This window comes from Scaptodrosophila lebanonensis, unplaced genomic scaffold (assembly GCF_003285725.1).
Source record: "Scaptodrosophila lebanonensis strain 11010-0011.00,11010-0021.00 unplaced genomic scaffold, SlebRS2 tig00001412-arrow-pilon, whole genome shotgun sequence".
NCBI lineage: Eukaryota > Metazoa > Arthropoda > Insecta > Diptera > Drosophilidae > Scaptodrosophila > Scaptodrosophila lebanonensis.
Window position 1 is genome coordinate 9,642,227 of NW_022060739.1, and position 286,379 is coordinate 9,928,605.

At 37.8% G+C, this 286,379-nt stretch overlaps 25 protein-coding genes and 2 non-coding genes across 37 annotated transcripts; 16 read left to right on the plus strand and 11 right to left on the minus strand.

Moving 5' to 3' along the window:
• The first annotated feature begins 33,416 nt into the window (after nt 1-33,416).
• On the plus strand, nt 33,417-111,973 carry LOC115631341 (mucin-19). The gene is made up of 7 exons (XM_030528059.1): nt 33,417-33,564; nt 37,374-37,538; nt 73,599-74,415; nt 81,195-81,518; nt 82,532-82,940; nt 83,049-83,921; nt 110,687-111,973. The coding sequence occupies exons 2-7, from the start codon at nt 37,484-37,486 to the stop codon at nt 111,215-111,217; spliced, it is 3,009 nt and encodes a 1,002-aa protein (XP_030383919.1). The 5' UTR covers nt 33,417-33,564; nt 37,374-37,483; the 3' UTR covers nt 111,218-111,973.
• On the minus strand, nt 75,424-76,498 carry LOC115631642. Of its 2 annotated transcripts, none has more exons than XM_030528453.1 (2): nt 76,358-76,498; nt 75,424-76,299 (listed from the first exon to the last, which is right to left on the minus strand). In XM_030528453.1, exon 2 carries the CDS (start codon nt 75,841-75,843, stop codon nt 75,466-75,468), a length of 378 nt encoding a protein of 125 aa, XP_030384313.1. In that variant the 5' UTR covers nt 75,844-76,299; nt 76,358-76,498; the 3' UTR covers nt 75,424-75,465. The 2 variants fall into 2 exon arrangements, with proteins under 2 accessions (XP_030384313.1, XP_030384312.1); XM_030528452.1 differs by having other exon boundaries at nt 76,358-76,492.
• On the plus strand, nt 101,603-102,418 carry LOC115631641. Its single transcript, XM_030528451.1, has 2 exons — nt 101,603-102,131; nt 102,200-102,418. The coding sequence occupies exons 1-2, from the start codon at nt 101,603-101,605 to the stop codon at nt 102,373-102,375; spliced, it is 705 nt and encodes a 234-aa protein (XP_030384311.1). The 3' UTR covers nt 102,376-102,418.
• On the minus strand, nt 107,457-108,497 carry LOC115631640 (accessory gland protein Acp32CD). Of its 2 annotated transcripts, none has more exons than XM_030528448.1 (2): nt 107,613-108,497; nt 107,457-107,545 (listed from the first exon to the last, which is right to left on the minus strand). In XM_030528448.1, the coding sequence occupies exon 1, from the start codon at nt 108,444-108,446 to the stop codon at nt 107,622-107,624; it is 825 nt and encodes a 274-aa protein (XP_030384308.1). In that variant the 5' UTR covers nt 108,447-108,497; the 3' UTR covers nt 107,457-107,545; nt 107,613-107,621. The 2 variants fall into 2 exon arrangements, with proteins under 2 accessions (XP_030384308.1, XP_030384309.1); XM_030528449.1 differs by having other exon boundaries at nt 107,516-107,540.
• Nucleotides 111,974-113,234: 1,261 nt separating the features above from the next.
• LOC115631649 (deoxyuridine 5'-triphosphate nucleotidohydrolase) lies at nt 113,235-114,084 on the minus strand. Its single transcript, XM_030528460.1, has 2 exons — nt 114,002-114,084; nt 113,235-113,941 (listed from the first exon to the last, which is right to left on the minus strand). The coding sequence occupies exon 2, from the start codon at nt 113,939-113,941 to the stop codon at nt 113,375-113,377; it is 567 nt and encodes a 188-aa protein (XP_030384320.1). The 5' UTR covers nt 114,002-114,084; the 3' UTR covers nt 113,235-113,374.
• Nucleotides 114,085-114,147: 63 nt separating this feature from the next.
• Nucleotides 114,148-116,249, plus strand: LOC115631304 (alpha-ketoglutarate-dependent dioxygenase alkB homolog 6). Its single transcript, XM_030528019.1, has 2 exons — nt 114,148-114,279; nt 114,336-116,249. Exons 1-2 carry the CDS (start codon nt 114,250-114,252, stop codon nt 115,020-115,022), a joined length of 717 nt encoding a protein of 238 aa, XP_030383879.1. The 5' UTR covers nt 114,148-114,249; the 3' UTR covers nt 115,023-116,249.
• Nucleotides 116,130-117,493, minus strand: LOC115631303. Its single transcript, XM_030528018.1, has one exon. The coding sequence runs from the start codon at nt 117,242-117,244 to the stop codon at nt 116,294-116,296; it is 951 nt and encodes a 316-aa protein (XP_030383878.1). The 5' UTR covers nt 117,245-117,493; the 3' UTR covers nt 116,130-116,293.
• Nucleotides 117,494-118,620: 1,127 nt separating this feature from the next.
• On the minus strand, nt 118,621-144,314 carry LOC115631563 (unconventional myosin ID). The gene is made up of 9 exons (XM_030528354.1): nt 143,526-144,314; nt 128,052-128,354; nt 125,718-125,937; nt 122,331-122,556; nt 121,884-122,267; nt 121,740-121,819; nt 120,237-121,631; nt 119,636-119,793; nt 118,621-119,572 (listed from the first exon to the last, which is right to left on the minus strand). The coding sequence occupies exons 1-9, from the start codon at nt 143,612-143,614 to the stop codon at nt 119,404-119,406; spliced, it is 3,024 nt and encodes a 1,007-aa protein (XP_030384214.1). The 5' UTR covers nt 143,615-144,314; the 3' UTR covers nt 118,621-119,403.
• A 1,204-nt stretch (nt 144,315-145,518) lies between these two features.
• LOC115631720 lies at nt 145,519-147,914 on the minus strand. Its single transcript, XM_030528555.1, has 2 exons — nt 147,598-147,914; nt 145,519-147,538 (listed from the first exon to the last, which is right to left on the minus strand). The coding sequence occupies exons 1-2, from the start codon at nt 147,776-147,778 to the stop codon at nt 145,713-145,715; spliced, it is 2,007 nt and encodes a 668-aa protein (XP_030384415.1). The 5' UTR covers nt 147,779-147,914; the 3' UTR covers nt 145,519-145,712.
• A 1,099-nt stretch (nt 147,915-149,013) lies between these two features.
• LOC115630993 (mast/stem cell growth factor receptor Kit) lies at nt 149,014-170,753 on the plus strand. The gene is made up of 15 exons (XM_030527584.1): nt 149,014-149,737; nt 165,032-165,279; nt 167,038-167,140; nt 167,203-167,430; nt 167,492-167,684; nt 167,745-167,977; nt 168,038-168,078; nt 168,155-168,309; nt 168,378-168,417; nt 168,705-168,870; nt 168,930-169,084; nt 169,143-169,353; nt 169,420-169,546; nt 169,613-169,718; nt 170,048-170,753. Exons 2-15 carry the CDS (start codon nt 165,076-165,078, stop codon nt 170,396-170,398), a joined length of 2,313 nt encoding a protein of 770 aa, XP_030383444.1. The 5' UTR covers nt 149,014-149,737; nt 165,032-165,075; the 3' UTR covers nt 170,399-170,753.
• Nucleotides 157,803-161,118, plus strand: LOC115630994 (facilitated trehalose transporter Tret1). The gene is made up of 5 exons (XM_030527585.1): nt 157,803-158,084; nt 158,483-158,715; nt 159,004-159,134; nt 159,198-159,550; nt 160,411-161,118. Exons 1-5 carry the CDS (start codon nt 157,997-157,999, stop codon nt 161,040-161,042), a joined length of 1,437 nt encoding a protein of 478 aa, XP_030383445.1. The 5' UTR covers nt 157,803-157,996; the 3' UTR covers nt 161,043-161,118.
• A 346-nt stretch (nt 170,754-171,099) lies between the features above and the next one.
• On the minus strand, nt 171,100-173,891 carry LOC115631656 (fidgetin-like protein 1). Its single transcript, XM_030528468.1, has 7 exons — nt 173,735-173,891; nt 172,922-173,393; nt 172,744-172,868; nt 172,300-172,472; nt 171,944-172,233; nt 171,454-171,873; nt 171,100-171,387 (listed from the first exon to the last, which is right to left on the minus strand). Exons 1-7 carry the CDS (start codon nt 173,860-173,862, stop codon nt 171,268-171,270), a joined length of 1,728 nt encoding a protein of 575 aa, XP_030384328.1. The 5' UTR covers nt 173,863-173,891; the 3' UTR covers nt 171,100-171,267.
• A 685-nt stretch (nt 173,892-174,576) lies between these two features.
• LOC115631344 (facilitated trehalose transporter Tret1) lies at nt 174,577-177,540 on the plus strand. The gene is given in 6 exon segments (XM_030528061.1): nt 174,577-174,888; nt 174,966-175,198; nt 175,807-176,475; nt 176,542-176,745; nt 177,196-177,261; nt 177,325-177,540. Coding segments are annotated over 6 exon segments (1,449 nt in total). The 5' UTR covers nt 174,577-174,827.
• A 1,542-nt stretch (nt 177,541-179,082) lies between these two features.
• LOC115631996 (facilitated trehalose transporter Tret1) lies at nt 179,083-182,331 on the plus strand. Its single transcript, XM_030528925.1, has 6 exons — nt 179,083-179,131; nt 180,281-180,513; nt 180,572-180,702; nt 181,039-181,391; nt 181,464-181,945; nt 182,022-182,331. The coding sequence occupies exons 1-6, from the start codon at nt 179,083-179,085 to the stop codon at nt 182,166-182,168; spliced, it is 1,395 nt and encodes a 464-aa protein (XP_030384785.1). The 3' UTR covers nt 182,169-182,331.
• A 962-nt stretch (nt 182,332-183,293) lies between these two features.
• On the plus strand, nt 183,294-185,778 carry LOC115631345 (facilitated trehalose transporter Tret1). Its single transcript, XM_030528062.1, is given in 7 exon segments — nt 183,294-183,369; nt 183,432-183,508; nt 183,510-183,665; nt 184,432-184,562; nt 184,621-184,955; nt 185,107-185,519; nt 185,578-185,778. Coding segments are annotated over 7 exon segments (1,389 nt in total).
• A 1,196-nt stretch (nt 185,779-186,974) lies between these two features.
• Nucleotides 186,975-188,663, plus strand: LOC115631347 (facilitated trehalose transporter Tret1-like). The gene is made up of 6 exons (XM_030528064.1): nt 186,975-187,062; nt 187,127-187,356; nt 187,412-187,542; nt 187,603-187,940; nt 187,994-188,412; nt 188,463-188,663. Exons 1-6 carry the CDS (start codon nt 186,975-186,977, stop codon nt 188,661-188,663), a joined length of 1,407 nt encoding a protein of 468 aa, XP_030383924.1.
• A 624-nt stretch (nt 188,664-189,287) lies between these two features.
• Nucleotides 189,288-191,088, plus strand: LOC115631995 (facilitated trehalose transporter Tret1-like). Its single transcript, XM_030528923.1, has 6 exons — nt 189,288-189,400; nt 189,452-189,681; nt 189,734-189,864; nt 189,922-190,253; nt 190,318-190,736; nt 190,804-191,088. The coding sequence occupies exons 1-6, from the start codon at nt 189,313-189,315 to the stop codon at nt 191,002-191,004; spliced, it is 1,401 nt and encodes a 466-aa protein (XP_030384783.1). The 5' UTR covers nt 189,288-189,312; the 3' UTR covers nt 191,005-191,088.
• Nucleotides 191,089-191,649: 561 nt separating this feature from the next.
• Nucleotides 191,650-196,471, plus strand: LOC115631348. Its single transcript, XM_030528065.1, is given in 11 exon segments — nt 191,650-191,672; nt 191,765-192,143; nt 192,209-192,339; nt 192,433-192,764; nt 192,830-193,248; nt 194,287-194,383; nt 194,441-194,670; nt 194,736-194,866; nt 194,915-195,240; nt 195,294-195,712; nt 196,268-196,471. Coding segments are annotated over 11 exon segments (2,691 nt in total).
• A 242-nt stretch (nt 196,472-196,713) lies between these two features.
• Nucleotides 196,714-199,290, plus strand: LOC115631360 (facilitated trehalose transporter Tret1-like). The gene is made up of 6 exons (XM_030528078.1): nt 196,714-196,792; nt 196,864-197,096; nt 197,156-197,286; nt 198,210-198,556; nt 198,611-199,023; nt 199,090-199,290. The coding sequence occupies exons 1-6, from the start codon at nt 196,714-196,716 to the stop codon at nt 199,288-199,290; spliced, it is 1,404 nt and encodes a 467-aa protein (XP_030383938.1).
• A 1,054-nt stretch (nt 199,291-200,344) lies between these two features.
• LOC115631603 (ABC transporter G family member 21) lies at nt 200,345-236,517 on the minus strand. 2 transcript variants are annotated; one of them, XM_030528404.1, is made up of 9 exons: nt 235,897-236,517; nt 232,371-233,766; nt 204,877-205,113; nt 204,183-204,594; nt 203,823-204,078; nt 202,636-203,277; nt 201,953-202,109; nt 201,627-201,893; nt 200,345-201,072 (listed from the first exon to the last, which is right to left on the minus strand). In XM_030528404.1, the coding sequence occupies exons 2-9, from the start codon at nt 233,456-233,458 to the stop codon at nt 200,877-200,879; spliced, it is 3,255 nt and encodes a 1,084-aa protein (XP_030384264.1). In that variant the 5' UTR covers nt 233,459-233,766; nt 235,897-236,517; the 3' UTR covers nt 200,345-200,876. The 2 variants fall into 2 exon arrangements, with proteins under 2 accessions (XP_030384264.1, XP_030384265.1); XM_030528405.1 differs by lacking the exons at nt 232,371-233,766; nt 235,897-236,517 and having other exon boundaries at nt 204,894-205,027.
• Nucleotides 236,518-241,402: 4,885 nt separating this feature from the next.
• On the plus strand, nt 241,403-242,634 carry LOC115631792. The gene has a single exon (XM_030528630.1). The coding sequence runs from the start codon at nt 241,564-241,566 to the stop codon at nt 242,398-242,400; it is 837 nt and encodes a 278-aa protein (XP_030384490.1). The 5' UTR covers nt 241,403-241,563; the 3' UTR covers nt 242,401-242,634.
• Nucleotides 242,635-244,353: 1,719 nt separating this feature from the next.
• LOC115631001 (protein Aster-B) lies at nt 244,354-264,509 on the minus strand. Of its 5 annotated transcripts, XM_030527597.1 has the most exons (12): nt 263,917-264,509; nt 255,715-256,050; nt 254,734-255,346; nt 252,387-252,687; nt 250,404-251,436; nt 249,620-249,872; nt 249,422-249,552; nt 249,156-249,349; nt 248,652-248,948; nt 247,015-247,432; nt 246,825-246,945; nt 244,354-244,432 (listed from the first exon to the last, which is right to left on the minus strand). In XM_030527597.1, the coding sequence occupies exons 1-12, from the start codon at nt 264,183-264,185 to the stop codon at nt 244,397-244,399; spliced, it is 4,002 nt and encodes a 1,333-aa protein (XP_030383457.1). In that variant the 5' UTR covers nt 264,186-264,509; the 3' UTR covers nt 244,354-244,396. The 5 variants fall into 5 exon arrangements, with proteins under 5 accessions (XP_030383457.1, XP_030383456.1, XP_030383459.1 ...); XM_030527596.1 differs by lacking the exon at nt 244,354-244,432 and having other exon boundaries at nt 246,459-246,945; XM_030527599.1 differs by lacking the exons at nt 244,354-244,432; nt 255,715-256,050 and having other exon boundaries at nt 246,459-246,945; nt 263,917-264,508.
• Nucleotides 264,510-264,851: 342 nt separating this feature from the next.
• On the minus strand, nt 264,852-267,264 carry LOC115631531. 3 transcript variants are annotated; one of them, XM_030528302.1, is made up of 4 exons: nt 265,653-267,264; nt 265,360-265,441; nt 265,160-265,292; nt 264,852-265,010 (listed from the first exon to the last, which is right to left on the minus strand). In XM_030528302.1, the coding sequence occupies exons 1-4, from the start codon at nt 266,882-266,884 to the stop codon at nt 264,937-264,939; spliced, it is 1,521 nt and encodes a 506-aa protein (XP_030384162.1). In that variant the 5' UTR covers nt 266,885-267,264; the 3' UTR covers nt 264,852-264,936. The 3 variants fall into 3 exon arrangements, with proteins under 3 accessions (XP_030384162.1, XP_030384164.1, XP_030384163.1); XM_030528304.1 differs by having other exon boundaries at nt 264,879-265,010; nt 265,176-265,292; nt 265,653-267,263; XM_030528303.1 differs by having other exon boundaries at nt 264,882-265,010; nt 265,134-265,292.
• A 399-nt stretch (nt 267,265-267,663) lies between these two features.
• Nucleotides 267,664-268,514, minus strand: LOC115631240 (putative oligosaccharyltransferase complex subunit CG9662). Its single transcript, XM_030527950.1, has 2 exons — nt 268,297-268,514; nt 267,664-268,041 (listed from the first exon to the last, which is right to left on the minus strand). Exons 1-2 carry the CDS (start codon nt 268,433-268,435, stop codon nt 267,731-267,733), a joined length of 450 nt encoding a protein of 149 aa, XP_030383810.1. The 5' UTR covers nt 268,436-268,514; the 3' UTR covers nt 267,664-267,730.
• Nucleotides 268,515-268,793: 279 nt separating this feature from the next.
• On the plus strand, nt 268,794-270,470 carry LOC115631239 (serine/threonine-protein phosphatase 2A activator). 2 transcript variants are annotated; one of them, XM_030527948.1, is made up of 4 exons: nt 268,794-268,989; nt 269,061-269,687; nt 269,742-269,950; nt 270,006-270,470. In XM_030527948.1, the coding sequence occupies exons 1-4, from the start codon at nt 268,959-268,961 to the stop codon at nt 270,375-270,377; spliced, it is 1,239 nt and encodes a 412-aa protein (XP_030383808.1). In that variant the 5' UTR covers nt 268,794-268,958; the 3' UTR covers nt 270,378-270,470. The 2 variants fall into 2 exon arrangements, with proteins under 2 accessions (XP_030383808.1, XP_030383809.1); XM_030527949.1 differs by having other exon boundaries at nt 268,795-268,989; nt 269,064-269,687.
• A 3,597-nt stretch (nt 270,471-274,067) lies between these two features.
• Trnan-guu lies at nt 274,068-274,170 on the plus strand. The gene is made up of 2 exons: nt 274,068-274,105; nt 274,135-274,170. It is a non-coding gene; the product is annotated as a tRNA-Asn (tRNA).
• Nucleotides 274,171-274,367: 197 nt separating this feature from the next.
• Trnai-aau lies at nt 274,368-274,441 on the plus strand. Its single transcript has one exon. It is a non-coding gene; the product is annotated as a tRNA-Ile (tRNA).
• The last annotated feature ends 11,938 nt before the right edge of the window (nt 274,442-286,379 follow it).

Consider the following 286,379-nt stretch of genomic DNA (forward strand, 5'->3'; position numbering starts at 1 on the left):
CCGTGTTAAATCAAAATCGTGTAAAAAAGGAAGTGTAAAAACAGAATTAGGTATATATAGAATAGTATCTAAGTTTGGTGGTATTACTATATCTAGATACTACTATTACTTCCATATTAGAGCTGCTCCCTTTCTGTATATAACTACATTCCCCACACGACTTTCCCTTTTAGCTTAATCTCGATGCCATTGATCTGGAAAACGAGTTGAATATACAAGTATTTGCGCGGATTTTCTCTTCAAAAACATTAGTCATGCTATGCTTATTATGTTTTTCCACATTTATGAAGCATATTATAAAGCGATATTGATGGCAAAACTACGAACTGCACGGTTAACACCCGAAAAGTAGTGGCATTTACAGACATTCACAAGCCGTGCCATAAACTGCACTAATCCGCAAACAATTTCCACTTCCTCCACCGACCAGTCGTCAGTCAGTCAGTCAGTCAGTCAGTCGGTGGCAACAACAGGCAGCTGTGTGGCTGCTGCAAAGGTCGTCCAACGAGCCGACGCCATCGTCATCGTCGCGTTGCGATAAAACTGACGCGCGTGATTAGCAGCAAGTATAGCAAATAATTGCGCACATCAGAGACGGGCGACAAGCCGCCGCAGTTACGCTGCTGCTGTTGTTGTTGTTGCCGATGTTGTTGTTGTTGTTGCTGTTGCTGATGCGCTGCTGCAGTTCCAAGAAGCAGCAGCGACTGACCAGCCAGCCAGCCAGCCAGCCAGCCAGCCAGCCAGCCGAGGAGCAACCTACTCATCTGTCTGGGCAATTGTTAGTTTTATGATAGCGAAGCTCGCGAACTTACCAACGCATTTTACCATTAGACATTTTAATTGTTAATTTTGCAAAAATTTAAATAATGGGCGCGCTGGCAGGCATGGCCGAGCCCGCTGCAACAGCTACCTGCATTTATTACACTCGCCAACAAAAACTGCCCCTATATCGACGCATGGAATGTCGCCTTTTTTTAATTGTTAACCAATTGCATGACTTTATTAAGCAATATTATTTAATTATGCAGACCAAATTAATAAGCAATATTAATTAGCTAGGCACAAATTAAATTTGAAAGCCAACCAGACATTAGACAAAAACAAAAGTGCCATACAAGTATATAGTAGATGTAGAACTCATGACTAAACCAATTATGGGAATATACTTCCTGAAGAATAGCTTAGTTGTAATTATCAAGCGTGTACAAAAAGAGAAACAGCACAAGAATATACATATATATACTATACTATATTAATTATATATACAGGGTGCGCCATCTTTTATGTCGGTATGTAAACATTGAATATCTTTGAAAATAAACAATCGATTTTCAAGTATGAGATATTTTTATTTAATTTGGTTCTGCACAATTTCTTGAACTGAGGTTTTCAACACTGGTCTACTCAAGTCAATCGGTTCACTAATGACAAAGTTATTCAATATTTACATACCGAAATAAAAGATGGTGCACCCTGTATTAAATAGAGGACCAACTGAAAAACACATATGGTTGGAAAACCATTTTCTTGAGCACTATTTAAAATTTAGTTAAAAGGTAAGTTATGTCCTACTGGTCCTTAAGGATATGATGCCATTTTGATGAGTATAGTTTTAAAACTTTTTTTTATAAATAATCAACAGATAATAATGTAAATTATGTTTTATTGCAATAAGATAAAATATGATCATTAGACTCTTATCTACGATTGTGAATATATGTCTAAATGTTATAGTTGCCTAGTACATATATCTACCAACTATAAATAAAAATATATAAATATAAAATATATAAAATATATATATATATAATAAAAATTTTGTTTATTTATTTGTGTCAACAAACATTGACTGTCGACATAGGAAATATATATAAAATTTTTGTGTAAGTGGCTTAAAACTGTTTTGTAGCGATTTTAATCAATCATTTCTACAATGTTACAAGTCGAAATTGGCTTCAACAATTGCGGAATTTTAGAGATGATCCAAAAGATACAAGTTTATGGAAAATTTTGCTAGTCGAAAGGCTAATAATATTCCCCTATCGGGTCGGAGGCGTTAATTATTATTGTAATTTCATTAGATTTCTTCTTCTTTGGATTTTCTAGCTTATAAGATGCTTTTTATAATTTTTATATATATTTTCCTTCTATGTCGACAGTCATATGTTTGTTGACATAAATAAATTATCTTTAATTCAAGTCATTGGCCGATATGTTATTCTATTGAATTTTTATATATTTTTCTCCAATGTCGACAGTCATATGTCTGTTGAGATAAATAAATAAATAAATGAATAATTTTAAAAATGCTTTAGCTATATTATGAGAAAGCAATTAATTTTTGAAAAAAAAAAATGACAACATAAGATTTAACTAAAATATTAATGAAGACGACCGCAAATACTTAAAATTTATTTTGCAGAAGAGTCTTTAGACTTTAATTACGAATCATTAAATAAAAATCATGTCGAAGAGGTATCTAAATTGTATAAATTATATTATAAAATAATTGAATTTCTCATTCATTTCATTATTTAAATAAAATTGGCTTAATTATTTTTATGTGTCCCTATAAATTTTTTTTAGAATAAAGCGTTCAGGTCATAAGAAATTTTCTGCAGAATTATAGTAGATATCAAGTATTTCCGTACATTATTTCAGTGAATGATCAGTTTTCCAAATTTTGACAATAGCGGGCGAAAACTTGGGGAGTAATTAAAAAATACACCTAATTCTATTTTTACACTGTCTTTTACACGGTTTTGACTTAACACGGTTTGAAAATTAAAAATTGTATATATGGCTACACGACTTTATTCCATTAGGCAGAATTCAAAAGAACATATAATCAATGTATTTTTTAACACGGTTTTTTTCTTGACACGACTTTTTCTGGAACCAATGTACCGTGTAAAAACAGAATTATGTGTAATATGGTGCGCAAAAATCGGTTGTCTGGTGTTAACGGCTGACTAGCCCGGTAGGCCATTTCTCCAAAGCTGTTGCCTTGGCTGGCTAGCTGGCTGGCTGGCTGGCTGGCTGGGCGACCGGCCTGCTCTAGAGTGCCATCAACTTGAAAACAAGTGGCAACAATTTTCTATAAATTGCATTTGTGCAAAATTAAGTTCAATCTTTAGAGCAGCGACCAGGCTGACCAGCCAGCCAGCCAGCCAGCCAGCGAGCCAACCAACCAGACAGAGAGACAGATGGACCGACCAGGCTGGCCAATGTCGTTGTTGTTGTTGTTGTTGTTGCTGTTGGTGTCGTTGTGGTGCAGAAGCCGCATTGCATCCGCTTGACGCTGCTGGAGTAGCCAAACTCCATTAACTTTGCAATTGGCCGCCATAAGTTTTGCCGTTGCCCGTTGCGCCCATTTTGCACAACGCTTGTTAGTTTTTGCGCCAGATCGTTTATAATAATTCGTATGCGAGTCATGTCATGGCCCCTAAAGTGTATCTGCGACTGCGACTGCGCCGACGTCGCCGTCGTCGTCATCGTCATCGTCATCGCACATACACGAAGCGCATATCTGTATCTCGTACTCGTAGTTGGCTGGCTTGCTTGGCTGACTGCCGTCTTGGCCTGGTCAACTGCTGCCTGCTGGACGCTGCTCTGTTGATCTTGCGCTCGTTTTTCTTTTCTTTTTTTTTCACTCTTCTTCCTTCTGCTTGCGCGCATAGCTTTGGGTCGCCAATGAAGGTTGTTGTTCTTGTTGTTGTTGTTGTTGTTTTTGTCGTCATACCACTTTATTCACTCGCTATGCGCCTGTCGCAGTCTATTGGCAAAAGGAAGTTAGAAAATGCTCCGCATTCATGTGGGCAACGGGTCTGGGTCCGCGAATCTTAAGTGATTGCCATATACTCAGTGGGCTGTTCGTGCACTCATTTTATAGAGTAGTCGGTGCTGGCATCTAGTGTGGAGATATAGACACAGCATACCCTTTATATTTCATTTATCACACACACACACACACATTGAAAGGGAAATGCATTGAGAAATAAAAGAACCACTTGAGGGCCAAGGGTAGCTGTCATGCTATTAATAATTATTCAAAAATAATTAGAATAAATAATGAAAAATTAATTTTTAAACGAATTAAAAATTTGTATTTCTTTTTTTCTATTGCGGGGTTGAATATTTTCATTTATGTTTTTTTGAAGATTTTTCTTTGAAGCCAAAAAAACGAACTGAAAAAATTTATTTTCTGTCTTTTACTTTAACGAAATAAATTGATCAGAAATGTATTTTACAAAGCACATAATAGTTTTAAAAAGGCGGGTTTTTAAAAAGAAAGAAATTCTTAAAGATACCTCAGCGGTACCTCATCCTTTTTAAGGCCAGGAAAGATCTCCTTTCTGTAGGCAAGAAAACGTGTTTAATTATAAGCCACCAGTCAAATAATTACTTAGTTAATTACTTATTCTATTTTTAACACCATTTAAGTGTATAAATATTATGGCAAGCATGTATTATTTTTATTAAAATCTAAAAAAGAAACTCTATGGAAATGTTAAAGATTTTATTTTCCCTTAAGAAAAGATCGTTGATGTATTGGAGAATATTTAGATAAGAATTCTTTAATTCTTCAATATATACAAAAAAGTATTTATATTCGAACACAAGTTTCCTTTTATGCAAGCACTAAGCACTAAGAACCTTCCAAATTGTTATGTAAATTCTGCATTTATTAACTCCTCCAAAATTGGGCTTACTTTTTGGTAAACACAGTAAAGACAATTGGTTATCAACGTTTACCCCAGAATCCCATAGTATTTAAAAGCCGTTTTGGAAGTTCGACCTTAAAAAGGTAACATTTAAAAAAATTGGTAATTGTTCTTTGCAACTGAATTATTCAATACTTTTTAATAGGTATTATGTTTATACGGTTTCAGTTCTACTTAGCTAGTCTGGAGCTCTACGCTATCCAGATTTAGACCACGGTGCAGGGTCACAACCGCTGATAAGCTGTAAGGGTGTGGTCCCGACTGCGGATCGACGCTAAACCCATTCACCGGAAACTAGTAGATACGAGTAAGTATACTTTTTCAAAAAACGAAAGAAAATAATAAGTAAAGCTGCGGCAGGATGTGCAAAAAATGTTCACAGTTAAATTTGTTATATTTTATTAAATAAACTAGGATAAGTAAATCGTCAATTGATGGTTTCACTGAAGCAGAAAACCATTCTATATATTGAAATATTGTTGAAAATTATTGTGATGTTTGTCGAACTTGTGTGCAAATTATTTGACTGTCTCCCCGCTTTCTAGATGGCTTTTTTAGTGTCAAATATTGGCTTTAATCGAAAATCTGACACTCGGTGTTCGGGCCACGTCTGGCAGGTTCAAAGCGTTCCAAGTGCATTGGCCAAAAAGGGCAAACGGCCGTCTCGGCAAACACGAACAGAGAACCGGCAGCAAAAAATATGAAATTCCACACAGAAGCAGCTCCAGCATCGGTCATTTGAGGTGGCCAGCATCACCAACAACAACAACAACAGCAACAGCAACAACAACAACAATTACAGCAACAATAGCGACTGCAACCGGTAGTTGGCGATTGGCGAACTGCAATGCTTGACTTCAACGGCATCGTCACCGTGTCGTCGTCGCCGTCGCCGTCGTCGACTTCAGCCTCCACTACTTGGGCATGCTGCATGGGACATTGGTAGCAAAATGTTGCAATGTTGCTCTTATTTCAGAACATGAGCAACATCAGCAACGAGCCAGCGGCATAGGCAACACCAGCAACAGCAACAACAGCAAGTGGCAGAAGCAGTCATTAGAGATGTGCGTGAGTCGCACACAAACGATAAAATTTGATGTTGCTGTGCTTGAAAAGTTTTTAATTTAAAACATATATATTTAAATAAAATATGTTGCTATTGAAACGATAAAAATTCAAGAAGAAGACCAAATACAATTTGATTTTGTTTCTGTTGTCTGTATAATCGAAAAATGTTTTACATACTTGTCCTTAGATTTTCAATAAGAAAAGCGTGCTTACTGATGGAAAAATATTCAGCAGATTTAGGATCCTAAAGGGGACTAATGCTAAATAAATCTACACTTAAAGGTTAAACAATGAGAATACACAGTAAGAAAGCAGGGGATATCTTATCAACCTTTCCAAATTTCTTTATAATCACAGCATTCGTAGGCAACTTAACCAATTCTTCAGCTATACTTTCTCAGATCTAAAGAGGGGCTTTAGTTTTTTATTGGGTTTGAAAATTGCACGCTTCCGATTTTCAATTAAAAAGTGTGCTTACTGATGAAAAAAATACTCAGCAGATTTAGGATCCTAAAGGGGGTTAATGCTAAATAAATCTAATTTTAAACAATGAGAATACACAGTTAGAAAGCAAGATATCCCATCTTATCAACCTTTCCAAGTTTCTTTATAAACCAATTATTTAGCTAAACTTTCTCAGATTCTAGTTCGTCATCTAAAGAGGGTTCTGATGAGCTATGCTTAAGTCAACTATATGTTGTAGCTTCGTAATCTTCTTGTTTTCGGATAACTTCAAAGAATGTACTTTGTTGTTATTTAAAAAGGGAGCTATACTTGTATTGGCGATAAAAATATATAAATGTAAAGATATACTTTGTTGTTATTCTAGTTCGTCATCTAAAGAGGGTTCTGATCAGCTATGCTTAAGTCCACTATATGTTGTAGCTTCGTAATCTTCTTGTTTTCGGATAACTTCAAAGAATGTAAAGATATACTTTGTTATTTAAAAAGTAGAGCTATACTTGTATTGGCGATAAAAATATATAAATGTAAAGATATACTTTGTTGTTATTTAAAAAGTAGAACTAGACGTCTATTGGCGATAAATAGTGGACAACCATTAACAATTTTGGATGAAAGACCTTTTGAATGTACTTTGATTGTTCGAGAACGAACGTTACTATTGCTTGAGGGCGTGTCCATCTACTCAGGTTCTATCATCACTAACCGGAATGCCTTAATTCAGGAATTTAATGAAAAATGCTCTATGAAGCGCAGCAGCAGCTACAAATTAAAAGAAAGAAAAACTCCTGAACAGAAGCTGCAACTACAGCGCTTGAAAATTAAAATCGCCGGCAACTGCTGGCCGGGAGTTGCACGGTTGGTGAGGCGATTGGTGAGTCGTCGCTTAGTTGCCGCCCGTCTTAACATTTTCAACTTTTTCAACTTTGGCGCTGTTGAGTGTGAGATCGGTGGCAGGTGATGTGCCGGCGTTGCCTCAACTCTGCTGCTGTTGTTGTTGCTGCTGTGGTTGCTGTACATTTTTGTGCCACAGTTCGCGTTGTAAATTACATTTTCCAAATGCTTTTGCCATGTCGTACCAAAAAGCCATGTACATATGTGGCGCTCTGGCAGTCAAGGCGGGTCGAACTCGTACTCGTCCATTGGCCATTGCGCTTCCGTTTTGATTTGAGCTCATTGTTGTTGTTGTTGTTGTTGTTGCACCACTTGTTGCTGCTGCTGTTGCTGCTGCTCGTTTATAGATTTGTCCTGCAGCATTTCGTAAATTCCTTGGGGATATGTACAATGTATGTACGAGTATACATGGCATGTTGTTGCCCGATGTTCTTGTATGCGTATTTTAAACATTTGTTGCCCTTTTTTCCCTTTTCCCTCTCGCTTCTGCTGGTGTTGCATTGTTGTTGATTATGTTGTTGTAGTTTGTACAGATTGTTGTTGATTTGAGTGTTGATTGTTGTTAGTGCTGGCGGCTTGGATGCGGTAGGTGGACACGGTAACAGCCAGAGACAGGGACATGGCCTTGGTCTTCTGTTTCTTCCTTCTACCAGCTTGAGTTTAATTGAAGCGTTTCAGCGTTTGTGTTTTTCTCCTCAGCAGTAAGGTTGATGTTGTTACCAAATATTACTTTTTAAATTCACTTTTTAGACCACAATTTCTTTTCAGTTATGGAGTTTTTGTAGACAGTTTTTGAGCATCAAATATACCATCAAACGTCAATAGATTCCTTACAGTTCGGTTAGAAATAGAGTTTTGTAATTTTTTGGTATCAACTATTTATAAATCTATTTATTGACTTCTTCTCGGCAGCTTTTACAAAGGAATTGGGTTTCTAGCCTATTTACACAACTAATATCGCATATATATGTATATTACATTTCTTATATCAACATATTGTTTTAAAACATAATTCGCGGCCTAAAGAACTCATATGTGGGCAGCACTTCATTGTCGAGATAATCCTCCATCGGATCGATTACGTTATCCAGCACTCCTCTGGCCGGCATCATCATCTGGCCATAGAATTGTGGCATCGTCAGCGGTTGAGGCTCATAGATGACACGTCGCTTCTTCAAATAATCATTGACTCTATTCTTTTTTGATTTCGGCACATACTGCATGCCTTCCAATTGTTGCAATATGTTGGGGTTTATCTTCTCATTGCCAGCCAATGTGACTTCATTCAAGGCAGCCGGTTGTTTGGGGCGTGCCGCACTCTGAAGCGCCGCACCGAGTATGAAGAGCAGAAACAGTATGGTTTTTAATAGAAACATCTTGGCTTTATCGCTTGGGCAGTTCGTTTGACTCTGAGTTGCGTCCTGCTGGCTCGCACATCCTTTATATAGCAGTGGCAAGGGCAGTGGCCAGGTAGCGTCCATTGATCTGCCTGCTTGGCTTAATGATCGCACAGTTAATTGATTTCTAACGAGGCTGCGTGTTAATAGACAAGCAGACCCAACAAATTGGTGCAAGTCTGAGCTGCCGATTGGTTTTATGGCCAGCTACTTAAAATGCCATTCAGGGCAGACATAACAGGCCAAAGGGTGTACACCTTTTGATTAATAAACGTTTAAAATTTAAATGATATCTTAAGGAAGCTGCTATTATCTGAATAAAACTCTTCTGTTTAACTTGATTGACACTTGTTTCTGGCGATGCATTGAACTCTGAACAACTGTGAGTGCGACCCACGCGCTCAGAAACAACCCACAACATGCAGAAGTAGGAGCAGGCAGACATGGCCAAGATAAAGTCACTTAAATGTAATGCCAAAAGATACTTCACTCAATACATCAAACCGCATTGCCATTTCATGTTAATCAAACAACGAAATCCATCAACAGGTGACACACGAACAACGAGATTAGTCGGTGGTGCTGGTGCTGGTGCTGGCATACCGGACTTGGATCTGTCAGAGAGGGCATTAAGCGGGCTAATGCCACGCGGCCAACAAAGAGCATGAAGACGAAGACGGCACATTGCCTGTTACAAGCAGACATGTCAGTGCGATAATGGCGCTGGTTCGGCATCAGCAACAACAACAGCTAAAAACAACTTCATTCACAAAAATCTGACGAAAAAGTAGCCAAGTCTGCATCAAACCAGGCTCTTGTGCCATTAAAAATATCAGCAGATGCTGCCAAATGGGGCCGAGCACCGAGAGTAGAGGAGGCTCCGAGAGCAAGACTGTGGCAGCAACAGCAGCAATAGCATCAGCATCGACTGGGCAGGCAGTCAGCTACTTGTTGCAAACAGCAGCTGCGGGGGCAGCCAGCGAACATACGCCTAATGCCACAACTATCGACATCCGCCATTTAGTGCGGCCTGCAATGCCCAAATACAGTGATAAGTCGCTAAAGCGAACAACTCTAACCAAATGGTTGATACTTATAAGTCGATATTTGGAAAAGTCTTTGGCAACTTCAACCCTCAAATGGGATAAAACGTTAAGACTTGTGTTATAAAATATGGGGTTTGCTTCAGCCCGCAAGTATCTACTTGAATAAAATTTCTTTGGGCATGAAAAACAAAGAAACTTATTACAACTGCAATTCTCAAATGAGAGAAAATTTTAAAAATACTGATAGAACATATAGGTTTTTGATTAAAGGCATTAGCTTAAAATTTTCCACAATGTTTGTCTTTCAGAAAGAGCAGTTTATTTATTATTCTGGCTAATTTACTAGAATAAAATTTCCTTGAAAAGGAACAACGAGGAAACTCGAAAAGGTTTCTAGCCACTTCAACCCTTAAGTGGGAGAAAATTTTAAAAATACTGATAGAAAATATAGGTTTTCGATTAATGAGTCTTTAGCTTAGAAGTTTCTACAATATTTATCTGTCAAAAACAGCTGATAATATGGCAGTTTTTTTATTATTCTGGGTAACAGGATTTTTAACAATCTTAATCTACAAGTGGAATAAATAAGTTGAACTTTGATTAATGAGCATAGTGTTTGTGTGAAAATTACAATAAGTTTCCTTCAGGCATGAGAAACGAAAAAGTGTAGCAAGGTTTGCGACAAATTCGACCCTCAATTGGGTATAAAAATATATTATTTTTGATTAATTTTGTTTAATAAAAAATAATATTTTTAGGTATTACCATCCCACTTTGTCAAAAATATGTGATAAAACTAATAAGATGGGCTCAAGTGTGCTTCAGACATAAAAAATTTCAACCCTCAATTGGGGGCAAAATTGAAGGAATTTAGTAGTCTTTTTTCTTCTTATCGAAATGCTACAGCTGTTGAAGATGCAGAGTGAAGACTGGCCAGGTTCGCATGTAGCTGCTGCGATGGGCAGCGACAGAGGCAGTGCGACTGTCTACATTTGTCGGTCTGTCTGTCTATAGCTATAGGCCCGGTGAGTTGGTCGTTTGGTCGGTCGGTCGATTGGACGACGTCCAGCTTTCAATTTGCAACATAAAGCATCTTCATCGTGCGCCCACTGCTCACTGCACTTTGCTGCATGAATGGGGAGCTGTAGATGTAGCTGGAGCTGTAGCTGCCTAGCCGGCTGTCTGACACATGTGGGCAGCAGCAGCAGCAGAATGGGCCGTGGGGCATGGAGCTGCCCCTGCCCTGCCCATCAACTGGCATTGGTGGCAGGCACTCAGGCGTGCCATGGCAGGCAGGCAGTAGTTGAAGTTGCAGTCGTCGCTGACCTTTATTGATTGCTGTTTGACCTCGGCGACTATTGTTGTTGCTGTTGTTGTTGTTTGTGTTGCTGTTGCAACTCTAACCATTTGTACTTAGCCGATCGCAGGCATAGATTATGGCTTGAGAGAGGATTGTTGCTGTTGTTGTTGTTGTTGCGGCTGCCTAAAACGCCCACAACGTTGCAGTTGCAGTTTTGCTTTGGAAACCTTCATTGTTACCTCCTCGGTTGCGAGCAGTTGTTGCCATTGTTGTTGTTGTTGTTGTTGCTCCATTACTTCGTTCATGGTTGTTAATTTATATTCGATGCATCTCTCTTTTTTTTAAGTCTGCGCTGTTTTTTGTTTTATTTTTTTCTTGTTTCTGCTACTTCCTTTTGATATGTCGAGGGTAAGGTCGTTTGCATCTTTGCATCTTTGTTGTTGCTGCCGCTGCTGTTGTTGTTGTTGGTGTTGCTTGTTCTGTGACTGACAGTCAGCAGCGTCATTGACGCCTTTTTATGTTGCATGCAAAAAAGCTGAGCACACTTACAGTTTGTGTGTCTTGCTGCTTGTTTTGTTTGACAGTTTCTATCTTTGGGGTATCAGCGCCTGTTTGCGATATCGTTTTGTTTGCTTAATTGTTTGCTGTGTGGCTGGAGGGAGTCGGAATCATTAGATATATAAATAAAGTTGGGAATCTAAATGATCTATTCATAAATTGTTTTTGAATTTAGTTGTCTTTGGCACGAGCATTATAATTAAAGCTTTGGACGTATTTTTAGTGCAGAAGATATTGCTTGGAGAGTTAATTTCTTTTAATTGCTTGCCATTTATTATTAAACACCTAAAAAATTATACTTTTTGTATCTTAGGCATATTATATTATTTCCCTGATTTCCCTACTCTTGAATAATGGTATAATTTTTACTGAGTACCCTGCAAATACTACATATTATATTTCTTTGTTTGTATAATATTATTTAGTCCATTTCTGGATTGATCTTCATTGAAAATATTTCAACTAAGTAATAAGAAAATCATTTGGGAACATGCTTTCTGGACTACAAAGCCAGCGTTACTAATCAAAATAAAAGGAAAAACTGAAATATAATGTTCGAATAGGAAAATAAAAAACCTTTTAAAAATGAATTCTTGTTCTGCTTTTCACATCTGAAAGTTGTAGCATACTCCCTTCTTTGTTGCTTATCTTTTTCTTTAAAAATAATCGAATCTTATAATTGTTATTCATTTCTGTAAATAAAAGTTCACTTAACAATAAAAAAAAAGTTTTTCGTTTCGCTGAAAAGTCGGGCAAGTCGTTATCATTGTACTGACTGATAAATGTGTTCCAAAAACTGACCCACTCGAACAATCAGACCACTTGAACTGATAACCCTATTGACAAATTCCTATTTTTTTAATCAAAGAGGAAGAATGGCAAGGTTTAACGTTCCTACATCGACACAAATAAAACATAAAACTGTTCCAATTGATTTTGTATAGTCTATAGAATATATTTAAAATCATATACATTATTTTTATTTGTAGTTTGTGTTTAATTTTAAATAACATCTTGTATAGATAATTGGCTTCACATTTCCCCACATTTTCTCTTAACAAACTGCCTGTTTCTCTTATTTTACAAGTGGGTGTGCTCTTAAGCTTGACAGTTGACCGGAGCAGCACCACACATTCAAAAATTCATTCATTCATGTCCGACAGCAAACGCACACTCACACAGAGAACTGTCCCCACGCATTGTTGTTGTTGTGTTGCTCAGTTATCGCACACTTGTCGTTTATGTTGTACTCTTCCCACAAATCCGAGTACAACAACACGATCGTCACGAACTGCACTGAGAAGAAATGAATGTGTGTGTGTGTGTGTGTGTTTGTGGCGGCGAGTAGTTGGTGCTTGCCGCCCCAAACCAGTGTTGCTGGCTTGGCCTTTTTCCAGTTGTCGACTTTAAAAATAAATGCTAAAATGAAGCATTGCATTGCAAAGCTCAAAACGACTTGCACGTACAAATTGATGGTAATTAAGATTCTTATTCAAGTATTTGCTATTTTGCAATTTGTCATTTATACATGCATATATTTTTTTTAAATTTTAAATGTCAATTTGTAATACAATGAAGACTAAATTTTAAACTTTAAATTAAATATTAAAGTGTTCGGGAAGCTTATGTATGTGATTCATTTTGGGAATCATAGCAATAAAAACTTAGCTTTTTACCATATTTAGCCATTTTTAGGTTGCTTCAATTGGCAGCACTGCCCCAAAGCCAAAGCGTTGGCCGTTCGGATTGATCAGCAGGCAGAGCCGGTCGGAAAACGAGCAGAGCACGCGCGTTTAGTTATTTTTGCAACGCTCTTGAGTGCGGTCGACATCCCCCAGTGCGTGCGTGCGTGGTTGGAGTTCTTGGATGCCGAAGCTTTTTTCAGTTTTCACATTACGAAAGCGAGCAAGCAAACAATAACAATAATAATAAACGTAATTTAAACAATTAATCAAAACGCGGCGATCAATGAAACTTATACAAATAAGGAAAATATTTATTTAATTGCGCGCAGTCAGCAACAACTTACAACAGCCACAGCCGCAGCCGCAGCAGAAGCAGATGCAATAACAACAACAAGTGCCAGTGAATTATTGTACTTAATTTTTACGTACAAATACATATGTAGATAAAAGTGTGTGCGTGTGTGTGTTTTGTGGCTTTATCAATTGTGCTCCACATAAAAATTCATTGAAGTGTTTGACAGGCGGCCGACGACGACAGCAACGAAAACTAACGGCTACGCAACGCTCAGCAGTAAACGGCAACAGCAGCAGCAGCGCTGTCAGCAGCAACAGCGGCTTACAACGGTAATTAATACAAACATACTTACTTTTGATTTGGCAATAAACATATGATTCAGCACAAATGTTGTGACAAACAACTGTAAATTGTAAAACACTTGTCGTTTTGATTGAACTGCGTTTTTGGCGTCGCTGCGACGGCGCCGTCGGTGACAAAGCTTTTCGTCATTTTGGCGACGGCGACGGCGACGCATGCTCGCAATTACCGTGCACTATTGTCCGTTACAAAGTAGCGCGCGCTACTCACTCCCCCACATTAAAACGCACACTCTCACAAAACACACACACTGCTGGGCAAATGTTTTGGAACGGGTGCGGCGAAAAGCTTAGTTTTCTGTGAATTTTGTGATACTTTGAAAAAAAAAACACACACACAAATTTAGTTTTTTTTTTTATGTTTACACATGTTTAGTTATGAAGAAATAATCCGATTTCATATTTCGCTGAAATCGGTTTCTTATGTCACAGTCGAAGTAATTTGTCAAAAAGGACTTTGTTGCAGATTTGATAGTATAATTAACAAATGAAAAAATATATTATACAAATTTTTTCTAAATATAACTTTAACACTAAAAAACCGTAGTATCCAGTGATATAAACCTACTCTATTATATTAAGAAATAGATTAATAAGAGAGATTTTATTTATTTAAAGTTCAAAGTTTACTTTTATTTTAATATCTCATAGAGCGATTGACTGAAAAAGAGGCCCTACTGAAAAAAAAAACCTAAGTACAATTTGAATTAGTTAAATATTCCAATAATCTAATAAAAGTCAAAATATGTTATATTCAACTTCTGTAATATGTTCTTTTATCTGAAGTAGATTTTTTAGAATGATTTTAAAATGAATTTAATTCCTAATCGGACCCAGAGGTCCTAGAGGCCTAATTAAATAGCTTATTAAATATTTAATAAAAAATGTAAAAATAAAGATTAAAGAATTAGCAATTTTAATATTATAAACAACCATCTATTCAGTTTGGTAACAAAAATATGGCGCCTAGTGTGCTGCGATCAAGCAATGACTCTTTTTGTGTATATTGTCGCTGCACCGCCCTTCAGATTGTGTGTATTTGCCATTTTGTCGCTTTCATTAATTGGCTTTTGTAAATGCTACCTGGAGGAGAGTCATGTTTATTATTTTTTTTATTTTTTCGCCAACGTGTGTATTTTGTTTTTGTCGCCGCTACTCCAATAGCAAGTGTATTGCTGCGCTTCGTTGTTGGCTTTTACAGTTTTTAAGTGGCGCTCATATCCGGCGTTTGCGTTTGCATTGCCTGATAAGCGCACTCATACATATACATACATATACGTGTTTATAAATACATGTGGCTGTTGTTGTTGTTGGTATTGCTGATTAGTTACGTTTCGCCGTTACTGTTACAGTAGGCTTTTGTACCTACCTGCCTGCATTTCGATATGCCTCGCGTTTGGCCTTTTAGCTGATTTTGCATTTTTGATCGCAACTCCTCAGCCTTTTGTTAGCTGGCTGCCGCTTTGGGCCATGATTCAAACCGCCCTAATGGCCAACTGTTTAGTTTTTGGACATTGCTTATTTCTACAAAAATAGTTGCAATTCTGTTCTACTCTGAGGACCGAGAGAGAATAACTTAGCCCATGTTCAGTTTAAACTTAGTGTGTGGTCCGATAACAACGCGACGGCTGAGCGATCCAACAGGATTATCTGAAATGGGTGAAGTTTTGTTTTAAATGTTGTAAGAGAGCTTCGTCGGTTCATACATATGTATATCTTTTGTTTTGTTTTACATCTCGTTCGTCCATAAAATATGCATCCACTTATTAACACGTGTAGACAATAAGCTCGAAATTACAATTTTAAACCGATATCTCTTAGGCAGTTGTGCGAACTTTTGTTCTTAATGCTTGCCACATTTAAGAGTAAATTTAAATTTGTGAAGTCAAAGGAATTATTAATGAACTAATGCATTCAATTATTTTTAAAAATCTACAGGTGCGCTATTATAAGAAGTTGTCTTGGATCATATTTGAATCTTTTAAGCTCCAATTCAGACTACTTCTTAACGTAATATCATTAAAGAGAAACAACCAATATTAATTAAATAACATACTTCCGTACCGGGCGAAGCACTGTTGGTGCTGTTTTTAGTTTCTCATCCCTCAATCAATGTTTTTCTCTGACAAATAGGATTTGCAATAGATCAATAGGTTTCTAAATATTTGTTTAGACTTACATTAAAAAATAGTGATTTATTTAATTTATAAATTTTCACTTAATAATAGCCTCTTGGTCTACAAATTAATCGATCGACTTATCTATCAACCATCTTCTATATTTATATCTTTCTATACATCCACTTACTGCCATTACTTGCAGATAAAGGATATATTAGGAATAGTGTAAATATTCACTCTTTAATTGTAGTAATATTGCTAATTTTGGATTACAATTATCCGCCCGCAATTGTTCAATTTCTTATATGGAAATGCAATAATTAATATGCTCTACAAAGTCAACCAATACTTAGGTCTATCACATTAACCTAATCACTTCGTTTAAGCTGGCAAGCGAATCGAATTTGTTTACCTCAACTGTTTCCAATGCTTAGAATCACGATATTTATACGTGTATACAAGATTAATAAATATGATAGAGATAGAAATAGAGGAAGAAACTAAAATGGTTTAAAAATACAATAAACGCGCTTTTAATATCAATATTTAATCAATATTTCGCCGCTTACCAGCGATGTCAGCCGAGGAGCTTAATGTAAACAAACATGCGACTTTAGACGAATCTGTTGATAGATATGGAGATGTTCGCACTATGGGCTTTATGTTAATTCCCGATGACGCAGATAGTTTATCTACTTAGTTATGCAAACGTATCAACTTTTGACCGAAACTCAAACTGACAACCGAACCGCTGGAAGCAACTTAACGGAACGCCCTCTGAAGAAGAAGGGCTTCAAGCTAACACTTAGCTGAAGCTTAGAGCAGAGCGCGAAAGCGAGCGTTACTGTGGCTCGGCGATTGTTGTCCAATTAAAATTTTGATAGGTCTCTCGACCTAAAAACAAATGCTATTTGGTTTTAAGATATTAACATATGTATGTTATGTGTAGGGTCGGAGACACGCTTTGAACTTTGGGCTACCATTTGACATTCGCTCTGATTTCGATTTGGATTTGTTTGTGTCTGGCCTTGTCTCATTTATGGCCATTGAATTGGCTTTTGCTCGATTGGCAACAGCACACTGTATATGCCAACTAGTTTTCATTGTAAATGCAAGAATGTTTACTTTTTATTACTGCTTTAATTAATTTTAACACGGTGCGATAGAAAACCAATGCGTATTGATGAACGAAAGCAAAACTGCCCGATGGAACTTCAATACGATTTCAGATGAAACAATTTTCAATTCATCCTAAAGCTAAGAAATACTTGAGCAGTTTTGGAAGTAAAGTTGCCTAAGTTCGGTACAAAAAGTGATTGTTGGAAAGCTTTTTGCATCACTACACAGTTCTAAGTAAATATGGTGGTCGATTAAAGATCATCTTTTGGTGACCCCCATCTTCAGATGCTTACCTTTTATAATGGTTCAGACCCAAAACTTACTCCTAGTGCCTTTAGTACTTCATAATGTACGAAAGTATTGATTGAAAAACAAATGGTGTAGATTTTGCTAAGAAACTAAGATTGGGCGAGCGTTTTACAACCTCTTTTAGTGGGGCTAGTCTATGCCCATTGAGGTACTTTTAAAGTTCAAATTATAGTAGATATAACCTTTTTCCAAACGAATTAAATAAACTAATAATCATAAAACTGATTAAAGAAAAACTGGCGTGCAACACAGAGCTCTAGTTCTAATAACTTGCCTGATTATTGCGTTCATACAGACAGACGTTTATAAAAAGGGAGAAACAGCTTCTGCTCTTATGCAAAGAATAGTTCATACAGACAGATTTTAATCAACAGAACTGTCCCTGCAGCCAACCTTTTCATGTCAACAACAAAAAACTAGTGACGTAACTAGTTTGAGTTGGAAATTTTCACACTTCGGAACTGAAGCGTCATGAGTTTTTGGTGTAGGAGTTGGATAACCTTATCAGCCTGTCAAATGTTTGTTTGTTTGCATTTATTATATTTATTAGGAATATGTCGTATCTCATATCATCGTGATATGTGTGTACATCCGCGGTTCAGTTCAGTTCAGGGTGCTCTCCGCTGCCATCTTTCGGTTCAGGTGTCGCCGTCTTTTGTTATTTTAGTTTATGTTATTGCGGCGGGGTGTGTCATTGTCGCTCGTTTGTTAAAATAATACGAGCAGAAATCAAAGTTGTAGTTGCACGAAATATATATAAAAAAATCAAGTCAAATATTTGCTTTTGGGTTTTAGTATTTTTTGATGTGTCGGACAGGTTTGACGAGTCTTAATTTGGTTGATATTAGTTTCTTGTGCAAAATATTTGGACAAATCAATTTGTATTGTCTGGCGCTCTATTTTGGTGGGTCAGCGTTCTAGAGAATTGTGCCAAAAATGCGAAATCAGCGCGTGTTTCCCATACGATCTGACGTTATTTATTTTTTGTTTTTATTTTTGCCATTTTCATAGGCTGTGCACAAGTTGTTATACACTTAATTGTATTATTATACGTATTGACCTGGTCTTTTTATTAGTCATTGATTTATTAATTTGGTTTTCTGCCCACCCTGAGGTTTTCTACTAAGTTTTTGTAGGGCTATCTAATTAGGATGGGTATCTATGATATTATTGAATAAAATACGTTGTGTATGAAGCCTCAACGATTCAATATTTTATTTGAAATGCCCATCACTGGACGCTTAAAATTGGTAAACGTCAATTGGTAACGAGCTCCAATGCGTAATCCATCAATTTTTCTTTTGGGCATACCCCTCCATCCAGGAGTAATGTAAAGGACTTTAACGATAAAACGAATCGAACATCCATTGCAATAAAAGATGTTTTATTTGCACGTGTAAGAAATAAAAAAAATTAACAACAGACACAAAAACAGAGCCACTCTATAAACTGACAAAATCTGCTCGTCCCCATTGGCAAGCTCTGTAGTATAAATAGAATATATAGAGACAAAGAATGGAAACTCTGAACCAATTTAGAGTCAACTGAATAAAAGGAAAATCTCATAATTTTTAAAGCTAATAAACAGACTCGCACAGCAATCTCATTCGTACCCAGAACTATGTCAGCATTACACATTAAATATTCTTTGAGGGGGAAGATTTTCGAATATCTCGACACCATGTGATATTCGGTTTTTAAAAAAACAACTTCACTTCCGTTTGAATAAGTTGATGCTTTGATTTGAAAGCCATTGTTCGTTTACAAAACCATCAATGGAATGTGCTAATTCATTAAAAGTAAAACAAAACTAACAGTTAAAGCGTAAAAAATACAATTTTTGTCGCCCCAAAAGCTTCTTGCTTATGATTTTTCGACTCTTTTCTGCTTACCTCACACTCCGGCTCTTGTCACTTGATAAGTTCATTTTTCGCCCTGCCAGCCTGACAGCTTGCCAGCTTTTATTGTCTCATAAAAAAAGCGAAAAACAAAAATAATAAATGCTAATAATAACATATACAACAATTTCCTTTGCCATTTGCCATATTCTGCCGTTTCATGTCATTAGCGGGTCTAGAGTAAATATTTGACGAAGACAAACGAAGCTCATCATCGCACCCATAACGCGTTGCCCCCCCAAAAAAAAGAGGAACGGAAAAGACGAACCTCGGCGCGAACCGAACCCGAGTAATGCTGATCCGCCACATGGGGGCGTCCGAGATTGTAAAGATCACTCATGTGTGTGTGTGTGTGATTCTAAATATGTATGTGTGTGTGTGTGTTTGTTTCAAGCTTTTGCTGACTGTGACATTTTTGTCACATGAACTGCGATTGCGACGAACGACTCCTGGCGATTGTTTGTGCCTGCCAGCTAGAGATGGGACGTGGTTCGTGCTTTTGTTGCGATGTTTAAGAATTTCACTTTATAAGAAACGAAATATTGCAGGAAAATATGTTAGTTCCTCTAGATTTCCTCCTTTAAACTTCAAATGTTTTTAAAGTCGTATATGAAAAGAATTTGCGCTTAGATTAACAGAGCAACTTATTCAATGGTAATACATCGGAAAGAAGAAAGTTGCGATGTTTAAGAATGTCACTTTATAAGAAACGAAATATTGCAGGAAAATAAGTTAGTTCCTCTAGATTTCCTCCTTTAAACTTCAAATGTTTTTAAAGTCGTATATGAAAAGAATTTGCGCTTAGATTAACAGAGCAACTTATTCAATGGTAATATATCGGAAAGAAGAAAGTTATAGTATGCAGAGTTAACAGAAGTAAATAATGCAATTACAAATATCCCTTCCAAGTTAAGTTTGCTATCTATTAATGCTTGATTCCACACTATTTGCCTATTCTTATTTTATTTCTATGCCATGATTAAAATTTTATAATTAAGAAATACTTGTATTCTTAATGAGATTTCTGAGCAACTAGAAATTTACAGCTGTAGACAGCTTTTGTTAATAGCTCTCGTAAGTCATCATTGGTACAGTTAAACAAATGATATTATACACCTAATTCTGTTTTTACACGGTGCTTTTTTTACACGATTTTGATATAACGCGGTTTGAAAATAAAAAGTTGCATATATATTTCTATAAGATATGGAACTAATCACATATTTTTGCATGATCAATGTCTTTTATTACACGGTTGTTTCTGGAACCAATCTACCGTGTAAAAACAGAATTAGGTGTATTACATCAATTGATTTCTTCTGGTTGTTGTAAATTATATATAGACTTGTTAAAAACTACAAGGCCAGTTGATAAATCACGAGACTTTCGATGAACATTTTTTTTTTAGAGTCCAAATTTCATTTCATTCTTTAACATAGCTTCATTTAGCGGTCCTCCAACATGTTGATGCCTTTTGAAAAGTGCTCCTTCTCTAAATAAATTATGCCTTTGTTATATTTGACTTGTGGCTGAAGATCTGGAGAGTATGGTAAATGGGGCAGCAATAGGTAATCTAATGTATGTGTGGGATCGTGCATTATCGTGAGGCAAATGGGGGCTTAAGTTAAGGACTGTTTCATGAAATGCTTGACAGAATTTTGACAAGCTTAGTTTCGTATTATATTCGTGCTGTTTTCGGATGCCTTTTTACATTTTTGGCACGCGTGACACGCACTTGCCCCTCTACTAACTAGCTGGCTTGCCTGTTCAGTCTGCGGCTCATGGCTTGTAACTTGACGATGGTTTATGGACTCCTCCTCAGTCACAAAATCGCGTCGCATTGTTTGATTGAGGCACATACTCGCACAGCATTTTGTCAGCAGTTTTTGTTGTTGTTCCTGTTGTTGTTGTTGTTGTGGTTGTGGTTGCTGAAATGTCAACTTGCTGATCGTCTCAGTCGCCCAAATCAAAAGTTTGCTTCCTTATTATGATCATGATCTTGAGCTGATGATCATTATGATCTTCAGATTTAGCTTTTGCTCACTGTGCAGATCACTCTTCATAATTGACCATCTTTTTTTTTGTTTTTTTTTTGTTTGTTTTCAACGTTTTTTGTTGTTGTTGTGTCTCTCTCCCCCCCACCCGAGATCGCGCTCGCCTCGCCGTTCACATTTTTCACGCTCTTATAATTTGATCTTTTGACAGTTGGCAGAGATCAAAGATCGCGCGCACACACACACTTACTGCCTTTACTTAGGTAAAGGCAGGGGGGAGGGGGTATGTAGACCATTTTTATAGTTGGCTGCTACTGTCAGCTTTAAGTTGACTTGTTATTGGCAAAGCTCACAAACTCGGTCGACGTCGTCGTCGTCGTCGTCTTTGCCGCTGCCGTGGGTTAATCATTGGCGTTGACCGCAGCGACTTTGCGCAAGTAAGTACGAGAGTACATCTTAGATGTGCCGCCAACACACACACACACACACATACAAATCATAATTCTATAAAGCATCAACTTTTGTCGGTGATTTTTCAAACACACAAAACTATTTCCATTTTGTGGCATGATTAAGTGCCGATGTAGCCTGCCTCTCTAGTTGGTTGGTTGTTTGGTTCGGTGGTTCGGTGGTTCGTTGGCGCCCACACTTGATATTCGACAAGACTATAGTCGGTTATATACATACTTCACTATATACTATTCATATACATACATACTCGTAAGTAGAGTGTACAGTCAGTCACTCATGTGTTGTGTTAATGATCGCAAATGTCGTGATTTTTTCTTTTTTTTGCTAAACTGGTGGGTTGAGAGCAACTGCTGCTGAACTCTAATTGAAGTGGCAGCTATTTTGATTGTTGTTGCAATATCGAAAAATTATATGAACTCTGTTTGGTATGCAAAAAAGCAAAGAATTAATAAAAAAAAAAACGTTAATTTTAGATTGAACTTATCACGGTACTATTTATAATTTATAATTTAGGATTTTAAATTGAATTTTTCGTCAAAATGTCTAAAGAGAATGCTTCTCAAGAAGTTTGTGAAGTGAAGAGGGGGTTAGAATTAAAGATCTTCGGTCAAAATGTAGAAAACTAATGTTTCTGTTCAAAGTTGAAGAAAAACTTTAAAAGGCTCCTGGCCAAGGATACAAGGCACGAGAGTTTCGAAAAATATATATTTAGTAAAGTTCAACAAATTAAAATGCCGATTCATGTTAGAAATGGTGAGGTTATTTATATATATAATCAGCTCCCATTTAAGAATGAAATATTAGCTTAGGGTTTATGTTTCAAGGCTGGAATTGCAAATAATTTGCACACAAACTTGTGTTGTTTTACAAAAAGCCTTCGAATGTAGAGTACTTTTGTAGCAGAAAATAAAAATCTACAAATAATTAAAATTCAAACTCTAATTCATTTCTAAAAGGAAGTTGCTTTCCAACTTTAGAAAATTATTCATAAGATTTCCTGACTGTCATTTTCCGAAAACTTGGTTGTACTATATAATTACTATACAGCGAGAGGTTAAGAGCAGAAGCGAACTTTAAACAAGATTGCTCTCTATAAAGGAAAATTTCATAAAGGAAAACATTTAGAATGCTGCTGGAAGAGTTCAAAAGTGTTTATAATTCAAATCAATATATATTTAGCTCTTCTTCCCTCTATATAGTCTACTTTTGAACTGAATCTAAAGAAATGCAAAGGCGTATAGGCTTATAAAGACTTTTTTGAAAGTAAAAAACGCTAATTAAAATGTTCCTTGTATGCATTTTATTTATTTATTTTATTTTATTTTTTTGAATGAGGATAGTTTTTAAAATGCCCGCAACCCCTTTAAGCTTCTTCGCTGTGTTTGCTGATTGTGAAAAGCAAAAAAGGGGAAAACCAGTCGATATATTTTCTTCTTTATTTGAAAGGCAGATATACATACAATTCGTTTCAAATGGAAGCAAGATCGATTGCCTAAATAGACTATGAAGCCTTACAATAAACTTCTCAACACACCAACCTACATACATAGATATCTAATCCTATGAGATCTTCAACATCAGACGGCTGATTGTAGAGCGTCCAACTAATATTTTCCAGCCTGTAGGTTTGGGCAGAAAAGAGCAAACATCTTCTATATAGAATGGTGGTGCGAACTGTCGTTGGGCACTGTCAGTGCCGTTTGTCACAACGTCAAATATGCCGTCAGGTCGTCCGTCAGTTAGTCAGTCAGTCCATCAACATGAACTGAAAAGAACAACAACAAGAACAAGAGCAGCAGCAACAACAAGAACAACCAAAGCGTTGGCGCAGACACTCACACATGTACAAGTACTCGCAAAATTTTTTGCGCGCATCTAAAAATAAAACAACACTGAAAATGCTAATGCCATGCGCCCAACCGATCGACCGGTCGACCTACAATGGGTCCGTGAACTCAATTTTTAGATAAAATGCTTAGTAATCTTAATCAGGAAAGGATTTAGTAAGGAAAGTTCATAATAAGAAAATAACTTAGTTAGAAAAGTTAGTAGTTGCTAGTTAGTAAGGAATAAAAACTTGATTTCAATGCAGCTTCCTGCCATTCATGCAAAAAGCAATTCAATTTGATTCAGAATTTCGATTCCTACTTCAAAGCTAAAGTGAATCTAAATATACGAATACTATATGATAGGACTGGCATCGAAATTCGGACCACAACTGGTATCTATCTAATATTTACTTTTATTTATTTATGTTTTTTTTTCCTTCCAACTATTATGGCTTTAAAAGCGCACTTTAGCCCACTGTGCGACCGGCATATACTCTCAGACCTCAAGCGAACGCCCGTTTGCCCTCACACATACAGACACACACACACACACACACACTCATACACATACAGACAAACATATACACATACACATAAGCTCACACGGCAGTGTCCCAAAATGACGGCGACAACGAGTGCGAATATCGCCAACTGAGTTCACTTCATTTGAGTGAACTGAACTGAACTGAACTGATCTGAATATATATGTATATACATATATATTTTGTGAGTGTGCGTGTGTGTACATAGTGCCGTTCGATCTTTGCTGTTAGTTTGCCATTTGGCTGGTAGGATGAGGATGTCTGTGGCCGGCCGACTGCTCTCGAATACTGCGAATGCATTTGGCCTGAAACATGGCCAACTACAACAACGACAACAACAACTGTTTAGTGGTGGAGGTTAGGGTAGGGAACTGAGGCCTATCGGGCAGTCTGACAGTCTGGCCTTTCAGCGTGTGGGCAGCTCGACGCGTGGAAAGTTGTGCACCAGATATGTTCAGATCTGTCTGTCTCTCACTTTTTTTCTCATTTTTTGGCTGCAAACATGGACATGAAAGCGGACGAAACCAAGTTGGTAGAGCGGCCCAGGCGACAATGACTGAACTGGAAAAGAAATAGTGGCTGATGGGGTCAAACAGCTTGGAGTCGGACAGAGACTGTACCTTTTCAGAGACACCTGCAGCTAGCTTAGATGAGAGATTGCGCTTCCAATACAAACAGCTGTAAGGATAAGTCGTAGGTGACATGTTTATAAAAAAGCTGTAGGTGACATCTCCAAGAAGAGTCCTGTAAATACAACATATCTCTTAAAAAAACAAAGGCACATAGATGAGTACATTCAATAATATTTTGAAAAAATTTTGGACTATGCAGATGTGCTCATAGGTTTTATTGTCTCTACAACTATGTTTTAAAAATAATTTATAGAAAAAGTAAGAAAGGAAAGAAAAACTAATTGAGATGAAATGATTGGAAGAAACTTAACATTAAACTAATTAGACCTCAAATATAATATTATTACTCTATTTATAAGTCGTAAAGAGTCGGATAAAGCTTCTTTCAATCCACTCGGCGTCTTGAAAAGCAAAACAAAAGCAATGTAATTTTTTATGAAGAATTCTTCGATTGTTGAACAATTTTGATTTTTGGAAATCAAATATCTCACAGTTTTCAAATATGAGCAACTAATTATAAATAGCAGTTATAGAATTGCTGTCATAGGACCAGCAAATGAATTATATTAAATATTGTTCTTCTTTTTAAATTATCTTATATCTTGAAATGTTTTCTAAAAAATTAATTTAATTAATATTATTTAAAAAATAGCATGGCTTTCTAAAAAATTAATTTAATTAATATTTTCTTTAAATATAGCATTAATTCTTTTCTCGACAAAGTTTTTTTTTTTTAAATATTTCAATTAACTTGTTTGTTAATTATTTGAGAAGCTCTAGCTTTATTTCATATTCTATTAACTTTAATTTGTTTTAGATAAAACTTTTAAATAGAAAAGGGAGTATTCCAAATATTCAGAATATGTCCGAAATGAAAACTGGTTGATTTTGATTTTGAAAATTACGATTTTTTTAACTCTTGTTGAAAAACGCAGGCTCAGTTTTATTTCCTTGGCAGCGGACTTCAATGAAATGGCAAAGGAATATCCTTTCTGCTGATATATATATAATTCTCATTCGCGTGTTATCAAGACTGCTATCTTAATGGATGTTGCCAATTATTCGAAGCTCAGTGCACAAAATCTTGGCCAGCATGAGACTTTGTTGCATTTGGTTAACGAGGGAGCGGAGAAGAGCGGCTATATTACAAGTATTTGTGTGTTGTATGTATGTCTATATATCCCCTATATATACATACACACGCTCTTTAGCCTTTGCAGTGGTTGTTGTTGTTGCTGCTGTTACTGATGCTGCAACGTTTTGACGCGTGTTGGCAAACGAGTCAATTGTATGGCCGTCGAACTGTCTTGTGCATATATGTATATATGTATATTTTGTTGGTTTTCAGGCCACAAAAGCGGCAAACAACGCCCCGTTTGCCAATATTGTATACTGAAGATCGTCCCACACACACACACACACACACACACATACATATATATATATTGGGAGCATGCACCTTGACTGACGAGGACTGCGACTGGGACTGGGTCGGGGTCGGGGTCTGGAACTGCAGCGACGTGGTTGTCAACTCTGGAAATGTCTTCGGCACAGATGTTGACGTCGCGTTGCCGACTCTGGGACTGATGCTGATGCTGCGCCCTCTCACCTTGTTGTTGTTGTTGTTATTTTTGATTCATTGATGTGCGGCGTGGATGTCGTTCAGCGTGTGTCGGTTGTCGAGTCTGTGTGCCACATACATACATTTATACCTCTATAAACGGTATAAGCTCGATAAAACGGACCAGTCTGAAATATTGAAAAATGTAACTAGACTTGGACAAAACGTTTCAAAGACAAGAGTTTTAGATAACAAATAGAACTTTTCTGCAAATACTTTTATTAGTTTACTATTTTTAACAATATAATGAAACATTCAGAATTATTTTTGAAATAATTTGCAATTTTTTTTTTTTTCGTATGTACTATGATTCTCCTATTTATCAGATACGTAAGATAGATAAGTTTAGAGCAGCTGGAGCTCGGCTTAAGAGTTCCATTGTGATGCCAAAAATACACTTGCTTCTTCTTTTTAAATACCCTTATAAGCTTTGTTAGTATTATATTCTTAGAAATTAGGTTAGGTGCTGGACAATACTAAGGAAAAGCTTATGCAGAAATCGTAGAATAGAATGCCAAGACTGTTGGATTGTCTGACTACAGAACAGTGGCCACCACTGTGAAGACTTTGGCTCTTTCCAGTGGTTCTCTTGACCTCCAGAGTTGGCCAGTGAATGTGTTTGGCAGTTATCTGCATTTTCTGAGCTTTGCTGCAAACCATTATTAACTTTTCATTGAGCTAACTAATACTTTTAAATAATTTTTTTCAAGGTTCGGATTTCAATTCTTCGACCATTTGAAATAGATGATTATTTTTATGGACTTCTTCTAATAGGTTTGCCCCAACATTTTCAATTGAACTTAAATCTAATCATATCTCTCTACGAGATGTAACTGAATTTGTTCGCTTATTTGGATTATCTTGCAAAATAAATGGGGGTTCTCTATTTTCTTGAAGAAATGAAGGAAGAGAGACCCCTAAGTTAGTTGTAAATTAGTTTAGAAGGACATTATAATAATCTTAAAACTTCGATACAGGGTAATCAGGATAAGCAACTCCTTTCAAAAATAAGACGGTTTCGGTTGCATTGACTGTAGAAATCAGATAGGGGCTAAAATTCTCTTACCTAAACAAATAGCAATTTTTTTTTCAGCTTTCTAAACATTAATCCCTTTGATTGGCTAAGCGCCTTTAAATAGCATTCCGAATTCTTTGTTTTTCAATTGTGAAATGGATTAAGTAAATGCAATAAGCATAATCAAAGTGTTCGCTTTTCAGAGCTGCTAATACAAGTGTAGTATCCGAATTAAGGATATTGCACTGTATATAAATACTTTTTAAATATGTATGTACTTATATAGCTCGCGTTGTGGTTTGTTGTTCTGTATTTACTTTTTTTTGTTGCTCCTGTCATTTCACTTTTTTGACTTTTATCCGTTTATTGTGTTTTTTTTTTTGGTATATTTAAATAGAGCTAACAGCAAATATTTCAGGCATATACGAGTATACATATACCCACGATCTCTACATATATAGTACAACATATGTATGTATGTGTATGCTTGTGCTTTGCTCTTTGTTCCTGCACTCTCGACATTTCGCAGAATTTTTGCGCTGCATAAGATCACAGACCTTCTGACCTCTCTGGCTGCCCTGCAAATGTCTCGGCAGTCTTGTTTTGTTGCTGCGGTTGCTTTTGTTTTTGTTTTTGTAACGGACCAGGCCAGGCATTAAAAAAAGCTGCCGCAGATACTTCTACAATATATGCATGCCGCCGCCGCCACCGCCACAGCCACCACCGCTGCTGTCGTCGTCGTCGCAATTCTAAAAATATTTCAACGGTGCCGCCAACTCAGGTCGGCCGTTCGGTCGGTCGCTTGCTTGGCCGTCAGTTCGTTTTGGTCTCGTTTGGGTTAAGTGCGCCGCCACCGCCACCGCCACCGCCGCTGCCACCGCCACAGCTGGCAGCATCACACGCGACAGTGAAGCCTCTCTAGAATGAAATATTAGCTTAGTCAGCCCTGCAATCAAGACAATCTAATGTTGCCTTTAATTGGTTTCCGCATAGTATGTAACAAGCAAATCAGTCTAGTCCTACGCCATGTCCGTCTGTATGAACGCCTGGATTTACAAAACGGCTGAACTCACAATAAATAAACTTGGTATGTAGACTCTGCTAGACAATAGGCAATGCGAGTTGTTGACTTTTCTCGCTTTCCCTGCTGCAGAATTTTACTGTCTACAATTTCCAAGCTACTCTTCTTCTACTAGTATATAGTATGTTTTTGTTACGGGTCTGAAATAGTTTTGAATTCATGTGCAGAGCTGGAAAGGCTTTAGTTTCAAAAAAATTGACTGAGACTTTTAGTACATTTTAGGAATTTCGGTCTTTTACACAATCGAGAGTCTAGAAAGGACGATTTTTTCACTGGTTTCTTTGTTTTGAGCAGCGATCATTCTGTAGAAATAAGACCACTTATTGATAGTATGGAATGGTTAAACATTTGTGATAAACTTTAAGATATATTTAAACATCTAAATTTCTAAGATGTCGTACATTTCTAAGATGTAAGCGTTATTTTTGAATATTTTTCAAAAATATTTTAAAATGCAGTAATATTTTTTATAAAAATAATAAACAACTTCTTCTTTGAGATTTTACAACACACAATTAGTTGAAGAAAAACTAAAAAACGATATTTGTCTTAAAGTTAATTATCATTTTAGTTATACTTATTAATTTTTTTATAATATTCTATTTAAAAAATTAAAAATTGATCTTCATCTGATCATTAATAATACCAGTTTCAAATTGCAGGAATTAGAGTCGCTTTAGTTAATATGTTATTGATTTTTTATAAAACTAAAACCGTTTCGTAACGGAAGTAGCAATTGACGACGTGAAGTTGGCTGCATTGCGCGTGGCGCCATCTATGCAATGCTAGCTAATGACAAACTCCTTCATGGTTGACTTTCTTGGCAGAATTCAATCAATTATTAGACATTTCATTTATCCACATCCAAAATATTCCTCGAATCCATCATGGCTGTAGTATTATTTATTGCTTTAACTGCCTTGAGGGATAATTAATTACATTTACAATTATGAGCTGAAACATTTATCAATTCGTATTCAGTTTAGTGGGTTTCGACTGCAATTGTTTGGGGACTGACTAACTATTCGAAGTATATCCACACATATGACATACATATACCTACGTATATACATACATATGTATATTTTTTGGTTTGACGTCTGCTCCGTAAGTCGTCGCATGTATGGGCGATATATTTGTTGTTGTTGCTGATATTGCTTTTATTGCGTTTGTGCTTTTTGGGCACATATTGGCAATGTATGTGTGCTTAAAGGTTGTTCAGGTCGTATACTTAATAAAAAATAAAACTCGCCTGTGGTCGGTCGCGTTACGGCTACAAACACACATTGACATTGAAAGGTGTCTGGAAAGAAATTCATTAGAATAGGATTGCAATTAATATGCATATGTTTTACGAGTAAGTTCAGCTTAAGCCAAACACAGTAAACAAATAATGCCAACAACTGAGCAAATACAATCCAACATACACATACATATGCATGCATGTACAAGTACATATATACATATATGTATATGGACTAGTATACATAGGAAAGTGCGTTGAAACAGACGATGACTGCCTGGCGAGGCCAAAGTATCAAATGGCCGGCGACACAGTTGCAACTTACAACAACAACAACAGCGATGTACGCTCTCCTCCCTCATTGCCTGACCATCGCTCTGAAAAAAAATCAACATAATATATGTGCGTATGCTTCATTACAAACGTCGCGTCGTAGCTCCAAGTTTTGAGTTGATTTGTGCTTACGGCCCGTACCAGCACCCGCTCCCGCTCCCGCTCTCGCACTCTCTCCCCCTCCCCAGCCCAGCAGAGCGACACAAGTTATCGCGTAGATTCGTCATGGCAGCTCATTGTCAGCAGTGACCGAAGACGACGACGACGCGTCGTCGCAGCTTGAACTATGACCAGCTGACCTTCATTGAACCCTTTGTGCCGCTGTTGGGGCGACCAATGGACACGAAGTGGTTGTTGTGTGAGTGTGAGAGCGCCAAAGAGTATCAGAGTTGCATTGGTGCTTGCATTTACTGATAATGCTGCTCGTGCTCTTTGCTCTTTGCGTTCTCTTAGTCAGCTGTTTCAGTTCAGCTCTTTACTGAGCGGCTCGTTGCTCTCTTATAGCAACCTGCACGTGCCTTCGTTGTTCATGTGTATATGTGAGTGCTTGAATGAGTCTTCGTATCTGTGTGCGCCTCTGTGGCTCCAAGAGTAGCATTTGGGGGGTTCAATTCTCACCGCACAGCTCTGTTGCCGGCAGTAGCTTTGTGTTTGCGCTGCGAGTCGTGCGAATACCTCGTCAAGCTTTTTTTCACCTCGTCGGTCGTAATATCGCGTATTTCTCGTATTTTTATGCGCGCGCAAAGTGTTGTGGGGTGCTCGGCCGATGGCGATCAGTGTGACAAGAACTGAAGTGTTTGCTTTCTTTGTTGTACACTCCATTGATTGATAAAATAAAAAAGTTTATGAATTTTATTTGAGCAAATAACCAACAACAACGTTTATTTGTGCCGAATTGTTGGAATTCGTTTCTTATGCGGAAATAATGTGAGTAAGACCCACTGTGGCAGTCATTTTTTAGGGTCTTGCATGCATTGAGGGTGTGTTTCATTGACGTCTTAAACGCAAAAGTGAATTTTGGGAACTCGAAATTGCAGTTAACCAGGATTTTTGGAATACAAAATTAAAGCTTTACGCTGAAATGATAAGAGCTGCTTGGAGTGGTTTAAGATTTTAAATAAAGTTGTTGACATGGAAATTTTATTTGTTTTGCAAATATTTGAAACAATTATTGCGTAACAAATCAAGATAACAGCTTTGGGAAATTGTAATTCTAAATTAGAAGTGTAGATGAAACATATAGTATATGTAGATATAAATAAACAAAAATTAATATTATTTATATTTTTAAAGAAAAAGCGCAGAAATTTGTATAATCTACAATATAATGAAAATTTTGTAAAATATTAAATAATAACTCTGAAATACATTTGACAAATGGAGAATCCAATCACTATATACATACATAAGGTTAACATCCATATGAAAAACTAATGACATTTCTATGCATTTTATAATTGTTTTATAAATGTATTTTAAAACTCGGTTTTCCTCGATAGTACTATATACTCATAAATAATATAAATTCTATCTCTGTTGTATTTTTTGTACTTAAAACAATATCTGAAGATCCCATTCATTTATCAAATATGACATAAGTGTGATTCTTAAAATGTCATTTCAGTTTTTAGAAAATGTAAAGTCATTAACATTCATTGTTAATCGAATTGTGAAATAGGAATACATAATAGGAATAGTAACTTAAATGTTTGTTCTATGGCTCTGTTCAAATATTTCAATTGGTTCTCGTTCATTTCTCTGATCTTCATTTAAGTATTAAGCAGCAGTTTAGATTTTGGATTTTTGTGCGAAATTTTTAACATTTCTTTTGTCTGGTTTTCTGCCCATTTGATAGGCTTGAGACTGTTATGCTATTTAATTAATCTTTGTTATGATGAGCATTCTATTTCATCGATCTCTCAACTTAAACAGAATAATATAGGTCTCTATAAATTGAACGATGTGGGAGAATGCTGACAAAGAAGAAAGGATTAGGGCTTGGAAACAAGCTTTTCATCTCAATTTCAATTTCATCTTAGTTGCTCATTTTGGAGCGTTGATAAGCTGGACGGGTTTTCCACATAGAATGTCTGGGAATGCGAGCGGCTGCATTTGTCAAACGCTTGTTAGTTTTACACTTTAGTTTTAAAATCTGAACCATATAAAGCAAATAATTCCCAACTTATGCATTCCACATATCGTTTCAGATTTAGTTTTACAACAGACTCACGTGTCTAACAGCAAAGTGGCATGCTAAGCGCTAAGCGTTAAAACAAGCTACAGAGGCAGCAACACTAACAATAAAAACAAACAACAAAAACAACATTTGAAAGAGTCTCGCACGTGACTATAAATTAATGAAGCTGCGGCCAACAAACACACAAAACTAAAAGCCAAAACAAAAAGACGGATAGAGAGTGAGAAAAAATCAAAAAACAAATAACAAAAAATGAAAAATTTATAAATAAAATAGCAACAGAAAATTTTAGCAAAAAGGCAACGTTTTGTGCATACAAAAGTTTTGTTTTGTTTCAAAAGTTGTCGTCAATTTTTAAGTTAAAAAGTGAGTTTCCGAATTAAGGAATTTCAGTAAACAAAGGAGAGTTAAGTTTAAAAGTCAAGTGTCAGAGAACCAGTCTAAATAAACCCACATATAGCGATATATTCGTGCTATATAGTATGCATATTTAAAGGTTAAAGTCAGTCAGAAGCTGCAAATATAACTGTGCAAACAAATAAATATATATTATAGAATAATTATAATTATATACCTACACACATATGTACATGCATGTATGTGAAAAAAGCTGCGCGTGTGCGGTTCATTAAAAACAATAAACAAATTTCGTACAAAAAATAAAAAATATATACATATACACATGCATGTGTGATTGAAAAAGTAAAAAATATACATAAGTATTTGTGCGGATATTGGTGGAAAAATTGTTGTTGCCACAGTCAGCAAAATTGCAGAATCTGCAAAAGCCTTGCATGCAAATAACAAGAATTACAAACAATAATAATAACAACAACAAAAACAACAGGAATAAAAACAACGGCAAGTGGATTATGATTTTATAACACAAACGCGTTTCGTTTTATAACAAATAACAGGTTCGTTTAAAACGCACATCAAAGTAATTATTATAACCATAACAATAAAAAAGCAAAAAGCAAAAGCAACGCCACACCAGCAAGCAAATTTAAATTATAACAACAAACACATACACACAAAACAAATATACATATATAAGCACGTACACACATATACATATATATATATATATATATATATATATATATAGTATGTGTAGACAATAAAATTTACTTAAAATATAACAAACAAATTGTAAAAAGAGAAGAATGCGCCGGTCTTTCTCAATTTACATTTTTTTCAACTGCTTGTTGTTTGCTGCTCTTCCCACCACATTGTCAAACTTAATGACAAATTGACAGCAGTCTGCCAGACTGACAATCAGTCAGCTAGCTAACAACAACAACACTAACAACAACATTGCAATCAACGTGAAACAGTTAAGAAATACAAAAACAACAAGCAAAATAAATAGGTGAGCAAATTCAAATGCAAAAAGCTGTTCAAATATTTGTTACCACAAACGATCTTAAACTTTTTATGAACTCGCAATGAGGTGAGGGCATATCAGTTTCAAGTGTGCATTTGTAACTAAAGAGTGTAGGTAAATCCTGTTATTAGCAGTAGCTAGGTGTAGATCAAAGGCAGCCACTATAACTCTATACATCAGAGCAGGAAACGACTGGACTTAAAGTTAATTCATTCGATTCAATTTGGCAATATATTGAAATCTGATAATTGCAAAAAATGTGACAAAATAGGATCAACTAATTGAACCAATTCTATGGCAAACAAAAAATCTTTCACCCATGCCAACAATCTGAAAAAGTCTTTAGAACAACGATTCAATTAATTGGATAATGATGGGAAATGTCAGTTTCTTGAGTGCATTTGTAAAAAAACCTTATTATTAGCTACAGGTATACTTATACAGTAAAAAGATCCGCTTAAGGGGTACTTAAATACTTTATACACCGATCGAATGTTTTAGAAAAAGTGTCCGCCGAAGAGAGTGCCGGATAAAAGCGGTGTCTGTTAAGGGAGTTTTCACTGTATAGCTATCATCACACATCGACACTTTAAATTCCCAAGACCTGAACACGATCAGGGTCAGGATCAAGTAACTTATTTTCAAGATCAAAAGAAATCTGTGCGAACATAGGACCAATTTAAAGAACCGATTCCATAGCAACTGTAGAATCTTTCATTCAGTTCTACAATCTGAAAAAGTCTATAGAATAACGATACATAAAATCGGATGAGGAACGGAGCTATCAGTGCCAGCTTTGCTTTTGTAATTTAAGAGTGTCTAATTGTTCATCATTCGATCTTGGAATTTAAGGTTCCCAAAACCACGGGCAGCTAAACCTACCTAGAATCTGAATCAATTAAAAATAAAATCATATTTATGGTTGTGTAATTACGCGATATTAGATTAAGGGACCGTTTAAAACTAGCTTTAGAACATTATGTTATTTTCAAGCTTCTGATTGTTTCTGATATAAATTATGGAAAGAAAAACTTTTTTAACAGATGAAGAAAAGTCGGAGTTGTTGTGTAAATAAATGTTCCTTGGGTTTTGAGTTTTTCTTTTTGCTAAACCTTTTAAACCGTTTAAAACTAGCTTTAGAACATTATGTTATTTTCAACATTTTTTAGCAGACGAATGAAAATCGGAGCTATTGTGTAAATAAATCTTCCTTAGGTTTTGAGTTTTTCTTTTTGCTAAACCTTTCTAGAATCTGAAACCAACAAAAATAAAATCATATTCATGTTTAGTGTAATTACGCGATATTAGATTAAGGGACCGTTTAAAACTAGCTTTAGAACATTATGTTATTTTCAAGCTTCTGATTGTTTCTGATATAAATTATGGAAAGAAAAACTTTTTTAACAGATGAAGAAAAGTCGGAGTTGTTGTGTAAATAAATGTTCCTTGGGTTTTGAGTTTTTCTTTTTGTATAGTTGCTCTTTCGATCAATCGAATAATGCACTATAGGAAATTAATTTGTCTCAAATTATATTTTATTTAGTTTGCTAATGTTTTGATTCTTGTTTGCTTTTGTTTTAATTAAATATCTTTAATTATAGCCTGTACCCAAAGGGTGAAAGGCTATACTAGTTTTGTGCGCATGTATGTAACACACAGAAGGAGGCGTGGCAGACCCCACAAAGTATATATATTCTTGATCAGGATGAGAAGCCGAGTCGATATAGCCTTGTCCGTCCGTCCGTCTGTCTGTCCGTCTGTCTGTCCGTCTGTCCGTATGAACGCAAGGATCTCAGAAAGTATAAGAGCTAGAATAACCAAACTTGGTTTCCATATTCTCCTAAGACCGAGAAAGTACGAGTTTGAGTTTTTTTTCGATGCACCCCCCCACTCCCCCGCAATTCGTGTTTTTTCTTATAACTTCCGTAATTCTCGGAATTTTGAAATCAATTTTGGTAGGTACATCCAGTTAGTACTAATGTGTCCGTGTGACAAATTTCATCATGATAGGTCAATTCTGAAGAAAGTTATAGCCATAAGTAAAATCGCTGCTCATGCGCTGCCTCTGTCGGCAGCGCTGCCCGCAGCTGTTGTTGTTGTTGCTGCTTTGGTTCAACTTTGTGCTGCATACATACACGCATATAAACACGCATAGGTACGTGATGTAAATGTATGCTGTTAAAACTAAACATAAACATATATTCTAATTTAATTTAATTAATTAATTCATTAATTTTTTTTAATAATTTAATTTTTTTTTTTAAATTTTTTTTTTTTAATTTTTCTTTTTTGTGGAGAGTACAGGCTATTTTACTGTCGGGCTTGCTCGACTGTAGCGTTCTATCTTGTTTTGTTTATTTGTTTTAATTTTCTCATTTGCATTTCACTGCAGCTGCTTTTGATTTTCTTTATACTAATAAGTATGTTTACTTTTCCTTATACCCATAGCAGACATTCTTGTTCAGTTGTTAGACTATTTTTGAGGTTTTTATAGCCTGTACCCAAAGGGTGAAAGGCTATACTAGTTTTGTGCGCATGTATGTAACACACAGAAGGAGGCGTGGCAGACCCCACAAAGTATATATATTCTTGATCAGGATGAGAAGCCGAGTCGATATAGCCTTGTCCGTCCGTCCGTCTGTCCGTCTGTCTGTCCGTATGAACGCAAGGATCTCAGAAAGTATAAGAGCTAGAATAACCAAACTTGGTTTCCATATTCTCCTAAGACCGAGAAAGTACGAGTTTGAGTTTTTTTTCGATGCACCCCCCCACTCCCCCGCAATTCGTGTTTTTTCTTATAAATTCCGTAATTCTCGGAATTTTGAAATCAATTTTGGTAGGTACATCCAGTTAGTACTAATGTGTCCGTGTGCCAAATTTCATCATGATAGGTCAATTCTGAAGAAAGTTATAGCCATAAGTAAAATCGCTGCTCATGCGCTGCCTCTGTCGGCAGCGCTGCCCGCAGCTGTTGTTGTTGTTGCTGCTTTGGTTCAACTTTGTGCTGCATACATACACGCATATAAACACGCATAGGTACGTGATGTAAATGTATGCTGTTAAAACTAAACATAAACATATATTCTAATTTCATTTAATTAATTAATTCATTAATTTTTTTTAATAATTTAATTTTTTTTTAAATTTTTTTTTTTTAATTTTTCTTTTTTTGTGGAGAGTACAGGCTATTTTACTGTCGGGCTTGCTCGACTGTAGCGTTCTATCTTGTTTTTTTTTATTTTTTTAAGTCGAAACTGTAGCGTTATACTTGTATTCATATAAATAAATAAATAATAAAACTTTTGTTCTTCTGCTTCTTTTTTACACCTTCTTTAAAATGCTTTCTTTCTCGATATAACAAGCCAACGAAGCCAAACAGTATATTCAATAATTATACGACTGCTTTTAAAGTGTTAAATATATAAAACATATAATCAGTGTCAATTATCAAAATCAATGTGTCGCCAGGCGTCAAATATTAGACAGCCGTAGAGTTAATTTAGGAAACGCCCCGAAGTCTGTAAAAGCCAAATAAATATCAGAGAGTCATCGGCATTAGCTGCAATTATACGAATGTGGACAGATAACAATTAACGACATAAACGGCATCAACAGCTTAATGGTATTTGCCGTAAGCTTTTGGCCAACAGCTACCAACTTAATTGAAAAACTGGCCAGTAGGAAGAAAAAGCTGTTGTTGTGGCAAAACGTTAAAATAACTTTATAACTAATATTATGTTTTTCTTCTTCTTCTTCTTCTTCTTCTTTTTGCTATTTCCTGCCTTCACTTGCAGCAGCCAGCCAACAACAATAATAGCAACAACAACAACAACAGCAACAGCAGCAAACAATTGACGACAAATTGAATCGGTGCGGTGCGGTTTGACAATATGTTGAACCCATAATGAAGGAAATTGATACCGAGACGACAGTAGTATGGCCAGCTTGGTGTTATTCCGGTAAGTTTACCTTACAAACAAACAAACAAACCAAGACATACTCCTCTATATATATATATATATATATATACATATATATGTATGTATGTATATTTATACAAGTATAGTATCTCTTGCTTATAGTGGAGAGACAGATGTCTAAGCACATTTTTTCCTCCTTCTTTTCACATTTATCGCATTTACCTTACTGCTTCATAGACAACAACAATGGACAGCAGCAGCAACAACTGAAAAAATAGGTGTTGAAAGTTCAACTATCGTTTTACTCTTTGTTGTATTTCTCATTTCATTTATTTGTTTATTTCGGTTTGTATTTCTTCGCCGCCATTTGCACCTTCCGTTCCGTTAAGACCTCGTTTGTCATTCTTCTTCTTCTTCTGCTTATTGTTGTTGTTGTTGTTACTGCTGCTGCTGCTGCTGCGCAGTAACTGCCCAGTGGCCGGCCAAGTAGCCAACCATTCAAAGTTTATGGCTGCGGAGAGCAATGTGTGTGCAGGTGCTTGTAAATTTGTCGCTTTTAAGGCCTCGTTTTGGTGTCAAACCTTTGTTGTTGTTGCTGCTGCTGCCATTGTTGTAGTTGTTGGTGTCATTATTTATTGTATTGTAAGCGTGATCTGATATTTTTTTCAAGCTATATGTATTAATTATATAGACTTGTCAAGCCTTTCAGCTTCTACTCTAGCCAAAGGTATTCCGATTAATTCATTACAACCATTATATTATAATTATGATGGAGCTTCTTTAGACTAGTTGGCGATAAAAAATGGGCAACAATAGTGCGCTGGATCTTGCGCGAACAATTTTTAAAATGAAATTAACTAATTAGAAGTTAAAAATTGAAATTTGAGAGTCCCTTACCTGTTGTAGATAATATCATTCATGTTATAATATAATTCCCTTTATAATATCAATCTCATTATATCAACCCTTTTATAATTTCATTGTAGTTATAATATCATATCTTTGATAGAGTCAATTATTCAAAAATATATAATATTAGAAATAAACAGATTAAAGAGAGTTAAAAACGACGTTTCTTCTTAAAACATGCCCATCATTATATTTGTTTATATATGTCTTCGCCTCCTTAAGCTACATGCAAATAATTTGCACACAAATTTTATATTATTTTAAAAGGCTTTTAAAAAGTTGCAGTAAATTAACTTTAATTATAGAATTCACATTAGTTTTAAGAAGTGGCATTACATTTTTGAGAATTCTTTAAATTGTGGCTTTAGTCTTCTATCATCTCAAGAGTGTTTAGATTCTAACTTATAATGATTATTTGTTCGTTATATTTGATTGCTGGAGCAATTCTTCTCATAATAAGCCGCTGTAGAGAGATTAATAGAATCTGATACATCATTACAAAGTCTTCTAGCTTTATCTTTTTGAATTTTCTTCTAACATACCTGCTGCTGCTTTTCTATAGCTCCAAAAATTGTGCAGCTTTTTGCAGGTTTGTTTAGTTTTCATTTTCATGTTTAAAGTTGATCGGTTAAAATATTCACATTTTCGTTCCTCTTTTGGACTAGAATTTTCAAAAACTAGTCAGTTAATCAGTTAATCTTTTATCAATTAATCTTCAATTATTAATCTCTACTCTGCCACAAATAGTGCCTACATTTAACAAAATATTAAAACAATAATTAATTTTTTTTAAAAATCATGCCTATTCTAATCTGCTTAGAAATATTCGCATAAACAATATTTGAAAGCGTATATCGTCTTCGTCGTTTGAAGGCCAACACTTTTACTTGTTTGTGTTTCTGTTGTTGTTGTTGTTGTTCTCATTATCTTACCTCGTGCATGATTTATAGAAAATGTCTCACTTGTTTGACCAAAACCTCAGAAATTGGCATGATGTCATGGCATGGCTCACCTTTGACTTTTGTCTGTCGTTCGCCGTCGTTGGCCAAGCATGCAAAAACGAGAATTGCAAGCTTTTAAAAAAAGTAAAAGGCAAATCCCATTTGACACTTTTTTCTCTTTTTTTCTGATTTGAAACGCAAAAAAGGAGAGAAAAACAACAACAGCAGCGACAACTCACATAGAATTTTAACCCTAGAAGAGCAGCTCATTCAAAGCTGACCTTGAAAGTGGATCATTTAAAATCATTTGCCAAATATTTTTTATGGCCATAAGCTGGGGAATAAGTATGCTGCTAACATTTTAAATTCAAAATCGAGTTTCTTCATTCGCAGTTTAATGCGTTTATAGAAAAGGGAAAAATATCGCTTTAAGGTAATTGCTGTGAAAAAGCTGGTGAGTTTTACGAACGGTAGTTAGGGCTAATTCTGCTTGGGGGTCACCAAATAATTGATGGGTTAGGTTGAAAAATTTCCACGAAACTATTACCTATATTTATTTAATTATAGCACTTTTCTGTTCAGTTTTTGTGTTTTTCGTTTCTGCTCCCTATGCAAATCTTTGCTGTCGCCTTCAAAATAGTCGCCTTTTGACCTCTATATTCATCCAAAAGTTAATTCACTTGTTATAGGCATTAGCTGGTATGCTCTTTAGTTCTTGGACTTTTGAGAACTGGAAAGCGAGCCAAATCTGGTGAATACTGTGACTGAGCGCTTATTTTTGTTTCGTTTTCGAATCAAATATTCAATAACAACCTGGCTGCAATGCGACGGTGCAAAATCCATTAATTGGTGTTGTAGTTCGAACGTGATGGCGACGCCCTTTATAGCCAAAACATCAACTTAATTGTCTGGAGTCGATTCATATGAGATGTTGCGAGCTTCATTTATTTTTTTAACATCTTCGTTAGCTTCCATGTGGCTCATTCAAATACTTTCTGAAACACTGCTGCACCTTTTTCAATAATTCCCTTACCATAATATACAACGTTTAAAGCTTATTCCTTAATATTTTTTTTTTGAAATTTAAAATGGCGGTTAAACACACACTAATTGACATTTCCAGCTTAAATGACACACGAATGTCAAACTCCAAATCCAAGGACTTAATGCAGGAATAAATCCAGAACAAACTTAATTGGGGCAGCTAATGGCTAAAACTCCCGACAGCTTTATTACAAGCTTAAGGAATTAAGAGTCGCTTTTAGAAGTAAGGCTATCACATCTAGGACGAAATAGTGATTTTCTCCTGTTCAGAGTCATAATACACAAGGTCTGGAGAACATTTCTAATCTCATGAAAAACATCATTATTAATTCAATCAAACTTCCTTAGGAGACTATAACATTCAGTTTCTTATTGGAGATATTTAATTTCTTCAATATCATATTCTTAAACTATAATGTATGAAAGAAAACATATAATATATTTTACAAATATTTATCTAAAAGTGTGCTCATTATTAAATAATTATTAATAATTAAAACCAGTTTGGTCTGTTTGTGCACATTTTTTTTTCCTCCCAAGCTAGCCATTCATTTACAAATAGTTTCTCAGCGTCCTTTCAGAAGCTTTCAATCATCTCTAAGTACTTAACTGGCTATTGAATATAAGTAGTTTGGTTTTCAGGCTCTGCTTGGCATTAAGATGGTATCGGCCAACCTTTTGGCCGAGTCGAACGAAACAGTTTGGCAAAAGTTGGCAAGTGCTGGCAAATTAAGCATTCCGCATGCAAATATTCATTAAATATAAAGTACCACACACATACAGATAACCATGTATTTATATACAAATATAGGTGTCTGAGCGTGTGTATAAGTGTGTGTGTGTGTGTGTGCGTTTGGCATATAATGAATGCTTAAAAAGCCACAATTTCAATGCGCGCATTTTGTGATTTTCGAAGCAGTCGGCAGTCGGCAGCGGCCGCGGCAGTGGCAGTGGCAGCCACTTGGACTTGGACTTCGATGATGATGACGACGACGCTGACAACGACAACGACGACGACGACTCCACTTTTGACCGGCACAAATAAGGCAACAGAAATGAACGCCCAAATGGCCAACAAGTGGCGATAAAAAACGTATCGAGCAGAAGCTTTAAAATTTAAAAAAATAATAAAAGAAAAAATAAAAATAAAACGAAGGGGACGCAACGACAGTGATAATCATGATAATAATGATCATCACGATCATGATGATGATGATGAAAAAGATCAGGCAAAATTAAAATGCAAAACGAGTCAGCGGCGAACGATTCAGCGCTAAAATGCTTCCCAGCTCCTCTGCCCTTTTGTACAGAAACAGAAGCGACCCCAAAACTGATGAGGCTAATACAATATCAATATGAGCGGAGCGTGCTTTGCAGTATAACCTTTTCTTGGCCCTGTTGTTGTTGTTGTTGTTATTGTTGCCTTTATACCTACCTATTTATTTTTAAATTTTTTTTTGCCTTCCACTCGTTGGCCCTTTGACGCGAACTTATGCCCCTAAGTGGCCATCATGGAATGCAATACGTATGATGAGGATGACGAAGACGCTGAGTCCACAGGCCGTAAAGCAAAGGCAGAGCCAAAAACATACATATATACTCGTAGCTATATACTGTATGTTTGTATATAGGTATGTGTGAGTGCTGATGTCGTGCCGTGCCGTGCCGACTGCGCAGTCGCCACGTCCATTATGTCTGCTCAACTTTGCACTCAACGCGCCTCGCCTCATCGCCTCAAATGACTTGAGACACGCACACTTGTTGCACGTTCGCTAGGGGCCCCAAATCGCAGTCGCAGTTGCATTCGCCTTCTCCGTGGCAGTTGCAGTTTTAGTTACAGTCGAAGTTGCAGTTCAAGTCGAAGTTGAAAGAGTCGTTGTGCCCGCCACAACTCTCAACTGCACTCGTATTTATTCATTATTATTATTTGTTGTGGTAGTTATGATTTGCCAGTTTTGTCCGAACGCACAATGATGAGCAACTAAATAGAAACAGCAAATAGTTGTTTTCAACTAAAGCTTTGCTTTAAAGCTAGTGTTCTGCTGTTGTTCCATTATTAGGTTAGAAATACTCGTTTGTGTTTTAAAGAATAAGAGAGTGTATAAGAATATGCTATATAGGTCCCTGATGAGAATCGGTAATAGCCTAACTACTATAAGTAAAGTAAGTAGGGGACTGCTTCGACAACGATTTCCAAATATCGTTCAGGCTGCCACACAAAAAAAAATCAATAAAATTATAATAATATCTAATTATATATTGGAGAACTTTTATTTGCTAACCGTCCAATCTAGCCTCCAGTTAAATAAATAAAAAAAATGATTAGAGACATTTGGCAGCCAACAACAATTACAACAATTATATACAAATTATCGCATCAAAACTACTTAAGTGTAGGCAACTAAGTATTTACTTATTAATTTTTAATTTGTTTACTTTTGAAAAATAATGGAAATGGAAATAATGGTCCAACGACTGAATTTCTTTCACTATTCGGAAAAGCACAACTGCATTTTAGCCAAAATCTAATAATGATTAAGTAGAATATTAGAGTACCTTAATCTACTTTTAAATTCGATTTAGGTTTTTTGTCTCCAGAATTTTTGCTTAGCATTTAGTATTGCACTAGATTTCGAGAGAAAATATATAAAAACAAGATAGAACGCTACAGTCGAGCAAGCCCGACAGTAAAATAGCCTGTACTCTCCACAAAAAAAGAAAAATTAAAAAAAAAAAATTTTAAAAAAAAATTAAATTATTAAAAAAAATTAATGAATTAATTAATTAAATTAAATTAGAATATATGTTTATGTTTAGTTTTAACAGCATACATTTACATCACGTACCTATGCGTGTTTATATGCGTGTATGTATGCAGCACAAAGTTGAACCAAAGCAGCAACAACAACAACAGCTGCGGGCAGCGCTGCCGACAGAGGCAGCGCATGAGCAGCGATTTTACTTATGGCTATAACTTTCTTCAGAATTGACCTATCATGATGAAATTTGTCACACGGACACATTAGTACTAACTGGATGTACCTACCAAAATTGATTTCAAAATTCCGAGAATTACGGAAGTTATAAGAAAAAACACGAATTGCGGGGGAGTGGGGGGGTGCATCGAAAAAAAACTCAAACTCGTACTTTCTCGGTCTTAGGAGAATATGGAAACCAAGTTTGGTTATTCTAGCTCTTATACTTTCTGAGATCCTTGCGTTCATACGGACAGACGGACAGACGGACAGACGGACAGACAGACGGACAGACGGACGGACGGACAAGGCTATATCGACTCGGCTTCTCATCCTGATCAAGAATATATATACTTTGTGGGGTCTGCCACGCCTCCTTCTGTGTGTTACATACATGCGCACAAAACTAGTATAGCCTTTCACCCTTTGGGTACAGGCTATAAAAACATCGTGATGAGGCGACAATAAAACTGCAAGTCACATATGTATTTAGATTATTTCTGATATCAATTTTCTGTCGCATGCATCTGTTTGAATCTTTTATTACGAGTTTAGTAATTAAATAAATATATTTCGGAATTCATTCGTCACGAAACAAAATTTCTCGTAAATAAACGCAGACGTTTCCAAACGTGACAAACAAAATTTGTTTGTCAAAATATTAAAATTACATTTTTAAATAAATATTTTCCAACAGAAGCAAATAAGAGCTTAACCATAGGGGTCAATAATTGGAAATATGCGCCAACACCAATAATTAAACACTGACAAATAATAAAAAATTCCTTTGAAATATTACTAAACTAAGTATTTGACTACATTTATTAATATTCTTGTATTGGTTTCAACGTATTTTCATTTTCCGCCATGCAGCTCTTTTGGCCACTTGTGCTTTAGCTAGAACACAGCTCTGTAGAGTTGGTTGCGATAAGGCAAGTCTTTGTTAACAGATTAATATATGATTTTGTACCCATAGGCTTCACAAAAACCATCTTTGAGGTGGAATAGATATACAGATAGAGAGGATTGATATTTTTATCGATTATTATGGACAAACTGATCGCAAATAGCTGAAGGCAATGCTTTAAGCTTACTAAAAATAAATTTAAAGTAAGTAAAAGGCCTAGTTAAAACACCTTTGTGATTTATAGCTAATAATTGTAAGATGTAAATTAATTTTAAGAAAATTGAAAATATAGTAGAAACATAATGAAATGTAAGAATATGAAGCGATTTATTGCAATTAGTTTCGACCTTATTTTAGGTAATACTACCCTTATTCTTATTTTAACCGAAACCAAAATAGAGGTCTATCACTGTTAATGATGAAATTGAGATAAAACTCCAATTAAAGAAGTATGTTGATCAATAAAAAGGTGCTAACTTTTATCTTTTAATGGTTAAATTCCACTTTTACTTCTATCTATTGGGTTTATATTTAAATTTTAAAAACTATTTTTTAAATATATTATAGTGTTATATTTATAACTTAAATTAAACGTATAGTTAAATACAAATAGAACTTAAACTAGGTGTTCAGTCTAAATTACAATTTAACATTTATAATATATATAAATATGTTGGAAAGATTGGCTATAGATTTTGTTATTGTAAAAGAAATTGCAATAGCTTTTTATCGCTAAGTGGCAACCGTTTTTATTTAAGTAACCTGTGTTGTATATCTTGCCTTTTGCTTCATTTCCTTGCGCCTGCGTCTGTATCAGTGCCAGTGCCGCTGCCAGTGCCGGTGGCAGTACTAGTGCCTTCCACAGCGCCCTCCAACTCTCCACATACTACACATATCAATGGCTATGGCTATAACTACTTGGCTGTTTGGCTGTTTGGCTGCTTGGCATATATCCACATACGGTAGCAGCCGTAGGGCGCAATTACGCCACTTGTTGGAATTTCGATCTGTGTGCTTTGGTCGTTCGGGCCGATTCCTGACGCCGCGCGTAATTTTAATTCATTTGTTTTGTTTCAGTTTTAGTTTCGATGCGTACTCGTATAAGGCCGCCTTGCCATATACTCGCACATACATATACATATACATAGATGTATGTACATACATATGTATTTGCGAGTATGTAGGTATTGGTTGAGGAGACTGGGCCCTGTGCTGTCCAGTTCGTTCGCTTGACGTGGCCAACGGCGCGCTCCCTAGAATCACAAATGAGCAAAACGTGTAAATTATACACAGCGGTCACAGCACAAAGCAAATAAAATAAACATACACACACACACACTTACACGCACACATAGTACATACTTATATAGACGTTCTCGTTGTCGCCTTTGGCACAGCATATTTCCTACTTCAGCTTATTGGCTGCTGCCCATGTTTCGTTTCGTTTCATTTCATTCCGTTTGAGCCGCTCAGCAGTTTTCCATTGTCACCCAAATGCCGCTGCTAGTATTGTTGTTGTTGTTGCTGCTGCTGCTGCTGCGCTGCCCCCGCCATTGAAGTCGTCACACCCGCGTCTGTGTGCTGGACATTTATTCATCAGGCCAGCAGCATCGATAATGAGTCGTCGTCGTCGTTGTCGCTGACGCCGTTCAAGTCGCAGTCGTCGTTATTCAGTTTTGCGCCGACCTTTTTTTTTTCTTTCAAAGCTACGTTTATTGTTTACACAAAGTTGTTTATTTCTCTTTTTGTGTGGCATATTTCTTTGAAATTACAGAATAGGCCACAACACTAGAGAGTTGCAATAGAGACCATCATTAGGGTCAACTTTCATGGCAAGCTCTTTTTCCAAAATATATATACTCTCATATGTACTAAGCTAATGGATATTACTTGCAATTATGATGTGGACAAAATATTTTGTTGCTCAAATTTTGGCGCACAATTTTACAAACTCATGCTCAAGCGGATATATTAACACTTTTCGTTTGAATAAACATCTCTGAAATTTACCTAGCAATCTGCTTATTTATGAAAGAAATTTTTAAGCTACACATATGTATATCCAAGAATATATTCGAATCATATTCAAATTTCCATTTATTTTAAAACTGCATTAATTGAAAATCCGCTCAAATTGAATATTTAATATATTCAAATCCTATTCAAATTTCGATTTATTTTAAAGTTGCATCAATTGAAAAATTAAATATTGAATATTGATTATCGTACCTCTAAGATTTTCCTAGAAATTTTATTATTTGTGAACCAAATGTATAAGCAACACATATCGCCAAGTATGTATTCTAATCCTTAAATTGGTTTTCAAATTGCGCCATTTATATTACAAGTAATGTAGGTTTAGTTACTTTATTTCTATTTAATAATGGATAATTTAATTTAATAATTTAGTGAAATTGTTTAGAAATTAATTCAAAATTGGTTCTCTTTATTTATTTCTTAGCCTCTCCAAAGAATTGGCATCCGAGCTAAATTCCAAAACACCTCTACAAATCGAGGTGTTTTCAATCCCACTAGCCTGTTTTTTTAAAGTGAACCCCAAGTTAATTAAAAAATTGAATTTAAAAACTGGCGTGGCAGCGAAATCGTAGTCTGTATCCTAAAAGTATGCTGTTCTTAACTTCAATTCTCTAGAATTTCTTTTGAAAAATAAGAGACATTAAAAACTTGTACGACTCTAGCTCCTTTAACAAAGCTTATCTGGATATGTATTAAAAAAAACTCCAACTTTTCTACAAATAGTAAATCCCAAACGAGTTCTTTTGTAGAAGAACACTGTGGATTAGTATAGAATTTTTATTCCAGAATACGTTTTTGAAACTCAAACTGAATCTAAGTTTATGGAAAAGTTATGGTTTATTAGTTAGTTAATACTAAAAAATTAGCAACATTAAAATGTTAGCTCTGTAATTTGTTTGCAGCAAATAAATAGGAGTCTCTATAAACTCCAAAACAGTAACTGAGAGATATTTGAATTCGCTAAAAGGTTGCAAGCCGCTAAGTACTTTTAGTTGTGCGCCTTCACCTTTCAGCCAAGAATTAGAAACGATTATTCAATCAAACATCTACCAAAAGTTCACATGGGTTATAGATAGAGAATTATGCTTTAAGTGTAAAATGGCATTTGCACACTAATTGAACAATAATTGATATTAATTACGAGCCCGTGCCCCCCAAAAGGTTGAGTCCGAGGTGATTTTGTTTGAACTCGCCAGCGTACAAAAAGCAATTGATAGACTTTCTTGCAGAGACTGACCAAGCGATAGACACACCTAACAGATATGTAATGTTAGAATAATATAAATATATAAATGAAAAATATAATTAATTGTGCTACGTTGTGTGTGTGTGTGGGTGAAGCTTTTTATAATAACAATTGAACTTGAACTGCTGTCGTACGCAAAACATTGCGGTTAGCCCTCAACGTTAGGTGTCTATAAATCGAATGTTGTATACAAATGTCTGTGTGTGTATTTGTGTGTGTAGGTATGGTAACATGTATGTGTGTGTGTGTGTGTGTTAGCCATGATGTGTACAAAAAGTTAAAACATGACTGTAACAAATTTAATGAACGTCATTGAAACGCTACAAAAAACCGTGTAATTGTCAAGTCCAAGAGCGCGAAATATGCGCAGAAATAACAACAACAGAAGCAACAAAAACAACAACAACACCTAAAATGAAAATAAAACCAAATCATGTCCGTTGAGTTGAAGTTTAAACAAGTTGGTTAAACATTAATAGGTAGCATACGAAAAAAAAGCAAAAAGGCAAGGTTTTTGTATTTTCTGTGCAACTGCCAGATAATGCTTATACATATGTATATGTGTGTGTGTGTCTGTATGTATTATATGTATGTATGTCTGTGCATGTAGATGCCAATGCGTACAACAATAAAAACAACAACAACAACAGCAGCAGACTGGCTGACTGACTAACTGACTGACAACGCTTTTAGAATTCAATTAAAAAATCATTGAACGACGCCCGGCGGTCAGCATGTAAGTGGCAAATACCTCAGACTGTGACTGGAACTCTGTATCTGTTTCTGTATGTGACTGCGACTGCGATTGCGACTGCGACTGAGACTGCGACGATCATGGCGCAGATATTGACAAAATGTCGCAACGTGCGCAAAATATTGATGAGTTGGCAAAAACAAAAATACGCGCATGGGAGACAGCACTGAGACAAGGCAGCCCAAAAATACACTCGTATATGCATCGGTGTGTGTGTGTGTGCACACTGGTGCGAAATTTGAAAGGAGCGATTAGGTCAGCCATCAAAAGTGTTGAAAATCTGCCAATTAAAGGAACTATATCTGTGGTGAATGGCTTGTAACCAAATCTAAATAATAAAACTGAAACGAAAACCACGCAGAATGGAATTCTACAGATTATAATTATGGCTATAACGTTCCCTAAAAATGACCTGACAAACCGTATGTAATTTTCCAATTACAGTAAAAAGGAATTACAGAAAGAAAACACAAAACTTGCTCTGTCTAGAGTTAAGGGGAATACGAATAGCAAGTTTGCTTTCTCTAGCTTTTATATTCACCAAGATACTTGCGTTCATTCAGACGGGTATGGCTATATCGACACGTCTTGTCATGCTGATCAATAATATATGTACTTTGTAAGCATTAAAACAAATTATTTTAAATATGTTCTACGCCATTCAGTTCACAAAGTTATTTCTCTAATGAAGCAATTAAAACTTTTAACTGGGACGAGGCACAGTATACTATGAACTGAACTATGAGATATTTATTTACTTGCGAGTCATTAAATGAATCATTAAATGTTTCAGACGAGGAAGGAATTCCCATTATGGGGATTTCATATTTCTTGGAAGGTTTGAAAATAAAATTAAACGAAACTAACTCTTCAGTAGTCTAAAGTGGTCTTCGTCTCAGTTTTGATTAACATTTAAAGTATATTGATATTTATTTGTTTATAGTATATAATCTTGTAGCGAGTCATTAAATGAATCATTAAATGTTTCCCCATAATGGCGATTTCTAGTTATGGAAGGCTTAAAAATAAAATTAAGCGAAATAAATTCTTCAGTAGTCCAAAGTGGTCTTCGGAAATGGACTCAATTTTGATTTACATTTTAAAGCATATTCATATGTATTTGCTTTTATTATATAATGCTGTAGCCTAAATAGATATATTCATTATTTATTAGCCAAAAATATTTATATTTTAATTCTGGTACTATCTTAAAATTTCAAGAAATCTTCTTTAAGGCATAGTGGAAGCTTTCCTTTGAGCCTGTTTTGTTTTTTGCAAAATTGCGAGCATTTCCGGCCCAGTGTGTTGTTAAAGCGCTTTTGCTTATTAACATTTGCGCTGTTATTGTTGTTATTGTTATTGCTGTTGTGGTGGCTGCTGTTGCTGCCAAAGACCTGCCGCTTAGGTTGCCGTTGCTATTGTTGTTGTTGCTGTTAAGGTGAGGCCGCCGTTTACGAGCAACGCCATCGCCATCGACATCGCCAACATCGCTGCAGAAGGCAAGAAAGCAAAAGCTTGTCAATCTTCGTCAAGAATTTTGTTTGCTTGCTTGGTAGCTGGCTGGCTGGCTCTCCCACTCTACAGAACGCGCGTGACCCCAAGAGTTATATTGTTGTTGTTGTTTTTGTTGTTGATGCCTACGCACGGGTATTGGCGTACCAACAGAAATTTCCATGCCAACATTATTTGGCCAACTTTTGCTGTTGCCTGTTGGCCTTCTGTGTGCGCGCGCGCAGCTTTATGACACCGACTCTTTACATTTCGATTGCTTTCGAACAACTCTGTGTGTGTGTGTATGAGTGTGTGTGTGCCTGTGTAGTCTTCGTGTGTTTTATTTGATTATTCAATTTGAAAGTTATTCATTATGCGCTCACGTACGCACCCAACGTCAATATATTTTTAAGTAGTTGAACACAGCGCCAAAGGTCAATGTTCGAGTGGCAGTCGGGCCGCCAGGCAGACAGGTACAAATTTTTGGCAATTTCAGTTGCTCCACTACACTCTGAAAAACTCTTTTTCGAAAATCGTTCCTGGATTAGAAATAAACTTAAGGCGACGTTACTTTGTTAACAACGAGATTTAAAATCGATTTTTGTTTAAAAGCCTATAAACAGGCTTTATTGTAATAGATTTTCAGCTCTATTGCTGAAAGAAAGGGAGGAGCTGTTGCAGTTCAATAACTAAAATGTGTATTTAAGTCTCTTAAACATAAAACATAAAAAGTCGTATGCTATATATTTTGGTAAAATGGAGCTTTTGGTAACTTCAGTTGTTGCACACTCTTCTTTTTAAAAAAACCTTTCCCTAACCTAATTCTTCTACATAAATACAGATTAATAGATTTGTTTTCTCAAAGTAATTGCTTAGTTTTTAAAAGAACATTTTAAAATGAAAAGAAATTGAATTAATTTGATCCTGCGGCTTTGTTGGAAGTACTAGGTGTTATTTCGACTTTATTTCAATATTCAAAATTCTTCAAAAATAGTTATGGATTTGGTTTTACGAATTGAGAAATGTCTCACATTATCTTTCTTTAATATAATGTCCAGTTACGATTGTTTCCGTTTTCGAATTCGATTAAATTATATAGCATCGAAATTGGTAAATGTATTCCATTCCAACTATTGAAAAGTTTTCCGAACTTCTTGAAATAGTTAAAAAATTCGATTCCACTTAATTGAATTGATTTAGAAAACAAGCATGTTTAACTTCTTTTGTTGTTGTAAACTTATGCCATGTGTTCATAAGAGAGAGTTTCTTTAATCATATATGAACAAATATATCTTTCTCTTAGAATACAACCGTTTTGCAAACCAATATTTTCTATTTCTTTCATGTTTTTTCGTTGCAACTTTCAAAATTCAAGCATAGTTGCTATTTTTTTGAGTGTGGTACTACGCTCGGCCGCAAATCCAAATTGAATTTCTGGCATATCGTCCATTTCACGATTGCTTATTTATTTTTTTCATTTTCATGCTGTTGCTGTCGTCGCGACGACGCGTCGTTGCGTTCGTCTAATGAACTTTTCACTTACTGCCTGCTAACTGCTGACTGTTGACTGCTAATGCTGCTGTTGCTGGTGATGCTGCTGATTCTTTTATGGCCAGACATTGACAACTTCTTCTTGGGCATCAGCATCAGCGTCGTCATCATGGTTGGGTTCTTTACGTGCCACACTCAAATTAGTTGCAGCTGCCATTAAACAAGTCTCGCGCTGTGTCTTCCCATCACGACGACTTCCTGTTGCCTTTTGCCCGCAAAGATCCTGCGCCCAAATGACAAAAATGAACAACAACTATGCGACGCGTCTCCCAACCAACATGTGGCCACTGCCTGCTGCCTTTTCTGCCCATCATCTAATCTTCATTATCAGCAGTATCTGCAGCAGTAACAGCAGCAACAACAGCAACAACAACAGCAACAGCAGCAGCGACACCAGCGAGCGCGCACGCAGTAAAATCGCCATTAAATTGTTGCTGATTTTATGTTGGGCGTGGGGTTGGTCGTTGCCCATTGCCATTGGCATGGACTAGTCCCCATCTCCCCCAATCCCTCCCAGCCTCACCTACAATGTTACTGCAGCGATTTACACTTGGCCTGCGCTTGGAGTTCGTTTGTTTGTTGTTATTTCTCTTATTTTTTTTTAATGTTCGCGACTGTTTGGCTTAGCCCGGCCTTGTGCGCCGGCCGCTTAGAGTTGCACTTGCGCTGTAGCCTGATGTCTCAATTAGCTGTTGTCGTCGTATCCTCTTTCGATTTTGTGGGAAGTGAATGTTCAAAAGATGTTAAGGTTGCCACATCACTGCGGTTAACTCTTGTCTACATAGCTTTTGCATTACGATAAGTTCAAAACTATTTCACATATGTCGCTGTTTATTTTAATATCTTCTTCCAACATCCATATGATAGGGTTGCTTGTGTTATCAGTTTATAAAATATGATGCAGAGGAAGTCTAAAAGCTTGTGCTTCTTTTGTGAGCTCTTCATTTCTGGGTTTTATCAAAGATTGCATTTAAAACCTTGCCTGTTCTTAATTTATGGGTAGCTATAGCCATCTAATTATTAAGATATATATGTACTTAGCATGTGTGGTTAACCAGCCAAGTTTTGTCTGCCTCTCTGTTTGAATGAGATACAACTAATTGATTAACTGCTTAACTTGGTCCCAAGCATATCTGTTAACAGTCGAGCAACAAAGAAAATAGCTACAGTTAATCAATTGAACTTAAAAACTATAGATCTAACTCGATTAAATTCGGTTAAAATCCTGCAAGTTTTGGCTTGGGCATTTAACCAATTAATACCTTAACTTTAACAAAGCTGTAGCTGGCCTTTCTTATTAATTGAAATATAATTAAAGTTCTGCATTTGTTTGATGAGCATTTATAATTCGTTTAAGCTTATAAATAGTTAGTATATTAACTTGGCTTAAATGAGTTCTCAATTAAATTTCGCTCAAAAACAAACACATCTTTTTGACTAAATAATTAATCTACTGTACAATAATGTCTTCATATCGACAATATTAAGTAGTCAGTGCTGTTCGTATCTCTTAAATTCACAGAAAAAGTCTTTCAAGCTATTTCTTCGCAATTAATAATATAACTACCTGGGCCGCTTGAGATAGGATAGGAGACAATGCATTTTTACAATTATTTAACCTAATAGTAGGAACATTTTTACAATCATTTATTTCATAACAATTTAAATATGATTATGAATTTAAATTCGTATATTAACACAATAATTGGCATCAAATGCTTATTTTAAAAAAAACTTAATTTATAATTGAATAATTAACTTATAATTTGAACTTTCTATGCACTTGAAATAAAATAAATGCACATTATTGAATTTATAAATTATTATTATTACTAATTTTCCAATCATTTAAAGCTATTAATTGTTTGCTTCCCTTTTTATGTAAAATCTTTAATATCTTTTAATAATTGTTAAACTATTTCACAAAACTTTACTTATTATACACGTATTTCTCTAATAATGAATGAAGTTCAATTAAAGGTATTTACCTTTCTTTTTATCCAACATCTATTAACTTTCTAAACCCAATCAGCATTCTTAAATCCTTTGCCACACATCACATCATACGATCGGCTGCCCCTTCGACACTTTCTCCACAAACTTGGCTATCTTGCCATCTACTTGTATTTCAAGTGACATTCACCGCCGCGTACTTTGTAGTTTTACGTGAAATTTACACCAAACGCCAAAACTGTCAGGCAGTCAAATTATATGCACATATCCGAGCCGACTAACTGTACAAAATGCATATGAGCACTACATAAACATTCATTATCCGCTGCCTTTTTTCCGTTTTCTGAAATTTCTTTATTTTTCTCGTGGCCATATAAGCACAGCATAATAGTTCAATCACTTGTCGCCTCAAAACGTCCCAGTCCCTGTCCCTGTCCCTGTCTCTGCTTTATGTCGCTCTGTACATGTCCATCGGTCCACGACCTCCCTCCTCTATTTGTCACAAACACCAATTTCGTGTGACAAATTTGTATGCTGCAGTCGCAGTCACAGCCACAGCCAGAGTCGCAGTTACCGTCACCGTCTCCGTCACAGTGAGCGACGAAAGAGCGGGGGAGAGATCTCTGGTCTGCGCCAAATATGGAGACTTCTTGCAGTGCGGCGAGTACTTTATGCCAAATGCTGCAAAGATATTCAAATGTGGAGATGGCTCCGATACCAGGGCTGATGTTGACTGCCACACTGTTGCCTACAGTGGCAGCTCGATGGGAAGAACGCTAGGAAAATAAGTAGAAGATCATCTTTAAGTCTTATATGGGCTCGGTTATATATCAACTGATTAATTTAAGAAATGTTCGTATTATATTATTCTTAGTATTTCTTCAAGAAATAACCCCAAAGAGTGATGCATAGAAAAGAAATGGGGAAGGCCAAACAACCAATCGTACCAATCGTGAGCCAAGAAGATTCTCTCCCATTCGTTGTTTCGTCCAATAAGAATCAAGTGGTTACCTTAAGAAAAGTTTGGTTTTGGCTCCTATGTTGGATAACATATGTTCAATTATATATTGAATTTAATTTATAATTGCCAAAACTGGAAAGAGATATGTTTGGTGAGATAATTGATTTTTGAGTCAGATGAAGTTAACGTAAGATTAGGTTGAGGTAGAAAGGATTATAATAGGTTATCCAAAGCCAGCTGGGGTCTGAAGTGAGGTTAGATAAAATAAACTTGGGTTAAATGTAAAATAAAGGGAGGTTCCAAAAGGTAAGGATTACTTCAAAAAGCTAAGACAAGTCAATTTATAGTTAGTTTGGCTCAGGTGAGTAAACGTTGAATTTTCTAAGAGATGACTTAAGTTAACGATTTTTTCGATAGGTTAGATGCGTAAAGAAAATCACTCTACGGCCTTTCCCCAGCAGCTGACAGAAGTCCACATATAATCTTCATTAAGTTACTGTTTTACTATATTTTTACTTTAAAACAGAGAACATTTTAAGGCAAAGATTTTCCTTGCAACCATCTGAATCTTTTATACTCTCTGTTCCAAAAAACTAGAGTTTCCTTTAACTTGAATTAACTGTAGAATGTTGCGTATTGTTGTTATTGCGCGGCCGTTTCACGTGCTAAGGCGGATGGAGGAGCGCATGTTGCAGGATTTTGGTGTGTTGTGGCAGTTGTCGCGCATTTAAAATGCAAATTATCATCATTATGATGGCCATCATCATCCACATCCACATCAACATCGTCATCATCATCAGCTGCTGCTGCTGCAACAACCGTTCTCCGATTCTCCGGCTTGGCAGACGTCGTCGTCAACAGCATGAGGTGCAGCATGGCGAGAAATTGTTGGCAAATTATTACCTTGGGCCCGAGTCATAAACTTTGGCGCGTCTTCACGTGCGCAAGCGATCATCATGTTGTTGTTGTTGTTGCTGCTGCTGTTGCTCTCCGACTCTGACAATGATTATGTAGAGAAAGACAAAAGCAGTCATAAATTTGTCACAAAAATATATATATATTTTTGTGCGCCTTGCGCGATTTGTCAATCCGTCATTCAAGTCAACCAGACATTCAACCAGGCCGTAAGTTGTGGGTGCATTGAAGCGCCATTTGTGGCTCCACAGATTTATGGAGCAACCTGTAGAATACAGCCTGCCTTCTCTGCCCTCCTGCATTCCTTTCAATTGAATTGCTTCGATTGCTCTGCTGGTGGTGGTGTCTTGCATTTAATTTGCCGCCATTATCATTATGTTGTGTCTTTGTCTGCGGTTTTTTTTTTCCTGTGCTGGGTTGTTGTTCTTTTTGTTGTCACGCGCTGTTATTATGCAAATATAAAGTTGTAAAATTTTATATGCACGTGCGTCATTTATTGAAGTCTTTATACACAATACTCGTACTGTTGACTTTGTTGCGCCTCTCATGATGGCCATTTATGTTGCATAAATTACGGCGTTTAACATTTGTCACTCACTAATAATTGGATGTCATTAAACATTACATAAGAGTTGCTGCATTTATGGCTAGAAACCTATTTAACAAAGCGCCAAAAATCTATTTTGAGAAGTTGAAGTGGCACTCAATATATTGTATAATAGTAGAGGAGGTGAGGTGAGGAATTGTTAGCTGGTTTTGCAGAACAACAAGACTTTTCAAATGGTTAGAAAACGGCAAAAACTTTATATTCGCAAGATGAACTATATTGTTTATTTCCTGAAACATACTACTAATAGACTACATTTTTCTACTTGCACAGTAAAGCTGCAATTGGTAGCTGCTATAAAGTTTTATAGCTGCAAAAACAATACTAATTATTGTCAACAGTATATATATTTCAGTACTTTATTTTACGGTACTAAATTTCTAAGTATCTGATAAGTCTTATATGGGAAGTGCATGGGACATGGAACTGACTCAGCGTCAGTGCACAGTTGACCCAGAATGCAGAGGATTGACTGAATATGAATCAGAATATAATGCATTCGGACACGTACATAGCCAGCGAATTGAACAAATCCATTGCCCAGTCCACTCCCCTCCCTGTTACGCTTCACCTGCATAAAGGAATAGATAGATGGAGAGTCACACATGTCGTATGAACTCGACTGAACTGCTAAGGCAGCAGCGGCAGAGACAGCGGCAGAGACGGCGGCAGAGACGGCGGCAGAGGCAAGCGTCGATACGAGTATCAATCAATGTGAAGCATTGCGCATACGCTCTGTATGCCGTTGATGGCTTGACAGAAATAAAGTCAAAAGAGAGTCGCGCATGACGACGACAAAGTCAACGTGACAGGCGCAAAGAGACGACGACAACGACAACGACGCTGCTCTCTCACTCATACAAGCACACACCTGAGCGCTCACCCGCACAAGCACTTACATACACACTCGCACATATACATACGTACATAAATGTGAGCGCGCCGTTTGACTCCCGCAGTCAACGGTCGTGGACGTTGTCGTCGTCGTCGTCGTCGATTGTTGTTGTTGCTGCTGCCGTCGCCGTCGTCTATATTTACACTTGTGGCCTCTTATCAAATGGCAGCGTCGCAGTTGACTTTTTTGACGTTTGTGTATACATTTGTTGCTGCTGCTGCTGCTGCTGTTGTTGTTGTTGTTGCCTGGCTGGCTGATCTGTGTACTATATGTGCCAGCCATGTAGTATGTAGTTCTTGTTGTTGTTGCTTTTGTGCGCGACCGCGCTACTTTGACTTTTTGCTCAGTTTTTAAAAATACACAACCGAATGGGAACAGTCAACAGCAAGTTCGAGTCAAAGATACAAAATATGTGTACATATGTACATGCATATGTATGTATGTATATAAGTATTATGTATAGTATATATAGTTTTGTATGCGTTTTTCTTCTTATAACATTTTTGTTTCTTTATATAATTATATGCAAGTTGGTGTTGTTGTTGCATTTGTTGTAAAGAGTGTAAATATTTTACAATGCAGTCAAAACATTCAATTGCACAGATGACATTTATGACATTATTCACGCCCCTGCGCATTTCTAAGTTTGTTGTTAGAGATCGTACACCCATGGACAACGTAATGGATACATCTCAACGATTATTGACAAATTTTATAAGGCCTTTGTGTTTGTCATCGCTGACGAGACAGTTGGTTAGGCGCTTTATTTAAATAAACATGCTGTTGTTAAACAGCAGGAATTTGCAGTTCTAAAATGAAATGTGCATCTTCATTCAATCGATATCGGATGAAATATGTTATTTATCTTCAATTTTTAAAATAAATATCATATTATGTTCAAAAAAAGTGGAGCAAGACAAAGGTTGAAGGTTCCAAAGGAGTTTCTGGCATTAATGTTGCAATTTTCAAATTATGTGCCAATTGAAAACTTGTTGATTGTTGAACAAATTAAGCACAAATAGTTTTGAGCATTTTGTTGATTAAGCAGAGAAAAACATTTGAAAATATACATCGATATACGAGTAAGTGTATGTCGAAGAACAAATAGTTTATTATGACTAATGGCAATTTAATGATAGCTTTGTTAAGTCTAAGTCTAACTTAGTAGCCTGTAGAATAGTTTTTAAATATTTTAAGATAACTATTCATTTATTTACTGATTGTTGTTTAAAGTATTAAAGTATTTAAATATTATACTACATAAATAAAAATAACAGAATAGAATTTTGAAAAATTGTGTTTAAAGAGTTAAACATTTCTGTTGCGATTGCTGTTCTTTGAAGAAATATTCAAACATATAACAGTTTACAATTTATAACAACAATAATTTATAACAACAATTTAAAACTATGCTGGATCTATAGCTTTGCGCATAGTTGTGCACATATTGGCAGCACATAATTTAGTTTTATAAATTATTTTCTATTTCGATTTTCTGTGCCACTTAACGAACTATGTACGTACAGACATATGTATGTATGTATGTATTGGTATGTATGTATGTGCGACGACGTTTGTTGATAAGTTCGCGTGCAAAGGTTCTGAACTGCTTGAACTTGTTGTACATTTATACTCATTTGCTAGCTTTTGTGTACATGTATGTGCGGGCATGTGTGTAAGTGCCGGCCAGCTACGTGTCTGGCTAGCAGCTTATAATATGTATGTATAGGCACACACATCTATAGATGTTTTTTAATGAGTACAACAGGAAATTATAAAAGATTTCGCTGCTTGTCATACAATGTGTGCTTCAATATTACACATACGACGTGTGGTGCTTGCAGAAAAAGTGCACTTAATGCATTATATACTAGTTATATGCAGAAACTTAGATCCGTGACTTTATTCATGAAGTTTCACAAGAATATAAGTGAAATAAATTTCATATATTGCGTATACGCAGCTGCGTCTTTGGAGCTTTCTGAGTCTCTGTAGATAACTTGTGTTTTTGTTTTGCACATAAATACAAATGCTTTTATTGTTAACGTGACTAGGCGACCTTGAAATTTATGTGACTAGACAGTTCAGGGCATATAACTATTAAGCCATAAAGCTTTTTTAGATTTTGTTGGTTAAGAGATTCCGGAGCCTTCAGATTTATTGAATAATTTTATTGTTAGACAAGTATGAACATTTTAGGCATCAAAATTCTTTCTTTTTGTTTAAGAAGTTGGTAAATATATTGAATTTAAGTAAACTCTTCTGTGGACTTTCTTCAATGTTTGAGGTGATTTTTTCATGACCCGTTAATCGATTGCATGTTTACATAAAAAATCGTGAAGCCGACATAGGTTATAACACAAGTAGGAGCAAGGTGACAGCTAATATATGCTTCCAATAAATATTCGCAATAATTTAAATGCCTTTTTGTTGCATAAAAAAAAATCAATTAATAATTTCAGCTAATTAGAGCCTTCCGGCTACAAGTCGACTGATATATAGTGCCATGCCGCAGAACATAGTCGTATTCACAGCTTGTTAACAGGACAGCTACTTACACAGCGGAGAGCAAGCAACAACAACAACAACAACAAACATTCTTACCACTTGCACAAAAAAAAAAACACGCCCCAGAATGAAGCAAACGATACACAGATACATATGTACGTAGAGCTGTGCAGCAACATTCAACATCGTTGGTCGGTTATAAATTACAACTGCGCCTGAACTCGATAAATTCAAGTCTCTATGCCGATTCTTAGACACTACTCGTATCTGTGGTACGTAGTACGAGTACTCGTACTAGACATTCGCTACACTTTTTTGTGTGGCTGGTACACATGTTAGGAGAGGATTGGCCTTTTTATCGCCAAATATCAATCAAGTGTGGCTGTTGCTGGCTTTGGGCTTTGCTGTTGAAATTAGTTGGCCATTTGATGCACCACAGTCGCTGACTGCTGACTGCTCACTGCTGACTGCTAACTGCTGACTGTTGACTGCATTTATGCACGCGCATGGCAGTCTATAAAGTTCAGAGTTTGTGGCTTTTATCGTATGACATAAAAAATACCATAGCCAGAGTCAGGCGCTGACTGGCTAGCTGGCCTGGCTTGCCTGGCCATTTCTCTCTATGCTTTTTCCTGTTGCCGCTTGCCTTTTGACGGAAGTGTTTGCGGCTCTTTTTGGCTGATATATTGCAACTGTCAGTTGGCTTAGCATGTGGCCATAAAAATGCATTTCTAGCCAGCTTGGACTTTGAGGTTTTAAGCTGGCTGTGTCTCAAACGCTCCAAATACTCCGGCCCGCAGCAGCCGCAGCCGCAGACACATTTCTATCATTCTCTCCCTCTGCCAACTCCCAGCTCCCTCTCCATCACTTGTAGCTGGCGTATACAAAAAATTGCACATTTAATTGCTGACAAATTTATAGAGCGCTGCGCATTAATTTGATGCGCCCAAATCACAGAAATGCATTAGGCAGCACGTCAGGCAATGCGAAGCGAAGTTGGCACCTCGATGTGCAGCCAATGCGAAAATTAAAATGCGCTTTCCAACAGCAACAGAAACTGCAACTGCAACAGAAACAGAAACAACACCAATAACAGCAACACCAATAGCAACAACACGAGGAACAGCATCATCCACAGTGGCAAACACGATCTCTGCACCAAATGATGCTCAGTCAGCTCGAGCGTTGGCGCATTCGCTCGTTCATTTAATTATCGAATTTAATTAATCTGCACTTGATTTTTGCCAAGCCAACGGCAAGTCGTTGACACAGTGGGCTAAAATAGCCGGCTAACTGTTTAAACATCAAGATGTTTACAATTCGCATCCGAAAAGTTCCCTTAACTGCTGGAAAAGAGTTATGTTCTGCTGTTGTTTTGTTCGAACAAATCGAACATAGTTTATATAAAAAGAGGTATACTTTCAGGATTAACTTTGCAGTTTTGCTGTCTACGTCTATAGCTTTATAATACTTTTTGTAAAAATTTGAGCTAAAAGAAAAGAAGACTTAAAATTCAAGTATCTAAGATTTGTACAAATTTGTGGGTTAAATATTCAAATTAATTTATTTCATGGAAATGTAAAAACGTTAATTTTTAATTTGCATTTGAAATCCACCTACTCTCGAAATTTCATTTCAAGCCATATCTGTACATATGTATATATATATATATATATGTTTATAATTTGCTTAACTCCATCCACAAGCAAAGCTATCAAATGATCGTTCATAAGAAGTATAATTAGTGTTATTCCTAATAATAATTATTTTTATCACGTTCAGTTTATTTTCATGCAATGCCGCTGGCCGCCCACTGTTAGCTAGAAAGAAACCTGACTCCATCAACCTTGCGACCACCCCACCCCCCTCCCCCCTCTTCTCTCCCCCTCTTTCCTCTTATCGCCTGTTCCCCCACCTTTTGGGTATCGGGTCTGTGTGGCGTCGTCTCTGGCAGGTGCCGCTGTGGGCCATTTGCCTGTTGGCCGAGTCGAGAGTTTGGTTTGGCATGCGCACAGCTGGTTTGGCGTTTACACAGCATGAAGCGTTGGCAGATTTTATTTTGCAAAAAAAGAAGAAGAAAAGAAATAAAACTTATATATGTACTTTGTACGCAGACATTGTCATATCAGTTTATTAATTTCTGCCACTAAATAAATTCATTAAGCTACATTTTATTAAACCACAAACTCCGTAGTTCATTAACATCTAACATTTATTTTTGTTATTGTTTGAGGAAGTGTTGTGTTTTGGTATGCGATTATCATATATACATATACTACAAGTATATAGTATTTATGTATATGTATGAGTGTGTTTGCCGATTCATCTTTTGTTTGTTGGCCAATTTTACGACTTGGTGTCCATAAAATAATTGTTGGCTTTTATGCGAGCGCACATTTTTGCATATGTTTTGACTTTTTATTAAACAACACCATAGATATGCATACTTGTATTTAGACGCTATAAAATACAAGCATCAGTTTCTTATTTATAGAGGAGCATATATTTTAGCCTTAATTCTGCTATGAATATACGATCTTCTATAAATTAAAATCCTAATCAAAAGCGATAATTTCAACTAATATTGGGATTTTTGTGCTGAATTATTGATTTTGAATTTTTGATTGTCTATAAAATCAGGTGATTTCTAAATTAAGTTTCTGAAGTTTCTCTCTCACCTCTTAAAGGTCTATATTGCTTTAAAAATCTCCATAAATGCTCTGTTTTTTGATGTTTTGTGAGCACTTTCTGGCGAGCTATGAATCGCACATTTTTATTGTTTACATTTTAACATTGTTTTTAGGGTCAATTATCTTGTTTTCAACTTTCAAAATGGTTTCTTATAAATCTTTTCTTTACATTATATTTTTTATCATAATGCTTGGGCTGGACAAAATATTGCTGGCTAAAGCTAATCTAAAGACCAAACACGGAAAGTTGTTGAAAGTGAAGCAAACGTTAAATCAGGATAAAAGACTAAAGCTGTGGCAAATACTTATATGTAGTATATGAGGAACAGATAATTACTTCTATCAAAGTTAGTTACAATAACAGGATTTCTGTTTAATAAATCCTTTTTAAAATGTTCCTATTTATGCTAATTTGCATTTGTGTGCCAATTAGTTGCATATCTGACCATAGCTTTCAAATATAACTGATTAGAAGATTAGATTAAGAGTTAAAGCTGTTTTATTTCTCTCTATAAGATAAATAGGGTGTTTCAGGTAGCTATAGAACCTATATTGGAGCTATCAGCTAGCATGCGATCATTTGTATCGATATGCGTATCGGGTAGGTTTGCAGCATTTTACTAACAATTTCAAAAAACTTCAGAAGTATCTGCAATATTGTAGGCTTGATACCCTAGGCAGATAAACAGGATACTAAGGGATATCAGAAATATTGAAGACAGACTCCACCAAAGTAATTAATTTTCATGTCCTGCCATGACGAACAACCCAGGCTGTGTCGCGGGCATAATATGTCTTTTCTGCCACACATGACATCCTTCAACAAGCAAACCTATCTTTGTATCCATCTTAGATGATCGCATGTTGCTTTCAACACCGATTGGAAAGTCATGCATATTTATGCAACTGACAAATTGTTGATTAATTTATGCAGAAGCCACTGGCGCGTGTGTCGCCTTTACTCGTAACTGTAAAATGTAGTCATAGTCGTAGTCGTCGATGAAAAGCAGAAATTAATCTGACGACTTAGGGTGGGGACCTGATGGTGCGCCGCCTACCTGTCAATAAATGCATTGACAAGCGTTGAAGCAACCGCAATTATTTGATTAAAAAGTCTACACCAAATGGCAGTTGGAAGACAGAAATAAAAAAAAGGCATCTGCAAAAAGTGGGGCGCATAAGTTGGCGGTATCAAGAGACCACAGAAAGCAACGGTGCATGGGACAAATTGAAATTTTCAAATCCAGAGCACACGGAAATGGAAACGATTGAGCGTACAATTTGGTTTTATGGCCAGACAGGCGTACAGACAGCCAGGCAGGCAGCCAGGCGGCAGGCAGATAGGCAGGTCTTGAACGATGCGCAAATTTCATAAATTATTAACACCTCTTGCCATTTGAACTGGACAAACCAGAGTGTCTGGCTGGCTGGACATATGACATGGTGCTGGTAATACTGATGGCAAGTTGCTGTCAATGCGCCGCATGTGTGTGTGTGTCTCTTGGTATGGGTGTGCACCCTAATCAAAAATTCTAATTATGCGCATGCGCACATTGCATATTCTATTAGTCGCCGTTCTCTGCGCTTCTCATTGATGCGTCTTGGCGCATAATTACTTTAATGGAATTTGATTCTTACCGGACCATCCATAGTGAATGTCCAACAGAGAGACAACTGACACTTGCAGACATCTTGGCTAGTCCGAGACCAAGACCACGACCACGACCACGATCGCGTCCAAGTCCCCATGGCTGGGCTGGTTGGCTTTTTGGTCCATTGCGGATGATGTACAACTACTATTAGCATTAAAGTTTATTATCGGCACAACGGCAAAGATGTTGCAAACGACTAAGACTACGACTAAGACGACGACGATGGTTCTGAATTCCTGTAAAACAGGTGCACAAATGTTGCCCCGACTTGTGGCATGATGTGGCGTGGCTTTGCCCCGACTTGGTTGCGCCTTTCAACTTTTGCTCAAGAGAGCGAGAGACCAACTTAGAGGGAGAGAGGGAGAGAGTGATTTCTTGTTCATCGGTTGCATGCAATGCCGCATTTGAGCCGCTAAAAGCGCCTTATTTGGTTAAATTGGTGCAGATTGTTGCAAGAGTTCGCCTCAAGAGTTGCGGCCGAGTCTGAGGCTGCTTGAACTGCACTAAATAATAATTAGCACAGGTTTTTGTTGCTGTTGCTGTTGCCGTTGCTGTTGCTGTGGTCGCTGTAGTTGGCTTCGTTGGTTGGCTGCTTTAATGCGCTTTGGTCATTCACCAGCCAGCAACAGACATTGCTGTTGCACCGCAAAACATCTCGCCATTTTAGCTACTTGTTGTTGCATGTTGCTTGGCCATGTTGTTGTTGTTGCTTACCACATACGGGGTGAAATTTCCTTAGAAATTTCGTGCTTGCCTGCTCTGGTTTTAATTTGATTTTTCTTGATTTTCTTGCGGCGGCTGCCACCGTCGTCGTTGTTGTTGTATCTGTTGGCCCAGGTTCAGGTTCATAAATTTACTAGATGTGCTGATTTTTTCTGTTGTTGTTTTTCCTTCGTATGCTTGTTGTTGTTGCAGCTTTGTGTTGCATGTTTAATTTTGATGCTTCGTTGCATATTCGCGTGTGTGCGCTATGCCTCCGTGCATCCTCCATAGAGTCGGTTGGCATCATCAAGCTTATGGTCCGACCCTTCCTTCCTTTCACTCACGCCTTGTGCGTTGGCGCGCGCGCTTTTCGTGCCACCTTTGCCCATTGTTGTTGCTGTTGCTGCCTGTGTTGTTGTTGTTGTGGTTGCAGTTTTGCGCTTCTGGCGTGCGCCTGTAGTTGGCAATTAATAACAGCCGTTCTTTTTTGTATTTCTTTGTTTCTTCTTTTTTTTTTTTTTATCACAGCACCACATGTGCTTATTATTTGCAAGCTTTCGAACACACATGACTGCAAAGTGTTTTGAGTAACTTAGACAATAGACAATGTACGTATATATATATAGAAATGATACGTATCCTATATGCGAGGCAGAACCCGGAACTTATAATATGTACGAGTAGGTAAGCAAGGAAGGGGCAGGTGAAAGCAAACTAGCAATCCGCTGCATATTGTTTTGATTTTGATGCGACAAGAGATCAGATCAGATCGGCAGAGTATTCTAAGCTGCTGCTAATTAGAATAAACTAAACAGACAAATAAATAAGCAGTCTTGAATATTAGCAATATTTAAAGTCAATAAATGCCATTTATTTGAATTACATTTAGAAAATATAATTTTTAAAAACTTTGAATTCTAGTAGCGCCTTTGCGAACATATCAACTGCTCTAATATACTTAAAATATTTATTTAAAAAGAAAGAAAAAACATAACTAATCAAATGCTGCCTTAAATTTTATTTTCACCTTCTTGATAAAGTTCTTCTTCTCCTATTTATTAATCGGCAGAGTTTTGAAGAACATTACTAATCAGTAGATAAGTTCTCTTCTGAAAAGTTTCCATAATTATCATTATTTCATTCAAATGCATGAAATATCTTGAATCTCCATCACAAAGCTATGTGCATATGTATGTATGTTTACATTTCTATAGATTCCTCTAGCTTGTGGCACGCCCCGGCTAAATGCTTAAATAGAAAATCTAAACACAATCGTTGGTGTGAAGTGATCAGCTCTGGCTTGGGTTGGGTTAATGCCTGCACTAATGAACTTTGAATTACGTTTATAACTACAAACAGACAGACAGACATACCGCCAGACATACAGACAAATGGTCAATCACAGATACTTTCACCGTGTGGCATCGGTGGCACTTGTGGCAGAAGCAATGACTCCTACAAAAAGCCCAGACCTGAGCATTATCAGTGAAAAGTAAACACGCACGCACGCGCACAAATATATGTCCATGAGTTCACAATCTTTAACACCTTGATGATCTAATAAATGCGACATGATTTTCAAAAAAATAAAAAAAAGAGAACAAGTCACACGAAAAAAAATTAAGAACACCTATAAGAAAAGCAACAACTCAGAGTCAGGCTATAGCCATATAGTTCAAGCAACACTTGGACAGAGTTGGCTGCCTAAACAAACACGAGTGGAGGAGGGAGAGCGAGTTGTAGGGCGATAAGACGGCACGGCCAGCGTGTCGCATACTTGAGATACACAAAGACCGGCTATAGAAATAAAGGCGAAAAAATCACGCAAAAGGGAAACAGCAGCAGAGACTGTGGAGACTCCCGACTGGCGGACTGACTGACTGCCTAGCTGACTAGCTGACTAGCTGACTTACTGACTGGGCGCACAAGCGATGCAGATACTGATACTGATACACGTTATAAATGTTTATCTATGAAATGTGACAAAAAAGAAATAGAGTCGTGCATATGTTGCGCTGCTGCTTAAGAATGATTCTGTTTTTTTATTATTTTTTATTCTCAAATACACAAATAGGTGACGCGTGTGTGCGAGTCTACATTTGTGAAAAAAAAATACACGCCCCGGTAGTTCGACTGGTCAGTAGGCAGCCAGGATAGGCTTTACTGATTACTATAAAAAAAACACGGCAACTCTCAGACTGGGATGGGCGATCTTGTTTTGAAAGATTTATAACATACTCGTAGAATTTACACTTTTAAATTTAATAAAAGAACGTATATATATTTTTTTATTTTAAAACAATAACTAAAGTAAATTTGGGAAGAACGACATGCAGTTAAGATGCAGTGCAAGTATGACATCGAATTATAATCAAAATAATTGATGAGTTGATGAATAGTTCCTAATATTAGTAGTAGTATCGAGACTATTTCAAAATTTTCAGACCGCTTCTGATCTACAAGTAATGTTTAAAGAACTAATATTTAAATAATAGAAATTCCTAGTAAAAGATAATTTTAAAATATTCGTTAAACATATTTGGCTTCGGAATTCCACTTACTTACAAGTATGAATAATTTATGTTGTATAACAATTTCTGTATTTCATTAAGTTTCCATAAATCTAAACTTAGTTGTAGGAGAAGCAGAAAAAGGTCAAGAACATTTGAAATCTGTGCGTGCATGTATGGCCCTTTTATTTTTTTAAATAGGAATGCTTTACTAAAATATAATTTTTTGAAACAAAAGAGACAGGTCTCTGGAAAAAAATTGAATTAAACTTTTAAATATTCTCTCCAGAATAATGTATCCTCTCAATTAACAAGATTTTGCTATACCTATTGTATAAAAGGTAATCTGAAAAGGTATAATATGATATTATTGTACTTCAATGTATTGGTATTTAGGCTGAAGTTTACGAATGAGACTGAATGATATAAGAAACCGAACTTATGAAGCATAAGACTGAAAATGAATGTGCAAACTTTTACAAAGAATGCAAAAGTCGCAACTAGAGATGCAGGATTTGTTAAATCCTTCTGTGGAAGAGCAAATTAATCAAATCTTAAAATCTGGACTACTCTATAAATAAGAACAAGAATATCATATGAAATGCAAGAGGTTGGCGCAAAGGCGTTTCCTAGTGCGGCCAGCAATGTACCGCTCTGGCACTGCTCCAGCGAACTACAGGGGCCTGACATGAAATCAGTACAGGGCCTTGAGTGCACGCACGCACACACACATACACACACACGCTCACTTACACACACGCATAGAGTCGCAGAGAGCAACAGATAGGCATTTCTGATATGGCATTAACGGGGGCAACGTGTCGAAGTTGTTGTCGTTGTCGATTCGTTGTTGTTACGACAAAGCTGCGAAGAGGGCAACAACGTCAACACGCGTTATAAAACATACACACATACATATGTACATATGAACATACATGCATACATATGTATACACATGCATATGTATGTATATATGTATGTATTTACATTTATCAGTGGGTTACCTTTTCGCTTTCAAAGCGCCTGACTTTTTGGGTATTGAACTCTCCTCCGAAGTGAATTGCGACTGCGCTTGTTGGGTTAACGTCAAAGTTGACGACGACGATGACGATGACGACGACGACGACGACGACGCAATTGCCGAGCGATAAGGCCACACAATAAAGAGTGAGTGACAACAACAACAACAGCAACAGCAACAGCAGCAACAGCAACGGCAGCAGGCGCAAAGTTCGCATAGATCGGCCTAAAGTAGGGCCTTTGTGCCCGTGCTGCTCCGACTCTATCCCACACACACTCTATGGTGTGCTCGGAGCTGCGTTTATTTGGTTTTTAAATGAGGTCAAAAGCTGATAAGCGCATATGTACATATATTGTACTATAAGTATATGTATTTTTCTTCTTGTTGTTGTTGTTGTTGTTCAATCCAACGCCGTCTGTTCTGAAAGTCAAATAAGCGGAGCAGCGATGGCATCGGCATCGCCATCGCCATCGATTGATTGCCAAGCGGTCAACGGTGTCAAATTTTTGCGTCAGAGGTTAAAAGGCGGATGGATGTACATATGTATTAAAACTAAGTACACTAGATGACATAATTATTTTGTTAAATCGTGGTAAAGGAAGTGGAAAAACATATTTGTAATCTGTAGAGCTGCTTTACTCTTTTTCTGGAATATTTATAGTATACTTGTATACACAATATCTGTAAAATTTATGTCGCATTGTAGGTAACCGGCTGGTTTTATTTGGCGAGCAATATGTGACTTTTTCCCCTAAATTATAAATCATAATCATCATCTATTCGTAATTTATGGTCACACATGATTTAAATTTGCACAACAAGTTCTGTCATCCTACAAATAGGCTCTAAAATGTATATTCCAAAAAACTTCTTAAAAGCATAAAACGAGATTCTAGGTTTTATGAAAATAGCATTTAAAATTTTATAAATTTGGTTGCAGATTCTTAGCCGGTTTGACTATATTGATAATCTGTTAGCTCCTCTTTTTAAAGTTCCACTATTAGATTTTTATACATATAGTATTTTGTAGATATGTTAAAGGTAATGGTGTCAACATTTGTAGCATGAATTACAGAGTGGTTTTTTAATTCTGACACTTATTTCAGAAATGTTTAAATATAAAAGAAATAGAAGTTTTTCTGCCGTTAAATGAGTAGACAAGACCTATGTATATATGACTAAATTATAAACTTTAGAAAAATATGGCTACACTATTATCTTTAATTTTACATATTTTATTTCCAGATTTAATTTTAAAAGTTGTCAGTAATACAATTAAATATGTATATACATAGATAATTTGTTTATTATGTCAAAGTTATATTTAAAAGAAGGCTACTACAACGCCTTTAAAAGCATTTACAGTTGCCTTTCTCATAGTCTCGCTTTGGAATATATTATAATTCAAAAGTAGAGTACATTCACATCATATAAGGCTCATAAAATATTGTTAATTGTCGCTTAAATTTCTATTAAATAAGTCATTTGTATCTTTAATTTAGCTAGGAATTTCACTCTTACAATAGCTCTTATATTTCGCAAATAATTTCGCTCGTACAATAAATAGCTTTTTGAGGTTTTATAGTTTTGTATGTACATTTTTCATTGACTGGCGTATTGCCTTCCTTTTTGTGTTTCTAATAAATGTTTGTTAAATATGTTAAAATGTCACTACTTCCTGGAAAGGAAACGAAACTTAACATGGGGATCCCCGACAAACAACTCCATACATGCATATGAAGCATCAAAGTCCCAGAAAAACAATTTTTGGGAATACTCTTCTAATATATTTTGAACAAATCATTCTTTTGTGTGAAGATAATCTTGCAATTATTTTGATTTACATTTTTTATATAATAATGGGTCTGTCAACAATAAATACGAGAGAAATGGGTCAGCAAACTCGATAGCAATCCCGATTAAGTATTCGTTAGTCAACACCTCGTCGATCACAATAACGATATCAGTTTAGATTTATGACCGTTTTAAACAGTGCATTTTTAATCAAGTTAGCCGAGACAAACTACTCGAAAATACAGTCGCGTTTTAATATTTGTGTCATTTATTATTATTTGGGTATTTTTCCACAAGGCCCTCTGCTCTTCACACGGTCTAGACGCGAACGTGGACGCGAACTATGTGACCTGCGCCCCAAACACGTAATCGCTCCTATAACTATGTATGTATGTACATGTGTCTGTTTGTCGCAAGCAATTGCAATTTGTCAAGTGCAAAGAGGTGTCAAAAGTAAGGCAGGCTCAACAATTGGGTTTTGGGTCGAAAACAAATCATATTTTATCGGAGCCGGCCGGCTGGCCCGCCAACCTGCCTGTGTTGCTGGTGGATTGCTGGCTGGTCTAGGGTCTGGTCTAGCTCATCCATATCCATATCCACATCCACAAATCTATGAAATATAGTCACATGACAGCTGTGTTTGTCAGTATTGGCGCGTCGTCGAGTTGCTCCAACGTGACAGGCCGTGACGCGCCGTGACGTGCCACCAGAGATTTCCAAGCCAAATGGCAATGAACTTTACCGTTTTTTCAGAACTAACTTAGTGTGTGTGATGTAGGTGATGGACGCTGCGACGCCGACGCCAACGACTACGACGTCAACGTCTATTAGTACTATTGACACTTGTCCGATGGCAATTCCAACGCCGCCGACCCAACGAACCAAAATGTCTAACTCTCTGCCTGTCTGTCTCTCTGTCTGGCTGTCGATTTGTCTGTCTTTCAATGCGCACCGATCACAAGCACATACACACGTACCCACTGGAAACCTATATTGTAGATATACTTATGTATATAGTGCTGGAAATCAACTTGAAAAAGTCAACAGTGTCGCGCACGGTGCGCGCTCTAGTGCTGTCCCGACGGCTTTCGACATTCGGCACTTAGCACCATTGGCACCAAACACCAAGCGATGCCAATCAGCTAGCCATGGCCTGGCCTGGCCTGGCCTGGCCTGAACGATCGACCGATCGACCAACCGACCACAAACTGAATACGAGTACTGCACACTGGGCCGGCACTGTCCGCCAAACTGAAGACAATATTTGAATACATTTTCAAAATATATTGCACATTTTGGCTCATAACAGAAATCAAGTGATTTGATTATTGTCATTTTAAATACAATTCTAAAACTTATTAAAGTTACAAATATAATTAATTAATTTGCATTTATCTTGAAAAATATTTTTACATATTTCCATGATGTTTTCCAATTTTCAATTTCTAACTTTCCGACTGCTCCGTCCCAATAATATAATAAATTTAAAATATATAAGAAATATAGTATACGTATTTTCTTGAAGAACATCTTCACATACATATTTCCATTTTATTTTCGATAATATATGTATTTATCTTGAAGAATAATTTCACATATTTCCATTTTGTTTTCCAACTTTTAATTTCTACTTTTCCGACAGCTCCGTCCAAATATTTGAGTCTAGAAGTATACATTTTAAAAGTTATATGTTAGTCTCCCAATATTGATAGCCTCTTCACATATTTCCGTTCTTTCAATTTTTAAGTTCCCCACTACTCCATCCATTTATCTTAGGTTATAACAGCGATAAAATATTTCTTTTAAAAGTAATATGATAGTCTTCTAATACGGATAGTATTAGTATTTCTTGAAGAAGATCTTCACATATTTCCATTCTATTTACAAACATTTAATTTTCAATTTTTAACTTCCGTCCCAATATTTAACGTTCGTAATACAAGAAAATAAACATTTTAAAAGTTTTATGATATTCTTATAAAAATATTATTAGTATTTACCTTAAAGAAGGTCTTCAAATATTTCCATTCTGTTATTCAACATTCAATTTCTAACTTCCCTTTCACTGCTCCGCCCCAATATTTTAGGCTAGAAATATACATTTTAAATATTTTTTGCTAGTTGTATTTATTTTGAAGAATATCTTCACATATTTCCATTCCGTTTTCGAACTGCAGAGCCCACTGTGCCGCACTGCTGCCAGCGTTGAACCTAAACACGAAATCGGCACAGCTTAATTTCTATGCTAACCATGATAAACTCAGTTTTATGATAACATGCGCCAACTTATTTTTTTTTTGTTTTTAATTTTTTATTTATACAATTGCTTGGGAGGGTATCGATCGTAATTTGATACGCAGCTGAGATGCAGGGGCGCTGGCCAAAGCACTTTATGGCCGATATACGCCGCATTATATCTGCCGACAAGTTTTAGTCTGTGGTCTTAGCGATCATAACAAGCAGCTACAAATTGTTAATTTCGCTTGTAAATATTTCATTTAATTATTTATGCTATGTTTGGCATGCAAGTGTGAGTGTGGCAGGCAGGCAGGCAGGCAGGCAGACGGGCCTAGACACGGTAGTTGCTGGCAATTTGCACCTGGAATTTCACCTTCGCGTAGAGGTGGCAGCGAATGCCAATGCACAGACAAGGGTCAATGCTTTGTGTGTTCCATTATGTATCGATGTTTGTTTTTAAATATTAGCTAGAACTAATTTATTTAAGTGCTTAAAATAAATAAAGAAATGTGAAAAGAATTCACACTCCGGACACGACGCGTCGCGGCGCAAGTCCAGCAATGCCATAAAGTTCGATGCCATTGTCATAGACAATGTACGCTACAATTTTATAGAGAGGCATATGAGTGTATGATCTAACTTTTAAGTTTTTCGTTCCCTCAAAAGAAGCATCTGTAAATTTATTTTAGTTATTAAAAAACTATAAAGATATTGGTTACAGTTTGTAACTAATTTCATTTAACAGTGCGAGGATAATTACAAAAATAATACTTGATGGCAGGCAGGCGCAGGCGATGAATTGCTATTAGACCTAAATAAAGGTCTGGTTAGACATAGAAATAATTAGCAGACAAGTTTTTTAAGAGTTTGACTTGAATTTAATCGAAACCATTAAAAATTCCTCTCTGCAAAAATATTCAAATTAAAATCTTTTACAAAAAACTTCTAACCATTCGAAGCCTACTTGCAAAATAGCAACAATTTGTGTGCAAATTATTTGCATGTCTGACCAGACCAGACTCACATAACTACATATGTAACGAAGAAATCTAAAAGTGCGTTACAAAAAATAGTTCACCAAGGTCTTTCAGTAATGTGTAGTGCTAGATATCTATTGCAAGATGCATTAATAGTACTTTCAAGCTACGTTAACTCTGAATTCCAAGAAGTTCTGTAAGGCTGCTTTATAAAAAAAAGGGCTTAACATGCGAGCTAGTTGAGTTCAGAGTGTTATCAAAATATCATTAGAATCCACTTTCCTTTGCCATGTCATATATGCTTGTGCTTGTCTGCTTCTTGCTGCGTTTCTTGGCTGTATCTATTGTTGTGGTGGCTATGGCTGCTATTGTTGTTGCCTATGTTATTGTTGTTATTGTTGTTGTTGTTATTTGTAGCATTGCCTCGCTATTTACTTGTCTGTGCACTTTGCGTTCACCCCGATAATTAGCTTAAGGGTTCAACGTTGCAGGTCAACGGTTTTGTTAACATATTATAAGTTATTTTAACCTTTGGCCGATTTGCATGCGTCGCTCGACTCACGACTCAACTCGACTCGACTCAAGTCGAGTCGACTCAACAGCCGGCAGCCCCAGGTACAAAAAGTACATTTCTTAGTAAGCTTTTGGCGCCGAGCGTGTAAATGGCGTGTCGTAACATAAAACGTGCTGTGCCTGTGCGCACATCTAGCAGTACCAGAATAGAACACTATAGTCTATAGTCGACACTCTAGTCTAGTATTGCTGCTGTCCAGTGTGAATTGCATTTAAACGCAATCTGCTTTGCGTTCTTCCCCTTGCAGGTAACACACCCACCGACATACTGCAACAGAAGCCAGCGAAGGCGACGACGGCAATTGTGGGCGGCAGGAGCGCAACGCCAGCGACCAGCAATCAGCACGCACTGCCCGCGGCAGCGGCCACCAAACGCAAGCATATTGAACGCGTGGCCAGCGATCTCCGACAGCAGCAGCAGCAGCAACAACAACAACAGCAGCATCAGCAGCAGCAGCAATACAACAGCGGGAACAACAATTGGAATATCAGCAACACGGCAACAATGCTGAGCGAGCGCTCGATGCTGCTAAGCGGCTACAGTGCAATCGAGAGTGCCAAGAAATTGTGCGAGGCCAGCAACGCCACGGGAGCTGCCGCAGCAACTGCAACAACAACAACAACAGCTGCAGCGAACCACACAACAACAGCAACAACAGCAGCGAGCAGCGCTGGAGCTGCAACAGCAACAGGAACAGCAACTTCAACGGGCAACACGGCTGCCACAGCGGCGGCTGCAGCTGCGGCATATGCCGCCCTATACTTTGGCAAGGTCAAGAATGAGAAACTCTCGCCGTTGCATGTGACGGGCGCGCAAATTGACTCCTTGAAGGAGTCAACGGCCATGTCCATGCACAACAATAACAACAACAATGCTGCGCTCAGTAACAATAACAACAACAACAACAACAGCAGCATTATCAACAACATTAGCAACACTAACAGCAATCATCTCCTGCAACAGCAACAGCAACAACAACACCAGTTGAGCATCGGCAACAGCGTGAAACGTGAACGCCTCAGTCCGGGCACAACAAACGGCGAAGTGACAACCGCATTTCCCAGGTGAGTTGACCCCCAATGAGCTTTCAAAGATTACAAAAGTTTATGCTATTGTTAACAACAAATGGACAAAAGGAAGTAGTCCTTTCATGTTAAAGTATATAAAAATAATAAAAAAAACCTGGCTCAGCTGCGAAATAAAGAAATACGAATAAAACTTAAAAACAAGAAGAAATCTTCAAGAAATCTATAAAAGCCAGACTAGACTATGTGAGGGAGGCTGGGTCGCTTGGGTTCGATTAGGATAGATTTAAGAATGTCAGAAGAATTTGTGAAGAATTGCTAACCAAAATGAAATGCTACAGAAACATAACAATGCTTACAACAAAATTCAATTAACTTCCGATATCCCCTAACGTTACCGACAATTGGAGGAAGTTCAATCCACTCATGTGTAATAGAAGACAACACAGTGTTTAGCAAATTTTCAATCTTAAGAACAATAAATGCCTTTTTTTCAATTTATATCTATATTAGAGATAAAATAAAATAAACTGAAAAAAAAAAAAAAAATAGAAGTAAAACTGTGAGTATTGATAATGATTTGGTTGTTACAAATTTTCTGTAACAACCATAAAGAAGAATAGCAGATGAAGAGATAAAACCATCAACTATGTCCGTTTGTCTGTTTTAATCACTACTTCGGCGATTTCGGTACTATTTTTCCTAGATGTTTCTTATTGAGGTTATCTAGACGAGACCACTGTATATTTGATTTCAAAAGACAAATTATAGCACTAATAAGGATCTAATGGGATAAACTATAAAAGCGGTTGCAGGGGAAAGATTGTAATTTATGTATAATCTATATGGAAGTCAAATACTTTCTTATCTTTTAAAACGAGTCAATTGTGCTTTCCATTATATCGATATGAAGTAAAGAAAACTTAAGATTAAACGAAACAGTTTCAGTTCAGTTTACTTAAAATCTTTTAAATCATTACAAATAATAAATAAAAATGAAAAGATGCCAACAATTCCGCCAAATACTTACAAAAAAGCAACTGAAAGTAATCTTTTTATAAGAGTGTTTTATTTATGTATTATGAGGAACTACTTTTTTTTCTTGGTTGCTGGCTGCTTATCTTTGCTGTTGTCTTTATGGTTGTCTTTATTCGTTATTGAACCAAAACTGCTTCGCTCCTCATCCGTTGTCAGTTCCTCTTCGGGATCTCTTGTGACATCAGTGAAGAGTATACTGGGCCTGCACATATCATGATCGTGTTGGCGACGCGCCTCTTCAAACTCTTGATGTCGTTCCTCCTTAGTCAACCCATCAGTCTCCTGAGCCTCGTCATCAGCCTCTTCTACTGGTGGCGTTTCAATCTTAATGGCATGTTCTGAATGGTGTACATGGCTCTCTTCCTGATAGACCTCTTTACGTAGTATAGGCGGTGGCACTGGTGGTTCGGGTTTGTCGTCTTTATCCATATTACTTTCTAGAACAATAGTACAAATTTGTCACAGACAATTTTATCAGAGCTGCAAAGACGAAAAAACAAATTTGTAATTGCTTCCAAGACTGTTCTTTATCCACCATCTATTCCTTTTTGTCTTCCAATTTTGGTGTCTCTCTGCCCGCGTCACTGTCCTCGTCAAAACGTTCATCCGCCGCCCCAAGACCGGGCTTGTCCCAGGGACTGGTATTCCGGTAATGCTCACGAATTTTCGCCTTTAATTTTTCGCGGCGTTCCTGCTTAGTGACTTCATCAATGCCATCATCATGGACATCTATTGGCTCTATGAACGTAATAATGGTTTCTCTGTTCCCAGCAGTCACTCCATTGAATTCTGGGGAATTTTCACCATCAGCTTCACAATCGCTTAGGTTCCTGGTTTTGCATAAAATAGATCGTGGCCTAGGTGGATCGGCGCTTGCGTCTATAACTGGAAGTTCAGTTTTTTAATTGATTAGAAATACTGAATGAGCTTGAAATATATGTACCAGCCGAAATTCTGCTAGACTCTGCAGAATTGTTACTGGACGGTATCAGTTTGGATGGATCGGGCTTCTCATTTTTATCCATTATGTGTAGCGTATTGAAATATAAAAATTTAGCCGACAATTTTGTAAAAGTTATACTGATCCGAAACACATAGTTTTGACTTACAATTATGACTCTTGAAAAGATATAGGTTCTGGGGTTATTTAAGAACTGAAGATGACTCTAGAGACTTAACGAATATCCGACGGAAAAAGTGATTTCAATAATTCATCTACTTTATTATTATATATAAGAATGAACATCATTTCCTCAGTCTTTTAGAACAATTTGAATATCAACTCGTCCTATTTTACAAACAAATTATTCATTCATAAAGAACGATTTTTTGTTTATTAATAGAGCGCTAAAGCTAGTTTTAAAATAAATCTCGGTATCTATTGTAATCGCTTGCCTAGTTTCCTGGCCTTTGGAAAACTGATAAACTGATGCTTCAGTGGAACTCTGATAAAAGTTTTGTTTAGACAAACAGCATACTTATTGAGGAAGATGTGATATTTCTTTAGCCCATTTATTATTTTCAAGTCTTCTAAAATTTAATCCTTTATTTAAATTTCATTTATTGGCAAATAGGCTTCCTGTCTTATCAATTTTTGTTACACTCTATTATACGATTCTATAAAAATGAATGCTTAAATGATTCCACTCACTAAGATCATGAATATAAAAGCTTTCTCTATTATTTGCTGCATTCTATTGTCCATTCAATATAACGCTCGAACAATCTATTGTGTTCTTTTTTCGCTACTCGTTTTTTCTAAGTTATTGCCACTGTCTGCTGTATGCTGCCTGGCCTGACAAATTAATTAACATTTTCACAAATTATCAACACGAAAAATTCGTATCGATATCATTTGGCTACTGTTTTCGGTTCATTTTTGTTGTCTTCTGTTTTCTTAAGGCGGCAAATTAATCAAAATGTTTAAACACACGGCACGCCGCTGCGACTTGGGCACGCTTTTGCTGTCAAAAGAAAACGTAGAAAACCTGAAATTTAAATAAAAATTAAATTCATAAGCCAGACGACAACAACAACAACAGCAACAACAATGAAGCTACGAAACTTGTAGAAGACGAAGACAAGCTGAAATAGAAGCAGTCGCAGCAGAAACCAAAGCAATTAATACGCACAACTAAATTAATGGCGTCGAAAGCTTTGAAAAAGATAAACATTTGTTAAGCAATTATTCAAAACCACAACAATACCAACAATAATAACAACAATAACGGAGAGAACTAGAACTAAGCTACATAGTAGTAGGGAATAGAAAGAAAAAGAAGTTGACAGCTAACCCGCCATGGGTGTGCCGGCGACTTGGTGGAGGCTGAGTATCGACATAACCCGACAAATTGCTTGACAAGCTTACGGCTCCAAATTATCTTTAAGATACAGGTATATAATTTTTCTTTTCTTTTTCGTTCTTCTTCTTCTTCTTCTTGTTGGCTACGGCATTTAGTTTGCCTAATGAGACGAGCTATGAGCAAATGGGTTAAATATTAATAACCTAGTCGTGGTTGACTTTAGATGGGATTACTAATATGCACGAGAATGTATGTATAAGCGATATATATCTTCAGACTTAAGTTGTCAGAAATTGAGGAGAGGCTTTTTGTCATTCAAATCGAAGTGTGTGTAATTGATCGTGTTCTTTTAAGAAGCTGTGTGAGGTCTGCGTGTGAGTCAAAGAACTGTCTTTTCTCTCTATTCCATCTTTTGCATATTAATTATACCTTCTCGGATGAAGAGCAAATAGATGGGAAACCACAAAGCATTGTAGAGTTTTAAAAATTTTAATTTAAATATTTCTATAGATTTGACGTCATAGGCGGCGCCGAAGCTGCCACTTGTTGCATGTTTGTGCTAGATATTTATGTTAATCATATTTAATATTTAACTTTTTACATAGATTAGTTAGTAAAGTGATGGTTAGACATCAAGCAGAGACTTCGCTCGCAAATTTCAGATTACATCAACATCATCAAGTTATATAGTTGAAGTCCTTATAGCTTCATCTTTATTTACGGGCAACTCATAAATAACTGTACATTGGCGTACAAAATAGATGAATGCTTGTATCTTTGCAAAATATTCCTTTATGAGGACGAAAACAAAATCTAAGTGCTGCATATTCCTGAAATCATATTCCTTAAAGTAAAAGGAAACAGAAATATATCTTTTAGTTCTTTGTTTATCAGACTCTTAAGATTAAGCATACGGATTCTGTAAATAAGTGCTAGAAATACTGTACCAGTCTGCTCCATAATCTGCTACAAAGTTAGTACACAAAAAAACTTGAGTAAAAACTCAAGATGAACAATCGATTTGATATTGGATGAGGTTTGGTGAGCTGCAAGGGAAAAATACGAGGGAAAAATTTGGCTTCCATGCAAATTAGAGAGGATGATGAAGAAAGAATATTATCTACGCGCGTTTTGTTTATTTTAAATAAATAGAGCCCGTGAGGGAAATTGCTTTCTAGCCGTTAAAGCGAGCTAAGGAGCTGTGCTCCAATTCGTGGGCTTTAGAGAGTTCCCTCTGTTAACAATTTGTCGTGGCCCTCCACTATACCATATTTATGACCTCTTGATTGATTCAAGTTCAGGTTTTACGAAATAGTCAACCCCTGTTTGTGGCCATTTCAAGCTAAAAACCTGCACGATCTCCGATGCTAAGTCATGTTTGTAAATCTTTAAGTTAACTGCCCACCACAGCTGGATTTTATGGGCTGTCTGAAATTTGCCAACCATTCATTCATTCATAAGCAAATAAATATGTGCATATACATAGTATGTTGATTGCTAATATATGTAAAAACCATTTTGTTTAGCTGTTGGTTTCTTTTCGAATTGTCTCATACATTTTCATGGCGCGTAGGTGTAACAATGGGGGCCCATTAGCATACCAGGCGAACGGGGCGTGGCCAAGCATGCGGGCATAGAATAATGGAAACCGTTAGTATGGCACAGTAGCCAGTAGACAGCAAAGTGGCCGATCGGGCAATCGGCCGTAATAAGCGCAGCATTAACAATTTGAACAATTGCTAGAACAAGGCAAACAACACAACTAAGTAGCTGCCACCAATCGCCAAAGCAATTTGCAATAATCAACATTTTTTCAAAAACAAAACGCTGAGCGCAAACAAAAAACAAAAAAAAAAAAACCAAACATAAAGGAGCAAAAAAGTTGTAGTATCTTGTAACTGAAAAGGAGGAACAAAACAAAAACACATCGACAACCAACAGATCACGATAAATCAATGGCAGCGGCAGCAGCAGCAACAACAACGGTGTTTTGCCTTTATAGTTGCCATATCCACCTCTATACCATATATACATATACATTTTTCTATATATACAAGTATATCTGAGTTTGAAGCAACGGTGGCACCAGCGGCGGCACAAAAACGACACGACATTGCTGACGACGTGCAGCACGAGTTATTTCATTGCTGGGCATAGGTAGCAACTGTTGTTGTTGTTGTTGTTGTTGCTGCTGTTGCATGCAACCAACTCGCGAGCAGACCACCACTTGCAGCTGCCACACTGACTGCCTCTGCCCGGCTAAAATCTATGCTGATTATAAGCATGGCTCGTGGTCTATTGCCGCCGAGCTTAGCCGGCACACGTCTCCACATACAGCCCCACTGGTGCTGAGATCCTCAGCTTCTTCTTCTTCTTCTGCGGCTTTAGTTATTGTCTTCAATATATGTGCATACAAGTATATAAACAGCTTGACCTTACATATAAGCACATGAAATTATGTTTGAAACAATCTTTATACATGTTTTTGGCTCTCATTTGACACTTCCTAGTGCTAATCAGAGTTCCTCGTTTCAAGGACTGGCATTGTCGGAACGAAACTATGGCCAAATTATTTGCCTATCCGCCCATATCATTACTTCTTTCAATTGAAGAAATTTTTATGAATTTTTAGCTAAACACTTATGTTTATTAGCCATAAATTCGTTTGACATTAAGAAACATAGTGCAATGAAATAAAATCTGTGCTTTTCTTGAATGTAAATAAATTTAACACTGCATCGAAATAGTTTGCGGATTCAGTAGTGATCTCAGTATGGAAATTCTAATTCTAAATCCATACACAAATATTCGTAAGATTTGTTTAACACCTACAATCTAATCTTCATCATTAATATCACATTTTCCTCACCTGGCGATGAAGATGAAAGAGGCTGCATTTGCTTGTACTCTACATTCCAGTATATTGCCGTTTCTTCTGCTTCTTCACCCGACTATTCCCATGTCCACTTACAACGCCATAACTCTTAACGTGCAACACGTAATCGCATTATCTCTCTCCGGCTGTCTTCCTACTAATAAATTACTGAATATCAAACGTCAACGGCTCAGATCGCTTTAGCCGCACAACGACTTCGATATGTTGGCCAGCCAGCCAGTCAGCCAGCCAGCCAGCCAGCATCGTTCGCAAGGTGTGAGCTCATGTTGCCATCGCTGTTGCTGTTGTTGTTGTTGCCTCTTCTCACGGAAGCAACTCATTAGCATGTCAGCTCAGCATCCAGCTGGCAAGAGTCAAATGTGACAAATAATCCAATTGTATGCGACACCTAGAATTATTTAAATCAGGAAGCCAACTAATTAAATATTAATGCCAATCTATCGCCGCTCATTATGGCGTATTATATATATTTGAACTATATTTGATTTATGTCGAAATTATGCTGAACCCAAATTTGTTGGCTTATGCTAATGCTGCGAATAATTAAAAGCTTAATTTTTTATTTATTCCATATTTTGCAGATCTCGTAGCGCCACGCCCTCCTCCTCAGCATATCGCGGTGGCGGCGTTATATCACCGAATCAGCAGCAACAACAACAACAACAGCAGCAGCGACTTAGTCCTCCAAACAGCAGCCACATGCCCATCCATAATTTGTCCACCAATCTGTTGAATAGCATCCAGCAGGCAGCGGCAGCCTCGGCCGCCAATCAGCGGGTCGGCAGCTCGGTGGCTGCCAATGCGGGCGGAGGCGCCACAACTGGCGTCACGGACTTTGCCACCCGCAACTATTCGGACATTATGCGCTGTCTGGCGGCCAAATACAACAATGCAAATCCAAATGAGTAAGTGGAAAGCAATATAGTTAAATAGTTGTACTAACTTTCGCCTAAACAAATCTGCATAATGTTTGTTTGTCTTTAAAACGAAACAAAACTATAATCATGTGAGGAAATTAGGCCCAGCTCAGAGCCACTACGCTTCGGCTTAGACAGAAGTACCCTTTATGGAAGGAGTACAACCCACAAAAGCGGATAATTAAAGTAAAATATGGTATAGGAAGCTGCTCACAAAGCAGTCTACTTTCCTAGCAAATATAGCTTAGCTAGCTAGTTTAAGCTAAAAAATCGCTGAGCAAGCTGTTTTAAAAATCTTCCAGTTCGTAAATATGTTTGAAATTATTTGCACAATTTCTTTCGGGTTCTTTGTAACAATTACAATCAATATAGTCATCGCTTTGGCCCTAAGATCACTGTCAATTTGCTTAGATCAAGTTATTGCAATTCTTAAGGTCAGAAAAAATATTTTAAATATTTTAATATCTACTTAAAAAAAAAAATATTGTAATTTTGAAATTATTTTAATTTTTTCATTATTTTTTTTCCGTTCCTTTTTATATTGAATAAATATATATTTGAATGTATATTTATTGTTATTATTTTTGTTATGTTTCCATGTTTTCAAATTGACAGATTTTTGTCAGAAATAAAATAAATAGATAAATATTAATCATAATTTGATGAAGATACAACTAATGTTCTGATATACTTAGCTATTTCGTTAAATGTTCGTTTTAAATGTCAACCATAGTTTGTGATAAATTACTTAACTACTTACTGTTCTTGAAAGAATAGAAACGAATTATTAAAGGCCAATACCATTTTCGATTTTTTATCAAATTGGTCGAATATTTTACAAATCATAAAAATGAAGACAGCTATAATCATTTGAGGAAGTCAGAAATACTCGCAAATCATGATCATGGGCCTATTCTTAATTCTAGCAGCAACAACACATGCCTCTCTTCCTTTTGTCAACTCAACGAACTTAACTCACGATCCTTTCTATGTACTTGCAGCATCAATGCCAGCCGTCGTAATTCCATTTACGATGGAAGCAGCAACAACAGCAGCATTACTGCCACAAGCGCCTCGGAACGGGCGGGCACGGAGCGTGCCAAGCCGAGCAATGTGGCGCTCAATGCGACAGTGGCCAATAAAAAGCTATCACCAGTGGCGAGTCTGCCCAAAGAAACGTCCGTCACCACCAACAGTTTGGCCAATCTGCCCGCTGCGGCGCACTCTCCCACAGACCACACGTCGTCGGCAGCGGCGGCTGCGGCGGTGGCGGCACAGGCCAAGAGCCAAATGGCCGCGGTGGTGGCTGCCGCCAGCGTATCGCCGTTCATGACAAACTTTTTGCCCTTCTCGTCGGGCATCTTTCCGCCGCTGATGGACATGAGCAGCACACAAGCCTTGCTCACGCTGGTAAGCAGCTTTATGGGGCATCAATGACCACCCAAATGCTCAACTTGTTATGTATTCTGTTCTCTCCCCCCTCTCATCCCCGCTAATCCCCTCTCCACGGACGTGTAGGCGCGTGCTGCCAAAGATGCTGAGATTCAGCAAATTTTGCGCGGCGTACAACAAACACTAACAACGACAAAGCAGCAGCAACAGCAGCAGCAGCAACAACAACAGCAACAACAACGTTCCAATTCCAGTGCTTCCTCACCCAATGCCAGCGCCTCTGCCACGCCGCGTCCCAATCTGAATGCGGCGCTCCAGCAGGCGGCACAATTTGTTACACCCGCTCTTGTCTATTCGGCGCAACTGCACCAACAACAACAGCAACAACAGCAGCAGCAGCAGCAGCAGCAACAGCAGTCACATCACGCCTCACGCCAGTCTAGTCCACGTTCCAATAGCAGCAGCAATAACAATAACAACAACAACAACAACAATAGTGCAGAGACTGCAGCAAGCGGCGCTGCTGCAGCGGCTGCGACAGCGCCGCTTGATTTGAGTTCCCAACCGCCGGCAGCAAAACGATTTAAGGCTGAATCATCCTCAACAACAACAACAGCAGCAGCAGCAACAGCAACAGCAGCAGTGGGTATATTGGCGACGCGTCGTGCCTCCTCCACAACCACAACAACAACAACAGCATCCACCACACCATCCCCGCCACTTACGGAGCAGGCAGCGGAAGCGAACGCCAACGCGAATGCAGAGCCCGCCAAAGTTGGTAGCAGCACGACAACAGTTGCAACTTCTGAAACAGCAGCGGCATTAGCAACAACATCAGCAGCAGCAGCAGCAGCAGCAGTAGCGAGCACATCACCATCGGCAACGTCCAGTTCCAGTGTGCGTCAGTGTCAGGCACAGAGCGAGGAGGTTAATTCCTGGACTGTGGACGATGTGTGCGCCTTTGTGGGTGGAATTGATATATGCGCCGAGTATGTGCAGGTGAGCAAAACTATTCAAAGATTTTAAATAATAAAATGAATAACAAAGAAGATTCGCAACTACTGTTCTGCTATTAAACAAATGAAAATGCAAATGCTCGTTCATTAACAGGTTTTATGTCGCTATCTCATCAATAATATCTAATTTAAACAATTTAAAGATCACCAATAATGCCGGCAAACTTTAACTTATCTCTTGGTGTAATTTATTGGATCAGGTTCGATTTTGAATGCTTAGAGATCTTGTCGATCAACAGGAATAACAAATTATTCAAGTTATTATCCATATTGTCACAAGAAGGTAAACAATTCGAGATTATACTTCCTGCATTTAAAGAAGATATTTAATTAAGATTTCGGAATTTGATTGAAAATCCATTATATCCCAATATCAGCATCAAAAGCTCTTAAAATCGAATAAATAATAATTACTGGGAATTAAATTCAATAGACTGCCCTATTCTGCGCTGCTCATAAGCGAAGCCACGTCATCATCGAAAGCCCTTAAAATCAAATAAATAAATAAATAATAATTGTTGGACATTAAATTTAAAAGATTGCCCTCCTCTGCGCTTCTCATAGGAGGCACTTCAGCAATAAAATCGCATAAAATCATTCAATTAAATAAATAATTATTTGTTGAATATTAAATTCAAAAGATAATTTAATTTAGATGTCGAAATTTGATTGAAAATCGATGATATCCCAATATCAGCATCAAAAGCCCTTAAAATCAAATAAATAAATAATAATTGTTGGAAATTAAATTGAAAAGACTGCCCTCCTCTGCGCTTCTCATACGAGGCACCTAAGCGAAGCCACGTCAGCAATGAAATCCCTTAAAATCAAATTAATAAATAAATAATAAATGTGGAATGTATAAAGAATGTTTTACTAGCCTTAATAGAATCGCAAATGCGACTTCAAGGCAGCCTATACAGTGGGATTAGAATAAGATTCACATAAGTGAGAAATATATTTGTTGCACAAATGCCTTAATTTAAATACAATCCACCAAGGAGTCAAAAGATACCTTAAAAAGGAACCACTTCAACGCAGCCTGTGGTGCTACTGCTGCCTAAGTGGCATCAATTCGCTTTATTTGCTTTTTAATTAATTTCGAACTTCCTGTAGACAAGTTAGTACGATGGAGAGAGGAAAAGCAACCGTGCCAAAAGCTCAATAGCTAGTAAATAATATTGCCAATCTGCATCTGCATCTGCAATTTATTCTATGGAGCACAACATTTACACAAGCCCACGATCACTTCACTTAAGATGCTTAAGATAGATGCCCTCACAGTCAGAGTTAATTTAGTCCAAGCTACTTCAGAGCTTCAGAGCTCGTTCCTGCCATTCGACCAGTACCAGTACCAGTACCCTCGAAACGACAAGATAAACTATGTTTTTGGCTTGAACCCCTCGCAGTAGTACGAGTGCTCGTATGTGTGTGTGTGTGAGTGTGTGTGTGTGCGTGTGGGGGACCCGGGCTGAACTCTGTGGCGGCCATTAATATTGTGCCATGCAGGCGGCTCAATATAATAAACGCCAGTGCTCCAAAAGCTGCTCCACATGGGACTACAACGATGCTGTGTGTGTGTGCACACACATTGGCAGGCGAATAGTTGTACCCCAAGTGATCTTTTACGACCAGTTCCGGCAAGTTGAACGACTTTTGATCGGTCAGCCGCTTGCGGTCGACGATCGGTCAACGTCAAGCGTCATTAAAGCAGCAACAGCAGCAGCAGCAGCAGCAGAAATAGCAGCTTCCAAGATCCTGCTCTGAAACGCGTTAATGGAGTGAAAACATGGCAACGGGCAACGAACAACGGACAACTGGTGCAGGTCTAGGCTCTTATAGGCTGGCCAGTTGTCGCTGCCTCTGCCGCCGATAGGCCGAACATTACCAATTAACATGAGCGTTTCTTTGCGCCTTCAGGTGTTGACACATTTTGATGCATATTAGCGAGACTTTGGTCGATGCCTTGACGCGCTGCTGCTGCTGCTGCTGCTGATGATGACGATGACGCGCCAAAAGTCGCCTAATTAGCAGTCCAAAGCGGCTTAGCGTGCGCCATCATCTCGGAGAGATGAACTAAATCTGCTTAGAGCGTCCATAAAAGCATTGCTGGCCGGCCCCTCAAAATAGACTTGCAATGCAGCAGCGCTGATAGCGCCAACTGGCTCGGGCCCGGGCCCGGGACAGGCCAGCCCAGGTAGTGCGTATACTATATACATATATATTGCCAGACGAACCAGTTTTTATGGCCCCACAACTCCTCCCCATTTTGCGATAGACAAAAAGGCAATTGGCGTAATATTCAATTGAATTTATGGCCACAACGACACTTGGCCAGGTCTGGCTGGCTGGCTGGCCTGCCTGCCTGCCTAGGCCAAGGCTTGCCAGACTACTAGAGGTGGACATGTGTCGTGTTCCTTGCCCAACGTGATAGAAAAATAGAAGTTTCCTGCTGTCTTATGGGTGTTAATTTATTGTGCATTGCAAAAATTCCACTCAGTCCTTGATTCATTTCTTTTAAAAGCATAATATATTTTTAATAAACTTTGCTTTATAGATTCGATAAGTCCTAATGAGCAATTAATATAAAATCTATCACCTAATTTCAATGACAATTAAAATTGCAACAAATATTGGGAATACTCTTTAAATGATTCTGATAAGAAATAAGAAAACAGTCTGAAATTTTATGAGATGGAGCCATTTATATACAAGAGCTATGACACTTTTAGTTTTGTGTACAAATTTCGGTCAAATAAATAGAATAATAATAATGTAGCCTAAAAACGAAGTTTCCACAAATGGATTTATCATCTGTGCTATAGAATAGGGAAATTAAGCTTGAAATGAATCGAATCACAAATAAAATGTGTCTCATATACATATTAACCCCCGGGTTTACCTCACTTTGGGGTGAAATTTTCATACACTTCTTAGTGGTAATATCAAAGTAGAGAAAAGGTGTAATAATTTCTCAGCTTTATACATTTTCAGCTGCTGAGGATGAATTGTTTTTCATAGAGAGATTAAATGTGTTGAGATAAACTCTATATTGATTAGATATTGTAACATTCAATGACAGTTCTTCCATAGACACCATATATTATTAAAACACCTGCCAGTTCTTAATAATTAGGCATTACTTTAGTGATATCTTTGGTTTGTGTTACGAGCAATGAGCATTATTGCCTGTGCGTGCCTGTTTCTTAAAGCCAATTTCGTGCCGACTCTGTCCATCTCTACTTGCCACCTTTTGTGCAGCGCAGTTGCATGAACTTGTTCCGCATACTGTAACAGCATTGTCATTGCAGTTAGAAATGGACTAGCCTGTGTGTGTGTGTGTGTGTGTGTGTGTTTGTGTATCTGCAAGTTTGAGATATTGTGCAGCTTGTAAATATTTAGTGCATAGGTTGGCTAGTCAGCTAGCCATCGAGCTAGCCAGCGAAATCTATATGAAGACATTGAGAACTGGTTCAGTGACATTGCCGGGCATCGTTGTCGCCTTCAACGCAGTCGTCGCATCATGTTGCATTCACCGTCACCGTCACCGTCACAGTCCCCATCTCCATCACCATCACCAACACCGTCCCCATCAACGTTGTTGCCGTTGCAAGTGTTATTGATATTGCTTAGACTTTAGAGATTGCTTGGCATGCCTGCCAACGACAACGACAACGAGAGACCGACCGACCGACCGACCGACCGACCTTCCTTGCCCCACCTGGCCCCACCTTGCCACATCGAGCCACGCATGGGTGGCTTAGTGCGCCAGTTTATTATCGCCCGTACGCAGGCAATAACAAAAAATGCAGATGAAGTCGTATTCGTAAGTTGCTGCAAGCTGCATGCTGCATGCTTAGCCTCGCCAAAAACAGCAGGATGCTATATTTTCTGCATTTTAAATGCACAGATTTATGACTATATTAAGGCACAATAATAATAATAATAATTATAATAACTTTACGACCAAGCGCCTGCACAGTCAAGTGACAGCGTTTTTTTGTGGCTTAATTGCAGTGCAGAGAGTTTAATATCAATGCCATATTATGTTATATACAAGTACATTCTATGTTCAGCCTCAATCAGCAAAACATTTAACTCATTGCCAACATTTTTAATAATTTTTGATTCATCTGGCACAAATCTTTGATATCCATTTTGCAACTTAAAACAGCGGCAATTGTTGCTTAACTTTTTAAGATCATAGTCATTAATTTAAACAAAGTATGCATATGTTGTTTAGAGCTGAACAAGGAGAAGACAATATTTATTTTGAATTTGGATTTCCATTTCTGCTCTTCAAAGTTTAAGTACGATTTTTTACATTTTAGCAACGACACTAAGCAAGTCGTGGAATGATATTTATTTACAGAAATGAATATTTCTCATAGTCAGATCATCTCTTAAGAACCTGAAAACTGACTTATGTTATTAAATTCGAATTCTTTTTTAAGTTCATATCTGTTTACGGCTACGCAACTAATTTTTCAATTGCGATACATATTACTATTGGATTATGGGATCAGTATCCGTAAAACACGAGCAAAATATTTATGTTATATTGATATTTATAAGATAGGGACATTTTCTAATATTTCCGAATGAGAACTTATATTTCTCAAATTTAATTCGTTTTTTTTTTTAAAACAAATTGAAATGGATATTCAGAAAACTAGTCCCTTAAAGTAACGATATTTTGGTATTACAAGTATTTGTATTTTGATTCCAATCAAATTCCTAGACACTTTCAATGAAGAATGATATAATGAGAGGAGAAAATTACCGACATGTTAGGACCAAAATAATATTTCTCAAATTTATTTCGTTTTATTTACAACAAATTGAAATGTGTATTCAAAAGCCTAGTTTCACAATGTTTAAAATCATAATATGTTGGTATTATTTGTATTTTTATTCCAATCAAATTCCTAGACACTTTCAATGAAGAATGTTGATACAGAGGAGAAAATTACCGACATGTTAGGACCAAAATAATATTTCTCAAATTTATTTCGTTTTATTTACAACAAATTGAAATGTGTATTCAAAAGCCTAGTTTCACAATGTTCAAAATCATAATATGTTGGTATTATTTGTATTTTGATTCCAATCAAATTCCTAGACACTTTCAATGAAGAATGCTGAATCGGGGGAGAATATTACCAGCATATTAGAATCAATGGAATTATTTAAAAACCCAAAACCACTGCCCAATTGAAGTTGATGATTGAGGTGGCAGTTCAAAATCATGTCCATAATAAAGCTGCAACACAAAATAAGTTTCAATTTAAAGGAATTAAAGAATTTGAAAATGAAAAAAAGGTGTTTGGATAAACCGAGCAACCAAGTAACCAGCCAACAGGTAAAGGGTAACACAACAGAGCTGTCAAAAACAAACAGCCAACGCATAGACGGACGCGAGCTGAGCGCTTGATCGTCTCGCTCACACTTTTTATCTACTCTATATAGTTACAAATCGTATAACCAAAAGAGTTGCCAAGTACTCGTCGTCTGCGTCGTGGTCGTGGTCGTCGTCGTCGTCGCTGTTGTACTTATTGTATTTGACATGCCAAATGCCAAAAGTACACGTAGGCGTCATAAGATTCATGACTTTAAAGTTGACTCGCTTAGCCCACGGTGTCGTGTCGAGCTGGAGAGCGCTGGAGCTGACTGGCAGGGCAGAGTGGAGTGATGTGGAGTGGAGGGGAGTGGAGGGGAGTGGGGGGCAGTGGGTAAGCGTCGAACGTTCTGCGTCTCAGCGGCAACAGCTCCTCGATCGGGCAACAGCAACACCAACGTCAACGTGTTATTGTTGCTTGGGTTCACATAAATGTCAAGCAGCAAACAGCAACAACAACAGCAACAAGCAGCGAACTACACAGATCGTTTTAGCTCTAGATTTTACGCCATGGGTAACGCCCCCACCAAATACACACCAACACACACAAACAAACAGAGACACACACACACACAAGCACGGTTCGTCGAGTCTCGATGTCTGGGCATGAAGTTGAGTTCGCTAACTTGCCGCCTCTCTGTATGCATTTCAAAGTCGACCCTATTATTAGGCGCAAAGTTTCATATTTCAGCATTATAAAAGTAAACATTGCACACACACACACACACACACACACACATACATATGTATATCTATATGTATTTTATCCAACAACAACAGCTGTGCCCAGCCGCCGCCTAGTCGCCATCGTCATCATATTTGCTGCGCGCAAATGTCAAGCGTCTAGGCGCACTTGTCACTTGAGCTCGGGTCTAGAGGTCTCTCCGTCTCCTCGACGTGCCACAACGTTCGATTACCTCTAGCCGGGCCGGGCCGGGCTGCGCCGGGCTGGGCTCACTGCCTATATCGTTGCTTGTCCCCCCTTTCCTTTCCTGCCCCTCCCTTCTACTCTTTCTCACTCTCTCATTATTTGTTTATCTTAATTCGTATTAAAGTTAGATTTTTTATCGCACAAACGACTCGTTACTTCAGCCTGCCCCCAAAGGCCTCATCCATAACTGTCACATGCATTGAAGGTTTATTTATTTTTATATTGGACGTTGCGCATGCGCACAGCCTCCTTGCGAGTGTGTGTGTGAGTGTGTGTGTGTGTGTAAGTCTTGCTTGGGTACAATACCGAACATCATAGAGAAAAGGCAACCATCCACTGAGCTTGTGAGCACTTTGTGTTTGTGGACTTGAGCGTCTAAATTGATTTGGAAAGTTGCATTAAAATGCAATTTGCTGGGCATAGTTATTTATTCAAGAAAAAGTGTTGACGTTTTCGACAATTGGTCAATTGTGTCGATGGGAAATGGGAAATTGAAAAGCTATTAACAAATTCAACTATACTTGTAAAATGAAGAAAAGAATTAGCGTGCTGGAATAAACCAAAGTTCATTTTGAAGCTAAATAACTTGTAATGAAGTCTTTAGAAATGTTGATGTATTAGAACATTTTCAGAGAAGTATTTTATTTGACAATTATTTTTATAAATTATTTAAATAAGATAAGATTGCTGTTTTAGATTTGATATCAATATCAAAAAAGGTGGAATAAAATAAGGTATTTAAGAAAACTAAACATAGAATTATTGTCAAGAATAAATGTTTATGTTTTCGCAAAATGTAAATCTGCTCTCTACTTTTGTTTTAAAGCAACTTGAACACATTAGGACCTTTCTGATCAGTTCGCCCCGCCATTGTAATCCAGAACTGCCACCTCAAATTGCTAATTAACTAAAGCCATAAATAAGGGAAACAACTTAGTATTTAGTGAAATTATTTGTAACTAAGTATTGTTAGAGAATTGTTTTTTGCAGAAAATTGCAAAACATATTTAAAAAGTAAAGCTTTTGTAAAAATTTTACAATAGTATTTATTTATTTATAAAGGGCTAGCTTAAAATTAAAATCTTAAAACTAGCAGAAGAGATTATGTTAGCAAATGCTTCTAGGGTCTTTTCAATTATTAAAGAAAAAAGTAGGAATACTTACAAGTATGTATACGGAATTATACAGTATTAGAGAATTGAAACATTTACAAAACGTATTGCTTTTTAAATTTTTCATATAAAAATTATTGTCAAGAATAAATGTTTATGTTTCAATTTGTAATGCTTCCTAAACAGTGTTTGTTCATATACGAGTGTAGTTTATGTATAATATACAAGTATATGTACATATATTTTTATTACACTTTTCCCCAACAACATCATGAATATGCATAGATCATATTAACGGCACTTTGTGGCGAAGCCATAATAGCAACAACAACAACAACAACAACAACACAAGCAACAAAAATAGTAACCACTTCCACTTAAAATGAACTTTCATAGCCAAAAGAGCTATATAGTAGTACGAGTATGTACTTGTATGTAGCTTTTCTAGCCCCTAACCGTGAAAAGCGTATTACGAGCGCAACAAGGCTAATGATTATAAACGAACGTAACGATCTAGTTTGCGGCATTGGCGACGCCACGGCGTTGGCGGCCAACGCATTATCAGTACTCAGTCAGTTGGCCAACAAGCAACCACAACAGCAACAACAACAACAATAACAACACAACCGCACACAAGCAGGCAGGCTGGCAGGCAGGCAGGCAGGCAACAAATTCAAGAGTAAAGTTTGAGGCACGTGCTAAACATGCAACTCCTACTCTTACCACGACCACGAAGCGGCCAGTCAGCCACCAACAATAACAGCAACAACAGCAACCATTCAGTCAAGCTCCAGACAAGAGCAATATGCTACCATTAATCCATGAATTACTTAAAACCACATTCCCTGTTGTTGTTGTTGCTGCTGCAACATTTAAATTGCGCGCCTACCGCCATATTTCAATATATTGGCTGCCCGCTGCGCCCGCTCCGCCGCCTCCGCCTACAAAATCGCAACGACAAGCAATTTCTTGACTCCTTCTTTTTTCGTCTTTTTTTTTGTTTTTTTTTTTTTTTGATAATGCTGCATGATAATGATGTCGTCTGTTTGATGATGTTGCTGCTGCTGTGGTTGTTGTTGTTGTTGCTGCATTTTGTCCAGGTAGACAGAGGAAGAGGTGGTTGAGGAGGCTGGGGAGTTAGAACAATCACCTACATTGAAAAGTTGGCAACTTGGGGCAAAAATCACAGCACGAAAGCAAATGATTGCAATCGAGCGGATCGCTGCAGGGCAGCTGCCTGCCTGCCTGCCTGGTGCAGAGGTTATTTGAAATGTGCGCCAAAGTGCAGCAAAAACAATACAGTGGAGGTTATAAGGTGGCCATAACAGCAACAACAGACCTGCCATTTAACTGACAGCAAAAGCAAAAACGAAGCCACAGTCGGAAGGCAGCAGGCAGAGACAGCGCATGACTGGAAGCAAAAAGTCAGCTCGAAAGTCAAATGCCAAGCAGCAGATCATGCCGGGTCCCACTCCAGTCCTCCAGTCTGGGTCCAGGGCCACATCCATGGCATGGCATGGCATGGCAAGGCAGGTCGACGACGAGCACTGTTGTTTGGTTGCTGCTGCTGCTTCTGCTGCTTGGTGGTGTGTTATCAAAGCTGATGATGATTATACCCACTTGCACGCCTTTTTTGTGCCCCTACAGGAAGCCAACAGAGGCAGCAGTCGATGCTGAGCCAACCAGCCAGCCAGGCAGCTCGAAAGCTTTGCCTCCAATTGGCTACTCGTCGTCGTCGTCGTCGTGGTCGTCTCTCTGCTCGTTGCATGCATTATTATTATGCGCATGCGCGCAGTTGGGCATATAATCTAAAATTGTATCTTTGGCGTGTAACCCGGGGCGCAGTATATTTTTTTTTATTATTTTTTTTGTTTTGTATTTTTTAGCTTTGCGCCGCAAACAAAAACTACAAAATAAACTGATTATGTGCTGCCGCTGCTGCCGACGAGCAAAATTAACAGCGCACAGGCTGTTGCAGCTTTTTGTTTGCTGCTGTTGTCCAGCGGGTCACATAAAATTTGCTAATGTTGTGACCTCAAGATACAATATCTGAGTAGTGGCACAGTGGATAGGTTTGCCAAATCTGTGTGAACAAAAAAAAATGAGCTTAGATGCTCGACAGACTCATGCAAAATGAAATGAATGTAGTTTTAGCTTCGCTTTTACTTACACTAAATACCTATCATAAATTGAAGAGGGTGTTTAAGTACTGGAGTCTTGAATTAGGTATACGAGAGAAGCAAAAACTGTCAGCTAGACATAGAATCTATCACCGGGTTGCTCTCATTTCTCAGCCGACTTGTATTTCTTCTTTTTTCAAACAATAATTCCCAAGTGGTTGATCTGCGTTATTCAGCAACAAATATGAATAATATTATCGAAATGCATAGCAACAAGAAATTAGTAAATATAAATTAATTAGAACGAAATGTTGCATTAAATTTTGTGGCTGCTATCACAAACTCAAGTCTACTTTTTTCACATTTTTAGTTATTAAAAAAAGTCTATAACCAAGAGTGTGATATTGGAAAACTTTCTTGAAGCAGTAGTCTTGTTTTTCAATATTTAGTATAAGTTTAGGTATAATATTATTAATTTTTTCAATTAATGCAGTAAAGGCTTATCACAACAAGCTATTTCAGATTCATTTTTGAGCCCAACACAATAATTTATATTAATACAATTAATAAAAACTCTACCATACTAAATGCCATTGAGGCAATAAATTAAGCAAAGGTCTGATTTTGTTTAAGGCTTAGCACAAGAGGCTGCATCTAATGAAATGTTTAAGCATAACAGATAAACTACAATAATTAATAATCGTGCATAAGTTACTGGAAGCTGCAATAAATAAATACATCTATTACATTGTCCATATATTACGAAATGAACAGCTTCTATAAGCATTGGAAATTTAGATTATTTTAATGTCATAACGGTTTATTTGTAAAATAATGACTTTTTCTGCACGAAAATCCTAGCCCCACCAATAGTGTGATCTCTGTGATTTCGGAAAGACTTTGTAAACTTTTTTCTGGAAGAAAATCCTAGCCCAACCATTACTGCGATCTCTTAAGAGTTCGAAAAGACTTTTCTGCATGAAAATCCTAGCCCAACCAATAATATGATCTCTTAAGATTTCGGAAAGACTTTGTAAACTTTTTCTGGAAGACAATTCTAACACAACCATTAGTGTGATTTCTTAAGAGCTAACTATTTCAGCAATCCTATTATGAGCTCAGACTATTCAGCTAATCGAATAGCCTATGCAATTAAATTAGTTTCCTATATTATTTCAACAAACTTTGTATAAATTTGACTTGAAATTCCTTTCTCTTCACCCACTGTGCCTTAACACTGTCCGTCTCATTCGGAGCCTGCGGGTGTAGCTGTGAATTAAACTTATTTATTGCTGCAGTGTGCATAGAACTACGACCATTGGCAAATTTATTTAACTCTAGTCTTTTTATTTTTCCTGCATTTTTGTAATTTATTGAATTGACGGCGGCACTATGGGCCATTTGCATTGGGCTGTGTAAAAAGGTCATGATTGATATATGGCCGCTGCTAGCAAATCAATCAAAATGAAAGCTTAAGCTTAGGCTTGGCTCAAGGTTGCTGGCACTCTACAATTTTCGATTTCCCATTTCAAATTTCCCTCCATCCAGCCCAGTTGCAATTATGCCATTAAAGTCACGTGTCTAACGAAGCTCTAATGCAATCGCAATGGCCACAACAACAACAACAGGAACAACAACCAACGCCCACCCCTTCAGCCTCAGCGGCAGCCTGAGTCTCAGCTGCACATGCAACTGCCACATGCCAATCAAATGCTATCGTCATTGTCCAACTGGGCCACCTACTAGGCCCCCAATGCGTAACAAGATCAAACCCCAGTCACCGTCTTTGCAGTCAGTAAGCACGACCCGTGCGCCGACGCAGAGGATGTTTGGCATTAAGCGTAATTGTTGGGTTGTGTGGCAGCAACAGCAGCAGCAGCAACAACAACAACAACAACAGCAGCAGCAGCAGAGGCAGAACTGTAGTAGTAAAGAAAAAATCACAGTGAAAAGAAAATCATTAAATACCAAAATCAAAGCCAAAGTCACAAGTGAAGTGGAGTTCAGATCTTGCATGGCAACAACAACATCAGCAACAACAACAACAACAAATGCCAGTCAGCTTTTTAGGTGGGCAGTCAAGAACAAGAGAAGAAATCGCTTCCAAACTAACCGAAGTTTGAATGCCCCACATAAAATATGCTTAACCACCCCTAAGATATTAAAACAACAAGCTTTGCTAAAAATAATGCTTTTGTAAAGAAAAGAAGAGATGAAACATTAAATTTTATAGTTAATATTGTTATTAACTAGTAGACATAATTTAATTAAAACTTGCTTAGGATGAAATGGTTTGAGATTAGTTTAACTTTTTTGCTTTGTAAATTTAGGACACTCAATAAGTTTTTTTCAGTTCTTCACAATCTGTTTGCGTAGTCAGGAGAAGCTCTTATAAGAGCTGTAAAATAGATGGTTGTAGAAAATTATATTTCAATAAAATCAATGGTTTCAAAGTTCCCCAGATTTCTTCAGCTGTCTCTATAACATACAATCAATCGCTGCTCTTATAGGAACTGCAATATGATAGTTAAGAATTAAATTTTAATAAGCTCCCCATTCATGTACAAAATTGAAAATATCAAAGATATATGCTTTGAAACGAATATTGAACTAAATTAAAACACATGTTTAAAACATTAACAAATCGGTATGAAAATAGTTAATCTCTTGGTTCCAGTAATGTGCTTTTTAATGATTTTTCAGTACAAGTCTATATTTCTGAATAAAATGGAATATTTTATTAAATTTTTTGAAGTTGTTAAATGTCAAATTTGAATGGACTAATATGATTATGTTTTCTATATGGAAGCTGTAAATAATAGTATGATACTACTATCTATGAACTTACAATTAAATCCTATTCAATTGTCAAGTATTTCTAATCTATTGCTGATGATGAATTGTCATTTATATCTATTTATTTATATAATGTAAATCTCTGTATAATAGGTTGTCCATAGAAGATTCTTAATTTAGGGTAGGAAAGAGAAAGAAAGTATCTTATATGATTAGGGATACTAGGAAGGTTGAAGTACGATGTTGGTTTATGAACGAGTTCAAGTCATGATTATTTCTCAAATCCAAATAGATATTTGTCAGAAATTGCAGCTGCAATCATTGAGATTAAAAGCGGTCTTTAAATTTAAGAAAAAATGTATCGCATTATGTTAGGGCCTTAAATAGCTTTTACAAACCAATATATCCTGCTTATGTAGGGCATAAGAGGCCACCCCACGGCCGACTGGCCGGTTGTCTGGCCAACCAGCCAAAGGTTGTTGTAGTTGCTGGGCCGGGCGACGAGTGCTGGCTGGCAGCTGAGGTCGATCGTTCTTAGCCGTTTGCTCTCTGCTGCGAGACATGAGGAATTACAATGAGTAGGTAGTTGGGTGCGCAATTGCCGCAGAGGCCGTAGCTATAACAACAACAGCAACAACAACAGCAACAACAACAAGAGCAGCAGCAGTGGCAGTGGCAGCAATAGCGGCAGCTTGGCAGCAGGTCGGCCCACGTTCCTGTGACCATTGCGGCGGCTGCTCCCGGGCATAGGTAGCGCAAAAAGCTGTTTAATTTAGAATTCAAATTGTTGTCTGCGTCTGCGTCTCTGGCCTCAACAGCAGGTTTGCTGTTGTTCTTGTTGTTGTTGTTGTTGTTGTGGCTGCTGCTGCTGCTTTTAAAGTGCTTGTTGTTGTTGCTGTTGCTGTTTCTGTTGCTTTTGGCTCTCGCTTTAAGGTTAAGCAGGTCAAAATCCGTACAACTAAATTGAGCGCAGAAATACAATTGAACGTCTTTTGCTTTTTTGCCTTTGCCTTTGCGCGTTTCAACTCTTCAGTTTGAAATTCATTTTGGTCGCTTTGTTGTTGTTGTTGCTGTTATTGCTGTTGTTGTTGTTATTGTTTGTGTTGCCTTTTAAAGGCGCACACACAGAGCGCTCCAAATTAAAATGTATTTCAGCAGCAACAGCAACAGCAACCAAGATGAATCCAAGTGTGCTGCACTGAGTGCTGTCTTGATTGGAGCTCTTGTTGTTGTGGTTGCCCATCGGTGGTGACCAGAAGCTGCCAGAAGCACTTTTGTAGCTGCTTATTAGTGTGTGTTTTGGAAGCTTCTTACCGGCAACTTGATGCCATTTAATTTTATTTCATTTAACTGCCACTCAGAAGCAGCGAAGGCAGCGGCGACTCTGCGACTCTGAGAGAGAGAGGGCGGGAGGGAGGATAGTAGAGGGTAGTCTGGGAATTGGCCAAATACCATGCAGCATAACTTAAAAATTTGATGTCCGCTATAAATGACTTTGTTTGTCATCAATTTAACGCGCTTTATTTACATTCACTATCCACTATTGCCATTGTTTTGTATTTCAAGTTCAACATCTTTAGCATAAAGCCCATAATACTTTATATGGCCTTTTTACGATCGATTGGCAAAGTTTTTGGGCCTAAACGTGTATATTGAAGTGTCTTCCGAGTCATTGAAAAATAAAGCCATGTCTATGTAAATGATGCGTAACCAAAATAACTTTATTTTGACTAAAAAAAATTATTTTATGACTGGCATTTTAAGGAGAAAAGAAAAAAACATCCAACATACAACAACCAGAAGTGATCGTACGACGACAGTCTCAGACTCCATTCCCATTTGATGTATGAGTTGGCATGCAAATTTTATTAGTCTCTATGACTATGGTCTCTTCCCGACCCGTCATTATAAGGTCACCATTAAAGGTGGAGCTTCATTCTGAATAGACAAACACACACGCACACACACACACAAATGAAATAGAGAATAGAACAAAAGAAATCTACATAGACAAGACCTATAAAAATTATTTCGATATAAAAAGCCCAAAACTTGTAGACGCTTGTAATTTGCTAAGCGGGCGTTCCCTAAAATGGCATCTACAATGACGGCCATCAATATATAAACAATGTAGTAATCTTTTTATTCGAAGCATGGCATTATTTATGTAAAAAACATGTAATAGTTTATAAAGAACGAAGAAATTATTAACATCATTAATTACATGAAATATGAAAACTTAATTATTGATTATTCAATTATTTATTTAAATAATAAATACAAGTATTTATTTATAAACTTTTAATAAGCCAGCGGATCCGGCGCTCTTGTCAACTCTCTAGCTGCATATATTTCTCAACAACTCTAGGGTTTTTGGACTCTTATAGCTAGGATTAGGTGCAAAGAAGATCTTTGCCTTTAATTTAGCCGTCAAATATAGCTTATACAAATAGTTCATTTAATCGAGTCCTGAAACTAAAAAACTTTGCAAGAAAAAAGCAGAGGAAGACCATCTTTTTAATTTAAATTTTTTTTTTACTTTTTTTGTTGTATATTTCTCACAAGTCTGATATAATTATTCGATCTAAAATCGCGCGCTAAGATCCAAAACTTTTTGTTAGCTGCTTTAATTCCTCTGTCCACCACTGTTAGCCTGTTGGGTAGAAGTTCTCTGCTTGGCAAAATCGCCCATTGGTTTTCGACAAAATATTTTGGCATATGTCTACGAATGTGAATTTTATGGAAAGTAAATCCATTCTACGAGTATGGTATGATTACTAATGGAATATAAGCTGTGACAAATAAGTTCGTCGGGCCACAGATCGCAGACACTAAGACTCATTTAAAGCTCATGTTTCATCAGAAAAGAAAGCATCAATATAAAATATGTACATATTCTCAGAGCATACAATGCTAGGCTAAATCCGCGTTATTGATATGTTTATTTCAAGCCCTGTTTAATTGGTTTTTAATTTTTCACTTAGTGATGAAAGAGTCCAACATTTTCAGGCAAACAAGTTTTGTAAGATGAGTAGCTTTTGTGCCGCACAGATGACTTCTATCCAACGGCATTTGAAGATTAAATAGTGCCTTGGTTTTTTATTATAGGGCACGAGAATTCCTCTTTTTCGCAATCTTAGAGCGAGATTATTGAAGCTATAAGCCGGAGTAGAAAAGATGAAACCTGAAACATGAAGTAAACTGTGATGTGGAAAATATTTCTAAGTTTTAGAAAACATGTTCTGCAAGGCACAAATTCTTCCAACTCGAATGTTATTTTCGTTTAAGTCACATGCTAATAATCCGTTTGACTCATTCCAAATTATTTATTTTTTGTATGATTCATCAAGAATTTTCACTTAAGTATAAATTTGTTTATAAGTTTACAATAATGAGATGTAGAATTGAATGAGATGATGAGTTGAAATAATGAGATGACATGATAAACATTTGGCTTGGAATTTATACCAAGTATACAACAAGTTTTTAGTTTTAGGGCCAATTTCCTAATCTACAAAATTAATTGTTTCTAAATCTAGAATTAAAACCACATCATATTTTTAATAAGCAATTGGAAATCAATTAGAAGATGCTAAGACTGAGTTTAGTGTCGTTTCTTTCTTCCGTGTCAACCAAAATCTAATGGTCACCTTATAGATCATTCTATTTAGGAGTTACACAATTGCCTTGTCTGTAATGCTGATCAAGTATTGGTCTGCACAATATTTGGGTTACTTATGTATTGAGAACGTTAACAAGTTGCCGCCGATGTTGCCGTTGCTCGAACCTTTTGTTTGATGCACAGAAATGATTTGCATATTTCCATATTTTTTGTAAATTGCCAAGCGATGCTCAAAGTAAAGAGAGACCGTTTGGTCAGCAGTCCAATTACATTGCGTGTCCCGCCAGCCTCTATGGCTGGCACACACATGCCAAGTTCAAAGTCAAGACCGAATACCGAACTCCGAATACTAACTAAGAGCGGTGCGGTGCACATTCGAATCTGTTTTGGGGCACTCATTGTTATGGAAACTTTGCATAGCTCACTTCTTTTTTCAATTTTTTTTTATCTTGTTACTGCTGCAGTTGTTGTTGTTGTTGTCGTTGCTGTTGTTGTTGTTGTCGTTGCTGTTGTTGTTGTTGTTGGTTTTCCAAGTTACACCAACATCAAAGTTGGCTTCAGTTTCTATTGTTGGCTGGTACGGCTGGCTTGTCAATTATTGGCACAGAATTTGGAACGCGAGGTGCATTTGGTAACCACAAAGGCAGGCACCAAATCAAAGCTTGTTGCAGATATTGTTGCTGCTGTTGTTGTTGTTGTTGCTGTTGTTGTCTTTGTTGTTACGCGAATTATGACAGACGTACAAAAGCCACCAATTTCCGGTATGCGCTTAGTTCTCTTTTATTGGCATCGCATTTTGTGGGAAAGGCGGGAGATTAACCATTAGGGAAATTCACAGATATTGGAAACTACTTACAAGGAATGAATATGGAAGTATTAGATTATTACATGATGAATATTTTGGAAAGTTTAAGAGTTTGTTTTAATTCGTAAAGCAAAACAAATTGGTTAGTACTTGAAGAATCTACATATTAACAGCATTTTCTTTTGTAAGCATTTAATGAAAAGCTTTGATATTTGATTACAAAACCCAAACATTGCAAGCAAAAATTGCAAGCTATCTAAGAACAAAATCGGTAACTCGATTGCTTTAAAAAGTAGGGTACTTAGTGGGGTAATTAAGACTAGAAAACTCTTCCGTGAAGAATACTTTAAGCATCAACTGATGGAATAGTTCTAGCTTTTACAAATTGACAAATATTGCCTTTATTGTAAGCTTCGTACAATTTCCTCTTTCCTCTTTAATATATAAGCTATATAGCATTTTAATTTCTATTTTAAAACTGCCTTTGTTATAGAAATAAGCAAATAGAAATATTAAACACTAGTACATTCAATATTTCTTCAATTTATTGATATGCCGATAACGTCTTTTGGCAATAAAAGCTCTTAGCTTACATACGATTTTATCGACAGCAATAAAAAGAAAATCAGCACCTCTTTAAAGTGGAATAATTCTTATTGGGAGTATATTCTAAAAAGAAGCACTACTATGGCTACAGTATTGTAAACCATAAACAGACCAGAGATTGAATTGAAAAGGACCTGCTCAACACTATTATTTCTCGTCATCGTTTACGACTGTTGTTTTTCTATGACAACAGACTTAGTTTAATCAATATCTAAACTACTTGTTTAACGAAAATTGTTCTGCTCCATCATCTGAAATATAATTATCTGGAAAAATGAGTAAACTAGAAGATCTATTGGCTAAGAAAAAGACCGTAGTGCCCGTATTAGATCTCAGTCGCAGCAACATACAGTCGAGTGAGGAGTTCAAGCGGTTAATGGACAAGGTGCCCGACTATAAGATGCGACCCATTAAAGTGCGTGCGGAGGAGATTAAAATCAAGGACAAGGACTACACATTTAAGATGCCCAAAAAGGAAATGCGGAAGCTGCTCAAGGCCAATGGCGAACGAGAGGCCATGTATGTGTATGCGGATCCCGTGCCCGGAGAAATGAAGGATGTTGTGCTGCTAGAGTTGTGCGCAGTACCCATCGATTGGAAGATGTTGACCACTTTGAGGCCCAAGTCAAAAATGGAGGAGGAGTATTTCAGTCGCATGGTGGAAATGGGAAAACTGCAGCTGAAAACAGAGGCACGTGATAGGCTGCTGGCGAACAGCTTTGTGAAGAAGATCAAAAACAAATCGGGCATTGTGGAGACACGCCTCCTGACCTGCGCAGAGTGTGGCGAGGAAATGTGTGATGGTATATATTGTATATTGAAACGCCGAGCCTACAAATAAGTTAACATTATTGGTATTCTCTCGATGCAGGAAAATCATGCACGGATTTCAATTACGATTTATTTGTGCGTGTCGAGGCGAAGGTTGCCAAACCAAAACCTGCGCCTGTTGCCACAAACAAGACGAAGCTAAATGGTGCTGGACGCAAAAAATCGGCCATCAATAGTGTAAAGATCAAGACCAAGAAAGCAGCCAAACAAAATTAAGTTTCCATGTGCTGTAAAGACTTCAAAGTGATGGTCGAATTGTTTTAGGGTTTATAAAGCTATTGTCAATAATATACCAGATTTTCTATAACCAAAGCAGAGCAACAAAAATCTCGCGTCTCTTATAAGACGAGCTAAAAAAAAGAGACTATACTTTTAAATTTTAGAATGCTGTCTCACATTTTTTGTTTTGATATCTTTTTAATTAGTTAGGCGCGCCTGCCAGCAACATTTATTGTAAAACTTGATTCCATTGACTCTGAAAAATCGTTCACTTTCTTGCAAACTATACAAATCTGATCTGAATGTCTGGCTAATCGGGCTCATAAAAAACAACGTTACAGAATTGATAAACCACCAGTGTGTGGCACGTTTTAACAACTAGACTTAAAAGCTTCTTCTCAGCGCATATATGAATATTAAAATGAATGCAAAAATAGAAGAAACTTCGCAGCCATCCTATCACTCACTAAAAATTCAGAAATGTTGTAACTAAATATAGTTCCCCCGTGATAAGCATGCCATTGACCCACGTGCTAGTTAGCTGAATTCTTACATATTTATTAGAAACAATACATAATACATGACTTTGTTTTAAAATTAATGAGTAGTTGCATTGCTTGAATGACATGTTATATACTATCTTATATTTATAATTACATTCTTAATGATATGTACTACGTTTTTTCCTTCATTGCTTGCGCCTTGCGCTGCTCTTCGATGGTTTTATAAATTTCTGCGCGGCGTTTTATTTCCTGCTGCACTCGCAGCTTGTTCAGTTCAAAGTCCTTTATCCTTTGACTTGCTGCCTCTTTGCTATCCAAATGTTGGACGGTCCCATTCGGTGGGGTTACGACTTGCCAGGGACGTCGCGTGGTCATTGCATAATCATAGTAGGCTGTGTTGTTTACCGGAAACGGACTGGGCTTTATAAAGATGGCCATATAGCCGGGACGCTTGATGTCACGATCGACGGGAAAAACGCTAGAAATATTGAGCAATAATTGATATATGTATTGCAATTGAATTTATATAAGTTTTGTATTCAACTTAAGCTATTCTTTCAATCTTTAGAAATCTTTTGATAATGGCTTACAAGTTTTTAAAAAGTCAAATGTACTTAGTAAACAAAAATATTATTACACGGACTCAGAAAAACCACAAAAGTAGTTTTATTCAAAGCTAACTATAGACTAGCTCTTCTCATTTTGTTCACTTGTTTGTATTTCATATCAAGCTTTACTTTAATCTTTCGATCATTATATTTCATAATTTAAACAAATTTTGGACTACAACTAAAAAAGAATGAAGCAATCGTCCATGACGTAAACAAACCTTAGAAAAGCTTAAAAATTGATCATAAACAAAATTATTTCTTTCACAAATCGGAAACAGAAACAACTATAAGTTGGACAAACTTTGGTTTGAAAACATTAATATATATCTGCGAAATTATGCAAGCTAGGATTCTTAAAGACAATTACAAACTGCTTCGCAATTCATAAGAACTTGTAAACACATTATCCTGCAAATCGACTTACAGGTATTTATAAAAGGCAATGAAAAAATAAGTTCAATGGGAAAGTAAAATAGTTTGAATTTTGTTTCTGAAAATGCCATTTTCAATACTTTTCCAAACAATTTCAGAAACTATACAAATCTTTAAATATGTAGCCAAAGAAAAACAGACAATTAAATTTTTTAAAGGTACTTTAAAAAATGTTAACTTAAATAGTATCTACCTCTCTAAAGCAAAATTTGTTTAAAAACAAAAATGATTTATTCTCAACCAAACTCACCAAAAGGTCTCATAGTTGGCATCCCATAAATTATAGCCCCACCAAGCGCCCAGCAGTTGCAGTGGACAGGATCGATTGCGACCTGTATACGACTCCATAACCGAACCGATGGAAATAAAGAGCAAATCCGTAGTATTGGCCTCAACCAAATGGGCTTTTCGCAACATGAACAGATCATTGAAGCCCGAGATGACGACATCATCGTATAAGTTATATACCAATTGATCGTTATTGTTCTGTCCAATGATCAGCATGGCCAGGCGCATGTGATTCATAATGTGGGCCAGCGCCAAGAAGTTCGTATTCATGTCCTTGTAATCCTCGGTTATGTATCCGAAGAACCAATGACGCATATGGATGCGTGCTGGCAGCTCCATGCGGTTCATGAGCAGCCACGGCCCGCCCCAGCCATTATCGAAGTCGCAGAGCACCTTAACGGGCAGGCCACGATCACGTAACAGCGAAATGCCGAACAACTCGTGCAAATCCATTTCCTCACGGCACTTGGCATGCGGATATTGAAAGAAGTTCGACGGATGCGGTGTTATGCTCTTCCATTGAATGGGACCCTCCGATGTCTTCATCAAATCATCATCGTCTGTATCGGCCGGTGTTGTATTTTGATTTTTGTCTGTTGTTGTCAGATCACTTGGCAGGGTGATGGTAATAGGCGGAGTTCGGATCGTCCCTGCGCTGGTAATCTGGCCATTCCTTGTTGTTGTGGTTCGTTTCGTTGGTTTTGTCAGATCACTTGGCAGAGTGATGGTAATAGGCGGAGTCGTCTCAACAATATTGCTGCCTCCATTATTGTCCGTATTTGTCCCTTCGTTGGGCATCGGTTCTGTTGTAATTTCCATGGGCGGTTCGTACGAGGTTGGCTCTGTTGTGGGCGATACGACCGGATATGGCTGAGTGGGGGATTCCTGCTCCAGCTTTGTAGTATTGTTCGGTTTTGTCCCTTCGTTCGTATTCTGGCTATTCACTGTTGTTGTGGTGCGCCTTGTGGGTTTTGTCAGATCACTTGGCAGAGTGATGGTAATAGGTGGAGTCGTTTTAGCAATATTGCTGCCTCCAGTATTGTCCGTGCTGGGCGTCGCTTTTGTTGTTATTTCCTCGTCTGGTTCGTTAGAGACATTCTCTGGTATTGATTGAGTCGTGGATTTCTTCGTCACCCTTTTCGTTGTTTTCGTTTTTGCTGTTTTGGGACGTTTAGTCCTTGATGTGGACTTTGTAATAATCTCCCATTCAGAGTTGTCGGCTGGGGACGGTTTTTCCATTTCGGGTGGCTTTGGTCGCCGTGTGGTTAATATCCACGCCGACTCATCGCTATTTAAGCCCTCTTCTATATCTTCGATTAATGTTGGATCCCCATCGGGCTCCCGTTCGTCTGAATGGTGCACTTCATAGCTATCTGAGTGCGCATGAGATCTGCGCTCTTTATCCCTACTCTCCGCCTCGACAGTGCCACCTTCTAGCTTGGGCAAAACTGTGTCCTCATTATCCTCAAAGATGTCGCCATGACTGCTGCCGGTTCTGTTGTTACGAAGGATTTTCGCGCCAACTAGATGTGCGTCCACTTCCGCACCCTCCATGCCGTCGAGTCTCACGTAGCGATTGTTATTGAATATGAAATTCATGTAGTATGTCTGTGCGAGGACAACAATCAGAGGAAGCGCTGCCAGCAGGCAATGCAATAACATTTTAAAATACTAGACATCCGTATAGCGATCTCTTTGGCCCTCACATGTAAACATCTAAATGAACGGCCCGCGACTGCACGCCACGCACCATGAAGGGGTGCCTTATATAGGCTCGGATTGATAGGCGTAACTCCAGTAAATGGGCGCCAATAATTGTGAGCGTTACTATCGCTAGACTCGACATTTTATGGGAAAGTGTTTTATGTTCAAATTATTGAGGTAGAGGACTTGAAAGAAGCGCTGCTCTCAATACATATATGGAAAATGTTAGAATTGTTTCACAAACAAAATCGTAAGTTTATGTTACTTTTAAAAGTTAATACAAATTACTAAGGGATATTACTTAGCGAAAATGGGTACAGCTCTGATACAGACTCAGAAAAAACTACTGGGCTGCAAAATAATCGACGCTTTCAGAATTATATAAACGAGCTTATTACTCCCCATTTTATATAGTTCAAGCAATAATAGATCTGTATATGGATCTTAGAAGTTAAAGTGAAGTAAACCATCTGTTTATTTCTTAATCCTAAAATCGTGAGAGTAATGCAAAAAAGAGCTCTATGTGGGACAAGAGGGCTCTAAAGAGATGCCCAGAGGGGTCTGGTCTGCATCTTCTGTTTGCTTTGAGTTTGTAGCTGGAAAAGTTCAACTATTAGTCAGCTCTGGTAACCCTGAAAGTTGTCTTCTGTTCCACTGTAAATAACACTTAATGGCTTCAGTACAATATTATTAATTTCTTACAAATCGAAATCAGTTGAAAAAACGAAGATGGAAAAGATAGAAATAAAATACCCTATGAAAGCGCTGAAAACTAAAACTTAAATACACTTTATTTCTTTATTTTCAGTCAATTTATTTAACTGTGGTTATTTAATTGATTTCGATTAATTCATTTAAAAAGTCTTCAAATAAAGTTGTTTGATCGCGCTGCAGAATTCTTATAAAGCATCTCTGAGTAGCTTTTTAAATGACATTTATTACAAATCCAAATAAGCTGTCAAAGAGTGAAAATCTTAAAACAAATACCGAGGGAAAAATGTAACAATTAAAAACACTAGATGGTGCTACGATTGTCAGACAGAATCGTGCTAATAAGTTGTAAGTCTTCGGCTTGTTTTCTTCATCACAAATAGGGTGACCGCATTTTGCGAAGTTTTTTCAATCGCTCAACTGGAAATAGCTTTTCGAAAACAACATCTTGATATTGCTCTTAGCATGAGAGTTATCGGCTATATCAGCACTAAAAAGTAAGACAATGCATGTACAATATGTTAGTTATTTACAATTAATCTGAAAATCCACATTTTATGATCGGCTTACGGTTCTACTTTCCTAAGAGACAAACCTTCCAAAACCGAAGGAATATTAATTTGCTGGGAAATATTTTGTATATCTAAATAAATTGCTTATTAATTAAGGATTCATTGAACGCAGACCTCTCTTATACTTGTACTTAAGCGTATAATCAGATATGCGAAGAATTCGAAGGGGAAACACTTATCCCACTTATCCCTAATTGTTCAGCAATAACCGTAGGATCATTTTTAATTTAATTTCTTTCTTTGGAAACTACAATTTATTCAATTTTCATAAAGCATTTATTTGTTTGTATTTGAATTTGGGAAAATACAGCAATTTCAGTTACGGCGGCTTTGTGGTGGGGCTACACTGCAAGAAAAGAGCGGATTTAGAAAAAATTGGAGATACAGACGCTTTGTTAAGATGTTGTACACACCTATAGAAATTAACTATTGTCCTCCTCGTAGTCATTGTCTCCGTAGAGTCTCTGTCCGCGACCTGCGACTGGGGGGTTCGCCTCTGCTGCATCATCTTCATCTCCTCCTCCTCCACCTCCACCTCCGCCGCTCTGAGAACTCTCGTGATCCGCCTTGCCGCGACTACCGGAGCCGCCATTGCTGCCCGAATGTCCGTGGCTCTCGGAACTCTCGTAAATGGAGCGGACATAGCGACCGCCAAAGCTATCGTCGATACTAATTTCGTAGCTGCTGTGATGACTGTGCTCCCCTTCCGGATTCTTTTCACCGTCCGCCTCTTCTTCAGCCAGGGCGCGCCTCTTGGGTCCATCTTGACTGTCGCTGTCGTCGTTGTCATCATCGTGCCCAGCCGTCTCTGCGGGCGCCACATAGGCGTGACTGTCTCCATTACCGCCACTTCCACCATCACCACTACCGCCATTACCGCCACTACCACCATCGCCATCCCCGCCACTTCCACCATCTCCGCCGCTGCCACCACCATTGCTGCCACTTGCTGCCCCACTACCAGCGCCAGCACCTTCGTGGGAGTCATTATCCCCTCCTGTGTCCCCACCGGAACCTGTGTGCGTTTCCTTGGAACCATCTGATTCTCCATTACTGGCGCCAGCACCGCCGCCAGCTTCCGCATGCTCAGGATGGTCGGCAGCTCCAATTCCGGTACTGTCGGCCCCGGAGCCCGCATCCGGATTATTGTTGTTGAAGGCAAAGTTCATGTAATACTTCTGTGCGACAACGCAGTCCTGTAGCTGCCACAGCGCCAGTAAAAACACTAGTGCACCCAGCCTCAGCATCCTTGTGAGTCCTTCTCGTTGGCGGATACGCAACTATTCTGGGTTGGTGCACGCACTCTTTCAGCGTACTAACTGAACACAGCGCCCGATTCCTCCCTTATATATAGATGAGGCGCCCACACTGCAACCAATCCCATTCGCCAGACTCCGCGCATAATCGATTTCTTCCCACACAAATGTCCACAGGCCCAGGCAATTAATGCAAGCTGAAGCATCGCATAGGTCGGCGGCATGAGAACTATATGCTAAATATGTAGTAGCAAATGGACTGTCGAGCTGATAAGTTGGCGCTGGAAATGGGCAAAAATATGTGGTACCCAAAAGGTGAAAGGGTGTACTAATTTAAATAATTTATTAATTAAATAATTTTTTTGCAACTGAAGCAGCTGAAAATATGAAGGGTGTTTATGCCCTTTGGTTCGAAGATTCCATTTGGAAAAGTCAATGTGAAAAATACACTACGAGAAAGTAGTAGTAGTAGTTGTTGAAAATTGCGATAAAATCGAAGCGGGCAAAGCATCGCTCAAGAGCTACAAATTTACCACAAAATGCTAGATTTAAGAAGAAGAACTATCTGGTATACATACATACATACATGTACATATGTAAACAGACTAATAGCTGCTAAGGCCTCCGACGCCACTTCCAAAAGAGTTGGCCCTGCGAGGAAAAGGGTCTGGTCTGGCATGAGATATTGTTTTGTGTGGGTTTTCAATTTAAAATTATGGCCACAGTGGGTGGAGGGGGCAAGGTGAACCGATCGAGTGTGTATATCTAATGCAAATTCCAGTGGGTTATTAATTAATTTAAATATGTTGGAATGTTTTCCAGTGATGGTAATGATAATACAAACCTGCCTTATTAGTTGATGGAACAGTCCTTTTTCAGCTATTAGAGTCTGGGGAACAGAGCTTCGTTTTTAAGGCTCTTAACAACAGCAGTTTAAAGAATCCTCTTTAAGAAATATTACCTATTACAATCCGTAATATTGGAATTCCTCAGCACAATAGTAATATGCCTTATAATGTTTACAAAATCAAGGAATTGCCAGTATCAAGCGTTGCGTCTACCGAATAACGAATTGTTTTCTTTTATATTTGATCTTATGATAAGAAATGGGAATTCAATTTGTGTTCTCTAACCATTGAGTTTTACAATGATTGCTGACATTCTAAAGGCATGGGTATTAGAAAAGTATTACAGAATTGTATTACATGAATAGTATTACAGAATAGTATTAAAGAATAGTATTACGGAAAAGTATAACAGCAACAGATCGAAGGCTTCATTAGATATAGATTATTGTAGTCTTCTTAGCCAAGTCTTAAAATCTCCCGTTTGTTAGTAACAAAATAAATTCATTCCACACCTAAGGTAGTTTACAAAAGACGAATCTTTTTCTGTTAGTTATTGAAATAAAATCGAAGGCTTTATTAGATATTATTGCAGTCTTCTTAGCCAAGTTTTAAAATCTCCCGTTTGTATAGTTTAAGTAACAAAAGAAATCCATTCCATACCTAAGGTAGTTTACAAAAGCCGGAAGTTTTTCTGTTAGTTATTGAAACACAATTTATGTTGAGCAGGACTATTTCGATAACCCGCCTAGTATGCCTACTACCGTATTTAGTTCCACTTAAATAAGTATATACGAGTATAAAATGAATTGATAGTACTAGTTGGGTCAACGCTTCTTCTCTATGTTGCCAGCTGCTCCGGCCACTGCTCGACTATTGCTGCCAAACAGGTTGCGCCACGGAATTCAATCAGGGCCAATCTATAATAGAAATCTCATGTGGCGCGCGCGCACACCCAGCGGCGTCGGCTGTGGCTCTGGCAGCGGCAGCGGCTGCGACTTCAACTGCGACTGAGGCCGTTGCCGGTGTCAGCCCACTTTGAATCGATTTGAACGCTGACTGGCCGCCGGTAGTTGTTGGCGTCGTGCGTTGCAAATATGAAAATGCTACTGCAGCAGCAAAAGCGGCAAGTGGTATTGGCAGTGGCAAGCAGTCAGCAAAAATCGTTTTTCATTAACAATTTTAAAAGCCGCGCATTAATCACACACACACACACAGCTATACTCTATGTGAGACGCCCTCCGTTGGCGTTGGTCATGGTGGCTGCTGCAGCCTCCGCAGAATGTTGCACATAAATTTTCAAGCCATACACTTACACACACACACACACATGCATATAAATAGGAAACATGCATACTAATACATTGCATTCTCTTGGCATTGCAGCATTTTCGTGATCAGTGCATCGATGGCACGGGCCTGCCGCTCTTAACTGAAGACCATTTGGTAAACTCGCTGGGCATGAAGCTGGGACCGGCGCTGAAGCTGCGCTCTATATTGGCGAAGAAATTGGGCGGGCCGTGTCCGTGTGTTGCGTGCGTTGCGCAGGCGCAACAAATGTTGGCATTGCAAACGGGTGGGGCTGCAGCAGCAGCAGCAACAACAACAACAGCGACTGCAGGCAGCAGCACAACATTAACAACAACAACAACAACAGCAGTATCAGGAGCAGCAGCAGCAACTACAACAGCAACAACAAGCACGGTCTGTCATTTGTCAAGCAGCAGCGGCAGCAGCGGCGGCAGCGTTGACTGCAATGGTCCCAGCAACATTGCTGAGACGAATAGCAGCAACGATGTTGCGGCAACCTCACGTAGCAACATGTCAGGGCTGCCGTGCAGCTTTGATGATGTTGCCAGCAACAGCACGACCAACAGTAACAACAACAACAACAGCGGCGATTTGCATTGCAGTTAGTGGCGGATTTTAGAAATTTGCTGCACGTCACAATTATTATAATAATTGCATTTTAACTTAATTATTATTGTTGTACCAAATGAGCTTTCAAAAATGAAACAACTATCTAATAAAATAAATTAAACTATACATACATACATAAATTAATGCTAAAACTAAAGTTGCAAACTTTAACATTAACAGCAACAACAAATATCGCAAAGTCTTCCAATTTGCACAGAGAATAGCAGAATAGAAGGTAGAACTAAATCTATATACTATATTTAGTCAATCGGCATATGTTAACAATATTTGCAGAACCACAATTTATTTTATGTACTTAAGCATGTAATGATGATGAATTAATTTTACTTTTGTTTATAACTGCTAGTCAGTAAATATTTAATAGCGTTCAGACCCTCCCCTTCCCCCGCTCCCACACTTAAACAATTGAATTCTGTATTTTGTAAACAATTTAAAAATCGAAAGGCTATTTATTTTTGTAATTCTATGTATGTAAGAAATTCAATTGTTATTATACTGTATTTGTTTAAACTATTTTTGCGGCCATGCACAAAGAATAGAAGAATTCAAAATTCGAAAAATATATATGAAATATTGTTTTAAGAGCTCCAAGACTTGAAAAGAAAAACACATACGCAAAGCAAATAACGAACTCTGTACATATTGTATATTTTTTTAAATAATCTAGAGAAAATCTAATACGAGAAACTTAAAAACTACACATATGTGTAGATATGTATATTTACAGTTAATTTAGGCACCAATAAATAAATATAATTATTATTAATACAATATATATTACTTATATATAAAAGCTACTGATATTTTCACAAGCAAATAAACTTCAATATATAGTTATATATTGCAAAAAAAGCAACAACAACAACAATTGAAATACTGTGCATGCAATTTAACAGGAATGCAACAACAACTGCCACTACAGACGGCTGCGCATGTGCTGACCTCCAGCGCGTTGGCGTCGCCGTTGGGTCAAGCAGAACCGTTGCGCCAAAAGGCAACCAAGGATGGCCACATAAACAATTAAAAGCACGCAGTGCGCTTCAGCGTCTAATTACAAATTGGAGTCATTGAATTTATTAAAATCAGGCGCAACGAAAACCCATGAAATAGCAAAGGCAAGTGCAATTGAAATCGCAATTGCAGCCCCGACACGCGATCCGCTGATAATAGAAATATAGTACTTACATATGTACTACAAGTATGTGCTGCCAACTATTTAATGGCGAATATGGGAGCAGAAAAAGTATGCTACGATCATACGATATAATGTTCCTGTAGCATACTTTGCGGGGGGTGTTCCATATCCCAGCCATTATGCTACTGCCATTATTCCAGGCATCGCAGCCATTTTAAATCAATCATTTTAAGCAAAAGGTAATACTTTATAAACAGCTTTTTTCCCATTTCCAAGTTTCTGTAAGCTCTACAAACAGTTCCCTTCCTGTTTTAAAGTCATTGATTAAACCTTTCATTGCAGTACTAATCATAAATTCTGGAAAACATTTGAAAATACATATAAGCAACTGTGAATGTTTAAGTAGGAAATTAAACGTAATGCAACGTCTCTAATTGGTTCTGACTACGAAACACGTAGTAAAAATTATAATAAATAATAACAAAAAGGGCATTAACTTAAATTAACTGAACTTGTCATGGAAAACAGATGTTTGTTATCGATTAGCGCTGGCTGTGCCTTAAAATATCGATATCGAATGGTTGTAAACTACGTGTGTATGACAAATTTGACCGGCCGGCAAAATTTTAAAAATGTTTAATCGATAGAAAGTTAACCTATACTATATATGTATGTACATATGTATGTTAATAGGGACATTCGCTTCCGTTGTTTGTTTGCAGTCACTGACTATCAAGAGAAAACCTTAAAAATCTTTTCCTTATTCAAATGTATAAGCCCCTGATGCGCAGGAAAAAGGGATAACTGAAAGCTAATAGTCGTATGCCCACTACTGTTTCAATTAAAAAGCTTCTTTAATTATTTGACATAACTATTTATACATTTATTTATGGAATTGATGAGAATACCTTGGCCAACAAATGACCTCTTTTTATGAAATAAGTGTTCTTTGGACTTAAAAGATAACATATCATCGCAATTTTAAGCGTATCACTCCCCTATGTGGCAATTGGAGTAGGCTCGCTGGCAGCAGGTGGGGCTGCAGTACCATTGCCATTCTGCTGCTTGGCAGCGGGCAATTCCTTGACGCCGGTTGAACCAAAACCGGCCTCGCCACGTTCAGTGTCTTCCAGCTTGTCCACCATCTCCAGTTCCGGGTAGAAGATGCGCTCACAAATGAATTGAGCAATGCGGTCGCCACGCTTCACCTCAAAGTCGGTGTCTGAGTGATTGAAGAGGACGACGCCCAGGTTGCCGCGATAGTCTTCGTCCACCACACCGGCGCCAACATCAATGAAGTTCTTCACCGCCAGGCCGGAACGTGGGGCCACGCGTCCGTATGATCCCTCTGGCACTTGCACCTGCAGATCAGTCTTTACAATCGCTTTGCCGCGGGCCGGCACAACCAAATCGTAGGCACTGCGCAGATCCACTCCTGCAGCCTTGGCAGAGCCACGCAACGGTTCCATTGCAAACTCGGTGAGCTTCGCAAAGCGCAAAATAGGCTGAGCAACCATTTTCATTTTCTTGGCAGCTGGAACGTCGTCAATGATTGGTGTGGGCATCTGTATTTAGACTGAAGTTTAAGAACAAGGAGCACGATGCGCAGAGTTATGCGAACTTACAAACAATAAGCGAGCGCGCTTTTGCGGCGTCCAACGCTGATTTGGCGGTCTTTTGGCAAACACACAGCTGTTCGTGAAGTTGCTGTGTTTAGGAAAAACATCGATACATCTGCTTTGTATTTCGTATTTCGATAGACAGCAACCATCGATAAGAGCTCAGCTGTGTCAAATGGCCGGTCAACGGAAACAAAATATTGATTTGCAATAACTGCAATTTAGAATAGCGTAGCATAGTTGGCTTAGTCAGAATGGATTTCACGGATTTTGAAGTGCGCAAGGTAAGTGAGCGAGCCATCAAGCTGTCCAAATTATAGTTTCTGGTTGAATTTTCCAGTGCCCGCCCACTGCCATGTACATTCCCAACTTTATTACCTCGGAGGAGGAGCAGCGCATTCTCAGTCACATTGAGCGCACGCCCAAGCCGCGCTGGACGCAGCTGCTGAACCGTCGGCTCATCAACTATGGCGGCGTGCCGCACCCAAATGGCATGATAGCTGAGGAAATTCCGGAATGGCTGCAAAGCTACGTGGACAAGGTAAATAATCTGGGCGTCTTTGAGTCGCAGAATGCCAACCACGTGCTGGTCAACGAATACCTTCCTGGCCAGGGCATTTTGCCACACACAGATGGGCCGCTCTTCTTTCCCATTATTTCCACAATTTCGTGCGGAGCGCACACAGTGCTTGAGTTTGCCAAACGAGAGAACGCGAATCCGGATGCTGGACAGACCGCTGCAACTGCCACTGTTCCGGGCGGCGACAATGCGCCACCGCGAAAGGTTATCTTTAAGCTGCTGCTGGAGCCGCGCAGCCTGCTGATACTAAAGGACACTCTCTACAGCGACTACTTGCATTCCATTAGCGAGGTTAACGAGGATACGCTCTGCGATCGTATCTGCAACTATGATCTGTGCGAGAATACCTACAAAATCGGCGACCACTTGGCCCGCCGCGCGCCTCGCATATCACTAACCATTCGCAATGTGCCCAAGACGAGCAAAATGAAACTGAAATTCTGTTAGACTGATGCACTCACTCAAGGGCTTGGATGCCATTTCTTCGCACAAACATATACTAAGTGTGTTGTTATTGTTGTTCATGTTGCTGTTGCAGTTGCTGTTGTTAACTAAATGCACAAACACACACGCATACACACACAGCGTGCAGTTCGTTACTGTAACCCACTGAGCTCAGCCCACAAATTGCTAGGAGCAACGCAAAAGCTAACTAACTCTATATGTATTCATTTTGTATATTATGTACGATAGTCTGCAGATCTTCCGCACAACCACACTCCACACATGCAGTTTATCCATCACCATTACTACTTTCCGCATTGAATGCAAAATATTAGCTGTTCAAACAGTGTATCAACATTGCCCACAAAGTGCTTTATTTTTAGTAAACGGAAAAGGAAAGTTGAAGGTAGTATGCCTAGTTAGGTCAATGGACAATTGATATGGAAAGCAATATATTTTATAAATTTAATATATATTTTGTGTATGAACAGTTCGTTTGTTAGGCACCAAACTAAAAGATAAAATATGCACAAAAAATTAAATTAAGATTTACAATTTAAATGTTTAACTCCCCTAGTAGGGTGCCAGATATTGTCGAGCATATCAACAGTTTGATTATTTCATTTATAAAATCATCCATATCGGACTTTGAAAAATAACATCATCAATTCAATCCCTTTTTAAGGAGTCGTTTTTTAAAGAAATCTGTAGATAAACCTTGTCAGGAAACGGGCTAGCTTTTACCCAACCGATTTGTTTTAAAGATTTACTGAGACCCTTTTAGTAATGTACATTTTAAAGTATTTTTCTACCTCGATATAGTGTTTTAAATCCGGGATTACAAATTAATTACAAATTTTCAAAAACATTCTCATGTCACATATCGCAATCACTGTAATATTCAAAATGATTTTTAAATTTCAAGGCGCGGAGGTAAAATATTGAAATACTTTTCACATCTTCGTTTAATATAAGTAAGATATTTGTAGTAGCTTTAATAATTGTTTATTCGTTAATTTTAGCGGCAACCCTCGACAATTTCTGGCACATACCTGCCCCCACCTGTATCATATATTGTTATATTGTATGCAACAAGACTAGATGTGCATGTATTTGAGAAGTCCTGCGTGTATTTTTGTAAACGTTTTTCACTGCACCAAAGACAGAGCGATATGTGAATTCAAAATTTGGCAAAAATAAATGTTTGTCCATTTGTTGTTAAGCTTGCAACTGTGCCGTCTCAATGTGCTGCCTCTCCAAACAGGGTGCTGGGCTCAGGCCTCATCCTGCCACTCAAGCCGAAATTCGCGCTCAAACACCAGACGATCGTACAGTCGCACCTCGCTAATGCGAGCCGATATATCCAGTCGCAGCTCACTGACTGCCAGATGGAAGTTCTGTCGCACTGCACGCTGCTTGTCGGGCGTCAATTGGTTGAGCGGCTTCCGGAAGACGCTGATGATGCGCTGCAGGTGGTATTCAACGCTGGCGCAACGACCGATGCACACCCACAGGTTCTCCGGATCGTGTATGTTGCCGGGAAAGCGAGTGCGCTGGTCGAAGGGCGCCTTCCCCGAGAGCAACGAACGCACCTCGGCCACAATCTCCTGGTGCGTCCTCAGGTCCCGTGTGCTCAGCGTCTTGAATTCGTATTTGTCGCAGAAATACATGAGATCGCTGATGGCACACCAGGGCTGAGAGGAGAGCGATGTGTGGTTGTTGGACCAGTTGGTGTAGCAACCGGAGCACTTGCTGGCCACAAGAGAGGTGGTCGATTGAGAGTTCGTGGTCGAGGTGGTCTTGGTGGTGGTGGAGGTGTTGGCGGCACTCTCGCTGCTCTTGTGGGCTGTGCTGGCTGTTGAGGGAGTGGAGGCGGTGGCTACGTCGCTGCTGCTTCTGGCACTGCCATTCATTGCCTGCTGTTTCTCTGTTAGCTGCGCCATCTCCTTCTCATGCTCTCGGGCTCGCAAATACGCCTCCTTCTTCTGTTGCAGTTCCTGCAGTTTCGTCATCTTCGGTGGCGATTTGTTCTTTGTGAAGAGAGAGGGAAGTGGTGCTGGTGGTGGTGAAAACACCACTGTCGGTGCCACCGCTGTCATTTCTCTGGGCAACTGCTCTGTAAGCTGGCCATTCGTATCCAAGGATGCACTGCGTCCGTATTTGGCGCGATAGCGCTCCAGTGTATCCAGCGAGAAGCTCAACTCCTTTTTAATCGTCTTCTGCATACCGTTGTGGGATTTTTCTCTACGCGTGTCTCTTTATGTAATCGCCTTGAAATGCTGAATACACGCGTCGCACATCCACCACAAGAATTTACAAGAGAATGAATGATGCATCCGATCAAGCTATGGCTCTGACTGTAGCTATAGCTATGGCTGTGGTTGTGGCCACGGCACGCTGCCGGCAAATCACTCGCAGCGCAAATTCTTTAGTACCGCTCTTTATTTTTATCTTTTATCAATTAGAACAGCGCACAGTGGCCTCCAATTATTCAGAATTTATAATTATATAGGCATCTGTTATTGTGATTATTAGAATATATTACTGTATTGGAAAATATTTGACTGTTTGAACATTTTGTGACTCTAATTTAGAATCCCCTTGCCTATTTCCCATTTGGTTCGCATTGGTCACGTGGATTCCACTGCTGCAGACACAAATGATAGCCATAAGGCCCACTGTGCGATACGAACAGATTGCTAGCTTGCTCAATATGCACTTTATTTTCGTCTTGTCGATGGGTAATGCTTTTCGATTGTGTTTTTGCGATGCGTGCTTGCGAAGCGGCGCTGCTAGACACTGAAATATCAGAGCACAGAAACAATTGATGACGCGTTGAGAAATTTCGAATTTAATTGGGAATTACATGTTAGATCTTGTAGTACTATAATTTACAGAAAACAAAAAAACAAAAAACATATGCGGAGTCACATATCAGATATTAGTATTAGGCACCAATAAGGTTAAACGGTTAAGCAAACAGCGTTTCTGCTTCATAACGCGTTTATTTTTACGGATCAGCTTGACGATCTTGAGTTTCATACGTTTATGGATGCGACGATGACGTCGACAGCAGCGACAGTTCCTACACTTGTGAGTTGGCCTGGCTTGGCAGCCTACGCCTGCCCTAGGCCCGTGCGTTTGACGCACAATTGATGTGTGAGACACGACTGCGCGTCCGCATTGTCCAGAGATTGCGGAGCGGTTTCGCTGACTAAAGCGCTGCAAAGCTGTGCGTCTCCTACGCATGCTCCCGGTCTGGCTATCGTCCAGTCCCAGTTGGCTTACATCACCCCAACTGAAGACATCGCGTTCGGACTGATTCATCTGAGTGTGTTCCATTGCTTCTGCGACCTCAGTTTGTGGTTCTTGCTTGATGGGTATCATTTCTTATCTGGAAAAACGAAGAGGACATTAGAATGTTTGTTTTGAAAACTTTCCAACTTCTTACCCAAATATTTGTGCGGAAAAATTAAATAATATTCGTCGGTTGCTTACTGTCCGCCTCCAAAAACAGCACTGAACTTTTAATACAAGTATTTAAAATATTTTCGTATACTCGCAGTTACTGCATTAACAGCAATTCAAAGGCCTACTGATGTTCATTGATAATCATTGTTTTATTTATGTTCGTAAAAATATACATAAATATGCATTCATACTTGCAAATGGCACACATTTTAATAATATTGCATAAGTACAAAAATTCATTTCCATTATTTAGTTTTCGTTTTGTGTGTGCTTTTAATTAAACATCATTTAAAATGTAGGTACATGTAAATATACATATATGTATATTATAAATAAGTTGTTTAAGAATTTGTTGTTTATAAACAAATGCAAAAAGTGCGTGTCATGCATTTAATACTCAATTTCGAGCCGGCTCTACCAGCGCCAGCACTCTTAAACAATTTTTGAAAAGGGCACTTCAATCGTTTAAATATATATAGTACATAAATATTGCCTTACACGAGAACATTTAAACATTTAAGTATGTATAATTAGAGAAAATGTACAAATCAAGTTATGACTACAAATAGAACATTTACTTTTGATTTCATTGCTTGCTAAACTTTAAAATCAAACACAGAACAGACTTAGAAAATACAACATCCATTGGGCAGCAACATTGTTGAAAGAGTTGCTCGACAAGGCACAAAACGTTCGGGCAACATGTTGCCAAGCTAGGCGAGAATGTTGCTACAAAGAGAACAATAACAGCAATCGACTTATAAACCTAAAATCTACTTACTACACAGACCACATGCAAGACAAATTTAGAGGAAACTTAAGCATAGATTTGTGTAATTTACAATACAGCCGAAATCAGACAGAGAAGTGGTTTGTCTGTGCGATTTCAGAATAAGGATATCTGGACTGCTGCTCAAACGCAATACGCGGCGGGCACCTCGAAGATAATGTTGCCAGCGGAATGACGGAAATTGGGATTCTCCACATTGGCCACCGCCTCAACAAGAATGGTGCGTGGCTTACCGCCCAACCGACAGGGAATACTGTTGCCGACATCGACGCGTAATTCCTGACCGACCACACTGAAAGGATAACCAAGAAGTGAGTAATGAGATCTCAATAGCTGAGAAGCTTGGCAAACTTACTCAAAGTACTTTTTACACACAACACCAACAAGCTCGCCAATGCGATCCTCTTTCAGGGGCGTGAACTCGCCCTGCAATGCAAAAACCAAATCATTGTTCGCAGGGGAATGGAAGACAATCAGCTGGTCGCGGCCAGGTGTGATGCTAATGTGGGTAAGCTGAAACAGACGAAGTATTTATTATTGACAAATCAATTCAAAAAAGAAGAATGCGATCTGAAGTTAATGTAAAGCTGTTAAATGCAATTAAAATGTTAAAGCTTGCTGTTGAGAATCACCGAGAAGGGCGCTAAAAAAGTGTGAGTATACAACAAAACATATTAGTTGTCTCGTAGTACAAATAATAGAAGGTTGTATGCCATTATCTCTGTTCTGAGATGATGGATCTTAAAAACACAAACATTTCTATAAACACGCGTCAATTGTTTGCCTACGGAAATATTTATATTTTTATGTTATTCTAGCTACTGCACTAGCGTTGCGAATCGCCAGAAAGCGTTTGAAATGTAGTTTTGAAGTTCAAAAAGTTGTCTGCTCAAGCTAATAATTTGTTGGTCCTGCTTGTTAATTCTCATTAATTAATCTCTACGAGTATAACATACTTCTTTGATTGTGATGGAGCGCTGCATATCTTTGAATTTCTTCTTGATGCCCTCCAGCTTGTAAATGGCTGTGTCTGTGACAATGAAGGCGCGATCCGCCTGCTTGTTGTGTTTGTTGAATTTCTTGGCGAAGGCGGAGAAAAGCACGGCCCGGAAATCTCCGCTGTTCTTCAGATTGCGCACATTAGCACTGTAGGCCTCGTAGCCGCTATTGTCCTGCGAGTTGGCCAGATAGTCGCCCAGCCAGCGACGCGCCTGACCCCAGTGGGGACGACGTCCCTTCAGGGCTGTGGCGGCGATGATCTGCAGACGCAATTGCGGCCACTCGGAGCGTGGATATTTGCGCAGAATCATGTAGGCACGCCAGAAGTTAAACATGCGTCTCAGCTTGCCCTCGGCCTGGCGGCCAGCGAGTGGGGGCTGTGGCCATTGAATGCTGCGTCCATAATCGCGCAGCTGCTTGGCACTGCGGAAGCGCTGCGCCAACTCCTGGACGTAGGACCTCAACTTGTAGGTCTTGTAGGCACGCATGATGGATAGCGCTGCCTTCATCTTCTTGTAGTTCTGACGAGCAATCCAGCCCCGCACCTGTTTCTGCAACAAGGTCACAATGTGGGGAATCATCTCGTTGCGCTGCTGCTCCAGTGCGAAGAGGGTGCGCGGCGATCTTATGAAGATCTTCGTGTGACCGTACTTCACGTCCTGAGCAAAGCCCTTCTCCTCGATGAGGACACGCACGCCGTCGCGATCGCTGCCGGCACGGAAATTAGGCCACGTGTACTGTGAAATCATCTTGTAGCGCAGCAGGAATTTGTCGTAGCGCTGCCGATTGACAAAGCCGGCACGACGGACGCGCACATTCTCGAGCAGTCCCAAATAGCGGACCTGATGTTGCACGCGCTCCTCGTCGAACACCGAGGAGCTCTTGATGTCGTTCGGCTTGATGCAGCGCACATAGAAGGGCTCCTTCTTTAGAAGTGTGGCCACCAGATCGGCCATCGAACGTTGGAAGAGCGTGCCGGCGGTCAGGGGTCGCTTGGTAGTCTTCTTAATGTCCTGGGCGCCCTCAGGCCACATTTCGCTCAAATTGGCATCCTTGGAGTTGTGCAGCAGGCGCTTAAAGTCCTGATACAGCGTATCCTTGTTCTTCTCAATGAAACCATTGATATTGTAGATGACATCGCCGGCATAGTGTGTGATGCGGAAGTCCTCGCGATGCTTCAGCTCCTTGTCTGTCGGCTTCAGCTGACGACTGGTGTAGTGCGGATGCTTGTTCAGGTTCTTGTCCATGGCGCCCAGCAGCGTGTCATCCGTGACTTTGCCAACGCTGAGGCAAGCCTCGTCCATGATGGCGATAATGCCTTTGTGCGGTTGCTCCACCAGGTCGCAAATAATCTGAAATTAAGAGGACATTGGGTCAGTTATAGGCAATCCTGACTGTATCGCAGAATCAGAACTCTTTTCAGTGAACTAATTCTGATAGTCTTTGTGTTCGACTCCCACCTTATTGTTGAAGTATTCAATGTTGGTCCATTCAATGCCCTCGCGCTGATACTCCTCCTGCTCCTGCTTAAGCACCAGCTCTGTAATTAAACCATGTTGTTCGATTATCACCATTTCATTATGGTTTTTACTCAGTTCACATACCAATGAAGAGTTGCTGCAGCTTCTCATTGCAGTAGTTGATGCAGAACTGCTCGAAGCTGTTGGAGTCGAAGATCTCGAAGCCATAAATGTCGAGCACGCCGATGACGGTGTTGAAGCGGGCCTGCGTTTTGCTGCCTCGGAAGAGAATGGCGCGATTGATGCGCGATATGATCCAGGTGAAGAGCCTGTCGTAGATGGCCTTGGCCAGCGCATCCTTGCCATATTCCGCCTGTGTGGCATTGTGATCCTTCTGCATCACAGTGCCGCCCGCAGCAATGACGCGCTGCGTCAGCGCTGTCGATAATTCCGATTCGGTCACTTGCAATAGCTTGGCCGTCGACTGTAAATGCTTCTTGTTGCTGATGACCAGCTCGTCCTCGATTGCTGCAGGTAGGCAAAGGATTATTTATTAAGTGGAAAAATGGAAAGCTGAAGACCACAACTCACTTTGGAACTCCACGTTTCCCAAATGCAGAATGGCGCCCACAGTGCGCCAAATGGTTTGCACTTCGTCGGTGGAGAAGCCGAGAGTTTTGAAGGCATTGCAGGTGCCCTTGTAGTCGGACTTCTCATTCAATATGTCCATGCTGCCCTGATTCAAGTAATGGTATTTGCCGGTCTCCTTCTGCAGATCATATTGTCGCAGCTCGTTGTCAGTGGCACCGCGTAGCAGCTACAAAGTAGACAAAATGTTTAACGCTTATGGGCTCGCTGAAATGTAATACCTCTATACTTTTTTCTCTTTTGAAATTCTAGTCATTCTTTTATGTAAATTAACGTCTGCCTGCCCATGTCCATGTTAATGTCTGAACATTTAGTCTAATCGCCAATTGGCACACATGTTAACCATAATTGAACTTCCGCTTCTAATTGGTCCGTTTGCCATTTTTATTTGATTGCGGTTTGTTGTCTTAGGCGATTGCGAATGTGAATACAAAAAAATGATTGTGCTGTACATGTTGCTTCAATTAGACTCAATCAAGTGTATATAGTATGATGAAGTATCTAACAAAAGGTAAATAATTCTAAGCAACGCAAACGGTTCGGTTTTCAATTTGATTTCAAACAATACTTTTTCGTTAACACAAATGCATTTTTTCGTTTGTAAAAAGAAGACAGTTGAGAAAATTTCCAAAATTGCAGAATCCTTTAGAAATAATATAGAAATGATTGAACAATTCTTGGTTATAGTACATAATATATTCGATATAAGTCAAAAATAAATAAAAATTGAAACTACAACTAAACTTTTTTGATATAAGTAGACGGGGAAGCTATTGGCAAATGATGGATTAGGTTAGAAAATTTACCAAATTAGAAAGAATAGACTGTATAGAAAGATTTTTAAGATCTGCATCTGCAAACTGTTTTTAAGAATTTTGTTTGATTTGAAATTAATAGTAATCTTTATAAAATCCACAAAAAAAAGGGGGAAATTAGTAGACATATAAATCAGCCGTTCTATTTTTGCTTTCTTATGTGCTCCGAAAAATTGTGAATCTAAAAACCTGTATATCATCAACTGTTGGGTTTGGCGCCGTTTTTATCAATGGCTGATAAATTGCAAACACCGTCTGTAGGCGAGAACTGATTAGACAAGCAACCACGCCCAGTCTATATTTAAAATGCCTTCCACTTTATTGTGTGCACACATAGAAAGAACAGCCGACATACTATATAAGGAAAAACCTGAACACAATAAGAACCATGGAGTCATTTAATGTGATTGAGAAATTAAAGTCTGAAAAGCTTGTGTGCTAATTATAAATGTGAGCACTGAATGAACAAACTTAATCATCGTCATGTCATTCTCAATCAATTAACACCTTCATGCTAAATGAACAAAAAATAATACAAATAAAATACATATAATGCTGGCACGTTATCAATGAAATGGGTGAGGAATATGAAAAATATATGAAGAAACCTACATGCATACATTATATAGTCCATTCCTAATATGATCTGTATACTTGTATATATATGACTAATCTTACGTTATCGGATGGGTATTCGAATAACGTCTGGGCTATGACAGCAATCGTATTTATTTAAGTAACACATGAGACTCAATTCTCAATTATAAAGTCTAATGACATCATCAACTGTGCGCAGTAATTGGCAAATTAATTACTGAATAATCTACTTACGAGTATTTCGAAAATAAAACAAGACTAGGAAGGCGGTTCAAATAATTCAAAAGAATGTATAAGCCACTTTTAGGAAGCACTAACATATATACAAGTTAGTTTAAATACATACAAAAAAATCTGTATTATTCAATGGGGAATTGGGAATTTTTCTTATCAAAGACTTCTGCCATTAAGCTCTATAAAAAGACATTTATTTTATCAGTTTCCCACTTATAGTTAGTGATTCATTATATAAACGCACGTCAAAGTAAAATAAATAGATAGCAGACAAATATTTTGGATAAGATTGTATTTATTCCTCGACATTATAAAAATGTATCACATAACGGTTTGAAGGCATAACTCATTTCAACCACACCCCAAACCCAAAACTATAAAATTGACAGCTAAAGTACTAACGAGGCTCAACACAGAGTCGACTCTTCACACCCACACCCACAACCCCCTCCCCCCGTCCATAGCATTCACTGATATGCTGAAACTATTTGTAATTGACGCCTCAGGCAGTCCACCCCTAAACAGACACGCGACACGCTGCTGACTCACTGCAAACACAAACAGCTCATCCGAGCTAGAGATGTGCGTGATTCAGCGGGAAAGACCAGGAACTAGAGCGTGATGGTTACATGAAACATTTGAGCCTCTGCAAAGGCATGGCTTATGGTCAGCAAACCATCCATTTGTTTACATTCCTAAAAACCAATACAGACGCCTCATTTGATAGTTTTCTAAACAAATAGATATAAATATAGATAATACTTGGTATCCACATTTCAGATCGTTAATTTAAAATGCTTTATTGCATTCCTAAAATCCAATACAGACGCCTCATTTGATAGTTTTCAAAACAAAAATACAGATAATACACCCTAATTCTGCTTTTACACGGTATATTGGTTCCTTATATCTAAAGACATATCTATGGAAATTTTAATTTAAAAAAGACCGTGTAAAAACAGAATTAGGTGTACTTGGCATCCACATTTCAAATCGTTAATTCAAAAAGCTTTATTCTAATACATTATACCATATTTTGATGATCTTTTTTTTTGAGAATCTGACGCATTAAAATACAGATACTATACTATATAGTAATACTTGGCATCCCCATTTCAGATCGTTAATTCAAAAAGCTTTATTCTAATACAATTTATAATATTTTGATATTTTTTCAAGAATCTGTCGCAATATTAATAAATGAGTTGTAGACAGTATCGTCTTATTTTCGGGGAAGGTCTGAAAAATAAAATCTAAGCCTGTCTATGAAGCAGAAAAATGCTTTTCGTTAGTAGGGGTTTCCTGACATATTTCTAAAATGGAACGAACTGCGTGCAAACTAATTGTCTGACTGACCGCATAACAAAGTTTTCTGTCATCAGATCAAACTTTTTATGTTATTTTGACTTATTCTATTATTATTTTATTTTTGCTTAAATTCGAAGCATGTTTTTTATTTTAGTTATTAAGAATCTATTTAAAATAAAATATATATATATTTTTTATTTCAGTTCCCTTTCCTTTCAGTTTCCTTGAATAAAATGGCTTTTTTACATAGACATTAAAGATTTAAAAAATTCCCCAGAATTATAAGGAACATTTTTGAAATGCCACTCATACTAAGCAAAGTAAATCACTCGACTATATCTCATCTATAGCTAAGTACTTCTCACACACCACCTACCTGATAGAAACTGTGGAAGTTCCTCTCTCCCGGCTGCTGCTGCACTACACGCGACTTCTCCAGCAAATAGTTTGTGATAATGCCACCAACAGGATCCGCCTTGTAATCGAACTCGATGTCCATGTATTTGCCGAAGCGACTTGAGTTATCGTTGCGATTCGTTTTCGCATTGCCGAACGTCTCCAATATCGCATTGCTCTGGATGAGCACATTTTTGACGCTGCACAGAGAATGGAAAATAAAAACGAACATAACATTTTATTGGCATTCATAGACAATTTTTATGCGGGGGGCAACATAAAATGGGGCATGGCCACTAATTAAGAAAATGATGCACGCTTTAAGCGTTACACTAAATGCCATTTTAAAATTGTCTGCCGTCTTGGCACTAAAATTAGCTAAGTAGTAGTTTAGTGGGTTTGGGTTGGGCTGGGCATCGGAATGGGACTCGAAATGGGGCAGAGGTTGGGTTTTTCTATGCTTTTACGAGTGTGTGTGCCTGGCCGGCTGCCTTAAAATGGCAAAGTGATTAAAGTCGCTGAGACGAAGTGCTTTTATCGCAGCTCCTACGTCCTCCCGTCCTCACCAAATGCGGACAATTAGTGAGCAATCAATTTAGCAGTGTACGAGTATGTGCTCAGTGATGTCATCGTGGATATATGTACTATATCGCAGAGCATAATCGTTCCGACGGCTATTTTATCAAGACTTGAAAAAGTATTAGTCACAAGAATTCAGGCTGACTCGATATACTCGATGTTCTGGTTCTCGCACTTTACTCTCTCAATTCCAAGAATAATAGTAATAATATTTTTTGATATTCGAGAAAATCATTCACGATTAACTAGATGCATAAAATAATATGAGTATAAACATATTTCGTTTGAGAATCTCTCTCGCAGAAAGCCAGAACCTCGCAAAAGTTTGCTTTATTTTAAATGAATGCAAAATAATAACTAATTATGAAAGCAAATTTAAGCTTAAACTAAAATAATTAAGTGATGTTGAAATTATATAAATTTACATCGAATTAAATATTCTAATCGCACAGAACAAAACCCGGCAGACTTTTCAAATCAGTTGAAAAAGTTATTCTAATACTGTCTACAATTTCCAAACCTACTCATCTTTTTTTTTTCAACAATATTTGCTTGCAAAAGATAGCTGGTCTGAATCTAAATTCTAAACTTTATATTTTTTCAGAATTTCGTTTTTCAGTTGCCAGTAATATTTCTCCCGTGGGATCCCCATCTCTGTAAAAATGTTCGACAACTATATAAGTATGTCACTACCTTCCTATACTGTAACCCACTTCCTGATTGTGCAAAACTATTTCTAGAAGGTATATTAAATTGTTAGCTAAAATCTATCTTTTGAGAAATCTACTTTCATTGAAGTATGAAATCATTCTGGAAGCCGCTAAAAGAAACGTTTAACAGCATTACAGACACTAGATTTTAATCACACAAGTGGTTTATTAAGCTCGCAAGAGAGAGGTATGGAAATTGACATGTGTTTTGGATATAGTTGTAGTCCCAATTCTCATGCATACGAGTATGGGAATGGTTTAAGTTCGCTTCGGTCTGGCATATTTTTGCCATCAAGTTAATGAAAGTCTCAAGCGAGAAAATGTTGAAAATTTACATTGTAAGCGGCGGGAAAGTCTACACGCTTGTCATCATTAAATACGGGCCATGAGCGCAATATTTAAATAATAATACCAAACGAGTTCCCAGCAGCATTTACATACATAAGTAGTACTATATGTAATTTGTTAACTATGCCTTTTATCGTTGATTGGTCCTCTACACTATAAACTCTTAATATTACGGATTTATGAATGGGGAAAATGTTGAATAAATGATTCACTGCTAAAGCGTAGTTTACGATTCCAGCTTGGACAAGGCATGGACCACATATAGATTGATGGATTAAAATATCAGTATTCGAGATAATGCTAATCCTTACAAGCTTGATATCAGAATTCTCTCAAAATATATAGTATATAACCCATTTGAATTTCACTGAAGCTCAAATAATTTCTGAAAATGTACTCCTCGTATTAAACCTTTTGAAAGGACATAACAGCCTTTTGGACAGTAAGGATGATTGAAAAAAAAAGAAATAATGCTAATCCTTACAAGCTTGATATCAGAATTCTCTCAAAATATATAGTATATAACCCAATTTATTCCACAAAATATATATAACCCATTTGAATTTCACTGAAGCTCAAATAATGCTTTCTGATATTGTACTCTCAGTATTAAACCTTTTAAAAGGACATAAGAGCCTTTTGGACAGTAAGGATAATTAAAAATATATTGTACTCACCGCTCAATTTCGTTCTGTCCCTGAACATTTGTGACGGCCGCAATGTATTTCATAATGATTTTCGAGGCCTCTGTTTTGCCGGCTCCCGATTCTCCGGAGATCAGTATGCAGGTGTCCTGATGCTGCTGCTTGAGGACCCTGTACGCGGAATCGGCGACGGCAAAGATGTGCGGCGGGTTCTCAAACAGCTCCCGGCCCTTGTACTTGCGTATGGTCTCCGGCCCGTAGATGTTCATCTGTCTGTACGGATTCATCGAGACGCACACCTCGCCGATGTATGTGTAAATGGAACCCACTTGGAAGCTGTGCGGAGGGACGGGGGGAAGAAAAACACACGATGTTGGAAAATTAATACACATTGTTTAGAGATGCAGACACAATGCATTAAATCGACTGACTGACTGACTGACTTATTAGATGTTTAATATGCACTCATTGTTGTTGTTGTTGTTGTTGGTGTTGTTTTTGTTGGTGTTGTTTTTGTTATGTAAAGCAACTGCAACAACAATCGGCAGGAGTGTGTGTGTGCCTGCTGTTCGGCTTGCTCGACTTTTCTTTAAAATTCGAATCAAAATTTGTTTTTCAACAGCCACGAAAAAGTTGAAATAGCCGGCTGCTGGCCATTGTCTGTAATTACTTGTATTATGTTTTCCAACAGACACGCGACGGCGTGCGGTGCACAGTTGGCTTTCGATTAATTGCATTACTGGTTGTTGCTCTGTTTTGTTGGTCATATTGATTTAAAATTGTTATTGTTTTGATTGACTGAGGGTGTGTGTTTGTTTTGTATACAGTTTATAGGGCGCCAAAAGTTATAAACTGATTCAGTTGGCCGTATGTGGGTCAATTGGCAGATTGATGGGCATTTGAGTGATATAAAATTGAACTAACTCGGGCTGATGTGCGGAGCGAATCTTTGAAGTATTTGCTGATCTTAAATGGAGAAAAGCTTAGAAAGGCAATAAAGCAGATGCATAAGAACTTCTATACTATAGTATATATATATATTTTTTGATAAGTAAAATTAAGTTCACTACTTCTAAGCACCATTTTATGGGTTGTTTGTCAAAGGCCTGTTTGTTATTCATGTTATTCATCTTTGAAGTATTTGCTGATCTTGTGAGTGGAGAAAATCTTAGCAAGAAAGCAATAAAGCAGATGCATAAGCACTTCAATACTATAGTATATGACTATATTTTGAATACATACATGTATAATTCAGTTCACATCAAGTACTGCTAAGCAGTTTTATTTGTCAAAGGCACTGTTTTCTTGAATATTATTGTGTTTGTTATTCAGTCATCTTTGAAGTATTAACTGATCCTAAATGGAGGAAAAGTTTGAAAGAAGGCAATAAAGCAGATGCATAAGCACTTCTATACTATAGTATATGACTATATTTTGAATACATACTAGCTGGAAGTATAATTCAGTTTATATCGAGTACTCCTAAGTAGTATTTGAAGTGTTGTTTGTCAAAGACACTGTTTTCTTAAAGTATTCTTTCTGTTTGTTATTCATCGTAGTTTTAATCTCAAGTGTTGAGTGCCATGCTCGTATCTTCAAATTATTTGGTAGCACTAGAAAAATAATCACTAATAGATAGTTGAAAACAGTTGGAACAGCACGTTCCAGATTACGAACAAGTTACGGACTCCAGAGGCAAAGACCAAACCCCTTCTCTTGGGGCCCCATTAGCCCCATTATTTAGTCTCAAACTTGCTATAATCATCACATCTACCATTATATACATAAACAAAATAATTACAGTCCCGATGATTACATAAAAGAGTTTTATAGAAATTATATTTTACCACAGATACTAAAAAGTTCTCAAGACTTCAGCTCTGTTTTCTTAAAAGACAATACGTGTATATAAATGTTGTTCATCATAAATCCAATCCAAATTTAAATTCACTAAGAAATAAATGTATTCAATTGTTTCGAACACTCAATATGATTCCATTAGTCTATATAGTCTATACATGTTTGTTTATTAATGAAATAATTCAATTCATTGCTTCACTTGCAATTGTAGCCTAAATGCCACAATTAGTTTTCGCATTTGTTTAATTGTTTTAAGCAATAAATGAATTGGATTTCCCTTAAACACTAATTACCAGTTACTTCCGCTTAAGTTGGCTGCGACTATAAGCTTGTGAGCATCGCATCGCTTTCAATTGCGCAACTCACTGCGTTTTGTTAAGCCAAAGTATTAACTTAATTTCGTTTTAAACTGTACATAAGACACACATACACACATACTACATGTGTTCACAAATGTATGTACACTCGCCATTAATTACAAAACGTTTCTCTGTTACACATTCGAGTTGCTTAGAGTTGGGGCTTCAACTGGTAACAAAGCAATTTGCTTACATCAACGCCAACAGCCAACAGCTAACAACCAACAGGTAACAACAACACGAGTAACAACAATAACAATAACCATAAGGAGTGTCGTGCAACAGGTAGCTTGGGCTGAGAGGCTTACAAAACATTTGGGTGGGCTACTGCCACGCCCAATAGGCCCAAAAGCCAGACTAAAAGCAACAGTGCCAGTAACTAACAACTACTTAACAGCAACCCATTAAGACGGAAAGGCAGTGAAATGGCTAGAAAAAAAGAAAACAGCTAACAGTTCTCCAGCTCGCAGCCATAACGCAAACGTGGTATATTTTTAAAAACAATGCCACATTCAATATAACATTGTTGTTGCTGCTGGTGGTCGCCATATGGTTTTACTTAAGTCCGAAACACATTTATAGACAGCTTGACGTTTGCCGCCACATGTGGGTCAAAACATAAGACGCGCGGAGACAGAGACACGAAGCTCCAACACCGCCGATGATGTTAATGATGATGAACTACTGAACTCCAGAGACTGAGACAGCGACTGAGACAATGCCTGAGAAGTCGTTTAGCGTTTAGCACGCTTGTTGACTTTTTAGCACAGCGGGTCAGTCAGACATGTGGAAAAGGGCGAGCATTTGGCCGAAAGCCGCTTAACAAAGTGTTGCGATGATTTCTATGATTTCACAGTTTTGCTTTTTATTTTCCATATTTCCGTCTTTTTTAGTGGGCGGCATGCGGGCGCTCCTCAAGTGACACCTGAGGCGTGCGTGAGCGCACGATATTACTGTCTACTTAGACGGAGCTAGGTGTGAGGAACGCCCACGTGGCGTATGCTTGATGGACAAGCATGCAGAGCATGCACGAATATTTAGCTGCCTGTTCCGTTTCTATTTCTATCTCAGTACTTCTCTAATGAGGTTAAAGAAATTGACTGCAAAGCAAGCAATTGCAAAACTTACAGTTGTGATTTATGAGTGCTTGCTTGTGTGATTGAGAAGAATGAGAATCAAAATTGAGGGCAAGCCGCAGACTTCAATAAAAATGAATTTAGAGAAAATCAGAAGAAAGATTTAAAGACTTTTCACTTAACAGCTCTTCAAAATGAAGAATGTGTATTTGAAAAATCGTACAAATATTAAAAGCTGTGTTTTGCAATTATTACTGAAAGCAATCGAGAGTTTTAAGAGAGAACGAATGATTGCAATTAATTTGAAATATCCATCAGTACCGGAGCCACCAAAAAACTAATATAATAAATATTTAAACGTATTCGTTTCAAGCAAAAAATATATTTTTTTATTTCATATTTTCCACGTTTCTATTGCTGAATGGATTTCTCTGCCTTAGTGTGTTCTAAATTGTAAGCTTACTTAGTCAATAAATATGAAATTGTTTTTCTTGTAAGCTGGCACTCACAAGCTTAAATACATACGCAGCTAACGAGTTACATTTTAATCAAAAGAAATGCATTCAACAGAAATTTACTGCAAATTGTGTGAATGGCCAATTTTATATTTGCTGTTGAAGCATTTATTTGTTGCCGATTTTTAGCCAAATTCGTTTGTTGAAAGAGCAGAAATTTATTTGCTCATCGCCTAGGTTAAGAGGTGAACCGAGTTCAATTGCAAAAGAGAGTGTGATTAAGATTAAGCTATGAATAATTAAATTGATTGCCGCCTCGTAAAAATGCTTTCATATCTAGATATTCAAGTATCTCGCAGAACGACTTGGGAAGGCTGTGCATTAATTTTGGCAGCTAAAATAAAATGCTCGTTATACAATAAATTAAAATGTTGATCGTCGCCTTCGCATACTTGTGCGCACATCATAAAAATAAAATTATTTTCATTATTTTTCGCGCTTTTAATTTTTACCCAACTGAGCTCCAAATGACGCAATCAAGAAACTTGAACATCTATTCAAATACTATATGTGTATGTTCTTTGTTCATTTCTATATACTAGACTAGACACTCGAGGCACTAGAAAGAATGCCGCCAAAACACTACTATATTGTTAACAATTCAAGTTATTTACACTTTGTTTACATATTTTATTTGTTATTTCACACGAAGAATCCCGAGAGTTTCGTTTGTTTTTATTGTGTTTTATGAGTCATTTGTTTATGTGTCTAGTGCGAGTATTTGTTTTTATAATAATAGTGCAGTTCATATAATAAATAATAATTACTGAGAACTGTTAGCACGCCCAAGGTGCAAAGAAATAATTGTCATACATATCGATTGTACGGCTGACTAAGCCTGTCTTAATTGTTATTGTCGGATGCATAGTAAGTATTTGCATATTCAAAACATCACTTCGAGCGCCGATGATTCATTCGATTCGCATGCCCCCGGTGTCCCCGGAGCGACTCTAAATACGCAGCACTTTGGCAAAGCCTTGAGCCGCATTCTAAAAACAAACTGGCTAGAGAAAATCAATAAGTTAGCCATTTGACGTCGCTGCACTTTTCCTTACTGCCTCTGCCAGTAAATGGCCAGCTGACGTCATAGTGCTTGGCAGACTTTGCTTTTAGTGGGTCAATGTTTTATTTGCTTTCTGCGGATTTAATTGAATTTAAGTGATTTATCGACTAGGAATAGCGCATGTGCGTGTCCCGCGTTTCAAAATGTGGCTCCATACTATACTACAAGTATACTATAAGTATGTATATAGCCACAGATGAGATAGCAAATTGGATTGACGGAAAACAGACATAAATAGATAAAAATGTGTGTGAAGTGCGTAGAAAGCTGCTAATGGGGTGTAACTTTCCTGGGGGATGAAATTATTGGGAAATACGGAAATATGAGAAGCGTGCAGAGCGGATATGGCAAGGAAAATTGAACGAGATTTCGTAATAAGATATGAAAGCAAAACAAATTCCAAGTGGAGCGAAATATGATAGAATAATACAAGTATAAGAATATTACTCAATAGTTTACCCATCGGTTAAATTTGCAATCAGCTATAAAAATAAACTAAAAAGTTGAGGTAAAAAAACATGATATTATAGTATTAGCAATTTATTTAATAGTCTTGTGTGTTACTCTTATGTTTTTGAAAATATGTTTTTATGGATCCTCAAGTAAAGATATTTTATTACAAATTGCTAGAATTACAAAAATGAACTATGTGGGCTCTGCTTTAATAATGCTTAACTATTTCAACAATAGTACAAATGTAATGTCTATTAACTAAATAAAATAGTCTGGGCTCACTTCGAATAACCATTGAATTTAAATGTTAATATCCGCGAGCTGAATAATCTGATTTGTTTTTTTGTTTTCTCTTTACTTATTAAAGTCCTATGGAGTCATACTTTTTTTTTAAGTTCTGGGAAAATCCGCAAAAGCATATCTTAGCTATTGAAGTACAAGTTCTATAAAATTAGTTATTGATATAGTTATGAGCTTTTATATTTGGTTTTGTTTATTAATTTCAACTTTTGTATCCTTAACTAACTTCACTCAGCTATTGCCATATCAGTTATTGCGAGTCTATGAACGCATACCGAACCGGCTTATAAAAGTTCCATATCGGGGGCATCTGCTTAGTGTCGGCAGAAGCAGGGAAAATGGCAGCAACAATTTCAACAACGTGCTGAACAACACTTTCAATTTCCATAATCAACAACGGCAGCAATGCGATATAATTTTTCAATTTCTTTGCCAGTTTTTCTTCCATTTCTGTTTCCTGATTTTTTGCGCAATCGTGTTGCTTTCAAATGAACTTCAATTAACAGTCGACGCGGAGGCATTTGGCTTCTGTGTGTGTCTGGACGAAGCAAGAGGCGCACATCAATTAGCACAGACTGGCCACAGAATGGTAAGGGGAGGAGGGGAAGTATAGCCCAGGACAGCATTACTAACTAGGCAGATCTAGATATTCAACAAGATGATAAACTTTTGTGTAAACTCTTTCTGTTGCCTGCCACTCGCACTCTAAACAACATGCAGATGCAAGTGCATTTGCAGTTGCAGATGCCCCAAGTAAAAGTTATTGCAACCCAAATGACAAACACGACTACGATTGATGCTATATACTATATATTGTATGTATGGATGTTTGTGTAAATAAACAGCAGGGAATAGGCGACGTCTAGACGGAATCGGAGCCACGGCATCGTTTTGTATCCAACCTGCGGCATGCACGAGCTGTTTGTTTGATTCTTCATGCTTCAGGTGAGCCCATCGCATGGCACTTGCAACAGACAGATGTGGCAATGCATTGTGGCAGCACTCAACGTGCTGGTGGCTAATCATCTCAGAGCCAAGTCATTAGCACAGCCATGCGGACAAGTTACGAGCAAATAAAGCCATTTGCTAGAATCTGCACATTTGTGTGAGTTGGCAGAACAGAGAACGCGGCTTTTTACCGCAAACCGCTTTATATAGAAAATGACATTACATTGCACTTGATTTCCGTTCCATGCCATGCTTATCGTCCACTGATTTCTACCTATATGGTGCAAACATAGTGATAGCAGCCTATCAGACGTAGTATATTTTTCCACAAAACAGCCTGCGGCTCAATAACTAAACGAGCAGGAGAACAGAAGTTAGAACTGCCTGAATCCCGAAATTATTGAAAAAAGGCACTCCTGTTTAATGAAGAGAAAAGCTGCATTAAGATGGATAGATTACTCAGATTATATATACTCACTATAGTCGTATGTACAGTTATGGAAAAAATCATAGAAACGACCAAATTTTCTTCTTTTATTCGAATTTTCTTCCATAAATATTTTTTCTTTTGGAATGTAATTATTTTTACTAAATATTTATCAGATAACATGTTTAAATTTTGAAAAAAGCTTCTCTTTTTGGAATGAAAAAATATATAAGAGATATAGCTTAAACTGAAATAAATTAATTTTTTAATTCCAAGACATAAACCATGTTAAAAATTTGGGGTTATTACTAATACATATTTAATAGTGTATTTAGGTGCTTAAAGGCAAAATCAGTATTTCAGTTCAGTTAGGGAAAAGAGCAGGAATTGTGTTTTGTATTTTCTATATTAGCAGGAAAAATCTAAAATAATTGCTTAAGAAATATTTTGAACTTTGAAGAGAGACTTCTGCGCTCTTTTCTCAACTGCAAGTACAAACCATTTGTGGAAAAAACTTTGTACACATAATTTCAAAATAGATGAAAGCACAGGTTGATGGCAACTCTGGCAGCAAACAGCTGCCTTTGAACTGCATAAATGCAACTGCCACTGCATCTGCAATTGTAAGTGCAACTGCCACTGCATCTGTTTGCATTTGAACTGCGGCTCTTTTTATTACCTTTGCCACATTTGGAAACTGGCTACAAAGTAACCGTACGTGCCGTTTAGACAAATAAACAGACAATCTTTGATTGCAATCGGAAATTGAAAGGGAATTCTTGATGCTTTTAATAGGCCTGCTGTCGGACTAAAAAGCTTCGAAACTATTTTGTTTATGTGTCGGCCGTTGTAAATATGCAGTCTTATTAAATTTTTGTAGACGCCTTTTGCCGTTAATGCGATGCGCCATAAAATTGCATTTTCATTTAAGGCTTCAATTTAATGGCCATTATTATGGCTGGTGCTGTGCTTGGCCATGGCTAAAAGAAAAACACAAGTACATAGTACTATATGTATATAAAGAAATTGATTGTTTTATAGACAGCAGGCTGCGATAGATAGCCGAGAGATCATCAATTTTAATTAAAAACTTGTCCGAGCAAAGTCGACTTTGAATTTCAACTATACTATATAACTCGATATTGAGGGCGTTTATCGAAAATCGCACAAGCGATTATTACTTTGCTTTCTACATATATACCCGGCTTTTAAATATTTAAAACCAACTCAAGGTTATATTACGGGCACCCATGTACGCGTATAACTTCTAGTGCTTTTGCACGACACCCGCTTCAAGCACTCGACCGCAATCTTATCAGTCTTTGGCATTATACAAGCCCCAAGGCATTAACACATAAACAAATAAATAGATTGCTGAAGTGAGGGTGCCATACCTACATACATACAAGTACATATTCGTACCTATGTGCCGTATTATAAACAAACACTTCATATAGTCGTATAAATTATAAATGCTTGCCCGCAGAATACCAACTATTTATCAACTAAGGCAAGCACTTGCGACAAACAATTGCACCTGCACTTGCTGGATAAGATTGTGGCTCTAACATTGCAAAGGTTGGTTCAACAGTTTCCAGGCAGATTTCAGCTTCTCGGACTTTTGCAACGTGGTGGAAGACGAAGCGGAAAAGGAACCTTTCTAAGTGGGGGACCCAGAATACACAGTCACATCGAGATCGGATCAAGAACTGATGTCTATTATCGCATCAGAGCTGTTAAGAGAAGTTCGACGTTTTCTTTATAAACAGGGTATCAAAGCTATTAAACATCGCCGGGAAAAGAAGTATAAAAGTATATATATAAGTATAAGTATAGAAAATAAGTACCGAGAAGTAGCTTCTGGGACTACCCTTTTCTAAGCATTTTTGCAGTGGCACAAATATGTAAGTATTATTCTTAATAGTACACCTTATTCTGTTTTTATACGGTAGATTGGCTACAGAAACAACCGTGAAAAATGGTGATTGGTTCCTTATATCTAAAGAAATATACAAGTATATGCGATTTTTAATTTTCAAACCGTGTCATATCAAAAGCGTTTATAAAAATACCGTGTAAAAACAGAATTGGGTGTAATCATAAAAGATATCATTATTATCTTTGATATTTGAAAATAATATTTACTTTTTGGTCACAAAACTAGAAGCCAATAATAAATTTGTTCAGCCCTTGTGAGGCTACATAAATTTTGCTGAAATACCATTTTATGACTTCGATTAGGGCCATTGCCATCAAGCCTTCAGCATTAGTGTCATAAAATTTTGTTTTATGTTTATGGCATACTAGAGACACTGTGGAATTTTGTACAGTGTATGTGTCGCCTGTCAAAGATGTTTATAGTATTGCCTTGGCCATGCCAAAAAAAAAATAGTTTGAGCACACATTAAACTGTGTGTTTAAAATGAAATTTTTCTGTTCCGATAGCAATTGTCAGGGGATTTCATTGAAACTCATTGCTGAGTCATGTGAGCGTGCGGCTCAAGGAAATTAAATACAGTGTACAGACATATATACATTTGTACATATACGAGTATATATGTATATATATATATATATATGTATATTCATAGGCGAAAATGATTGTGGAGCGTTTGCGGGCATTTTACTTGTAATGTTGATAAGAGTGAATAATTTCGGCTGACAAAGGCTCTAAGAATTAGAATTTAAACTGCTGCTTATCTTCTGAGATGCACTAAAAATTAAAAATTCAGTGTCTATCGATGACGGGGTCAACGGCAGTTCATGAAGAACTAGCTGGGTAAACAAATAGAAACACAAATTCCAAAATATAGGCCAAATAAATGAGCAGTGGCGTAAACAAAACCAAACTGAACTTATCAGTGTGTGTAAATAGACAGAAATATAGTCTTGAGTGCCTGTTGGAGTCTTTGTATGCCGCAGCTGAAGAAAAGTGCAACTTTTCATGCAATCGATCAGGGAAATTTATGTTGCATGCACCTCAAGTCTATGCCCCGCAGCCCACACCCCAGGGGGCGGCACAGCTTGGGACACTTAACTTAATGACCGTGGCGCAAAAGTGTTTGGCTTTGGGTTGAAAGAGTGCTCGTGTGGCTGATTTATGGCTAACAATATGTGAACATTTTTAATTGCTAACTGAACTTGAGTTGAGTTACAAAACAAAGCCAAAGCATTGGCAACGAACTAGAAAACAAAAACAAAACGGGTTTCTTTTACATTTCTTCGACTCTGGGCTCGCTGGCTGGCATTTTTTGTTTTCCTGTTTTGCTTTGTGGGTGAGTCGCAAACTGACGCCATCAACCGGTTTGCCACAAAATACTCTTCCCTAAATAGTTTTATGTGATGATGCAACAAGCTTTGTAACGCATGTTGAAAACAATTTAGTGAAGACTTTCTTGATTGTTAAGCCATCAAAGATTATAAAGATGATTGCTTAAAACTATTTTTCATTTCGAAGCTCTTCATAAATCCAAGCCTTTGTTTTATCCTAAGAATTTTCAGATAGGCATCCAAAGAGATAAATATCGAAAAATGACTGAACAGCATTTGCTCTTGAGAAAAACTGTCCTTAAATCAAAACAGTCTTTCTTCCAGCACCCTGCAAACTTAAGAACTATCTCCATTATCTAAGAATTAAAATCATCAGAAGAAGCAGTAGGCTCTAAAGCAAGACGAGATGACAAATGACTAATCTACATAGATTCTAGAGCAGAACTTGCTGGAAAAAGTTTTCTATTTTAGTTTTTGGTTATTTCATAGTTCATTCTCCAACTTACAGAACTGGCTCTAACAGACCTGTTTAACAACATTTATTTCAAATTAGGCAGAGTATAGCTGCTTCGGTGAAGCTCATTTTAGTTTCTTCTATATAGTATATATTATTTTTGGCTACGCGATGGCATTTGTTATTATTTGTGTGTGTAGCGGAGTAATCGCAAGATATACGCTGCAAAGACCGAGATCGTGAGTCACAAACAGCGTCAGAGAGTGTTGGCGTCAAACTTTGCAGCATGCGCAGGCTTTCCGTTTCATCTGTGAGATACTCGCAGTTTGAAAATCATAAACATATAGTATATACATATGCCATAAGCATATATACACACATTTATTGTCGCATCGCTGCTGTCCGACACATACTTTGCGACGCTATTTCGGGCCATATAAAAATAAAAGAAGTGACGGAAAATTTACATATTAACATGCACAGAAGAAGAAGTTCATGCACTTGGAAAAAAATGGATGCCAAAAATTTGCCTTTCTTTTGGGCGAAAAAGAAAAGAAAAGAGGTCCAGTTTATTAAAAACGGAAGTGGCGATCGTCATAAAAGCACATTTTTTCAAGTTGATTATTTATTTTGCTTCTGTGCTTTGAATTTATGTTTCTGGTCATTTATTCTCATATTTGTGCGTTGTTTGTTTTTATTTGTTATTGCGAATCTACTTAACGCTAATCTATTTTTGCTTGTGCGTTGGAAGTGGGGTTCGGGAACCTGCAGCGTACTGAGAGTACGTCAGACCATATATTCCAGAGTATATCATTTTTTATATGTATATATTTTTAAATCTTTATGGCACCCACGTTTAAAGAATACGAATTTAATTTATTATTTTATGGCAATATTTTCAGAAATAAATTGTCATTGCACTCTGTAGGTCGTTTATATGAGTTGGAAATCTTCAAAACACAACTCGGAGCTTTATATCATAATTATTACTTTATTTGGTAAAAAGGTTGGTTCTGGCTGAAGTCTTTCTTAGAGCGTGGAGCCTGCTTTGATTTGAAAAGAGCTTCGCTTAAGAACAGATACTCTTCAAATAATTTAAAAGATTATTGAATACATTTTTGCTAAATAAAGTTCAGGAGAATTTAGGTAATGCCCCGTTCTTAATACGAAATGCTTTTTGCTAAATAATGTACAGGAGTATTTAGGTAATGCCCCGTTCTAATTACAGAACCATACATGAGTTGCAATTTTTTGTATGTCTAAATAAACACATTTCGTAAGGCATAGATTAAGTTCTTAAATATAAAATTGCACTCTTAATACTGTAGATTTTGTAAAGCTAACAAGCATTTTCTCTAAGTGTATGAGTGACAGTCCCAAAAAAGCGGCGCTTGCCACTTGGATTTGTAATGTTTATTGTTTTTTGTAGAGCCTCTGTTTTTTGTTTTTTATTATGTTTATTACACTGCCAAGTGCACGGCAGATGATGTCATGCGGCTAAATAAGCGAAATAAACAAAATGTGGTCATACAAAAATGCAGTTTTTCCTTTTTGCCGTTTGCCGCCTGCCGTCTGCTTGAAAAACGAAAGTGAGTTTCATTTGAGTTGGCTTTGTTGTTGTTGTTGAGTACACGTATAGCTGATCATATTTTCATTATAAATTTAATTTAATTTTTTTATTTCTCTCTCTGCTTTTGCTGCATTATGAAGCCTTTTCTGTATTAGTTTTCTGCTCTCCCCTCTGACCCGCTCCTATTTGCTTTTCCGCACCAATTCAATTTGCTTTGCGCTTTTCCGGCTCTTTTATTTGCCATTTTCTTGCTGAGTAAGTAAGGTTTTAGTTTTGTTTCAATAGAAACACTTGCGTGCCGTTCATTATGCAATTTAATTGGGTTTTTGTAATTATGAATGCAACTTGCAATTGATACGCCAACAATACTCGTATCAGTTATGACAGCAGCTTATCATTGGACATACAAGTAAGCTGATTACAATTTACAACTAAAGGCGTGCAGTGCCAGCCAACACACTTTTGGGCCAGCAAGTGTCAGTCGGGCTTTACTAAATAGCCGGCACAGTGAATTGAATTGAATGAAAAAGATTGATTGAAATCGATATAGTCTGTTGCACTGATTTCAAAATTGAAACATTTTTGTGACAAGCTGCTGAACTTTTGGGTCCAGCGTTACGAGTGGAAGTGGAAGCCTCCTCTGGAGTGAGCAGCAGAATCGGCTTTCGTTGAGATACTCCCACAGTCAGAATCTACGGCTCTGCTTCTCAGAGTCTTTCTTCTTAAGACATTTGTCATTTTGACAGAAAGTGTGCAACCTCTCCCAGACTCTGTATCTCATTTATCGACCTCCAGCGTTATTTTAAGTCTTAGTATTTCTATGCTGTCAAGCTCTTAGGTCTCGTGAAGTCTCTAAATAAAATCCTCCCTCCAAGTCGAATTTGTTATTAGATATTGTTGTAATATCTATAGCACTTTTTATTCTTTAGTTTTATTTAGTTTTCATTCTCTATTGTATTGATTTTTTATTCATCAACCGCTTTGTTTGTTGATGAAATAAATAAATACACAATACCAGAGTCATAAGAGGGTTGAGTTACAAGATTTTCGCCATATGATGGTGTTACTTAATTCCGTAATTATTGACTCTTAAGTTGTTTATAAGAAGGGAACAATTTTAAATATTTAACTGCCCACCAACGTCTGTCTGCCTTCCACATTTTACTTATTTTGTGTGAGTTCTTTACCCTAAAAATAAGGCAATTACACATGTTTATGCCACACATGGCTACATATTTATTTGTGTATGTGTGTGTGATTTATGCATAGTGTCAACAACTTGTTGCATGCGTCGCCAGTGTCGATGCCTGGTGGCTTCGAATGCGAGTCCAAACGCGCTTGCGGCTCCGACTCGGTTTTTTGGTTTTTGGTGCGGTCTGGTTCGCTTGGCATGCTTCGATGGGTCTGCTATAATCGAGTGCCAGATAATTATCATTAAGTCGCACCGAAACCATTCTATGTATACTATGTATTTGCTTTTGTTGTTATCAATGCGCCACGAAATAGTTTCGAGTTTGTCACAATTATATGGCACTTTACGGATCGGTTTACTTTTATGCTAATGCGCTTTTTAGCACGTCTTTTCAAATGTTAATTGATTCGTTCGACTGCCGATTGCTGCACAGTGGTACCATGTTGGGTTTTAGTCAGTCAGTCAACTAAAAAGCGATTGAACTACTAAAGAAACAGCGTAACTGATTCATTTCAATTGGAAACATTAATGCAAATGAAATGCTTATAACAATGGAAACCGAACCTCAAAACACTTTTAATTCTTCAATCGATGGATGAGTGGAAATAAGAAATAAAATGCGCAATTGCATTTTCAGAATTCTTAACAATTGATATGCAACTCATTGTTTTATTGAAATTTTTTTGATTTAACTTCATTTGGCCAACGTTTATACGATGAATATTCGATCCATTATGTATGTTTTTTTTTTTTTATTAATCTTACATTTCCAATTAGCGCAATCCAGAATCAACTAAAACAAAATGAATTTCTGTCCCTAAAAATAATGCATACTTGTGCTTTATATTAAATCTCGTGGAACCATAATAGAAAGCACAAGGCACACAGAAATGGAACTCAACTTCTCTTAAAATCTAAGAGAATTCATTCATTTAGTAAATTGCTTAAAAAAGATATTAAATAATCAATTTTTGGCTTAACATTATCGCATTTTGTTGTATAACAATTTTGTGTCCTTTGAAAAACAGTAATATTTATATAGATTGTTCTAATTTACATCTACATTTATCTTACATTTAAATTTAACAAAATAGGGATATTTTTCTAAATTTTAAACTAAATTTTCCATTAAAGTAAAAGTCAGATATGCAAATAATCAATTGTGTTTTAAAAGCAATGCTTCCAGAAATAAACTAAGCTTAAGTATAGCATTCTTTTTAGTTTTAATTGTTTAGCAACATATTGTTGATATACTTTTAAAACTCGACAAATTTAGGTGCAAATTATTTGTACTGTTTTGGCCAAGACTACAAGTAGAATTTGTTAATTAAATATTTGCTACATATGTACCTTATTTGCTGCTATTGACAAGTACACTTTAAACATTTAACAGCTGTCCAATATTTGTCGCAGAAACAGCTTTCAGGCCTTAATTTAACGCGAGCATGGCTTATAAAGAAGCCCAATTGAATAAATTAATTAATAAATGCTTCCAGTTTTGACATTTATCTAACTTTAAAGTTGAAATGAATTGAAAAGAATTACAAGGAATTGGAACGCTTGAAGTACCCGAATGTATGCAAATTTCGTGCAGCCTCACGTGCTCTGAAGTAGAACCAATTGCTAAGTGTTTGGCTAAGGCGTTTTGGCTTAATTGAAATGGCCATTAAATCAAGACGGCTTTAAATAAAACAGACAAGTAGCGGAGATACAAAGTAGAAACCACAAGAACAAGAACCGCAGCCAGTTGGCCAAGCAATGCCAAAGCTCGAACAAGGCTACAAACTTTTTGCCATACATACATACATACATACATACATATGTATGTATATGTACATATGTGCAAGGTTTCAGCCTTGAACTAGACCGAGAGCGACAACAACAACAACACCAGCAGCAGCGGCAGCTTGCATTATATAACTTATATACTATAAGTATGCTGTGTGCATAAAAGCTCGACAGCAGGCGACTGCTCTGGGGATGGTGATGGGGAGGGGGAGGGGCTTGACAGGATACTCACCGCTTACGCAAGTTGTCCATAAACTTTTCCAACGAGACTTGGTCGAGAAGGACGAAATCCTGCACTCCAACCTCGCGCTGCATCGCCATAGTTGTGCCTTTTTGTTTTGCTCAGAAGCGTCGCAAACAGTTCAAACAAATTGCCGGCTGCAATGGCAATCGGCAATCGGCGGCAACAACAACAACAACCACAATCGTAATAAAAACAACACCAACAACTCAGGTAACAGAGTTGATGCGAAGGTGAGGAAAATGCCGAAATAGCCGCAAATTCCGAATATGGAGCGAGCAACGGAGAAGTGGAGGGAATCTAGACGTCGCTTTTGTTTTGTTTGTTCTTCTTCGCGTCTCTGTCTCTGTCTCTCGGCGTTTCGAATTTTAATATTATACATAAATGTGTGTATAATTATATATGTATGTATGCATATCAATGTTGGCTTATGGCTGTTTTGCTGAATTTGTCGAAACTGAATTTTTTTTGCTTAACACACACACACACACTAACGCACAGATACCGCAATTGACAAATAATGGGTTTATAAATTATAAACTTCCAATTGGAGTAGGGGAAAATAAAAAAGGCTCAATGGATTTTTATCAAAATCATCGCTCAATCAAACACATCAACAGAATCACACGCAACGCACTTCCTCCGAGGGACATTTATAAGATACTATATGCGCGATATTTTGATGGAGAACTCGTTCGGGAATCGCGACAGTGGCTAATAAGCTGGTTTGGGTATTTTATTTTGGTCAGAGCGATCCGCGCGGCGCACGCAGAACAACAACTCGGCTGCACGTTCAAAGAGAAACTGAAACTGAAAACTCTCAGCGCTCATGACAGCCAGCTAGCCAGCTAGGCAGCCAGCCAGCCGGCAGTTATCGGCAACTTGGCGCGCAAGTGGTTGAGCGAGGGGAGCGTCGCTCTAGAGACGACAGCGTGAGTGCCAATGTAGCAAGCTCTCACGATGCAGTAATGTGTAATAATACTTTTATACATGTTTCATTTATTTTTTAAGCTTCCATTTCTGAAGAAATGATAATATGATAATAAAATGAAAAGGCATTTATTTTAGAAAATATTTTCACAAGTTTCTAAATGTGGTTTTTTATAAAATAAATGGCCTGCAGATTTATTTATAATAATTAGGGTGATCACTAATATGTCAGCAGTTGCATTACATATAATATATAAATATATCAAACGTAGACTGAAAAATAATGGCTATAAGTTTTTATTATGCTTAGAAGTTTTCTGAAGAAACTTGGTAATTGGCTTTTCCCATTTCATTTTTCATATAATATAAATATATCAAACGTAGACTGAAAAATAATGGCTATAAGTTTTTATTATGCTTAGAAGTTTTCTAAATAAACTTGATAATTGCTTTCCCATTTCATTTTTCATATAATATAAATATATCAAACGTGCAATGAAAAATACAAATGAATACAGGTTTTTATTATGCTTAAAAGTTTTCTAAATAAACTTGATAATTGCTATCCCATTTTATTTTGCTGCATTATTTTAGGGATTCTATTTTAAATTTCAAATCGTGTTCTATTGGTATACGTTTAGCTTGTAGGAGTGAGTGTTAGGTTTTCTTGGAGTTCACTGTACTGTAGTTCACGATAAAAGAACAATTTTATAACTTTAAAAAATAATTAGAGAAATCGAAATACAATAAAAAATTAATGCAATTTAATTAAATAAATAATAAATTGAATTCAAAGCTGCAATTAATTTCATTTCATTAATTAATAAAAAGCGAATGCAGTTTTGTTTTTGTTCGAGTTTTCGACAAATTCATGACTTTCCATCTCTAGTTGCAATAGCTTCCACACAGGAACCTTGAATGGGTACCACAATGGTTGCTGTCTTGGGTGCGATGGCTGTAACGGTTTGAATTTCAAGTGAGTCACAACATAGCATGACTTGGCGTATACATCAGTGCATACTTTTAGGCGCCGCGCAAAAAACATTCAAAACGCTTACATTTAATTGGATTTATTAATAGCACACAGTTGCTACCCAAAGAATTACTCAAATTTGTTGTTCATCTGTTTCTGTCTAGCATCTTAGCAATTTAGTGGAATTCTTACATTCAATGAAAACTTAATAGGTCTGTGCTGTGTGTGTGTGTGTGGTGTGGAGGGGTTAAAGGGCAAATTGAATTCCGTTGGCCTTAAAACCAGCCGTCGTTCTTCTTGGACTGCACCACTTTCTGGACGTGGTCCTCGGCCGTGTGCATTGTGTGCTTGCCACCTGCATGGCGTCCTACGCAGTTGCTCAGCTCCACCTTGGGGCCCTTGGCCCAGGCATTGAGGGAGTGCGGGAACTCGTCCTTGCGATAGTAGCCCATAATGCCCGATTTGCGGAGCTGGCCCAGCTCGTAGGTGACCAGGGGCGCCATGCTCGTGGAGCCCTTGGCTGTGGCTAGCTTCGGCACCTTGGCGTGCTCGACGGTGCGCATCACGCAGGGCGTGTCGCAGGACAAGCAGGAGAGGTTCTGAATGACCTTGGCGCGGCCAGCGGCCGCCGCACAATCATCGTTCGTCATATCCATGTACTTTTGCAGGGCATCGCCAATCAGGGCCACACGACGCTCGATTAGATCGCGGAAGTCCTTGAGACCCAGTTCGAGGGCATCAATGCCCAGAGTCATGCGCAGATTGTCAATTATTTGGAGCACATTCTTCTCGTTGCTGCTCATGATGTAGCGCAGTTCGCAGAACTGCTTTTCGAGGCGTGTCTTGTAGTCCTCGAGCTGTTCCAGCGACACCTTGGTCGCCAGCTGCTGGAAGTCCACCTTCTCGGCCAGCAACAGCTCCACCTCCAGCTTGTCGATTTTCGATTCATCCAAGAGCAGCACCGATTTCTTGAGCGAGTCCAGCTGCTGCAGCGCAGAGTTCACTTTGTTTTGCATGGCCTCGGCGGCCTCCCGATTGCCGCTGTTGCTCAGTCGAATGTCCCGCACCGCCTCCTGCAGCTCCACCATCATCTCCATCATACGCTGTGCATCCTGTTTGAGCAAAGCAGCCGCCAAGTCATTCACCTTGTTGTTAAGGGTACAGAACTCGGACTTAAGTTCCAGCAACTCGCTGAGCATGCGATCGGGTGAGTAGCACAGATTGGGTTCCAGGTCCATGGTCTTGTCCTCCTCTGTCTTTCCCACCTCCGTGAGGCTGCGCTCCTCTTCCTCCTCCCCGGACTCCTCTTCGCCTTCCTGCTCACAAATGGCCTCGTCACTGGTCCAGCTAATGGACACTTCATCCGCCAGGCCGGCACGCATAAGCACCCGCAGCTGACGCGCAAAGTGACGGAGCAGGCGTACGCGCTCCGGACTCGGCTCGGGATCGAGCATCAGATGTGTGACATTGTTGAGTTGCTCCATCGTCAGTTTCATCTGCGCTGTCAAGCTGTTGATGAACTGCTGGAGCTCGATGGAGGCCTGCTCCTTGTGCAGCTCCACCTTCGAAATGCGCTTCTCCAGCTTGGCCAGCGAGCCAAACAATGCTTCAGGCTTTGCCTCACGCATGGACATGCGCGATGAAGTGTGCGAGACTACCGCGGGAGAGGTGGCGCCGCTGGTGCGTGGCGAGCCCTGGGTAGAGCCTTGAGCGGTGTTTGCAGTGCTGCCCGCGGCAGTGCCCGCAGCACTGGCTGCACCACTGGGTGCCCCACTGGGTGCCCCACTGGGTGCCGCGCTGACCGCAGCACTGCCCGGGGCGCTGGTGCCACTAGCTGGCGCATCATGTGCCTCCACAGAGGCAGCTGCGCTGGGCTCATTGGGCGGTTCTTCCACTTCCACAACATCCGGGGCTTCTGGCGCTTCTGGTGCTTCCGGCGCTTCTGAATGCGGTTCCGGCTCGGGTTCGGGGGCCGATTCGTCTGCAGGCGGATGTTCGTCGGCTGCTGTCGCCTCCTCGGCTGCAGGTTCGCTGGGAGCCTCACCAGCAACCTCCTCCGCATCTGCACCCGCCTCCAGACGATATTTCGAGGACTTGCCAACTAGGAAATGTAATCGTTCAGCTGCATTTTCATCCAAAAGGACGCAGCACTCCACTTACTCAGACTACTCTGTATGCGCACATTGGCCACCAGATACTCGTCCTGCTCCACAACCTCGTCCAGGCAGTCCAGTTTCTGCGCAAAGTTCGAGAGCAACACGTGCAGAGCATAGAAGTTGACGTGACCTGACTCCGGCGAGCCAATGGCCACGTCTATAAGATCTTTATATGTGAACATCATTGTGAAAACTTGAAAAACTTCACGAAAAAAGAAAAGAAAACTCTCACTTATGTGTGTGGTGATCGTGTAATTTTGTGGCAGCTTTAACGTCTACGAATTTTTGTATATTCTCTATAACGATTTGTTAACTACTAGTTTGTAAGCCTAGAATATGTGAAATAAAATGAACTTCAACTATTTAGCTAATTCTCGATCTGAAAACAATTTTGAGTGCAAATTCAAAGCTGTATGCTTTTCAGAAACTCCACTTTCCCTAATTCGATTGTGATTATTAGTTAACTGATCTGTGTTTGTGGTGGGGAAGGTGATAGATAGATGGATAAATAGATAGATAGATAGATTGATAGATAGATAGATAGATAGATAGATAGATAGATAGATAGATAGATAGATAGATAGATAGATAGATAGATAGATAGATAGATAGATAGATAGATAGATAGATAGATAGATAGATAGATAGATAGATAGATAGATAGATAGATAGATAGATAGATAGATAGATAGATAGATAGATAGATAGATAGATAGATAGATAGATAGATAGATAGATAGATAGATAGATAGATAGATAGATAGATAGATAGATAGATAGATAGATAGATAGATAGATAGATAGATAGATAGATAGATAGATAGATAGATAGATAGATAGATAGATAGATAGATAGATAGATAGATAGATAGATAGATAGATAGATGGGCATAGCTCTAAAAATCCATAATTATAAAAAAAAACACTCGAGATCGAAAGCACAACTACAAATGTTTTTTTTGAGGAATTTAAATAAGTTATAGCATATTGAAGTTGTTGGACGAATATTTAATACATATGATATTTAATATATTATATGATATTTAATATATTATATAATATTTAATATATTATATAAATATTAATATATTATATACCTTCTGAAATATATTTATAAAATACACAACTTAAATGTTAAAATGGGCATAACTCTTACAAGCTAATAATTATTAAAACAAACACTTCAGACCGAAAGCACACACACACACACACACACACATACGTAGACCGAAAGCACACACACACTCGAACACAATTTGTAAACAAAAGTGTGGAGAACACTCTTAACCCTCCATTCGGTCTCTTTGCCTGCGAAAAAGCTTTTCCTGGCGAGCTTTTCAATTGCCTTCGCGACATGGCGCCAACCAGCGTTATCATTTGGGCGCAAACGCTTGTTGCTTCAACGTGCGCGATTCGATCTGCCGTTATGGCCATACGGATTTTCTATTTTGGGAAATGCTGTCTTGATTCGCATTCGAGTTGAAACGCGTGACAAATTATGTGAAAAGTGTTTACTGGAGCGGCGCTTAAGATGGGCAGAATGTTCCTCAAAAATTTACGAAATGGATTTTAAAAAGAAAGTGAAGAAATGTGGAAAATGTATTTCAAGTCTTTTGGGAGTGCATATTAAAGCTGTGTTTCCTGAAAAATTCCCATTCATTGATGCAGGCAGATATATAAATAAAATTGCTGGCAACCGAGCACCTTCGAGTGAAATAAGGGAAATATAAATGCAAATTCCCACCCACGGTGCACATTTTGGATAAAAGGAATACCAGAAATAAAGTTTCGACCACACAAGTTGGAATGCACAGATATCTAAAAAAAAGTGTTAAAGAAGTGAATAAACAACCGAATAAAATTCCAAACAAAACCGAAATTATTTCAAGATCTGGAAAATGTGCTTCGAATATGCAACCATATAAGTGTGTTTGCTCTAACGCGTCAACATTAAAAGCAAAAGCTAAAAGTATTAGCAGAACAAATAAAAGTTAATGCACATACTTACTCATAATTGTTAATCCAACACAAAGAGCAAACTTTTTTGCAACTACAACTTCTGTGTCAATATTGTCGCTCACATTTCAATATTGGTCGAGGGCTATGACCAAACCGCAGAGTCGACATCTGTAAATAGTTCAATGGTGAGTAAAAAGAAGTGTATTTAAGAGCTAAAGCGAGTTAATTTTGAGCTCGCAATGCGACTGAAAAGCAATTCATTGAAATAATTCTATTGTTGCGAACTATAATTATGTATATCCAATTAGCGTTTGCTCTCCATAATATCCGTATTATTGCAATCACAATCAATGAAAATCCGAGTAAATAATAACTGCTCTCAATTAAGAAGGATTATTATTTTACAATTCCACTTAATTCAGTCTTATTTGAGTGTGTTTTAAATATAAATTAATAAAATGCAAAAAAATCAGTGAATAATTTAAATTGATTTAAAAAGCAAATATCATTTAAATCGTTCTATTCGTTTTGTGTTTTTTAGATTATAAAAAACTTGATAATGCGAACAATTAGTGATTATTATTGAACGCAAATATAACTTATTTGTATTGATGTTTGATTTATGTTTGTTTAACAACCAAACGATTAACATGGTTCATACCCATGAAAAACATGGCGAGTTACTGAAATAAATACAATGGAAATAAAAAGTTTACAGTTCTTTGAGGTACAATGAAAATGAATGGCTATCGAGTGTCTTCTGTATGTCTTTGTCTATTTGCGGCCAAAGTTTGTTAATTACATTTAACTCTGAAGCCAATTCGAATAAATAAATAATATAAATCAAGCTTCTATCAGCAGTAATTGCACATATATTTATTAAAACATGCACATACTTGTATTTATATTGTCCTGCTTGCATTCCCATTGTCTGCCTTAGGGCTTGCTCTTGCCACAATAAAGGCTTCTTTGTTTGAACTTGTTTGCCTTCCTTGGCTGAAATGTTACTTTACTTGATCGACTAGTTAACCACTGTGCATACTTCACCTTCATACTGCCGATGCAGACATCACTCGAGATTAGATAGCAACCAGTACAAAGTGTTCGAAGGAGAATAACTTGAAGAAATCGAGGGCCAAGAAACTGTTTACAAGTTCGAAAACCATTACTGCAGTGTTTGAAAACATCTGCGACGCGTAAGAAATTCTTCGAAAAGCCGACTAATGAGTATATGTACGACTATTATTAGAAAGGCTTCTGGAAAAGCCTCCAACTAGTGTATGTGTTATGGGGGCAAAGGATTAAGGCTCATTAACTGCGTGAGAGTGGAAAATAAAATACAACTCTGCTAATTGGCGTAATTGCAATATCAACGGAATCGCGCGCTAATGATTCATGACCACCAACCCACGCCATTTCAAGTAGTACGAAGTACACCTTGAGCAGGTACGCAATAAATTTTCAATTGACTTGCTTTTCCATTTAAAAGCATGTGCCTCCAAAAATACAGGTAATCGCCATTTAGACCCTTGAACCAGCGCCTACGGTGCAAACTCATCCAGGGTGCAATAAAAACGTTTGATTATCAATTCGATAAATGGCTCGGCACTCTCCACTGCCTTGGCTTTCGGTTTTGTTTGTTACTTTTCGATTCACACTCTACTCAAAATCGAAGGGGGTTTCATTTCTCGCGCACATTTTGACACTTCAAGTGACAGGCAGGGGCTAGAAAAATAGACTACAGATAAGCGCAGCGACGCCATCTTTCTCTGCCATGAGTGTGACTATGATTGTGTGTGTGTGCATGTGTGTGTGTGTGTGTGTGTGTATTTGCCTGCTGGTGTCTGTCTTTTGCACTTTACTTCGATTAAAAGTCTTATATACCTATGTGTATTTATAGAAATACTCAGCATTGGAGCTAGCAACAAATAAACAGCGTCCGCACATTTGAATCAGGGTTATTCAAAGACAAATAACAGATTTGGCAGCAGGTTGTAAGCTAAAGCTACACTGCGAAACGATATATTAAACGTATTAACAGCTTAGGTTTTTAAAAAGAGTCTTTGAGCTCAGCTGAAGAACCTAATCTGTTATTAGCCATCAAATTTATAGAAGCAAGACGAACATAAATGCTTTGATTTCAAAGTTTTTACTCAATGGGTAATGGAAGCACATCTAATCCTAGAAATTAATTGAATTTGAAATAAAACGATGATTTGATCTGAACTCTGTGCATCTGTATACTCTTTGTAGACTCTTCTAATACTCGTTTATATGAACGACAAGTTTATTTTATTGGTGTTTGTTCACTGTTTCCTCACTACAGATTTTTGTCGACATAGTACAAATGTATTGTCTATTCCAAAGCTAGGTAGTTAATTTGTCATTCTTAGACACTATTTTACTTGCATATTAAAATAAAAGCGAATCATAAATGGTAGGCTGCTTGCTCTAAAAATGGGTTTTTAAAAAGTTACACTCCTCCAGACATTGCCAACCGGTGGCATAGACTAAAACACAAATCGTGCTATAATTTATAAATACTAATATGATTAACACATTGCACCTTACTTTTTGCACATTTTAAATCATTATTATTATTTATTGTTGCTGTAAGCCAAACAAAATGCCAAATAGTTGTATATACCTGCTATAAATATGTGCGAAATCGTGTATAGTGTATATATTGACACACATGACTAAGCAGACGTATTTAATCAACCTCTACACGCGCTATTCCCAAGAGAGAAACATACCATATGGGGCCTAATAAAAGCGCGCCTTATTCGTTAAGAAAAATGATTCAAATGGAATTTATTTTACAAAAAATTGATATTGGAATGTATATATGGTATGTGTGAATAACAGAATTAGGTGAATCGATCGAGCCAAGCCAAGTCTAAGGCATTACTTGACTTGATTCTTGCATTCGCCCTACCCGAAGGGTATAAGCTTTGTGCAGTGTATGTAATAGCCAGACGGCCGAATTTCCGAATCCATAAATCATATAAATTGTTAGTCAGCATGACGAGTACAGGTAAGCCCACTGAACAATATTCCCCAACATTTTATAAGCATATTATACCTGTAGGTTCCCTATCAACCACCCGGTATTTCCAAAGAACTTTTATATTTTCACAATCACAATCTCGATTTTAGATGTCTCCGAGATATCGTTTAATAAAGCTTGCTTTACAGCCATTAATTGGCCGTGTCAGAGAAGGCGGTCGCTCTAAGCTGTCCTCCCCTTCCATATCTGTGCGGCTTCTACTGAAATCGAAAGTACAATGCTTTTTTGTCTTATGAGCTTAGTTGTTTCCTTTTCTTCCCTCTCCTACATAAGCTCGTTTGTAACATAATCTCTTTTGTTTTTTTTTTTACATTCTTCTGTACCAATTGTTTTCAATCGACTTATTAACGAATTCATCGCAAATAAAGCTGTTGAACGCGAAGAGATGAGAAGAGTAGCTGATAATATTTTGTTTACGTCTTTAATGGGTAGATGGCTACTGTTTTGATTGGCAGTCCATTCTGATAATGAAAATTATAGAATTTCGATTAACTGTTAAGTAAAGATATTGCAATGTTGCCTCCCTTTTCTACACTATTATCGTTTTCCTATATATTTACCCAACACGTTTCCCGGAAAATGCATAAAATGGCGAAATTTATTAGCGCCTAAGAACAGTGTGTGTTTTCTGTGTTTATTTTTGCTGTTTTGGCTAACTATTTGGCTTCCGGTTTTCTTTATTCGCCATTTCCTTTACGATCAAACTGAATGAAATAAAATGAGAATGAGCCCAGTTGAACGTAAATGCGACTCTCCTTTACCACAACGATGAAAAATTGCCGGCTCGTTCTGCAATCTCTGCGTGTGGCGGCGGCTCATGGTGATAAAAACAGAAATGGTATGCGCAGATGTTGGCCAGACGTCATACTATATAGTAGGCCTTTGTTTTGTTTACTATCTCAAATAAACACACTCGCACACACACACACACACACAGACAGATGTAATTTTGCACGCTAATAGCTATCGCATCAATTATTTTAGTTGCTATTGAGTCGTGCAAGGCAACAACACCTTTGCTGGCGAACGCGGGCACAGGCACATAAAATGGCAGCTGGCTTAATCACAATGATGTATACGCACACACCCACACATACACACATGCACGAACACATGCATGAACACATACGAACAGACAAACTAACGAACACTAACGACCACAAAGGTTCTGTGAGCTGCGGAAATGTGGAAAATGATGCAGAAAAACACAAATAAATACCTGAAATGAAATTGTGAAAAATATAGAAACATGTTGTTCATTGAAATCACTTGCTGTGAAGATTTGCATGGGAAAAGCTTAAAGTTTTGCTTGTTTTTCTTTTGGAGATTTCATTGAACAAAAACTTGTTTACTATTCACATTAGTACAGTGTTTTAAATCCGGTATTGTAAAAAAATAGCTTAAGTAAACATTTTTTTGATCAATGAGAGTTAAAAAAATAAGTATTTTTAAAATGAAGTTCAAATGAACTCTGAAAAAGCTGAACAAATTTTTGTAAAGTTTGAAATGATAAGCAAATTGTGGTTGAACGTAAATTTACAAAAATGTTTAATAAATTTAAAAAGCAATAAGCTATGCCTTTAAGTGGACATCCATGCGGGATAAGCTAAGAAAACAAAAGTGCCTGCAGAAAGAAAAAGTCCTTTTATGAATTAATCAGCTCAAAACTGAGATCTAAGTCCTAGGCACAGAACACTGCATTTTAGATGTGAAGAATTAAATTGCAGGCTAAGCTTAAGCAATTTGAATAATCTGTTGTTGCAAGCACTTTGTACTCCATATCGAAGAATAAATTTCAATGTTTATTATTACACAAAATATTGAATACCATTATTCATTTTTAATATAAAGTTAAATATTTCAATTTGTTTGCTAATTATTTGAAAATGTGCTATTTATGTGACATATCTTTAAGATCTGGCATAACTTTTTGAATCATCAATCATTAATCCAATTCATATTAAGTACCAATTAATTGGGCACAAAAAACTAGCTAGCTAATTGGGCAGCTAGTACTAGATAGTTACCAGTAGCTAGCAATTATAGTTACTAAGTAGCTGCTTCGCTGGATACCGATATGCTTGGTTATGGTTACTAACCATTAGTCGCGCCTCTCCATTATGACTTAATTACACGCACTATACGATGAGATTTAGAAATGACTTTCGATATTTGATCAAAATTAACGACTACATTTATTGATATTGTGGTATATACATACTTGTACTTGTACATACATATATATAGCATTGAAAAGATGGGAATATATCATTTTATTCCGATTGTTTATATGAAATAAAACATTTTTACAATCCGACCGCCCATCGTTTTAATGCCACGAACTAGCACAGCGAATTTGAAGGTTTTCTCTCGCCCACCTCCTCCTCCTCCAAATAGATATTATCCATATAGAAGTGAATGTATATACGAGTCTGCATGTAGGTATATGAGCCAACATTCCCACACATCGCTCTTTGCGGCATGTGTATCTTGAAAAGCAAAACAATTTGTTTGAGTTGGCATAAAATAGAATACAAATTGAACTTATCAAAAAATCGAATGCGAGCGCCGATAACGATTAGAAGAGCTGCGAACCAATGACGCGTTACACAAATATACATATATCATAAAAATTGGCGGCATTGAGCAGTATACTCTACAGATAACAGTTTAAAGTCGTTTCTGTTGTTAGCTTTTTGCTTGTTTTCTGTTTTTTTTCTTTTCGGGTTTGGTCATGTTTCTAGTTACTGCCAGTCTCTTGAGACCAATATACTGTAGCAACAAATTTGCGACTACTACGGAAAATTATCATTTGATTAAAACTACCTGCAACAAAAGCAAAAAAAAAGAAGAAAAATATCAATAAGCATAAATTTATGACAAGCAGGCGCTTTAGCTCGTCTGTCTACCTACTAGCCAGTCGCAGTCCCATTGCCATTCCCAGCCCCGGTCCCAGTCCAAGCTCAAGTTGTCAGCGACCGACGAACGTAGAGAACGTCACAACCATTCACTATTAAATTATCAACTGGCTTTACTTAATACACACTAATGCCCGCACATAAATTCGAGGTTTCATAAATATTTAGTGCACTTTGCGAGGGACTTTTCATCACACGCACAACATTAAGTCGCATGCGTACATCGCACATAAAGCTGCTAGTTTCTGAATTTTGATGGAAGGGAAACTTTTAGGCGACAGTTGTTGATCAGGCGAGGTGGGGCTGATTAATATGTATATAATTATTACGTACTGTAAAACCTATTGATAAAAAGAAAGAAAGAACGTTGTACTTTCAATATATTTGTGATGATCTGAAAAGCATACGAAGAATACAAATAGAATTAATATACACGATTGTGTTTTAAATTTGACAATCGGGAGAGTTGCAAAAGCCTTAAATTTTCTTGGCAACACTCTGGGAACTAAGGTACAACACGAAATAGTGAGTATTTTTCCAGGAATTGCCTATAATGTACTATATTATTAATGAGCATTTGAAGTTAATATCAAGGGGAGTGTGAATCTATGTAGGGGTCTGCACAAATATTTTTAGGTTTCTCTTCGAGCATTATCATAGCCATATTTATTGCATGTAGAAGCATATCAACTGCTTTGGAATCGAATTTCATTTTCCAATAACGATCTTAAATGTTGGGCAAACATTTTCAGAAACAACACAATTCTACATTTTAAATCAATATTAACGAAGCGTGTTTCCAAATAAAGTTTTACCAAACAACCCTAAAAGTATGCAGCCCCTATTTTCAACTTAATTCCATATCTTTTTTGATAAATAAGACTAAGCTCCTAGTTTAAGCTGGCTGTATTTTTTTTTCTATAAGTTTAATTTAAGTTGTTGTAAATAATAACATTAAAATTAAGTTTTATGAATGAAAAAATAAAATACCTTTTTTAAAACATTCCGAAAACATATAGCGAAATCCAAACTTTGACTCAGAATTACCATTACTGCGTAAGCGCCATTTTGTTTGCTTTAAGTTATAAAAGCGAGTCCAATAAAGATATGGCACGAATATTAGACTGGTACGAATTTTCAGCTGACAAAATATATTGCATATATTACATTATTTATGCGATCTTCCCATCTTACCATTATAAATTATATTTATATTTATACTACATATATATTTCTTAGGCAACTGAAGCTGCAAATAATTTAAGAAAACAGAAGGAAAAGTTATTAATATAACAAAGGGAGGCAGAAATTTTGATAGAAATTCTACTACGCATGCATATTCCATTTCCGTTCTTTATGTTTTTCTAAAAATATATGCACGTTGTTAGTAAAGCATTAAGATAATAATTCTCAGCTAATTTCCTTACATCTGGGAGTCTCCGTTTTCATTTATTTGCAGCTTTTTACAACATTAGATAAGTTTGTCTGAATGCAGTAAGTGCTAGAAGTGATAAGACACTTGCCATATACTTCTTTGGAAGTGCAGTTAGGTATAAACTTTTGTATATAGAAATTTTCACCTAGGTCAAGAAGCAATGAACTTGAACGAGATGGAAGGAAGAAAATGGTGCTTCCAACTAAGGAATGCTCTACTAGAAGTGGGCTTCAATTTCAAATCTTTGTATGATGATATTACTGAAGAAAAGTTGGAGAAGGAATAATTGGAAAGCTAATAATTGATTGATGATGATTCTAGATGACTCAACTATGAGATAGTTAATAAAATTATTATTATTAGTTAGAAGAATAATTATTTTTAACTAATATTAAAAAAAAAATGGCAGTGGAGAGCGCACAGTTCATCTGTAAAATATGCATTTAATTAAATTGCATTTACTCATCATTCTGCAATAAAGTAAATAAATTGAAATGGAACAATTTTTGTCCGAATGGCGAAGGTTTCACTTTTTAAAAAGTTATGCAAACATTAATTCATCAATCTGAAAACATTACAGAGTATCCAATAATTTGGCAACATTAGTTCGTCCATGATAGCAGCCAAGAGCGTAATTCTGTTTTATTTATTCTGTATAAACATCATAAAGAATTTGTGTAGCTTTGGAGCAGTTACACCCGCTTTAGTGGAGAGTTAGATATATTTGCGCAACAGATTTAGATACGAGTTGAGATATAGCGCAGCGTTTGAGGTATAAAACGAGCTGAACCACGATTTCACAAGTCATTCAGAAAGTGGTAGTGACGCGAAAGTTTAAATTTTTACCAAGTGGAATATGAATGAACGGCATGGCAGCAGGATATCAGGCATTGAATACTTAGGAAGAAACAGTGAACTCGAAATTGTGGAATCAACTGATATTTGATATTTGCTGTGATACAGTGTCCTAGTCCTATATACATACTATATATACTCGTATAGCATAATAAAAAGCTGCAACATGAGGTTTCCTAGTTTTTTAATAAATACAGTGCGATCGGGCATATTCCTAAAAGAATACCGTCGACAGTTGTGGGTCACATTAAGTGGTACGTTTGGATCGAGAACTTTTTAACGATTACAAATCACTTAAATTAAAATGCAACACATGACGATAAAACAGAATTTCTCGCTTTTGCTACTCTCACTGCGAACTAAGTGCTTTGAAGAAAAAGGTCCCGAGTGGCCATCAAATTAAATTGAAAAGTTATGTTACAACGCAACCTCTCGTTAAATCAAAGCTAAATCGAGAACAGCAACTTGTACTTTTGTTTTCTGAAGTGATTTTTTCATTATACTCGTATTGACTGAGAGGTTAAATGTTAGCTGCCCCTCATTGTGTGAGGCACACAATGGGAATGGGAATGGGTGTGGGTGTGGGCGTGGGGGGTCTTTGAAGAACTGCTTCTGACACGCCACATTTGATGTCGAATCGCTCTATTTTTAGCCACTCTCATTACATTGTGCCATGGCATAGCCCTGGGTTGGTTTTCGCCGATGTTGCCAATTCTGCTGTCGCCAGAGAAAACGCCTTTGAATTTCGAGATCGATGTTAATGAGGCATCCTGGATGGGCGCCGTAATAAGTTTGGGCGGTGTGACGGGAAACTTTTTGTTCTCCTTTCTGATGAGTCGGTTTGGGCGAAAAGTATCACTTTATGGACTGGCAGTGCCAAATACGGTTAGTTGAAGCATACATGAAAGCAAATAGTGAACGCTCGATGTGGTGAACAATGGTTTAAAAAATGAAAAAGAAAGAGAGTTCAACACTAGTTCCAAAGGAGCTCAGCTGATGATCTCTCATCTCTAGAGCTGAATCGAATTATCTGTCTTAATAGACAGTAAAGGTAATACCTGAAGCTTTAGAAAGTTTCTTCAGATGTGTTCCCCGTTTGTTTAGCAAAACGAGCGTTCGCATTATGTTTGTTTTCTTTTCGTGCTCCACCTAATTATTTAAGCAATCTTACAGTGCATTTGGATCTTGTTTTATTTCGCACAATCCATCGAATGGTTGTATGTGGCACGCGTCTGTGCGGGCATTACCGGTGGCGGCACCTTTGTGGTTTTGCCCACGTTTATTGGCGAAATAGCCGGCAATAGGTGAGCGGTTTAGTTTCTTTAGTTTTCCATTGTTCAGCCCCATTGAACTGTGACTTTTTGCAGTGTGCGTGGTCGCCTGAGCTCATTCTTTACGCTGACCATCAATACGGGTACCCTGGTGGGATTCATTATAGCCGCACACGTGCCCTATCATGTCATACCGTGTGTCATTATTGTGCTGCCACTGACCTATGCCCTGTTAACGACACGCTTCCCCGAAACACCGCAGCAATTGCTGCGCTGGGGTCGTGTGGAGGAGGCGCAGAGTTCGCTGAAATTCTATCGCAATTATGATGAAAAACTGCAGCAGAAGGATCAGGAGCGGGCCTACCAGAAGCAGTTCGATGAAATGCGAGAGGCAATTATGCAGCAGTCCAAAAACTCAGACAGCCCGTCGCTCAGGATGAGTGATATTTGTAAGTTGCACTTCTGATTGTTGTTTTTGTGGTACGGCCAGTGAAATAGAGAGGAATACTGGTATGTGGAGTAACAGTTTTCGAGCTTTATTAACAAGAAATCTAAAATTGATTCACTTCTTAGGGCAATAAATATATAAACACCTGAAAGGCAAGCAAAAAAGTCTTAAAAAGTCCGACAAAAAATTACAACAAATGTGAGACATTGATAGAAATAACACAAGTATATGATTAACGTTTTAAGTTAAAGAAAAACTCCAGTTTTTAGAGACAGACATATAAAGCAACAAGGGACAAAAAGCACTAACTGAACAATCAGAACGCAAAATTGTTAGAATGGCTTCCAATTCGACTAAGTCAGCAGCCAAAATTAACAAATAAGCCGGAGTAAAAGCAAGCGTTTCAACTGTTCAGCGTAAAATCAGAAAAGCTGAATAACTGAAGCGTCTAAAAAAACTAAAAACATTCCAAATTATTGATTAGTGTCCTATTGCTAGATTGAAACCGATAACTCATACTATATGCCTAACTTCTACCAACCATACCTATTCAAATATTTCAAATTAATTAATTATTTAAAGAGGCATTGGAAATACAACCCTTCTGGTGATTTCGTGAGGTCTTGGAAAGCATTCTGCAAAAAAATATGCATAACTCTTCCATAATGTTCGTAGTTGTTATTAGCAGTAGTTCTTAGGAAGTACTTACTGTACATAAGAAGAAATTTACGCTTCGTGAGTGCCAAAAGCTTACTTTTTAATTTGACTCTCCAACTGACTTTCAGGGTAGTTTGTTATGAGCTGTCTTGCCTTTCCTTTCCTTTGCCTTGCAACAGTTATTAATTCTTTGGAATCCTTTAGGTAACAAGCGTGCCATTAAGGCCATAGTTACGGGACTGGTCCTCATGATAGCTGGCACCTTTGGCGGCACATTTGCATTCATTAACTACATGTCGAATATTTTTGGAGCGGTGCGCACGCAGCTGGACCCAAACACGAATACCATCATTATTGGAGTGGTGCAGATAATCGGCACACTGGCCTCCATATATCTGGTGGACAGATATGGGCGCAAGATATTGCTCATAATATCGTGTGCGGGCTGTGGACTGAGCACTGCAGCGTTCGGCACCTACGCCTTCTTTGCGGAGGAAACGGATGCAGATCTGTCGGCATACTCGGCCTGGCTGCCCGTCACCATTATGGCCTTTGTTATTTTTCTGGCCAACGTGGGCATCACGTCCGTCACCATGGTGGTTCTGGTGGAGATACTGCCGCAAAAGATTCGAGCGATTGCCACCAGCATCTGTCTGGGCTGTCTCAGCGGCTTTGCCTTCACATCGCTGAAGGCGTTCCCATTGCTGATGCACTATGTCGGCCTGGCTGCCACCATGTGGCTGTGCGCCACAGTCTGTGCCTTCTGTTTGTTCTATGTGAGCATATTTCTGGAGGAGACGAAAGGACGACCGCTGTACCAGACTGATGCCAACTAATTGCTAATCTATCTATCTAATACGCACCTACAAATAAAAATGTGCTCGTCACCCACTGTGAATCTTCACACAAAAACCAGCACGCATTTTCCTACTCCTTATACTGCGTATGGTGTTGCCTGATGTTGGGGGCCGGGCTAGTGTAAGCGTTAAACCAAAACAAGCCAACGTCAACATGCCATAAAAGTGCGGCGACATGGGTTAATTTATGGGCCAACAAGGCACCCAAACACACGAGTGTTGTGAGTGTGTGTGTGTGTGTGTGTGTGTGTGTGTGTGTGTGTTGTGAGTGTTCGCTGCTGTTAATGTCATGTCAACAATTAGCTTTGTTAGCATCATTATTTATAAGCGCCAGTAATCCAGTCGCCGGCGCACTCGTCAATGCGCCCGACGCGTGCTCACTCACCAACAACAACAACAACTAAAACAACAACAACTAAAACAACAATAACTAAAACAACAACAACTAAAACAGTAACGATAGCAACTAGACTAGAATAGCAAATGCTTGCGGTCTGCTGAAGGAAATTCGAACGCGCAATTTACTGAGCTGGCCAGCACAGTGAAGTCAAACCAATCAGTTATCAATACTGCGCACACACTTTCCTCGGCCAGGAAATTCGAACGCGCAATTTAGTGAGCTGCACAACAATGTCAAAGCAATAAGAATCAATTCCCTTATCCAAATACGAATAGTTTGCATAAATAAATTGGGCCAATTGGAGGACCAAGCTATGCTTTCAAATGAAACTAACAATTGAAAGCAATTACATTAAAACTTATAGCTAGTTTAATTTAAGTTATTGAAATATAAACGGTACAATTAAAGTGTATGTGTATATGTATATCAGATGAACTCAAATCAGCAGCAAATAAGTGCTTTGTGCAAATGGCTGACAAGTGAGATTTAGAAAAGCATACTTTGTGGCTTTACGTTTCTGGTTTGCAGAATAAAATGCCATTCAAACATCAAAGTTCACACAACTTTATAGCTACAAAGGCGTAATCTTTAGTCAGACTCGAAGAACAACTACAATAAATGAAAACGTATATATGAAACATTTTAAAAACTCTGCGGTGCTCAGCTTTAAAATGCTTTTTCTTTCGTTGGCAAAATAAAGAACATTTACGAATTTTAAAGCCTTGCCCATTTGGTATTTGTCCTCCCCCTTACACCTCGTTAGTGCCTGCTATATTTCTCCCGCTGTTAGATTTCTCTTTGAGAGTATTCCCCGAAGGGTATTTAAAAGTCACACGAATACACCAGTACTTATTTCTTCTTTTCGTTTCGTTTCGAAAAGCGGTTTAAGTCCGTTTCATTATTCATGCATACAATTAATATTCAAACGTTTGTTTCTATTTTGTTCATTACATGTAAATCAGACAAATGGTGAAAATAGAACTCATCATCGCAGCCATGACGACATTTCTCACAAATAAATAAAAGCAGTAACTATATTTTGGAGTGCCGTACTACTATAATTACTTGCGTCTCACCCCTCTTATCTGTTGCTAAGGTGACGAATTAAAACCCAAGTAAATGTATTTCACAAAAATGTCAGGCACGCACAATTCTCATTTTGCAGAAATTTATTTATTTGAGCATTAGATGGCTGGAAGATTGAAGCATAAATCCTTTAGAGCTGAACAAATAAAATAGTTTTGTTTGTGTAATTTCCACTTTGTGTTGGACTTTATCACATTTTTCATTTCTATTTTAGGATTTTAGTTCCTTTAAATACATAAATATTTATATGCATAATGTTTACTTGTTGTTATTAAAGTGCTGAGCTTTCAACATGGAAAATCGCCAGTTTGTTCACATACTTGTATTAATCTGTGGGACGAATAATTGTACTGTGTAGTTATTTTTGGGAGAAGCCCTAGAAATACTAATACCCTATAATTGCTATTCACTGTATATTAAATTAAATTATTTAATTGTTGCTCAACTGCTGAGCTGCCATTTCTTTTACAGTTTGGTTTATAGCCAATTTTCTTGGAAATTTCATTGACATAGCGAAGCAAAATCAATAGCCATAACACGGCTTCTCTTCACTGTTATTGCTAATAACGGGAATTTCTATTAGCCAAACTATTATTATCGCCCAGTGATGGCATGATATGTGCAAAGTTCTTGATCTACTCGTACATGCGAGTATCAACAAATACTCGTCACCCTATCGTTTGTTTTTGCAACAATTATCTCGAAGTGCTCGCGACTTGGGTTTTGTTTTTGTTCAACGCCTTGACTTTGATGAGAGTGTTCGGTAAAGAGTAGAGTAGAGTAGAGTAGAGTAGAGTAGTTCGTTGCAATTACCAGCAAAGTGTTGGTGACGTTGCGACCAAACAACTCGACATGAGCAAGTACTTTGTTAGTTTAGGCAAAAACAAATTAAAAATATTAATAGTTTGTGGAGCAGACGAAACATAAACAAACAACAACTACACAGGAGTGCAATACAGAATCTACTATATCTTTTGGCGGTCAGTGACAGATCTTATAGTTGCTGCTGAACTCGAATGAATATTACAATCCAACAGACTGACATCAACTGATTTGAATAGCATGAGCTATTTAAAAATACTAGTAAATAGAGAAACAGTTACTGGTGACTAGCAAAGGTGTTAGTTACTAGTAACTACCATAACAATACGATAGTCGTAGCTAGCTAAGTAATTAGCTACTTATTATTTACTTTATGTGTGCGATATCTTGCTTGAAGATAATACAAATATAGGGTGTCGCTTACTTCGTTATATACACAATTATTTGGCAAATCATCAGGTAAAGATCTACGCCCGAGAAACATTTGCAAATGGTAGAAGTTTTATTTTGAATTCAATGCGCAATATAAAATGTATTTACACAGATCGTTCCCCAAATGGTTTGACCAACTATACTAAATTCGCTCTTCTGAGTCTGTTCTTCGAAAATAGATTAAAATCGGTTAATCTAAGGGCTGCGCAGTCGTAAGCCTTGAAAACCTGTTGGTTTATAATAAACACCCTTTACATACGTATTTGATAACAAAGCTTTAAAACCAAAACAAGTTCACATAGCATGATACTTTTACGACTTATTATTGGAAACTTTATGGCGATTAGATAGATTTCTGGTTACCGCAATGGGTTATTGATTACAGATATCAAACTGGAGCATAGATTTATACTAATTTTTGATGATTATTTAATCTACAGTCTGTATATGTGACAAAAAATTACGGAACAAAGGTCTCTACGAAATATTAAATTGTGTAAAGAGCTTCTCTGTTTGCTTGAGCAGGGGACTTGAAATGTCAATTCCAGATAATGTATACACTATTGGTTCTACATTTTAGAGAAACTAGAAACCTTTCATAACGAACTGCACTCATACATACATTATAGTATTTTTGTTTTCTTTCTTCTGTATAAGTTCAACTTTTCAACTCAAAGTATACTTAAAAATGTCAACTCCAGATAAAGTATACACTATTAGATCTACATTTTAGAGAAACTAAAAGACTTATGGTATTTATGTTTTCTTTCCTCAGTATAAGTTCAAGTTTTCAACTCAAAGTATACTTACTGTATTTGATAGCCGTATTACGAAGCTTAATAATGTAAACTAACTAGAAATTCTGCAATATTTGCCAATTTATCTGACTCTGATTCGTTGATCCGCCGTAAACTGTGGCCGGACCGCAGGTATATGCAGTTTCAATGTGGTCGGGCATTGGCACATTCGACCACTGTACACTAATTAATTTTGATTAATTTTCATAAGTGGCCCAGACACATACACACACAAATTGTTTACTCTCGTATCAAATGTCGCGGTGTGGCTTTTGTCGCACCTTTTGACACATTCCAGCCACTTTGCCTGTCTTTGAACTTTTAATTTGGCAGCTTGAATGTTAATGAGATAGAATTATTACATTTGAATTTAAAGCATTGCAAATAAGCTGCACGAACTTTATACTCAATTGGACTTTCTAATTTTGCAGCAAACAAACCCAGGCTGCGGACATGAGCAGGCCTAAGATAAAGAATGCTACTGTCCAGTCTAATAAACGCTCTTCTGATATGTGGCATGTTCTCGTCGGCAATGTCGAAGGACGAGATGGCGGCGACTGGCGAGGCGGAAGTGAAAATGTCCGAATTCCCGACTACGGAAACAACATTCAACGCAAACAACATTAAATCAATTTCAACTTCAGGGCTGACAACAACGAATCGCCAATTCCACAACAATGTGAGTGCAATCGAGTTTTGTTTTCAAAAATATATTGTCCACTTAGTTGTTCAGTTTCGATCATACATAGTTGTGTTTTGAGACAGCTAATTAAAGTTTATTACTTTAGAGGCACGGCACGGCAAGGAAATAAAATTAAATAAGAATATAGATTTTGCTCATTACACTGCTTAGGAGATTAAAGAGAGTTGTTAATTTTTAGATAAGGAAAAACACAACCATATTTTATTTGAAAAACATAGATCGGATTGTATGTTTTGTGAATTTTGCAAAATAATCGCTGGTAATCGAAAGAAATAAGCAGCCAGATTCAAGAAATTATTGCACTTCCTATAAGGTAAGGGTTATTAATAATTTCGTTAATGCTAGCAGGAAACGATTTTAAAATAGTGGCCAGAAATGGTGAGATAAACGCGAAATCTTAATTTGAGTTGCAGAAGAATTATATTAGAATTAGATTAGGATAATGCTCGCACTTACTAAACAATGTGTTTAGTGCAATAAAAGCATCCGGCTTTGAAAGTGTTAAAGTTGTCTTTAAGTTTGCTTTAATGAAATGAAGCTGTTTTTTTACACAATACGACCAAACACTCAACGTTGTCCATGTACAAAGGATGTGCATCATATCAACGACTTCTGCATTGAACAAAGAACACTCTTAAGTAATGGAGTCCCTATGCAAAAGCATAAGACTCCTGTAGAGGAGCTGCTGCAAAAATAATCTGCTTACAGGTTGGAACTCAGCACTTAGTCAGCACTCCCATGTACTCGACAGTTGCTCTCTAGCGGCTTTATTAAGCAGGAGCATAAGAAATAAGACGATTGCGAATTCCGATGCAACAGCTGCCATATTTTAAATAAATATGTACACTAGCAAGAAGGATGGAATTTTATGTTCTGTGCAGGACAATGCAAGAGTTGTAGTCAGGATTCAGTAGCTTTCGACATAACAGTCTGCATTCGTCGCATTAAATGAAATACATTTGAAACCCACAAATATGTAACAATACAATACATTGGCTTTGATTTCCAACTCAACGCGCCATAAAATAATTAGATGCTGAATGTAAAAGTTTGCAATTGCAGTCACTTATTAAAAGCTTATTTGAAGCTTAAATTTTTGTTCAAATGCGGTATTTTATTTCCTTAGTTATATTAAAAGTAGAAATCACAACTAAGGGCAGTTGGGCCTACTTTTGCGAGTGTCTTTAAACAAACAAGTCTACTTTTCCATCATTTTGGGAGCGCTTTGACGAGGAATTTGGGAAAACATAGCAGCAGAAAGCAAGGGTTTCTAAGCATCAGAAAAAAATCCTTTTGTAAACATTGAGTAAGGGCTATACAATCTTAGTAATAGTGCATTCTTTTGAACTTCAAGATGTTTTAAGTTTGAGTCGATTTTCTAAACTCCATTTTCAAATAGATTTCGCCCTTTTTTGACCAACTTGGGTATGTTTTAAGGGCTCAGTAGGGATTATTTTCTAAGCTCCATTATTCTTTTTGATCAACTTGAGTATGTTTAGAGGGCTTAGTAAGTATTAATTGATGGCCCAATTGGGATGTTTTGGAAATATAACAATACTCTGCTCCAAAGTTGACCCGCGACCTGGCCCTCTATATAATTGTAGTAGAGTCATAACAGACCCAAAATCGAGTCGCAAAGCAAAATCATGAGTCACAATTGAAAGCACAAACTATTTAAAAAGCAATTTTAAAAAAAGCGTTTTTTCTAAATGGTTGGTTTTAATTTGTTTTCAGCACAATCTGATGGGACAAATAACAGAGTTGAGCACAAATGTGACGTTGTATATGAAAAAAATACCGCGCCTGCAAGTGCGCTGGCAGGACAATCTGCCCAAAGGTTTGTGCAGCAACATAAAGGACCTGTCCCTGTTACATTTCAATTAAATTATACCTTCGCAGGCACCACATATAATGTGATTGTGAATGCGGTGAATAGCACACGTTGTCCGGAGGCGCCGTGCAGCGAGTACGGAAAACCGAAGCCTTCGAGTTTCTTGTATCTGCCGGTGAACGCAATTTCGAATGTGGATGCTCTGGAGTGCAGCTACATGTTCGGATGCGAGTACAAGCTCACGGTGGAAACATCGAATGCGAAGGTGTCGCGTTCAACACTTGTCCTCATACCTCGTAGGTGACATGTTGCCGTTGCTGGGAAACGCCTCCTTTAACGCTAATTTTCAAATTGCAGCCTGTGTGTCGGGGGAGTGCAGCTGCCAATTGGCCCCCGCACCGCCCAAGGTTCTAACTCTGGCCAAGATGGTGGGGAATGATACCCTAAGCATAACCTTTGCTGTGCACACGAACGAGCAATGGCGCAGCGAGCAGGAAAATCGAACAGGTGGACAGATCGAGGCGCTCCGGACGCACAAAATGCAAATAAGGTGAGTTGAAAAGACGATTAAGCCTCAATACCAGTGTAAGCCAAATGCCACAACTTTCAGAGTTAGCGAGGAAACTAATCCTTCGCTGCCCTGGGGCGGCAAACTCAAGCAGCTGCTGAGTCGGTTTTACAACTTGAACGAGTTGGGTTTAAGGGCGACGGCCAAGGGCTATGAGGGCAGCATAAAACTACCTTTGGGAAAGCAGCTGAAGGAGAAGGCTTCGCTCAATCTACAGGCCCTCATCATTGACGCTTCCGGCTGCGAGGGGCTGCGCAGTGTGACCAGAGTAGCGGGTAAGTTGAACACAACACACTGCTGCCGATTATGTCGCGAATTACATGTCTACTTAACAGTACCCGCCAATCCAGTTTTACTAACCAACGATACCAATTTGGTGCGTATATTCAGTAGCAATCGGACTATATAGCGTCAGCAGCGTCTATAACCATCGGTTCTCTGTTCACTTGCAGTCAAATGGGCTCATCATTGCGGCCATTCTGCTCATGATCTTCATATTCTCCGGCCTATTGATTCTGTGCGTGCAACGCCGCCGACGCGTTAAAAACAAAGCCCAGCTACAAAAGGAGGAAATACATTTGCAGTCCTTTGCCGCATCGACCATAGAGTGGGTGCTCTCAACACTTTTTCCAGTCCAGACATTGACATTTTTTCCTTCTCTTTCTCTCCCTACAGAATGGAGGACAACATCAATTATGTCGACAAATATGTGGAGGTATTTACTTGTTTACTTATTGCTTTTATTAAGTCCAGAGCTTAAACTTGTGAATTTATGTTATGTAGTTATAGAACTAAGGTTGTATTTGTTTCAATTGAAGAACAACTTAAATTTAAAGCTAAAAATTGCCTATAGGCATTAGAGAGCTAATTTAAGTCGTTAAAACTTTAATTTCAGAAAATGACAGAGTCGTTAAACTTCAAAGCGCCTAAGCTCGCTTTATAAACTCTAAAAAATACACTCATTTTAGCATCACCGATCACTAATTTATTTATTGGTTACAGCAATCGCAAGCATTGGGTCTGGCAGACATATTCGAGGTGCCGCACTCATCCATTCACATTGGACGCGTGCTCGGCGAAGGAGCCTTTGGACGCGTCCACGAGGCCACCGCAATTAACATGCGACGCATGCGAGGCACCATGATTGTGGCTGTAAAGCAGCTGAAAAGTAGGCAACAGAAATGGCGGAAACAAATGAACACGTATTTATATTTTCTAACCCATCAGATAATCCCACAGCCGACGAGGTGGCGGAGTTTCTATCCGAAATCGATATGCTCAAAGGTGTCGGCACACACCACAATGTGGTGTGCTTCCTGGGCTGTTGCACCATCCGTGCGCCCTATCTGATGGTTATGGAGTATGTGGGTCGTGGAAATTTGGTAAGCCGAGCAAAGCAATTAGCTAAGTGTGTTAATGATTTGGGGTTTGTTGGGCTAGTTGAACTATTTGCGTACGGTGCGCCAGGAGGCGGTGAAGTTTAAAACACACAATGCAAACGATAGCACGGGCAAGCCAATCAATGTGCTGGGCCAAAGCGTAAATTATATCGAATTAAAGGTCTCCGGACAAACCACAGACAGCGAGCAATCGCACTCCATTCCAAATGGTACGCAGCAGCCGAAGCCGCCACTGTCCCCCTTCGCTGAAAGTAAGCGGAATATCCAAATATTTACAAGTATGTAGTCGCCGAATCAGCATTTTCATACATTTTTAGCTACCTACGCTGTAATGGAGGACGAGGAACCTTTCGAGTACATATTGGATAATCGAGAGCTGCACAATTTTGCATTGCAAATTGCGAATGGCATGCGATTTTTGGAGGAGCAGGAGATTACGCATCGGTATGTTGCATTGTTCCCTTTTCAGACCAAATTAATGAACGATTGTTGGCATTTTTCCCCCGACAGCGACTTGGCAGCACGCAATGTTTTGATTGATAACAACAAGACGTTGAAGATATCAGATTTTGGGCTCTCGCGACACGGCATCTATACGAACACAAGAACGCGCAAGGTAGGCACCAAATTGAACTATTTCCTTGGTAAATCATTATTCAATAGATGCCATAAGTTGAGCGATTCCCAACATTTGCCCCTCACTTGACTAGAAAACAGAATATCCAGCTTATTTTAACAGATAAATTGTTGTCCTGATAGTCAAAGCTGGATAAAATGCAAATCAATTATGAAAGCGAAGCAATTGCTTGAAATGATAAACTCAAAAATCCTAAGTACCCGTAAGTGTAGATAATTGCAGTTATGAGGGATTTAAATGGAAATTGTAACTAAAGAGAAAAACAATAAAGCGGTACTGAAGGAATCCTTTTAATCATATAATTCTAGCTTCCACTGCGCTGGCTTTCCATCGAGGCTATATGCGACAACATTTACTCCAGCAAGAGCGATGTTTGGGCCTATGGTGTGGTGCTCTGGGAAATAGGCACATTGGGTGCCTCACCGTATCCCACGGTGGGCAATAATGAGCTAATACCCTATCTCTTGGCTGGTAATCGACTGGAGCGGCCAGAAATCTGTACGCCTCAAGTCTATACCATAATGCTGCAGTGTTGGCTGGAGGACCCAGAGGAGAGGCCCACATTCGATGCCCTCTATAAGGTTTTAAGTCCGAAGACAACGTATGTGGACATCAACAGTCTGAGTGATGATTACGTCTTTCCGCCAATTAGGGAATAATTGAGATTTTAATGTTGTTAACTTTTAACTTCTATCTAATAAGTGCATTATATCTAAATAAGTTATGTTGTATGTTTGTGCATATAGGTATGTGCATATGTATATGTATTATATTTTCCATAGGAAAGTTCTCTTTGTATATTATCAACTACTCTTTATATAATTTTGCCCTATGTTATGCTTTTATAAAGTATGCATTTGGCAGCTTGGAAGTGCTAGAACAAATATGCAAGTCATACAAGCGTTGAACTAAATAAATTGTTGATTAAGTAGGATATTGGCTGCCAAACAGTTGCTTAAATAATTTCTAAATTAACAATTACAAATCATAGCAATAAAAAACAAAGAACAACAAGTTAATTCTTTTCTGCTGCTTCCACTTATAAAGTTCTTTGCAGCAAACAAAAATACCCCTTCAAACTAAGATAATATATTCGCTCTCAATCGAAAAAAGCTTAATAATTAAAATACAATTATATTGACACTTCGTGAGTTGCATCAAACCTAAAGTTGGGGTTCATGCCCATTGTGAAATTTTAATTGTATGAAAATAAATCCGTATATGTATATACATCAATAAAACTTAATTTTTGTGTTGGAATATTTATTACTTAATTTTGGATTAGATATATGTATGTATTGCCGTTTTGGGGGGAAATGGTAAAGTTTAAGGCGAAACATGTAATAACAATAACAAAAAAGACACTGCACACATTTATTTTTAGAGTGATAGCATTGATAGCATGTTTGTATAAAAATGACGAAGTTAACAATTTAATCTCAATGCAAAATACATACTGTTTTGAATAATGTAGTATTCTTCATTGCGCGTTCCTGATTTAATTTGTGGTCCTGTTATTACTCAGTAATTAAGGTCTGGCACCGTATGTTTTATTCCAAGTCACATACTGTTCTATATCGTTGGGAGAGACGCTTGGCGAAACATGTTGCAGAGCATTTTTAAAGTCGGCCATAGTTACAGCGCGCAGCTTTAATGGGGAGAAGCATTAAGTTAATGGGTAAGCTTTACATTTGCATTAACATATACGACCTACTTGTTCAGCGCTAATTGAGTTCATTTGTGTGCTGCTAATGCTGCGTACAGGCTCCAGGGCCGCATCGCGGCATAAGCTGTCAATATCGGCACCAGAATAACCCTCCGTGAGCTCGGCTATGTGTTGGATCTGCCCCTGTGTTAAACAGTTATCCACTTCTCGAATGAGTTTTTCAATTATTTGCTTGCGTGCCTCCATTTCTGGCAGGGGCACATAGAGGCGCCGCACAAAGCGTCGACGCACTGCCTCATCGAGCTCCTGTGGACGGTTGGTGGCGCCAATAATCACAATGCGATCTTCTTCGTTGGTGGCTGCGCCATCCAACTGTATGAAAAATTCGTTCTTCAACCGACGCGAGCTCTCATGCTCCGTATCAGAGCGTTGCGACAGCAGCGAATCAACCTCATCCATGAAAATTACCTGAAGAGGCAGCAATTAATTAATTAATCAACGCAATTTAACTAACAACATAATGATAGACAATACTTACTGCAGGCTGATGTTCGGTTGCTACAGCAAACATTGTCTTTACCAGCTTTTCGCCTTCGCCAATCCACTTGGATGTCAATGTGGACGGATTGATGCTGAAGAACGTGGCCTTTGCCTGGGAGGCAATGCATTTGGCTATAAGTGTTTTGCCTGTACCCGGCGGGCCAAACAGCAAAATACCGCGTGGTGGGCGCCTTAAGCCCGTGAATATTTCCGGGCGTATCAATGGGAAAATAATTGCCTCCTTAATTGTATCTTTTGCATACTTCAAGCCGGCAATATCGTCCCAATCTGCAATTATATTAAGTAGAGTACATGATTTTATTTTCGTTTCGTTGAATGCGTGTCTAGACTTACCAACTGGCTTGTATTTGTGCATGATTTCGCCCATAATTTGCTCCACCATTTTCGGATCGATGGATGGCGGTGTACAAGAGGGCGAGGATGACGATAACTTTTTTTCGGCGGCCGCAGTTCCTGAAGCACTGTTTTGTTTGTTCACTGTTACATACTGATCTAATGTAAGACTGCTGTGGGTTGGAAAATTTATAAAATTAATTAAATTGGAAAAGTCATATTTAAAAGATAAGTTTGAAATAGTTTAATAATAACTTCAAGAATTCCTCAGATTAAATGATTAAAAAATAATCTGTCCTATTGCCTGGGTTGTAATTGATTGACTTTTATTGCTTTAACAAGCAATTTGTAGTTTAAGCAATTAAATTAGTACAAAACAGAGCTCTTAAAACCATCGAGTTTTAAATTTAAAGCTGAGTGGACTCATTATTCATGCACACTTACCCTTCCTTCGCATTGTCCCGCGCAACTGGCGGCGCAAAATTCGCGCGTACATTGCGCCTTAGACCCAGGGTCCGTTTTCTGAAGTCTATCATATCCGCTTGGCTCCCACTGCCTTGGTTCCTTTTCTATAACGCACAAGTTAAGTAATCGATTATTAAAAGTGCCATAGTCTACGTACCTGAAGCTCTTGCAATATAAGTTCTTCGCGTGCTGTGCGGAAATGAGTCAAAATAGTTGTGGACTCAGAGTCTGCTTCAACCGCAGCTAATGGCTGACGGGAAGTTGTAGCGTTTGAAGAGCCAAAGGAGCTCTTGAAAGTGCTGCTTGTGCTCAGATTTTCACTTTCAAATGAGTTATTGTCGGTGACAATATTGCGGGATATCTCAAGCAGTTCCTCATTTGTTATTTCATCATACTGGCAGCTTTGATATTTGCCACGGCATTTGGATTCAAAAACACTGGGCTCTGGAATAGTCCACTGCATTGGCATGCTTAGTTTTTCGGTTCCGTTTCTAGATCGACGACTGTGCGCCAACAGATTTTGGCAATTTGCAAGGCGTTCCTCGAAATAAGCTGCTGTACAAGCTGCTTGATCCATTTTATCGTGATGGTCCTCCAGCACAGCGCAATGCATGGCATCATCTTGATTCCTGGAAGGATTAAATCAAAATCTTTGTATTCTTAAGCTGCCAATGTAGGACGGAGACCAGAACTCCTTAATGGTTGTGAAGGAATTTATATGTCCGAGTGTATTTTCAACGCTACGGATAAAAATGATTTGGTGTCTCGAAAAACAACAACAAAGTAGCTACGCACGCGCGCAGAAATTTGCCAAATACTAAAGCTATTAACAACTTTTAAATTACTTATACTTGTTTGTCTTGACAAATATACATATGTTAGATATTGTTCTTTTTGTATTTCTACGCGTTTTCAAGCATATGGCTATAAATATTAATAAATGGTTGTGAAATATTTGTTGTGTATTTACCGCAATGCATGTTGTAGGAGCAGTTTCTGTTTGCGCCAAGCGTTCATTTTATTGCTGGCGTTGGCCTCGTTAGATTCCCAAACTTCCTGATTCATAGCAAATTCATCGGACCATTGTTCATCAATCATGTTATTTATATATTTTTTTTAAATTGTGCAAAAGCGGGACAAAAGCAGCTGCTGAACTGAAGAAAGTGTGACCACACTGTTTAATTTTAATAGATGAAGTGTTTTTTATTTTATTTGATGTGGTCACACCTTTTTACTTGCCTACCCATAACCGCTAGAGATCGCAGATGCTTATCGAGCAGCCGTTACATTTTTTGAGCTCACAGCCTATCGATAAGAATTTTAGTTTATGCATTTTAATTATTAACAAGTGTATAACTAAAGTAATGGGAATTAAATGTTGGCATTTTTCTTACCCAACAACGATTGTGCATTACATATTCTCTACAGTTTGTTCAGAAATGTACCACGTTGTGAAACTTTTCATTTGTCTCAATTAAATTGCATTTAATTACTTTTAATTGATTGTCTATTGCTGTAGTGTGTCGATGTATTGTTTTTAATATTTTGTCAGCATTTGCTTGGCCCACCCTCCCGCTGTCAAATTGTTTTCTTCAGTAACTGGAATGTAAACTCAGGTCTCTGTCTCTTCAACATTAAATCAGTAGCTAAACAGACGACGACAACAGACACATCTTATCAGAGCATCGTTTGTAGACTCACGTTGTGCAAATATATATCTGCATAACGTGTACGTATTGATAATAATAATAAAGTCAACTAGTTTGCATGCCCCGGCCAGACACAGACGCATACAGGGTCGTTCAATTACATTGCGCACCATGCTGCGGGCGGATCGAGTCGCTGTCTCCCACCTGGTTGCCTTGCAAGCTCTTATCGCGTTGCCACGAACCCAGATAACAAGCTAAAAGAAACAATATCCAACAGGCATAAATAGTACACAGCAGCCATTAAAAGATTCTCACATTGGTTGCAACGCAGCAGCCGGCAGGTGTACGACTTAACGACTACAAGTACTACGAACGACATTCAAATCCAGCTCCATCCCATTCCTCTCCGACAAAATGTGCTGCCTGCCGAAACGCGCCAGTGGCGCCTTTATACAGAGTGTGGCTGCAGCTGTTGGTAAGCTATAGATTTGTTCGATCCGAAAATCAATATTTATCTTCTCCCTATTTGTGTCTAATCCATATCATTTTTAGCTAATCAGCTGGCATTCAACTTTGGCCTGATGTTCGGCATAACTCCAGCACACATGACCCTCTACGAATCAGAGACGGAGACTCCCCTAATTAAGGCCGTAGATGCCTCAGGCACTGCCTGGATAACTGGATACCTTTTTCTGAGCGCCGCGATTGGTGCGCTGATCTCTGGCTTTTTGGCAATACGAATTGGACCCAAATCGGTGCTGTTACTAAGCGGACTGCTTCAAATCGTGAGTGGCTTTGATACAATAATGCTTTAAGTATAATGCCAAATGAGATATAAGACACAAAGGAAGTAAACAAGTCGACATTTTATATGCAGCTTTCCAAAACATTTCCGAGAATGACTCATGACCGCGGATCAAGTGAAGCATAACGCATAAAGCCAAAACAAAACAGTTTAAAACATTATCATGACAGATTCTAAACAAATTTTCATATTCTTTATCAGTATGCAATCAACTGCTTCCATACCTGCAATTGGTATGTGATAGTAGTCCAGGTAGTTTAAATACTTGAGAAATTAAATTAAATTATAACCAACTTGCTTTTTAATATCTAAATTAAAACGAAAATATTCTTGTCAAAGAAGATTATTAGACAACGCTTTAATATAGTGAAACAATCCAACTGGAAACTAAGACACTCTTTTAAATGGTTTAGGAAATCGGTTATCATCATCCAAATGATGAGGCTGCACGACAATTGATTCTCTATACACTTCCAATTTGTTAAGGAATATTTTCAAATCTGCAAGCATCTTAAACCCAGATTTTTAATCTGGAAAATATTTGTATAACCATATACCTTAATTCAACGTATATTTTGAATATTACAGGCTGGCTGGTCCTGCATCCACTTTGCCTTCGACATCATCCACATCTATGCGTCGCGCATGTTCGCCGGAGTGGCAGCGGGTGCTGCCTTTGTGGTGCTGCCGACCTTCATCTACGAAATTTCGGACTCGCAAGAGAGGGCGGCACGGCTGACTTTCAGCATTGAATTGTGGCGGACTGGTGGTATTTTGTTGGGATTTTTGTTGGGCTTCTATGTGCCGCATGCCTTTGTGAATATTGTGGGCTGCGGCTTCTCCTTTTTCTTCTCCATGACGTTCCCGTTTGTGCAGGAGAGTCCAAACTATTATCTGCATCGGGGGGATGTGCCCTTTTTGGAAAAGTCTCTGCGCTGGTATAGAGGAATTCGCGATATTGATGATCACGATAAGCCGGAATATCTAATCGAGCTGAACGAGCTTAAGGCGAGGATGGAGGGTAAGGGCTTTATTGAGCCCCCAATGCCTCGTACCTATATAATACGTCTGGTATTTGTGAGTCTGCTGCTGACAGTCTGCGCCAAGTTGAGCGGCGTTTTTGTCGAGCTGAATTATGCGGCCGATTTTCTGGGCCGTACCGGCTTCCACACGGAACTCAACTATGTGATCCTATCGGCGGCTTCTGTGGTAGGCGCCATTCTGGCGCTGGTCATAGGACCCAATCTGCCAAGAAAGGTACATCCAGTTGGGCTTTTAAAGTGGGGAAACGGCTCTAAAATGCTTTTACTCGTTCTCCTGTAGCTGTTGCTTTGTGTGTCTTCCTTCCTGGCCGCGACATCAGTCGTTGCTTTGGCGCTCTTTAAGCAATATGGACACCAGTGGATGCTGGGCGAATGGTGTGAGCAGTTTATTCCCATTCTGCTGCTCGCCTCACAACTGCTTTTCGTTAGCTTCGGCCTCTATCCATTAGCCGCTGTTGTCAGCGGTGAAGTGCTTCCCTCAAAGGTAAGATACATTTTTACAAAACTCATGAAGAATATCAGAAATTGTTGTTGGAAGTTTCAACTTTATGAGACTCAGCTAAGGTAGGTGTATTTGGAGAGCATTTAAGCACTCAAATGAAGTAAAAACAGGGAGACTTGTTTAAGCAATCTTTTCTGACGGACAACTGCAGACTGACAACAGATTTAAGAAAGATAGTGAAGAGACATTACAACATCATACTATATTCTAAAAAATATTTGAGGCTTACTCAGGCGTTCGACTTCAAGGGCAGATAAGTTGTGTAAATAGTAGAGAAGAGTGAATGAAATACTTACGACTAAAATAGTTAGAGCTACAATGTGCGGCTTAGAAAACATATTATCTGGGTGTTATGGAACTTGATAAGTGTTCAAATTAATAGCATTAATGTGATTGTTTGCATTGATTCAATTATTTGTTCTCTACTCTTAGCTGCATGACGTACTTTATTCCATAACATCGGCTTTTGCCTGGCTGCTGCTCTTTGGCTTGATTGAGGTGAGTTCTGGTACCAGGAACGTGAAGTTGAACAACTGCTAATGCTGTTTTATATTTTTGCAGGGCTTCAATGCTGTGAAAGGCGCCACAACCGGCCTATTACCCTATCTCTGGGTCTTTGCTGGTACTTCCATATTCGTGGCACTTATTTCGCTGCCCTTGCTGCCGGAGACCCGTAATCGTCGTCCCTCGGCCGTGCAGCGCCAGCTCGGCTATGTGAACAAAAGCGGCGTATCGAAGAGCAATGGACACATTGCATAGCACATTAAATACCTTTAGTTATGTTTAGTAAAACTTTATTTATGCACAAACGCGTATTTTCATTAACTCACGGAGGTATGCAATAGCTCGGGCTGGACATTATTTTCTATAGCCTATTTATCGCCTGCCTGAGTGCCTTTGGCGTCCCACTACCTGCCCTTGACACTGTAGTCGATCGTTTTTACAACTTCAGTTCTTATAGATAAGAGGTTTATCTAGAATTACTGGCCTAGACAAAGCTACCGTGTCTAATGTGGAGCGTCGAGTGCGACCATGTTGGTATGTCGAAATTACTTCTGTATCCAAGGCAATAAAGATACGAATCTAATCTTGGAGATCATAAAACGCGGCGACGTAAGGCAAATTATGAATAATTGTGTAACGACACTACAGCCCCTACGCTATAGTGAGTGTTGGACATGTTGGCATGGGTTTCCATTTCAATAATAATAAATAAAAGAAATCCTTTGAGATTTTTTGAGGCATATCGCTGTACTGCATGATGGGTGATGAATATTCATAGATTGATAAAAAGGAAATGTTATTTATGTTATAAATCAATTTTTGGTTCATCTTGGATCATTCGAACACACTTGTTGGTCCTTTGGCAGAAAAATGATTGCAAATTTTCATTATATTTAATTTTCCGTAGAACTTTCAATTACAGAGACTATTTATCATCATTATTTATTTATTAATTATCATTTATCACTTCCACTATTATATTTTGCTCTACTTATTTGTCAGTCATTGCACTTTCTTATCTACATATATCTACAGTTGACCATGCCCTTTATTTTTATTCATATAAAAAATAAAAAAAAGTCACTCCATGCGCCTAACTTTCGCTGTTCCGTCAAAGCAAACAGATTCCGCCAAGATATAGAAGTATGTACTTACGTCTGAGGTTGTGAAAATAGACGCCCCATATCTGCACGCCCGTCAAGCGCATCGTAAATCAAACGGAGAGCATCCTCAACGGGTACCTGTCCGTATTTTCGTTTATTTTTATGAAACATCTCGCGAGTAAGCCTATTCATAATCCACATTGTTTGATCTGAGTTTTATGATATGGAGAGGGAACACGCCGGCTAACAATGGTCTGCCTCTATTCCTTATGATTGTGTGGGCGGGTGGGGAGATTAGTCTCTGAAGCCGGAAAATAAGTAACTAAATAGAATAAAGTAGTGCTAAAAACAACAAAACCCATTGACAACAAGTCCATGACAATTAGAAAATCGTTTATAGCTTTGCATTGCTCCCACTGATAACGCTGAAATGAGAGCTTCTGCTCCCCACCCGCTTGTTCGACAGCAGCTGTGCTCGCATTTACAATCTGCTGCTATTATATAGGATTTTTAATAAAACACAAATACTCATAGTATGTATAAAATTATTATGCACTAAGCGTGCCTAGTTAGTCTGGAATAAACGCTTCTCAACTCACCACAGGGCGTCCGACAAACGGAATGGCAAACGGTTCAGTGTTTCAAAAGTGCCGAAAATTTTGAATGATAAACCCATTTAATTTATGTAAATTATAAAGCAAACACACTTAAAATGGCCTCTTCAGGTGGTGTTAAATACCAATATCTGGCCGGGTTTTGTGGTTAGTTGGCAAATACCTAAAAAAATTACAAAGTTTTTAAATAAAAAATACAAATTGAACAATCGAACAATGCAATGTCTGAGATAAATTAGACAAAGAAGCCTTTTCTATGTACAAGTATTATGAAATTTCATAAATCTATCATATATGCGTGATTGCAAATACGAGTATAAAACAAAAAAGGACGACATCTTTTTAGCTTTTCAAGGATTAATAAATGTCATCTTGAAATAAATCATTTAGTGATAGAACTCGTAAAAGTGGCTGAAATGCTTAAATAATTCATTTATTGATAGTAATCGTAAAAGTGGCTTATCTCTTGCAAATACTATATTTAATCTGATATATCATATGATTAAGTAATTGTGTGCGTACCGTGTGTACTGGCGTCATAATCACTGTGCCAATATAACGTGCCATTCATAAAGAGAGCTCAGATTAACTTACTGCATATTTAAGAAAGGAATATGATTGTTTGCACACGTTCAAATTTAATAAATTTATAATAGAGGATGCTTATAATGTAGTAGATTCCTCGCAAGTGGCGAACGCAAATTTTGCTGACTATTTTAACCCATTTGTGGGTTTAATTTACAGCTACTCCATTTTCAAATTTCAAGACTTAAGCTTCAGATTCTTCGTGGGGTAAATAAATGAACCAAGAAATTAGCCAATTAACCCATTCAGTATTTTAAATAACATAACTGACTTTTAAAAATAATCACAAAAGTGTTGTTAGTGTAAAAAATTCATTACAATGTGGCAATCGCTTCATTCAATCAATGAATGCGTAAAGTTTATAAAGCTTGTATAATGTGTCTTTGATATTGTGTAGCGATAAAGCTCACCGATTGCATCTAGAATAGCTGCCCTAGCCTCTTATCTTTGCTCAACTAAATGCTATATTAGTATTGAGCATTATAACAGACAGCATGGAAATTCATTTTAGCTGACATTACACATATATAATAGAAGAAACCCATATCACAAGATTTTCATTTTCCTAAATAAAGCATATATTTTCTGTTAACAGCAAATATTTCCCATTTTAAAAATTGTATATATATAGTAAATGAGAATCAGCAATGACAATGAAATGTAATGTGCATTGAAAAGATATCTACGAGTACTGCTTATTTCTTATTTCAGCAAACATTATCTCCGTTTCGTATGGCGCTTTTTGTGGTTGGCCATCGGCCAGTTTTCTGGAGTTGCAGGCCGACAACAGCCCTCTGGAAAGTGGTCCACTGAGCAACAGTGATGCTGGCTGGGTCTCCTCAACACTCTGTCTGGGTGGTGTTGTTGGCACAATAGTATTTGCCAGGCTGGCGGACAAACTGGGCCGCAAGCCTGCGCTTCTGCTGATGGCTTTGCCTTCCCTGGTAACAAGAAATAAAAGGTTAACATGAAATGGATCATTTTAATAGAGCTATCCAATAGATCGGCTGGCTTATTCTACCCTATGCACGCAATCCCATACATTTGTGTGTGGCGCGGTTTCTGGGCGGCAGTGCCGGTGGTGGCTGCTTTGCCGTCATTCCCATCTATGTTGTAGAGCTGGCGGAGAGCAGGTGAGTTGCCAATAATCGCAATGATATACAATTTCAGATGCACTTTAAGTATAAAGAATAGTTCAAGCTCAAAATATTATAAATATATGTATTTGTGAATTTTAATATTAAAATTACTTCCTGCTACCTAGCATGACATCTTACAGATGTTAAGCTATGAGAGCACTTCCGTAGGCAGGTCCATAAAATGTCCCAAAACGTATACCCACTAATTAACAAGCCCTTGCAATGTGTTCTGCTTTTTCTCAATTGAGCTTATCGAAAACTTCATTTCATTTTTAATAAACGAGGTTCTTTATAATAAAAGTTGACCATTCTTTTTTTATTTACGCACAGAGTGCGTGGCATTTTAGGCACATTTGTCGTACTGGGCTGCAACTTGGGTGTCCTTGCAGCATTCACCATGGGCTACTTCTTTAATTACAAGCAAGTTGCCTGGATGATGTCCATTTTGCCTCTGCTGTTCATCATTTGCTTCGTATTCATGCCCGAGACACCGCAATTTTTATTGCAATGCAATAAGTTGGAGGAGGCGGAACACGCTCTCCGCTATTATCGTAATATTAAGAAGCGCGTTTCCAAGGAACTTAGCGAGGAACTAAAACTGGAGCTGCGTCAACTGCGGACACCGGAAAAAGGGGAGGAGGCCGATGCAAATGTAAATAGTGCTATTACATTGGCCGATTTTCGTAAGTTTAAATTCAACTCTTCTGGATGTAAATTGTAATTACATATTACCTTTAAATAATGGCAATTCACAGTTGAGCCCAAGGCACGCAAAGCATTCCTGATTGGCATAGGACTGGCAGCGACAAATCAAATTTGTGGCGCGTTTGCAATGCTCAACTACACAGGTGTTATTTTCCAGCAATCTGGGTCGACTCTGCCCCCCACTTTGGCGGCCATAATTGTAGGAACAATTCAGATATTGGGTACATATATATCCACACTGTTGGTGGAGCGGGCGGGGCGTAAAGTGCTGATGCTCGTCTCTGCGGCTGGCATTGGTATAAGCCAGTGTGCCATGGGCACTTATAGCTACTTGACACTACTGGGCTATGAGACGGGAGCCTTTAGTTGGGTGCCCATCGTTGGATTCTCGGTCATGATGTTGGTGGCCGCTGTAGGGCTACTGACAGTTCCAATTATAGTTCTATCGGAGATAATGCCCGTGAAGATACGTAGTATGGCGTATATGATATTCATGGCTTTTCTCTGGCTGCTCACCGGCTTCATGCTGAAGGTAAGTTGTTGTTGTTGTTGTATTCTATATACATATGTAAATCAGTTATATACTTAACGCCTTTTTCTTTGTGCAGTCACTTCCTATTTTTTCTGAATCCCTGGGTATGCATGGCACTGTGTTTTTGTTTGCAGTTGGTGCGTTTGCCAGCGGTCTGTTTATAGCCATCTTTGTGCCCGAAACTAAGGGCAAGTCAATTGAAACCATTTTGGACAGCATGTAATAATGGGAAGGCAACTGTGTAAATAGTATTATCACGAAAAAAGGAAAGAAGGCAACTTTGTAAATAGTATTATTTTAAAGAAAATGTTAAATTTAACTGCGATTCTGTTAATATGCAATAATCAATAAGAGAAATAAAACTATAATAAAAGAGATGAATGCAATTCACTGGGCTCCCAAAAGTATGCTATACTTTATTTAAATTTTGAAATCTTCAGGCTTAGATCGATCTGAATTTTCTTCTTTTCAATGAAAAACAAAACTATTTCTGTGTGCCAGTTAGTACTTGTTTTGATACGGTTTCGGTAATGAAGAAATACATTATTTGCAGTTTAAATGAATGCATAATTTGACCTCTCCGGTCGAGTCCTGTCTACAAAACTGCAAGGGCCAATTTAATAATAATGTTCAAATCGTAATGGAACTGAAATTGCTTTTTGGTAGTTATAATAAATATAGTAAATAGCCTAAAGAAAATATTATCGGACTACATAAAGCGAATGTACAGCGGGTGGGTAGGCATGGGCAGACCCATATAGAAACAAGTTGGCCTTCAGTTTGCGGAATGTTATCGTAAATATGTCGTATTTTGAAAAAACATCACTGCGAGGGCATTTTAGCGAGTGCGGAATATTTCACTTAGCAACAAATAGCATAGTTGAAGCATTGAGGTGCACTTGAATTGCTTGGAAAATAAATAATGTTCACACATAAGGCATAAAGACGAGCCTCCTTTTTGCAGTATATTTGTTCTTAGGGTGTGGCTAAGTTAAGCAGTGTAATTAAGAGTGTGTCTTGTGAAATTCAAACAAATGGATAACATTTATCTAGAGCTCAGACAAGAAAAATATTGTTAAAATATAAAAACTGATTGCAGTGCCTGCGAGTGGTTTGCACACCAGCCCCGCTATCTGCAGACGTGGTCGGGTTGTTTTGTGTAAGAATGATAAGTTAGATCCCCCAGTTGGCGTCTCACACAAACATTAAAAGCCAATAAAACGAACGCTTATATCTGTGCTAATAAAGATCCAAATTTAGTTTACTTCGCTGAAATCAAAACGAATTGCTACAAATAGGCAGGCCCACATTTCTGATCGTACACTTGAACTTGCAAGTCGTTCTGAATATGAAATTATTTCCAAGCAACGCCAATTCCCTACTACAGGTCAAGACGCGCTACCAATTATTGGCTACAATAATAGGTAAGCACTTGGCCAGCAATCAGACAGCATTCCGGAAATAATACGCAGTTTTCGCACTTAAGTTAATATCATCACATTCGGCCATGGAGTGGGCGTGGGTTGGCTTTCGCCCACGTTGGCCAAAATACAAACACCAGACACAAACACCACTAGCTTTTCAAGTGGGCATCGATGAAATATCCTGGCTCGGCTCCATGCTGGGTCTGGGCAGCTTGTGCGGCAATTTAACGATTGCTCTGCTGCTGGAACGTATGGGCAGAAAATTTTGCCTCTACCTCATGGCTGGTCCTTATGCGGTAAGTGAAATGACTAATGCAATAATAGACTCATATTTGAGTGCTACATTTGGCTGAGGTGCGGAAAATTGAATTAAAAACTATTGCAAGTAAAGGCAATTGATAGCAGTCAACAAGGCAGTTCTATATTGTCACTCAAGCCAAACTCAAATAATTGAAAATACTTCTAAAAATAAAACCAAAATAATGCAAACGAATTCTTGAGAATCAATGCACAACTCAACTCCAAGATAAATACAAAATATAAACGAAAAATTGTCTTTAAAAAGCAAAATAATGTCACAATTTTTAAAAACTTGCAAAAATTACATCGCAATTAGTATCGAAGCCATTACTTACCCTTTTAAGATGGCTCTCCAAATGGCACTGAATGGTTAATTGCTCGCTGAAATGCCAGAAAACTGTTTCCTCATTAACGTACCAAAGTTTGCGTGGAATTCGTGAAAGGATTGCCTTTCACAAATATTCACAATAACACAAAAACTTGATGAAAATATTAAATAGTAATATATTTTCCGGCCGAGCTATACTAACTAACACTAACTATAAAGTCTTAAAACGTACTTGAATTGGAGACTTTAATGTTCAGAATAACTGAAAATCGTGACTCATGTACTTTGAAATTGTAATACAACATTTGTTCGATGTATATGCGTTATAGAGACACAATTTTTAATCACGTATTTACTACAGAGATACCTTGATTACTTTTTCTGATGTTCTCAAAAGTCAACACATAAGATTAACTAAATATACTTTCTTTCAGTGCTTGTGGATTTTGATTTATTTTGCTTCGAATGTTGGTTATTTATATGCTGCGCGTTTTCTCTGTGGCTTCACCGGTGGTGCGGGATACGTGGTGGTGCCTATTTTCATAAGCGAAATAGCGGACAGCAAGTAAGCATGCGATCATATTTTAAACTGCGAGCAGAAGGCACTAATTTTGAAATTATAGAATACGCGGCTCGCTTACATCAATGTTGATGCTATCGGTTAACTTTGGCATACTTGTGGGCTACGTGATGAGCACCTATCTGGCCTATCATCTGATCCCATTTCTGGCGATATTGTTGCCCATAGCATACTTTTTGGCTAACTTGTTGCTGCCCGAAACGGCGCCATATTTGCTGAAGCGAAACAACGTAACGTCCGCAGATAAATCCTACCAATATTATAGCAATGTGCAGCCAGCACAGACATATAGCTATAAAGCTGATTTTGAGGAACTATGCATAGCAATAGCTAAGCAGCAAGTGCTGAACAACACGGCCCTGACTTGGCGAGATCTCGGTGAGTTGAAATATATTCAAAAAAAGGTTGAAGAAATGGAAACATAGCTAAAAATATACATAGGAGTGGTTTTTATTGACTTGACTATTCGTTTATCACTTGCATGATTGGATGATTAAGCTAATTGCCAATAACTGTAATCTGTTTATAGTTACGAAGCCAGCTTTGAAGGCCTTCGCCGCTGCCACTGTGCTCTGCCTGGGCTATCAATTCAGCGGCACCTTCAGCTTCATCAACTATATGTCGACCATATTCGCTGCCTCCGGCTCTGTTTGGGATGTCAACACCTGCACGATTATTATTGGCGTCGTACAGATTGTTGGCGTCTATACCTCAACCATCCTTGTGGATATTATAGGACGTCGCATACTCATGCTCATCTCGACCCTGGGTCTGGGCCTGGGCTGTATTGCCTTTGGGTGCTTCACATATTTTGCGCAGCGCCAGGATCTGACGGCTTTCAATTGGCTGCCCCTGGTGTTGATGGTGCTAATTATTTATTTGGGCAACATCGGACTCATTGGACTGTTCTTTGTGGTGCTGGTGGAACTCTTTCCAGTCAAGGTAGCAGCACTGTCTGGAGTCGAGAGTAAATCTTTTTAACTTCTTCTTCTTCTTTTAGATACGTTCCTTGGCCACCTCCATATCGGTGGTGTTTCTTAGTGTCCTTGTTTTCTGCACGCTGAAGCTTTTTCCACTATTGATGCACTACGCTGGCATTTCGATAACCATGTGGTTCTCAGCCGCCGCTAGTCTTGTAACATTTGTATACTTCCTGTTCTACCTGCCCGAAACCAAAGGCAAATCTATGGTTCAGGATTAGTTATTATATTCAGTAATTTCTAAGAGTTTAATATCAAATTTGTGTTGTAAGCTTTAAGTTTATGTTAAGTGTATTTATTTAATAAATAAAAATATACATTTTATCTCAATGAACTGCAAACTACATATGTACATAAAAAAAGATTAAGCAGTGTAGTTTTAAGGTTTATATTTATATCTGGAATGTAATTTCGAAATTAATTTTTTAACTCAATAGATTTGCTTGAAGTACCTCCCCAAAAAAAGGCTTACGATACATGTTTTTTTTTTTCAAATAACTTTGTTTTTGTTTACGATTTTGTTTAATATTTCCCAATTAAACTGTAAAAGGAATATTTGTTTTAATCTTATCAAGAAGTCAGTCATGTTTTGGCATTCATCTCTAAATATCTCAACTAATTTTAAATATTTCTCAGCACAAACAAAGATATCAATTTAATTTTCTAAATAATTAAAATTTTGAATTATAAGTGTGGCAAATACAGGACTCTAATGATAATATATTAATTAAAATCTAACTTCAAAAATTAAAAAAAATGTTAATTAAAATCTAAATATAGACTTTCCGTTGAGTAGCTATGGTTGTTCGATAAAGAAGAAAGAGGAAAATAATAATTTTAGAACTAGAGACAGACGACGACATACTAGCCTATAATTCATATACCTTATGGGGTCTGATATCATATCGGCCCGAGGTCGTCTAAGTAGCATCGAACATACATACAAGTAATTGCAATGAGATAAGTCTTTCTACGAAAACCTAAGAACAACTTTTACAGACAACACAAGCGAGGAGAGCTAAGTATTGTGAGCAAAGAGCGAATTATAAATTAATTTGATTTCTGCATCGTCTGCTAGTTCAAACATATATACAATACTATAGGTGCTAATTGTTTGTGGTAATAATTTTTTTTGAAAGGTTTTCACTTCACTTTGAGCTGCTCATAAAAAGCTCTAAGAGAGCTTGAGCCGCCCTCTGGTACAAATATTTGTGTATTGAAACGCGTTTCTTTTTTCGTTTTGGTTTGTTGTTGCTGTTGTTGTTTACTTTCAGCCGCTTAGCTCACGTGTAGGCCAAGAAACCTGTTGGCTCTCGGGTCTAAAATAGTTTCGCCGTAGCAGCTGAGGGAGAAGCATTGCAATGTTTGGCTGCCAGAAAAATTAAATTAAACGAAATTATAATTAATTCATTCAAAAATGAAGTTCAACTTCAGTCGAGTGTTTCAGAATCCGAATAGTGTGCTGAATCGTCGAAATCGCCATCAACTGCTGGTGGCGCTGCTGAGTGAGCTACGGAAAAAGTTTTAAGAGAGCGCCTAGAAAGTAAAATAGACTTTGCAAATTTTCAGTCAACATACTGACCTTCTCGCATGGCATTGGAGTGGGCTGGATGTCGCCCGTAATGCGTGATCTGCGAACCGAGAACTCGCCATTTGACTTCGCGGTGGTTGTGGAGGAGCTGTCCTGGGTCGGTTCAGTGCTGGGCATAGGCAGCATTATTGGCAATATACTGGTGGGTGTGCTGCACGATCGCATAGGTCGGAAGCTGGTTATGTATATCTTGGCCATACCCCATACGGTATGTACGTACCACAAGCTGAGAGACCGGCATCCAATAATTGTTAAGACTTTAGGGCTTTTGGCTGCTGACATACTATGCCCAAAGCGTTGAATATTTGTATGTGGGCCGTTTGTTGGCAGGCATTTCCGGCGGCGGGAGCTACATAGCACTTCCCATCTTTATCAGCGAAATTGCGGACGCAAAGTAAGTTGAAAGTACTGGCAATAAATGGAAGTTTCTTTCAATTGGATTACCTTTTTACAGCATACGCGGCACACTAGGCTCCACGACCATGTTGTCCGTCAACATGGGCGTCTTGGCTGGCTATATTATTGCCACCAATGTGTCCTACTTGAGCGCTCCATTCTGCATTCTGGCACTGCCCACCTGCTACTTGCTCTGCAACTTCCTGTTCCCCGAAACACCCCATTATCTCATACGCAAGGGCAGGCATGAGGCAGCGGAGAAATCATATCGCTACTATAAGAATTTCGGAGCTAATGACGGCAGCGCAGCAATTGAATTCGAGGAATTAAAGTCAAAGCTAACCAAAGAGCAGCATCTAAGCTCGACGGCCAACTCCCTCAACCTTAAAGACTTTGGTGAGTTGTGGTGCGTTCGTTTTGAAAGCCATGAAGAATTTAAAGTTGTGCAGCTACCGGACAGGCTTTGAAGGCTTACGGCACGGCCATTGTTTTGCTGCTGACCTATCAGTTCAGCGGCATTTTCTGCATCACCAGCTACTTGGCCGACGTCTTTGCAGCCTCTCACACGAGCCTCAATGCAAATGCGTGCACTATTGTCGTGGGAGTGGTGCAGATTATGGGAAACTATACAACAACCCTGCTCTGCGATAAGTACGGTCGCAAAATTCTATTGTTGGTCTCCTGTCTGGGCTGTGCAGCCAGCTTGGCCGCCTTCGGCTGCTTCACCCACTACGCGGACGATGCTAGCCATGATGTGGCTGGAACCGGTTGGTTGCCTCTAATGTTGCTGTCGTTGGACATTTTTCTGGGCAGCATGGGACTGGTGGGCTGCAGTGTTGTGCTAATGGTCGAGCTGTTTCCTGCAAAGGTAATCATGCAGGCCTTTGGGAGTGCAATTGTCTGAAATGTCTTTCGCAGATACGTTCCGTCTCTTTATCGGTGTTTGTGGTGTGTCTCAGTGGCTTGGTTTTCGTCACCTTGAAAATATTCCCGCTTTGTCTGGCATATTGGGGCATCTCGCTGACGATGTGGTCCTGCAGCGCAGTGTCGCTGTTTGGCTTTCTCTATTTCAGCTATTTCTTGGAGGAGACCAAGGGCAAGTGCCTGGAGGATGCCTAGCCTGGATGTGTGAGCAGCTCGTTTTGGTTAATTATTCCATTTATTTATTTGATGTACTATTTATTTAATATATTAAACCATCAATCTCTCTTTCTCACAAATCTATAAACCTTTAAGAATGTATGAAATGAGTCCACTTTTCAAATAGTTGCTCTTAGATTTTATATTTTTTCCAAAATTAAAATATGAATTTAGGCTGATTGGATCTTGATGTGAAATATTTTGAAGAAAAAAGCAACAAGACTTACTAAATAATTTAAGTCCATTTGGCAGCCCTCTCTTTGTTAACGTCTGCATTAGAAATTAAAATCCTACGAGTTTAACAATTAAAATCGAATTCTGCTGTAATGTAGCTGCCAAATCATAATTAGTCTCCAAAGCAGTTTCGTATTCGTTGAATGCCGAAATCTTGCAAAGCTTTGTAACTCATTCCGATAGATAACATGTACTTGTACTTACCATGACTTGTAGTTCTGCCAACAGTTGCGCAGATAAGAACTTTTGCCAACATTTTATGCTTAATGTAATCTCTATCTAATTAAGATAAATGCACGGAGAAAAGTAACACCAGCTCCTGCTCACAACTTAACTGAATTTTGTTTTAGTTAGTGGGCAGCAGCTTGAGAAATTGGAAGCAGACTTTCCTAAAATGTTGTTCGATCTGCGAAAATGTTTTCAAAGCCCAGACTCCCTGCTGAACAGTAGACATCGTTATCAGCTACTGGTAACGCTGCTTGGTAAGTTGCAGAGCTGACTAAAAACTATATTCTAATGCCACACACTTGCAGTTAATATCATGACCTTCTCGCATGGTCTCGGCGTGGGTTGGATGTCTCCGGTGATGCGAAAGCTTCAGACTGATGATACGCCACTCAGCTTCCGCGCTGTCATAGAGGAGGTGTCCTGGATCGGCTCGTTGCTGGGCATCGGCAGTGTTATTGGCAATATAGCGGCGGGTGTGCTTCAAAATCGGGTGGGACGGAAGCCAGTAATGTTTGCCATAGCCATTCCGCATTCGGTGAGGCAACAAAATATCTCGTTTTGAGTTTAATTTAATACTCTCTTCACAGTGTTTCTGGCTTTTGAGTTATTTTGCGCAGAGCGTGGAGTATTTCTATGTGGGTAGGCTATTAGCTGGCATTTCGGGCGGTGGCGGCTATATAGTGCTGCCCTTATTTATCAGCGAAATATCAGACACCAAGTAAGTAGAGCTCACTTATTATTTGACAAGAACTCTAGATTTCTTTATCGTGCGCAGCATAAGAGGCACGCTCTCTTCTACGATCTTGTTGTCCGTGAATATGGGCGTGTTAAGTGGCTATATCATTTCCATATATGCGCCATACTATATAGTTCCTTTTTGTGTGCTGGCACTGCCCACATGCTACTTCATTTGCAACCTCTTCCTGCCCGAAACCCCACATCATCTCATTCAAAAGGGCAGATACGCGGCCGCTGAGAGATCTTTTCGTTTCTATAAGAATATTAGGGCCAGCGATGTCAACGGCCTTAATGAGTTCGATGATTTAAGGACGAAGCTAACAAAAGAGCAAAGCTTGGAGGACAAGACTCTTACCTACAAGGACTTTGGTAACATATATTGGATGCTCTCATAACTCAATCATAGCTCTACCTTTCTTTGTTGTTTTTTCAGTTACCAAGCCCGCCATCAAGGCCTATGGCTCGGCCGTTGTCCTGCTGATGGCGAATCAGCTAAGTGGACTCTTCTGCTTCACCAACTACATGACCGACATTTTCGCCGCCTCGCACTCCTCACTGGACGTAAATATTTGCACTATTGTGGTGGGGGCGGTACAAATATTGGGCAACTATATGGCCACCCTCCTCTGTGATAAATATGGACGCAAGATTCTCCTGCTGGTGTCTTCTCTTGGCTCTGCGATATGCTTGGGAGCCTTCGGCACGTACACCTACTTTGCATCCAATCCCAACAATGACGTCAGCGCTGTGGGTTGGTTGCCTTTGTTGCTGCTCTCGTTGGTTATTTTCATTGGAAATATCGGACTTGTGGGCTGTTTCTTTGTAGTGATGGTCGAGCTACTTCCTGCCAAGGTAAGTATTCCTTTGCAACCGAACTCACGACTCGAATGTTCTCTATTCCTTGTGTTTTCCTTTACAGATACGCTCTGTGGCTTTGCCATTTTTTATTGTGCAGCTCAGTATCCTAATTTTCGTGTCATTGAAAATCTTTCCGGTTTTAATGGTGCAGCTTGGAATCTCAGTGACTATGTGGTGCTGCGGCGGAATGACTTTCCTTGCCTTCCTGTATTTCAGTCGCTTCCTCGAGGAGACAAAGGGCAAGTCCTTGCTGGACTCGTAATCGTAATGCTCATATAGCTAGCTAGATCTTGTAATATATGTACTTGTATATTAGGTCGTGGTGAGAAAACCATTTAGAAAATATGAAAATGCTATTTTAAATAAGATTTGTTTCTTTTTACAAATTCGTCAGAGTTTGTTCAAACCAAGCTCTGAGGAATTTGGTTGATTAATACAAAGTGCTTAAACGTTTATAAGTTTAAGTTTCCTTGAATTATATTCTAAAATACATTAGTATTATTTATTTAAAATGTATTTAAAAGCGTTTAACCCTTTTAAGCATAAACATCGCTATGGTAGTTAAGCAGTTTCCTCGGATTTATAAACGAAAAGGATGGCAGCTGGCCCTACGAAGTTGTTCTTTCGCCACTAGCGTATGCTCTTGACCCGCATTATGGCATTGAAAGAATGAACAATTAACTGCTATATTTTGATGATAAATGAAAGCTCGTAGACTATAGTGAGGGCAACGTCTTTCCACTTGTTTACAAACACTTTTTCTTTAGTTAGATGACTCGTGCGAGTATTCCAATTCACCAGAGAAACTTTATCTAATTTCGAATAGACTACAGACCTGCCCTAGCAGTGCTTTGTTAATATGATTTATAGAATGGAACCTATAATTTATTCCTATAAGACATGTTATATGCAAATATGCTATCTTAAGATGTAATATATCTCTGGACTTATCTCACTTATGGAGATAAATGCGCGTCTAAGCCTAATATAGGCTGATTCGCATTGCATTTCGCTGGCGGCAGTTATGGGAAGAACAGGTTGATTCGGAATGTTCAAAATGTTCTTTCATTTGCGGAAAGTTTTCCAATACCCCGACTGTCTGCTGAACAGCAGAAATCGTTATCAGCTTTTGGTAACGCTGCTGAAGGGTGCTTATACCATTATCCTTTAGTTAACATACAGACCTTCTCTCATGGCCTCGGCGTGGGTTGGATGTCGCCGGTGATGCGAAATCTTCAGACTGATGAGACGCCCCTCAGCTTTCGCGCTGTCATAGAGGAGGTGTCCTGGATCGGCTCGTTGCTGGGCGTTGGCAGCGTCATTGGCAATATTTTGGTTGGCCTTGCGCAGGATCGCGTTGGCCGTAAGCTTGTGATGTTCGCTATTGCCATACCACATTCGGTAAGTTAATATTATTTATTTATTATAATTAATTAAATACGTTCTCCAACAATTTCATTGCACAGTGCTTTTGGGTCTTGAGCTTTTATGCGCAGAGCGTGGAGTACTTGTACTTGGGTCGGCTTTTAGCCGGCATTTCGGGCGGTGGAGGCTATTTAGTCCTGCCATTATTTATCAGCGAAATAGCAGACGCAAAGTGAGTTAAGCGTAGATATCGGAAAGGGAGAAAATTTAACCTCTGTTTTATATGAAATGGAGAAAATGTAACCTCTGTTTTCTATATTTACAGCATACGCGGCACCCTGGGTTCCATGATTTTATTGTCTGTGAATATCGGAGTCCTATGTGGCTATATCATATCCATTTATGTGCCATATAGCACGGTTCCGATGTGTGTGCTGGCACTGCCCATTTCCTATTTCATATGCAACTTCTTCTTCCCTGAAACACCCCACTTCCTCATACGCAGGGGAAAATACGCGGCGGCTGAGAAATCCTTTTGTTTCTACAAAAATTTGAAAGCCAGCGACAGCACTGGACTCATCGAGTTCGATGACTTGCGGATGAAGTTAACCAAAGAGCAGAAGTTGGAGGACAAGTCTGTTAGCTGCAAGGACTTTGGTAATATGCTGAGGGTTCTCATAACTAAGCCATAATGTTGTTTATTTTTGTTGTCTATCTCGCAGTTACCAAGCCTGCTTTCAAGGCCTATGGCTCGGCCATTGTCCTGCTGCTGGCGAACCAGCTGACTGGTCTCTTTTGCTTCACCAACTACATGACCGACATTTTCGCCGCCTCGCACTCCACCCTTCACGCGGATATCTGTACAATTGTGGTCGGAATAGTACAGGTTCTTGGTCTCTGTATGACCACAATGCTCTGTGATAAATACGGCCGCAAAATATTGCTGCTGGTGTCTTGCCTTGGCTCTGCGATATGCTTGGGAGCCTTCGGCTCCTACACCTACTATGCATCCAATCCCAACAATGACGTCAGCGCCGTGGGTTGGTTGCCTTTGTTGCTGCTCTCGTTGGATATCTTCATTGGAAATATCGGACTTGTGGGCTGTTTCTTTGTAGTGCTGGTCGAAATCTTTCCAGCAAAGGTGAGTGTTTCATTCAAATGCTTTCGAAATTCGTATTAGACCTTTTTTTCCAGATACGATCCGTGGCTCTATCCTTTTTCGTAGTGATTTCCAGCTGCTTGGTGTTCGTCGCTTTGAAAATCTTCCCCGTCTTTATGGTTCAGTTAGGCATCTCAGTGACGATGTGGTGCTGCGGAGCAGTGGCTTTGTTAGCTTTTCTCTATTTCAGTCGCTTCCTAGAGGAGACAAAGGGCAAATCCATGTTGGATTCTTGAAACTTTAAGCCAATTGGAGTTTGCTGAGAGAGTAGCTATTCTTGGATGGTGTATACAAAATTGTGATTCGCGGCCAATTTGAGAAAATTATAAATTTTATTTAAACATTTGTGTAATAAGCAAAACAAAAATGCAATTAATAAATACCGATATGTCGAAAATTCAGGCAAATTTTGCCTTGATTGCGAGAGATGTGCCAACAGAACATGTTTTTCTAAGAAAGTAGATGGGAAGTTCGGTAGATTGGCAATCTTTAAAGAATGAATCTATTTTTGGTCCGTCAGAAACCCCAACATTGAAAGAAGAAAGTGTTTGGGACATTTAGAGAGGTCTGATTTTTGACTTAACTGGCTTCGAGAGGATCATTAGCGCTAACTACTTTGTTCATTCCTTTTCTATATCTAAAGATGCTTGAGAGACATAATCTATTATTAAAGGGAAACTCTTCGTAATTTTTAGAGTCTCCCTCGTTGCTAAGAGTTTTTCCCAATCTGGAAGGAGTGCGAACTAACCGGAGAATTCCAGTCCTATTCAAGAGCTTGGGAGTGCTACTCAGCATATCTGGATCATGACTGTTCATGCATAATACAAATTTTAGCTAATGTGACAAAAGCCCAATTCAAGGGAACTGCACTCTAACGGAAATTGCAATAAAACTACTAGCATCTGATAATCTAGAGCAATTTAGATAGCTTTTGATGTAACAGGAAATCAGGTGTATAATGCCGCTGAAATCGGACTTGTCTCACAGTTTGCTGTTGGCTGCTTTGAGAACAAGTCGTAGAGCACGATGCTGTGCCTTAAACTAAGAGAAGTGCTTCAGAATCCGAATTGTGTGCTTAATCGCAGGAATCGCAATCAATTTGCGGTAACACTGCTAAGTAGGTGGCAGGACTGGCACACATATTATCCGATTTGAATTTGTAATCCGTTTAAAGTCAATATCATAACGTTTTCGCATGGCGTGGGCATTGGTTGGATGTCGCCGCTGATGCGTGATCTCAAAACGGAGGCGTCCCCGTTCGACTTTGCGGTGTTCGTCGAGGAAGTGTCCTGGGTGGGCTCCGTGCTGGGCATTGGCAGTGTGATTGGCAATATACTGGCGGGCTCGCTGCAGGATCGGCTAGGACGCAAGCTGGTCCTGCTCGCTGTGGCCATTCCACATACGGCAAGCAGTCTGAAGTATTGTTTATTCTCGATTACATTCCTTTTTTTTATTGATTTTTCCTGCAGTGCTTCTGGCTTTTGGTAGAATTTGCCGCTGGCGTCGAGTATTTATATGCGGGTCGCCTATTGGCTGGAATAACTGGCGGTGGCTTCTATATCGTGGTGCCCCTATTTGTGAGCGAGATTGCGAATACCAAGTGAGTTGGACTTTGGACTTTGTTTTATGAGCTTCTGACTTTTTACAGCATACGAGGCTCCCTCGGTTCCATGATCATGTTGTCCGTCAACATGGGCGTCTTAACTGGCTATATAGTCTCCACACATGTGGCCTACTTAATTGCGCCGTTTTGTTTCGTAATGCTGCCCATAGGATTCTTCATATGCAATCTCTTCATTCCTGAATCGCCCATCCATCTCATCAGGAAAGGAAAATACGCGGCAGCAGAAAAATCCTTTCGATTCTACAAGAATATCAACGCTAATGACAGCAACGAAATGGATGATTTTTATAAACTAAGCTCCACAAAAGAACTTACTGTGGAGTCAGAGTCCCTTAGTTACAAGGATTTTGGTGAGTTTATAGAACGATTATGTTCCTTAGCCATCGAGTTCTCCCTTGTGTAGTTACCAGAGCCGCGTTCAAGGCATATGGTTCGGCCATCGTTTTGCTGCTGGCGAACCAATTCAGTGGACTCTTCTGCTTCACCAGCTACCTCTCCGACATCTTCGCCAAGTCCCATACGACTCTAAACGCGAATACCTGCACCATTGTTGTCGGTGTGGTGCAAATTCTAGGAAACTATGCAACCACATTATTTTGCGACAGATATGGTTGAAAGATTCTATTGATGATATCCTCTATGGGCTCGGCCATTAGTCTAGCGGCATTCGGGGCGTTCACGTATTATGCCTCCGATCCGAATCACGATGTCTCCGCTGTTGGTTGGCTGCCTCTATTGCTGCTGGCCTTGGACATATTTCTGGGCACTATGGGTCTGGTTGGCTGTGTCTTTGTAGTGATGGTGGAATTGTTTCCGGCCAAGGTAATGCAAATCGCTGGTGTAAGTGGTTTATATAACCAAGATTATCTCGCGGAAGTTCTTAAATATTGAATATAACTCATTTATTTAAATACAAAGATGGATAGTTTCTAAGGAAGAATTTTGTAGAATTAAATACAAAGATGGATAGTTTCTAAGGAAGAATTTTGTAGAATTCAAAACTCTACCAACCTACTGGCGTTTGTGCAGGAATATTGAATAGAATTCATTAATCGAGTTCATTTAAATTAATGAGCTTCGAAGCGCATTATAATAGAAGATCCCAGTAAGTAAACCAAAGTGGATTACTCAATAGATAGATTATGTATAAGAAAACATCTTTTATTTCAAAGAAGAATCTTACTCAAAACTCTATCAACATAGCGACGTCTTAAAGAAAGAAAAAGGCTCAAAGAAAGCAATACCCCTGCCAGGCTAGGCTCTATAGCTCTATTGATCCAAAAACAAAATAAGTGCTAAATTTAATAGAACATCTCTTCTCTACATCAACTAAAAAGCTTGTCTTCTAATCTGCGAATTTCTTTTTCTTCTGCCCAGATACGTTCTGTTGCCGTTTCCTTCTTCATTGCTTGTCTCAGCTGTGCAGTGTTCGTCGCTCTGAAAATCTTTCCCCTCTGCATGGCCTATTGGGGCATATCTGTGACGATGTGGTGCTGTGGTGGCGTGGCTCTGTGTGCCTTCGCCTATTTTAGCTACTTTCTAGAAGAAACTAAAGGGAAATCTTTGCTAGTGGATGCCTAACCATGGGAACGCCTAGTGCGACTTAGATTTGTAGTATAAGTAGTGCTAGAGCTAAAGAGCTTATCTTTATCTGTAAGATAGCGAGTGCCTAATATCTGGCCAGAAACCATATTTAAGTTGCTTGCCAGCCATACTTCGTGCATTTTGATGTGAGCAATGTAAGACTGAAAAGTGGCAAATAAATACAAATCGAGCGCAGAAACAACTAGTATTTGTAGGAAATATTAACAAACCATTCTATAATGTTGAGACATCTGCTGCAGCGGCCTAATTGTCTGCTGAGTAGCAGAAATCGTTTCCAATTTCTGACAACGTTACTGGGTGAGTTACTTTAAGAAGCAGCTGCTCGACGGAAGGCTGTTCATCGAAGTGGATAACTAAGCTTTGTTCAGTTAGCTTGTTGCCCATCGCACATGGCATTGGCCTGGGCTGGTTGTCGCCAACGCTCCGCAAGCTGCAGTCTCCGGAGCAGACGCCATTGAGCTTTGCGGTGGACATTTATGAAGTCTCTTGGATCGGTTCGGCAATAGGTCTGGGCAGCATACTGGGCACCATACTCACTGCCAGCTTTCTGGAGCGTTTGGGACACAAAATCCGCCTCTTACTGGTTGGTCTGCCACATACGGTAACTGGTCGAAGTAGTTTCAAATATTTGCAGAGCTTCTAACATTTGTTCCTTTGTAGTGCTTCTGGGTGTTGATCTTCTTTGCGCCCACTGTCGAGTATCTGTACGCGGCACGCTTCTTGGCCGGCGTTAGTAGTGGGGGCATGTTTATTGTTCATCCGATTTTCATCAGCGAAATCGCAGATTCTCGGTAAGTGGCAAGAGTTAAGGGCTCTCTTGATTTACCGGTCGGACGACAGCTAGGCACACTCGTATCGCATAAATTTCGCCGCGCTTGGCTTTCATTGTGATAGCGAGTCGACAATATTTGCTTTGTAGTGTCACTTGATAACTTCTAGTAAACAAATGAGTTGGCAACAGAAATAAAATAGATCTAGGAATTGTGCGCAATTCAAACAAAGCTTCTAATTTGTAAACATAACTAACTACTTGGTATGCAAATAAACTCTTTCCACAATATTGACGAAATCTACAGTTGAGATGCAATTGTGCTTTATTGCATGAAGTCATTGTGAATAAAACTAGTGACGAAGTAATACTGTTATAGGGTATACTGATGCTGCTATAAACTATTTGTAAAGCATAACCTTTTTCACAGCTTTTTATTTTTAAATATAATCTAAAGCTAGTGATGAAGTTGTTTTATATTGTTTCGGTGAAGAAATCGTTGTATACCCTTTTATTATAAATAGGAATCAGCTTGAAGTAAAATCTTGTCTAAAACTAAGTAATAGCGAAGGAATTATCTTCAAATTGGTTTTAGAATATATTCTGAATACTAGCTTTTAACTTTAAAGCAAATAATGTCCACAACTAATGACTAATAATAAATATAATAAGTTTAATCTACATAGTAATTCTATGATGAATATCAGATGATTATGATGTTATTACATCAGATAACTATTGTGAATCAAAAAACTCTTGAGTGTTGAAGCTGGAATTGTCAAAAACTAGTTAGGAAGGCATTGTTTTAGTTTCTATTTAAAGCAGTTTTCATTATGTACTGTGTTTTTGTCACTACCGGGGACTATTCTTATATACATGATTTTTATATTATTTTATAATATTTTTATTATATCGCTTCTATTTCATTCGTCTCTCCTATTGCAGCATACGCGGCTCGCTCTCTGCAATGGTTATGCTTTCGATAAATCTGGGCATTCTATCTGGCTATATTATTGGAACCCATGTGCCATATCATATTATACCCGCCATTGTAATATTCATTCCACTCACCTATTTAATCAGCAGTCTCTTCATTCCGGAGACGCCGCAATATCTCATAAAGCAGGGAAAATATGCAGAGGCTGAGAAATCGTTTCGATATTATAAAAATTTGAAAGTTAGCAAAAACTTTATTGCAAGTGGGAGCTCTGTAAGCGAATTTGACGATTTGAAAATTGCATTGACCCACAAACAGTCTAGTGAAGAGGAAAAATTAGCTTTCAAGGATTTTGGTAAGTTCTGTTTAATGGAAGAGGCCTAAATATTTAATCATAATGCCATTGCAGTCTCCAGGCCCGCTGTCAAGGCATATGGAGTTGCCGTGGTGCTGATCCTTGCGAATCAATTCAGCGGCACCTTTGCTTTCGTCAACTATATGTCCAACATTTTCGCACAGTCGGGCACGAGCATGGATCCAGATACCTGCAGCATAGTTATAGGCGTTGTCCAAATATGTGGCACATATGTGACGACGCTACTCTGCGATTCTTATGGCCGCAAAAAACTGATGCTGGTATCCTCGGCAGGAGTGGCTCTTTGCCTCACCGCCTTCGGACTCTTCACACACTACTCACAAATATACGATTTAAATCGATTTAGTTGGCTGCCCTTGGTGCTCATGTCTTTGGACATCTTTCTGGGCAACATCGGACTAGTGGGCTGTTTCTATATGCTGCTGGTCGAGGTGTTTCCAGCAAAGGTTTGTTTACACTTCCTTACCTTTTGGAGATGATGTTAATAATGCCAGCGCTGCTTTTCTTCTCAGATACGCAGCAGAGCGACTTCGGCGGCCATCCTTTTGAGCAGTGGCATTATTTTTCTAATGCTCAACATTTTCCCAATATGCATGTCCAAATGGGGCATATCGATAACGATGTGGTCTTGCGCGAGCTTTACAGCGGCTTCCTTTGTATTCTTCTGGTACTTTCTAGAAGAAACCAGGGGAAAGTCTATGTTGGAGAATTAGGTGTTTAGTTGACATCTGAAGAAAGGATTTTTTTTTTAAAGCACATGCTATGTTAGAGAATTAAATGTTCAGATGTCCATATTGGGGAATTTAAATTTTTTGAATAATACGTAATATATATTCGAAATCATATTTCGTTTCTTAACAAATTTCAAACTTTGAGCGCTTCAATATATTTAAACTTCTAAAATAGGAAGGAATATTTACTCGTATAAATATTTAGACACATGAGTGTTGGCAATATTTTTAAGCTTGAATGCATTAAGAATTAAGAGTTAGAAACTTTCTTCAAAAATATTTCATACCTTTTACATCGATTAGAAATATATTCTATATTAACCTTTTAATAAATCAACTTTTGCACATTAAACAATGTGCAATTCAAAAATGAATTTAAAAGCAAACTACTTAAGAAACATTTTCAAATTAATTGAGTGAAAATTAATTTTAGAAATCAATCTATTTATGTATAGAATGAATTTTTAACAAGAGCTCTTAACCACAGAACTATTCAGCACCCTTTCTAGCACAGTAGAACATCCTTTGGAGCACTTCAGAGTAGTTGTTGGTTAAAAAAAATTATTTACTTTACATGAGAAGCGGAGAGGAGTGCCCATTAACAGAAAAAAAAAAAACAATTTAAAGTTCGCATTGAATTTTCGGCATATTTTCAATGTACTTGTATATTTAAATAACTATAATTATATATAATTAGTTAATATAAACAAAATACAAATGTTTAATATAAGCTAATACATAATTTTCATACAATTTGTTTATAGATAGATACATATATATATACTTGTATATAGATATAGATATGTTTAAAGTATGCCACTTAAAATTAATTAAAAAACTAGCATACTAAATCACAGTGTTTTTTCCAAGTGAAAAAAATTTGCAATAAACTCTAGAAATCTATTAGCAATTTGAAATACATAAATTCCATTAACTCTAAATAATATACAATACATACATAGGCTGAATATTAAGGAAATACATGTATGTATATAGTATGTTTGTATATATTGTAGATGTAACATTCCAAGCTTGTTTTTTAAAATTTACATTAAAATATAAATTTTTTCTCTCTATCATATGAATAAAATAATCGGTTAGCGCCAACATATTATTATATATATATATATAGTATATAGTATATGCAAATGGCTAACAAGTAAAAGGAATTAAAACAAAAACAAATTTACTTTTTCAATGCAACAAACATTCTGGGAGCATGGCCAGATAAACGGGCATGCCTTTGGCAATACATATATACTCGTACTCGTATGTGTATTTAGTGTAGTATCTTGCATATTCTAATAGTGGATACATAATATATCTGCTAGATTTAACTTTAATAATAAACGGTCGCTGTCCACATAGCTATAATTTGAAATCACATTGTGGAGACCAACGCGGATGCGACAGCGTTTCGCCCAACAGTGGCAATATTTGTTCATCGTGTGAAAAGGATCGTAGGCGTAGAGCTTGAGGTGGAGGAGGAGGAGGGCAGCGGGGTAACGAGTTAGTTGTATCGCGAATATGGGGTTGCAATTACGTATCACTGGTTGTTGTCTGTTATATCACGTCTTTTTGGGGCAACGCAAATAGCGCAGCACCGCATAACCCAGACCTCGAAACACCATAAAGAACATCATCAGTATGAGCGTATTTAGCCAGAGTGGTGATGTGGAGTTTTGGGCTTTGAGTATTTCCTCATATGGAATGAATTTAGTAGTATGCTGTTTGCATATCTCATAGCTACTGGGTGATCCGCAGCTGTGAAGTAGAATAAAGCTTAGTTAGTTCAATTTTCTATTGAAATGCTTAGATTTAAAATTAATTTAGTTAGAAGAACCTGCATAGCAAGTTTGGTCAATTCAGCTCCTATAGTTTTTGAGATAAATCCGATCATACAGACAAATAGAGAATCATACTGGGAGACAAATGGTCTGTGCTGGCATACCTACACCATGATTTTCATCAACAAACAGCTCTTTAGAAAGAATACTACTTGTATATGTCCACAAAGACATCGAAATGAAAATACTCATAGATGGATCTTTTCAGATAACAAAATATAACATACTCTCTATTCATAATTTTTCTTTACAAAATGAACTTGATAATAATTATGCTTTAAATCATCTATATACCAAGTTTTGTAACGCTGGCATTACAACTTTTCGCGTTAAGTGGGTTCATACAGTCGTACAGTGGCTAACATCTGAATTTTATTTAACACTCAAAAGCTTACAAGTAGTAGAGTCCGTCAGTTCTTTTTTATCTTCTTGATCTGTAAACCATCACTTGTCGCTCCACACAATACTCACCTTATGGGTGGGCCCTCGCGAAACTCCAGTATTTGCATATTCTGGTATGCATAGTGTATCATCGACGTATAGCGTATCCAGCTAAGGCCTTCTGGAATGCGTGACGAAAGGTAACCGCCAAAGAGCTGCGTGGCCAGCGTGTAGAGTGCGCTGAGCGTGATGCTGACATTCATGTCCATGCAACAGGCCCCAATGAAGAAGCCCACGCTTTGCGCCACAATTGTGTTCAGCAGCAGAAAAATTAGCATCAAAAAGAACAACTTCAAGCTGCAGGCAAAAGTATCTCTTAAAATCATTATCTCTGGTGATCTCTCATTATCACTCACCTGGTACAGCCCAACATGGGGTAGCTTATCATGAGGTAGACGGTGGGCAACGTTATAACTAGGGGCAGCTCCCCACACATTTTGGCCAAATAGTAGGCGGATAAACGATATGCGCCCGAGCGTCGTTCTTTGCTAATAACCTCGCGCTCCGAGGGGACTGAAATGACGAAATAATAAAGAAATTATGAACGTGAAATGGAAAATTAAAAAACTTCAAAACAAAGTTGAGAACAAAAGCTAAAATGTTGAGCTGAAGAATCAAAATATGAGTTGGATTAAAGGCTCCGAAATATTAGGGACCCCCGGGGGTTCATTTAAATTCTGATAATTTAAAAGGCCATTCAAATGTTCAAAAGATTAAAGTTGAAGAATTGAATGGAAACTATACAAGTTGATGGTAATATAATAAATTTTGATGAAACTATTATAATTCTGGGAAATAAAAACGAGGTCTGTAGAGCAGCATATCAGTGATGGCCCCTATAGATTATTAAAGCTTAAGCATAAAGCTTAAAGTTAAAGAGTAGTTTAAAAGTTCTGAAATTTGAATAGTGAAGAAGAAGGTTTAAGATGTTTAAGTTTAAGAATAAGATAATAAGATAATAGATTGGCTTAGTAGAATTAGAGATAGACATAAGTAAGTCCGTAAGTCCCTTAAAAAGTTGAATACATCACCCACTCACATGAATTGAGCGCACCAAAGAGCGCAAAGAGCATCCAATAGGTTTGCGAGAAGAACATCCAGCCCTGCAGATCATGCAGATATTCTTCGGTGCGTGGCAGCTGAAACCAGATGGCGCCCGCCATCAGCGCCAGCCCAATAGTTTGGAACCAATTCAGTTTGGACAGCATGCGTGGCTTGGCCTCTTTGAAGTTTCGACTGGATAGCACCCGGAATTGGGTGTGGAAGCGCGTGGGATAGGCCAACCACTCCTGATTGCCATCCCCACCGCTGCCGCCACCTGCACTATACGACTGACAATCGCTGGAGGCGCAGGAACTGAAATTGGACTGCGAGTCCGCGTTGCACCAAACCAGGTGCTGGGCTGCCTCCTCGGCCTCGCAACCACCCGATGTGTGATGTAGATTTTCGTATTGGTGCTGATGATGATTGTAGTAGTTGTTGATTATATCGTTGATTAGAATGGTGTCGTGTTGCTTCGTCTTATCACTGATCAGCTGCAGCTCAGATGATCCGCCATTCGTGCTGTTGTGATGGTGATTGTGATTGTGCTGATGATTCCGATTTAGATAGTTGCCGTGCGATTCCTTGGCAGCTATAAACAGTTTCTCGCGTATGTCCGGATGCGACTTTAGTTGCTCCACTGCAAGAACGAGTTTGAAAAACATTACTCAAGAGGAAAACTATTTAATGGGAGATTATTTAATAATTATTTGAGAAGGAATTATTAATTGTACACCCATTTGATTGTTAATGAACTGAGATGTTATTTCGGCACTAGACTAGATAGACAGCAATTCTAAATTTATATTCAACATCAGCATCATGTATTTACCAATCTAATGAGGTATAGTTTTAAGCTTTTAAAATTCCAAAAAATAAAATAAACTCGTTCTTTCTCGAACCTAGAAGAATCTGGATGCCAACTTTGGTTATTCCAGCTTTTATAGTTGCTGAGATCCTTGCGTTCATCCAGACAGACGGACGGACATGCTGATTCAGAATATATATACTTAATGGGGTCGGAGATGCTTCCTTCTGCCTGTTACATACTTTGCACAAACCTAATATACCCGTTTTACCCTACGGGTACAGGGTATAAAAAGAAATAAAACCCTTTAGAGTGTCAACCCCAATTCGATATTTCTCAATAATTATATTATCTATATACGGATATATAGTACTTACGAACAAAGTCAGCTGGATTGTAGTGCGGCTTGATGGCCACGCCAATGTCCTCAAAGTGGCGATAGATGTTGTTCACCTCGCCAAAGTAGGCGGTACGTCCCTGATGGAGCAGCAGCAGCTTATCGAACATGTGGAACATCTGGGACGAGGGCTGATGAACGGTTATCACTATAGTTTTCTGTTCTTCGCGCGCATAGCGCTTGAGCACTTTCATGAGCGAAATGGCCGAGTGACTGTCAAGGCCGGAGGTGGGCTCCTAAGAGTATGATTGTTGGATTAAGAGCATTTAGCTAAGAGCGCATGCCAAATTCACACTCTGCATGTCTCTCTCTTTCTCATACACTCTTTATTTGTACTCACATCCAAGAGCATGAGCAGCGGATTCGTCAGCAGCTCACACGCAATATTCGCGCGCTTCTTCTCCCCACCAGAGAGGCCACGGTTCATATAATCTCCGAACTTCGTCTGCTGGCACAGGCTCAACTCCAAGGTCTCCAGTATGTGGTCCACCAGACGCATTTTTTCCGCACGCGGTATCGATTCGGGCAGTCGCAACAGCGCCGTGTACATGACTGTCTCGCGCAGCGTCAGTTGCGTGAAGAAGATCTCCTCCTGGAGCACGTAGCCGATCTTTCGTCGCCACTTCTTGGAGAGCGGCTCGCGGTTTAGGTAAACGCTGCCGCTATCGAAACGCCTCTGCCCGCTGAGGCAGTCGAGCAATGTGGTCTTGCCGCTGCCAGAGGGGCCCATGATGGCCAGCACCTCGCCGGGACTAACGGAGGGGGGCGGAGAGCGCACAGACAGACACAGACACAGCCATAGACATAGACAGAAAGAAAAAGAGAGGGGGAGAGCAAGAAAAGTTGTTGGCCATATTAGTTTGGTTGGCACACTAGTTCAGTGGGTTTGTCGTCTTTCAACGCAATTTTTCTTTCTTTTTTCCTTTTTTTGCTTTTTTTTTGTTTTTGATTAGCTATTATTATGCCACTATTTGTAGTTGTTTTTGTTGTTACATGGTGTTGGTTGGTTGGTTGGTTGTTTTTGTTGTTGTTACCTGACTAATCCACTCACATCGGAAAGTATTTTACGTTCGTTGTGCAAGACGTTTAAATTCTGAAATGTCAACAGTATCGTGGGCTGTTGTTGTTGTTGTTGCTGTTGTTGGTGATGTTGTTGTTGTTGCTGGTGATGTTTTAGATGTTGTTGTGGCGGCAATGCTGTTGCCAGTTGTTGGTGTTGTTGTTGCTGTGCAACACTGATAAAAGGAAACGCCAGAGTTGTTGCGTCGACTCTGCAATGGAAATGGGAATGGAAATGCATTCATTCAATTGCTTATTAGTTTGCTTTTCGTGAAAAGTAAATAAATAAAATGTAATATTAAAATATAACGATCAATAAAATGTTTGCCCAGGTTATGAGCGATTGATAATTGTGCTTCAAAAGAATGTTGTAATAGCAGATAGGATGGGAAAGCCCTCGAAAATGTTTAGAGATAAAGCACTATCAGAAGTAAATACTTCACTTACTGATTTCAAATTAATTAATTGATTAATCTATTGTTTATATTTTTAGGGAGATATTGCTTTCCTTAAAACACTGAAGAAAACTTACATTGTTGCCCACGCTTGAAACTCTGACAAAGTTCTTCTTGGTGTTAATTGTTTTCGTTGCATCAGTTATTGATTTTATTAATATTTGTTGCTTAATACGGAATGCATTTTAACACAACGACTGCAGCTAACAACAACGGAAAATATTTAAATAAATTTGATAGGTACACAAAATGTAGGCACAAAATGAGAGCGAGCAGGAGAGGGAGCGGAGGAGAGAGAGGCTGAGGCTATTGACTTCTGGTTTGTTGCCGTTGTTGTTATTATTAAGAATAGTAGGCGGCGAAGGTGCAGGCGGAGGAGGAGGAAGAGGAGGAGCGCCCAAAGCATTGACCGATCCGATGCGCTAAGAAAACAGAGAACACCGTCTGAGAGAGTATTGGTGAAGATGATAATGCGGCCACCCCGCACACAACTCTGTGATATCGGCGATAACAGTGACAGTGAAGGCGGCCGCTGTCGCTGCGTGACGGGCTGAGACTAAACACATGGCAATACGCACACACACACACACTCACACGTACGATGTGCGTGCTCCCTCTCTCTCTCTTGCGTTTGTGTGTGTGTGTGTGTGCGTTTGATTGTGTGCAGTTGCCTCATACAGTGATTTTTACTTTTTGGGTGCATTGACTTTTGTTTCATGTCATAATAATAATAACAACAACAATAACAATACCGTTGTAGACTCTTGCGAATGAAACAAGGTGCTCGACACTACTTAGCATAGCCAGTCCCCCCACCCCTAGTCCAGCACAACTTGATAAGCTTAAGTTCTTGGCCAGCTGATAAGGCAAGGTGTTAAGTGTGCCGTGAAAAGAGATGCTGTGCGCTCTAGTCTATACTTTTCTAACATCATTTTCAGGCCCCGGCTTAAATGTGATGCCAAAGTTTTGGACGAATTTTAATTCCAGAATGAATAGTGGAGATAAATCCAGCCAGAAATACCCAAAAAAAATCGCTCCTAATGGATCTATCGTAGCATTATTTCCAGTATTACAAGCTAATAAACAACTTAAATATTGATAATTTACGATTCCATTAATGCTGCTTCAAAAAAGCTGCAGAATTTGGAAAAGCTGCTTTGTTTGTTGTTATGTATTTTTAAAAACTATTAAAGATTATGAAATACATATTTTAAATATTACAAAAAGTAACTATGTCTGGACAATAAATTTATACATAACATATTTTAACATATTTTTATATTTTTTGTAATCTTTTATGAAATTCATTTGTTATATCTTTTTAAAAACTATAAGAACACAATTAAAGATTATAAAATACATATTTTACATATTACAAAAGATAACAATGTCTGGAAAATAAAATAAAAATTATGTTAACAATTTTTTTATATTGTTTTTATTCTCTAATGAAATTGATTTGGTTCTGATTCTAAATAATACTTATTACTTAACTATCTATATTTGTGCATTATTAAAAAATGTATACAACATTTATTTAAGGCTGAATTATCTTTATAATTTGATTATTATAATCTTATTTGGGTTTTTTGGAACAATTTGAAAGTATGCTATCTGATTGATTCTCTTTCTCTTTAGTAACGTCATTTATACAATTTCTTTACAAGCCTATTACAATGTGCGTGTTTTGTAATCTTTATCAAGAATTATACATAAATGAGTGTATAATTCCTTTGAATAAAACTTCTTTGTATACTCTTTGAATGAATGAATTGTCTATAAGCAGCGTACATAAGATATGGTATAGGCACATAATGATCATCCTATGGTTCTGAAACCTGTTCTGGCAAACCAGCAGATTATATTCCGTAGTATCGGACTAGTGTATCTAATAGTTGATATTGGAAGGTTTATAAATATTGCACAAGTCCAAGGCTGATGTCGCTGTTTTAGGATGCTAACGTGTTAATTGAACTGATCGCTAATTGGACTGACAATCAGGCCGCTCTACATAACATTATAGTTCGCAACTAAGAAAGAGATATTTATTTGCAGTTGGCTTTAATTATTCTGGCATTAAGTCGCCTGCTGCTGCAATAAGAAAACAACTCGACTGACTAATTTTAGCAGAAAACTAAATACCCAATAATGAAATATAAATTATTCACATGAAACCAAAGTAAATATAAAAGTGCAACGAACCAAAAGTGCGTGTGTGCGTATCTGTAGTATCTCTGCACGCGTATCTGTGTGTTTGTTGCTGTGGTGTGCGTGTGTGTGTGTGTGTCTCTGTGCATATGTGTGCGCACGCCAACGACGTCAGTCCTCAAGTGGGGGTCAATGCAGTCAGAGAGACATCGCCAAACAAAGCGCACACACACACACACACACACACTTCAGCTCTATGAATCGGTGCATGCATGCCAAGTATCTGCTGAATACGTTTGTTTGCTTGCCTGTGCCTAGGAGCAGTAGCTACAACAACAACAACAGCAACAACAATGTCCGGGTTTGATTTGCCTGGCAATGCACATTTTATTCCATTTCATTGTTTACTTTAATGAAAATAACTTCCACATTTCTGGATTAGCTTGCAACAAACAAATACACTACATAATACTTTTTAATATTTTATAAAGGAATGGCAGTAAAAGGAAACGCTTAAAAAAATATTGCCATCACACAATTCATATTTGCAAATATTAGTAAGCTTTGCTAAGGTCGCCCATTTAAATGAATTTTATTAGAAATTTGGGCAAATAAGTTAACAAGAAATATTTTGAATTCAATAACAATTTAAAATTCTTTGGAAAATATAGTGCAATGGAATTAATTATATGCCATTGGTAGTTGTAAGCTTTTGCATAATTAATTATAAGGAACACTATTTCTATTATATTTTATAGAATGTATATTTATTTAAGTTCATTTATCCTTTTACGCAAATAAAGATTCTATGCATGATTTTAAATGCAGAGAATATTTAATTTTATTAAATTAAACTCAAATTAGAAAAGGTGGCCATTTATATTTCTATTCCAAACGCACTTTAATTTGCATTTGGTTTTAATAAAAATAAAAAAGAGTATGATAAATAGTGACCTTTGAAAATTGTTTAATTAAACTTTCTAAGAATCTCAATTAGTAATAAAATGTATTTATTTATTATAGAATGAATCGTTTTCAGCATTTAATTTATTTCATTTACTTAATTAATTTGATTAGTTATTTCCATTCAGTTTATTTATTATTCATTTGAAGCAATCATATCATTCGCATAACTTTTTTTTTCAAATAATATCACTCATAACACTCACAGTTATATTATTTGTTGGCGCGTCATTCCTATTATTCATATTTGATCAAATTTGTTTGTATTTCATATTAAATAATGCTCCTCTTGAATTCGTATTATTCATATTTCATAATTTTTGCTCCGATAGCGCTGATCGTTTCACCTATTTGTTTCCATTCATTCAAAGCATTCGTTCATCCATTTAATTCATGCAGCGCTCTTCATGTTCTTGCCGTCCCCTCTAGCTCTGGGCCTACGTGATCTGTGGCATGTTCAAAACTATGTATGCAAGTGCAACTCTCGGCCCCAACATCAAGACTCCAAAACATTGATGATGTGAGTCAAGTCAAGTCAAGTAGCCGCGGACAAATACCGTTTACAAATTAAAAGAAAGTAAAGTTGTAGTAAAAATACAATTCCAAAGAAATGCGGCATAATAAAATAAAACAAAAACATTATGCGATATATTTTATTGACAGTTTCTCCTTTTGCATATGGTTGCTTGTTGTTGTATATTTATATAGATATATAAATATATATATATATACTTGTATATATATGTATGTCTGCAGTTGGCAATGTCGTCAGTAGGGCTGTGGCTCAATGACCTGTCACGCGTTTTTGTTGGCGATGTTGGTAAAGTATTTCAAAAGAGGGACAACTAAAGATTATGTATTTTGCAAACTCTTTTATGACAAGATAGCCCAGTCGGCTAAACAGAGCAAATAATTGAGCGTATCAGGATGTAGAAGGAGCAGGATATGATCTATATAGTTTTGCAAGAAGAAGTAAAGTTTGCAAATCTGTCTTCTTATAAATGGGGTTTGTTTATAAATAAAGAAACAGCTCTAAGCATTTGTGGTAAGAATCCAAATGCAGAATCCAAATACTGTTTATCATCCTGATAAGCCCCCAACTATAGACTTAATCTTCATAATCAAAAATCCATATTCCATCTATGATTTTAAATCGTTTCATAAATGCAGATTGTTTCAATTAAATAATGGAATACAATTAATTGAAGCAACAAGGTCACTTAATAAGAATTCAATTAGAAATTTAAATAAATTCCTAGTACAAAACAAACAAAAATTTAAGTGCAGCTTTTTGTTAAAGTGCTGAAAACTGTGAAAGAGACTTACAAATTGAAAATAAACAAACATAAACAAATATTTCGTATGAATATTCATAGAGAGAAAGATATGCAGAGCTACTAAAAAGCAGAAGCTAGAAAACTTTCAGCTCTCGAACATAATGGACGATAAGATTTGTGGCAACACGTGGCAAAGATAAGAGTGTCAAAATATTAGAAAAGAAATAAACTAATGTTATATATAAATATGCAAAAAGGTCGGAATTGTGGGCCGAGCTATATCATGATAAATTGCTTTAACAGCTGATTCATTCAAATGGCAAAACTTTATTGTTCAGATGCATCCAATTACGATTTGAACATTTTCTCCCGCACAGTGCAGACTTTATAAAAAGTAAGGGCTGGGTTTTCTCTACAAGATCTTCCGAGGAATATATAAAAAACATTTTTAAGTGAAACACTTATTTTAAGACTCATTCTAAGTAACAGCAAGCTTAAAAATAAAATGCTTTCTTAATAAATATGTATATCATACTTATATGTAACACATTAAATGTATTCCCATTGTCGAATGCGTCATTCAGTTTAAAAATAATTTATTTTGTTGTGTGTGTATTTCAAAACACAATATAAGACTTTTATCAGGAGTGCTAAATTCGTGTCGAGCTTAAAAATTGAGAAAAAGAGCAATCAAGAATTTTACAAATAAGTTGAATTCTTAGATAGAAATCAGTTATTTTCAATTTAGTTATAGATTTATGAATGGTAGATAGATTATGAATGAAACTGATCATTAGACTAATTGAAGTAATTGGTCAACAGTCACTCTTTAAGAGGGTTTTTATTAAAACAAAAAAAGGTTAGAGCGTTAAAGTCGTGACAGTCTTGCTGACCATATAACAAGCGCTCTATTTCTTCCCCCCGATCGTTGTTATAGCAGCTATATATAATAATGAAATTATATATCTAGTTAACAAGCTTGGCACTCCTAGCTGTTATCATTCAAAAGTTCTCGTTGCTCATACAGACGGACAGACGAACAAATGGTTGAAGAGCATGTTACTATGTTACATACATTTGGCTTTTCGACTTTCTAGTGAACCCTTTAACCCTTCGGGTACAGGGTATAAAGATATCGAATGGATGTTTGGCGCATTTCGAAAGTGGCCAACTACAATACTAAGCCGAATTTCTATTTGCAAGACGTCATTAGTGGTCCAAGTTGGCTTAGCGGCGAAAGTGTTGCCAAAAAAATAAAATGTATATGAATGCATGGTAGGTAGGTAGGTAGGTAGATAAATAGATAGGTAGGTAGTAGCATAATAAACATAAATATAACTAAAAACAGACAAATGATTTACGTAATTAATGCGCCCCAGCCCAGACAACAACAAAATCAAAAACTAGCCAAAATACAAAAACAGAAAAAAACAACAACAACAAAAATCGCACAACTGACCGACAATCGAGCGACCCGACAAGCTGAAGGCAACTATGATGCCATTTTTATGTTGATTAAGGCCACTAATGAAAACCTCTTTTTCAAAAGTTAGTTTTTAGTTGGAGTTTGTTGTTGTTGTTATTGTTTTTGTTGTTGCTGGGCTGACTGGTTGGCTGGTTAGTTGGTTGGATGGCTCTGTTGCCGGCTGGCTTGGCTGGCTGGCTGGCTGACTTCTTTAATACGCAAAGGTTATTGACTTTTTACAACAGCAAAACAGACGCGAAAATAATATAATTCGCATACAGACATGAAACAAAAGACAGCGCAAAATTACGTGAAAGTTTGGCATTGTGTGTATAAACACACACACACTCACACACTCACACACTCACACACACACAAATACGCACGAACACACGGGCACGCAATCAAAAGAAACAGTTTGTTGTTGTTTTTTGAAATTCTTATCTCGTTTTTGAATACATTGACCGATATTAAACAAGTCGATTTATATTTGTACATACATATATATATATACTATATATTTGTTGTATATATAAAATAAAATATAAAGGGCCTGGTGGGTTCATTGACAGCTGCCTCCTACATTGTGTCGTTTTATTTTCCAATAATATTTACAAACATATTTCACATTTATTTGAAATTCCTAGTTAATAGTTTTGTTTGTGCTCCACTTCACAATTTAAATACATGTATGTACTTGTATATATAAATAGTTGTCAAGAATTTTACGGAATTGGGTCAATTTTTTGTTGTCTCTATTCTTTCCTTTTTTTTCGAGCAATCTATTTGATGTTTGATTTTTTGTTGCTGTTGCTGTTGCTGTTGCTGTTGCTTTTCTTCTTCGTCAGCAGCGTTTGCTGCTTTTAATTAATTTCTGTTGACTTTGCCGTTCTCATTGTGAACTTCCTAAAAATTTGCAACGCTTTGTTGTTATTGTTGTTGCTGTTGCTATTTTTACTGCTGCTCCCCCCTGGTCCCCCCTGAACCCACCGCGACCCGTTCTAGCCATCAATCTCTTTGTTTCAAAGCTATGACCATGCTCAATTGGTTTTTTATTTGCGTGTTTTGCGCTTTTTTTTTGTTCATTCGTTTCCCACTTTTTGCGTGTCTCTCTTTTTTGTGTGGTTGCTTTTTGATTTTAGTGTGTTACTGACCTAATTCTTTTGGCATTCTTGTAGTTGTTGTTGCTGCTGCTGTTCTTGATATAGTTGTTGTTGTTTGGTAGTCTGTTCATTTCTTTTCTAGATTTGTTATTCATTTATTTCTTTCTTTAATTTGTAGTTGACAGGCGCCTTAATATTTAAATATACGCAAGCATACACATACATACGTATACTACTATAGTATCATTGGTTTTATTTATTTTCTGATTTGATTCGCAATGGTAAATGATATGGCACAAGGTTGTTTGCTCTGGACTTTGTGGCACACAACTAGCAACGATACTTGCCACACATACACACTAATGAAGCAGGCGAGGCGAAAAAGTAGCACAACAACATGTCGTATACGTAATTTATGCATGGATATCAACAATATTTATATCACACAATATGCCAGCCAGCCAGCCAGCCAGCCAGCCAGCCTGCCAAGCCTGGCCAAAACGCCAGCAACTTAAATAACCAAGTCAAGCCAGTTGCCTGCCGGCTTGGCTGCCTGGCTGCCTAGCTGGCTGACTCCCTGGTTGGGCAAAAATGTGTGGGTGTTTTCTAAATTGAATTGGAAAGGTGGCGTGCGCGCAAGCGCGTTGGCTGTAGAAAGCAATGACAGAGCCTCGGAGCACAGAACTCAACCAACTACTTTCAGAGTTGACCAACTTTAAGCGTACCTTGTGGTTCTAAGCGATTCTGCAATTGTCCCCTTTTTAACTAGCTCCTGCATTCGATGGTTCTAGGGTGCTTCCTTTAGTCATTTCTACTTTTTCATAAGCTCCCCCCACTTTGGCTTTGGGTAGGGCAACCAATTTGTACTTAGCTTGGAGCACTGTTTGGGAACTTACAATAAGTTTTTGTTAATCTTAATGTTGTCTTAATATCTAAATAATCGAATTTTGCATTTCAATTAATTTTAATTAATACTTGTATTTTAAGGTTCTAAGGTTCTTCTGGGAACTTACAATTAGTTTTTGTTAATCTTAATGTAATATCTAAATAATCGATTTTTGCATTTCAGTTAATTTTAATTAATATTTTAAGGTTCTAAGGTTCTTTTCCGCATCTTCTTTTAAATAGATTAATATTTTGCTGTTCGTTTAATTTTGTTTTTCAAATTAGTTAAGCTTTCTAAGTATTAGTCGTTTTAATCTTAATATTAAATGCTTTTTATTATATGTGCATATATTTCATTTCCAATACCAATACTTTTTTATTTGTATAGCATGAAGAGCTTCATTTGTTCATAGTTTAAATAAGTGGTTATATATTAAATATTTTTTTTTCCGCTGTAGCTTTAAATTGTATTTTTTGTTGTTTTAAATGGCATTAGCTTGATTGTAATCGAATTCTTTTTGAAAATTCAAAAGAATCATGACAATGAACAACAAACTTGCATCGCATTCAGCGCTTCCTGGCTAAATTCTTGAAAAGACACAGACAATAACATTTAGATTATTGGAAGAGAGGGAGTTATTGAAAATACTCTGATAAACTACTGGCTATTCCTTAAGGAAACTTATCGTACTTGTTTTGGCAGCAGGCTTGAGTCGCATTCAGCGCTTGTCCTGGGCATATTAAGGAATGCCTCAAGTAACGTAGATAGATTATTGGAAGAATTGTATAGCTTAGTTATTGAAATGTACTGTACATGTACTCTAATAAGCAACTAGCTACTCCTTAAGTTAGCGCGCCGTACTACTTTGTAGAGCTGTGTTATGGCCCTTTCACGGTATTGTGGCCAACACACACTCTGGCCGCTGTATTATATAACTCGAGTAAGTATTACAGAGGCGCAGCAACTCTTAAGTCTTTCACATAATTGAAAAGTGGGGTCAAACCCATTTGGCTATGGCGGCACTCGAGGAGGACAGAAAGGCAGAAAGACAGGCAGACAGACAGACAATAGATTTGTTAGCGGCAGTCGGCAGTCAAGTGGCACTTGGCGCTGTCGATGGGCCCTCGATTGGCTTTATCTGTGACTGTGACGGCGAAGGCGATGGCGATGGCGATGGTGTGATGGGCGATTGTAAGTGTGACTGTGCTGCAGGAAATATCACGCATACGCCATGTCGGTTAAGTTGCAATTTATGTTGCACAGATTCAAAACTCAGATGAAGCTGTTGTTGTGTGGTTTAAAGAAAAAAGTGACTTTTCATGCAATATAAATTAACAAGAAAGCGCTTTCTTCTTGCTGCATTGTTGCTGTTGTTGTTGTTTTGTTTTTTTTTTTACCACTAGTTGCTGTTGGCGTTCGGCAAACGTGTGGCACGCTGTGGCTTGAAACTTTCACGTCATTGTGTGGTAATTAGTTGTGGGAATTATGCTTCCTAGTTGCATTGATTGGGCCGCCATTTGGCGTTGTTGTTGTTGTTGTTGGCGTGGTTGACGGAAAGTAGAGCTGCTTTTTAAATTATAGGCACATTGCGGTTGTTCGTTTGCTGTTCGCTGTTCGTTGTTTGTTTGTTTGTTTGTTTGCTTCGCCACTTCTTGTATAATTTAGCATATTAATTGACACACATTTGATTATTGCCAACCATGGACGTTTCATTAATAAATTGATGAGCTAAATTTGTGGCACTTTGCGTATTTTGCAGACTTTCTCTCAACTCAGCTCGCATTGGGTCTGGGACGCACACACATCGTACATGAAAACTCAACAAACTTCCACAAATCCACAAACTTTTATAAACTATCTTTAATGCACTACAAATTGCTGTTGTTGACACCACATCACAAATACAAAACTGTCACGAGAAAGCGCACACAATATTGAATTCAATTTATTACATGCGTCATGCGGCATGTGGCATGCGGCAACATTTGCCAGCGCTGGCATTTGAAAGTGGTAAGTTATTTCGTTTGTCTCTCTGCGGGCTTTTTTGTGGCAGGATTGCCATTCCAAACTGGGTCAAAGTTTTGCCACAGCCGCTGCCGCTCGCTGCTTAACTCACAAAGTACACAATTACATCATTTGGCGTTTAACAGGAAAATACTTACAACTGACTATACTCGAATATATACAAGTATGGGTATATATATTCATGCACAATGCATATGCCTGAATATGGGCATGCAAATTAGTGAAGCAAATATTGAAGCTAAAATAATGAAGTGTTGCGGTGCACGTTCAACGGAAACAATCAGTGGCGAGCAATAAAAAAATACAAAATATGCATAGTTCGCTTGCAAAAAATAATTGTAATACTATAGTTAATGTGGAAAGAAGCAGAAGCCGAAGTAGAGGCAGCAGACGCAATTAGCACATTCGTTCTAATTCTGATAACTACAATACATGTTTGTTCTTTCAAATAAAGCTATTTGCATAATTATAGCTGAATAGCAGGAAATAGGAAAAGGCAGTGAAAGGAATTTTCAGTCCCAAATTAAAGAATCCTTGCACTCCCACTCCTTTTTATATAGCCATTGGTGGCTTCAAAAGAGCAATTTCCCTTCTTTTTTTTGTAAATTTTATAATAACTTACAATATTCAAATCTGATTAAAAAGTCATTTTTCAAGCTGTACCATCTGCAATATTAAAACCCAATCCTGTTGAAATACAAGCCATCAAAAACCCTTCAATTCTTTTCTACTATTTCTACAAGTTCGATAGTTATTCTTCATGTCACAGAAATTATAAAAAAGCAGGTTAAAAAACAAAAATGGCATTTAAATATCTACTACTAAAAATTTGATAACAACTGATAACGATGTTCGAACTCTCGTCAAAAACATTCTGAAGTAAAGTTGTAAGCATTACTAAACTTTAACATTTTCACATCGTTTATTGTCATGGGCTTGCAATCCAGCAGATAAAGATGGCTTCACGCTTTAAACTCAAATTTAACATCAACCGATACCCACTCTCTTCGTTCGGTTAATCATCAGTAACATCGTTTTGGAGTAAGGTTTTGAGCATTATTTAATTGAGACACAAACATTTTCACATTGTTGATAATCAGACAGAAGTTGGTGAACGCCAGGGCGTATACGTAATATCAGAGCATGGTCGTTTGCAGTTGTTATCAACAGTAAATGTTTCTTTACAAGAAATGCGCATCATATTAATAATAATTAAAATTAAATTCATTGGCATTTTCACCCAGTGCCGTCAATTGACGACGTGTTGACAGTTGATGGCGATAAGAGAGTTTGCCGGCAGGCGGCAGTCTTCATCATTCAGAGCCAACAACAACAACAGCAGCAGAGTGTTCGGCGATAATCACATATGTAAACACACGTACACACGCACTTAGGCAGCTTGAAGTAGACAGACAGACAGATGGACAGACAGACAGTCAGTCAGACAGTCAGACAGGCATAAAAGAAAACCCAGTGAGTGAAACTTAGGAAAAAGTCAAAGCTGTTTTCACATGCGACACAAAAATGTCTTTGACTGCGGAAAATAACGCAAAATATCACAAACAATGTGCAATGTGAAAAGGCAGAGAAAAGTCGAGAGTCATACAGCCACACAAACATATATTTCTCTAGATGTATGTGTGTGTGTGTGCAGCTAAATGGTGTGAAAATTGTTTAAAACAATTTCTGGCACTGCAGCTGCCAAACAAATGTACACATCTGCTGCTCACACATATAGATATAGATACAAATGTATCTATTCTACTCGAACCTGTCACCTATTGACAGGCCCCGCTGCCCGAGTAGGCCAATTTCATTTTGGGCATTTCACAAGTTAAATGCGTTCTGAACTTAGCTGCTTTTTCAACTTAATATATGTAAATAAACCGAGCTCGCACATACTTACTATAAAACATGAGTTTTTCAGATAGTTTTTCTACAATTTCTTCTCTCATTTGTCTGCAGGTAGAGGCTTTCCTAGTACTTCTTCTCTCAGGGAGAAACATTGGCTTGAAGGGAGCGCACATACAGTACCTTTCTTCTTTAGATCCGATAGTTGAAGCGTTTCAAAACTTCTTAATTAAAGAATAAGCAGACCCTTTGTTCCTCATCCTTGTTTAAATGTAAAACATAGCTAAATATCTGTCTGCCATCATTAATAGCTTACATCATTCGAAATCTAAATAGCTGACAAAAACCATGAAGTATGAGTGAAGCCCACTTGCGGTGCTTCACACAAATGGCAAAATAAACCAAGTTCTTTTGTGAATACATATTTAAAAACTCTTACATTTTATTTCTAACTCAATAAAATTATATTTTAGTTTATTTAAGCGAAGTGCCTTACCTATTTTTTCCCTAACAACACAAATGTTTACTGTCAAGCCGGCTAATTATAACTTTTATTTTGAAACAGGTTTAGCAAACTTTTTTTTGAGTCACAAAATGATTACGCACATACAAAATTCTAAAAACATATCTGCGCTTTGGGCAAATATTTTAACAACACTTTTCAAATGATTATTAATTTGTATTGTAGGGTTAGGAGCCAGCTTTGAATCACACGAGAAATCTGCTACTGAAACACTTTTAGAAAACAAACCAACGTTTCCCTTTTTGTAAATGTTCAGCAAAGTCTGGTTTCCATATTTCCATTTAATTCGTTTGCTAATAATATTGAAAATATAACCTAAACCAGACCTACGCTAATGCTAAAGGCCTTATGTCTCCATCCAAATTGAACAACTATTGTTGTATTTAATTAATTCTATGCACAAAGTATATGTACACATAACGCAATAAAGTGCATTCCAAATGTCTTTTCCATTATACAATAATATTTAGGCAATTCATAATACTAGTGCAGTATTTGATGGTCCTTTGTGTAATGCTCAATTATCGACACAATTAAAATCATAACAGACGCAATCAGTTCAATAGACCTTATTTAAATTATAGCTTCCACTTGTATTTGCATTTTTTTTTGCGCTGTGTGGGCGTCGATTCGATTGCATATTATTTTAAACCAGAAACGAGCACGTTTTATTATTATGTCATGAGTTGAAACATTTTTGAAAATTGCTTAAATATGGGGTTTCAATTGCAGTGCGCCTGGGTGTTAGTTTTTATAGTGAGTTTTGATGACAGCTAATGGCAAAATTGCTCGTAAATGTCAACAACTCGAGTGTTTACGACTAAGTGGCTATGATTAACGCAAACTATGCCAAAAGTTCATTGAACACCACAATTATTTTGACTTATGTAAACATTACAACGTTTACATACTCGTACATGCCTGTTACTGAAACCTTGGGTAGAAAGCTAAAGCAAACATTTCAACATCTTTGTGATTTGTGATTATGTGAATTTTGTGATTAAAGGTATAAAAAGGGCATAGACATATAAAAGTCTAACATTTCTTGGCTTCATCTAAGCAGTTGGGATCTTTTAGATGAAGTTTCTTGCAAATTAACGAGCTAGGGTGTTGTCTAGTGCCATTCTGTTGAGCTACAAAAATCAGATTTGGGTAAAGAGAAAGTGCTCCAAATACTTAGTGTCTACTAAAAGCACTTTCTTTACACACATATTTTACCCCACAAGATGCTTCTAAGTCATGTAAAAGACTAAATAAATACGCATTTGCATTTTGAGAGATTTAAGACTGCGTTGTCTAAACTAAAATACCTACAAAGATTTAGGTTTAGTACAGGGGGAATATTGCGAATGATATTAGCACTATCAAGAATCGTCTGAGTTGTTCAGCCCAATTGTTCTTGGAAAACACTCTTTACAAAATACGCCTCATTTCTCAGACTTGATTAAGTAAATTTTACAATAATTTTTGTAAGCAAATTTATTTTTATCGATAACTTTTTCAAAAATAATAACAATAATTTACATTCCTTATTAAAAGAATATTTCCTAGGCAATATTTCCTAATTTTCCTTTATTTTTTTCAATCAATGAATTGAAAAACTAAGAATTTGTTAGTGACACTACATAGAAAGGATAGTTCAATTAAAATATTAGTTAGAATAGTGAATCGCTAATCAATTGCGAACCCAAACAAATTGATACTAGGAATACTTAATATGTGAGTTAGTGATGGAACTGGATCAATTTGCGTCTCAATATCATAATTGCCGGCAAGTTATTCAAAAATGCTAGAAATTCTACACCGTCTCCATTTTGATTTTTGTGATTAACTCACATGTGCAAGACCTTTAAAGCAAAGAGCAAAGTTGAAAAGAGTCCAAGGAAAACAAAGCATCTATGAATGTAAATACTTTTCATTTGCATATGCGCGGCAGCGTAGACGGCAATAAAAATGCATGAAGAATTGCAAGAAGTAGCAAAGTGATCGACGTTTAGACGCCATGAAAATGATAGAACAGTGAGTGGCAGAGAGAAAGAGAGAGGCAGAATGCTTGTAGAAGGGAAGGAGGAGCAGGAGGTGCTGGAGGCACTCCAGTGGGGCGACAAATGCGCGTTAAATAAAATGCAGCTAAAGTTGCAGCAACAAGAACGAGATGAAGAAGAAAACGAAGCGAAGCAACAACAGCAAAGAGCTGAGCTGCATGTGGATAGGCAAACAACAACAACAACATCAATAACAACAGGCAGGCAAAGCCAAAATACTCGTATTTTTAAAGGCAACGGCAGAAGGAACGAGCGAAGGAACGAGCCGAACCGAAACAAAATGAAACGAATCGCACAGCAAATGCAAAAAAAAAACAGAGAGAAGAAGAAAAAACCAAACAAAACAAAAACAGAAACAGCAAAATAAAACAAACAAACAAATGAACAACAAATGACGAGCCGCGAAGTTAGCCAGCCAGCCAGCCAGCAGCCATTCAAACGTAAAACGTGCGAATGGCGCAAAGCAGCGACGCTGGCAGTGGCAGCGACAGAGGCAGCGACGCCGGCGTTGGCTACCACTTGGCGGACAATGAACCTACCAAGTGGAGCTCAGAATTGGCGAAAGTGAAGACCCACTGCCGCAAGCGAGCGATGTTGACGTCGCTGCCTTGATGACGCAGTCGTCAAAAAGCAACAACAATAACAATAAAACACAAAGCTGATGATGGTGCATAAAAAAATATGCGATTAGAAGAGGCACAAGCAGCCATGCCACATTTTGTCTTCAAAAGAAGTTGCTGGTGACCGAGTAAGTTGCCACACTAACTGACTGACTGACTGACTGACTAACTGACTGACTGACTAGCTGACTGACTGACTAACTGACTGAATGCCTGGCTGCTTGATAATTATCAGAGTTGGGTCGTTCCGCTGCGAACTAGTTTCAACGAGCGGATCCGCAGCAGGAACTGCTGAACCAAATCTTTGGGCTAAGTTAGTAAGTTTGGTTACTAACTTGATTATTTCACCAACATTTGGAGTTGGCAGACGAAATTCAGGAAATTGTTAAATATCGTAAAGAATAGTATTTATGTTTCTTGTACTTCCAAATAAAACAAATAGACATGGGAAAAATTAAAGCACAAATTTCTGATGTGGTTTTAAAGAAAGCTTTGAGCATTCATTTATAAAACGTTTGCTTTAGCAGAAAACTAAGTTTAAGTAAAGAATTCTTATTGGAAAAACAATGTATTCATGACAAACTTGCGGATTACGAAAAATTTGTTAGCAAACTATTTGCAAGTCTGCCCAGGGCTTAAAGCAAATAAATGAGATGAGATAACTATTGATTGTTTGGGCGGAAAAGGAACTTCTGAACTACAACCGCAAAGTGAAATACATTTTTCAACTCTACTGGGTTGAACTCTAAGTGAGTTGACTGATTGACTGACTAATTGACTGATTGACTGACTGACTGCCTGACAATTATCATCTGCATCATCATCATCTCATCACATCGAGTCGATAATGTTGACGAAGATGACAGCAGTGGCAGCCAGCGTCCGCCTGTTTAATGCAGCCGCTTCTTGGAAAATACGGCCGAAATAAATACTAATATAACAACAACAAAAACTATGCACATGCTACAAAAGCGAAAGAAAAAAGTTGATCACATCAGCACTACAACAATAACAACAACAACCACTGGCAACAACATCAGCAGCAGCAGCAGCAACGAAAAAACGCAATTTGTTTAAAATGTAGGTCTATAGGTTTCTCGAAACTGTGTGGAAGTCGCTGCCGACAGTCAGAGCCATGGCAACAACAACAGCAACAGCAATACTGCCGGCATCAGCAACAACAACAACAACTGCGAGTGGCACACACAATCGCACTTAGACGCCTTTTTTTCACCGCCATTTAGCTACAGTCCATATTCATGTCTGGTAGCTTTTAATGTTAGACACGCGATTACACTGGAAATAAAATTGAAAAACGGTGTGCACTTCATCTATCATGTAACTATGTTTATACTATAGTTTATCAATATATTGATCACAATCGCACAACTCATTAAGAAATACACTTATAGATTAAGTAGTAGCTCATAGTCTAGAGCTTTCTAGATATTGCCACAAATTTATCTTCGATCACGTTCCTTCTAAAAATTTATAGCGTTTGCATAAGTAGCAAATATCTTTAACAATATTTCAAAAATTATACACTCCTAAACTAAGTATGGATTAGAAATAAAGCTATAAATATACTATTATTCTCATTCGAAATACTACTTATGTATATGCAAAGAATTCTCATAGGAATCTATCGCATTTTAAAAGTACGCCTTGAAAAGTAAATCGAAAAGAAGTATGTTGTAGCAGAACCCTAAATTTTCTATGAAATCCCCATAAGTTTTAATTGAAATATCATATAAATTTGCATGTAAATTGTTTGTCTGTCTAACATTAGAAAACATGTAGAAAATATTGCGTTTTAGACTTAAAACAAAATAAGTTAGCACAAAAACTTAATGAATTAAGTGTATAAATTGGCAGTGAGGTTTTTTATTTGAAGGGAAATGAAACGTTAAAGCTATAGACTATATATTTCTCGCAGTGCAGACTAATTTTCCGCTTGACTCGGGCAGTCAAATAATACTCGTACAGCCAAATGTCGATGTCGAACATTTTCGAGACGCGCACACACTTAGCAAAAGCAACTTAAGGTTATTAGCCGCTTTTTTTTTGCTGGGTGATTTGTTTGATGTTGTTGTTCTTCTTTTTCTGCTGTTAGTATTGTTGTTGTTGTTGCTGTTGATCCTCCTAATGTAAGTCCGAGTGATGCGAATTGATGTACCGATGTTTGCATAGCACAGTTCGAGGCTTTTGTTTGCGTTGCTCGGCCCCAAAGACAATGGAGCACATTAGGCGGACCAAAGAATCAGAGTCTGAATCAGAATCAGAAGAAGAAGTGGTGGAAGAAGAGGAAAAACTGCAGGCCATAAACTCAGACCAAAAGCCTGAAGCCAGCAATTTTGCTTTATTTATTTATTTCTGGCCTAATGTCATTTTTCTCTCAGAAAGCCGAGCGCCGAAATCGCTTTATGAGCGGAAACCAAACAGATCTTCGACTCCTCAACAGATATAGAAATGTATATAGCTCTGTCGGTCTTAATTAGATTTGTTCCTTTTTTGTGCAACTAAGCAAATTTATGATTTAATTTCAGCAAACTATGCTAAAGTTGTTTGCGTCCAGCACACTATATAAATGGGTTTTTGTTATGCAATTTGTTAGGCTGGCGTGTCTAACAATCGTTTGTTTTTTTTTTTCGCTTCGACTTGGCCGCAGTCTAGACGTCATAATGCGTTTATTGTTAATTAGAAAATGGTACGACAGTAATTTAAACTTAAAAAAGGCAATTAAATAACAATAAAAACCGAGAGTCAATAAAACAACTATTACTTAAATATCCATTGCATATAGTATGGAACTAATTTATTTCTTTCAAAATGTGCAATTAGTTGAATGTGCGTTCGAGGGTAAACGGAAACTGGAAAAATATTGGGTTTATTATTATTAGTCGCTTTCAGTGAAATATGGCGTCTAAATGGTTAACAAGTTTTAAAAAATGTTTTTTATAAAAGGAACGGCTAAAGTTTCAAATGACGAAGACAGTTTTTAAAAGGATTCACAGGATATAAAAGCTGACAAATAATTGTAATTACCATCAATGTTCATTAAAAAGATATTATTGCAGTTTATGGATTTGGAATTTAAAAGATGAAATATTCGCAATTGGCAGAAATGTTTGAGAAAGCGTCCTCAATAGTGCTTAACTATTAACTTTTCTTACCAAACATTCGATTTAAGCCATCAACCAATTTTAATTTCAGAAGTTCAAATAATAAATCGGGAAATTTACTTTAGGAGTACAAATGAAATTGGGGATGCACATAAAATTTAAGTTGAAATGATTAACATTAAGATAAATGTAAAAGGATAAAAATTAATGTAAAGTGTTGTAAATGAAAGAAAAACAATATTATCTTCCACAAATTCGTAAACTGTTTCACACTATAGTTGGCAAACGTAGCTTTTATCACAAATCCATAAAAGCAGCCCAACACCCATTTATGGAATTAAAATTTGTATGCACAATGGTTGTGCATTTATTGCGTTTCATTTTCGCTGCCGGCGGCAACTTGTGTGTCTTCCTAAATGCAATCAAAACTAATTGCATGGCCGCAACGTGGCGTATACGTGTTGGGCAAATGCTAAGTATACGCCATAGTGTACACACATCGCATGTAAATAACAGACCGAGTACGTACGTATGTGTGGTTGGGAAAACAAATTTAAAATTAAAGGCGGAATCGTAAAATGCACATCCAGATGGATAGACACGCCAAATGCGAAAACTAACAATAAATTGGACAACGACATGCTAATAATGACGACGATGATGGTGATGATGAGGAGAAGGCACATGCGAGTTCAAGAACGTTCATTTGGCATGAACTTGTAAAGGTCATTGCAATAGAAGTGAATGCACTCGACAACAACAAGAACAAGTGCACACAGAAAAAAAAACAACACAACAACAATGAAAATGGCAACTGCAACCGCAATTTAAACTAATAACTTACAGCAACAATAATAATAACAAAATGCAGCTGTTTGGCGCGCTGCACGGCACGACATCAACAATGGCAATGACAATAATATATTTCTGAATTAATTTTTATTTGTTTGCTAAGCAACAAGAGCACCAACAACAACAACAACAACAACATCCACAGGCATAATAGAAGCAGCGCACGACATTTTTTTTTATTTTTTAAATATATAGACATGCATACATACATATGAATAAGTGTGAATGTTCGAGAGGAGGTCAGAAAATTCGCAAGCAAATTAAACTAACATATTCGACTTTTAGTGAATGAGGTCCAATAACTGAACATTATGATGTTACTTATAAAAATATTTGCTTTAGAAAAAAATTGAACAATGCAGTCGAATAATTTTCTAGAATTATTGCCAGGCATCATCATTTAAATAAAAGAAGACTTAGAAGTCGTAATTCTACGAACCCTTTCTAAGCAACGTACAAGAGTTTTTTTTTTTAATTATCTAGAAAATGTTTTCCAAATAAAAGAGGACTAAAAAGTCGTAATTCCACGATGCCTTTCTAAGCAACCTACGAGTAGTTATATTTTAATTATCTAGAAAATGTGGACAGGCATCATCATTAAAATAAAAGAGGGCTAAAAAGAAGCGCTGTTTTTTTTATCAATCTCAAGATCTTCAATATCTAATTTATAATGCATAAGAAAACGAAGAGTAGTCTAAGAATTGCCGGCAATCTTTCGCACAGCCGTCGAAATCAGGCGCAAGTTTTTCAAAAAATAATTCAGAAGCTATATGTTTTCAACCAAATCAAGAATGTAAGGAATTATGCTCATTAGTTTCCCAATTTTCCTCAACTGCTAGATCTGCCCTCGTTTATTATTCTTTGTTTTGTTTTTTGCAACTTGCCGCAAACTGTAGCAGCCGTTGACTGTGACAGTGACAGTATTCAAAGAGCAGCGTTGACAGCGACGACAACGTCTCCGCTCCGCTCCGCTCCACTCCCTTCCGCTCGCGTCTCTGCCGGCGTCAGCGTTGGCCTCCATTGCAGTCAACAGTCGCTTGTCTGTCTGTCTGTCTGTCTGTTCGTCAGTCTGCAACGCCCGCGCTCACTCAGTTCAGCGCACACGTGTGTATGACTGTGTGTGTGTGTTGTGCGTGTGTGTTATTGACACGCCGCTTCTAACGGTAGATAAAACCCATACGCTGCACCGCGATAAAGTCGAGACAACAGCAACAGCAACAACAACAATGTATGTAGTGTTTCCATTTAATTTCCTATTCTAGATTATATTATAATAAATAAATTGCATTTCTGCATTGCGCAATTTTCTTTCCTGCTTCGCAATTTCTTTTGTCACTCTTCTTCGGCTTTAAACTCTTCCCATTCTTCTTCTTCTTCTACTTCTTCTTCTTCTTCTATCGCCAATGCAAATACGGCAGCTCTGGAGAGCATCTCGAGTGCATTTGACGCATCCATCAACTGCCCACAAGGGTGGGCCCACTCAGATACATTTGTATATAGACGCATACATACTTGTAGTATATGGCAGGTTTTAGGTTCAAAGTACATTCCGCCATTACTGGACGACTGGACTGCCGCAACTTATGTAACATTTTAATTACGTGGGGGTGGTGCGAGGTGGAAAACAAATGCCTTAATGTTTGCGTTGGCACTATGTGCCTCGGCATCTAAATCGATAATTGAATAAATAGATGAATGCGATTGCAATGCATGTTTGCCTTTTCAGAATGTGCTTACATCAAATATACGTATTTGTTTAAGAATAATACTAACTATACATGTATTTGCAGTCACATCATTAGCTGTTTTCAACAAAGAAAATTGTAGTTAAGCTTATTACGTTTTTCAGCAGAAAAACAACTAATTAGTGAATTATTCAAGCGTCTGAAGAGGATGTGGGCTGCAGTGTGTTGGTAATTGTGGGTAATAGCTCTGAAGAGGGTCTGAATAATTCAACCAACTAGTTTTTAAAAGTTCCGCACAACGTTGAAATGCAAAAACAAATTATGTGGCGAGGTTTACTACAATTTGTACCTTTAACACAACTATAATGAGATCTACACATTTTGTATATTTAAAGTGCACAATTTCCTATATTTTATCTACTTTTTAATTCTATTTCCAATTTTTTTTTTTTTACTAGTAACTGTATTCTGCCACTTTATTCTAGTGTATTGTATATTATTCGCTTCCATTTGGTTTCTTCTATTTTATAATTTGTATTCCAAGAATTATATTTTATTCTCCTTTTCATTTCCGTTTCAACACCATTCGATTCAACTGTATTTCATTCCATTCCATCAAATTCCCTTCTTTTCAATAATGTACGAATGAATTATATTCTATGGAGTTCTATTGATTTCTATTGGAGTACATTTCATTCTCTATGCCATTCATTTATGATCCATTCCATTCCATTTCATTTTATTCCCTTCTTTTGAACCATCCCTCCCATTCTGCTTATATTACTATCGAAAAAATCTAGTTGTTGCCTGCACCCTTTCAATGAAAGCTCAACTGTAAAGAAGTACCCAACTGCTCTTTCCATATTGATGCTTTAAATAGCTTTTATTCACATTCTGCTTGCCTGCGACTAACAACGGAAATATTTAAACACAATAGATTCGTATCCGCATTCATCCAGATTGCCAAACAATTTACTTATTGTTTGACAAACAACTGTGAACCAATTTTGGCAAAAAACAAAAACGTTTCAATGCCTTGGGGCAGATACAGAATTTGGCAAGCTTTCTAGCTGCCTGCCCGCCTGCCTGCCTGCCCATCTGCTTAGCTTTTTTCTAGCCAGCTGGCTTTAATACTCATAGATCTCATAGAATGCGCCATTTTTTATGCCCTGTAGCGCGTTTGTTGTTGCATTCGTGGGTTCCTGATAAAGGTATGGCTCGACCTAAATAAGAGATCTTCAACCGGTTTGCTAACGCATTTAGAAAAGGGCCATCATAGATAGGGGGATAAGGGGTTGAAAGGCTCACCTTTGCGCGCGAAATGGAAATATAAAGGTGGGACAATCATAGATTTTTGCTATTCATAGACAACATTTTGGCATTTTTAAAAAAGAGAACCCGTTTCGCGCTGCCATTCCCCATAAAATTAATTCTCACGAATATACATTTTTTGCACATGCAGAAAAGTAACGTTTAAACAAAAATTTCTGAATGTTTCCCTCCATTTCTATTCATAGCATGTTTCTATTTTTGTCCTTTGTGTGTACAAACATAAATTGTTTGTTAGTAATACCGCAGAAGGGTATTTCAGTTTACAAAACGCTTTGAAAGTGAAAACCGCATTTAAAAGCTTCGGCCTCGTTGCCAGCTTTGTTTGTTGAAAATGTTTAGCGGTCGGGACGGGCAGCCCAACAGCATCAGTCAAAAGCATTATGTGGTTCCATAAATGTGACCCATTGTTGGACCGGACGGACAAACTCAGCTGTGATTTTTTGTTGGCATTAGTGGGGCGGTGGCGTCGAGCGGCTCCCCCACTTGGCGGCTGCCTGTTGCCGGGCGGCGTCTCTAATAAATAAAAACGCACACACACAGAGAGAGAGAGAGAGAGAGAGAGAGAGAGAGGGGGGGGGGGGAGAAAACAATAACAACAACAATAAATAAATAAAATTACACACAAAAACAAAACAAGGAGAAGAAGAGACGATGAGCATAGCGCATACAAAATTCAATGTTTGCGTTTTGTTTGTATTTGTATGCCAAGAATGCGTTGCGGCCACCATAAGTTGTTGTTGTTGTTATTATTATTGTTGTTTGGATTGCTACTTTAGCCGCTGTTGTTGTTGTTGTGTTCTTGCTCTCATATGCGAGTTCAACAAACTTTAATCGCACATTAACCGCTCGCATTCAAAATTGATCCAAACCAATTGGATTGGAATCGAAAGGCACGCATTGTCGATCGGTCAGAGCCAGAATCGGACGGACGTATGTATTTAGCCATTCACTCTCTTGATCGTGATCGCATTGCTTGCCTGTTTCTTTTTCATTTCTTTTATTTTTTGGGAACATCGATATCCATTAAGAGACGTTGGTTGGGTCGGCTGTTGCCGGCAGTTTCTGTTTTCGCTTAGAATGTAGAGTTCTGGGTCTCTTGCTCAAAAGTTTGATTTGTGGCACAGATGTGTGCCACTCAGATGTTGCACAGCTGAATTGGTAAACTTTTTTTTTACACTTTGCTTATATAACTTTATGGCCTGATAGTCCAGCATGAAGATTTAAATTTAAATCGACTTCTAAAGATGTATGTCGGTTGTATAAGCACAGCCTAGACTTTTGTCTGTTGGCTTTTACAAACAATTAATTGATTTTAGATTTAACTAAAAATAATTTAAATTAATGATCTCTATATATATATATAAAACAGTTTGTCCTGACTGACTGATTGATGATTGCCCAAGGAAGCTGAAATTTTGACTCATGTATCCTTTCACCATAAAGGTGAGCAATAAGAAGCGGTTTTGGAAAATTCAAACTCCAAAGGGGGGAAAACGGGCTTCAAAGCTTCTAATTCATTCATGTATTGAATATTTACATTTTACAAGCAGTTTGTTAAAATAATTTCATGGTCGGGAAGGAAAACAAACCAGCAATTTTTGTATGAAAAATCTCTTTAAATCTTTATCGTATTCACCTCAAATTAGAATTGCATTGTTTCGTTGCATTCAACACTTTAAGATTACATTTCCTACCTGAGTCATTCAACAGTTAACAAATAAACTGTTTGCCCTTTGTCGTGTGAAACATTAAACGTATTTCCAGTATAATTGCTGCAAACTATGGTTTGCTTTTTGTTAACAAATTGGTTGCAACTTCAATTATTTATTTGAATTCATTGTCATTCTAAGGCAGTGAGACTGCCCAACTGACTGATTGACTGACTGACTCACTGACTTCATTATTGCTGCCTTGATTTCACTTAAATGCTTGGTCTTTCATCCAACACCCCAGCCCTCGGCCATCCCCGGGGCTCCTTTGTGGCTGCCACAGTCCAATTATGTTCACACTTAACCGCAAGAAGTTCGCGGCGTAAGAAAATGCAATTTAGCGCAAAAATTAACTAAATTAAATTACAATGCATTGCTGAGAGAGTCAGCATTCGTATTCGTACTCGCATTTGTATTCAAATTCAGATCTGATTCAGATTCAGATATTTGTAGTCATTGGCCGGCGAGTCCAACTTCATTATCTGCATTTAACATAAATTTCCAATTATTGTGTGAGATTTAAGCAATGCACAGAGAGTGCCGTGCCACAGAGACTGTACGAGTACGGGTATATGCACTTTTTGCATGCACTGTTCATGCAGAGTTCTTTCTGTTTAAAGCCTGTAATTTGAATGCATTTTATTTTCATTTTATTTTGTGGCACGTTTTATTTTCGCTTTTGTTGTTGCCTCCTTAGCTCTGTCATTATTATTGTAGTTCTCTGGGTTTTTTTTTTAAATCTCGTACGGCTGTTGTCGCAATTTTTGTTGAAAATTGGTCCACAGTTGACCCAGTTTGATTGTTACTCTTGTTGTTGTTGTTGTTGTTAATTTTCGTTAAAGAAGAGGCAATGACTCGATGTCTGTTTGGCCGATCAACAACAACATGGGATTGCAACAACATGTGGCAGACAGCGAGCATAGTGTAGGGGGCGCGAGATGTAATGAGAAAGAAATCAGCTGGAACTTCTAGCTGGAAAGCCATTCTACGAGAAGACTGTAAAAACTAAATAGAGATAAACATTTAATTGCAGCAGAGAGCTAAATTGAAGTTGCAATCAAAACTATTAACTAGATCAAAATTCTTTTTGATTTGTTCATTTCTTTTAACTGGAGACTCTGATCTTAGTTGATCGAGAATTGCTATGAAGAATATCTGAAGATATCGGCTTCCCGATGTCAGTTGTTAAAAAATTAAAAAAGCAATTGTGGTTCTTTTTGCTCTATCTGGATAATTTGAAGATATAAGTTCTTTGACCGCAGTTGATTAGAAATTATGAAGAAGAATATCTAACTAGTTTTCATTTCTTTTATCTGGATACTCTGGAGATTTTAGTTGGTTGACGGCAGTTGATCAGCAATTGTGAAGAAGAATATCTAACCTATGTGCATTTCATTTCTTTTATGTGAATACTCTGAAGATATCAGTTCTTTTACCGCAGTTGATCAATAATTGTCAAGAAGAATAATTAACTAGCTTTCGTTTCATTCGTCTGGATACTCTGGAGATTCTAGTTCGTTGATAGCAGTTGTTCAGAAATTGTCAAGAAGAATATATAACTATGTACATTTCATTTCTTTTATCTGAATACTCTGAAGATATCACTTCTAACTAGTTTTCATTTCTTTCATCTGGATACTCTGATGGTCAGTTGTCTAATGTGAGATGATCAAGAATTATCAATGTAGAATTGCTTTAATATGCTTCTTTTCTATAAAGTCTATCTGAACAGTTTTCTAGGCATACATCAATTCTAGAATTATTCAAATTATGACCACAGCCTTATTGAACGATATTTTAAGCAGCACAAATCCCCAACCACAGTTCTGCTTAGAAGCGGAAGTTCGCGAAGTTCCTGCAACTGTTTAATATCATGCCTATATGGCTGTGGTTGTTGGAATTATTTGCCTACGCGACGACAGCTTTCCTGAATGAAATTGTCGCTTCGCAGCAGCACAAATCTCCAACCAAGGCTCGGTTGCTGAAGCTTTGCAGCCCTCGTCCGAGCACAATTGAGCGCAGTTCCTGCAAGTGTGGGTATGAGTACTAAAAGAAACAACAACAACAACAATTCCACTAAGTTCTTAATCAACAGCTGCTGCTACTGTTGTTGTTCTTGAGCTGCAGTTGCTGTTGTTGTTGTTGTTGTGGTTGCTGCTGCAGCTTCGCTGGCTTAGGCTTCATTGCCTGCTGGCTGGTGCCTGCTGTCTGATGCCCAAATAATGCAGGATGCCCGTCTGTATGTATAGTATGTATGTCTGTAGACAGGCCTGCATACTGATCGCTTCTATGCATGTATGTGTGTGTGTCTGTTTAAGCCCCCATTGAGTGCAACGCATGAATACAACAACAACAAGAACAACAAAACAAAGACTGCAACAACCAAAAACCTGCTCCTGCTCAGAATTCAGTTCGTTTTTTTTATTCAATTTTTTGGTTTTTCTTTTAAATTATCTGGTATTTTGACTTCAGATGTTCTCTTTTTCTTCAGCCAGCCAACTGCAATTTTGTGCATGTGTGTGTCTGTGTGTATTTTGTTACAGTGTATGTTCATTCGTGTTCTTAATGCCGCTCGAAAATGTAACCCAAATTTTTAGTGAAATTTTACGCACACTGCAGTTTTGGCCTGTATTTTATTTCTTGTGTTGTTGCAGCTGTTGTTGTTGCGGTTCTTGTTGTGCTGCTGCTGTAGTTGTTGTTGTTGGTGTGCATTATCGCGGTATTTCGCTTGAGCGGCTTGCATTCTAATATCAAAAAAAAAAGAAATAAATAAAAATATAAACATACAGTGGAAAACGCCTAAAAGCGACTTCGTTTTGAAAAAAGTAATCCTGAAAGAATTTTGAAGCTAAATCTAAACGATTTAATGGCTGTCGAACTCTATGTTTGAAACAAACGCTGTGTAAGAAGATGTTTTTACTGATGCTGCAGATATGCAATCGTTTTAAGGATCTTTCGATTAAAAATTCTATTGGAGAAATGGTTAAAAAGAAGAAGCTTGCCCTACAATTTCTGCGAAGTCTGAATTATTTTTAAAACTATTGTTTATTATTTTTAAGTTTTTCTATACTTTTCTGTTAGTTCATAAGTTCTTCTTTGCTGGCTTATTTGTTGCTTAACACAAATTTTCTATTAAAGAGCTGTCTCCAGATTTTGAAACTCAATTTATTTAATACCTTCTCAAGACTTAACTGAGTCACAGCTTTCCCCTTCCAAGCTTGCTTACTTTTCATTCATAAAGAGTGTTTCTTAAAAGTAATACCAATGGTCCGGTTATAAATACTATACTTGTATGGAGGGTTTCCGAAGAAAAAATAATCATAAGAAGAGGGCATTTGTTGATAGTTATTTGATTAAGCAGGGGCTGGCTTGTGCATGCAATCAACATAATTGGGTCAGACTTCTTACCTTTTGGCATCGACTGAGATGCTTTTGCCCATATTTGCGGCATTGGACGACAGATTATCCGTACTTGGTATTGTCGTTTGTGATGTGTGCGTAAATTCTGAGGATGTGGAGCCAGTTGATGACGTTGTGGACGATGTGGTTGATGACGCTGACGATGTTGACGAAGATGACGAGCAGTTGGTAGCATTTGTTGTTGTTGTTGTTGAAGTTGTGGCTACTGGCGTCACTGGCATACTGCTGTCCACTTCAATTTGTAGGCGACAATCTCCCCCACCAGCACTAGCAACAATTTTGGCCAACTGGGGTCGCACCAACGGTACTTGTTCCATATCGTTATCGGACATAGTGTCGGGCTCAACACTTTCTAGACTCAGCAAATTTTGTGGCATTTTGGAGTAATTTAGTTGCGATTGTGGCAGCATTGCTTCTGCCTGTTCTTGTTGTTGTTGTTGTTGCGACTTAGCTCCAACAACTTCACACTTGTGCGCCTTTTTCTTAGTTTTCAATTCTTCAGCTTCCTTTGGAATTTTTTGAATTTTTGTTGTAGATTTTTTAATGCCGCGCAAGTTATTGGTATTGATGGCCACGTTACTATTGTTGTTGTAGTTGTTGTTGTTGTTGTTATTGCTGCTGCTGTTGCTGCTGATGGGGGGCAGTGCGGCGGCAACAACTGCAACTGTTTCCTGTTTAGTCAACAGCAACGACGGAGACGATGACGACGACGACGACGACGACGTTTTTGTATTAACTACTGCTGCTGGCAGTTGCTGCTTTGCTGTTGCTGTTGTTGTTGCTACTGCTGCTGCTGCTGTTGCTGCTGTAGTTGTTGTTGCTGCTGCTGCTGCGGCGGCTGCTTTTAATGACTCTACAACTTGTTCAGCTGCTCCTGCCGTCGAGTTTATTGCCGACAACGACGATGACGTCGCTGCTGCTGGCGGTGCAGTTGTTGCTGTTGTTGTATTTATAATTGCCGGCTGTTGTTGCGGCTGCTGCGGCTGCGGCTGCTGCTGCTGCGCGCTTCCACCTTCTGGTATGATTGTTGCAAAAATATGTTCGCCAAATATGAAAAGATCCTTGGAAATAATCATTATCACCTTTTTGTTGAATTTTGCTTTTTTGTCTGCCACAGTTTATGTATGGATATGGATTTTGTTGTTGTTGTTGTTGTTGCTGTTGCTGCTTTTGCTTTTTAATTTTGTAAATCTGACTTGTTGTTGTTGTTGTTGGCTTCGATTGCGTGCTTCGCTAAAGTTTAATTTTGTGAAGTATTTTCAACGCTGTCGCCGTAAACACGTTTTAAATGCATTTAAACATATTTTGGGGCCTTTTGCTCTCTCTTGTATTATTATTTCAGCAAAATTTCATAACTGGTGGCGTTGCCCGTAATTGCGGCGAACTGTAAAACAGATGAAAATGTATATGATTAAATAATTGCAAGCCCATAATTAAAGATTGAGTGCAAATGTTATTTAACCAAGCATAATGTGCATTTATCCAGTTAATATATTTATGGAAATGCAAAAGCAATGAGTTAAATTTATAAATATTTAAGGCAATAATTAATCGACTTTAATCGCTCAATGATTTCAATAAATAATATTAAATATTAAGCACATTAAATACTCAACCTTAATCTCTTGTTGATCTCTATAAATTATAGTTTATATAATATATTCAAGAACTTGTAATAGTTATGTTCAAGAGTCTTTAAAATAATTATTATTCATCAATAGTTTCAATAATTTATTATAAGCTTATCAAAATAAATAACTACTTTCAATATCTTAACATAAATCACATGAGTATATAACAATTTCAAAATATTTTCTCATCATCCCCATTAAAGCTAACCTCCAACTGGTTATTATGTATTTAAATAAGCTAAATATAGTCTTTAAAATCTGGTTATTCCTAAGCAACTGATTGACTCCATAAATTAATTAATTATTAAACAAAAGCATTAATCAGTACCTATTTATTCAGATCTTCCACAAACACTTACAGAATCTAAGTAATCTATACTGTCAATCATTAATAAATAATTTAAACTTAGTCTAATCTTAGCTTGTACAATAACCATAGTAATTTATACATATAAATAAATGTAACAATTGCAACGTTTAAAAATACAAACGTTCATTCTATACCTGTATATAAATAAATTTAAATTTGTATATGTTAAGTGTATTTAAATATGTGTATCTGGCTTATAAATTAAATCTAATAATAAGAATGTCACTGATTTAAACGTTTGAAATTTATATATGATTTAATTTGAAAAGTAAATAATGACTATTTATTTATTTATTTTTTGGTATTTATAAAATTCATTTAAATATTTTTTATAAATTTGTCATTGTTTAAATCTTTAAAGTATTGCTTCTTACACATTTAATTTATATTCATGCACTTATTTGTTTATAAATCCAGTTTTTTTTTATTAATATTATTATTTAGTTTTTCATGGTTAATTTTTGTAATAGTAGTAAAAATGTTAAAGCATTGATTGCTAATGTCAACATTTCTGTTGTTAACATTTTTAGACACTTGTAAAACTATTCAATTTTTCTTTTAAATTACAAATGTAATTTCGTAATTAAAGATGTAGTTTCATGTTTATTCCCATATAAAAATTAAATAATAATATTCATTTAAAATTATAATATTCATAATGAAATATTTTTATTTATTTGTAACTAAAATTTTATTTATATTCAGATTTTTATTTTATGCGTTGATGTTCTAAAATTTTGAGCCACCCTACTCTCCGAAATTCCTCATCAATGTTTTTATATTGTGCCCAAGATTGCAAATATTTACATTTGCATATACTCGTATGTATGTATGTATGTTTATATGTACGTTTGTTTGGAGGTAAGCTGTGTTATTATTATTTTTTTTTTCCATCGCGCACATAGAATTCAAAATTGCAATCTTTATATTTTGTGCATTAATTATTTTTCTCTAATATTTGATCGTCAAAACATGATATAGCACTTACGGTTCGCTTACCAGGCAGGGGAAGTAATTATTCAGATTTGAATAAAATGCAAAAAAGAATTATTAAACTAAAATATTGATTGTAATGCCGTTAACTGATTCACTGCAACCAAAAAACAAAAAGAAAACAAAGTTGAAGGAGGCTCTCGGATCGGCTCTCAACACTTGGCTCTTGGCGTCTCGGCGTGCTTCTCACACAATGTTTCTTCCACAACTTCTGTCTTTTTGGCAATCTGTTTTATGCACCGAGACGCGTCCTCCCCCTCCTCATCTTCTTTTGTTATTTGTCAATTAGCCCGCGCGAAACAAAGCGCCAGAGCGAAACGTCAGTTTGTACGTTTTCTACACACACATATAAACATACTATACGAGTACATATATACATAGATATTTAAATATGTATAAATACATGTATGTGGGAATGCACATAGGTAGATGTATGTAGTATGTAAATATGTATTAACAAAAACAAAAAGACTTTCGAAATGAAACACAATAATAAATGAAATAAAATAAAGGCACGCACCCAAACAGCGGCGTCGAAAACACAGAATGAATGGCGAATCGGTGGATTGGTTGATCGGCGGATCGGCGGTTGGCGGATCGGCAGGAAGACGATCTGTTCCGTTGGTGGGTAGGACGCAGGCGTTGGAAGGTATTAAAAATAATATTATGGGCCTAGCACTCTTGTTGTTGCTTTATTTTATACTTGTATATGCGATATATGTATAACACACACACATATTCGTACTTATGCATGCATGTACATATGTTTTTGTTGAATGCCCTTTTTACAATCGGAAACACGTAGTTTACATTGAAGTGCACATTTTTGCATTTTTGTTAAAAAACATTTTTTTCGAAAAAATATATTTAAGAACACCATACACACATACGCGATCACAAACACAGAGGCGGAGAGGGAGAGACACGCACAAACGAGTGTGACTGACGCTGATGATCAGAACGCGAACGCACCGAGCAGTGCAAGTTGTTGTTGTTGTTACGGCGACTGCGACTAACTAACTGAACTGATCGTAGCTTGTACGACGGCGACAACTTTTCTGACAACAACAATAAAAGACGACGACGACAACGACGACGACAATAAAAGACGAGGAAGACGCAGTAGAAGGCACGCGCGCGCTCTTTGCAGTGAAAACATCCAACGGCGGCCGATTTCGATCTCGTACTGATCGCAGCGACGCTAGCGCTGTGACCGTTAAGTTGCTGCTGTCGCTGTCGCTGCTGTTGCTATTGTCGTCGCAGCAACAGCAGCAACAACAAATTAAGGCAGAGCGCGCGTTCGTTGAAGAGCGCCTGCATGAATGACATGCGTTGTGTGTGTGTGTGTATTTGTGTGAGCGCCAACAAGTTGGAGCTGCTGCTTTCAGCACAGCTGCACGTGCTCCAGCTGCTCACACTCTCCCGCTCTCCCTCTGGCTCTCACTCTCTCTCTCGAACACTGTTAATAATCCGCTCCCGAAGGCTTACATGCAATTTACACCTCTCACTCTCACACTGTTAAATTAAGAGCATTGCTCTTTACAAGCTGCCAACTGCTTATCATTTAAAGCCCTTACCATGTAACACAATGACTGCAATAGTTTGCTCAACTCACCAAATAACTAATACATACAAACGTACATATGCGGGGGCTGACTGATAAATAATCCCTACTTTTGAGTATACCCCTCTATAAAAGCCAAAGCCAATTTTGTTCTAATTCTTTAAGGATTCTCAAAGTAAACGTTTACTTTGGAGGTCACCTTTTTCTTTGATTGGTATTTCTTTACCGAAAACCATTCTGTTAAGAGTTAATATTCGCTTTCGCTTTTGTTTGACTTCCACTCTTTAAATACATCCAATAATTATGAATAATACTTATTTTTCGTTTATCGTTCTGACATTATCGAGGAAACCAAGATTCCTATTATCTTGTAGCATTCTTTGGTTTCGACTCTCTGTTTCAGTCAACTGTTTCGAGTGTTTCTTGGTGTCTGGAGTTTTGTCAACGATCATGATTAATCAAAGACAAAAACTCCTTCAAGAGAAATTCTCATATCGAAATAATTCCCTTCATTCATGGTACACCTACTTACAGTTTCCACAATCCCGCACACCTTCCCTTTTCGATCACCTATTACCATTTGAAAACATTTTGAAAGCAATCTGACGATGGCGAATGCCAGCCATAGCTTAAGCTTTACATATGTCGTTCCAACTTATCAACCCACCCTCGTATGTTCATATATATAACTATGTATTTGTATAATCATGTAATCAGCCAGTTGCCACTGATAGTGATCGCAAATTTTCGTAATCAACTTTCTGATAAACATTTAGTTTTCGCTTTTTTATGACGGTCCGACAAAACTGCTGAGCCCATCTGATAAACACACAATATTTTTTTGTAATGGAAAATCTAGAGCATTCCATAAACGAGTTGTGGAACTTGATGGCTAACTATTTAATAGTCAATTAAACGAGTTTCGCGAGCAGTTCTAAACTGACACATCTGCTATATATGTACATACATACATATAGTATGTATGTATGTATAGCTAACTGATACTATTGTTTGGGCACATTTCGATTGATATTACATATGTATGTATGTAGTATATATATATGTAGCTTGACAACCGATTGGACAGAGCTAATGATATGAAAGACATTCATTCATGTTCTTGATACAAGTAACCCGATTAGATGTGCTGTTTAAGATCGATTTGATGGGAGCCTCGGCTAAAAACCGGAAGCTCAGGCCACTCAATAAATGTCGATAATAACAGTTGTTGTAAGAATATAGATATCTGGTATTTCACAAAGAAGTAAAGCCAAAAAAAACCTAACAGAACTTATCAAGTGGAGAAGAACAACGTTCAGAGCTACTCGGAGAATTTTAATTAAGCTTGTGCGATACAATTTGTTTTTACATATTATATATAGTATACATACGAGTATATAGTTGAGTTGATAAAACAAATTAGGAATTCTTTAGGCTGTTCTTCATGGCCATGAATTCAATTTGCCAACTGAGTAAGCTTCCTCATATTGATTGATACGTTTGCTTCAAATTGATATTAACTTTCAATTCCTAAATAAATTGCTGGTAAAACGTGTTTTTTAAGAACTTCTCAAACTTTAGAAACTGAACGATCGGTGCTTATGTATTAATATCATTAAATGCTTGAAGCTTCTAATTTGGAAGTGACTTATCATCAATTAAATTTGTAGAATTTTAAAATATATGGTAATTTGTTTGCCCTCTCAGATATATCTATTTTTGTTTCCGATTTTATAAAATTGTGCTTATTTTGAACCAAAGTCACACCATACTTCGAACGGTCAAAATTTTCAAATTCTATTTGAATTAAAACATTTTATCTGATTCTTTCTGTCATATACATACATTAATATACTAATTGCAATGCTCTAAAAATGTTTAGTAGACAATAAAATAAGCATGAAATGAAACTTTTTTTTGTTAGAATTGAGCAGCATAAAGAAAGTCCTACAAAACAAAGTCTCTTTGTGAATTTGCAAAGAGAAACCTATAGTACTTATGCTTACTTAATTGTTATTAACAAAGAAACATTTTAATATTAAGTGATTCATTTTGCGTATAATTAGCTTTGATATTGTTCGCAATAACAGCCCCCTTAATATGTAAAAGATGCCAATTTTTTTTCCTCATCCACTTTTAAAACAATTAATTAATTAAGCCAATACTATATGTTATCAACAAAATCAAGTTTTAATTACACGCAATGAGGCCTCATCTTTTTGAAATTTTTCCATGTCTCGTTAATTTGAAACTTGTGCCCATTTGGACATTGTTTGGATTATCAGAGCTAGACACAATTAGGCGATTGTATTGTTTTTTCACGAGCTTTTATTGTGAAACAGTGTTTATAGTATGAAAACTAATTAATATACAAACTAAGAAACACATATTATTATTTTTTTTTTATTTGTCTAATTACTAATAGGTTTGATAATGAATATAAAATATGCTGATCTTGTTTTACCTTTTCAAAATCCAATTTGAAATGCTTCATTCCATGCAGTCTTAATTTGCAGCCATTTCGTTCTTTTAAATAGTATTACTATCAAATAGAAAAGTTTTGCACTCAAACTGCCAAATTTATGAAATTGGCAAACTTTGTGTTATCGCGCAACGGCCCATTAGGCAATAATTAGCCACATATGTATGTATGTATGTACATACAATCGGTCATTGCTTACCTTATCAGTCATTAAACTCGCGACCACAGAGAGAGAAAAAACCGCAACATAACGAGGCGTATGCGCAATTTCGTGCGTTTAGCCGGAAAATAAAAACATTGTTGTTCTGTTCCAATAAGAAAATGAATATAGAAGCTTGAAAACAGCTGGCATTTGGCAACTAATGCTGCGCAAACAAAAGTCGGTCATTAGCTTTATAAGTCAGCGCATAAAGCGACTACTTCATATACGCGTGTATATATAGACGTAGGTATGGCTGATATTTATCGCGCGAAAACTATATTTCTGTGTGTGTGGCTCTTTTGTGACTTTCATAATTTTTTTTAGCTGGTTTTTTTTTTGCAAGTTGTTTTTTTGTACGCACTGTGGCGAACGGTTGTTGAGATGTTGACGACAGCGCGACGCTCGCAGAAAAAAAAACACAGACACACACACACGCACACATAGAGAAGCGCAGACTTATTTGTAGACACGCACTTGCTCTTAACCTTGAAAAAACATACGCATAGTTTTTGTTATTGTGCATGAAACTTTTCTCTACACATGCACACGGACACATACACACATGCGCGTAGATGCCGGCACTTGTGTGCGTGTGTGTGTGCGTGCGTGAAGAAGAGGTAAATGTACAGTTGTTTTTGTCGCTGATAAGAGTTGCCTTCTACATTTCTACCTTCCTACATACATATTTATGCATAAGTTCGTATAAAATAATGTGTCATATATTTTATATATCATTTTATATTGCTCCCACACATGCATATGTATATGATATATGTACATATATACATATATTCAATGTGTGCATGTGTATGCGAATTGCTTGATAATTCTTTGCTGGCTCATTTTTCGCTCGATTTTTGTTACGCATTTTTTTGATGACATTTCTAGCAAACTCTATTCCCGTATATGACTACTATGTGCATATTTATGTAGAAATTTATGTATGTATGTATTTATTTATCTTTTTTTTTATCTTTGTCGCATTTATAGCGTTTAAAGAACAAAAACGAAATTCATAGGCGTTAGTGGTTTTTTATTATTTATTTGCTATTTCCCATATGTTTATTATTTATTAAATTATTACCATGAAAGGTTCCTATCAAAAGTCACAAATTCTCCGTTTTAAATCAAATTTAAAATTCAATTTCCGCATTCAGTTTCAAAATGGACTTCAAAATAAAGAAGAGCTCCTAAAAGTATGCAACGAAAATGCAAGACTTCGAAGCAACTTTTCTTGGCCTTTCAAAGAGAAGTTGCTATTTATTATGAATGCTTTAAATAATAACATAGCTACGCCCTCAAGTGGATATTGCTATTTGTACTGTTTAAAGCGTTTCTAAATCATCTCTTAATTAATTAGTATTTTAACTTAAAGGCTTTATTAACCTTAAAATTATGTTCACAGCCTATTCACTTAAAAATGTAAACTGAAAAATCATTCAAAATAAAACTTTATATAACTCAGTCTGTCTGACACCCGTTGTCTTTTAATTCCAATATTTCGGCACGTAGGCCATTGCGAAGCTTATCGTTTTACCGTCACAGTCTGATAAGTACATTTTTTTTTCTTACAAATGTATCTCACACGCTATTGCGTATAACAAAAGCAATCACTATTTCTAATATATATGTATACTTAACAGTTGCAGTTTACTCAAATATTTACAGAATAGTTAGTCCATGGCTTTAAAAATGTTGTCAATATAATTTTTATGCTGTTCAGTTCAGTTTAGATTTAGAATATATTTTTATGTTTTTTTTTTTTTGTTTTTTGTCGCAAACCTTGTACTTTGAAATTTTCTGTCAAAGTGTTAGTAACAAATTTTTCTCGTACACAACAAAGTTGAGTTTTTATAACGCACGCAGATTTTCACACAAATTCACACTTTTTCAGAATTCATACTTAGGTGCGAAAAGTCAAACACTTTTGAGTTCCGCGATGGATAAAACAATTCCGTCCATATACGACATGATTGTTCAGTGTCAGGCCCAGAAAAAGGCGCTGCAGACGGAGGGAAAACGTACATCCGGTCGTTGGCAAGCGGTGGAGAAGTCCGTGGTCGGATATGCCATGCTAGAGTCTAGGACTAAGAAATCGAAACTGAAACCGAGAGCTATTGTTGAGGAGCCGCGTACTCGTGTTGAGACCAAACCGCGCAACGTTGTGACCGCCTCGCATTTGACTAAGAAGCGTGGACCCGTTGTTTTGCCGCCGCCCACCAAGAAGGAAGTGCTGACGCAGCTGGTGGAGCGAATGTCCTCGAAGGCGCACAACAAGACGAGAACAACATCCATTATCTGTCCACCAGAAACAAATCTGACTGAAACGTTCCATCAGCCCTCCATGGCGGAGGCGGCACAGACAGAGCGCAGGATTGGAAGCCGAAAGAACACTTTCAAAACTAGATCGGAAATGTCTTTGACAGAAACACCCGCTAGCATCACCACGAAAAAGAAGAAGCGGAAGACTAAGAGCACAACACTGGGTAAGGATCCAAAGCACATTTCAACCAGCACTTTGGACAAACGACTGCCCATGACGCCCAAGAAAGTCAATCGCAATGCCTCGCACAAGGCTATGAAGCATTCCGCACTGCTCGCTGCGGAAAGGGATTCAAAGTCTCCGCCTGCTGAGAAGATTGTGCGAAAGAAGAGAATTCTGCGCAAAAGAAAATCCAAGACATCGCTCCAGTCGCGCGGTAGTGAGGCCAAGGCCGGTTCCCTGCAGCAAACGAAACGTTCCAGCGGCGGCGACCTGAGTCGCTGGCGCATGTGAGAGGATCCGTGGAGCAAACATTTCTTTCTCGAAAATTATGGTTAACAACAGCTTCGAGTTCCTTCCAGCAGTTTTATGTGGCAACCAGCAGACTCCAAGCCAATCCGACAGCTGCGATTGTGTGGAACCTATTGGTTTCCATATAAAATAATTTTACAAATTATGGTTAATTAATTATTATGTTTTTGCAGACGAGAAAATACACAAAAAATAAATTTACAATGAATCGGAAAATTGTTTTCTGATTGTGTGTGGTTTGTAGAGAAATTAAATTGTTTTCAGAGAGGATTTGTCATTTCACGATTAATTGAAACACTAGGGAATAATTTCTTGTAACTAATTTCTTCAATATACTATTACAAGTAGTATTCATCATTTTCGATTAGACGTAAATCCGTTCTTCTCCCCTTCTTCATATTCTAATTGTGTCTTCATATCGGGCATATCAGATTTTTTATTTGTTTTGATATCCTTTTATCCCAGCTGTAGATTATATTTAGCTAGCCTTGCTAGGTTTACAATTAATTATTAGTTTTGATTGATTTGTAGCTTCTTGACTTGAATTTGCATCAGACGTTAAGATTCTGAGACAAAGAATCAATCAGAGAACACAGTTCCATATAAAATCGTTCCAGTGGAAACTATTTGCTAGAATACAGCGATCCAAGATATTCTCTGCTAAGTATAGAAAAAGTAGAGAAGAGGGCGTGTTTCTGTTGCTTCCAATTCCTTGAAACATACTTGTATGTCGTCATGGAGATCGTTCATAAAAGTGTTCCATCCATCAAACGAGTTTAAAAATTCGAAACTGAAGGCTTCTGGAAATACTGCAGCTTAGAATTGTAAGCAAAGAAAAAAGCTCAGCATGCGTTTATATTCAAAAATATTTAGCTGCAACGAATAAATGAAAATAAGTAATTGAATTTCAATTTATTTTAAAAGTATACATTGTTTTTATTTTGCAATGGTTTTTCACACTTTTTCTTCGTATAATAAATTAGATATTTTTTATTGCTGCAGCCTAACAATTTAACTTAATGGGCGACCCATGTGAATTGTTTTTGGAAGCCAATTGGTTTTGGCTTAAATAATTTGACAGCTAATTGTTGCTGCAGCGTGGCTTACAAGCATTTACATACAATTTTCAATTGAAACTCTTAGGGACTAGGGGGGTTTGCTTAATAGTTTTAACATTTCACACACAATTCGCACACGCGCTTCAATTATCAGCAGTTTCGCTTTCATTTCTTAGCTAAAATGCAACGGCTACAAACTAACAATAATACTTTAGCTTTTATGTATAATAGTTGTTGTTGTTGTTGTTGGAGGTTTTAGCGTAGACTGTAAACGGGGCGCCAAAAAACTAGTTCAAGGAGGGAGCATAGGTACGATACAGTACAAAATCAAAATTATCTCACAAAGTTGTACACAAACAGCATGCGGGTTGTTATATAAAAATATGTTTACATAAAAATTTTATCAAATTTATTAACTGACCGAACAGTTTTATACAGGTTTATACTATAAACCACAATGCCTTTGAGACAACAATTCAAGACGCACATTCTGCACTGTCCTTGTTTTGTATGTGTGTGTGTGTGTGTGTGTGTGTGTTTCTAATTGTGTTTAAAATATTGATATGATAACACAAATTGAAACTTCTAACTAAAATGCACCAAGGTTGAGAGCAATTTTTTACTTAACAACTAAGTCTTAATGCCAAGGCATACATAATTACAAAAATTAACTAACTAAATTGTTTGCTATTAACACACATTGCTCTTGTTGTTGTGTTACATGTTGTTGGCCTGCAATTGTGATTAATTTTTTTCAATTGAATTTAAAATTCAAAATTTTGGTGGCTTCTTTTTTTAGTTGAAGGAACTAAGCCGTCATTTTTGTTGCGCCTTTTGCTGTTGTTGTTAAACACTTGCACTTTCACTTTTCTTTTTATTTCTTTTTTGGGAAAATTTGCATGCAAATTTTGTGGTTGCTGCTAAGGCAACATGACTTCAGCCAAAGTCTTTTCAGTCTGCAATGATAAATGGCATTAGGTCCAGATTAAATGCAAATTAAACAAAATGAATAAATCATAAATATTTAGGCTTGGTTAGTTGTGGTGACATTTTAGTGCGAATGCTAATCAATTTCAAATTCGTTCTTTACAAATGCTTTAAAAATTCATTTTAAATGTGGCTTAAAAAACAGTGTTAATAGGTTATAATTAAAAAACTAGGCTTAAATTCACGAGTTCTATTTCAGTGATTCATATTGCAGTTTAAATTATACTGTTTTCTTTACATTATAACTAAAAAATAATCTAAGACGGTTATTGAATTTGAAAATGTATGTGCTTACTTTTTTTTTATTAAAAATTATTAAAATAAAATAAATAGAGCTGCCGATGTCGTTTTATATCGACACCTTTGCGGGCTACACACGGTTCTACTTTATGGCGATTCACATAGTTGTAGGATCAACGATCAGCCAACGATAATCAAAACTCATTTAGATTGTGGGGGGAAATTTTGGACATGAAAGGAAGCAGCAAAGTAGTGAGAAGGAATTACTATTCTTTCCCAACAAGAACTGAAGTCTGCGAATATATAAATATCATTCTCCGAGAGCATCGTGGATTAAATGAAAAGTGTTAGAGGGAAGCCAAAATGCTAGAAAAATAACTGAAAACTAACTGCTTCTGCTCTTTAAAAAGAAGTTGGTAAGAAGGCCCGCTTCTTTTCATTTGTAATCTAGTTTTTTTGGGTTAATCTTTGCCTTCACAATTATTAGTGCATAAACGAGGCCTTCACATTTTGAAATTTCGAAAAATTTAATTTTATTTAATACACATACTCCCATATTATGGTTTATTAGTAGCGATATTGTTTATTGTATATTTATGTCTGGGGGCCGTGCCATTATACTTGTAGTTGTTATTGTTACACATAGTTGTTGTTATCAAGCAGACGAAATTGTGCTGTGAACACTGTTTTCGTCGCTGTTCTATGGGCGTATAGCAGCGGTATAAATCCGGTACCGTAGTTTTGAGGCGTAGTACCAAAGTAAAATGGGTTCGCTAATCACTAATCTTGGAATTGACCGACTTTAATGTTTTAGTAGATAGAAGCATAGATTTATGTAGTCTAGCTCATGTAGCTGTGGAATTATGGGCAGTGTTGATTCATTTTTTTTTTACCAGGGAAGAGTGTGGGAATAATTTTAACAATAAAATAAAATAGGACAGTTCACATGCCGAGTTTAGTGAAGGTGGACTCAGTCGTTTTTGAAATCCTGGCGTTCATTCAGGCGGACAGATTGACCGATCAAGAATATTTCATTAACCGGGGATGCTTCCTTCGGGAAAAGTATCAAAAAGTGCCATGATTACAGAAAATGATTAGTCGTGAGAGTACCGATGTGTAGTCCGCATTAGATAAGATTTTATTTTAATTAGTAAATAACCAACAAGTGTTTCATTTTTGAAAATTCTTCAATTCTTAGTTCTCCACCTGTTTGGCTGTTAAGTTTCTTAAGTTAAGAGCCAATATAAAATGTAATTTCGATATAAATTGAATTGAAACTATTATAAGGTTAAATATATTGTTGAATTACAAGTAAACCATAACTTTAATTAAATTACCAAAGAAACGTGTAAATTTTTAGAAATTCCTAGTGAGCTCTTGAGCAAAATATAATAAATAATTAAATATGACTTAATCGATTAAATTCAGTCGTGTTTTTTTTTATAATATAAATTCTAAAATTTACAAAACTATACACCAACAGGGGGTTTTCAACAAAAAATTAATGAAAGGAAACAAGGAACACAAAATACGCAGCTAGGTTGAAAATTAAATGTGATGAGTTAATTTGTTGTTTAATTGTTTAGATAGCTAGATTAGTAGTGGAAGAGTGTGTTAAATATTGTTTTGAATTTTCAACTTTTACACACACACACACACACACACATACTGCATTGTTATATACATATGGACGACAGAATGCGCGCACAAATACATACAAATGCCACAAAACTGCAATAAGTTACAATACAAAACTTATGTGGCTAAAGAACATGCAACAATTGTTTGTTTGTTTTTTGTTTGCTTTGTGTATGTCTTAGAGATCCGAAAGACGCGCCTTAAACTTAATAACAAATGTGCCTTTGCCCAACTGAGCGAATGTAACATACACATAAATATATATGGATATAGTATTATAGGTGTAGAGTTGTGTTTGTGTCTGTGAGTTACAATTAGTTTGCTGTGGTTTGCTTAATTGTTCGCTTGGCTTATTTGCTTTGCTTGCCTCCTCCACATGGGATTGGATTGGATTGGATTAGTCACTTAAAATTCATTATGCATAGACTCAATATTTTGCCGCAGCTGATCGTCATTGTAAATCTTCTCACAGACGATGCTCACCTTTTTCAACAATTCGATGGCAGTTTGCAGCACTTGTTGCCATTTGCGTAATTCGGTTTGGTGTGAGAGTTCCTGCTGATTCAAAAGCTCCAGCCAATCTTGATTTGTGTTTGGTAGTTCCCTGCTTAGCAAGGAGAGAGGAGGCATTTCAGTTACAAATATATCTTAAAGATATTTATTTATCACTCACTTTAGGGTTGAGATTGTGGCCATGCGAGCACGTCGATTGAGATCCACATCAATGCGTTCCTCCAGCTTCCAGAGCTTAAGTAATAATATCACATTTAATGCCAGCAGCAAGCACATCAACAGTATAACAAAGAATGAGAAGCCTTTGTGTCTAGATTTGTGTTGGCCCTGACCGTTGCCCCCCATTGGCAGCCCATCCAGCTGCTGCTGCTGCTGCTGCTGGTGGTGGTGGTTGTGGTGGTGCTGTGCGCCCAAGTGCTGCTGATTGCTGCTGCCACCACCCGCAGCATGCAACGCGTGACCCCCGCCAGCAGCGGCAGCGGCATTTGTGGACAGTAACTGACACTCCAGTGTATCGGATTTTGAATGTGCCGAGCTGCCAGTTGCTTCCTCTAAGGGGCGTATTTGTGTGCTCGTACCTGCAAGACGAATGCAAAACAAAATGGCAATGGCAAGGTTAGAGAAACCAAATTAAATAAAAAGAGCGTGAGAGAGACAACAAAAAACAAACAACAACAATGAAAAGTTAGTATAAAATTGGTGCTTAATAAGTATGTTTTGTTGCGGCACAATTAAAATTTAACCTAAAAGTAAAAATAAATAAGTATTTAGAACGAAATTAGATTCAGAAAAAAATGCAAAACAGACGAATGTCATGAACAGGATTGTCACAAGGCAGAAATGCAGATTTAGATATAGTTATATTTTAAGCAACGTTTATAAGGTATGCGATAAATGAGTTTACTTCTTATGCCTAACAACAATTTCAAGAAATCTTTGTCGACTCTTCGATTCATTACTAAATATTGAATATTTTAAAATTTGAATGAATGATTTGAAAGCATACTCAGAGTTCATAAATGGCAGATATTTAAAAACCACTTGCTTATTAAAAGACAATGATAATATTTAGGTGCTACTTATTAAGATCTTAAGTGAGATTGCTTTACTTTCGATAGAAGGTAAAATTAAAAACAATTTATATCTATTTCTGATAGAGAGAGACCTCGAGCGATTTCATAATTTCAATCTACAGATCTCAAAATATTTCAATTGTTAAAGATGATTGAGATGATTGAAAGACTGATTGTGATAATCAGAAGCAGAGTCCTCTTTTAAAAAGGGGCTATATTTCATTTGAATAAGTGACGGACCGTTTCGCAATGAACTTAGTTTTAACCCACTTTTGAAAACGCTTATTAAAGAGTTCCGAAATAGTTTGGAGTGGCATTTGATTCCCTGTTTCAAGCTACCACTTCAATTGCACAAACGGAGTAGCAAAATCAACAAAAAGATAATGGGTGACAAGTTCTCTAACAAGTCAGGAGGAAGAATGTGATTGTGAAGATTTTGAAATACACGTATGTACATACATAAATATATTCTGGGGTATAGTTTTCTAAGATCTAACAATGTATTTGTTAAATACTATTTAGTCAATTTTTGAATGGAAAATGTATGACAACTACCAAGTGACAATCGTGTCGCCATCAATCAGCAATTAAAGGTGCAACAACGTATATTGTACGCGCAACTTTGCAATCCATATCTGAAATAGATATTTCCAATATTACAGAGCTGGAGTTGTTCACTATGAATGCTGATTGTCTTTCGGATAATAACTGGAATATGCGATACCTTTCAATGTCTGAAATATAGCCTTACGGTGCTGGCAAGCCCGCTGCAGCTGCTGCTCATGCATTTCATGATGCAACTGATGATGGTGGTGATGATGGTGGTGCAGGTGTTGGTGCTGATGCTGATGCAAGTGCTGTAGATGATGGTGATGATGATGGGGCAGCGGAGATGATGGCGCAAGCGAACGCAGAGGCGCACTTGGACAGATCTCCCGATTACTGTCATTGTCCGTACTAGTTGTTGTTGCTGTTATTGTTGTTGTTGATGTTGTCGCCGCTGATTGCAGTTGATTTATGCCTGTGTATGTCGTTTGCTTGTAGCTTTGTCTTTTTACATTCAATATGGTTTTTAATATAATTTTAGTTGCAGTTTTTTGTAGTTAGATGTGCAATTTAGTTGTGTGGTTAGAAGAAGCAAATGGCAGTGGCATTGGCAGTGTTGTTTTTGTTGTTCTTCTGATATTGTTAGCTATTTAAAAAATAATAATAATAATGCTATGCTTACCACGTCTACGACGTCCTTTGCCCTTGGCCGGTGGTATGCACGTTTCGCTCTGCAGCGCATGCAGCTGGGCCCCAAAGAAATCCTCCAGTCCAGCCCAAGTGTTCTTCTCAATGAAGCCCTTGACGACGCCCCAAATGGATTTCTTGTACTTGATTTGCGCATGCACCGACAACATTGTGTGATCATCCACGGTGCTGGAAATCGGAGTTATCATTAGTTATATAACAACCAGACTAAGATCGCATTCACTTCGTTGCTGCACCTACCGTGCCAGACAGAAATGTATGAGCACGCTAAAACTATCCGCATATGGAATGCCCGCATTTACACTATTTACGTCTATGGAATAAAGCTCGCCCGGTTTGCTGCACTCTCGCATGGTCTGATACTCCGTAACCTATGTAGGAAAGTCGATTTTAATTCATCATATTCAATCTTTCTTATAGCAATTCTTCTTCTCCTACCTTTGACGTTTTGGGTCCCACGGACGCTGCTAGCTGTACGGTCACACTAACCTCCCGCACAGTCTGGCCCTGTTCGTTGGTAAACCACTCTCCCGTCTTTAGGTCGGTTGATTTGCGCTGCGCATGGAAATCAGTTACAAATTTTGATCTGGTAAAAAGCATGTTGTAGAGCGTATCCACATTTATGGGCAGTATGGTGTGTGTAATCTGTCGGCCCTCGTGTGTGGAAGTGCATTCCGTGGTGGGCACAAATCTGCGAATGGGAGGATGAAATAATTTATGAACATAAGTATCTATAAAAAATATCATATTTTTCTGCCTTATAGCTCTCCAAAACTGTGGACTTATACTTAAACATTTTGTAACATTACTATTATCATTCATAAATTTGTTTTTTTTTTTTTGGCATTTAAATAATAGCATAATAGTTTCAAAAACGAGCTAGGAGCACATTTCAGAAAGTATTTGAACGCAGAAATTAAGTATTTGCTCATACAGAATAGATGAAGGTGTCAAACCTTTTTATGAATCTAACTGGACTGTTTTAGAACTGATTTCAATCTGTATCTTTCAATTGAGCTTTACAAGTTATGCAACAGTTTCTCCTAGGGTGAAACATTAGTTCAACTTGGTCCAGAAACATATTTAGAAATTGATTCTTAAGTTATTTATGACAACAATTCAGAAAGACTGTCAACTCTGACATTACAATTTGGTATAAAAAAGATACAGATGGCCGAAAATATGCCACAAGAGCTCTCCACTTTGCAGGCTATTTACTTACGGTATGTTATTCTCCTCGGAATCTGAGGAGTCGGAGACATCTGTGGGCGCAACCTCTGTATTTTTGGCAGCTATATCCTCGCGTTGGCGTTGATTTTTACTTGCTTTTCGCTTCGGGTCCGCTGCATGCTTGGGCTCCGGCACTGAAGGGGCTGCAATGCCTGACGCCGTCGACGTGGTCGCTGCCAAGCTGTTGCTCTTTTCAACCGACTTCTTTCGCTCGGCTGAGGCACTGGTTGTGGCCGTAGAAGATGTTGGTACTGCCGTTGTTGACGATGCTGTCGTTGACGCGTTACTGCTGTGGTTAACGCTGACGGACAACGTCTGCTCGTTGGGCTTGACCGAGCTAAGAGTTAGTTCCTTGACATTTGGCTTCATTTTCTTATTCGATTTGCGTTTGCTGTCGCCGCTGGCACGATTATCGGACCCACTGGCTGAAGCGTTGGCCGATGAGTTTAAATTCGACGATTTGCTTGAGCTGAAGAAATATTTTGTTTTTGATTTGCGCACCACAGTGGTGCCGCCACCGCTGCTAGCGCTGCTGTTGCCGCTCTGCGGCGTTGCTTTCTGACTGTTGCTCTGCGTGGTTTGACTTGGGTCGGCCGTATCCTCTATGGCCGTTTGAGAGTCCTGGTCCGTTTCCTTATCTGCACCTAGTGTGGGATCTACATAGTCCTCATCGTCTGTGGTCAGACCTAGCTCCTCACCATAGCAATTGTGCACATATTTCCAAATCTCCTGTGGCGAGAACTGTTTGTTCATCAACGTGTTCTGCCAGACACGAAAGAGCATCAAAAACGACTTGTCACGAGCCGCAAATGTCGCAAAGAAATATTTCTCCTTGGCTGTGGATATCGAAATGGCATTGGGTATGACAAGTGCGGTCTTCTCCTTGGTTATGGCCGTCACATCCATCCATTTGATGGTCAAATAGGTCTCCCAACTGAAAATATTGGCATGAAAGCACACATAATTCAGCGAGACATACAAACGACCCTGTACAAGGATGTCGCGTTGCAGCGCACAGGAATAGTCTATGGGAGAGGAGTAAATGTGATTATTATTCAATTATTTGAGTAGAAATAATGTATTATCAGTAACATATGTATTTCTTCTTTAAAGCCTATATCTTTGATATTGCACATGCTTTGAAGTCAATTTGGGGATTAATTCTATCATTAATCAATAGATGATCGAAAAGAATTTCCAACGGGCAAAGATGACTTCCACATCTTAGCTAATATTAAAGATGAAGAAGTCTTCCAGACGCGACATCTCAATCTCAATCTCTCAAACATTCAATAATTTTATTAAACTCTTTTGAAATCTAATCTAGAAACGAAAGATGACAGCCATCATAGGAGATTACTTTCACAATCGCGCTAATATTTAAAATGACTTTCACATCTTAGCGCACATTGAAAAAGTTTTGATTAAATTACTTTAAATAGCATTTATAGAGAAACGAAACGGATCTACAATAACTAATCTACCAAATAATAGAATACACAATAATTCTTAAGAGAAGCAAATCAATATTCGAAGAAGACAGATGTTCTTTGCGTTCTCTTTTGTATGGCAACTATGTTGAGAATTTGTCAATTGGTCAAACACGATTTCTTAATTTGGCACAATAATTAAAACGTGACTATTGCAAGAATTTGCTTTGCTTCGAAATAAAAGGAATTGAGTGTCGCGACTGCATATCTATAAAACGAAATGACAGTTTTTTATAACAGTTGATAGCTATGCAAATCTGGTTTAGGTAATGTCTATATAAATTCCATTATGTTCGTGCTACTGAACAACTACTTGTATTAATAGGTTGGCTTGGCAGTTTCATTCAGAAACAAAAGCAGCACTCAAAGATAACAAATTAATAAGAAAGTATTGCGATTAGAACCATTGCAAATTCTGAGGAGATCATATCAAAAATGTCACTCGAGCATGCTATTGAGTATTATATCAATGAATGGCAACTTACCGACAATCAAACGCTCATCGTTTGGCACTTCCTTGAACAACTTTTTGAAATCCTCAGCACGGGATTTGTAATTAGGATAGATGACGTTGTACCAGGACTTCTTTTTGGCGCGCTCCGACAGACGTGATGTGGTCTTGGCGGGTTTTTCGTTGGAAGTGCTTGAGCTCGATACCTGAAGATTTTCGCCTTGGGCTGTTGCTGATGCTGTTGCTGTAGGAGAGGTGTTGCCTCGAACAAAGGGTTGTGAGTTCGTCGAAACCGTATCACCGTACACCGACTCGCTTAGCTTGCTCTGGGCGTCCTGCAATTATTTCACGGCCCATTACTCAAATGTTTGCATTATGAATCATATGACTGTGTTAAGTGTGTCCCCAACAGGTGTTCAGTTAGGAGCTTATCAGACCACCGCCCGACAGTTAACACTAATTTTATTACTTTCCAACTACCGCCCTTGTTGCCAATTGTAGATTATTGTATAATGAAGATTCGTCTAGCCGACTACCAACTACCACTCCACAAAATCGTCTAGTTTTTTGTCTTTTTTTTTTATTTATTAGATTGTGGCGTGTTTTATCTACTTATTGACGTTAAACAGCGCGTGCTATTCGGCTACTCAGTTGCTCATCGAATTCTAATATGATATTCCCGTTTCGTGCCGTGTTTTTCAGAGTCGCGCTGCGCGCGGCGTGGCCCCAAATGTAATTATCACCCAAAAGTATGAGCCACAAAATTGTCAGAGCGTAGCGGTAATGAATACGCCAATCGTTATCAATGGAAAGCTCCATCATGGTGTGCGAAAGCTTTTTTTGTTTTCAATTTATTTTTTAGTTCGCTGTGCCAAACATTGAAGGGTAATTCTAATCAGCGGGCCATATGTGTCGAAGTTCTGGCAAGGCCGCTGACGCTACAAATTCAGAGGCGCGGCCCAAAAGGGTGAGCGTTTCGAAAAACTTAATAAGTTATAAGAACAGTAGAGTAGCTTTAGGTCATATAAAATATAAAACTCTGCCGCTTTGATTTATTTTGGTAGTTTTTCCAAGAAAACTCTTTTTTGGGAAGAAAGACACTGCTTTTATCTACGAAGTTTCGGTTCCAATAGGCATTTTCAATTATGTGATAAAACAAAAGTTTTCAATTATCGACAAACTCACCAAAGATGTAATAGTGTTGCAATTAGTAGTGTGCTCTTGTAAATAAATAGATATTAATTAACTTTCATTGGGGAAAAGGGGGAGTATTTAAAGGAAAACTTGAAACACGTAACGAATACATTATCGGCTAGAAACTAGCTTATGTAGGCACTCCTATTTATACGTCTGTAATTTTCAATAATTGGAAAAGCCCAGACACGGGCTTAACAATGCTTTTGTTGACACGTTTTGTAAGCGTTTCCTAACTTATATTAAACATATTTCGTTGGTGAATCAGTTTTAATTTTAAATCTAGATATAATAGGATTGATCTTTGAATATGATGGGATATAGTAAAAAAAAGTCCTAAATACCAAGTTTATATACGATATTGTGAAAAACAACAGAGTTTTTGGTACCAAGATCGTTTTATACCGATCTTTCCGATATACAAAATAATGGAACTCTGTATGAATTGTGATATACTATAGATAAGACCAATATATATGTATACCAAGTTTGGTGTGCCTAGCTCTTCTAGTTGAAAAGTTATCAGCCTTCATACAGACAGACATAACAGTCGTATATCGATTTGTCTCGGTGATCATATGTGATCATATTTACTTGTAGAGTTTATAAATGCAGACTATTTGGTACACCCTTTCAGCATACGTCATTGCGAGTGTAATCAAAGCCATTTAGATAAGTGCATATTCAAATTGAAGTGGTTACTCACCAAGAGCATGCCAAAGCTTGTGACACGCATTTTCGCTTGCAATAGGAAAAGAGCCATTAGCTTGCTTGGCTGAAGAGACCAGGTGGCTTCTTTATCAACAGACCGACTTATCAGAATACAATACAATAAATATTTGGTTTGCTATTTGACACCTGTTTCTTTTTTTTGGTGGGAAGTGGTAATTACTATGGCCTATACAGACATACACACACATATGTATATATTTATACCTTTGGCTAGCAATGACAAGTTTTGCAGCTGCATGATCGCAACTTAAACAAACAATGGGCCAACTTTTCGAGATAAACATTTAGTGGTATGGTAAATCAATCAGAAGGAACTTTAAAACTTTAAAGCTTTAATCAAGCTACCAATTTAACTAACACATTTATCATAATTTAAATCAGTAAATATGGTTGAAGATAGTGGCGGTGTTCTTAGAATTAACTTATCCCGCCGAAGCATTACATAACGAACTCACCTCATCGCGTCCACTGCTCGAACTGGACAACTGCCAATTGAGGGATATTTTCGAGCTGCCTAGAGCAGAAACCAACTTGGTCGGCTTGCCTTTGGAGCCGGTGGAACTTTTACGACTGCTGGGACTATCGGTGCTGGAGCTGGCGGCCGTCGGGGCCGATGTCGAGGCTGCGCCAAAATCGTTTGAGTCGACGCTGTGGGACTGCAGGGGCTGTCCGATCGGCTGCTCGTCGCTGGCGACAATATTAATGCTGGGCGTTACTTGGCACGTCGATGTGGAAGTTGCGGCCCCTATGCTGCTGCCTCCGCTATTGAATGCGGACTCATGGCGATGTGTTTTCAAGTGCTGGCCCGTGGAGATTATGTGTGATGTGTTCTGGCTGCTGGTTGGACCATAGCCGGTGCCTGTTGTTGCTGCTGATAGTTCTGGGAGTGCGACGGAAGCGTTCGGGTTTTCTTGTTGTGGGACAATTGAAGAAGACTTTAAATTGGCGGCGACACTCTGCTCGAGATTGCTGACCTCCTGTATGGTCAAGAGTTTGCTTGTTGCTGTTGTTGTTGCTGCTGTAGTTGCTGTTGTAGATGTTGTTGGCTCTTCAGTTAGAGAGTCGCGCCTGCAATTGTAGAGTGCAAACCAATGAGCTTTACATTTCGCACACATATGTATGTATTCCCAATCACTATCTATCTAACTATATACAGTCTATATTTATATTTATAAATAAATAAATATATATATTTATATATGTATGTATGTATGTATAACTATATGCATGCAAATTTTGAATGGCTTCGAAACCCAAAATGCAATTAACAAAAGTGTGCGTTTTTATTTACCAGCAGAGAGTTAACAAATTTCATTTGGTGCTGAGTTTTACCATCAGTTTTGCTTTAGTGGATGGATGGGGGGTTGGTTGTGGGATAGAGGTGAAGGGGGGATGGTTCTTCTTCTTTTCTTTTTTTTTTTTTTTTTGTTACCTACCTGTCGCCATTACTACTTTGTGCCTTTTCTTCCTGTAAATATTCATGCTGTTGCTGCTGCTGTTGTTGTTGCTGCACCTGTAGTGATTGCTGTTGTTGTTGCTGCTGCTGCTGCTGCTTCTGCTGTTGTTGTTGTTGTTGCAGTAGTAGTATTTGTTGTTGCTGCTCTTGTTGCGAATCACAAATCATGGCATTTGGGGCAGCAGCGGCAACAACTGAAGCGGCTGAAGCGGCAGCAGTAGAGGCGCTTACTAATGTTGCTGTTGCGGCTGGATCTGTTGGTGTTGTTGTTGTTGTTGCAGTAGTATTGGTAGTAGTAATATCAATATCTTTAGTCCTACAAAAAATGTACATGAAACAAATAAAAAGAAATCGAGCAAAAACCAAACTACGGAACTTAAACAATTATGTTTGCTTTGGAAGAAACAATACGAACTCATTGTTTAATATTTATTGTTACAATTTTGTTATCATTTATTGCTTTTATGGTTCCCTAATTTCAGCAAATAAATTACATTTAATTTTCATTGCAATAAACTGCTGATCCACAAGGCAATCTTCAATTAATCTTTTCCAATTAAAACCCTTCAGGTATACAGAGTCCGGTTTCTTTAAAACTTTTTGTGGGTCCAAAACATGCCCAAAGGCTCTATGACTCTTTTAAAGAGGCACCATCCAACTAACTACTTGTGAACAATTTATATCAAGAGCTACTAATATTAATGGTTTCCAAGTCCACCAAATATTATTGGTATAACTATAAAAAATTTGATAAACAAATGCATTAGTGGTAGCAATAGTCAATCAATGGGTAGAGTTTTTTCTTTCTATTCCTTATATAATGAATAATTTATTATTTAATTTATATTATTATTTTTATACTATCAATTTATAAGTATTTGTAGTTATCTCCATCGTTTCATATGAACACTTCAAACTTGTTTTTATTTCTAGTTTTCTGAAATTTTCAACGAGCAATTAAATTTATATTTTCCCGCATATTCTTCTAATATTTGCACTCCAATAGTTTTCTATCTAGCAATATTTATTTATATTTATTAATTTATTTCAATTATTTCCTTCTTATCACTTCACTTATTTATTACCTTACCAAGAAACTCGATATTTCTTTATGTGCAATTTTCTCATTTCGTTGATGCTGTTACTAATACTATTATTATTATTGTTGCTGTTGTTGTTGTCGTTCTTGTTGCTGCTGTTTCTGTTGTTGCAAACAATTGGCTGCCTGTGTGCCTGCCGTTTGGAAATTGTGGCGTGAATGCGTCTCAAACACAATTGACGACTTGCTAGTACCGCGTCTAATCAATATTAATATGTCACATTATTATTATGGAGCGAGCGTACTTCCAATGTATTGGGACGTATGACTGCCGACGAAAGCCGATAACAGCGATAAGATATTTGTGCGGCAAACTGTTGCTGCTTGAGTGCGGCTGGTGGTTGTAAAAAAGCTTCGCTAAGCCCACACTAAATATTAATAACAATATTGGGATGTATAGTTGTATGAAGGGAGCGTATGTGTGGCAGCAGAAAGTCGAACAGATGTTTCACAAAATGCAACTGTGCCGAAAAATAGCGCTAAAGATCAATTGGAAAAAAGATTTTGCCATGTGCCATATAATATTTCTAACATTTGCAGCTAACAAAATCCGTTCAAAGCCATTGGCTGTGTTGGCCGATTGGCATAACGGTATGGTCGACGTGTTCAATAAACTTTTAATGTTTAGAAGCGAATCGAGGCCATCTGTTCATTCAAAAACTCTGTAAATAGCAATGTTGGATATCGTAATATTTTTTTTTTTTTTAAGTCTTCACTTCACATCATGTGCTCGAATATCACTTATAGAATGTGTTAAAAATTTAATTTTCGACATCGATTCTAAATAAGAGTTCTTGAGCTGATATCTTGAAAAATATTTAAATATGGAATATCATTTTAAAAAATGCCAAAACTTACTTTCAGCCATCGTTTATACACAATGTTTCTTTTAAAGATATCCCCACTTAACAGTGTTGAGAAATGTATTAAGATGATCGCTTTTACAATGGGCCTAATCAAGATTTTAGTCAAACATTATTTATATTGTCTTTTTTACAGATATGGCAGCTAGTCTCAAAAGATGGCTTCAGGTAAGTATCAAAGTAAGTATATCAAAATTAGAATCAGCTAAGCTATAGTTTAAGCCATCGCTTATAAGTACTGCTTTTTTGGAAGATAATGCACTAAACAGTAATCGCACTCGCAGCTGCGACAAAAACGTCAAAAGGGAGAAGAGCGCCCGGCTTTGCCTCCCTTAATAGATGGAGGGGTTGAGGCAGGCCTGGCAACATACATCAGTATTACGATGATTCATGCGAGTTTATATCGATATCAAATAATTTTGTTCATTATTTTTCTTATCACTTCGTAATGGTCAGCTCATGTGCGAGCTGAATCATCAACAAGGGCACACCTTTCAAACTATGGCTGTGTTTAGACAACTAGACGGACAAACTCCTGTATTTGAAGTTGATGGCTTTACCTTTTCATAATCAAATGGGCTGGTTGAGGCAGGCCGGGGACCATGAATCATGCAAGTTCATATCGATGCCAATTTTTTTGGGCATTCTTATCATTCTTCCTCTGCACAAACTTTGTGTGTGTTTTAGACAAACAGGCGGGCAAATACTTGACATAAAACGTGCGGAAAAGTCTTGAGCCCTACATGGTAAAAGGTTTTTTGAACTGCTTCAAACTTTTCAAAAATTTGCTTTTCAATCCTACTGCTTTTCAAGTTGTTGTCTTTCATCAGAGCTTTACAAATACACGTCAAAGAAAAGAAATTCAATATATGATACTCAATTTTGTAAAATGTATCTACAAATAAGGTATAATCTTGTCTACTATTAGAGACGATCCCTTTTTAAAAGCAATTCGACAATTTCCGACAGCTAATAACATTTAATTATTATTGTTCCCACTGACAATTAAAAGCCCCAACTGTAAAGATTAAAGTCTATTCGTTTTAACAGATAAAGTGCAGTCGTGTTCATTTGCAACAGAAGCTATAGCCATGTACGCCCGACAGCTGATTGTCAGTTAATCTTGAGTTGTTACTTACACTAACCTCACACACACACACATATGTAGGAGTATATAAGTCGTAATGCGGGTATAAGTAGGTGTACATATATGTACAAGTATATTCACTCAGGAACCTTATCGCTCCCTCTTATTTTGAGTACAACAATGCTAACAAAAGACACTTTAACTAAAATCGCAATAAGAAAGTAAAGTAGCGGCCTTATCTGCAGCTGAGAGTAACAATCAGAGCGCCGAGTTTATGAAAGAAAAAAAAAACTTCCACAGCTTCGCAGTATGTGAAATATACAGAACTGCTTATTAAAGAAAAAATCGTGTATACACAAATGTTTCGGGCGCTAAACGATAATCCGCACAACATTTTCAACTATAATTGGCGCGTGTAGACAACGACGGAAACAACTCAACCGAGAGAGAACCGGCGGATTATTATGGTCTGTACGTGAAAATTGCTGGACTGGAATTTGGCACATGATAATACTTACTAACAAGTCTCAACGAGACAAAATTCAATTAAATTTTTATCACTTTTTATCGGGCCGGTCGCATGGGGAAACAAAAACAAAAGAGTGAACAAAAATTCGAGCTTGGGTAATACGTTCTAAACAAACAATGTGCGGAAACTGAATCAAACACCTGCAAAAAAGTGAGACAATATTTGTAAATGATAAAATCAATGCGAAGAGAATACGATCAAGTAACGGAGAACACTTGCCAGCGCGAATTTCTAATGAATATGCCGGAAATGTGGGCTAAAGTTCTTAAAAGGCGGATCGATCATGTTACAGAAGAATGGGGAACAAGCTATTCGGCAACTCATTAAAAAATCCAGCAGCATGATGACAAAAGCAATAGTCCTCAAACTCTGTGACCTTAATGTGGCTAGAATTAAAGAGATCTCGTTCTATTCAAGTCTACAAATGAACCGAAAGCTGGGTGAACATTGCTGGGACCTTAAACTGGCTGCAGTTGAAAATATATTCTTCTACACGAGCCCACAAAACATCCGAAAGCTTCTGCCTAGACCAGACTTGGTTAATAGATTGAAAACATTGCAGGGTCCTTAATCTGGCTACAATTGAAGAAATCTCGTTCGAGTCTACAAAACATCCGAAAGCTTCTGTCTAGACCAGACCTGGTTTAGAGATTAAAACAATATCCCGTAGATGCTGGATTATGAATGAACTCACATCCACTTCTATTCATTTTCACACCGAATAGAAAACACCAATTACTTGTCACTTACGTGATAAGCCTTCGAAATTAAATACGTAATTATTGTAAACCTGTTACCAGAAATACATGACATTTATCAAATGTTTGCCGTTTTCGAATAAAAATATGCATTTATTCGACAGTCCATTTAAGAGAATATGCAATCATCGGTATTAAGGCGAAGAGTTAAAAAAGATTCCATAGGTAATATTTACAAATATATACTTGAAATATTGAAAGCAACATCAAACATTTCGCTATGGCTATTTGATTATTGGCTTCACAAGTCAGGGCATAAGTTCTTTATAAACATATTCATATTATATATTTTGTTTACAATCGAAAAGGTGTGTTCATGGGAAAATTGTTTCGTTCTTGAAAGATCCAAAATATATAAAGTATATATAGATAGTGTAGCTTGTTTATATACTGTATTGTTTATTGTACAGCTTGTTTACAATCCAAAAAAAAACCGATGCGCCCTTTATTGTGAAAGTTAATCATATAATATTTATATTTTGGGTTCATGACTTATTCTAGGCAATAAACTTAGTTTAGACATCAATCAATATTCAGTTTAATATCAAAGTTTACGCTTACTTATAACAATATATTTGCTTTTCATGATTGGTTCTAAAATTGAATTTCACAAGTATAGAAGACAACAACATCATTAACAAATATAAAATCTAACTCATGGTAGCAGCCTTCATACTCATTGTAATCATACGATGTTATGACCTATATGCTATATGTTAAATAGGTAACAGGGATTGCAAATCATCAGCTAGATTGGAAATTGAAATTGAGAAGACACTCACCCCTTGATCTATGAGCGACATTCTGATTGATATTCCAAGAGGAAAAATGACAGATACGAGTAAACACATGTACTATATAGTAAGTATAGTATATAGTATAAACTGAGTGCAACATGCCAGCATTTTTAAACGCAATTACACCCAACAATTAGTAGTGTATAAGAAAAGGTTAACTACATGCAATCAATTCAATTGATAGCTGAATAAAAAATGACAGCGAAGAGCAGGTATGTAGGAAGCAGAATCAGAATCAGAACATTATTTCCACATACTGACGCATGTGCCGAAATATTTATAAGCTTTGGTGGAACTTCGCAAAGTTTTGGGGCATAAGCTACTGGGAAAACAACGAACGGGAATCAACGAACAACAAACAAACTAAACTAAACTAACTAACTAACTAACTAAACAGTTAAGGTGGCGAAAAATCAATAATAACTAAAATATATTACATTTCGATGTCAGTGTTGTGTGTTGCCTTTGTCTTTTGCTTTTGTTGCTATTGTTGTATTGCCATTTTATTGCTTTTATAGCGTCTTGGTGTTGGGCCATTCCTTGGCATATGTTGGCCATTGTGGATGCGAAAAGTATGTCATCATTGGTGGCAACGAAAGCGAAAAGCACACGCGCAAATAAATGTCAAAACAGCACTTTTATTCTATATACATATCTCTTTGTTGTTATTTGTACATATGTATATCTCTGTTTTATTCTTTTGTTGTTGCCAATGTCGATAGTGATGACGAAACGTAAACACGGCAAATATTTATATTTTTAGCACATTTGGCAAAAGTTCAGTAAATTTTTGCACATGCCGTACACCACACCAAACCACACCGTTCCTTTTCTTGTTAATTATTTAATTAATTTTCCTTTTTGTAACGCTGCTCTGTTGCTGCTTTTGCTGCTTTTGCTGCCGCCCTCGATGGCCAGCACACGCGACCGACGCAACGTTTGAATTTGCACTCACAGCTGAAATAGCAAAAGCGTCAGCGTCAGCGCTAGTCTGGAGGCCCCGCCGTTGTAGACTCGCAGTCGTACATACAAGTATGTATATATGTAAAAGTATGGTCGTAGTTGTAGTCGCAGTTGTTGGTGCTAGAGTGAGAGCACACGCAAAAAGGCAAATACATGTACAAAAACAATAAGAATAACAAAAACCAGAAACAACAACAACAAACAAGTGACTTTGAGGGGGCCTCTTGGCTGTGGCTCGGCGATGACGTTGCATGGCATACGCTTCAGCGATTCTTTGACGGCAAAGGAAATAAATGGCTCTCTGACGACTGGCTTGGCGTGTTCGCTGAAGTTACTTTTTATGTTCGCCATACCCTGCCGGAACGAAAGTCTGATGGTCCCCAGAAACGCACCTTTGGAAACATGTAATTCCAAATATTATGTAAACGAACTATGGCGAATATGAAAATGTTTCCAAAAATTATATATCACTAAGAGCTGTTTTGTTATCAATATGTGGGGTTTATTCAGTATAAGCTATTGTTGGAAATAGTGCTCTATAACCAACTATTTCTATACCTTCTATACTTTTTAAATGAGCAGTTTTTTTTAGGCCACTAAAGAACCAATGTTTCCAACAGCTTTTTCAGGTTTGAGTATCGAAATCGAAGCTCTATGACATGGAGCTTGACTACCAATATTTCTGTAACTTATATACTCTTTAACTGTATATTCCTTTCTGGGCTAAATTGGGCCACAACAGCCAATTACTGTTGAGAAAAGAATTTCATGCTTTCTACATCACAATTGTGAAAAATTCCCAACCTAATCGAACCGCATGAAAACTTGTTAGTAACTGCCAAGTACGTTTTTTTATGCTTCCTAATTCCTTAAGCTTATTTATGTTCAAATCTAGCGACTATAACTTATAGTTTTTATTCAAACAGTTCCCCCTATAAAGCGTGTTTTTAACGTTCTTTTTTCACAAGAAATATACAATTAATCAACAAAGCGACACATTCCTAAGCCGATCGGTTGATAAAATTAACATTCTATAAAGAATTTTATCATTCTGTAAAGAGTTTTATGATTCATAGCTGAGTTGTTTATCCAGCTTTCTATTCTATTCTTTCCATCCTACTTTAAGATCCTGTCTCTCTACCCTATACAATGAACAACTCTATCCGACTTGCTATCCTTTCTTTCTATCCTATCTTTCTATTCTATTATTTATGTTGTAACACCAAAGAAATATAAGAAGTACTACAAACCTTAGCACCCCTAAGAGTGTTATTCTTTAAGGAAATTTTATAATATATATTGCAACAAAGTTTTATAAAATGTTATCATCAGCTTTGAGGTGTCTTAAAACTGCCACCTTATCTAATTATTAGTTTTTATTAACAACAACCATCTCCAGCCATATTATTAAGAAGAAGAAAACTTGATTATTAAGTAAATTATGCATAGCCAGCCAACTGGCAAGGAAAAATCATCTTAAGCTTTTGTTCATTTTTCTTTCTTTCATAATAAAAATGTTTTGAAATGAAATTAAATTATGCATTTTAAAGACCATTTCCAAAGTACTTATTTATAACTACATTATGCTGTATCTATAGCTATTGAAGGTAACATTCACACCAAAGATATTTGCAAGAGAATTTCAGCTTCGGCGCACGTAGGAGTGCGTTTTCTTACTTTAAATTATGCAAATTACATTTTATTTAGTGGCTGAGATGTTGCGCAATCGCAGGGTAGACTTAGATGCAAATGAAAGGTATTGCGGCAGAGCCTTTTTACAGACTAGAGTGGCAGGCAAGGACCGTCGCACGGACGTTTCGCTATATTGGGGGTAGATAGGTATATTAAAGAGCCTAAAAAAACGAACATAACTACATACAAACATGAAAATGTTGAGAGTTTGAGGCAACAACATGCAATAGCAATATGAGCAATAACTTGTCTTTAACATGCAAACCAGCAAGAAAAACCTACACCAAAGGAGTAATATGATTTAAATAGATATAGATATATGTATATGTATATATGTATATATATTAGGCACATATATGCAAGTTTTTGTATATAAGGTATCTGCACAACTTACATGGGCGCCGAATTCAGGCTGGCAGTGCGTTTGTGTCGCTGTTGCTTTTCAGACCGCAGACCAAAATAGCTGAAGGATCTGGGCAGGGCTCCTTGACTGGAGGACTTGCACAGAGCCACAAATCGTGTTGCAGAGGATGTGCCAGCTGCGCTGGCAGATGCAACCGACGATAATGACGAGTTCGATGATGACGATGCCGCTGACTTTTGTTTCTTATTCTGCTTCTGTTGTTGTTGCTGCTGTGGTCGTTGTTGTGTGACAAAATGCATGACAACGGCAAGTTGCCGCCCAATATTTAGATGTTGCTGCTATTGTTGTTGCTACTTTTTGCACATTAAATAACACCGCACACTGTACACCTTTATACACAATTTTTTTTCTTTTAGTTTACAATCGCAGTTGGGATCTTAGTATTGTCTATCTATGGAGCGCGTGCTGACGTCGTCTACTTTAGTTTTTTTCTTTTGATTTTAGGCTTTTTCATATTCAAAACACAGCGCGACGTTCGAGAATGTTGAATGGGGCACGGTTTGCGAAAATTTAAACATTCATATATATACGATTTTTTCCATGGTAACCGTGTAAATGAGTAGAGAATAGAGACAACTGTCTGCCCTAAAACGCACGAAAAGTGTACAATAGCACGCAGGGTTGCCTAATCGAGACGACACTTCTGCAACAGTAAAAATTTGCACTGAAGTCAAGCTAACTGCACAATAAATTATAGTCTTTTCATAAATTGCTAGGTTTCTTCACGTTTTTCTAATCGTTTCAATTATGTAATTGTATGTAAAGGTCCTATTTATTGCACAATTTCCGCTTAAGGACAACCCTTGCAGCTGTAACGATTCAGGTAAGCTGCCAACGCAGCGGCATGAGCAAACAAGTCAATAAGTTGGCAGTACTAAAAATACCAAATATATACCACGCATGAGTTGAATTTTAAATTATAACGAAATTTTATTGCATTAATATCACAAGCGAATTACAAAACATAACACACACTTATTTGCTGTTGCTTTATAAAAGTGTCTCCTCGAACGTGCGCATTTGAAGAGCTGTCGGGAACGGCGACGCCGATTTCATTGCAGACGCTGAAAACAAAAATAAACTTTTGTCAATTATATTTTGATTTAATATTAAATTAAAAGCTTAATTAAAGTTTAACTATTTGGGTGTGTACTTTAATGCGCTGCATGACATTCATTAAAATACACCTGAAAAATTGTTCAAGCAATAAAACCATTTGGTGTCAGTACAAGACTTGAGTTGCCGCTTTTTAGAAGACCCCGCACCAACGCCAAATCATCGGGAGTGAGCGACCAGCCCGTCAGTTGGCCAATGGATTGCAATTCAGGGCAGCTGTCCATAAGAACCTGTCAAATATATATTTTCTCAGTGAGTTATGAACTCCCAAAATAGATTAAATTGATATTGTCGCACCTCTACAGCTTGAACGGTTAGTTCAGGCGCCAAAGTAAACCAAATGTCCTCCAAGACTTTGAAGTCGTGTTGCATAAAAATGCTGTTTGAAAGAAATAAATGTAGCATAAGAATAGGCTGAAGTATTTATAGGATCTGTAGTAAAAGGTTTATAAATGTCTTATAAAAAAGCAACCAGAATTTGAAAAACTTAATATAAAGTTGACAGGAGGAATTGTTTCCAAGAAATGCTTCTTAAAAAAAGGTGTGTTATTGGAATTCCTCTTCATCACACATTTGAATTAAGTTTTTACCTGACTATATCCTCATCCGTAAAATCCACAGTATCCACAGCCAGACGCTTCAAATCTGTGGAACTGCACAGAAAAGCTTTTAAGGAGCTTGTCATCACAGAACAGCTGAGTATCTCCAGACCCTCGAGCTGCTGGAAGCGCGCCTGACCAGGCCCGTAGGATAAACTGTCGATCATGTAGCAATCCAAGTCGATAAGCGATGGGCATAGCCGAGCCAATCTGTTCAACTCCAAGTTCCCGTTGCCCTTGATCATCGTCAAATGCCGCAAATTGCGTCCAATGGGTCGCTCCAGCAGTGGCAAAAGTTCGGTCACAATGAACTTATAGATCTTTAGCTTGCGAAGCGTGCGGGTGTGGAGAGCACGCAGGCATCCCGTCTTCGGAGAGTCCAAATATAGGGTCTCCAAACGCGGGCAAGTCTGCATGATGATCTGAAGCGTCGGCTCATCCGTGGCCGTGTCGTGCACATACTTCAAGCGACACTTGAAATGATCATCGATGTTATCGTAAATAAATTTCAGAGCTGCACCCACAAATGAGAAGGTGGAGAGGGTCTCCACCTGCGGACAATGCTCGAGAATTAAAGCTATATCCGAATGGCAAATATTCTCTTCGCCCGGCATTCCAACATCCACAACCGTAAGACTCTGAGCACACAGACCCTTGCTCAGCAGATCGATGCCGATTTCGGTAATATCTGTCTCACCCGATATGTCCAATATTTGCAGACGTGTACAGCTCTTGGCTATTTCCTCCAGCAGCCGATCATTGGCTATATATGGCACATATAGCTTGGTGAGTTGCTTGCAGCGTTGCACAATCGCATACATATAATGCATATGCTCTTCCTTCACCCAAATCCCCTTTAGATTGAGCACCCTCAGCCCCGCACCCTGCGCCGCGATCACTTGCAATATTTTCTCGTAATAGCTGAAGGGAAAGACCTCAGTAACCAGGAAAGTGACGCCACAATTGAGCAACATTTGCAGGCACGTAAACCGCATATTGGCATCCAAATAGTCCGAGCTGAGTATCACGCGCAACAGATCCTGATAGATGTTCGAAGTGGCACCCGCCTGGGTGAGATATTCGTTCAACTCCACCATCACTATATTAATATCCAAACGCACATCGGGCGCATATTGCGAATAGCTGATGGTGGAGACCAAAAGATTGGCCAACTCGGCCAAGGAGCTGTCGCTTAGACTGCGTACCGAACACTTTTTCGACATGGCTTATAACTTTCAAGCAGTTGTACCGTTAATTATAATAAATACTAAAGATATGTATATATATTAGTGAGTTTTAAGCTAGCAGTCAACTCCGAAGCACGCCATAAGAATATTTTTATTTGTTTTGTAAACAATATAGGCGCCGGCCTCTAAATTGGCAAACTACGACGCATTTGCCTTTTGGGACTCCTAGCAGCCCCAACCACTTGGCACTTTTAGATCTATTCGACGCTATTTCTTGGCAAACTATTGTTACATCACATCAACACGAAAGCACTTTGCAAAAACAGTAACTTTCTATCGTTAACTGGGTTTATTTCCTTGGTATTCTTAAAGTTTTCACACAATTTCACTTTTCTATATGTACTGCTAATATTTCTGGGACCCGAAAATAGCTTTTTATATTTATATATGCTATGAAAATTCACAAGCAATGATCGAAGCGCGTCTGTTGTGATCGTTTTGGCTGCGCGTCATGTACTGAGGAAAAACTATTTTCAAATGGGACGCCCAAAAGTGTTTGTTTTGAGCGAAAAACCTGCATTAACCAAATTTCAGTGCAGGCACGGTGGAAGAGAAAATGCGCTACACACTTTTGCACCTTTAGATGTTTGGCAAGATAATAATTTATATATTATATCCCCATCAAGTGCAAGATATTGGTTAAGAATGAAATTAAAATAGAGACAAAAATACCGATATAAACTGGACGATAAAGTTGCTTGTAAATATAGATACATTAATAAAACACTTACGGCTTTTTCATTTATAATATTATATTGCAATACTAAAACATTGAGAGTGCTTTGCATGATTCCTATTATTATCAAATCGGTGTTATATGCTTTAAGGCTGTAGGTAGCTAGGCAGCTTCATGCGCATAAACAGCCATGTGGTGAAGAAGGAAACTATAATAAATATGAAGCCCATGGCTGTAAGCAGCAGCCGATTGAGATTCGTCTTGCCTGGGGCGTGCGTTTGATCCATAATGATGAAGCCCAGGCTGCCAATAGTGAAGAGGAAGCTGCTGGCCAATCCCTCCATAATGTATTGGCCATTAACACGGTATGGCATAAAAGCTACGGGTCGGGAATGTCCGTGTTCGTCAACGGTGGCGCCCACGCTTGGTGGTTCCACTATGACATCATAGATAATACCTGAAGAGTAACAGCATTGTTATTAACATGTGAGATATTTTATACATATGTACATATATAGTGGGTCACAGTTTATTTCATAGTGCATTGCATTTCTTTCAAGGAACATTGGATAGAATAATATACATCTGCACTTATTACGCTGTCCATAACTCTATTAGATTAGCAATGTAGAATTCATATTTGAAAACATTCACTTGCAATCCACTGCAAATGTATATTTGTATGTATTTATGTGTATGTGTGCATATTTACCTCCCGTCACAAGAAAGTATGAGAGCAACACAACAGAAAAAACGCCCATTGCCGAAGGCATTGGTATGGACAAACGGCGCACTTTTATGTTTGGTGGCACGAGTATGTGAAAAGGCAGGCTATACATTGTTTCAATCATGTTGCTGGCTTAATAAATAAACAATAAATGCGAATAAATAGAGAACAAGCCGGCAAGATTTCTTGTTGACGTGCGGCGATAATGATGTGAATTCTGCAGCAATCGCTGAGTCGATAGCACATTAGCAGCTGCCAACTCGCTCTTATATCGATGACAGCCTGCATCAGCTGGTTTGACAAATAAGTGCGCAATAAATTTAAAACGGTTTAGAATAGAAAGATAAGTTGGTGGAAAACAAGTGAAATAATAATTAAAATAGCAGTATGTACATACTTTTATTATATTTAATGTCACATGCATTTCAGGTAATTGATTTGCCATTGTTACCGTGTACCTGTCAGTTATTTCCAGCCTTAACGCTATTTTGATTTGGCTTGATTTTGTTTATCCAGCCATTACTTGTCCGCGAAAGTTGGCAGCCCTGCATTATTGCATCAATACCATTTTCCTATTTCGGAGCTGCGTTGCAAAATTGGGCAAAACAAAGTAAATAAACAGCAATTTGTTATACATAAGGACAAGCATGGCAGATGCCAATGCAGCCGTTGCAGCAGGTATGTGCATGGCCACGCCCACAAACACCATGCGCCTCGAATTATTGACAAAATACATATTTACACCTTAGCAGGCAAAACGCCGGCAATTGACAAACGAGTACACAACATTGGCGATTTAGCGCTTTGGCAGCGCTCCCGTGCCTACTATGACCTCATTGGTTTTATCAACGGCACCAGCACAGCCATTCAGGGCATTAAGACTACCGATGAGATGCACGAGTCTGAGGTGCTGCGCAAACTGCTGCAGATATTCGATGTTCTGGAACAGCTGGTGGAGCGGAATCCGCCGCTGGAGCAGCCTCAGAGATTTGGCAACAAGGCGTATCGGGACTGGGCGCGTCAGATGCGCGATGATATCCCACAGAAGCTGGCCCAAGCGCTGCCCACGCAGAAGCACAAATACCTGAACGAACTGCAGCAATATCTGATGGAGGCTTTTGGCAATGCGACGAGAATTGATTACGGCACTGGACATGAGCTGTCCTTTCTGTTCTTCATGTGTGCACTCTTCAAGGCAGAGGTACTGTTGGAGCAGGACATTGTAAGTGCCGCGTTGCGTTTGTTCAATCGCTATTTGGAATTTGTGCGTCAGTTGCAACGTGCTTACAATATGGAACCTGCTGGAAGCCAGGGCGTGTGGTCGCTGGACGACTATCAGTTCGTGCCCTTTATCTGGGGCAGTGCACAGTTAGCGGGTGGGTATGAAATAACCCGTTAAATGTTGTGGTTACATAATGTTATCCTTTTAGTGAAGAGTCCCTTCGATCCGGCCAAGTTTGTGGATGAACAAGTCATCAATGACTATAAAAATCATTTCATGTTCATCGGCTGCATCGATTACATTTGTAAAGTGAAGACCGGCCACTTCGGTGAGCACTCGAATCAGCTTTGGAGCATAACAGCTGTGCCCTCATGGGTTAAGATCAATGCGGGTCTGGTTAAAATGTACCAAAAAGAGGTGCGTTGTTTCTATAATGAAACTAACTCCTTGCTTAAACTGCCCTGCCTTGCAGATTCTCTCCAAGTTTCCTGTCATACAGCACGTTTACTTTGGGGAATTGATGTCCTTCGATACAGTGGCCTCGGGTACACCCCTAAGCAGTGCACGTCTCGGTTATGTGGCGCCTCCACCCTCGAAGCGCATTTGCATAGGCACACCTGCTCCGCCGGCGCCTGTTGCTGCGCCACCACCGCCCGCTGAGGCGCTACAGAACGATTTGAATGTGGGGGACTCGAGCAGTGAGAGCAGCGATAATAGCGTTGTGTTGCGTCCACGCACAGGCTCGCCAGCCTCACTGGTAGCCACCGAAGGCTCAAGCATGTGCAGCGACAAACCTGCGAGTCAAGATGAAGTGGGCGATGCTAGCAAACAGCCGGCGGACTAGCTGGTTTTTCCCTCCCTGCTGTTGATTCTCGCATCTTTTTTTAACGCGTTATGTTGACAAAGAGTTCTAAATTATATGTATATTTAACTAACACCTTTGTTGCATAATTCGATTTTATTTTGATGGTTTATTAAAGAGATTAGCCGTATAGAGCAGAAATAATAGAAGAATGGGTGGATGCTAGTTGGAAATGAAGTATGGCCAAAGTACTATTCAAAATTGGTTGGCTTCTTTTCCTTAGATAAGCTTGGCTGGTTTGGAATGTTTGTAAATCGACTCTTTAAGCTGACTAGTCAGACATCTCATAGTTTTATACTGAGTCCTGCTTAACCTTCATTTTGTTACCATATCCGAGGCCAACGTGGCCAAACGTGTTCAAACGCATTTTTTAGACGATGTTCGTTTTTTTGTACAGTCCTGAATGAAATGTTAAAGATAAGTGGAATTTTCAGTTTATCTTTATTGCTGCATTGCTCCACACTTGAGCTTCGCATATGTATGCCACTTCCATATTTAATGTAAAACCGATGTAAATTGCTTTATCAAAAGGCACAGCAAGTGGCCACTCAAGCGACATCTCTTCCCCCATCCCCTCTTCGCCATTTGCCACAATTGTTAAACTTTTGCCATTGAATTTTTGGTTGTTTCGCGTCAATTGCCATAATTTCGAAATGTCATTACATTCTGTCGACCTCAGACTGACAATGGCTGTGTATTTCGGCCACGTTAAGAGGCAGAATCGTTGAAAAGTTTTGCATAAGCCGCGCCAGCAACAAGCACAGCATTATAAATTGAAACAAATGGACGTGATTACAGCTTTACAACAGCAACAACAACAGCAAAACAAATAACAAAAAACAGAAATCAATATGCTAAATGAGGCATGCGAATAAAAACTTATACAACTTGCTCTTTGTCAGTTGGTGGAAAAACAATATATACATACTTATATAAAAAAACAGCACGAAAAGTATGTTAAAAACAAAAGTGGCAGAAATAAAACTGTGTGGCTGCGGCAACGGCAGCGCCGGGCATAATCATTTATTTTCGACACATCATTTATCAAACTGAAATCCAACAGCAGCTTGTAGCGCCCCCAACAGCCACGCCCCCACAGTACTACTTTTGTTTCTGGAACATAGTTGCGTATTAAATCTTTGCTGACACGTTTTGATTGAAGACTTGCAAGCACGGACTGCGATTGTTGTGTGAAAATAAATGCCTACAGGACCAACGACCACCACACTGTTGAGGGCTAAGTCGAGTCCGAGGATGTGAATCGATTCCCATTCCCATTTGGGCTCGATTGGATGCAGCCCGATGGTGTCGATGTGATGAGACAAATTATAAAGGAGTTTGCTTCTAAAGCTTAAAAGAAGATATGTTCGATTCTTCTCTCTATGGCTATTCTTCTCTCTATGGCGATTCTTCAACGAGATAATATTTTATTCATATTTTTTGTGAACTCAATTGACTTTTAATGTTTCTAATAATAATGATGAACAATTTGTGCTTACTGGGCTTGAATTTAAATATTCTTAACTAAGCTAAAACTTGAAAAACATTTAAGAGATAAAGGCGGCGCTCACAGATAAAACCTTCTTTTTTCTTATTTTAAGAAAAACCTCACAAACAGTCGCCTCAAAAAGAATCAAATTGAGGAATATGTTCAAAAATATAACAGTATCCATCATAATGGCATCAATATGGCCTTAGTTCGTATAATCTACTTATTCCTCGTTTTTAATACATGCGAGTATGCATCTAGTCCTTTGGAATATTGTTAAGATTTGCATTTTTTGCACATTTTAATTCAATACAAGTTTTAGTAACGGCTTAGTATTTCCCAAGCAGATAGTATCAACAAGTTGTATCAACATTTGTCTGTTTGTACAACTTTGTTTCGCAGCTCCACTTTCAAAATGTGGTTTGGGAAATTTAAAAACTGAAATTCTTCAGACCATTTGCAAGTTTATGAAATTGAATTGTCGGGTGATTCCTCGTCCCACTGGCAACATTTCTAATTCATTCTTGTCTTGTGGCAACATGGTGGCAAAATGTGGAAATGTTTGCACTTTTTAACTCGATATGCTGCAGATTAAGTTGAAATATGCAATGTCCTGCCAGTCCAGTGGTGTTGTCGGCTGTTCATAAGCTTCTATGTATGGTTGGTTGGCTCGTCTCTGCGGCTGTCTTTTGCCCGAATCATGCAATTGGATTGCTGAGCTGTGAGCTTCTATTGAAGACTGTTCATGCCTGCCAACCAGGCCCAGATCTCATTCCATACACGGCTTTATGCTGCTTTTTAGTGTGTGCTAGTTGTTGTTGTTGTTGTTCCCGGCACGCATATGCTCGTCTGTTGTTCATGTGGGACCACAATGAGTTTGCCAGCATGAGCCACGCCTGCCTGGTCACTGCTGTTTTCTACCGACTGAGAGCAGTTGGATGGAAGGAGATGGGTGGGGGTATGGGTATGGGTATTGGATTTGGGTGGGTTTGGGGTTTAGCTCACACGCGTCCGTTAGCCTTTTGCTATTCATTATTTTTGGTTGTTTTCGGGCGTGTCGTCAACGTTGGTGTCGTTCTCGTTCTCGTCCTCGTCCTCGTCCTCGTTGTCTTTGTGAGCGTCAGCTGCTGCAACATAATGGAGTCGAGTCCTGACAAAACAACAAACTACTCTCACCACAGCTCTGCAGCCCGCTCGCAACGAGCCTGTGAGTCGTTCGCATATTTTAGACACGGTTCGTTGTACTCCCGTAATTTAAAGTTAATTTAAAAATTGTTGCATTGCCACAATGCTGGAACAGGGGGGCGAATACCCAATGTGCGGTCAATGTCACAAAGTTGTCGAGCAGGAATTTTCTTTTCTTTCCCACAAGCCACGGGAGTTTGCAGCTTTTAGTGTAATTGTCTGTGTTGTTGGGCGAAGAGCGGGGCTTCGAGTTGATCAAAAACTTTGCTTAAGGTGCACCGTTTTTCCCAATGTGGGCAGCTACAGCTATTATTTTACCAACACAGCACCGTCGAGCCCTCATAGACAATAACTAATTTAGGTTGTGCAAGTTTTTCTTCTTCCCGACTTACCAACTTTTGTTGTTGGCCAAAGTTTACGCACCAACTTTAAGCAAGTTATGCAAGTATCGACTATGAGCCAAATAACACTTCGGGGAACATGGCGAACTCTACGCCGATATAAATACTAAGCTTAGCCGCTAAAAAGGTGATAAAGTTAATTAAAATGCATTCGAAACAATGTTATCCGAAAACTGCAATAAAACTTTAAAACAGTTATCGAAAACTTTGGAAATTCAGGTAATTTAAATACCTACATATGTCCTTTTTTATTCACCATTTAAGTTTAAATAAAGAATACAATTTCAGTTCTTCAGTTGAAGTTTAAAGTACAATTAAGTTCATGCTATAGTTCTCTTTGATAATTAGAGATATCTTACTAAAGCTTATGAAAGCTAGTCATTTTGATATATAAAGACTTAATATAGCCAGATGATATAAGAATAGTATATATATATAAGGAAAGAAAATGATTGATTCAGTAATCATAAATCAGATTTTAAAGCTCCTTCTATGCATGCTATTATTATCCGAAGAAAGGTTCTTATCTCTTCTTCCTACTATGTGAATAATATCTGTCCAGGTATATGACATCCATTTGGCTGGCCGATCGCAACTGCCTCCGTGGCGCAATCGGTTAGCGCGTTCGGCTGTTAAGCGAGAATGATGTAAGAATGGTGCAGCGACCGAAAGGTTGGTGGTTCGAGTCCACCCGGGGGCGCACAAGATTTTTTGTTTGTATTATTTATAAATAAATTATTTATGTGCAATTTGTTTTTGAAAGAACTAAAAGGGAAATACTAAGTATATACAAATAGTTGTATTTATATTATTTTTTCGAATTAGTTTGCACTTTTTAGTACTCGTCCTAATCGTTTGTGTAAACGCTGTGTGTAAACAAACCTAAATCGTCATCGAGGCCCATTAGCTCAGTTGGTTAGAGCGTCGTGCTAATAACGCGAAGGTCGCGGGTTCGATCCCCTCATGGGCCAACTGCTCTTTTTTCCATTTTTCTTATAATTAATTATATCGGAGTTGAAGGAAGCTTTTAATACAACTAACTGATAATGGTGTTTATTTTGATAAAGTTTTAACTATATTTGTAGAGATTGAGATTGATAATTATGCTCAGAATAGAGAAAAGAAGCACAAATAAAACGTTTATAAACTTGATTAAAGGCAGAGGTTTTAATTCTTTTTAAATAAATGCTTCTCTAATACAACAATTAAACTTAGACACAATTAAAATTTGGCAAATTGTTCTTTGAGAGCTGCTAGATAATCAAAAATTAAACACTTTCTCACAAAATAGCAAATAATGTGCAGGCAAGTAATTAGCAGAGAATTCAAGCAAGCGCCCAGGCAAGGCCGTTGCTGGAGAAAAGTGGTCTATAAAGCCCCCCATAAGCTCTAAGTATGTAGCTGCTGGAGAGGCACGATCTGTAGTGGCCATCCCCTTGTGTTGACCAGCTTGGCACGTTTTCTTTTCTAATTAATATCCACAGCACCTGACGCTACGGTCGCAATAGCAACGATGATGTCCAATAACAAACAGCGCTTCGCAAATAGACACCCACTCGTACACACCCACTCATATGAACACACACGTAGGGCACATAAAAAATGTGAGAGTTATTAAAGACAAACATGGGTACTTGCATTTTGTGGACACTATAGTCCGCACACGCACTCACGCGCACTTTTTATGGCTGAACACGAACATTTGGCTACAAGCTGTTTGTCTGTCCGACCGCCTTCGGCCATAGCAGACCCACTTCTGGCTCCCTGCCAACAGTTCGTCGGTAGGCCCTACGGCCTACAATTCCGACTAATGCATTTGGCTCAGCTGTCTATCCCGCAACAGGAAGTGAGCGCAAATCCGCCCAAATGCAAGCAAAGAAAAAAGGCAATGGCTAAATAAAAAAAATCAAGTTCGGCGCAGGGATACGCTGTAAGTATTTTTTTCCCTTCATTAGAGAAGCTGAAGCCTAATATGGCCATTATGTATTTATTACGATGACTGCGCCTTGTCATTCAGTCCATATTTAAACTCTGTGAAGTGTGGCCTAATTGAAAAGAGGTCAACAGCTGAATTATGGCCAATGCTCAACTAAATAAAAAAGCACTCATATCTATTAGGCAAATAGTTTCAAAAAAAGTTTACATTTTTTTAAAAGCATCTTTAAAGTTATTTCCCACTTTAACTAGTTTAATTACAAAACCAAGTTGAGTTGTATTTAAAGCACCAAAATATGTAAAATATTACCATAGAAATAAAGCAGCTCTCCAGCTCTAAAAATATTCAAACTCAACAATCTCTTGAATGTACTCTGATAGCTTGAATAAAATGATGTGCTTCTACAAAGGTTTTTCATTTATAATATATATTATTATTAGTGCACACTTGATGATCAAATGTGCAGCAATGCTCCAAATGTAGTTATAGTGTATTAAGACAGTTAGTTGAATGCGCACGCCATTGGCATCTCGTGTTGTCTGTTTTGGGCCCGAAAACGTGAAAGGCAAAATGCAATTTGCCGCGCGAGCATTTCACGTCAGAAAACCCTCTGAATAGTCTGCCAAGTCATGTTTGCATAACAAAGTTTTCTGCCACAGCTAATATCTGAAGATTGTTTAATGCTCCTGACATTCCTTCTGATTTTCCGCCTTCTGTTGGCTGATGACGGAGCGCAACGCGTCCTGATAAGCCACACAACTTACTGCCAAGTTGGTTGCTCGGTAAACGGAAATTAACGCTAATGATTGTAATTTTTATAAAACCTTGCACTGCACTGCACTGTTCTCATATATAAGTAATTCTTTTTTAATATTTATGGGCTTTCCAGTAGAGTAAGTGAGCCTTAAATCACATGCACGCAGTGCCAGCGGTGCGTATACGCAATGGCTTTGTATGCATTTCCCTTTCAACTTGCGCGTCGCTTGGCAACTTCGCAAGCCTTCTTGTGGAGAAAAACAGAGAACAGAAACTTTGTTCCATGTATAATGATGAGTAGGGAACAAAGTCTTTGAGTTGGTACGAGTGGTGTGGGCGGTTGATATATGCATTTGAATAATTGTCATTGTGCTTTAACCTTCATTCTCGTATGGCATAATTTTCTGAGAATAATGCAAATATGTGTGTAGAAAAGTTTTTAATTACTTCTTTTTAAGAATGTTTTATGTAATATAATTAATTAGCTATCTGTCAAAAATATATTTATTATTTTTATAATTATAGTTGAAATATAATAAAAATACAAGTACAGCACGCCTCTATTTAGAAGGCGATGCAATCCTTTCTTTTAATAAAAATAACTGATTAAATCAACTATTAACAATTGAAATCGTTGCCAGCTCCAGTTCATATTTAAGCACATCCTGCTAAATCTAACTTAGCTTGCTAGCCCTGCCATTGTTAATCATTTCGAGCTGTGGCTGCCAATTAGCTCCTTGTGGAGTGCCTAAGTGCTTTTTATGAATGTTTTATATAATGTAATTAATTAGCTATCTGCCACAGCTATAAATAAAGTTATTTGTTATAATTAGACTCGACATTAGCAAACTAAATTATAGTTAAAATAATCTAATATGTACAGCACGAATGCTAAGAATGTATCCTTTATTAAATAATAAAAAAAAAAACGGATTAAATCAATTGTTAACGATTGAAATCGTTTCATATTTAAGCACATCCTGCTCAATCTAACTTAGCTTTGCTAGCCCTGCCATTGTTAATCATTTCGAGCTCTGGCTGCCCATTAGTTCTTTGTGGAGTGTTTAGCTGCACTTTGGCTTAAGCGGCACTTCAATTAAGTGACACAGCGTTTTCATTTGTTAAGTGCACTGTCCACATGGATAGTAAAAGGACGAGAGCTACCTGCACAACTAAAGTGATTGCCTGCTAATGAAATGTGACCCGAGGGCCTCGATTGCGAGCATTAGATGCAAAAATCGCAGTCACGAGAAGTGCGCGCACTGTAACATAAGTGCCAAACATGTGCAGGCCAGGTCAAATGGAGGTCATGTCGAGGGCTCCATATTAAAAATTCTATTTGGAAATTTAAGCCGCAATGTTGCGGTGGCTTACTTTTTTTCATCTCCTGCTTTTTTTCAGGCTTTCAACGGCTGCCAAGTTGCCGGCTGTGTGCAGATTGGAATGTGTTGGCATTTTATTTGTTGCCCTTTTTCCTAATTTTTTTCTTTCTTTTTTTTTTGGGTGGGAGACTTCAGCTCCCCAAACGGCATTCAAATGCACAATTGTTGTCGCCGCTCGCAGGCTGCATGCTCAGCTATTTTTTTCTATGTCGTGTTGCAGATGCCATTGTTGTTGCTGTGTATCTGTTAGCCTGCTAAACATCCGGTTTTGCAGTCGCTATGTTTCGTTTTATGTCGCTCAACATCCGCTCGAATAGAGTGAAAAATAGCATTTTAGTGGGTTGCTGCTGCACTTCTCTTCACTTTTTTTTTGTTGCTGATTTGCACATCGTTCCCATATGTGGCAGACCTTAACAGCTTGACAATGGCAATGGGAATAAGCTGTAAAGGCAGTGCCCGGATCTTGGTTGGAGGTTGCCAGTTCAACTTAAAGTCGACAAGCTTTGAGGCTGGCTGGCTGGTCCGGCCAAGCGTGTAAGTTAAATAGCAATTTGTTGAGCATCATATTTGTTCATGCATATGTGAATTTTGTAATTTCAAAAGTTTCGGCAGCCAAAAAGTAAAGCGCATAAAAGTTCTTCCCAATATAAGTACAAATACCGTACATAGTCGTACAATATGCAAGTGAGTGAGTAAATTGTGAGTTGCATGGAAACGCATTTGCATGTTGAATTTTCAAAGCAAGTTGCAACGCGTTCACACAGCCACCCCAACATACGAGGGCAAAGCAATAAATAAATGATGTTCTCTTTCAAAGAACAATACATTTACAGCTTCTTTTGCATGTTCTTCGAGTTGTTTTTATTCTCCGCCATTTAAGGACTTTATATACATGTGTATATATGTGTTGGGGATGATTGAGAAGAAATGTAAATAAGCATTCAAACCATACATTATTTAGCTCTTCCATTAAGAAATCTTAAAATTAATTGTTAACTCTTTATTTGTATTATGTTTAAGGAACTGGGCCGTAGATAAACAATATGTGATGATAGGATTAGCCGAATGATTTAATTTTAAGTTTCCCTCTCTATATATATAGTATGCAATCCCCTCTTTCATTTTTTTAAAGCTACTTATCTTATTACAATTATAACAAATATCATTGAAGGAATTATTTTCGGCTTTAGGTGATGTCGATCTTTCCGCTTCTACTATTGAAATAATATAGTTATTTATTTAAGCTTCGTGGGAATATAAACTGCTAATGTTATTTTCTTCTCAGGATTATACAAAAACAAATAATATAAACAAATATATTTAAGACATTAAGTTATATTATTTGTGAGCACTTTTCGTCCACCAAAAAGACTTACCGGTTGTAAAATAACATTATGTGGATACTATTTTTTAAATAGGAAAATTTTAGAGTACAAAAAATAATATTCTTTTAAGCATGAAAATGTGGGAACCTCTATCCGATAAGAGCTGAATATCGTTTCAACTTCGTTAAAACGATAAAAACTAATGGGCAGCAATGGGTTGTTTCTTTAAAAGAACAACTTAGATTAGAAGCTGTTTTGAAATTTCTGCAATGAAGAGCTGTGCTTAGTTTGCAGTAGGATGTAGAATCTATGGCTCACCTATCAGTCCGCCCTCGAACATCAGCTACCCACACAGCATTTCTGAGTAAAAGAAAATGTTTACTGCATTCCAACTTTATTTTTTTATGCGTTAGCTATGCAAAGAAAAGCAGAGCAAAGCAGAAATTGCAAGTGACTTAAATAAGCAAATACACATCACACTCACATATGTACATATGTATATATGTCCCTATCTATATATGTTACATATGTATTTTGTGTGTGGCAGCTTCAAAGCTTTAACGCGGCTTGTGGCACTGCCGCCATCAAATACATGAAAAATCTTTACGGCGTCAGCACTTAAAACACCTTTTGTACACTCTTTTGTACTCTTTTTTCGTGTCGGCTACTTAAAAAACACTATTTTTTACTATAGTTTTTAGTATGCTGCCGCTAATACAATGTTGCTGGCAACAGTGTCTTAAGTTTTTACAGCCTTGTGCCGACAAGGGCCTTTTTATACACTCGCACATAAATTGCCTACCAATTTGTATAGGGCTTAATATTTTGAGCTTTTTTATGCGCAACAATCTGAATTGCCGTTATAAACAACATAAGCAATAGCAACAATAACAACAACGGAACGTAGTCAATGTTGCAAAGCACTCAAAGCTTCAAAGACATGGTGAATAATTTGTGAACAAAATACAAAAAGTGGCAATTACTTTGTGTGTGCGCTTTGTGGCGAGCTTTTCTGAAAATCTGCATAGCAATTCAACTTTTCAAAGTTGTATGTGATATTTTAGATATAGTAAGCGCTTCAAAGTAGCAAAAGGCTGGAAAGTGAATGCAAATTTTCTGACTTAGAAATGCCTTTTGCACAATCAAGAAGCATTTCGAGTGAGCCGACGCAGGCATGTCCTTCAGAATGGCGGTACAAGTCTCTTGAATGGTTTTAATAGCACTTTTTCTTATGGGCAAGTGCAACATTCAGAAAATACATATGTATGTATAATTGTTAGACGAAGACAAATCTGACGAATAGGGAGTGGTTGATGATTTAAAATACGATATATTTTGCGAAGAAGTATGGCCAAAAGGAATGATTTTTAGACGAATCCTAAGTCAATGTTGTCTTCACTTTTTACTTTTTCAATCTACTTTTTTTTAGGTTTTGGCTCATCTGGGAGCTTCTATTAGGCACATTTTCAGAATTACATTGAAAACATCACATTTCCTCATTAGTTACAATAGCCTTTTCAAAAAAAAAAATGGAAGCCAGCGTCTAAATTGGTGATAAAAAGACCAAAGGCTTCTTTAAATTACAATTTCCAATTAAATGCATAGTGTCCGTTCCGTTACTTAATATTCTATCAATCATATTGATATTTTGGAAATAATTATATTTGAACTTTCTTTTTGTTATTGAAAAACTTGACATAATTGCAACTCCTTCCCACCTTTAATAAACTAAACTATTTAAAAAGAACTGAAAGTGTTATTAATTCTGGCAATTAAACCTATAGCATAGTATTTCCAAAGTAGTAACAATTATTGCTGATTAGTTCAATATAATTCTATTCAATTAATCTGCTTACGATCGAGAACGATGGAGCACTCTTTCAATACAATACATATAATTAGATACGTACCGACAGTTCCACTTAAAAAGGGAGTCTAGTTTTAGTTCTACCCAAGGGGTTAAGCTCAAACAATTTGGCAAACTCTGCTGGCACATTTCGATAAGCCATGTGTGTGCCGAACTAATCACTCAAAGCGTATTTGGTTTGTTAGCAAACTTTACTTCGTTGCACACACGATTGAGGTTCATGAAAGCCAAGTCAACTCTACAGCATCGAATTGTCAAAAGCGCAATGGATAACTTTGTAGAGCCATAGTCGAAATTGCGTAACTTTCAAATCAGACGACTGCGGTGCAAAGCCACAAGAACTGGCCCCCAGCCAGCACATCACCTAGCCGCCCAGCATACGCCCCATTGTCACTCCCAGTCTGAAGCGTTTGACAGCCGTTAAGCCAGCAAAACAATTTTCGCATTTCCGGACAAGCCAAAGAGCCAAAAAGGCATGCCAACACTTGTGGGCGCACCATTAGGCACAGACAGGCGCACAGCTCTCCCACACATCCTTCCGTCCTTCCATCCTTCCCGCCATCGGTGTCGCACTTTCCGCAAAGCTAATTGGAATGCATTTCAAGTGCAGCGACCACAAGTTGCAATTGTTGGCACAAGGACGACGCACTCAGAAGCATTTAGGCAGCCAATTAAAAGCACTACGCTGCCTTTTTATAATTCATTCAATTTTTTTGTTTCAGCTTCATCCATTTGCTGAAAATCATTTTAAATCAACTTTCGAACCATTGAAATCAAGTTGATTTGATTTTTTCTGTTTATATTCAATTTATATTTGCCTGCTGGTTTCCGTTGGGTCAGCGCTTTGTTAGTGACCGACCGAACAGCCAGCCCGGCTGCCAGCCAGAGTTGCCAAAGCGCCGAGTCAAGTGTATTTTTGTCTCAAATTGAATTTGCAATTGAATGCGCAGGCGAGCTCTGTGCCACAGGGCACGTCAAAATAAGGAAGTCTATGCTTTTTTTGGTTCCTTTCCTCATAATAAAATTCTAAGTAAATCCTGTTAAGCTATGGGGGTGATCTCTTTGCTAGGGTCACTGCTTTTTAACCCAAAACAAATTAGTTGCAGAATAGAAGGCGGGAATTTGTATTTTTAGGCACCTGTCCTACTGCTTTTGAATAATTTGAAGCTTTGGCAGAAGTTTGTTTAGGCGAGCAAATTATTTGCATACGAATTTGTGAAACGTTAAATAGGTTATGAGGAAGATCTGTAATAGTATAAAACTTTCATGATACAGATGTTTTTTAGTCTAAGATAAAATATACTTTACAAACGAATGGAATTTGCTTTTCTGACCGCATGAAAACACATTCAAAACAAGTTCCCATAAGTTAATGGGGGGAGTTTTTTCAACTTCATTTAAATATGTTTTTACTGAAATAACACAAATAATTTGCACACACATGTGCGAATGTTTTGTAATAAGACCTAGACAGTACATTTCAGACTTTTGTGAAAATACAATAGTTTATTTTTGTAAAAAAATTCTTGATTTCATTTTGGAATTCAACAAATTCTTGTGAATTCTTGGCATTCTATGCTGTTTATTCTCGTTTGATTTTAATATTTCTGACAAAATGGGCGCCCACAGACAATTACAATTGTTCTTAGGTATTTTATAAATAAATACAAAGTTTGTTTATGTTGAAATTGTGATCGCAGGGCTGTAAATAAGTCTTTTAATAAACTAGTAAAAAAATTGAAAAACAAACTCCAATACAAAAACAAGAAAAAATAAATTTAAAATATTACATCAAACTGAATCCAGTTAGTTCAAGATTTGTAACATTTTGTTAATAAAAACTGTTTTCATTTCAACTTCATGACGAAAAGCGTTTAATTTTCTAATAAATATTCATAGTTTGCTGTGTGAGTGTTGGCTTATAGTTTGAATAAATAGAAATAAAATCTCATTAAATGCAATAAATATTTTAAAATTAACTAAACAATTTCTTCTGGGGAGACTTTGAAACTTAAACAATGGAGTCCAAAACAATTTAAAGCCTTAATAAAATACTTTCTTTTTTTGGAATATAAATCATAATATTTGCATTTTTAGGTTGAGTAACTAAAACAAATATTCAGAAATACAGTTGAAGCAGCATTTTTTCTATAATCCTGCATACTAATCAGGCATTCGCTCAAACTTTGTTTTATGCAAAACATGCACAGTGTCTGCAAATCGTTGTCCTTTGTCCATAATTTATGGTGTTGCTTAGCACTAAACTCAAGTTGCTTACAATATGCCACAAGCAGAGAGTCTTTCTATTGAACCGTCCAATGAAAATAGCGCGCTTGGTTTGCTACAAGTATTCGAAAGCTTTTGCTGGTGTTTTAAAAATCGCTTTGCGTTGGCACAAATAAAACATCAAAGATTTACGAGCCATGATTAAGGCGTTTTGCCACTCGTGGAAAACAAAAACAGCTTAAGAGGCGCCAAAGTGATGGGCAAGTGTTGAGCTGAAAGTGAAATTCCTTACTCCTTTTTCCGTATATTTCGAGTGAAAAATGGTTAAGCCTTTGCTGCCATGGTAAGCGCGCCAAAGAGATTGTTATTCCATTTCTTATTTTGCTGTAGTTCGGGGTTTCAGTTGGAAAGTGCGCTACAGAAACTGACTTAAAAGCAATGAAATGATTTGGGAATGTTAACAAAGACATAGCGAGATCGCTATTTTGAGCTGAGAAACTGCAGTATACAACAAAGAAATTCAGACTTTGGAGATTAAGAATTAATTTTTTAAACATAGGAGCGTACAGCAATCGTCATATGTTATGGGGAGACTCTTCAATTGAGTATAACAATAATTTATACTTGCACTTTATTTTCAGCACAAATATTTTAAAGAGCTGTTTTCGCTTTCAAGCTACCCATTTATAATTAAGGATATGTAGTATAGGGAATTACTGTATTTCAAGCATAGAATTATATCTTCATTAAGTTTGAATTGTGACCCTCATGAGCATTTATTGCCAGTCTTATCTTCTATATTTAATTTAATTATCGCTCCTTTAGCAAATAATTTATCTTGACTTGCTGAAAAGTCTTTGCACTGCTTCCACTTTTTTTTTCCAAGCATATGCTTATTTGCGGCAATGTTTTTTAAGGAGCAGTTTTAATCTTATTTTGTAATCCATAGGCTTCAATTTTGAGCTTCTTTTTGTGTTCTTTTCTGTTCTGTGCCCTTGTTACGCGTTCAATTATGCAGCACACTGATTTGTTGTTCGTACACACACACAGACGCACACACACACACACACACACACGACATGGTAACCCAATTAAGCTCACTTAGTGTAGGGCAGCTATGTCAGTCCCACAGATGATTACAGACATTTTGTATACGCGTGTAACGTCTGCCTTCATTGACGCCCCGCGTCTGGGGACTCACAGAAGAATTTTGTTGTTGAGTTTTGTTGTTCCGCCGTATTTATTCGTTATTCTACTTTTTGCCATCCTGCCCATTTTTTGGTTTATTTGTTTGAAATCCTTTGGAGGGTTATAGTTTTGTAATTGTTTTGGGGCTGCGCTTATTATTCTTCTTTTTATACCCTGTACCCGTAGGGTAAAAAGGGTATATTAGGTTTGTGCAAAGTATGTAACATACAGAAGGAAGCATCTCCGACCCCATAAAGTATATATATTCTGAATCAGCATGACGAGAGAAATCGATCTAGACATGTCCGTCCGTCCGTCCGTCTGTCCGTCTGTCCGTCTGGATGAACGCGAGGATCTCAGAAACTATAAAAGCTAGAATAACCAAAGTTGGCATCCAGATTCTCCTAGGTCCGAGAAAGGACGAGTTTATTTTATTTTTTTGAATTTTCCCCCCCTTCCCCCGCTACAGAATTTCGTCAATAGCGTCCACATTTCAAATGCTACCTAAACCAAACTTTGCACACATAATTTCTATATAATTGTCTACTGTTGTTCAATTTCAATTTGCAATTTTATTCTATTCGGTCAATTCGAAGAAAAGTTATTAGCGAAACAAATTCTCGCCAGTACAACCCCCACAAACTGCAGCAACAAGTTCGCTCTTCTTCTTCCTCTTTTTGCTGCTTTGGGCGCATATAACTCAGTGGCGGAAGTTTACCTGGGTACAGGGTATTACACTGTCGGGCTTGCTCGACTGTAGCGTTCTCTCTTGTTCCTTATTGCTGTTGTTGCTTATTATTATTGTTGTTATTTTTAGAATGATTCAGTTTGTTTCATTGTTTTGTGTTGCTGTCGTCGTCATCGTCATCGTCATCGTCGGGCATTGCTGCGCTTTAAATTGCTTTATTCCGCCTCGTTGGCAGCCGCTTTGAAGCGGCATGGTGTTTGGCATTGTCTGGAGGATTGCGATGAGTGGGGGGTTTGGCACGAACAACGCGGGCGCACAATTTGCATTTTGTGCGAAATTGTGTGTTGCGAGGCGTGTGAATAATGTGTGAGCTTACAGCATTTAGCCTTGTTCGTTGCCAGTACGAATGAAAACTGCCGCTGCCACTGCCACTGTTATTGGCTCTGTTACTGATACAGCTACTGTGGCCCCCTACTGGTGGCCGCTGCTGCTGCCACTCGAGTGTCGTTATAATGATTTGTAGGCATTTTAATCTAATTAATGTTGTCGCAAGCCGAACTGAGCCAAAGAACAAATGTTGTTCTTGTTGTAGTTGCTGCTGCGCTTTTGCTAATTGTGCTTAAGCATTCCATGATGTGGCCTGCTCGTTATGATGTCTCCTTTCCTTACGTTTATTCCAGCTTGTCTGCAAGCCGCAGTTTTCCACTTTCTTTCATTTGATTTCTTTTCTAGTCGTCTCGTCTATGCACGCCAGCTGTCGTTGCCCGCTCTTAAGCCATTATGTGCATTTGTTGCCGTCATCGTGCTGCTTGGGTTGTCATTACGCTTTCATGGCTTTAGTTTTGCCAAAGCTGAAGTTTAAAATATGAATACCAAATGGGTGGGGATTGCGCCAAACGCTGCAGCGGCATTGGGGTGCATTTGCAGTTGTCAAAAAGTTTGGACAGCTCGGAAATTTCTGTCGATGCCACCACAGTTCGTACATTACATACTTGTAGAAAATTTGATGGAAAATGTGGAATCAGCTGAAAAGTAGGCAACACTTTTTGATGATAAATTGGATGCATAACAAAAGGTATGGAAGAAATAAAATAATCATTAAGTGCATTAATCTAAGTATATATGTATAAAAGGTGTGCTCTGATTTTGTTTAAAATATCAAATGGATCAACTTAATTGAGAAGGGTTTTTTCTCAATAAGAAGGGAATAGTTGAGAGCTAATTTGGGCATTTTATTAACGCTCGTTTAATAATTCAAGCAAAAGGGAAAACATTTCAAATAGTCTGTTAAATTAAATAAATTCTTCAGTCTGTTGGAATCAATATGATTTTGTTAAGAACAAAGAAGAGCTGTATTCTTTTTCTTACAGAAACAAAAAAAACAAACCAGAGCTTTTTCTAAGACTGAAAAATGTTATTCACCTTGAATATTTATTATATTTAATTAAATTTATATTCGATCGCTGATTGTGCACTACTGTGAAATGTAGCCGCTTTATAGTATTAAAGTCACAAATAAGGAAGATATTTAATATCCACGG

What these genes read in the sequence shown, in the direction of transcription:
- LOC115631341 (XM_030528059.1), top strand. Translation starts at nt 37,484, where the DNA reads ATGAAGGAAATTGATACCGAGACGACAGTAGTATGGCCAGCTTGGTGT. An exon ending in CACAAGCCTTGCTCACGCTG is followed by an intron (nt 82,941 to 83,048) that starts GTAAGCAGCTTT and finishes ACGGACGTGTAG; the next exon opens with GCGCGTGCTGCCAAAGATGC. An exon ending in TATGCGCCGAGTATGTGCAG is followed by an intron (nt 83,922 to 110,686) that starts GTGAGCAAAACT and finishes TTGGCATTGCAG; the next exon opens with CATTTTCGTGATCAGTGCAT.
- LOC115631642 (XM_030528452.1), bottom strand. Translation starts at nt 76,439, where the DNA reads ATGGATAAAAATGAGAAGCCCGATCCATCCAAACTGATACCGTCCAGT. An exon ending in GTCTAGCAGAATTTCGGCTG is followed by an intron (nt 76,300 to 76,357) that starts GTACATATATTT and finishes CTGAACTTCCAG; the next exon opens with TTATAGACGCAAGCGCCGAT.
- LOC115631641 (XM_030528451.1), top strand. Translation starts at nt 101,603, where the DNA reads ATGAGTAAACTAGAAGATCTATTGGCTAAGAAAAAGACCGTAGTGCCC. An exon ending in TGGCGAGGAAATGTGTGATG is followed by an intron (nt 102,132 to 102,199) that starts GTATATATTGTA and finishes CTCTCGATGCAG; the next exon opens with GAAAATCATGCACGGATTTC.
- LOC115631640 (XM_030528448.1), bottom strand. Translation starts at nt 108,446, where the DNA reads ATGCTGAGGCTGGGTGCACTAGTGTTTTTACTGGCGCTGTGGCAGCTA.
- LOC115631649 (XM_030528460.1), bottom strand. Translation starts at nt 113,941, where the DNA reads ATGCCCACACCAATCATTGACGACGTTCCAGCTGCCAAGAAAATGAAA.
- LOC115631304 (XM_030528019.1), top strand. Translation starts at nt 114,250, where the DNA reads ATGGATTTCACGGATTTTGAAGTGCGCAAG. An exon ending in CGGATTTTGAAGTGCGCAAG is followed by an intron (nt 114,280 to 114,335) that starts GTAAGTGAGCGA and finishes TGAATTTTCCAG; the next exon opens with TGCCCGCCCACTGCCATGTA.
- LOC115631303 (XM_030528018.1), bottom strand. Translation starts at nt 117,244, where the DNA reads ATGCAGAAGACGATTAAAAAGGAGTTGAGCTTCTCGCTGGATACACTG.
- LOC115631563 (XM_030528354.1), bottom strand. Translation starts at nt 143,614, where the DNA reads ATGGCGATGCAGCGCGAGGTTGGAGTGCAGGATTTCGTCCTTCTCGAC. An exon ending in GGGAAACGTGGAGTTCCAAA is followed by an intron (nt 122,268 to 122,330) that starts GTGAGTTGTGGT and finishes GCCTACCTGCAG; the next exon opens with CAATCGAGGACGAGCTGGTC. An exon ending in GCTCCATCACAATCAAAGAA is followed by an intron (nt 119,794 to 120,236) that starts GTATGTTATACT and finishes CGTCTGTTTCAG; the next exon opens with CTTACCCACATTAGCATCAC.
- LOC115631720 (XM_030528555.1), bottom strand. Translation starts at nt 147,778, where the DNA reads ATGATGTTCACATATAAAGATCTTATAGACGTGGCCATTGGCTCGCCG. An exon ending in GCGCATACAGAGTAGTCTGA is followed by an intron (nt 147,539 to 147,597) that starts GTAAGTGGAGTG and finishes TACATTTCCTAG; the next exon opens with TTGGCAAGTCCTCGAAATAT.
- LOC115630994 (XM_030527585.1), top strand. Translation starts at nt 157,997, where the DNA reads ATGAGGTTTCCTAGTTTTTTAATAAATACAGTGCGATCGGGCATATTC. An exon ending in GACTGGCAGTGCCAAATACG is followed by an intron (nt 158,716 to 159,003) that starts GTTAGTTGAAGC and finishes GCAATCTTACAG; the next exon opens with TGCATTTGGATCTTGTTTTA. An exon ending in GGCGAAATAGCCGGCAATAG is followed by an intron (nt 159,135 to 159,197) that starts GTGAGCGGTTTA and finishes GACTTTTTGCAG; the next exon opens with TGTGCGTGGTCGCCTGAGCT.
- LOC115630993 (XM_030527584.1), top strand. Translation starts at nt 165,076, where the DNA reads ATGCTACTGTCCAGTCTAATAAACGCTCTTCTGATATGTGGCATGTTC. An exon ending in CAGTGTGACCAGAGTAGCGG is followed by an intron (nt 167,978 to 168,037) that starts GTAAGTTGAACA and finishes TCTACTTAACAG; the next exon opens with TACCCGCCAATCCAGTTTTA. An exon ending in TTTGCCGCATCGACCATAGA is followed by an intron (nt 168,310 to 168,377) that starts GTGGGTGCTCTC and finishes CTCTCCCTACAG; the next exon opens with AATGGAGGACAACATCAATT.
- LOC115631656 (XM_030528468.1), bottom strand. Translation starts at nt 173,862, where the DNA reads ATGATTGATGAACAATGGTCCGATGAATTTGCTATGAATCAGGAAGTT. An exon ending in CTCCTACAACATGCATTGCG is followed by an intron (nt 173,394 to 173,734) that starts GTAAATACACAA and finishes TAATCCTTCCAG; the next exon opens with GAATCAAGATGATGCCATGC. An exon ending in ACTCAATTAGCGCTGAACAA is followed by an intron (nt 171,388 to 171,453) that starts GTAGGTCGTATA and finishes TCCCCATTAAAG; the next exon opens with CTGCGCGCTGTAACTATGGC.
- LOC115631996 (XM_030528925.1), top strand. Translation starts at nt 179,083, where the DNA reads ATGGCCTCTTCAGGTGGTGTTAAATACCAATATCTGGCCGGGTTTTGT. An exon ending in TGATGGCTTTGCCTTCCCTG is followed by an intron (nt 180,514 to 180,571) that starts GTAACAAGAAAT and finishes GCTATCCAATAG; the next exon opens with ATCGGCTGGCTTATTCTACC. An exon ending in GTAGAGCTGGCGGAGAGCAG is followed by an intron (nt 180,703 to 181,038) that starts GTGAGTTGCCAA and finishes ATTTACGCACAG; the next exon opens with AGTGCGTGGCATTTTAGGCA.
- LOC115631347 (XM_030528064.1), top strand. Translation starts at nt 186,975, where the DNA reads ATGAAGTTCAACTTCAGTCGAGTGTTTCAGAATCCGAATAGTGTGCTG. An exon ending in TCTTGGCCATACCCCATACG is followed by an intron (nt 187,357 to 187,411) that starts GTATGTACGTAC and finishes TTAAGACTTTAG; the next exon opens with GGCTTTTGGCTGCTGACATA. An exon ending in CCTCAACCTTAAAGACTTTG is followed by an intron (nt 187,941 to 187,993) that starts GTGAGTTGTGGT and finishes AAAGTTGTGCAG; the next exon opens with CTACCGGACAGGCTTTGAAG.
- LOC115631995 (XM_030528923.1), top strand. Translation starts at nt 189,313, where the DNA reads ATGTTGTTCGATCTGCGAAAATGTTTTCAAAGCCCAGACTCCCTGCTG. An exon ending in AGCGAAATATCAGACACCAA is followed by an intron (nt 189,865 to 189,921) that starts GTAAGTAGAGCT and finishes TATCGTGCGCAG; the next exon opens with CATAAGAGGCACGCTCTCTT. An exon ending in TCTTACCTACAAGGACTTTG is followed by an intron (nt 190,254 to 190,317) that starts GTAACATATATT and finishes TTGTTTTTTCAG; the next exon opens with TTACCAAGCCCGCCATCAAG.
- LOC115631360 (XM_030528078.1), top strand. Translation starts at nt 196,714, where the DNA reads ATGTTGAGACATCTGCTGCAGCGGCCTAATTGTCTGCTGAGTAGCAGA. An exon ending in ATTAGCTTTCAAGGATTTTG is followed by an intron (nt 198,557 to 198,610) that starts GTAAGTTCTGTT and finishes ATGCCATTGCAG; the next exon opens with TCTCCAGGCCCGCTGTCAAG. An exon ending in TCGAGGTGTTTCCAGCAAAG is followed by an intron (nt 199,024 to 199,089) that starts GTTTGTTTACAC and finishes TTTTCTTCTCAG; the next exon opens with ATACGCAGCAGAGCGACTTC.
- LOC115631603 (XM_030528404.1), bottom strand. Translation starts at nt 233,458, where the DNA reads ATGATTATTTCCAAGGATCTTTTCATATTTGGCGAACATATTTTTGCA. An exon ending in ATCTCAGTCGATGCCAAAAG is followed by an intron (nt 205,114 to 232,370) that starts GTAAGAAGTCTG and finishes TTTCCATTGCAG; the next exon opens with AGTCGACGCAACAACTCTGG. An exon ending in CTTTGGTGCGCTCAATTCAT is followed by an intron (nt 202,110 to 202,635) that starts GTGAGTGGGTGA and finishes TCGTCATTTCAG; the next exon opens with TCCCCTCGGAGCGCGAGGTT.
- LOC115631792 (XM_030528630.1), top strand. Translation starts at nt 241,564, where the DNA reads ATGGATAAAACAATTCCGTCCATATACGACATGATTGTTCAGTGTCAG.
- LOC115631001 (XM_030527596.1), bottom strand. Translation starts at nt 264,185, where the DNA reads ATGCATTTTGTCACACAACAACGACCACAGCAGCAACAACAACAGAAG. An exon ending in CGATGAGCGTTTGATTGTCG is followed by an intron (nt 251,437 to 252,386) that starts GTAAGTTGCCAT and finishes CCTCTCCCATAG; the next exon opens with ACTATTCCTGTGCGCTGCAA. An exon ending in TATATTTCAGACATTGAAAG is followed by an intron (nt 247,433 to 248,651) that starts GTATCGCATATT and finishes TTCGTCTTGCAG; the next exon opens with GTACGAGCACACAAATACGC.
- LOC115631531 (XM_030528302.1), bottom strand. Translation starts at nt 266,884, where the DNA reads ATGTCGAAAAAGTGTTCGGTACGCAGTCTAAGCGACAGCTCCTTGGCC. An exon ending in TAACCGTTCAAGCTGTAGAG is followed by an intron (nt 265,293 to 265,359) that starts GTGCGACAATAT and finishes TATATTTGACAG; the next exon opens with GTTCTTATGGACAGCTGCCC. An exon ending in TCTTGTACTGACACCAAATG is followed by an intron (nt 265,011 to 265,159) that starts GTTTTATTGCTT and finishes TTTTGTTTTCAG; the next exon opens with CGTCTGCAATGAAATCGGCG.
- LOC115631240 (XM_030527950.1), bottom strand. Translation starts at nt 268,435, where the DNA reads ATGATTGAAACAATGTATAGCCTGCCTTTTCACATACTCGTGCCACCA. An exon ending in ATACTTTCTTGTGACGGGAG is followed by an intron (nt 268,042 to 268,296) that starts GTAAATATGCAC and finishes GTTACTCTTCAG; the next exon opens with GTATTATCTATGATGTCATA.
- LOC115631239 (XM_030527948.1), top strand. Translation starts at nt 268,959, where the DNA reads ATGGCAGATGCCAATGCAGCCGTTGCAGCAG. An exon ending in CAATGCAGCCGTTGCAGCAG is followed by an intron (nt 268,990 to 269,060) that starts GTATGTGCATGG and finishes TTTACACCTTAG; the next exon opens with CAGGCAAAACGCCGGCAATT. An exon ending in TTAAAATGTACCAAAAAGAG is followed by an intron (nt 269,951 to 270,005) that starts GTGCGTTGTTTC and finishes CCTGCCTTGCAG; the next exon opens with ATTCTCTCCAAGTTTCCTGT.